Raw genomic sequence first — 279,024 nt, forward strand, 5'->3', positions numbered from 1 at the left:
TGTGGTGCAAATGTACGTGCCCACATTAGGCTCATATCCCCCTCATTCGATAACAATGCACGTAAATGTTTAGAATGCCCCTATTTCACCCAAGACCCTCCCATTTCTGCGCCCCCTTATTAAATGTGCACCTAAATTTATGTGTGTAAATGTCAATTAAATCTAATTTATGCCAATAATTGCTTGTTAAAAAGCCAATTAGTGCTAATTAGCTTATTTAATTAAATTGTGCATGCAAATTGGGCACATGCCCAAATTTGTACATGCAATTTTTGACGACTTTTATAGAATTAGGGGGTTTATGTGCATAATTTTATAAAGTCCTTTTCTGTCTATAAAACAGGCTTTACCCCCTGAATTCTATATATGTTACCTAAAGTTGGGCATCCAAAACTGAGCACTAATTAATTAGCTAATGAGGCATTATCAATTATTGACATTAATTGGCACTAATTTGGATTTACACACACATCTATCTGTGCACTATTATATAACATTGTATGCCCAAATTGTCTTGCATGCAACTCAAAAGGGGCATGGCCAAGGGAGGGATATGGGCGGCTTAGGGACATTTCCCAAATTTGGTTACAGTGTTACAGAATAGCATCATTTATGCGTTCAGCTGCCATTGGTTGTACACCAGCATTTACACCAGGTTTCAACAGGTGTAAGTCCTCGTGCCCAAAGTTGGACCTGAGAATCCACACCAAACGCTATTTGATAAAGGGCGCTCAGCCTGGAGTGCTCATTATAGAATAGCGCTTAGTGCAGATTCTTCTCGGCGCCTGAATTGGGCGCCATTTATTGAATCTGGCCTCACAAGTGGAAAAAACTTTATAAAATTATATCCATGTTTCATATGTGAACTGACTGACAGCGATTCTTACAGTGGATAAATTTCATCCCATTAAAAAAAAAGTAAAAAAGAGGTCAACAGTATCCTCAGAAGTTAAAAGGTGAGGTTGGTATTTCTCCTGGAGGTCACCATGGGGAGAATTCTAGACATAGGGCTCAAAAATGTGCATCGAAAAAATTGGTGCTAAGCGTTATTGTATAAAGGACGTGTGTCCCATTATAGAACAGAACCAAACAAGAAGTGGGAACAGGATCAGGCTCTTCAAAACATAGTAACATAGTAAGTGACGGCAGATAAAGACCTGTACGGTCCATCCGGTCTGCCCAACAAGAAAAACTCATTTTACATGGTATGTGTTACTTTATATGTATACCCGAGTTTGATTTGTCCTTGCCATTCTCAGGGCACAGACCGTAGAAGTCTGCCCAGCACTCTTCTTGTACTAAAAGTTCTGAAGCTAACGTCGAAGCCCCATAAAACAGACCAAGGACTCTCAAGTTGTAGTTAAAAAACTTTTATTTGATGACGACTCATCATCAAATAAAAGATTTTAACTACAACTCGAGAATCCTTGGTCTGTATTGAAGAGCCTGATCCTGTTCCCACTACTTGTTTGGTTGTGTTTTTCACGTGGGACTTTGGTGTTCTTTCCACTTCTGTAGTTTTTTTCCATTATAGAATAGGGCACAACACCGATTCTCGTACCTAACTTTGGGCACCAGGCTTACGCCTGCTGAAACCTGGTGTAAATGCTAGCGCCCAAGTTAGGGGCACTTACCCAGTATTCTTTAACAATGTGGCCCTTTTACTAAGCTGCAGTAAAAAGTGGCCTGCGCAAGTGTGGGCGTGTGTAATTGGTGTGCGCTGGGCCATTTTTTACCATGGCGGATAAAAAGGCCTTTTTTTAATGGGGGCAGTAAATGGCCGTGTGCTAAAATTAAAAGTAGCGTGTGGCTATTTACTGCCTGAGCCCTTACTTCCATCTGTTTACTTGGCGATAAGGGCTCACACGCTACTTGCATGGTAATCAGGCAGCGCACGGCAATGTGGCCGCGCTGCCAATTACTGCCAGGTACACCCATCATGGTAGAATATAGCACATTATTTTCTACCACGGGAAACAGCGCGCACCAAATTCAGAATTACCGCCAGGTGCCCACACTACCCCAGTAGTAGTCATCCCTATTTGGCGTATGCTACCCGCGCATTAGCCCTACCGCTGCTTAGTAAAAGGGCCCTTAAGTGCGTAACTTTTTGGAACGCCCTGACATGCCCATGACCCTCCCATGGCCACACCCCCTTTTGGAATACGTGCTATAAGAATTAGGCGCCCTGCCTTACAGGCTAGCACGCAACCAGATGCATGCACAAATATTAATGAGTGCCAATTAACATCAATAATTGGTTGTTGGCACACAATTATTGATGGTCAAAAGCTCATTAACCAATTAATTTGCTTGCAAATCTTGGCAGCGCACCCAAAAGGCTCCGTGGTCAGTGAAAGCATTGATAAAATACTGCTGGAACTGCACATGTCCTGACCTGGTCATCTGAATTCCAATCTCAATATTCTAGTGACCAGATCTATACTGCTTTCTCCTGGAAGAAGGAATGGAAAGATTTATGGGCATGATTCCATTATATAATCAGGACTAAATACAGCTCCGTCAGGACGACTCTGAAAACATGGTTTACATGCAGGGAAAATAATGATGTTCTACATAAAATAAGCTGGCTTTACCAGAGTCTTTAGCATATAAATTCCCCCAGGCCCACAGCACCCTTCTTCAACCCAGCCTCTGTATAACTGACTTGAACCACTGGCAACAGTTCTTTCTAGATATAGAAGATAAAACCTGAAGAATAAAGGTGGACCTGGGGGAAGCCACTGCTTCCCTCGAGATTGATAGCTTGGAATGCTGCTCTTGATTGGGCTTCTGCCAGGTGCTTGTGACCTGGATTGGCCACTGTTGAAAGCAGGATACTGGGCTAGATGAACCACTGGTCTGACCCAGTATGGCTATTCTTATGTTCTTATTCTATATAAAATGGCCTTCAAGTGACTTAAAATGAGGCAATAAGATGCTGTACTGGAAATCTACGGTTGCAGAAAAATACATTCATCCCTGTTGAGCTAGCAGTAGTCTACAAGATTTGTTAGTTTATAGAAGAAGCTTGATAGTTCGCATGGACAAAATACTGTAGTAAAAACACAATTGCTGTTCGATACATCTAGAGAATCTGCAGTTCAAATCCCACAGTGATGTGATATATTTCCAGTCATGTATATACAGTATTGGCCATGCATTTACAGTAGGACAAATTAAGATAACAGTATTAGTAATATCCATATGATCTGGTATCCAATGATTTAGGTAATGATTTAGAAAGCTCTCTCATTTTTTTAATCATGCTTATTTTGAAATGACATTTTAAATCATTTGAAATCTGTATTAGTTTGATTGCATTTCCTTTTTCAGCTTTGCCAGATGACTAAGACATGTGTCTCTCCATTCTCTTCTAGTATTTAAGTGGTCAGAATCAGCAGGAATATTTTCACACAATGCCTAGAATAAAAAAGGAACTATTTTGTATGCCATTGAACATATATCCAAGACAATTTATTACATCACAATGACACTTTAGGCATGCTTTCATTAAAGTTGCAATCTCATAATAAAAATCACATCATTCAAATGAAAGAAACACATTAGAGGAACTTTATTTATAGTTCAGTTTTGATTCACCTTTGGTCACCAATAAGTTTGGAAAACCTTTTATGACCCTAGTTACTAAGCTGTGTTAATGGAATAATGCACATTATTTGGAATATATAACACATGTTGACAATAGCGTGCATTATTAACTTATAACTGGGATATTTTTTTTGTTACATTTGTACCCCACGCTTTCCCACTCATGGCAGGCTCAATGCAGCTTACATGGGGCAATGGAGGGTTAAGTGACTTGCCCAGAGTCACAAGGAGCTGCCTGTGCCTGAGGTGGGAATCAAACTCAGTTCCTCAGTTCCCTAGGACCAAAGTCCACCACCCTAACCACTAGGCTACTCCTCCACAATGTCAACATGGAAATGCATGCAAAGCAGCATGTTGTTTGGTAAAATAAATACTATTACTTGTGTTACACCTCACAAGCTACATTATTTATGGAAAGATAACAAAACCTCAAGAGTTGGTGTAATGTTTCCTTCCCAGGAACATGGGACCTCTAACATTCAGCCTGATATTCCCAGAATACAAATTAAAGGGGCCAGTGTATTCAAAATGTACTCTCTTCCCCAACCCTGATCCCCTTTTAACATCTCCAACATCCAATCCTCTTTCAAGAATCCCCCAATCTCCTTTTAATACCCCCTAGCCCCCAATCCCCTTTCAAGGAACCATTCATCCCAAATCCCCTTTCCAAAATAACCCACCGATTCCCTGGTGGGTAGTAGTGTGTGTATGTGTGTGTGTTTGGGGGGGGGGGGGTAGTGTTCTCTGGGCACTACTGCCCTGGTAGCTCCTAAATTTAATATGGTAGCTTTAGCACTCTACTGGTACTCTTAAAAGTAGTACCCTTAGGGGGCAAAGTCTATCTGGGGATGAATCTTCTCTCACTCCCCCCACCAAGAGAATCTCAGTAAGATGATAAGAGTAGGGAATGTCTTGAAAAAGAATCAAGGTGAGGACTTTCAGAAAAGGGGGTGAGGGAGTAGGGGCTTTATTGAAAGAGGTAAAAAAAAACCCTGCAGTTTCCCACCATTCCACTACCAAGTGAAAAGCTGCTGGACAGAACTCCCACTTTCCTGGGACCAACCGATGCCTACTGATGAAGTCTGCCTGAACATAGAGTAGGGAATATCTTGAAAAAGAATCAAGGTGGGGACTTTCAGAAAAGGGGGTGAGGGAGTAGGGGCTTTATTGAAAGAGGTCAAAAACTGCAGTTTCCCACCATTCCACTACCAAGTGAAAAGCTGCTGGACAGAACTCCCACTCTCCTGGGACCAACCGATGCCTACTGATGAAGTCTGCCTGAACATTGTCCATTCTGGCCAAGTGTACTGCTGAAATTGCCAAGAGATGAGCCTCTGCACAAGCACAAAGTTCATTGGTCTCCAAGGACACTAATGCACTCCTTGTTCCCCCTTGTCTGTTCACATATGCTACTACTGTAGTACTGTAGGACATTACTCTCACTATTTTCCTTTCCAACGGAGGTAGAAAATACTGTAAGTCAATCGAGTTGCTCTTGCCTCCAAACAATTGATAGGTCACAAAGCTTCTTAGCCTGACCATCTCCCCTGAATTGCTCTTGAGATTTGTTGAAAGGGGAAGACAAGTTTCAGATTTCTCAGATTGTGGGTCCACTTCAAGAGCAAGGTGTGCTGAAGTGATCTCATATGAGCTTGTGACCACGGCACATCTCCACTGTTGCCGCCATGGAATCAAGAAACTTAAAATAATTGCAAACTCTTTCGACTTGTGCTGCACAAAGTTCTCAACTTCTCTAGAATCTTGCCTACCCTCTGTTGAGTTAGAAATACAGCTCTGACGAGTGTTGAACCAGACACCAAGGTAGTCAAGAACTTGCAAGAGAACTAAACAACTCTTGGCAAAATTCACAACCTAACTGAGGCACTGAATGAAAGATACCACTCTGGCCATGGCCTGCTAAGAATCCTGCTCAGAGTGCATCCAGACCAGCCAATCATCTAAGCAAAAGATGAATCTAAATCCCCTCCTAGTGCAAGAATGCCGTGGCCACCACCATCACTTTGAATAACATTCTGGGAGCTGCTGCCAAAATGAAAGGGAGGGCTTCAAACTAATGCTCCCCAGCACACAAAATCTCAAAAATCACCTGTGATTGTCCCTGATGGGTATGTAAAAATATGCTTTGGACAAGTTGAGGGAGCTCAGTAATTCTCCCAGTCTAACAAAAAATATTACCAAATACAAGGTTTCCAAACAAAAATGGGAAATCCAAAGAGAATTGTTGACTCCGTTCAAATCCAGGTTGAGCCCCCTCCCCCCTTTTTTATTTTGGAGGGGGGGGGCACAAAATAGATGGAGAACTGGTCCTGGAGGACCAAAACCAACACTAAGCAACCATCACTGAGGCTACCAATCTGGAGCAAATGTGGATCAATTCATTTGACCACATCAGCCAAAAATGCTGTCCAGTATTCCAGAAGGACAACCTCTGGGGAGACTGGGAGATGCTGAAGTCAGTGAACCATGGGGCCTGACCCACATGGTATCCATAGATGGCTATCCAAACCTCTTGGGGTCATGGAACTGAAGGCTTGGTTAAGAAGCAGCTCCACCTTCTTGTCTTGAGAGTCCTTAAGAGCAGAACCTCCTTCCACCAAAATCATTGTTCTTTTAGTCACTGTTGTCACCAAGGCATCCACTTTAGGGACTCAAAAACGACAGTCAACGTCTGTCTGGGGAGGTGATATAATTTCATTGTCAACTTGGAGCCCCTCAGGAGTAAATCCAGGACTTCCCACTCTGCACAAACCATCTGTGCAAAAGATCTATGGAGTAGAAAAGCTTTAGTCACCTTTCCCAACCCCTCCAAAATAGGATCACTATCAGAGGTCTACTCCTGCAAAGACATGGAGATGTTGTATGATCAATAAGAGACTGCAACTCCTTTTGATGAAACAAATGGACTAGTAAGGAGTCATCCCCTTCTACTGAGGAGAGTTCCCCTGATTCCAGCAAAGAGTGTCCCAAAGAAAATCTCCATCCAGACCCCCTTATACCCAATGTTCTTCCACCACTGATGAAGGGGGAACTAGTGTCAAGTGGTCCCCAGAACCCCAACCAGGGGATCTGGGTCTTTTCTCGTGACTTGAAAGACCTTCCAAGGGATCTTGGGCCCTACAAGAATCCTGAGGCCCCTTAGAAAAAGAGTGCTCCACAAAAGCAGTGGCCTGGATACCAACAAGGGCCTGCCTGAGGTACTCTGAAAGTACTTGTTAGAAATGAGATCCCCATAAAGCATATTGGGATCCCAGTGACCCCCAAGGGGACCCTTACCTTGGTCTGAGGTCTCACTGGGTGGTGGTGGGGGAAGGGACCACTGATTCCAATGTAATCAAGACATGTGCTTCCACTGAACTGCATAGAGAACTGCAGCCACTGTTCCCACCAAAATATTAGAGAATGGAGGCCTTCTGAAACTGCTGTACTCAAAAATTCCCTCAAAGCCTTGTCATTGCATGCAGTGCAGAAAGAGGTGGTGGTGGTGGTATTTAACTGCTGGCTTCCACAGGCACTGTATCACCTACCTGCCAGCATGCCACTGAAGCCAGAGTAGCAGCAAAACAAGTTCTAGTCCAGGAGGTCTCCATCTCTGACACAAAAGACCAGGGATTTTCCCAGGTCGTGTCCAGGCAGGTTAACCGTTGCTTCTAATTATTTCTTTGGCCGGTCTGCCATAGACTTCTCTCTCCTCCCCCTCTTTAAGTAACTTTATTATTTTAGAAGGGAATAAAGTTAAGGTAGGCAATTCAAACCAATTCAAAACCTTTTTTTTTTTTAATCAGCTCTGTAAAGGGTAGGAAAAGGGAGAATACTTCCTCTGACAAAGGCCTCGTGAAACCAAAGCCAGCTAGCCATATTGAGCAAAGGTATGTGGACCAAAACTCAGGGATGTGAAGGGGCAATAAACCCCTCCGGACTCTACTGGAAAAGGATCATAATCCTACTCTTAGGAGACCATATCAGACAACCTCAACTACTGGTCACAGGCCACAGTATGCAGCCAGGGGAACTGGACCAGTCACTAGAAAAGTCCTACTGCACCGGTTCAACCTGCCTGGAGGCACAGAAATCCTGACAGATTCCTGGCTACACCACCTGTTATACTAATGATGTCACTGGAATCTTCTCTGCTTCCATCTGCTGGTGAGGAGACATAACCCACTAGTTTGGACTAATCTAGCAGGATTATAATGATTAGAATGATGTTTCTACTTTGCTTGTTATTCCTGTTTTTTCAATCCTTATCCCTCTCCTTTGTATATATTTTCACACTGTAAAAGGATGTTCCTTAAAATTTATTTGGAAAAGAAGGATGGTGTGAATCGCCAATAAAAAAATTCATGTCTTCTTAGGACGGTGAAGGTCTGGGCCTTCCTAACATTCATACCTACTACTGGTGTGCACGCATGAGAACAAATCCCTGAGTTTAATCCAGTGGTCATGCTTCATGGATTGTAATAGAAGAGGCAATTTGTACATCCTATATCTTTAACTACATTGAAAGGTTTAAGACTAACAATCTAAGGTGAGCATCTATTCATTCCCAATGTGTTAAACATTTGGGAGAAAGTTTGTAAGTTAATGATGTCTTCCCTCTATATTCGCTATCAGCTCAGAAAGTTTCTCAGTTAATGGGGAAAACTTGGTGGCAGACTTCTGAAGTAATGTTCTATTCACTCAGGTTCTTAACAGCTATTCTCCATGGGAATGTTCATGGAAATAAGAGACCTACCCGAAGCACTGGGTAAGCCTATTACCTTCTTCCAATACCTTCAAATTAGACAGTCTGCAACCAGCCCTGAACAGGTCATGCAGTTTACTTGTTCACAGTGGGCATATGAAAAGACACTTTTTGGTAAGGGTAGACCTCAGGGCTGGCATAACCACTAGGTGGCTGCCTAGGAAGCAACTTCTGGAAGGCACACCCAGCAGCTGAAGTCAAAGCAAAACCAATGATCTTGACAGTCACACAGACTCAAAGAACCAACAGCAGGCATTTTTACAAATTTCTATAAGATCATTTTAGTAGGAGTGGTATTTGGGTAATTGTTTACTGTTTTTCACTTAGAAATGCAAGGAATTTTAAATGTTATAAAGGATTTTCTTTCATTTTTTAGTAACAACATTTTATCTAAGCTACATAGCTTTGTGGATATGCTGTCTGATGATTTGTGCATCCAGTTAAAATGAAAATGTCCACTTTTTCCAGCTTGGTCATGAATGACAGAATGTAGTAATTCACTGAAAAAAGATCCATGTAGAAAGAAACCATAATTATTGAATAACCATGAAAACTCACCAATGATGATGTAAATAAACTTCTGGAATTTCCTGGGGAACCTGGTCCATAATAAAACTAATTTTAATGATCCATAACCCTATTTCCAGTTTTAATCTTGAAATGAAACCAGTTTAACTGTTATGCTATGCAAATAGACATTTGTACAATCAAAAGTGCAGAAGAGGTTATTGTGACACCTGTTTGCTTAACATTAATAGTTCTAAACTTGAGCACACACCTGATCAATTTTCTGCTCCACTTCTCCTGAAAATTCTGGCACCGGACCAAAGGCTTGTACAACTCGTTTTATACCGTCACCGTATCTTTCACAATAAGACTTAAAGCCTGAAATATATTAAAACACAATATTCAAATGTATTTTATGTGAAATGTTGACCCAGTATTAGTTAACTGCTGTACTTGCCTTTAACACAGATTCTGATTAAAATGTGGAATGCACAGTGTCAATGAATAATGAAAGCTAACCCTCAGGTATTCAAAACCATTTAACTAGCCAGGCGCCATTCCTGGCCAGTTAAATGGTACTTAGCCAGCAATCCAGCAATATTCAGCAGGAGATAACTGACTATCTCGTGCTGACTATCCCTGGTTAGAGCCTAGCAGATAGCCGGTTATATCGAGCAATATAACCGGCTATCCGCCAATTTTCAGCACATCGCTGGCTAAGTATGGCAGCCACATTTAGGCACCCAAATAGCACGTATATCTTTGGCCGGTTTAAACATAACCGGCCAGTGCTGAATAACAGCCTGGCTGGTTATGTTTAAACTGGGTATTCACTACTAGTAATCATTTTTATAGTGCTACTAGACATATACAGTGATGTATGCAGGTACTTTCTTTGTCCCTAGATGACTCATGATCTAAGTTTTTGTACCTGGGGCAATGGAGGCAGGGGCATAGCCAGACCTCGAGATGGGAGGGGGCCAGAGCTCAAAGTGAGGGGGGGGGGGGCACATTTTGGGGCACCTCCCACCCGCCACCTACCGCCGCTGCTGCACATACCTTTGCTGGCGGGGGTCCCCAACCCCCGCCAGCTGAAGCACCGCCATCACCGCCGCCGTACATGCCTTGGCTGGCAGGGGTCCCCAATCCCTGCCAGCTGAAGCGTATTTTCCAGCACTAGTCTCCAGCACCACCGCATTTCCTGTCCTGCTCTCTATTCCCCTCACGTCATGTCTGTCATGCTCGTTTTAATGAAACTGAGCATGCGCACATGCTCAGTTTCACTAAAACAAGCGTGCTGGATGTGAGGGGAAGAGACAGCAGGCAGGAAATGCGGTGGCGCTGGAGACCAGAGCTGGAAAAAATGCTTCAGCTGGAGGGGGTTGGGGACTCCTGCCAGCCAAACCAGGGGTGCAGAACCAGTTTGAGGGGGCCCAGGCCCCTGTGCCCCCCATGTCTAGGTCACTCAATGGAGAGTTCACTTGCCCAATGTCACAAAGAGCTGCAGTAGGAATTGAACCCATGTTGCTAGCATCAAAGACAGTGCTGCACTGGCCATTAGGCAACTCCTCCTCACTGGAAATGGCCCAGAACTGAATATCCAGGCTCAGTGCAGACCGTGGGAGGCAGCCTGGCTAACTCTCACAGTCTGAACATCGGGCCCTAAGTGAATATAAAGCATATTGTACACTCTAAAATGGTAATTCTATAAAGATTACATTAACATTTATGTACTAAATATGCACATAAACAATTAGAAAAATGGCATATGTGCCATATGTATAAGCCATAATTCTGCTTAATTCAGTAAATATGCATATATCTTACATAGTACATATTTTACAGGTAGCCATACAAATGAGTGGAACTTGGCTGGCACTCACAGTTACGTGCATAATATTGCAACTTATGTGCATATCTCCAGCATAAGGACTTACACCAGCTCTATGGCTGGTATAAGCACGTATTTTCACAGTTACAGTTTGTTGAATTTACTATATCGCTATAGACTTTTTGTTTAAAAAGATCATAGTGGTGCACAGATTTAAAATAAAACACATTAAAACATACTAGAAAAGAGCTACAATAATCAGATAGGAAATAATCAATCATACAAAACCACTCATACACTTAATAACCAGAAAACATTCACTGCAGTTACCCAGAGCCCAACCCTAGTCAAACTTCACAAAGATCAGCTCCAAAAACAAGAACAAAATAAACGCACTTTAAGTAATTGTTTAAAATGCTTCAAAAACTTCTCGGCTCATACTGTCAAAGGAAGTATGGTGCTAAATAATGGTGCTAAATAAAAATAAACCGAGTTTCTAGTAGCTGCAAGTGGTTCTAGACACTGGAGGAATTGTCAATATGAACAGCCTCTGTGCACGTCCTGTATGTAGCCCCGTGCAGGACGTGCACGCAGGACGTCAGGAGTCAGAAACAGATCATCAGCAAAGGCGCCGGAGTCGACCGGTGCTGAAGAAGACTTCGGCTGGCGGGGATTGGGGACCCCCGCCAGCAAAGGTACCTGGCGGTGGTGGCGATGGGGGAGGGTCAGCAGCGGCGGGGGAGGGTTGGTGGCGGATGAGTGGGGTCAGCGGCAGGAGGGGAGTCCAAAGTAGAGGGAGCCAGGGCTTAATCTGTGGGGGCCCATGCCCCCGTGGCTCCACCTAGCTACGCCCCTGCAGTCAATCCTATATATATCATTTTCTAGGAGGTTTTCTCTCAGTCCATCAGTCATGTTGAAAAACTCAGATTTCTTGTATGATTTGTTATTTTCTGTTGGTTTCTATTTCCTCCTTTACCTTGCCTTACACTAACTGTGAAATGTTTTGGATACAAAGGAGTCAATATTCAGCCAGTGGCACTCAATATTTTGCTGAATGCTGCTGGCATTATTCTCAATCCAATACCAGGCCATACACAGGCTTTGGCATTGAATTTCCAGGTTTGCAGAGCTGGCTAAAACAAAGTCAGAGAGAAAGAGAAAGAGCAGCACTGTATACGCCAAGATGAAGCTGAGTTCAACACACCACACATAAAAAAAAGATAGAAATGTCAGATGACCCCCCCCCCCCTTCCCCCTGAATCCAACCTCGGGAAAGACTGAGAATACAGCTGGGGTGGTGCAACCACCAGAGGAATGCATAAAGCACTGCCCTGGGCTTCTGGATGTTGCCCACAAGCAACACAACTGCCAACATGGCAGGAGGATGCCAGGGGCTGGTTGGTCAAAGGGCTCTACTTGCCAACCGGCACTGGCAGACCAACTCATTGAGCTAGTCCTGGGCTGCCAAGGATGCCTGTGCAGCATGTGCTCCAAAGCTGCCCATTTTGCCCTTTGGCCACTGCTTCTATGCACAGTAAAAGCAGCGCTGACTTTGTGCATTAGGCGCACAATAACATTCTACTTAGAGTGGCTAAAACCAGTCTAAATGAAAAGTAGCAAGCCCGAAGGCTGATGATCAGAAGACCCATGCTGTTCCAAACAGCGCTCTAAAAATAGCGCTGGAACAACGCGAGGCTATAATGCCCCTATGATTAAAGCTAACAGCATGCAAATTTATGTATGCTATTAGCTCTTATCATAGGGATACTTCTGCGGGAGGATTTGCACCCAAGGCACAATCCTTCCACAGAAGTTGTTTGACAGGTCTGGGCTGTCAAAAGCCCAGACCTGTCAAACAGCAGAAGAGGTTTAACAGGTCTGGGATTTTCACCTGGACCTATCAAACCTAAGCCCGCCCCCCCCCCCCCCCCCCCAAACACTAAAGAACCCTGGTGGTGCATCCCCTCCCCCAACATTGAAAAATATGGCCTGGTGGTGCACCGGGCAAGGCAGGGCATCACCATTTTTCTCAATGCTGGGGGGGGGGGGGGGGGGGTAGCGGTCCCACTGGACCACCAGGGTTCTTTAGTGTTTTGGAGGTAGGGGGACCTCCAGGCCTTGTGTTGGGGGGGGGGGCTTAGGTTTGATAGGTCCAAGAGAAACTCCTGCACCTGTCAAACCTCTTCAGTGGGTCTCCCCCATTCCTCCCTTGCTGACAAACCCTAACGCCAGCTCTGAGCTGGCGTAGGGTTTGCAGTGGGAGCAGCATCCTTGTTTGGTTCGCTGCCTGCTGATCATTAGGGAGAAATGCGTTAAACCCTCGTTTGCATGCATTTGCATGCAATTTGCAATCAGAGTCGGTGAGCATGTTGTTTCACGCCCTTGCCGGCTCTGATCCTGGGTTGCAGGCAAACATGGGTGCTAGTCCCGCGCTAATGGCCTCTAGTGCCTGCGTTTGCTTCTTATCATTGGGGCACCGGTTTGCTTTAAACATCTCCCCCTAGTAAGTTGTAAAGAGCCAAATCTTAAAATGTTTGAGCTTTAGAGCATATCAAGGCTGGAATGAACTAACAGTCCTATCAGGTTTAATCCATAAGATGTGCTCATAGTACTTGCCTTGTTCAAATAAATGAGAGAGTTTTCCTTCCTGCCTCTTCTGTAATGCACTATTCAACACCTGAATTTCTGTCTCACATTCCCTTAGTAGCTCCAGAATGGGATTGTTTGTTTCTGTGTTCTATGTTTTCTGCATTCACGATTCTGTCCAGAATCCCTATTCCTACTGATCTGCAAGCTCTTACATAAAGTAAATTAAGGGTTTACATTCTGAATATTCCTGCTACTAAACTATATTGTTGAAAGATCTCTCTTTACATGACCATAAACATATACAATTTGCAGACATTTGCTATAAGAAGGATGAAAACTCTTTCAAATCAGGCGCACCCTGATGTTTGGAGGTAGTATCAATAAGCATCTTACTGCTAGTTTTGACATTAATATGGATAATTGGATCTTCATGTGGTTTACTGTGGCAGATGCTTTCATAAACACTTCTTGTACCAAAGGACAATCCTTTCTCAAAGCAAATTTAATGGAGTTTGTCTCTTTATTTTCTTTGTAGAAAACCGGACCTACTTACTAATATGCATGAAGATTTTACCATGGATTAACAAGCCAAAATTAACACACAATAACTGCAACATTTTGCCATTCAGTTAAAGTACAGAAATGTCCTTTACTACTGCATGTTAATTGAACTACAGATAACGTGATGCAGTTAATTACACTTATTCAGGCGCCATGTTATCTGCTGTGCTAACAGTTAACATACAGTAACTTTTACAGAATGTTAACTCTGAGGCTCAGTCTCTGCCTCTTTTCTGCATTAGCTGTTAACATGGTAATTACTGCCAGTTAACTGCTATGCTGCTGCATTAACTGTTAGCACCAGTGAACTGCATATTAACAGCTAATGCAGCTTAGTAAATAGGTCCCAATGTAAGTGATGATATGATTTATTTTGTCATTTTTGAAGTAATTTCAACTATTTCCTCATGTGGCTTGTTTCCTTTTCCCAAATGAGATATTACTAGATGATAACAAACAAATTAAACCTGATACAATGAGACGTACTTATCTGCAGGGTTGTCAGATTGATCCTCCTGTCAAGATTTTACTGAACTGTTAATTTTTGCAGTGAGAATTTTGACAGGCCTATCATCAATGCCTAGACTGGAATTTAATCATACATTTTCTCCCTCTTGTCCACAACCTCCATCTCAGATGGCATGTCTGGGCAATGAGTGTGGCTATAATGGCCAGGAAAGTGGGAATAAAGATTCCTCTGCTGCTTGGACTGGCTTAGGTTGCTACAGAAGGAGAAGCTGTCTTCCTTCTGTACCTGTACATATAACTTTGATCCTATCTGGTTTCTTTGGACAGGAGACTCAAGTCTGAGTCTCCTGTACTGCAGCTTGAGCCACGCAACCAGCCTTTGCACAGGGAGTGGTTAAGAACGGTTCTTGCAGCTGTCCGGTGGTGCCGCATCCAAGTTTGCCTGAATGACATTTCAGCCTTCTTGCTGTGAATTTCTTCAGAGTGTTATGAATCTTTGTCTTCAAAAAAATTCTATCATTTTAAATTTTATTATACCACAAATATTCAATTATGCAAACAATTTTCTCTCTATTCACCAATAAAACATTTAACTTGTCTAATCCTAGTATCTATTACAGCATAGGCCTTCTATTGGCCTCACTTTTATATTGCAATCTAATTCAAGTTAAAAACCACAATACTTATTCTGCTTCTTAAAGTCCTCAGTCAGTTATATTTAAACAATGTTGTTCGTGGGAATGATCCCCTGCTACTTATCTGAAATTGTTGTTATGTCTTAAAACGACACTGTAAGAAAGATTTTATCATGTGCAGGCGCAGATGTTCAGGGCCCTGCACTGGTGTTAGCCAGAGAACGAGGTAAGAGCAATGCTGGTCAACGGGAGAGGGGGGAGGGGGAAGAGACAGATGTGCTGGTCATGGGGGGAGGAGAAGGAGTAGTGAAATGCCACTCACCCGGCAGTGAGAAGAAGGGAGGAAGTCCAAAGAAACTCGAATATAAACCAAGATCTCAATTTTGGGCTTTTTTGGGGAGCACAAAAAATGTCAGTTTATATTCAAGTATATACAGTATCTCATGCTTAACTGTGGAAATCCTGAAACCTAGACTGGTTGGATGTATTATGAGGACTGGGTTGAGAACCACTGCTCAATGAGATTGGAGATGGAATTATTTAAAAATATTAAGGTCAAGAATAAATACAAATGTAACAAAGGTTCAATTTTACATAAAAGAAAAAAAAATTAATTCTTACCCTCTGCGTTGAGATGTGCAGTTTCAAAAGGACCCATAAAAGCATAACGCATTCCGAGCCCCTCTGACATCACCAAATCCAGGTCAGTAGGCGATATCACGCCTGCCTAAAGGGCAAATAAATATTGCACAAGTTAATAAAATAAATATTTCCTTAATAAGTAAGTTTATTCAGTATGGATATTTCCTGTAAGAACAAAATGAGACCCTAAACCTTTTTTTTTAATAAATATTTCAGGCTCATCCTATATAATAATTCTCACCTCCAACGTTCTGACTTGCTGCCTGGGACCATGGCTCATTCCGAGTTGGTCTGCTAGGCTCTGTAGATCAGGCTGACATCACCGTAGCCATTATGATGTCAACTTCAGAATCCGGGGGGAAAAAACATGCCTCACAGCTGATCCATGTCCAGAGGAGGGTCGCTGGACATGGGTGGCTGGAGGGGGGGGCAGGGGAGAGAGGAGGGTCGCTGGATATGGGTGGCTGCAGTGGATGCAGGGGGAGAGGAGGGTCGCTGGACATGGGTGACTGCAGGGGGAGAGGAGGGTCGCTGGACATGGGTGGCTGCAGGGGGGGCAGGGGGTCGCTGGACATGGGTGGCTACGGGGGGGGCAGGGGAGAGAGGAGGTTCGCTGGACATGGGTGGCTGCAGTGGACGCAGGGGGAGAGGAGGGTCGCTGGACATGGGTGGCTGCAGGGGAGCTGAGGAAAACCTTGCTAGCGCCCGTTTCATTTGTGTCAGAAACGGGCCTTTTTTACTAGTAGCATAATAATTTTGCTTCTTCATTTTACCAAAATCCCCCTAATATACCACTTAAGAGATCGATTTATCTCACCATGTGTGACCTGGGTCATGAAATGCATTTTTGCTTCTGAAATAATCTACTGACTGATGGTGTGACGTATTGCTTTGCCGCAGGAACTGGTGTACGAGTAAGGTATAGAGGCAGATTAAAGATAGGATGTGGAGGAGAAAATGGGATGGCTAGGATTCAGTACTATACTACATGGGATTAGCCATTGAGGGTAAGGCAAAAGATACAAGGCCTTTTCCTCTTTATGGTACACCAGTTCAATTTCAATGCTTTGACGCCTGGTGCATTATTGGCTCTTTGTATATTAGATTAGGTACATTTGGCTATTTATCTTGATATAGGGGGAGGGGTTTGGAATAGTTGGGGAGGGCTAACTTAGGACTGAGAATGTATAGTTCGTGGAAAATAAGACCTTGTGGTTCTGTATTTGCTTGTTATCGATTTTCAATAAAATAGATATAACAATAAAAGTGTATCTGCAGACTAGAAAAAAAAACGCTAGGATGTGGAGAGGGGAATTCAAATGCCCAAGTTAGGACATGTGGAATTCTCATACTATTTTACAAGAGGCTCTGCCGAATATAAAGCCTCTTCTAAAACAGGACCATGGCTGCATGTCCAAACTCCACATCCAAAGGGAGAAGCAATTTTAGATTGCTGCATGTGCAAGAAATCCTCCCCCCATTTCATATACAGGAGGTGGGAATGGCTTTCTAAAATTGCTGCTCCCTCACCAATTGGCTCCAATCAGCGATGGGCCCCCTCCTGTGGCACCTCTCCCTACCCCACCAGGCTCTCTCGCCGACAGCCCTCCCCCCCCCCCTTGACAGCCCCCTTCCACCTGCAGCACTACCTGACAGCACATTCGGTCTGGCGTCTTATGTAGTCAATTTAAAATGGCGCCATTTTGAATTGACTACACAAGATGCCAGACCGAATGTTGTAGTATGCCGAAGTTTGTTCCCAGAGGGGATCTGCTCCTAAAGAAGGAAATGAAACGGACACTCTGTCAAGCAATACCCTATTCTTACCTACTTGAGACAAATCTGAGATAAGTGCCATTTAGCTTTTTTTGGCGTTTTTTCCTACTCATTCTGTCAGCTGTTATAGTTATCTTTTGCTATTACTTAGGACGGGACATTTAATAAGGATTGTGAACTGTTTTTGAATTATATATATATTTTTCACAGACACTATTATCACTTGATTCAGTGGAAGCTTCTGTAAGGAGAGCATACTGAACAGCCTATTATTGTGGCAAATTCATGTTTAGCTCTTGGGCTTGGTGAGCTCTTACTGATGAGCTTCCATTATCACATTATATTTTTTATATTTTCCTTTGCACTAGTTCACTCATATTTCTTTGGGTGGGTTTGTTGGTTGTCATTAATGATTCAGAGTCCGAGGTTTCTAAAAAAAAAAATTTGTTAAGATGGACTTGGGAAAATCCACTGCTTATTTCTAGGATAAGCAGCATAAAACCTATTTTAGTGTTCTGGGATCTTGCCATGTACTTTTGACCTGGATTGGCCACTGTTGGAAACAGGATACCGTGCTTGATAGACCTTCAGTCTGTCCCAGTATGGTAATGCTTATGTCATTAACATAAGAACATAAGAATAGCCATACTGAGTCAGACTAATGCCCATCTAGACCAGTGTCCTGTTTCCAACACTGACCAATCCAAGTCACAAGTACCTGGCAGAAACCCAAATAGTAGCAACATTCCATGCTACCAATCCCAGGGTAAGTAGTGGCTTCCCCCTTGCCTGTCTCAATTGCAGACTATGGAATTTTTCTCCAGAAACTTGTCAAAACCTTTTTAAAACCCAGATATGCTAACCGCTGATACTACATCCTCCAGCAATGAGTTCCAGAGCTTAACTACTCATTGAGTGAAAAAATATTTCCTCCTATTTGTTTTAAAAGTATTTCCATGTAACTTCCTTGAGTGTACCTTAGTCTTTGTACTTTCTGAAAGAGTAAAAAAATCAATTCACTTCTACTCATTCTATGCAATACTTACATAGAATTAACATGGGTGCACTTACCTATAGGTGCTCCCACAATAACCAGTTAGCTCATGCTAAATGTAACACGCTCGCTGGCCAACACTTGCATGTCTACTTTCCACCCATGCCACACCCCCTCCCAAAAATATTTTTTAAAAATCAGTGATTACAAACAGGCAAAATACTGCATATACTTTAATGTGTTTATGCGGTAGTCTGTTTGTTGGAATGTAATTGTATTTTACATGCATTGCCTGTCACCTATTATTTCTCTGTGATTACTCTGTGACCTCTGATGTGAATTACTTAGAGAGGTCACACAGCTATGCAACTTCCTGTGGGGGTTAGACTCAGAAGACACAGCAGATACAGCAGATGCAGCACATGGAGCACATGGAGCTCATGATCTCTCCTAACCTGAGAGGATCTATGGTGGTGTGAGCATCCATTACCATCTAAGCACATGGAAGGAGCTGATAATACAAATGTATAGTAATATGTATATATAAGCCTGTCTGATTATAATCTAACTACAAACTGTGAGTAAACAGATGTTTTGTTACTTCAACTTTAAAGTGACTCAGCAGTGAATTATTCAGGGGTGAATGAGAGAGAGATGAAGAAAGAAATTAACATTTCTAAAGCTGAAGCTGTGTGTACTAAAATCTGCTAATTATTTACTACAAATAATCCAACAAAAGGGTTATGGGCCCAGGGGCCAGGAATTGAAAAAGAAGAGAAATATTACCAGGCAGAAAAAAAGGCCACATTTTTCTCTTAAGTTTTAAAGGAAAGATTCAGTCTGTCTCTCTCTCCCCCCACACAGCAGACAGAAGGCTAAGAAAATGGCTGAGGGAAGAAATTCACCATTTTTCTATTCTCTCAAGGTGCCTAAATTAACTGAGTTTAATTATCGGCAGTGGGAACTAAGATTCATATGTCTCCTTCGAGCAAAAAGATTAAATATATGCTTAGACCAAGACAGAACAGCTGAAAATATGGCTGAATGGGACAATGCAAACTATTATGTGAAGTGCATGCTTTTGGAAGCTCTCTCAGAGAAACAAGCCATATTAGTGGAGGGAAAAGATACACCAAAGGACATTTTATATAAACTGAGAACTATGTATGCAACTACATATGCAAAGCAGCAACCAATTTGGCTGGCAGAGTTGAATGAAACCAAATTAAGGGATAAAAGTAAATGTAATGATCACATTATGCATCTTATGTCTTCATTTCAAAAGTTAGAACTTTCTGGAATTCCCATGTGTGATGCATTGAAAAGAGCATTTCTTTTTACCTCACTATCAAAGAAGTTTGATGTTTTTAGGTCTGTAAATGAGGCCATTGAAGGGCAATCTTTTGAACAGACAACATCAAAACTAAGGCAGGAATGCATAATAAATGATTCTGAGGAGATGTGTTCTCAAAGCAAGTCAGAGAGAAATGAAACAAATTTCTTGGCAAAGAACAGAGGAAGGCGGAGCTATGGGAAAACTCCACCCAAGGGCAAGCTGATTTGCTACTCATGTGGAAAGGAGGGACATGTATCTAAATGGTGTAAGGAAACACAAAACACTCCCTCTAGCTCACCTAAGCCAATGGAACTAAAGAATTTTCAAACCAGGAAATGTATGAAGGACAAAGATAAACACAAGGGCTTTCTAATGGCAGAAAAATCTTTGACTATGGTAAATAATAATTCAAATGAAAGTACTTGGATTTTGGATTCAGGGAGTACATGCCATTTAACCAATTGTAAGGATTTCTTTCAGGAAATGTGTCCAGAGGAAGGTATTCTTAAAACTGCAAACGCAGGGACTGCTAAGATCCAAGCAAAAGGTATTGGATTCTTAAAATGCAAAGTGTCTAATGAAGTTAAAGAAATTCCTGTAAGTGATGTCTTGTATATTCCCCAAGCAGTTTGCAATATGCTTAGTGTATCTACATTAGATAAGAAGGGATTTGTGATTCATTTTGAAAACAGTAAGTGCACAATCTCTAAAAATGATGAAGTGTATGCTGAAGCTTTTATGCATAATGATGTTTATAAGCTGAACATTTCAGGTGAAGCCTCACATATGGCGCAAGTAAGGAAGAATGATGGAAAATGTAGTCTGGAAATCTGGCACCGCCGCCTGGGACATCGTGATTCTAAGGTGATCCAGGATCTTCACAGTGGGCAACTAGCCACCGGCATTCAGATAAGTGCAGATGCTGGTAAAATGGAGAAATGCATAGACTGTGTTACTCAAAAAGGTGTGAGACCCTCATTTCCTGCATACACAGGAAATAGGAGTAATAAAGTGCTGGACTTAATACACAGTGACTTATGTGGACCGTTTAATATCCCATCATTGGGAAATAACAGATTTGTGCTAATATTCTTGGATGATTTCTCTAGATACTGTGTGGCCTATTTGCTGAAAGAGAAAAGTCAAGTCACAGACATGCTGAAGAAATACGTAGCCATGGTGAGCAATAAATTTGAAAGAAAACCAAAGGTTCTTCAGACCGACAATGGTGGTGAGTTCACTTCACAAAGCATGCGCACATTTCTAGAACAAGAAGGCATTCAGCATATCACAACAGTAGCTTATACACCAGAGCAAAATTCTGTTGCAGAGAGAAAATTTAGGTCAATTGTGGAAATGACCAGATGTATGCTGTCAGATAGCAATCTCCCTAAAAGATTATGGGGGGAAGCCATTCTCACAGCAGTGTACCTACAAACAGAATGCCAACTAAAGGCGCTGAGCGCACACCACATGAGACATGGCATGGTAGGAAGCCAAACCTGTCACACATAAGAACATTTGGAAGTACAGCATATGCTCATGTACCAAAGCAAAGAAGGCATAAGCTGGATTCCACAACAGAAAGGGGCATTTTAGTTGGCTATGCTCCAGGATACAAAGGATATAGAATTTTGAATCTGAAAACTGGCATTGTTGGCATAAGACATGTTACATATTTTGATGAAAACAAGAGGGTTGATAAAGGCTGGATTATCCCAGATGAGCCTTATCATCCAGAATATGAAACTAGAACAATAATAGACATGCCAGTGTATATAAATGCCATACCAAGGCAGATGTCTGAAAGCAACTCATCTGTATCTAACGAGGAACAGGCAGAGGAAGCAGACACAGAAAGGATCATTGAAGAAGACAGTACAGTTGGAGAAGGGGAATCAATTGGAGAAGGACTCTCAGATTTAGAGGATGCGGAAAGGTCAGACCAACCTGTTGTCAGACGCTCATCCAGGGAAAACAAAGGTGTTCCACCCCCAAGACTGTCTTACCTAACAAAGTCAGCAGAAGCTCAAGAGCCCTTAACATGGGATGAGATTGAGAAAATGCCAGCAGAAGAAGCTGCTGAATGGCATAAAGCTGCACAAGAAGAAATTGATGCATTGGATAAAAATAATACTTGGATTCTTACAAAATTACCTCCTGGCAAGAAAGCTATAGGATGCAAATGGGTATTCAAGTTAAAAAGGAATGCACAAGGAAAAGTGGAAAGGTATAAAGCCAGATTAGTGGCAAAGGGATATCTTCAAAAATATGGAGAAGATTTTGATGAAGTGTTTGCACCTGTAGTGAAACACACGACAATCAGAACACTTCTGAGCATTGCAGTCTCAAAAGGCATGCAAGTCAACCACATTGATGTGAAAACAGCATTTCTTCACGGAGATATAACTGAAGACTTGTACATGGAACAGCCAACAGGTTTCATAAATACAAAACAAAGACAGCTAGTGTGTAAATTAAACAAAGGTCTTTATGGATTAAAGCAAAGTGCAAAATGTTGGAATGAAAAATTGCATGAAATATTGACCAATTTAGGTTTTAAGCAAGGTGAAGCAGATAAATGCTTGTACACTAGGTGCAGAAATGGACAATATGCATACATTTTAGCTTTTGTTGATGATCTGCTCATTGCAAGCGAAAGTGAGCAAGAGTACAAGGACATTGTAAAATGTTTAAACCTCAATGTTGAGATAAAAGAACTTGGTAATGTGTCATACTATCTTGGTATAGAAATTGAGAAACAAAATGATGGTTCTTATCTTCTAAGCCAGAAGCAGAAAATAAATGAGCTTATTGAAAGTTTAGGTATGCAAGATGCCCAAGTTGTAAGCACTCCCATGATCACTGATTTTCTGAAGGATGAAACAGTAAGAGAACCTTTACCAGATAACATCCAATATAGATCAGCCATAGGTAAGCTTTTATATCTAACTACCACATACAGGGCTGATATAGCAAATGCAGTAGGAATTTTGAGCAGAAGGGTCAGCTCACCTACCAAATCAGATTGGACTGCAGTTAAAAGGATGGTAAGGTATTTAAAGGGTACCATTGATTGTAAATTAAAGATTTCAGCCAATAGTAATCCAAAACTAATATGTTACTGTGATTCAGATTGGGCAGGGGATCATTCTGATTATAAATCCACAAGTGGATATGTGTTTATGTATGGAAATGTACACATTTCATGGGCCAGTCATAAACAAAGTATTGTGAGTCTGTCTTCTACAGAAGCTGAATATGTGGCCGTATCGGAAGCGTGCAGAGAACTGATGTGGATTGAAAAACTTTTGCTGGACTTCGGAATAGCTGAAAAGAGACCAATCCAGATAATGGAAGATAATCAGAGCTGCATCCGACTGTCACAGAATGACAAGGTTCAGTCACGCACCAAGCACATCGCAACGAAATACCACAACGTGCGAGAGTTGGCAAAAGAAGGGGTCATCAGTCTACACTATTGTCACACCAGTGAGATGACAGCTGACATCATGACCAAACCATTACCCAGAGAACATTTTGTGAATCTGCGTATAAAGCTTGGACTTTGTATGAATAAATAATTGCATGACAGTTATGCATGAGAAGGGGTTTGTTGGAATGTAATTGTATTTTACATGCATTGCCTGTCACCTATTATTTCTCTGTGATTACTCTGTGACCTCTGATGTGAATTACTTAGAGAGGTCACACAGCTATGCAACTTCCTGTGGGGGTTAGACTCAGAAGACACAGCAGATACAGCAGATGCAGCACATGGAGCACATGGAGCTCATGATCTCTCCTAACCTGAGAGGATCTATGGTGGTGTGAGCATCCATTACCATCTAAGCACATGGAAGGAGCTGATAATACAAATGTATAGTAATATGTATATATAAGCCTGTCTGATTATAATCTAACTACAAACTGTGAGTAAACAGATGTTTTGTTACTTCAACTTTAAAGTGACTCAGCAGTGAATTATTCAGGGGTGAATGAGAGAGAGATGAAGAAAGAAATTAACATTTCTAAAGCTGAAGCTGTGTGTACTAAAATCTGCTAATTATTTACTACAAATAATCCAACACTGTTCTCCCATGCTAACCACTAAGGCCTTAATGTGTGGTTGGTGGTTAGTGCAGTGGACTCTGATTCTGGGGAACTGAATTCAATTCCCACTGCAGCTCCTTGTGACTCTGGGCAAGTCACTTAACCCTCCATTGCCCCTGGTACAAAATAAGTACCTGAATATATGTAAACTGCTTTGAATGTAGTTGCAAAAACCTCAGAAAGGCGGTATATCAAGTCCCGTTTCCCTTTCCCTATTTGAGATTCTAGATGGAATGTTGCTACTACTGAGATTCTGTTGCTACTATTTGAGATTCTACATGTAATGTTAATGTTGCTATTCCACTAGCAACATTCCATGTAGAAGCCTGCCCTTGCAGATCAGCAATGCAGCCGCGCAGGCTTCTGTTTCTGTGAGTCTGACGTCCTGTACGTACGTGCAGGACATCAGACTCACAGAAACAGAAGCCTGTGCGGCCGCATTGCTGATCTGCAAAGGCAGGCTTCTACATGGAATGTTGCTAGTGGAGGAGTAGCCTAGTGGCTAGTGCAGTGGACCTTGATCCTGGGGAACTGAGTTCAATTCCCACTGCAGCTCCTTGTGACTCTGGGCAAGTCACTTAACCCTCCATTGCCCCTGGTACAAAATAAGTACCTGAATATATGTAAGCCGCTTTGAATGCAGTTGCAAAAACCTCAGAAAGGCAGTATATCAAGTCCCATTTCCCTTTCCCTCTAATGACCTGTTCCTGGTCAGATCCAAAGGTCTCTATTCTATCCTCATCCTTCTCAATCTATCTGCTGCTTTTGACACTGTTGATCACCACCTACTCCTTGATACGCTGTCCTCACTTGGATTTCAGGGCTCTATTCTTTCCTGGTTTTCTTCTTATCTTTCCCATCGTACTTTGAGTAGTGGATCCTCCTCCACTTCTATCCCACTATCAGTTGGTGTACCTCAGGAATCTGTCCTGGGACCTCATCTTTTCTCCATCTTCCCTTGGTACTCTGAGCTCATCCCATGGTTTTCAGTATCACCTTTACACTGGTGACTCCCAGATTTATCTCTCCACACCAGAAATTTCAGCAGGAACCCAGGCCAAAGTATCAGCCTGCCTGTCTGACATTGCTGCCTGGATGTCTCAACGCCATCTGAAACTAAATATGACCAAGACTGAGCTTCTTATCTTTCCCCCTAAACCAACCTCTCCTCTTTCCCAATTCTCTATCTCTGTGGATAACACTCTCATCCTCTCTGTCTCATCAGCTTGTAATCTTGGGGTCATCTTCAACTCCCCTCTTTCCTTCTCTGCACATATTCAACAGACTGCTAAAATTGGTTGTTTTTTTCTCTATAATATCACCAAAATTCATCTGTTCTGAGCACACTACCAGAAGCTTCACACTCTTATCACCTCTCACTTAGACTATTGCAACTTGCTTCTCACAGGTCTCCTACTAAGCCATCTCTCTCCCCTTCAATCTGTTCAAACTTTTGCTGCACAACTTATATTCTGCTAATGTCTCTACGCTCATATTAGCCATCTCCTCAAGTCGCTTCATTGTCTCCCTATCCATTTCCGCATACAGTTCAAACTCCTCTTATTGACTTACAAGTGCGTTCGCTCTGCAGTTCCTCAGTACCTCTCCACTCTTATCTCTCCCTACACACCTCCCTGGGAACTCCATTTACTGGGTAAATCTCTGTTATCTGTACCCTTCTCCTCCACTGCTAACTCCAGACTCCGTTCCTTTTATTTTGCTGCACCACATGCCTGGAATAGACTTCCTGAGCTGGTACGTCAAGCTCCATCTCTGGCTGTCTTCAAATCTAGGCTAAAAGCCCACCTTTTTGATGCTACTTTTAACTCCTAATCCTTACTCACTTATTCAGTACCCATGTTTTTTCATTCTCACTTTAGTAATTCCCTTATCCCTTATTTGTCCTGTTTATCTGTCCTAATTAGATTGTAAGCTCTGTCGAGCAGGGACTGTCTTTTCATGTCCAGTGTACAGCGCTGTGTAAGTCTAGTAGGGCTATAGAAATGATAAGTAGTAGTAGAGTGAATTCCTTCAAAAAGACGGTAAATAAATCCTAATAAATAAATAAGCACTTATATGTCTTTATAAAATAGTACTTAAGTAGGTACCTAATTGGCCTACTTATAAAACTACCTTCCATGATGGGACAAGTATAATACATTGTGTGTTACTCTGTGGCGCTTATTTTTGAAACATATGGATGTCTCAAAATGCCCAAAATGGACATCCATGTGCTTGAAACATCCAAATTCTGATTTTGTGAAGGCAGAAAAGGGATGCCCAACACTGTGGTATGTACAAATAACAAGGGGGCATGTTGTGGGTGGGACTAGGGATGGCCCAAAGTCAGGATGTCCAACAACAATTACCAAATGGGAAGAAACATCCAAGCCTAAAAAGAAGGATGTCCTAAGTTAGACCTGTTTCAGTCACGTCCAGTGTACAAACAAGTGCTCTGATTGAGCAACTGACCACTGGAGGAATTAAGGCATGACACCCCCTTAATCCCCTAGTGGTCGCTATCCCCATTCCTCTCCCCTACAAGTGAAACTTAAAGGGGATACCAGGCTCTATGCCAGCTTTAGGTATTATGGGTATTCTAAACAAAGCAAGAAGCGAATCTAAGGAGTAGCTTAGTGGTTAGGACTGTGAACCAAGGGACCCAGGTTCAAATCCCATTTTACCTCTTAATTTTTTTTTTAACTGGAAGCCCTCCAGGAACAGAAAAATACTAATTGTACTTGAATATATAAGCCACTTGCAAGCCTGAAGGCTATTGAAGTGGTGTACATTCAAGTACAGTAGGTATTTTTCTGTTCCTAAAGGGCTCAGAATTACAAAATAAAACAGTTAAGTAGGACTTGAACCTGAGTCACTTGGTTCACAGGCCACTACACTAACCACTAGGTTACCCCTCTATTGTGTGTGGAGGTCAGTGTGGCCATTTGCTAAGAATCCTGCCATACTGATGTCCATATCCCTTGTTTCTGGCTGTTGATAATTTGGATGTTCCAGTTTATAAAATGGCTATTTGTGTTGGACATCTCCAGCACATGGATGTCCATCTCACATATTTTCAAACCGGAAATCTTGACGCATTTCCAGTTTGAAAATACCTGTGAGATGGACTTTCGTTTTGGATGTTATAACCTGGATGTCCCTATTCTGACTTGGATGTCCTTTCAAAAATGCCCCTCTATATGATAATTATTAGAGACAGTTCTTTAAGATAAAATAATGATGTTGGCCTAGAAAAGAAAGATGCAATAGTATTTTTTATCACATGAACCGTGGTCTTTATCTATTGTTGGTCAGTTCATCTTTTTATCCTGCCACACAGCAGCTTTATTTAAATTCCCTTCATAACGTAACAGCCACAGGCAGAAAAACACAATTAGCCAATCCAAATTGCCCAGTTATTCTTTTCCAGATCACTACAGATACATTCCAGCTGCCAGCCATCAAAATCTGAGCCCTTCTAGAATATTATTCCTTTCTCAAGATAGCTGGTTGTTGTCTTCCTCTTTGACTCTATGTCAACCTGGGAAATGAGCGTACAAGTTTGCAAATCCAGTCCCACCAAAATTATGTAACAATCTAAACAACATCTGACCTTTTAGTTCACTCACGAACAAATGTAAACATAAACATAGAAACACAGAAAAATGTAGACAGATAAAGACCATATGGCCTATCCAGTCTGCCCATCCATGCCATCTACTCTCCTTATTACTCCCACAGAGATCCTATGTACTTGCCCAAGCTCTCTTGAATTCAGATACTGGACCCTCTCCGACTCCTGGTTTAATCTAAAACTTGTTTCTGGAAATGCAGCTAGGCTTATTTCATCTAATAAATTTTTTTTTCCAAATGAAAAATAAAATAGTTTGCATCTACCTAATACTATTTTTTATTAGCTGAAACCGACAAAAACTTTACAGTTGAATTTGTATCTTTACTGTCAAAACTCCTTCCTCCATATATCCAACAGTCTCTCTTTCTCTCCCTCATCCATCTCTCTCTCTCTTTCTCTTTGTCCCACCTCATTCACAGTTGTACCACTAATTCCCTGGCCTGCAGACTACTGCTATGCTGGCATGCCACTAGTCTTCAGGTCAGCTGCTCTTTGCAGCTGTCTGCAAGAACATTCTCACCCCTACACAGGGTGTGCCTCAAGTTTGTACATCACTGATCCAGACACTTGTGTACTGCAGAATTGTCTGACAGCACCTGTAGAAGCCTGTGTGTATGTGCTCTGTAAAACCAGCTGGCACAGCATGAAAGCAGGAACAGGAGAACTTGCCAAGACTTAAACACCATGTACTTCAGTCTGACCTAAATCTTGATCTAATTTACAATATCAGCTTTGAATTACCTTACATTAAAAAACTCATTTGTATCCTTTTCTCTTGGTTCATCTTTGAGCTGTAGTGGTAGAAAGCTGTCAAGCTGCAAGAAGCTTTTAAGATGGAAAAGGAGAAGAGGCTGTAAGCCACCAACAAAGCAAGCTTTGGGTGAAAATTTCAAAGAGGCATTGTATGGCTAAGATATCTGGTTATCTTTAGCCAGCTAATTTTAATTTAGTTTAGTCTATCTGATATACCACTTTTTGTTGAAGACACTAAAGTGGCTTATAAAGTCTAAATAAAGGCTGGATTTCCAAAAAGAGACTACCAAAATACCATGCACAAACACATCAACACATGTCATTTATTACAGTTCCCATTTACTAAAAACATATGTTAAAGTTTGGTTAAATTTAGTTTATTATCAGACTTGATTGTTCACCTTCAATCCACGATCTCAAAGTGAATTACTTAATAAAAGTATCAAAATCAATACACAGTTAAAACTTTATCTTAAAATCTCATACAATTTTTAAAAATGTCAAGGAGGAAAGGAGAAACAGGGGTGATATGTTACAGACGTTCAAATATTTGAAAGGTATTAATCCGCAAACGAACCTTTTCCGGAGAGGGGAAGGCGGTAGGACATGAAATGAGATTGAAGGGGGGCAGACTCAAGAAAATTTTCAGGAAGTATTTCTTCACGGAGAGAGTAGTGGATGCTTGGAATGCCCTCCCGCGGGAAGTGGTGGAAATGAAAATGGTAACGGAATTAAAACATGCGTGGGATAAACATAAAGGAATCCTGTTCCGAAGGAATGAATCCTCAGGAGCTTAGCCAAGATTGGGTGGCAGAGCCGGTGGTGGGAGGCGGGGCTGGTGGTTGGGAGGCGGGGATAGTGCTGGGCAGACTTATACGGTCTGTGCCGGGGCTGGTGGTTGGGAGGCGGGGCTGGTGGTTGGGAGGCGGGGATAGTGCTGGGCAGACTTATACAGTCTGTGCCCTGAAGAGGCCAGGTACAAATCAAGGTAGGGTATACACAAAAAGTAGCACATATGAGTTTATCTTGTTGGGCAGACTGGATGGACCGTGCAGGTCTTTTTCTGCCGTCATCTACTATGTTACTATGTAAGACATATGGTAGCATTAATAAGACTGAGAAAACAGCCATGAGCAGCAGCAAAATGTTTAGCTCTAGTAGCCTGTGAAGGGGCATGAACAAGCAGCTTATGGCATGCATATTTCTTTCCTACCACAAATACCCCTTCATGGACACTTTATTTGGATACATGCAGTGACAACATGCTGGAACTGCATATACTACTGAACAGATCCCAACTCAACTAGAACCAAACATTTATCTGTTCTGTAAATAAGTTGTCATGTCCTTATTTTATGCAGCAATGATGAATTTATGCTCTTTTTTCCGGAAAAATCTTGCCAGTTCATGGAGGAATGGAGACGAGCAGATGTGATTTCTCTCCACAGAAGTTGAGGTAAGCATGAGGTTGGGAATTACAGGCTGGTTAGTCTGACCTTTGTGGTCAGTAAATCAATGGAAATACTGCTAAAATAGAGGATAGGGCAGCTCCAGTGGATTACAGGATTTGAGGCAGCATGGCTTTACTAGATGTAGGTCTTGTCAGACAAATACAATCAATTTCTTGGACTGGGTGACCAGAAATTTGGCTCACAGAAGAATGTTAGACATAAGGAGCTAGATTCTATATAAGGCGCCTGAAAAATCCATGCAGAATAAATTTCTGCCTAAGCGTAATCTATAAGTGGCGCCTAAATTTAGGCGCAGTATATAGAATACACTTAGTTGATTTCACAGTGTCTACATGCATCCATTTACATCAAGGAAAATTTGGCGTAAATACCAGCGCATAGATTTAGGTGCAGAGAATAGTGCATGTAAATTTTGGAATGCCCATGAAACGCCCACTTCCCCACCCATAACCATGCCCCTTTTTGGCTCCGCACATTAGAATTTAGGCGGTCTGCATTACAGAATATGCTTAGAGAGTTATGCAAGTAAATTCTAATTATTGCCAATTAGTGCTCATTGTTGCTTAAGTGCTGTTAAAAACACTTACAAAATATGCTTGGATTTTGGTGTGGAACACTAGGTGCGATATATAGAATCCAGCGGACAGTGGCATTTTAGAGAGGACATTTAAATCAGAAATCAGACACCCAGGTTAGGAACTCTGAACAGAATCTGCTGACATAGACCCTGTTCTAAAATACATGGTGTATGTACACTTTCACGTACAATGAAGGACAACAATGTAGTCAAGCTGTTCATAGAAGGAAATAATCTTTATTCTATAGACTCGACACGGCACCATTTTCAGAAATGCTTCACAGTCTTTTTCAAGTCTCCTGCACTATCAGCTCATGTTATTTTGATTACATATCATCTAGTGATAATTATTAAGACTCCTGAAGCAGGCAATTGGCTGAAACGCGGTGCCTTGTTGAGTTCATAGAATAAAGATTATTTCCTTCTTTGAACAGCATGACTACATCAATGTCCTTCATTATGCATGGAACTGTCCTGTTGCATACACAACTCCTTTTGACTTGGCTTCACGACTGTAGTGTTTCCGTTTTCTCACTTTGGTGGGTGTTTATCCTGGGACTAAAATACACAGTGAAATGGACATGTAGAAGGCAAAGGAACTAGGATCCACGATCCTTCCTGATTTAGATGAGTTAACTTAATTTTTACCCAGATAAAAGGCCTCTATACATTTGAAAATGTAATCCATAGTTCTTATTTAATGTTTGCACTGAGATTTTGTAATGTAAAATGTTAATGACTGTTTGTAGAGGTTAGTAATTGGTATGGCTGGATGGATTGATTGACAGGAAATATGATCCTTATCTGCCATCATTTTATGCTTCTAATACCTTGGAAGGTGTGGATAAGGATAACATGAGAAGGTATTTAGTGAAGCTTGAGTAATGGTCTAGACTTTGGCAGCAAAGAGGTAATGCTAAAAGTGCAGGGTCATGTATCTGGATTGCAAAAACCCATGAGAGTGGTACAGTATTTGGGGGAGAATTATTTATTTATTTATTTATTTATTTATTTGTAGCATTTGTATCCCACATTTTCCCACCATTTTGCAGGCTTAATGTGGCTTACATTTGTCGTAATGGCGGTTGCCATTTCCGGGTAACAGAATCACAAATGGTATTGCGTTAAGGTGCATACATACATGATAACATACATGGAACAAAATATATATGGAACAGATCATGGTATATATATACCACATGTATACATGCATGGTAAAGAAGAGTACATTATGGTATTGCATGAAGGTTCCTGAGTAATAAATTGGATTGTAATATACATTAGGTCATCGACTATAGAGAGACCCTATTCGACATAGGTTTAAAGTGGTAGTGCTTGATCATTAATAGCAGAGTGTTTAATCAGTCATGCGATAAAAGTTCAGTTGTTTTTTTTTAGTTACATTTGTACCCTGCGCTTTCCCACTCATGGCAGGCTCAATGCGGCAGGCAATGGAGAGTTAAGTGACTTGCCCAGAGTCACAAGGAGCTGCCTGTGCCAGGAATCGAACTCAGTCCCTCAGGACCAAAGTCCACCACCCTAACCACTAGGCCACTCCTCCATGTTTAATGTTATTATTTAGTATTTAAGATGAGTGTTTATGGTATGCCTTCTTGAAAAGATGTGTTTTCAGTAGCCTTCGGAAGATGGTTAGGTCTTGCGTTGTTTTTATGGCTTTCGGTAGTGCATTCCATAGCTGCGTGCAGATGTATGAGAAACTGGTCGCATATGTGGATTTATATTTTAGCCCTTTACAGTTAGGATAGTGGAGATTGAGGAATGTGCGTGATGATCTTTTTGCGTTCCTAGTAGGCAGATCTATAAGGTCTGACATGTAGGTCGGGGGTTCCCCGTAGACGATTTTGTGGACCAGGGTGCAGACTTTGAACGCAATTCGTTCTTTTAGTGGGAGCCAGTGTAGTTTTTCTCTTAGGGGTTTGGCGCTTTCGTATTTCGCTTTCCCAAATATGAGTCTAGCTGCTGTGTTCTGAGCGGTTTGAAGCTTCTTAATGATTTGTTCTTTACATCCGGCATAAATGGCATTGCAGTAGTCTAGATGACTAAGCACCATTGATTGTACTAGGCTGCGCAATACTTCCCTTGGGAAGAAAGGTTTGATTCTTTTAATTTTCCACATTGAGTAGAACATTTTCTTTGCTGTATTTTTTGCATGGTCTTCAAGTGTGAGACTTCGGTCAATTGTGACTCCCAGAATTTTCAGGCTGTCTGAGACCGGAAGTGTGTAGTCTGGGGTGTTTATGGTATTGGGTTTGTTTGTGTTGTATTGTGAGGACAGGATGAGACATTGTGTTTTTTCTGCGTTTAGCTTTAGTTGGAATGCGTCCACCCATGAGTTCATTATTTGGAGGCTGTATGTGATTTCATTTGTTATTTCGGTTATGTCTTGGTTAAACGGGATATATATCGTGACATCATCTGCATAGATGTACGGGTTGACTCCTTGGTTGGATAGCGATTTGGCTAATGGTGTCATCATTAAGTTAAAAACGGTTGGTGAGAGCGGTGATCCTTGTGGTACTCCACATTCAGGTTTCCATGGTGTTGACGTTTTTGAGTTTGAAATCACTTGATAAGATCTTGCTGTTAAGAACCCTTTAAACCATCTTAGTACGTTTCCTCCAATCCCGAAGTAGTCTAGGATGTTCGGGAGTATTTGGTGGCTGACCATATCAAACGCGCTGGACATATCAAATTGTTGGAGTAGCCAGTGCTGTGCTGGTAAATTTTTAACAACAGGCTCTCTCCCCGGTCCACCTCTGCGCCCCCCCCCGTCCACCTCTGCGCCCCCCCCCCCCCCCCGTCCACCTCTGCGCCACCCCAAAATTGCAGAGCTGGCTATAGCCGGGGAGGGGGGCGGCAATGCATTACTCTCTCCAGGAAAAAAAATTTAAATGATCCCAGGTTCCAATCTAATTCATGTTTAATGTGGGATAAAATGCCATAAATAAGTAAATAAAACTTTTAATGTTGAGCACCCGATTCTCAAAGTGAACATATTCCAAACACTATAATGAAAATAAAATGATTTTTTTTTCTACCTTTGTTGTCTGGTGACTGTTTTTCTGATCATGCTGGCCCAGTATCCGATTCTGCTGCTATCTGTCCTCTTAACTCCGTTTCCAGGGCTTCCTTTCCATTTATTTCTTTCCTTTCTTCTTCATTTCTGGTCCTCAACTTCTGCCTATTTTCTTCATCCATATGCAGTTTTTCTCCTCTCTTCCTTTTCCCTCATCTCATCTCCTTCCTCACTCTTCCCTCCCCTCCATCCATGTCCAGCACTTCTTCTCTCTCCCCTCCTCTCCCCTGCACTCCATCCACCCATGTCCAGCGACCCTCCTCTCCCCTGCCCTCCATCCACCCATGTCCAGCGACCCTCCTCTCCCCTGCCCTCCATCCACCCATGTCCAGTGACCCTTCTCTCCCCCTGCCCTGCATGCACCCAGCGACACTCCTCTGCCCTCCATGCACCCATACCCAGTGACCCTCCTCTCCCCTGCCCTCCATCCACCCATGTCCAGTGACCCTCCTCTCCCCTGCCCTCCATCCACCCATGTCCAGTGACCCTCCTCTCCCCTGCCCTGCATGCACCTATATACCCAGCGACCCTTCTCTCCCCTGCCCTGCATGCACCCATACCCAGTGACCCTCCTTTCCCCTGCCCTCCATCCACCCAATCCAGCAGTGACCCTCCTCTCCCCTGCCCTCCATCCACCCATACCCAGCGACGACCCTTCTCTCCCCTCCATGATCCACCAATGCCCAGTTCTCTCCCCTGCCACCCCCTCCCGAGTTCTTAATATAATTCTCCTCCCTTCCTTCTGTCACCGATCTGACTCCTTTAATTCTTCGGGGCAGGCAGTCTTGCCTGCCCGCTGCAAGCACTGACTCTACTACTACTACTACTTAGCATTTCTATAGCGCTGCCAGGGTTACGCAGCGCTGTACAAGTTTAGACAAGGGGAAGGACAGTCCCTGCTCAAGAGAGCAGTCCCCCGCTGGCGCTGCCGGTTCACGCTTCAAAATGGCCGCCGAGACTTACAAGGGCGAAGTCTCGCGAGGCAGCCTCTGGAAGTCTCGGCGGCCATTTTTAAAGCGCGAACCTGCAGCGCCAGCGGGGGAGAGTCAGCACTTGCAGTGGGCAGGCAAGACTGCCTGCCCCGAAGAATTCGTCAGGTCGGTGATGTGAGGGAAGAGGGAGGGAGGAGAGCCGGCTCGCAGGTTTCAACAACCGGCTCGCAAGAGCCGAGCAAAGTTAACAAGCGGCTCTTGCGAGCCGGTGCGAGCCGGCTCCAGCACTCCACTGGGAGTAGCACAATGCTTCCAGTTGCAATTAGTTGTTTAAATTTCGTTATGAGTGTGGTTAGCACTGTTTCAGTACTATGGTTGGATCGGAATCCTGATTGTGATTCATGTAGTACTGTGAATTTGTTTAGGTAATTGGTGAGTTGTTTGGTTACCATACTTTCCATTAGTTTTACTATCAGGGGGATGGATGCTACTGGTCGATAGTTGGTTGTGTCATTTAATTTTTTCTTTAAGTCTTTGGGTATGGGTGTAAGTAATATATTTCCTTTGTCCTTGGGGAAAAGTCCGTGTTGTAGCATGTAGTTCAGGTGTGACGTAAGGTCTGTTATGAAGCATTTGGGGACGAATCTTATTAGGCTACTGGGGCAAAAATCCAGTTTGGAGTGGGTTTTGGAGAATTTGTTGAGTGCTTGAATGATGGTTTCTTCAGTTAGCAGATCGAAGTCATTCCAGGTTCGGTCTGCTGGGTATTCACCGGGAGTAGGGTCCAGGCAATCCATACATTTTTCGTGATCAGTGGTATTGAGTGGTAATGTGGATCGAAGTTTTATAATTTTCTCACTGAAGTATTTGATAAGTTGGTCTGCCAATGGGGTGTCTGTGCTGGCTGTGGTTTATTCATGAGTAATTCTGTGCACAAAAGAATGGGAACTGGAGGTGATCATATATGATCATTTTAAGGTGGTCAAACAGGTAGAAAAGGCAATATCATAGACAGAAGTATTCTTGTGTGTGTAGGGAAAAGAATGACCAGCTTGAACAAGGAAATGATAGCTCCTCTGTATAAAACTCTGGTGAGACCTCATTTGAAGTACTGTGTACAATTCTGCAAATTATACCTTCAAAAGGATATTAACTGGATAGAGTCAATCAGAGGGGAGTTACTAAAATAGTCAGTAGTCTTCCTTATAAAGCATATGGGAACAGACATAAATATATAAATATACATACTTTGGAGGAAATATGAGAGAGGGGAGATATGATGATGACATTTTTTATTTTTCATGTGAATAAAAAAAATTTTTTTGTATCCTTATTCACTCTCCTCACTTTTTGTCTTTTATCTCACGGTTTCATGAGGGTTTTTACCTCCTTTTTTGTTTCAGTTTTGACATTTAATTACCCCCATGGTAAAAATGCACAAGAAGTTGGCCACTTTTAATGGAAAAGAAGCTCAGGAATGAGGGGTCAGGAACAAGGGGGCATAGGATAAGGCTGAAAGTGAAAAGACTCAGAGGCAGATGCAGCAACCAAACGTAAAAAAATCTAAATCGTTAAAGTCCCTAACGATTTTAAAATAACGAAAAATGCACCAAAAAAAAAAGTCACACATGCTGAGATCGGTATTGAAACGTACAATGTACCAAAGAATCACAATACACATCGTTAATCGGCCCCCAAATCATGCGCAGAGCAGCCAAGCGTTATGTTAGCTGCTCTGCGCATGCCACAAACAGTCAAAACACAGTCCAATCACAAGCACATGGCTCCCAAATCAAATCAAAACAAAAATAAAAAAAAAGGATCGGGAGGGGGCAAGGGCGCTCATCAGGAGCGTCCTGTACGGACGGCCTTGCCCCCCACCCGCTGCTCGCCACTTTCCGCCGCTCCCCCCACCCTGAAAAAGCAAAATGCGAGCTGCCCCGGTCCCCCTCCCTTCCTCACTACTCTGTCACCTCAGCTCCGCCTCCCGACATCCTCCGTCCTGTGCCCCGCCCCCTTTTGGGGTCGTCGCCGCCATTCCCCTCTTCCATCGGGCCCCCCTCCCTCTTACCGGGCCCGTGCAGCGTCTCTCTCCTCTGTCCGAAGGCGCTGCACGGGCAAGAACAAAGCTGATGGCTGCCTTCGCCCAGCTTCGATGGCGCGTCTTTCTCCTGCTGGGCCCGCCCCTGTCTGACGTCAGTAACCTACGTAGTTACTGACGTCAGACAGGGGCGGGCCCAGCAGGAGAAAGACGCGCCATCGAAGCTGGGCGAAGGCAGGCATCAGCTTTCTTCTTGCCCGTGCAGCGCCTTCGGACAGAGGAGAGAGGCGCTGCACGGGCCCGGTAAGAGGGAGGGGGGCCCGATGGAAGAGGGGAATGGCGGCGACGACCCCATAAGGGGGCGGGGCACAGGACGGAGGATGTCGGGAGGCGGAGCTGAGGTGACAGAGTAGTGAGGAAGGGAGGGGGGCAGGGGCTGCTCGAATTTTGCTTTTTCGGGGTGGGGGGAGCGGCGGAAAGTGGCGAGCAGCGGGGGGGGGGGGCAAGGCCGTCCGTACAGGACGCTCCTGATGAGCGCCCTTGCCCCCTCCCGATCCTTTTTTATTTTTATTTATTTTTGTTTTTCTGACGTCCTTTGGACCAATCACAGCGCTTTTAGCTCTGCTAATGCGCTGGGATTGGCTCAAAGTTTGTTTATTTTTTCTCTTAATGATTTTTCCTGCCACAGAGCTGACCTAACGAGTGGTCCAGACCTCTCGTTAGTTTTCCTGCCTTTTTCCTGCGTAAAGGCAATCGGAAAAGGTTAGTGCATGTCGTTTCAATGGGGTTTTCACACTAATTGCTCATCTCCATTCCGTTTTCGTTAGCTGCTGGCTTCCTCGGTAAAAGCCCTTTGATGCATGCAACGGATCAAATTTTCCTCGTTGGAGAGTCATTAAAGGCTCATTTAGCTTTAGTGCATCTGCCTCTCAGAAACAATCTAAGAAAATAATTCTCTACAGAAGGGGAGAATGGTTGTGTGGAACAGCCTCCCAGTAGAGGCAGTGGATATGAACACAGTCTATCTGAATTCAACAAAATATGGGACAAGCATAAAAGATCTCTGAGGAAGAAGAAAGGATTGTAGATCTTTGTAGTTGGTGTTGATGGGCAGACTGGATAGATCATATGCTATTTATCTGATATTATATAAGTACATAAGTAATGCCACACTGGGAAAAGACCAAGGGTTCATCGAGACCAGCATCCTGTCCACGACAACGGCCAATCCAGGTCAAGGGCACCTGGCAAGCTTCCCAAACGTACAAACATTCTATACATGTTATTCCTGGAATTGTGGGTTTTTCCCAAGTCCATTTAGTAGTGGTTTATGGACTTGTCCTTTAGGAAACCGTCTAACCCCTTTTAAAACTCTGCTAAGCTAACCGCCTTCACCACGTTCTCCGGCAACGAATTCCAGAGTTTAATTATGCATTGGGTGAAGAAAAACTTTCTCCGATTTGTTTTAAATTTACTACACTGTAGTTTCATCGCATGCCCCCTAGTCCTAGTATTTTTGGAAAGCGTGAACAGACGCTTCACATCCACCTGTTCACTCATTATTTTATATACCCCTATCATGTCTCCTCTCAGCCTTCTCTTCTCCAAGCTGAAAAGCCCTAGCCTCCTTACTCTTTCTTCATAGGGAAGTCGTCCCATCCCCGCTGTCCTTCACTGCACCTTTTCCAATTCTACTATATCTTTCTTGAGATGTGGCGACCAGAATTGAACACAATACTCAAAGTGCGGTTGCACCATGGAGCGATACAACGGCATTATAACATCCACACACCTGTTTTCCATACCTTTCCTAATAATACCCAACATTCTATTCGCTTTCCTAGCCGCAGAAGCACACTGAGCAGAAGGTTTCAGTGTATTATCGACGATGACACCCAGATCCCTTTCTTGGTCCGTAACTCCTAACGTGGAACCTTGCATGACGTAGCTATAATTCGGGTTCTTTTTTCCCACATGCATCACTTTGCACTTGCTCACGTTAAACGTCATCTGCTATTTAGCTGCCCAGTCTCCCAGTCTCGTAAGGTCCTTCTGTAATTTTTCACAATCCTGTCGCGAGTTAACGACTTTGAATAACTTTGTGTCATCGGCAAATTTAATTACCTCGCTAGTTACTCCCATCTCTAAATCATTTATAAATATATTAAAAAGCAGCGGTCCTAGCACAGACCCCTGAGGAACCCCACTAACTACCCTTCTCCATTGTGAATACTGCCCATTTAACCCCACTCTCTGTTTCCTATCCTTCAACCAGTTTTTAATCAACAATAGGACATTTCCTCCTATCCCATGACCCTCCAATTTCCTCTGTAGCCTTTCATGAGGTACCCTGTCAAACGCCTTTTGAAAATCCAGATACACAATATCAACCGGTTCCCCTCTGTCTACATGTTTGTTTGCTCCTTCAAAGAATTGAAGTAAATTGGTCAGGCAAGATTTCCCCACACAAAAGCTGTGCTGACTTGGTCTCAGTAATCCATGTCCTTGGATGTGCTCTGTAATTTTGTTTTTGATAATAGCCTCTACCATTTTCCCCGGCACCGACGTCAGACTCACTGGCCTATAATTTCCAGGATCTCCCCTGGAACCTTTTTTAAAAATGGGCGTTACATTGGCCACCCTCCAATCGTCCAGCACCATGCTCAATTTTAAGGATAAATTGCATAAAACTAACAGTAGCTCCGCAAGCTCATTTTTCAGTTCTATCAGTACTCTAGGATGAATACCATCTGGTCCAGAAGATTTGCTACTCTTCAGTTTGCTGAACTGCCCCATTACGTCCTCCAGGTTTACTGTGAGGTCAGTAAGTTTCTCCGACTCGTCCGCTTGAAATACTATTTCCAACACCGGTATCCCACCCAAACCTTCCTTGGTGAAGACCGAAGCAAAGAATTCATTCAATCTCTCCGCTACGTCTTTATCTTCCTTGATCACCCCTTTTACCCCTCGGTCATCCAGTGGCCCAACCGATTCTTTTGCTGGCTTCCTGCTTTTAATATACCGAAAAAAAAGTTTTGCTATGTTTTTTTGCCTCTAGTGCTATCTTTTTTTCGTAATCCCTCTTGGCCTTCTTTATCTGCACCTTGCATTTGCTTTGACACTCCTTATGCTGCTTCTTGTTATTTTCAGATGGTTCCTTCTTCCATTTTCTGAAGGTGTTTCTTTTAGCCCTAATAGCTTCCTTCACCTCACTTTTCAACCATGTCGGCTGTCTTTTGGACTTCCGTCTTTCTTTTCTAATTCGCAGAATATGTTTGGCCTGGGTACTTTTGAACAGCATCCACGCCTGTTGTGCAGTTTTTACCCTCTCAGTTGCCCCCCTAAGTTTTTTTTTAACCATTCTTCTCATTTTATCATAGACTCCTTTTTTGAAGTTAAACGCTAACGTATTTGACTTCCTGTGTATAGTTACTTCAAGGTTGATATCAAAACTGATCATATTATGATCACTGTTTTCAAGCGGCCCCAGTACCATAATGTCCCTCACCAGATCATGCGCTCCACCAAGGACCAAGTCTAGAATTTTTCCTTCTCTCGTCGGCTCCTGCACCAGCTGCTCCATAAAGTTGTCCTTGATTTCATCAAGGAATTGTACCTCTCTAGCGTGTCCCGATGTTACATTTACCCATATATTTGGATAATTGAAGTCACCCATTATTATCACATTGCCCATTTTGTTTGCGTCTCTGATTTCTTTTATCATTTCTGCGTCTACCTGCTCATCCTGGCGAGGTGGACGGTAGTACACTCCTATCACCATCCTTTTCCCTTTTATACATGGAATTTCAACCCACAATGATTCAAAGGTGTTATTTGTGTCCTGCTGAATTTGTAATCTATCTGAGTCAAGGCTCTTGTTAATATACAATGCTACCCCTCCACCAGTCCGGTCTACCCTATCACTACGATATACTTTGTACCCCGGTATGACAGTGTCCCACTGGTTATCCTCCTTCCACCAGGTCTCTGTAATGCCTATTATATCCAATTTTTCATTTAATGCAATATATTCCAACTGTCCCATCTTATTTCTTAGACTCCTAGCATTTGCATATAGACATTTCAGAGTATGTTTGTTGTTCCTATTTGCATGATGCTTAGTACTTGACACTATTGATTTGCCATCTTTTGCCTGATCTTTAGTTGTATTTAAGGGCACCTGGCCTACCACGGTCTGTTGTGCAACCTCACTATCTAGAAACCCTATCTTCCCTGTTTATGAGGTATCCTTGCAAAATACCTTATCCCAAACCATGTGCTTTTGAGCGACTTTCCCCAGTTTCTAGTTTAAAAGCTGCTCTATCTCCTTTTTAAATGCCGATGCCAGCAGCCTGGTCCCACCCTGGTTAAGGTGGAGCCTATCCTTTTGGAATAGGCTCCCCCTTCCCCAGAATGTTGCCCAGTTCCTAACAAATCTATAACCCTCCTCCCTGCACCATCGTCTCATCCACGCATTGAGACTCTGGAGCTCTGCCTGTCTCTTTGGCCCTGCGCGTTGAACAGAAAATGCTACCCTAGATGATCTGGATTTGAGCTTTCTACCTAAGAACCTAAATTTGGCTTCCAGAACCTCTCTCCCACATTTTCCTATGTCATTGGTACCCACATGTACCAAGACAGCCGGCTCCTCCCCAGCACTATCTAAAATCCTATCTAGGTGATGCGTGAGGTCTGCCACCTTCGCAGCAGGCAGGCAAGTCACCAGGCAATCCTCACGTCCACCAGCCACCCAGCTATCTATATGCCTAATGATCGAATCACCAACTACAACGGCTGTCCTAACCTTTCCCTCCCGGGCAGCACTTGGAGATATATCCTCGGTGCGAGAGGATAGTACATCCCCTGGTGGGCAGGTTCTGGCTACAGGAGTACTTCCTACTTCACCAGGGTGATGCTCTCCTTCTAGGAGACCTCCCTCCTCCAAGGTAGCATAAGGGCTACCAGACTGGAGGTGGGACTTCTCTACAACATCCCTGTAGGTCTCCTCTATGTACCTCTCTGTCACCCTCAGCTCCACCAAGTCTGCTACTCTAGCCTCGAGAGAACAGACACGTATGTTTCTATGCTTCAATATTATTTTCTTGAAAGACTGTATAAACTGTGTGCAGATCCATACAAACACTTCTCATATTTCCAGCGCTGACATTTTTTTTAATGAGTCAAAGTAAAGGTTTACTTCCTAAGTGAACCTAATTGAAAATCCAGTGCTTACTTCTGGGATAAGCAGCATAAAATGTATTGAACTTTTTGGGGATCTTGCCAGGTATTTGTGATCTGTATTGGCTACTGTTGGAAACAGGATGCTGGACTTGATTGGACCTTTGGTCTGTCCCAGTGTGGCAATACTTATGTACTTATGAAATCAAAAGCAAGAAAAGATTTGCTTCAGATTTTTGTGAGCCAGAAAAAAGGAGAAAAGATCTATTCCAAGTTGTTTAGGTCTGCACTGGTAGCAGCTTGGACTATCCCAATCAGTCATCAAGGTTGGAGGGGATGTTAGAGTAATTCAAAGCCACGGAGGTTTATTTGACAGGAGATAGCATCACATGACAAGGCTGAAGCCATAGCCGCCATCTTGATACACTCAAACCAAAGCAAACTATTGGTCAACGCTAAGCCACATATAGTCAGTCCTTATTTCTAATAAGTGTTTGCTATTGTTTTGGGTGACTCAGTATGGTAGTAAACTCCTCCTACTAGCTTCAGGTCAAGCACACTCCCGCCATCTCTTGTCAAACCTCCTTGTTCAAACCAGCTCATCCATCCTTAGTGATGAAACACTGCCACCCACTTCTCTGAAAACTAATTAGCACCATGCATGCAACTCCGGCAGCTTCTGTTTGCCTGAGGCCTAGGTTCACAGTTTATTCTCAACTACACTTTTCATTTGGCAACACACTGAGATGTCTGTTAATACAAGGAAAACAAGATGAAATCCTTAACCATAACAGGAGTGCACATACACCCCTATTATATTTTATGTCTCATCAGCCAAATTAGCACACCCTAGTAATAACATCTGACTACTCTGTAAGCTTCATTTGATTGCTACTTTTGCCTGTCTCTTAAGGGGCTAATTTAATACAGAACACCTGTATGAAACGTTTGAATAGATGCCTATTTTATAAAGACCACAGTCCATTTCAAAACAGTGCACACAGGGTACCTAGAATCTCAATGTATAAATACAGACTGACTGAAAGTCAGCCTGCGAGATGCAGCCAGCCAAGTTAATATTCAGCACCGGCCAATTAAATTTATAGGGGCCAAAGATAGGACTGCTGTTTAGGCAGTCTGCTTTGGCTGCTAAACTTAGCCAGTGAAGCGCTGAATATTGGAGAGAAGGAGAAGTCATGCAGCCCACGGGGGTTGCCCTGGAGCTGCTGTTTTTGAACTAAACTGGGGGGAGGTAGGGTTCAATGAGAGGGGGAGATGCTGGAACGAGGGTAGAGGTGAAAGGGAAGAAATAAAGTGCTTGGAAACAGAAGAGAGGGAGAGAGATGGTGGACAGTAGCATGGAGGGAGGCAAGAGAAAGGGTGTGGAGGGAAGGGGGGACAGACATACTGGATGGGAGGGAAATTGGGAAGAGAGAGATGGTGGACCTGGGAACAGAAAGGAAAAAATGGTGGACTTGGGAGTGGTGTGGAGGGAGGGAGAAAGAGATATTAGATGGGAGGGCCATTGTGAAGAGAAAGGGAGAGATGATGGACTTGGTGTGGTGTGGAACAAAGGAGAAATGCTGAATGGGAGGGCATTCTAGAAGAAAGAAAAAGAAGCAAAAACTGGGATGGGATGGAGGGAAGACAGCAGGAGATATGTTGAGTCTGGGGGTGGAAGGAAGGATAGATGCTGAACAATGGGAATGAGGGAGAAAAGAGATGCTACATCAAGGAGGGAGGGAAGGAGAACAGAAAAGAGAGGGAGTAATGTTGGACCATGTGGTGGGAAAAGAGAGAAGGAGCCATGGACCCATGTGGGGGGAGGGGGAAGAAATGGGAAAGATGCTAGGGGGTGGAGGGGAAGGGACAGGGAGATATCAGGCAATGAGATTGGGGTAGGCTACAAGAGTGGAGAGAAGGAGAGTCTAGAAATAGTGGAACCATGTGGGAGAAGTCAAAGGGAGGTGGTAAGATGAGTGAGAGGTGAATAGGCAATATAAAGGTAGAAATGTGGTAATGGGGAGTAGAAGGAAGGAAATAGAAGGCTGGGAAAAAGGAGTGAGATGGGAAATGAAAGAGATAGCGACTGAGAGGAGATAGAAAATTGTTAAGTAGCTGAAAATTAAAAGAGGAAGGGTGAGCTAGAGAGTGAAATTTGAGTGGACAGAGGCAGAAAAGGAAAAAAAAAGGAAGAAATAGCTGAGAGAGAAAAATCAATATGTTAGAGACAGGTATAGTGAGGGAATGGAACAAGAGAGGAGAAAATAAAAATGGACAGCAGACACTGGAAAGAGAATTAACAGAAGACAGACAAGAAAGTAGAAAAAGAGAAACTGGGACCAAGATGATGGAAAAACAAAATGTCCAGAAAACAAAGGTAGCAAAAGTGTTTTATTTTGAATTTATTAACCGGAATATGTTAACTTTGGGATATGTGCAGCACAGATGGTTTTTGTATTGTATTCTGTGGCATAGCCAGATGACTGATTTTGGGGAGAGGGAGGGGGCTTGAGCCCAAAATGGGTGGGCACCAAATTTTCTCTCCACCAGAAGCGCTGGCTGGTGGCTTGTGGAAGGTGCTGTGAAAAGATGTAAAGTCCGGCCCCTTAGAAGCATTGAGCGAAACAGGGGCTCGCTGTTGGGTGCGGACATTCGCTACCATTCCAGCACAGCCACAGCTAAGTATTTGTTCTATTTTTTTACACTGCACAGCATGTATAAAAATTTTTAAAAATGTGAAAAAAATATATTACTGCTAGTGCTAGTGAGAGAGGATTTGGACTGATGAGGATTCTCGCCAGCGTGAGTTGAATAATTGGCCACGCAGAGCAGAGCAATCAGCGGTCCTGTTACAAGTTGGATCAGCTGTTGTAGAGTTTCTGAAGTCTTTTTCCTCCACTAATTAAAAGGTTATCTAAATAACAGAGATAGTTTGCTTGTTCTATTCAGTGATTTGTATGCTCTCCACCAGAATGCAAAATATAAATACTTGAGCTGGTGTGGATCCCCCCAAGCCCCACCAACTGAAACCACCTCCTCCAGTTTGGCAGCCATAAATCTCCAAGCTCTGCAGTTGGTAGCAGTATCCCCAAATTGCCACTGCCCCCCCTCCACCCCACCATCACACATATTCAGATTTAAAGAATGTGTGAAAGACGAGCAGGTGGGGGGGGGGGGGGGCAGCAGCTCTGAAATGCTGCTGCTTGCTACAGAGCTTGGAGAGTTCTTGTTGCTGGACCTGAAGAGGGGAAGAAGGTGGTCATCAGCTGGTGAGGCTTGGGGAGGCTCACTAGCCACAGCAAGGGAGATGTTAATTCGGGGGGATCTAAGTCCTCTTCCCCCTCCCTTCTTGGTTATGCCACTGAGCCACTGATTGTGTTCAGTAGAAAATGAAGTGCATTTCTATTTTTATTTCTCCAGTGTTGCAGTACTTGCTGAGTTGAACTTCTTGGGATTCCCAGTTCCGTTTTGGTGTTCACATTTCTAATCTGTGATCCCTTGTTCCATATTTGGTGAAGGTCTGTCTGTGTTTTGTGTGTGAAGAAATCATTTAAGGTTGTTTTATGTGTGGTTGTAATGATGGGTAGAGAAATAGAAAGAGGGGCAGGGAAGAGAGGGGATTGGGAGCCCTCTCCTTAATTTCTGCCCTGAGCCCCAGCAGTCTAACAGCAGCCCTGGATAATAGCTGTGTGTATACCTATTGTGAAATGTTGGAAAAAAGTTAATACTCTTGAAACCTTCTTTTTGAAAGTATTTTGGACAACATCTGGTTGATATCTAAGTTAACAGCAAAACTGCATGAATGTTTGAGACAATTTGACGAAGTATGGCAATCCTACCAGAACTTAAGAGAACAATGGTACAAAACTTAAGAAATGGTGTTAGTGATGGGGGGGGGGGGGGGGGGGGGGGGGGGGGGGGGGGAGGGGGAGGGTATTACATAGGTCTTTCTCTCACTGTTGTAATATAAATTAAAATGAGGATGTGGGAGAATTCAGTCTGTGCTACCCCAACTGGATTTGGTTAAAGCTATAACTTTAGGAAGTGAAAACAGTGAATTGATTTTATAATTGTTTTATAATTTTTCAAATTGATAAATAACAAAAAAAATGTGTACAACTCCCTCATCATTATTTCTTTCCCCTGCCACTGCTGCACTTCATGAAAGGTGGTTGCAAGTGTCTGCTGTGATACAGAACCTGCTGTAACCCAGAGGGCAGTTCTGGAGAGGCAGCCCCAGCTTGTCCCACTCATGGAAGTCAAGGAAGACCAGGCATTGAGGGCAGATATCAGCGGGGTCAAATTCATGAGTGGGGTGAAGTGGACTGAAGAGAGGAGGAGAAAGCTGAGATTCAGAAGTGGCGAATGAGGACATTGCTGGTGGTAGTAGTCATGATGAATGAGGGTATTGCTTGTGGCTAGGCCAATTAAAGATCTGGCACACCCAGAATATGCAGAGACAAGGAAGTAGCATGATCAACAGGACACTTCCAAAAACCCACGGAGACGAGAAATAAAAATAATGTTCTTTAATAGGAGATAAGACTTGAAACGGCACCATGTTTTGGCGAACAACGCCTGCTTCAGGAGTCTGTACTTGGTAAATGTCAGTTGATGTAAGTGAAGAAAGAGTGAACCAAATAGAGCCTTTAAAAAGGCTTGTAATTGGTAAGTATACAAGATTTGTAGATGGAAAGTACAAATAAAACTGGAGGAGAATCAATTACAAAACGTGCCAAGTAGGAATATCGCTATGTCAGCAATGCCCAGAATATGTACACATAGGTTACAGAATACCTGCATTTATGGGTGCATTTGGCACAGTCAGGCATTCACATTTGCATCAGCCTTTGAGCTGGCATAAGTGGGGGCGATCATAAATGCTGCCCCCCCCCCCCCGGATTCTATATAGTGCGCTTAGCATTCCACGCCCAAATCCAAGCGTATTATACAACAACGCACGTAACTTAATTGGCTAACAGCACAAATCCCTGTGTATTCTGTAATGCACAGCGCCTAAATTTTATTGCGGGCAGGCAAAAAAGGGTGTGGTTATAGGTGGGGAAATGGGCATTTCGTGGGCATTCCAAAATTTACGTACAGTGTTATAGAACATGGCCCTCTGTGTCTAAATCTATGCACCAGGATTTACACCATGTTTTTGTTGGTTTAAACAGATGCACATAGATTTAGGCGGTAGGGTGTCAACTAAGGGTATTCTATATACCGCGCCTAAATCTAGGCACTGCTTATAGAATACGCTTAGCGGAAATGTTTTCCGCACCAAATATAGTATCCTCCCCTTAGCACACACTTTCCCAGTGCCTAAATGTGGGCACAGAATCTACACCTGTTTCCAATATCCCTTTTCTTCAAAATTCTGTTAAATTCAATAGATTTCAATCAGAGGTTAAGATTGTAACGTGGAGGGGCATAATCGAACGTCACCAGCGAAATAGGTCGCCGGCGATCTATTTTGGCAGCAGCGCAACAGCTGGCCGGAAACGTATTTTTTCGATAATACGGTTTAGCCCTGCCAAATGCCAGAGTTCGCCGGGTTTGAGATCACAGGTTTTGTTTTTCAGCGATAATGGAAAAAACTGCCAGCCATCTCACACCTGGCGAAATCCAAGGCATTTGGTCATGGGAGGAACCAGCATTTGTAGTGCACTGGTCCCCCTGACATGCCAGGACACCTAGGGGGCACTTCTAAAAATGTTTAAAAAATACACAAATAGCTCCCAGGTGCATAGCTCCCTTCCCTTGGGTGCTGAGCCCCCCCCAAATCCCCCCAAACCCACTCCACACAACTCTACACCATTACCATAGCCCTTATGGGTGAAGGGGGGCACCTACATGTGGGTACAGTGGGTTTTGGGGGGGGGGGGTTGGAGAGCTCAACACTTAGCACCACAAGTGTAACAGGTAGGGGGGTGGGGATGGACCTGGGTCTGCCTGCCTGAAGTGCACTGCACCCATTAAAACCTGCTCTAGGGACTTGCATACTGCTGTCAGGGAGCTGGGTATGACATTTGAGGCTGGCATACAGGCTGGTAAAAAAAGTTTTTTATTTGTATTGTTTTAGTGTGGGAGGGGGTTGGTGACCACTGGGGGACTACGGGGAGGTCATCCCCCATTCCCTGCGGTGGTCATCTGGTCAGTTGGGGCACCTTTTTGAGGCTTGGTCATGAAAATAAAAGGACCAAGTAAACCCAACAAAATACTACTACTACTACTACTACTTCGCCGCTTTTTTTTTTCATTATCCACGAAAGCCGGCCATCTGGTAGCCACGCCCATGCGCGCCCATGTCCCGCCTTCGCTACGCCACCGACACGCCCCCTTGAACTTTCGCAGGTGCAGCAACGGGAAAGCGGCAATGGTGTCAAAAAAGCCGCTTTCGATTATACCGATTTCACCGCTTTTGAGAGATCGCCAGCCATCTCCCGATTTATGTCGGAAGATCTCCGGCGATCACTTTCGAAAATAAGCCTGATAGTAACATAGTAAATGATGGCAGATAAAGACCTGTACGGTCCATCCAGTCTGCCCAACAAGATAAACTCATTTACATGGTGTGTGATACTTTATATACATAAGCACACAACTGTGGAACGCATTACCAAAAGCCTTGAAAACTACGAACGACCACCTAAACTTCCAGAAAACACTTAAAACTAAACTGTTTAAAAAGGCATACCTTACCGATCCAACATAAATGCCTGATCTCTGCAACACAACAAAACTAAAGAACATAATGGACATAACACAACTCTTCCGTTGTACGATTCCCTAGTGTGGCTGTGCTACATGAACTTTATCTTACCACAACATCACTTTGTATTTGTTTACACTGGAGTCTGTAACGCCTCTCCGGGACTATGTAAGCCAAATTGAGCCTACAAATAGGTGGGAAATTGTGGGATATAAATATAACAAATAAAATAAATAAATAAAATATGTATACCCGAGTTTGATTTGTCCTTGCCTTTCTCAAGGCACAGACCGTAGAAGTCTACCCAGCACTGTTCTTGTACTAAGTTCTGGAGCTAATGGTGAAGCCCCTTAAAATTTACACTCCAGCCCATCCCTATCTATTCAGTCACAATCAGGGCTTAGACTGTAGAAGTCTTCCCAGCTCCCATTTTGTTTCCCAATTACCGGCGTCGCCACCCAATCTCCGCTAAGATTCCGCAGAACCATTCCTTCTAAACCGGATTCCTTTGTGTTTATCCCACACGTCTGAATTCCATTACCGTTTTCATCTCCACCACCTCCCGCGGGAGGGCATTCCACATATCCACCACCCTCTCTGTGAAAAAATACTTCCTGACATTAATCCTGAGTCTGCCCCCCTTCAACCTCAATTCATGTCCTCTAGTTCTACCGCCTTCCCGTCTTGTCTTTCTCTTTTGCCCTGAAATCCTCCTATGAGTGAAAAACTGTTTCCAGCATGCATATGAAATAAACTTTCTAAAGTTCCTGAAAGGATTATTCCAGGAATAATATCAAGGTTCATTTACAGGCAAAGTAAAATAATTAGTCAGCATTTACCCCCATATGGGACAAAGAGCATTTCTAGTTGATAAAGGCAAATAGGATGCCAGAACTGTCTGCAGTTCAACATTTTAAAAATTAACTAGCGGTGGTACAATATTTAACAATCTAGTATTGCCATTCTAGATAAACAGAGGTGGTTAAAAGCCAGAAAAATAAGTGAAAAGGTTGTGCATGCTAAAATCTATTCAGCCCTAAATGCAATCAAAAACCCTGGGCCTGCTTCCGCCTGCTCTCATCCATGGATAGATAGCTAAATTACGGAGGTGACTGGGGTACAAAATGAATCAGTGTAACATTATAACAAAACTAATTTTATACTTTTGGGACTAAGCTCAGATTTTCATGCTGTGTGCTACTTCGAATGAAATCTGACTTCCAACCTGTCTCAGGTGCCTCTTTTATGATCGAGCCAAAAAAAACTGCCCTGGTGTTGACTTTTGCTGCTTTCTGCCTGCTAGAATCCTGCCTGATTTACCTGGTTGAGAGGGATTTTGCTGCTGTCTGCTTTGCAGAGACACTGCTGCTGTTTGCTTTGAAGTTATTACTTACTATTAGGGGAAAGTGCCTTGAGAAATCCTAAGACTGTAGCCCCTGACACAGCCTCTGTTTCTTCAATATAGTGGTCTGCTCTGTTCTATTTGTGGACTGTTCATGTGCATATCGATGCCTCTGTATTGTTGTACAAAGCAAAAATGTTCAGGGCTACAAGTTAGACACTTTGGTCTAGACCTGTCACCTGTTTCATTCATGACTAAGTCACAAAAAAGTGCCCTAAATGATGAGATGATCAATGGAGGGATTAAGGCATGACCCTCCCTTACTCCCCCAGTGGTCACTGACCCCTCCCACACCCACCCCCAAAGATGTGAAAGAAACAGTACATACCAGCCTCTGTGACAGCTTCAAATGTTATGGCCAGTCCTATTACAGCAGTAAGCGGGCCCCAGGAATAGCCTAGTGGTCAGAGCAATGCACTATAGAAAAGGGGACCCAGACCCATATCCCACTCTAACCATTTGTTATGATTCTGCCAGTCTGGCAGGGGAAGGGGGTGGACCATTCCTGATTGGCTGCCAGGGTTTGTACTGACGTCAGTGGGTAGTACTTTAGCCTGCATGTTTCTGCTTTCCCTGCTTTGGTGTTACATTTCTTTGTGACTAAAAACCTGGGCAGTTCTCTGCCAGAACGCTGTGCTGTGCTCTGGCTTTGATCTGTGTTTTCCTGTTCAGTGTTTCTTTCCCTTCCCTTGGTTTGCGATAGCTGGTTACAGCTGGTTACAGCGTGTGTTTGAGGGTGTAATCAGTTCACTTGTCTCCAGCTGGGCTTTCCCTGCTGCTTGCAGTTCTCTGTGGGAAGCCAGCTGCTTGTTTGCTCAGTGGGGGGCTGTGCTCCTGTTCTCTCTAGTTGTTTGTTTACTGAAGGATTTCTCTCCCTGGTGTCCCTGCTTGCTGGCTCAGTAAGTTCAACCCCCGGTGTACTGTGGCTCTGCCTCTGTCTTCTGGATGTTCTGTCAGAGGTTTCCTTTCTCTTTTGCTGTGTCTTTCCCCTGGTATTTGGTTGGGGCCTAGTACCCTTTTGTTTACTGCTCCTGTCTTTGGCTTGGGGGGTTGGTATGTTCATTCTCCCCTCTGCCCTGGGGTGGGGGTCCCGGGCTGCGGGGTCCCCGGGTCAGGGGGGGGTCATTTGGGCTGTTGTCTCCACATCCGCCTGTGGGTTCAGGGGGCTTCCTGTTTTAGTTCCCCGGTCCTGCGCTGGTCCCCTTGGAAGGTGTGGCCCCACTCTGGTTCTTTTGTTTTCCCTTGCCCTGTGGCTGGGGTACAGTGCGTGCCTGGTACCTTGGGGTCCGGGGGAACTCCTGTGTTCCTTTTTCCCCTCCCTGGGTGTGTCTGGGTTCCGGTTCGGCCGTGAGGCCCGTACAAATGGCTCTGAGTGTCTGGGTTCCGGTTCGGCCACGAAGCCCGCTTGTTTCCTATTTCCCTTTCTTCCTGAGGTGCTGGGGGGAGGGGTAGGCTAGGGGTTGGATAGTTGGGGGGCGTGCAGTGGTGGGTCGGTCTCCCCCCGGCCTTGGTCTGTGATCTATGGGTCTTGGCCGGGGCTCAAGGGCTCACGACCAACCCAACGGATTACACTATTACACTTGTGGTGGAACGTGTGAGCCCTCCAAAACTCACCAAACACCTACTATTGTAGTGGTGAACAGTTGGGGACAGTAGGTCTTTGGTAGATTTTGGAGGTCTCCCCATACAATATAAGGGGATAATGGTGAGATATGTACCTGTGACCTTTTAAGTAAAGTTCACTGCAGTGCCCCCTAGGGTGCTCCACTGCTCTGCTGGGATGTCTTTGTGGCCAGTCTCAGTGGCGTAGCCAAGGGTGGGCTGGGGTGGGCCCAGGCCCATCCACTTTAGATTCAGGCCCACCAAGTAGCAGCACACCTATAATGTGGCTGGCAGGGACCCCAAGCCCCACCAGCCAAAAACTCCCAACAACTGTTTGCTGCCAGTGAAAATCTGCTATTTAAAAGGTATACGGGGGAGAGGGGATGTTTGAAAGGCCATATGGCATGCAGGCGAGAGAGGGAGAAACCAAATCACTTGTAGGACAAGGTGGAGTTCTGTCCACCCACCTTGGGTCCAGGCCCACCCAAACTTGGGTGTCTGGCTACGCCCCTGGCCAGTCTGCTAAGAATGCTGGTTCCCCCATACATCCCAATGGTTTGTTTTTGTGCATCTTTCCCTTAGATTTTTTTCTTTAATGTTCCTAAAAGATAGATGCACTGAGCACAAAAATGTCTAGTAAATGTCTGTTAATATGATTATGTATGTACATTTGTAACTTGTTCTGAGCATTATCAGTACAGCGGGTTAAATACATGAATAAATAAATAAAAATACAAAAAGGTGGATGTTTTCATGGTTTGAAAATGGCCATGTTTGCTACTGGAATTTTAGACATTTCCCCCAAAACGTCCAAAATTAGATTTAAACGTCATATTGAAAATGCCCCTCCACATCTTGATTTCCGATCTCCCCCAGTATTTGTTTAGGTAACTTCTCCCCTGAGATGTTCATTATGCTCCTCTAATCAACTCTTTCTTGTTATTCCCTCGCACTTACAGATACGATCACATTGTGCTACATCTACCTGCTTTTCTGTTATTGCTCCTACCTATTTATTTATTTATTGCATTTGTATCCCACCTTATCCCACCTCTTTGCAGGCTCAAATTGGAACTTGATTCCTTTTGATATTTGTATTGAGCAATCATTCAAAAATGTTAAGTCTGTCATAAAAAGGTCAGAGCATCGCTGAAGCTGGCCAGATAGAACATTCCACAAGGAGATTCCAGCTGACACAAAAGCAGAAGCTCTTGCATCAGCATATCACAACTGCATTACTGCATCAACAGAAATATGCATAGTAGATTCTGATCTTAGCGTAGGTCTGGGATAGTCAATGCATTTTTTCTAGTGAAAAAGGTGCCGGTACTCAAATGTTAGGCCACCCTTCAGGAGTGGGGTGATCACTGGGGACCCACCCCACAATAGCCAGCCCCCCTACAACCAGTCACAAGGCAAAATTGGTGTGTAGAGCCTGAGCTCTTTCATTAAAACTTGGGGACCATGGGTCAATTTTAGCAGACAATGGAAAAGGTGCCAGTACTCAGTACCCCCAAGCTGATGGAGGAGTGGCCTAGTGGTTAGGGTGTTGGACTTTGGTCCTGAGGAACTGAGTTCAATTCCCACTTCAGGCACAGGCAGCTCCTTGTGACTCTGGGCAAGTCACTTAACCCTCCATTGCCCCATGTAAGCCGCATTGAGCCTGCCATGAGTGGGAAAGTGCAGGGTACAAATGTAACCAAAAAAAAAAAAAGTACCCCCTCAAAAAAAAAGCCCTGGGGATAGTACACCTGCAGTGCTTGCTTCAGATAAAACAGAGCAGAAGCAAACAACACCTGATGAACAATTGTCAGCACCTTAAAATGAATCCTTTGTGTCACTGGAAGCCAGTGTAGTTGCTTAAGAGCGGGTTTCACATGTGAAAATCTAGATAAACCCACAATTGTTCTCACATCAGCATTTTGGACTATCTGCAATGTTGAAACCTTTTCTGTTCAGAAACCTTTTGGCTAATAGGTTGGATATTGAGGTTTTATGTTTGCTGTGAAGTTAGGAGTTATCTTCATTGTACTTTATTGTTTTTTTATACTGTATATAAACCACATTAAACTCTTGAGGAATGTATGGGATATAAGCGTCAAAGTAAAGTAAAGTAAAGTAGTAAGGTTATCAGCATTTGATAGAACTAAAACGTCTTTGAGATTTCTAAAAACTTACCTCAACTGAAAGTAATGAACATACAGGAAAATTCAATAAACAGAAATTCCTATTCCTATATTGGTTCTCCATGGCCTCTAAATGCCTATGGAGAATCAAACTATCTTTTACTCCAGAGTACTGGCAACATGAAGTGCCCCAAGTTTAGAGTCCAGAGAGGCTAAACCAGATTCCAACTTAGTGACTCTAGCTTCAGTATCCTCAAACTCAGAAACAACTTGTTGAGAAAAATCACACAATTTGCTAACTACCCACCAGACATCTGCCAGAGTCACTTACTTAATGGGAGAAGAGGCCTCATTAATTACCCCCAGTTTCAAAGACACCGGATAAGGTATTAATGCCATCATACTCTCAGGCAAGTCAGAAGGCTAGGGGTGTTGAAGAGCTCCCTGGCAGTGAGACTAGAGAACCAAATTGGAAGATTCGCAGCCCACCCTGGAGTCAAATAAGACAAAGGTGGCGGCAGGGGTATCTGCCTATCCTTTGATCTAAGGGAGGCACCAGACTCTGGATTTAAAAGGAGAGATTCCAAAATATTTGCTGAGTTCACTATAACATGTTTATCTAATAGTCCAGTCACACTCACTGGTATTTTTAACTTTTGCCTATCACTTACTCATTTTTTTATTTACATTTGTACCCCGTGCTTTCCCACTTATGGCAGGCTCAATGCAGCTTACATGGGGCAATGGAGGGTTAAGTGACTTGCCCAGAGTCACAAGGAGCTGCCTGTGCCTGAAGTGAGAATCAAACTCAGTTCCTCAGCACCAAAGTCCACCACCCTAACCACTAGGCCACTCCATCACATAGTAAATACCTGGATTCCAATGATGTTCGTTTTCAGCCTTCTTGGGCTTCAAAGGGGTGTGACAAGCCTCTTTGGGCATGTGCCTGCGGCTTCATGCCAAAGGAAGGACTCACTCTTACGCAGCACAGTTGGTCCCCACTGTGACCCACTGATGTTCTGGGCAGTGTCAAGTGAATCTCTCCTCCAAAGAGTCACTCCTTCAAGTGTCCAGGTATCCATTTTTCCCACCAACACACATAAAGGGCATACTCATAGGCAGCAGAGTCAGCCCCACTGATGATGTGGGAGGCTCCGCCCTGTGACCTGCTGATGTAAAGTTCTCCTCCAAAGAATCACTCCTCTGAGTGTCCAGGTATCCATTTCTCCCTTCTTCCCTACATTTTATTTTATTTTTTATTTTATTTGTTGCATTTGTATCCCACCTTATCCCACCTCTTTGCAGGCTCAAAGTGGCTTACAATCATGAGTAGTGGAAGAATGTTAGTAGATAAATATTTGGTATTGCAGGATCTTGGTCAGCATGATGTTAATAAAACAAACAAAATAAACAAAGTCATAGTATACAAGCAGATATTATGAAACAGTTCTGAATACAGATGTGCACGTTGTGCATATTCACCTTTGTTGATCTTTGTGGTACGCTTTATTAAAGAGATGTGTCTTCAGTAATATGCGGAAGTTCGTTCTTTCGTATATCGATTTCAAGCTGTGCGGCAGTCAGGGGCGTAGCCACGGGGGGGGGGGGGGCCCGGGTGGGCCTGGGCCCACCCAATTTCAGGTCAGGCCCGCCCAGCAGCAAAGTTCCTGATGGCGATTCCAGTCGCAGGCTCCGCTCGCTGTCGCAGCGATTCCCACACGCTGCCTGCCAGTGCCGGCTGCCGATCAATCTCCTTGCGCTACTAAGCGCTAACCCGGAAGTCTCTCCTCTGCAGGAGAGACTTCCGGGTTAGCGCTTAGTAGCGCAAGGAGATTGTTGAGCGGCAGCCGGCAGGCAGCGTGTGGGAATCATTGCGACTGCAAGCAGAGTCTGCGAGTAGAATCGCCGTCAGGAACACTGCTGCTGGGCGTGCCTGCAAGGAGGGTGAGATGCTGCAGCTGCATGGGGAGGAGGGATGATGGGGGAAAGATGTCGCATGGGGGAGGGAAGACGGGGGACACAGCAGCTGCACAGGGGGAAGGGAAGATGTAAAGAAAGATGCTGCACAGGGGGGAGGGAAGATGGAAAGATGAGGCTTGGTTGGTGGGTGAGGGAGATGCACGGGGGAAAAGGGAGAGATGCAGCAAAGGGGTGGATGGGTGAGGAAGGGAGAAGTCTTGGCTGTGTATGAGGTGGAGGGGAGGGACACAAGCTGCATACAGAGGGGATAGGTGGGGAGGGGGAGAAATGGTAGGCATAGGGGTGGAGAGGAGGGAGAAATGGTGGGTATAGTGGTGGAGGGAGGGCGGAGCAGAGAAACAATTTTGCCCACCCACTTTGGGCTCAGGCCCACCCAAAACTGGCTGTCTGGCTACGCCACTGGCGGCAGTGCGTTCCATAACTGTGTGATCAGGTAAGTAAAGCTTGACACATGCATTATTTTGTATTTCATTCCTTTACAGCGGGGGAAGTGCAGATCAAGGAGTGTGCGGGATGATCTTTTGGCATTCCTAGGTGGTAGGTCTATCAGCTTTCTTGTTGTGCTCCTGCCTAGGTCTCCTCTTTCATTTTCTACAAAAGCTCTCAATTGTTTGACGATGTTATCACTCACATACTTCTTTACTTTGATCATTATAATTTTGCAGCTTTTCCTGTGGCAATATTTCTCTTTCCTCCAGTTTTGGCAAACTCTAGATTTAATTATAGGAGTTGCAGCATAAAGTAGCAACACATTATTTCTTTATCTGTAGGAGTCCACTTAATTATAGCCAATCCTCTTAACTTTTTAATTAACTTCTGGGGTTTATTTCCTGTTGTAATGGGTTCATGAAAACTTTACCATGGCCTTTATCAGCAGTGGGGGGTGGGGGTTGGGGGTGGGATATCTTCATCTGCATTGTCTGCATAGTGGGCACCTTTTTATCTCAGGTGAAATGCAACCAGTATGTATTCTTCCTTTCCAATCATACTTCACTCGTAGTATCAACATGCTGACATCTGATAGGATTTTATTCATGATTATAGTGGCCATAATTAGGGACATCAAGCTCTGGTCCCAAGAAGTGTAAACATGTTTTGTGGGAGTCTTTGATCAACAACTTCCATCCACAGAAGCATCGTTTAAAGCTTCAAGACATGTCAAGAAAGCAGTTTGCTAGATCATACTCAATTCTGAGTGCAAAGGAAATGTAAATCCCTTTTTTAAATGTAATTGAGGAAATCAAGGCAATTCAGAGGAAAGAAAAAGAGAAACAGAATGAGGCTAGACAATCTCTTCAGTGGCAAGAAAAAAATTTCCTAGCAAGAGCAAAAAAACATGTCTGTACAAAAGCTCAGATGAAAATAGACCGAGGGAACTAAAGAGGTCTTTTACTAAGCAGTGGAAGTGTTTTTAGCTCGCGGTAAAAATCAGCAGGAATATAATGGGCATCTCGCTGTTTAGCACCAGCTGATTTCTACAACGAGCTAAAAATGATACCACGGCTTAGTAAAAGACCGCCTAAGGCAATTCCATGCATGTTCAGAAAAACCTAGATTTTTCTGAGGAATGAGAGAGCTAGCCCTGTTGACTCTGTCAGATGACATCACCCTGCCTATGTAAGTTGATTCATCCTACTTGTTGACAAATAATTGTCACAATAAAAAGACAGTTTGCTATTTTTCCCTGGCAATTTGTATGTTTATGTTTATTTGATGACTTGCTTTTTTTAGCGAGTAAGTCAAAGCGATTTACAATAAAAGTCAAAAAGCAAATTAAAATCAGAAAGGAACACCATAAAATTTAACAACAGAAAACAGTCATACTAAAAATTAAACATACACAATATCTATCCAACTGTACTTGGGTCCCATGCTCCCACTAGTTCACTGAGAGAACACCCTGGAAAAAAGAAGAGTCTTTAAATCAGCCTTAAATTATTTTAAAGAAGATTCAGATCTGAGGGCAAGGGGAAGGTTATTCATAGGAAAACAAGAATAGCCATACTGGGTCAGACCAACGGTCATCTATCCCAGTATCCTGCTTTTGTATTCCAAGTGCTTGCATATGGAAAATGGAGGGTGCATGATGAGTTGTTTATGCATTGGTTGTGTTTTGAAATGGACATGCTGAGTTTGGGTTCTCAACAGACATGCTCTGTATAAAATAGTGGACTGGAGACAGTGTTTTTTAACCATTACCCTATGGTGATACAAAGGTATCCCACTGGATTGTTGGAATGGTGGTTGCACTGCTATATTTTTAATAACCTTTTGCTTAAGTAATTTTGAAGAACGTTAATTATTGCTTGTCACTGTTGACTTATCATATAAGCACGGATTTTAGAAGAGAAAATATACCTGTACTTTCCTTTTCTAAAATTGCCATTTTTATGTGTATACTGGCCACATACACTTACGTTTTTAAATTGACTCCATAGTATTTTGATTAATTTTCTGTAACCATCTGAAATTCAACACAATGCCCTTTAATTTTAGGACAACTTTAGATATATTATTCCATCATCTAGAGGCTTAGATTGTAAGGGCAGCCCAATTATTAATGTCCCCAATGACCATTCCTCATTTACTAAGAGGCCCTTTTACTAAACCATGTTAAGCACTAACGCGCATTTAATACAGCAAGAAATGATTATTAGAAAATGAGTTTAAACATTTTGAAACAATTTACCTGTCGGTGTGTGTTAATTACATAGTAACATAGTAGATGACGGCAGAAAAAGACCTGCACGGTCCATCCAGTCTGCCCAACAAGATAAACTCATATGTGCTACTTTTTGTGTATACCTTACCTTGATTTGTATCTGTCTTTTTCAGGGCACAGACCGTAGAAGTCTGCCCAGCACTAGCCCCGCCTCCCAATCACCAGCCCCGCCTCCCACCACCGGTTCTGCCACCCAATCTCAGCTAATGGGCATGGATGCATTACCCAGCTAGTGCATTTGCATTAGCGTGAACCAACTGGATAACGCAGACTTAACGTAGGAACACTTAGCGCCTCCTATACAGGGGGCACTAAGCGCTGTGCATTAATATTTTTACAGGTCTTGCACACTAATGGAAAAATTAGCGTGTGCCTGCAAAAAGAAAAAAAAAACCTATTTTTGAGCCATGTTAAAAATGGGCTTAGTGCACGGGAAAGTCCCACGTTAAAACGTGCTAAGCCCATTTCTTAACACTTTGTAGTAAAAGGGCTCCTAATTGTCAAAATATTCATAAGCATACACATAATTTACTGTACATTGAAACCTGCATAATCAGATTTCCAGTCCAGAAGGACTGAAAGCATAACCCAATTGCCATCTTCACTGATATGTTTCATGAAATATTTACCATTTCTGAAAATAAACTGAAAAAAAAAAAGATTGCATACATATTGTAAGATACCTGTACTAGCCGCCATGCCTCACTAATTATTGCATACTGCAGCCGATTTAGAGCAAAGCCATCAATCTCTCTCATCAGCTTGACAGGGGACTGTCCAATTTCTTTCATCAGAGCATATGTTTTCTCAACTGTGGCAGGGTCTGTCTTTGGATGAGGAACCAGTTCAACCAGTGGCACATAGTAAGGTGGGTTCACCTAGGGAATAAAAAAGAAATGCAAATAATTAAGGTAATGCTTCAGCAACTTCTTCAGTCTCTTACTATATTCACATCAATAAAGACATTGTACAATTTAAGAACATAAGTACATAAGCATTGCTATGCTGGGACAGACCAAGGGTCCATCGAGCCCAGCACCCTGTCACTGACAGCAGCCAAAAGAACAAGCAATTTGACCCGCCCATCCTAGAAATACTGTATTATTCCCTCGTCCATTCAATAACATTCTATGACTTTTTCCTCCAGGAAGCCATCCAACCCTTTTTTGAAGTCCGCTAAGTTAACCGCCTTAACCACCTTTTCCGGCAGCGAATTCCAGAGTTCAACTACTCGTTGAGTGAAGAAAAATTTCCTCCGATTCGTTTTAAATTTACCACACTGCAGCTTCATCGCATGCCCCCTTGTCCTAGTATTTTTGGAAAGTAAACAGATGCTCCACATCGACCTGTTCCATTCCACTCATTATTTTATAAACCTCTCTCATATCTCCCCTCAGCCGCCTTTCTCCAGGATAGGGAAGTCGTCCCAATTTCTTTTGACGAGAGTACAGATAGTGATGCTCCTTGAGAGGACTTTAAAGTTCTCAAAGGTGTGTAAAGGGCTAACTTATTCTTTAAGTACTCTGGTCCATTTTGTCTGAGAACCTTGAAAATCAAACACAGAGTTTTAAATTTAAACCTGTAAGATACTGGTAGCAGTGCAGTTTTTGCAGGAAGGGTATAAAGTGGTAATGTTGCTTGCAGCCTTCTACCAGTCGTGCTGCATCATTCCGAATTAGTTAGAGCTGATGCAAACTCTTTTTGGTTTGATCAGTGCACATGGTATTACAGAAGTCTAGTCATGATGTTATCATGGCATGGATCATTGTGGTCAGACTCTTCTCAATATATGAAGAGAGATTTCGTAGCTTCTGCAGGTGATAGAGACAGTGGTTAAAGGTTGTTTGAATTTGTGGGATCAGAGTAAGTGATGAGTCTAGCAGTATCCCAAGATTCCTGACCTGTGATTTTAGGGGGAGTTCATACTTTCCAAAAGGTATTTTGAAGTTAGGTATTTGTCCACTTGTGTTAGGTACCCAAAGAATCTCCGTTTTGCTTGGGTTCAGGCACAGTTTGTTGATGTTTGCCCATTCCTGAGCTGCAATTAGACAGGCAGTCAGTTTACTCAAGGCTGGAGGTAGATCTGGTTCAATGGGTATAAGTAGTTGCACACCATCAGCACAACATACACCATCGACCGTAGCAGTTCAACAAGAGGCTTGAGGTAGATATTAAATAAAATGAGAGACAATATGGATCCCTGTGGCAACCCACAGTTCAGTGCCCAAGATAATGATGTGCTGTTGTTGAACAGAACTGACTGATGTCTGTCTGACAAATAGGATTTGAACCATGAAAATACGGTGCCACTGATGCCTGTTTTTTGCCAGCCTTGTAAGAGTGATATTCTGTGCAGATCATCAAGAAGAATTATTATAAAACAATTGCAGATGTATGACATTTTTGAAACAGATATGAAAGGATTCACTGTTTTCTTTTGGTTGTCCTTGAAACAGCTTTTTGTGAAACATGCGGTGTGTCGGACTGTTGCCCCTGAGCCGACAAAGCTAAGTTAAGTACATAAGTACATAAGTATTGCCAAACATGCCAAGCATTCTGTTTCCAACAGTGGCCAATCCAGGACACAAATACCTGGCAAGATCCCGAAAAATTCAATATATTTTATGCTGTTTATCCCAGAAATAAGCAGTGGATTTTCCCCAAGTCAATTTAATAATGGTCTATGGACTTTTCCTTTAGGAAGCTGTCCAGACCTTTTAAAAACCCTGCTAAGCTAACCGCCTTTACCACATTCTCTGGCAACGAATTCCAGAGTTTAATTACACGTTGAGTGAAGAAACATTTTCTCTGATTCGTATTAAATTTACTACTTTGTAGCTTCATCACATGCCCCCTAGTCCTAGTATTTTTGGAAAGAGTAAACAAACGATTCACGTCTACCCGTTCCACTCCACTCATTATTTTATAGACCTCTATCATATTTCCCCTCAGCCGTCTTTTCTCCAAGCTGAAGAGCCCTAGCCACTTCAGCCTTTCCTCATAGGGAAGTCATCCCATTCCCTTTATTATTTTCGTCGCCCTTCTCTGTACCTTTTCTAATTCCACTATATCTTTTTTGAGATGCGGTGACCAGAATTGAACACAATATTCAGGGTTTGGTCACACCATAGACCGATACAAGGGCATTATAACATCCTCACTTTTGTTTTCCATTCCTTTCTTAATAATACCTAACATTCTATTTGTTTTCTTAGCCGCCGCCACACACTGAGCAGAGGGTTTCAACGTATCATCAACAACGACGCCGAGATCCCTTTCTTGGTCAGAGACTCCTAACGTGGAATCTTGCATTATGTAGCTATAGTTCGGGTTCCTCTTTCCCACATGTATCACTTTGCACTTGCTCACATTAAACGTCATCTGCCATTTAGACTCCTAGTCTCCCAGTCTCATAATGTCCTCTTGTAATTTTTCACAATCCTCTTGCAATTTAACAACTTTGAATAAATGTGTCATCAGCAAATTTAATTACCTCACTAGTTACTCCCATCTCTAGATCATTTATAAATATGTTAAAAAGCAGCGGTCCCAGCACAGACCCGTGGGGAACCCCATTATCTACCCTTCTCCATTGAGAATACTGACCATTTAACCCCACTCTCTGTTTTCTATCCTTTAACCAGTTCTTAATCCACAATAGGACACTACCTCATATCCCATGACTCTCCGATTTTTTCTGGAGTCTTTCATGAAGTACTTTGTCAAACGCCTTTTGAAAATCCAAATACACAATATCAATCGGCTCACCTTTATCCACATGTTTGTCCTCCTCTTCAAAGAAATGTAATAGATTGGTGAGGCAAGATTTCTCTTCCCTAAACCATGTTGGCTTTGTCTCACTAATCCATGCTTTTGAATATTCTTTGTAATTTTGTTCTTTATAATAATCCCTACCTTTTTGCCCAGCACTGACGTCAGACTCACCGGTCTATAATTTCACGGATCCCCTCTGGAACCTTTTTTTAAATATCGGCGTTAATTATTATTATGTGAAGAAGATCTCTAATATTTCATGGGGATAAAATGGGCCATCCTGGATAATCGGTCCACCACTACCCAAATAACTGTGTGCCCTTGGGATTCAGGGAGTTCAGTAACAAAATCCATTAATATTTCCTGCCATGGGAGTTGCGGAACTGGTAAAGGCTGCAGGAGTCTTCACGGCTTGCCAGGAGGGAACTTATTCCGGGCGCAAGTGGGACAAGTAGAAACAAAATGTAAGATATCTTGAGCCATGCAAGGCCACCAATAATACTGAGATATTAAATGAAAAGTCTTACGGAAACCAGGGTGACCGCAAAAGTGAAGGTGTGTCCCCACTTGAGGACTTTCTTCATGGATTGAGGTGGCACAGAAGTTTTCATAGATTTGGGCGAGACCAAGGTTGTGAAGGCAATGCAGGCAGGATTGAGCATGGGGTAACACTCTTCGGGTTCTTCAGAAGGGTTGAAGGCCCTGGATAGGGCATCAGCTTGCGTATTTTTCTCAGCTGGTCGGAACACCAGGCAGAAGTTAAAATGGGCAAAGAATAATGACCAGCGTGCCTGCCTTGGGTTCAACCTTTTGGCTTCCTGAAGGTATAGGAGATTCTTGTGATCTGTGATTACCGTGATGGGGTGCAAAGCACCTTCCAGGAGGTAGTGCCATTCTTGAAAAGCCAATTTAAGGGCCAACAGTTCCCGGTCTCCGACGGTATCATTTTGTTCGGCTGGAGAAAATGTTTTAGAGAAGAAAAAACAGGGGTGACGTTTGCCAGACTCTGAGGCTTGAGAAAGAAGAGCCCCTGCCCCAAGGGAAGAGGCATCAACCTCCATAACGAACGGTCTTTTAACATCAGGACTTCAGAGTACTGGGGCAGACAGAAAAGCTCGTTTAAGGGCAGTGAAGGCGTCTAGGGCTTCCAGTGTCCAGTTCTTTACATCTGCCCCCTTCCTCGTCAATGCGATGAGAGGGGCAGTGATGATGGAATATCAATTGATGAACTGCCGGTAGTAGTTAGCAAAGCCCAAAAATCGTTGCAAGGCCCGGTGACCCTGGGGCACGGGCCAATCTCGGATGGCTCGGAGTTTAGCAGGGTCCATTTGGAGGCCATTCGAGGAGACGATATATCCCAAAAATGGGATAGACTGTTGATGAAACGAGCATTTCTCCAGCTTGGCGAATAGGCGGTGGCTCCGGAGGTACGGCAGGACCATACACACATGATGGACATGGTCCTTAACAGAAGTAGAGAAAACCAGGATGTCATCCAAGTAAACTATGACCGAGGAGTACAGAAGATCTTGAAAAATAAAACCGATGAATTCCTGAAACACCGCAGGTGCGTTGCAAAGGCCAAACGGCATAACTAAATACTCAAAATGTCTCTCATGGGTATTAAAAGCGGTCTTCCATTCATCCCCATGGCGAATTCGGACTAGGTTGTATGCCCCTTGGAGATCAAACTTGGTGAAGATAGATGCTCCTTGCAGATGGTCGAAAAGATCTGGATTGAGGGGAAGCGGATACAGATTCTTGATGGTTATTTCGTTCAGACCTAGGTAGTCGTAACCAGGGTAGGCCCAAAATAACGGGATGAATGGCCCAGGGAAGCACCAGAAATTGAATTTCCTCCTTATGCAAAATTCCCACTTGCATCTGCAAGGGCTGGACAATGTGAGTGATGGAGTACGGAAGAGTTAAACCTTGAATGGAGGTCACTTGTAGTGTAGGTTTGCAAAGAATTGAAGGAGTTCCTAGTTGGTTCAGGAGACCAGCGTCAATAAAATTTCCTCCTGCTTCTGAATCTATCAAAGCCACAGTGTTAATACTGAGTTCCTTCCAGCGCAGTGAAATTGGGATGGAGACAAGATTATCCGGAAGAGGTGAAAAACGACCCAGGGCCACCCCCTTCAGTGACCCTGGATCATGGCATTTCCCGGTTTATTCAGACAATATCTTAGGAAGTGGCCGGCCTGCCCACAGTAGAGGCAAAGTTGATTATCCCAACGGTGAGCCCTCTCCTTCTCAGAGAGGCAATGCCATCCGATAACCATTGGCTCTTCAGGGACCAGAAGCAGAGCTTGCCGTACCTTTGGGAGAAGGGCACGGCATCTGGGGAGATGGTCTCTGAGAGCGGCACTGAGAAGAGCATTCCAGTGACCTTTCTTGAAACTGTATGTCGATATGGACGCAGAGGGGATCAGAGCATCCAAAGCATTTGGAAGTTCCCAGCCGGCCAGTTCATCTCTGATCCGGTCGTTGAGTCCTTGCCAAAAAATGGCCGTAAGGGCTTCTTGGTTCCATCTTACCTCTGAAGCTAGGGTTCGAAAGCGAACGGCATAAGCACCAACAGAACAATTGCCTTGTTGAACTCGTAGAAGTTCTGCAGCTGCAGAGGAGGGCCATCCTAGCACATCGAAAACTAACCGGAAGCGGCAAATAAATTTTTCAAGATCAGTGAGTAAAGGGTCCCGTTGCTCCCAGAGAGGAGAGGCCCAAGCCAAGGCAGATTCGGAGAGTACAGAGATGATATAGGTTATCTTGAGTCTATCCGTAGAAAAGGCTGCTGGTTGCATTTCAAACAGCATAACACATTAGTTGAGGAACCCTTGGCAAACAGAAGGGGTGCCGTCGAACCGGGGAGGCTCAAGAAGCCGCAACCCAGGAGTAGGTAACACGGATCCAGATGACGCAACAGGAGGCTGTTGTTGGGATTGAAGGGTTGACATCTTGGAACACACCTCACCTCCTGTAGGACTCCGGACATACGGTTTAGCTGGGCCTGTTGCTGCTGAAGAACCTGGGCCAACTCAGACAGGTCAGGTTTGTCTGGTAAACTCATGGCTTCGGCTTACTGTCAGATTTGCGAGTTCTTGTACCAAGTAGAGTGCTGCTGAGCCCGGTACTTGGACCAGGTTCTACTTGGCGGCTGGACAACCCCGGGTTTCACCTGAGCTGACTGCCATTCCCTAGAGGTTGAGCCCCTAGGTGCGGGCTGCCTGCAGGACTTACGGGGCAGAGCTGGAAGCGGGGTGATGAATGTATCGGCCACGCAGGCAGCAGGTCAAGAGAGTAATCCAGGTACAAGTGGCAGTCAGGCAGGCGGCAGGCAAGAAAGTAATCCAGGTACAGGCAAGTCAGTAGGCAGGCAGCAGGCAAGAGAGTAATCCAGGTACAGGCGAAAGTCAGTAAGCAGGCGGCAGGCAGAAGGGTAATCCAGGTACAGGCAAAGTCAGCAACGAGGGACCAGTAGATAAGAAGCAGACTACAGAGTTAGAAACACCTACCAAAGTAGAAGCCAAAGCCCGGAGTCTAGGGAGAGCTCAGCTGATAATGTGCTGGCATCTGACATCAGCAGGGAGAAGGGGCACAGCCATAGGACAAGAGCAGGGGAAGGAGGAACCGGAAGACCAATAGGAGAGAAGCAAGGGAAGCCAGGCAGAGGAAGAGCAGACCCAGGTGGGTGGAAGCAAAGCAATCAAGGAGCCTGGAAGCCAGGCAGAGAGAGAGAACAGAAACAGGTGAATGGAAGCAAAGCAATTAAGAAGCCTGCAACCACCACTCTCTGAACAAACCCAGAGAGGACTACACACACATAGCTCAGGCAGTGCCAGTCAAGTGTGCGTGTCGACGGGACCCTGCGCAGCCCAAGGATGCCGCTTGCGTTGAGGTAGGGGACATGGCACTAAGAAAGGTGTGAGCTAAATCCAAATCCAAAATCCATTACAAGACATATTGTGAATCAATACAAAACCCTACAAAACTCACTCAAGAACTATAAAACATTCTACATTACCATGATACACTAACTTCCAGAAGTTATACAACAAGGGCCTACCTAAAAAAAGGCAGTACACTACATATTGCAGTGGGCAGTAGAACATCAATACACTATTAGGAAAACTAAATAAACCGGATTAATACATATTGATCCTACAAGGACAATCAATACCTTTATCAAACAAACAGAACACATATACACCCCTCACCACCTATAGAATAAGAAACCACAAACTAAGAATAGAAATATGTATACAAAAATTAAACTGACTCCCCAAGAAATCAGACTGCATATACAGTAGTGCAACACCAGAGAAAGAGAAATAGTGATGCATGTCATCTTGTACTGTGCAAAATAAAGAAACAGATATAACTTTAAGAAACTGATACATTCCAAATTAACAAACAAATATAAAACAAAGCATTAAAAACATGGTTCCTGACCTGAGGAAGGAGGTTTTGGCCTCTGAAAGTGCTAGCTAAAGAATGTATCTAGTCCAATGAAAAGATATCACCTTATTTTCTGTTTTTCATTTTATTTTAATTTATTAACTTTTAAAGTGGACTAACATTGCTACCACACTTCACCACAAATTAAAAATAAAAATTTTTTCTACCTTTGTTATCTGGTCATTTATTTTTTTTTCCAGTCATGTAGGTCTCAGTCTCTGGTTACTGCTTTCCTGTCTTCTCTTATCTCTCTTTCCAGGGTCTCCTGTTTATTTTTCTTCTCTCTCTGCCTGTCTTCATTTTATATCCACTATATCCATCTCTAACACTGATCTTTTCCTTTCAGCTTTCTTCTATTTTTCTGTCTCTTTGTCCATTCAAATTTCATTCACTTTGACTATGAAGTCTTCAATCTCCTTTTATTCACTGTATCTACCTAAAGCTTTCTATATCTTTCACTCTACCCAGGTCCTCTCATTCCTTTCCTCTTATTCCTCAGTGTCTTCTCCCCCATCCAGTATTACCCTCTCTCTCTTTCTCTTCTCCCCATCCAGCATTACCCCATCTCCCTCTCTGTCTCACTTCCCCCCATCCACCGCATCTCTTTCTCTGTCTCATTTCATCCTGTCCAGTATTAGCCCCATCTCTCTTCTCTGTGTCCCTCTCTCCTATCTAGAATTACCCCATCTCTCTCTCTCTTCTCCCCATCCAGCATTACCCCATCTTTCCGTCTCTTCCCCCCATCCAGCATTACCCCAACTCTCTCTTTCTGTGTGCGTGTGTGTGTATCTCTTCTCCTCCATCCTGCATTATCTCCTCTCCTTTTCTGTCTCACTTCTCCCCAATCAGCATTATTCCCTCTCTGTCTCACTTTACCCCAGCCAGCATTAGTCCATCTCTCTCTCTGTCCCTTCTCCTCCATTTATTACCCCTTCTCTCTCTCTCTTTCTTCTCCCCTATCCAGCATTACCCTCCCTCTGTCTCACTTCTCCTCTTTCAGCATTATTCTCTCTCTCTCTGTCTCATTTCACCCCATCTAGCATTACCTCCATCTCTCACTCTAACTCTTTCTCTGTCCCCTATTAAGCATTACCCCATCTCTCTCTTGTTCTCTTATCACTCTCTCGTGTGTTTTTCTTTATCCAGCATTGTTCTGTCTCTCCCTCTATTCCCCCTCATCCCATCCATCCATCACCTCTCCTTTCTCTCTTCCCCTCTTCTTCCAGCTCACCCTGTTACTGTTTTCTGGGTCGGGACATATCATTTCTACAAGAAAAGATGTGCTCGATCATTTTACTGCACATGCCGCCACAAGATCAGCTGCTCCCGCCCCTCTGATGTAACCTTCAGAGGGGTGGGAGCAGTTGAATTAGTAGCGTCATATGCAGGAAAATAGTCTCACGCATCTCTGCTTGTAAAAATGATACCGCCCAATATGAGTTGGAGTAAGGGGCAAAGAGAGAGAAAGGAGAGGTGCTGGGGGATTGGAGGAAGCGCTGATTTGAGTTGGGGTGGCAAGGCAATTTTTGGGGGTGGAACTTGCCACCCCGTAGCAACACCTATACTGAAGCAAGATTGACATGGGACTAGCCAATTACTTTCAATTAACCAGTTGCAGAGTTGAATGCAGACTGTCCATTCTACAAGTTTTGCCAAGAAAGGAATGTTAAAGACTGGTTGGTATTTTCAAGCTTGTCCTGGTCAAGGAAGCTCTTCTTCAGTAGGGGGCGCACCACAGCTCTTCACTGTGTTGCTGGCAGCTGCCTTTCCATAAGAGAGGAATTAACAATTTTAATGGCACTTTCAATGGGGCCTATGCTCACTCACTGTACCTTTTTCAGAGCAGGTGTACATTTGTGTGTGAGTATTTACAGTGGGGGAAATAAGTATTTGATCCCTTGCTGATTTTGTAAGTTTGCCCACTGACAAAGACATGAGCAGCCCATAATTGAAGGGTAGGTTATTGGTAACAGTGAGAGATAGCACATCACAAATTAAATCCGGAAAATCACATTGTGTAAAGTATATGAATTTATTTGCATTCTGCAGAGGGAAATAAGTATTTAATCCCTCTGGCAAACAAGACCTAATACTTGGTGGCAAAACCCTTGTTGGCAAGCACAGCGGTCAGACGTCTTCTGTAGTTGATGATGAGGTTTGCACACATGTCAGGAGGAATTTTGGTCCACTCCTCTTTGCAGATCATCTCTAAATCATTAAGAGTTCTGGGCTGTCGCTTGGCAACTCGCAGCTTCAGCTCCCTCCATAAGTTTTCAATGGGATTAAGGTCTGGTGACTGGCTAGGCCACTCCATGACCCTAATGTGCTTCTTCCTGAGCCACTCCTTTGTTGCCTTGGCTGTATGTTTTGGGTCATTGTCGTGCTGGAAGACCCAGCCACGACCCATTTTTAAGGCCCTGGCGGAGGGAAGGAGGTTGTCACTCAGAATTGTACGGTACATGGCCCCATCCATTCTCCCATTGATGCGGTGAAGTAGTCCTGTGCCCTTAGCAGAGAAACACCCCCAAAACATAACATTTCCACCTCCATGCTTGACAGTGAGGACGGTGTTCTTTGGGTCATAGGCAGCATTTCTCTTCCTCCAAACACGGCGAGTTGAGTTCATGCCAAAGAGCTCAATTTTTGTCTCATCTGACCACAGCACCTTCTCCCAATCACTCTCGGCATCATCCAGGTGTTCACTGGCAAACTTCAGACGGGCCGTCACATGTGCCTTCCGGAGCAGGGGGACCTTGCGGGCACTGCAGGATTGCAATCTGTTATGTCGTAATGTGTTACCAATGGTTTTCGTGGTGACAGTGGTCCCAGCTGCCTTGAGATCATTGACAAGTTCCCCCCTTGTAGTTGTAGGCTGATTTCTAACCTTCCTCATGATCAAGGATACCCCACGAGGTGAGATTTTGCGTGGAGCCCCAGATCTTTGTCGATTGACAGTCATTTTGTACTTCTTCCATTTTTTTACTATGGCACCAACAGTTGTCTCCTTCTCGCCCAGCGTCTTACTGATGGTTTTGTAGCCCATTCCAGCCTTGTGCAGGTGTATGATCTTGTCCCTGACATCCTTAGACAGCTCCTTGCTCTTGGCCATTTTGTAGAGGTTAGAGTCTGACTGATTCACTGAGTCTGTGGACAGGTGTCTTTCATACAGGTGACCATTGCCAACAGCTGTCTGTCATGCAGGTAACGAGTTGATTTGGAGCATCTACCTGGTCTGTAGGGGCCAGATCTCTTACTGGTTGGTGGGGGATCAAATACTTATTTCCCTCTGCAGAATGCAAATAAATTCATATACTTTCCACAATGTGATTTTCCGGATTTAATTTGTGATGTGCTATCTCTCACTGTTATCAATAACCTACCCTTCAATTATGGGCTGCTCATGTCTTTGTCAGTGGGCAAACTTACAAAATCAGCAAGGGATCAAATACTTATTTCCCCCACTGTACATACTAATGAGGCTGGTTCTGAGAACCTGTTTTAAAAAGACACATAGGCGATTATGCTTCCCTTATAAAACAGACTTAAATATAGGCGCCTTTTTGGACTTCTCCTATAGGCATTCTGTCATAAAATTAACCCTCTATGAAGGCAATAATTAATAGTTTATAAAAGCTAATGCACATAGAAGTTAAGAAACCAGAGGAACTCAAAGACCAGAAGAACAAAGACTGCAGAAACACATTTCGAAACTGTAAGAAGTAGTAAGCTATTTAATTTTCCACGCTTGATTTCCATAATCCCCTTACATTTATACAATGCAGGAGGAAAGATTACATATGAAAGCATGCACAGGCTAGGTGCACTGAAAGAGGGAGAGAACAAGCTGTGGTCAATAATATGGTGAATGTTTAATTATGCATACAAAACACATCTTCTCTACCTTCAGATTCCTGAATCAGCTAGAATATTAATCTCTTGAAATATTTCTGTCAACCTGTTGAAGCAAAGTAACTTGCTCCATATCATTCAGAACTTTCCATAAGGAAGCTTAAACTTGCTTTGATATACCTGGCAAATTAAGGTGTTTATGCAAGGCTGTATTACAAAAGGCATTGGTATCTTACATGAATAACCACAATACCCTTAAAGCAGTTTTCTTTCAGCTTCTATCAGTCACTTATATTAGCACTATTAAGATCAAACATAAAATTTATCAAATAAATTGTTCCCAAATCATTGGAGTGCTTACAGGATGGGCCACAATGCATTGTTTAACATGCTTAAGTCCAGTGAACAACTTGGTAGGTGAAAGGCAGGATGTGGAGCTGCCAATTACAGCTCTTTCACTGGCCAGAAGATCCAACTGAGCAAATAATTTCTTTTTTAATTCCAGGTTCTCCGGAGTGCATTCCTGAAAAAGATAGTAAGCACAAATAATTAATTAAAAAAAAATCAGGCAATCATTCATTATAAACATCTTCCCTTTTTTATGTTGCCATGAAACTAACCCATAAAATACATCAACATCACTAAAAAAAAAGCCAGATTAATCTAGTTGTATGCAGGGGCATAGCTAGCCCTCTGAGTTGGGGGGGGGGGGGTGTCCAGAGGTGGACTGAGAGAGAAATATATTCCCCCCCTCTCCGGTGCATTAAAAAAAAAAACCTTTGCTGGCAGGGATATTGAAACCCCATCAGCCAAAGAATTTCATTGCCGACCTGCTTTCCTCCTCCTTATGCTACTGCAGTAACACGAAAGTCAATGGGATGTCTCCAAGACTCTTTGTGCATGCTCAGATTATGCAAGAACTAAGCATGCTCGGGGGGGTCCTAGAGTTGACAGCTGGAAGCACCCCGCCAACTTCTGGGTTATTGCAGCAGCATGAGGAGGAGGGGAGTGATTTGGCAGGCAATTTCTTTGGCTGGTGGGGATTTGGCATCCCCATCAGCCCTTTAATGGGTGCAGTGCAGGTTTGAGGGGAGCCTGAGCTCAAAGTGGGTGGGGTCCCCAAAGTGGGTGGGTCCCATCCCCCCTCCCCCCACAGTTCGATGGACTTTTTATGTTTAAGAAAATTTTAATGATGGACTCAATCTAAAGACATTGGTGTAATATTCAGTCTGTTTGTAAATGCTGACCACTGTGCCTTTTTTATATTTGGATATTCAGAGCTAGGCTGTACACAGATACAGACACTGAATATTCTGGTATAGAGCAACCACTGGCACCTATTTGGATACTGGCGATATTCAGACCAATCCACAGATAACTACCTGGATAAAGTTAGAACAGCCCTTTCAAAGGTCCTAACTTTATCCATATAGTTTCTCAGTTAGTAAACTGAATATTGCCACTAACCAGGTAACTCCCTGTTCTGCATTAGCTCTGTCCTGGACGCCTGATGTGGTCTGTCTAGATTTTCAGTGGCATTATCCAAATAATGCTGCTGAAAATCCAGATATGGATCCAGTGAGCAGGCCTTATTGGGTATGAGCTTTTCCTACCTGGATAGGTCCTACTGAATGTCAAACCCATCATTTTTCCAGACAGGTATATTGGTTGAATATAGTCATATTATGATAATATGTAAACTTTATATATTCCTAACAGGAAATACATAGAAAATTAATGCACGATATCTTAGTATGGAGGTCATTCTAGAAGACATATTTTCAAAGGGGTCCTTTTCCCAAGCTGCAGGAAAAAGGGCCCTGTAGTAGGGGCGGAGTCTGTTTTTCCCACGCTCCAGGGCTCTTTTTACCACAGTGGGTAAAAAGCCCCAAAACCAAAATGGCTTTGCAGTAAGGCATGCACTCGACCCAGAAGTACCGCTGGTGGCCAAGTTGGGCCAGTGGTAGTCCTGGAAAAGCGAGTGGTAAGCCTGCGTTGGGTTTATCGCCGCTCAGTAAAAGAGCCCCTTAGACTTACAAAGTTCCATAGTAACCTACAGAACTTTGTAAGTCTAAGTGCTTTGAAAATGACCCGCTTAGGCACAATTTGCACTTGCAAAATCCGATTTACACCTGCAAATGGCCACAGATGTATAAGCAGCAAGTTTAGAAAAGCCACTACTTACACAAACACAGTTTTAAAGGCTGCGTGTTCTGAGCATGGTTTGGGAGGACCTGAAAAGTATATGTGTATTTACTATTTTGAAATGACAATAGTTGTATATCTCTAAAAAGGTTCCCAGGTAGTATTTATACTGGATCCCAAACATGCATAAGTGTTATGCTCTTATTATTATTATTACTATATTTATATAACATGCAAAGATCTAAAGGGTTAACAAAAAATAAAAGAATTAGATTTAAAATAAAATATAATACAATTAACAGTTAGTAAACAACTCATTAGGGACAGCGGTTTGGAAGAGTGATTGAGGAGAGAACTGTGCTTTCCTCTGGCATTTGAAACCAGCTTCTCCTTGGGTGTGCAGTTTTGTAAAATCTGCCCCTTATTAGCACTTATGTGCAGATTGCACAAACTGCCACTTACTGCTGAAAGTGTTGACATTTACACGAGCCCAAATGGCTGTTCCCACTGCAGGTGTCACTGTGTTTTTCCCATGACCATAGAGCTATTTTACCAAAGGCACTGTGTCCAGCATATTGTGAACATCCTGCAAATGTCTACACACTGCAAACTGTGAATGTTCTGACCTGGATGACCCTTTTCCTACTAGACAACCTATGCTTTATACTGAAAATATTTCTGACCTGTGCAATACATTTCAATAAGTACAGCAAGGCTCTGCTGTACATGCTAGAAGTAGCACGCTATGTGATCAGGTCTTGTGGACATGGTAAAGTGGTCCTAAGAAATGTGAACCCACTTAAGCAAATAAAGGAGCATCATATACAAATAAAGGGTTCAGAAGCTTAAGTTCAACAGTGTGCTCACTATCCACGCTATTTAGTGATAAGCAGTGGCATGGCCAGGCTCCAAATTTTGGAGTGAAGAGAAAATTATGCATTTTTTTCTCCACACACCCCCCACCTCAAATTTAAATGTATATGCCTTAGCTCAGTGGTTCCCAAATCTGGCCCTGGAGGCACCCCAACCAGTCAGGTTTTCAGGACATCCACAATGAATATTTATGAGGGAGATTTGCATGCACTGCCTCCACTGTATGCAAATCTATCTCATGAATATTCATTGTAGATAGCCTGAAAACCTGAGTGGCTGGGGTGTTTCCAGAGCCAGGTTTATGGGAACCACTGCCTTAGCTGGTGGGGATCTCCAGCTGAAGACAACCTCCGAATGCCCCCCAAACACCTCTCAGCATTCCTGAATAGCTAATGCCAGCACCCTGCACATGCTCAGTTCTTATGTGTGGGATGCTTGTGTCAGCGGCTCAAGAACACTGCCGCCAACTACCAAGTTCGCTGAAAGGAGTCATGGGAACCTTCGGAAAATGTCTTCAGATGGAAGGCTTGTGGATTCCTGCCAGCTACAGCAATGGTGCAATGATACTGGGTTGATCTGAGCCAAATTGGGTGGGCCTAAATCCACCCAGGCCCACCTTTGGTTATGCCCACGGTGAGAAATTGATAAATGGATATTATGTAATACTAGGATAAAAGGCCCGTTTCTGAAACCAATGAAACGGGTGCTAGCAAGGTATAGCCTTTCTGTAATGAATGTTTTGAAAGGGATTGTTAGGCTAAATGTGTTCTCACCCTCCCTCCCTCCCTCCCTCCGAGTTGCAGGGCTGTTCCCTCCCTCCCTCCGAGTTGCAGGGCCGTGTCCCCCCTCCCTGCCTCCCTCCGTCCGAGTTCCAGGGTTGTCCCCTCTCTCCCAGTTCCAAGGTCTCCCCTCCCTCCAAGTTCCAGGGTCCCCCTTCCATCCAAGTTCCAGGGTCCCCCCTCCCTCCCTCCCTCCAGTGTTCCCCCTCCCTCCCTCCAAGTTCCAGGGTCCCCCCCTCCCTCCAAGTTCCAGTGCCCCCATCCCTCCCTCCAAGTTCCAGAGCAGGGTCCCCCCTTCCCTCCCTCCAAGTTCCATGGTCCCCCCTCTTCCTCTCTCCCTCCCTCCCTCCCTCGCAGTTCCAGGGTCCCCCCTCCCTCCGATTTCCAGGGTCCTCCCCGCCTCCCTCCGACTTCCAGCAGCTGCTGATACTCCTTACTTTTTTCATAGCCGTCGTTCTCAGAGGTCCGTGAAGCGTGTGATGTTACGTATTGTTGCGTAGCGACGGGTGAGCGATGCGATTCGGTGAGTGTCAGTGCTCCGCCCTCGACGTCATCACGTTGTGACACTAGGGCGGGGCAGACACTCATGGGCAAAAAGCAATCTACACAACTACATCTTCTGGTTTCAGGCTTCTGGCTCCGGCTTCATTAGAACGTTGGAGGTGTGTTTTATATAGAGAGATCTGCTAGGACTTGGTGTTTATTTGCTAACATGTGCAAGCTCCCGCCATAGGGGCTTGCTTGTGAAAGCAGAGGGATGACGTGAGAGACCTACTATATTAAAGCTAGGAAGGTCAAAACAGAATACAGAGTTACAGGATACCAACAAAAACCAACATGACTGCAAGTTTGAAACCCCACTGGGCTTATTTTCGAAAGAGAAGGACACCCATCTTTCGACATAAATTGGAAGATGGACGTCCTTCTCTCAGAAACGTCCAAATCGGTATAATCGAAAGCCGATTTTGGACGTCTCCAACTGCACTCCGTCACAGGGACGGCCAAAGTTCAAGGGGGCATGTCGGAGGCGTAGCAAAGGCTGGACTTGGGCAAGCCTAACACTTGGACATCCTTGACCCATAATGGAAAAAAACAAGGACGTCCCTGACCAAATGGCCTGCATTTGGTTGTTTCTGACATGGACGTCTTTGGTTTCGAAAATAGCTGAAAATCAGAAACGTCTATGTCTAGGGACGTCCATCTCTAAGGACGACCAAATTTAAGGATTTGGATGTCCTTGACAGTATTTTCAAAACGAAAGATGGATGTCCATCTTGTTTCAAAAATATGGGTTTCCCCGCCCCTGGATCAGGATGTTTTGTAAGGACGTCCAAATCGAAACGTGGACGTCCCTTTCAAAAATGCCCCTCCACATCTTCTGTACCAGTAAGGATCTACAAGGGAGAGATTCAGGGAGAAATTTGACAGCTGTGACTCAGAAGGCCATTGACATTTATTTCCCTCCTCTATGGCTCCACCATACTGTCTGCTACTGCTTCTGAGCTCACAGATATGAGCATTGCACTCAAAAGCAGTTCCAAAAAGCTTCTGAGGTTCAAAGTGCTCTTTCAGGCTTCTGAATGCCTGAAGTGGTCTTTCATTGCAATAATAATGTCAAATAACAGCAAAAACCTTTGTCCGCTAGGAACCTACTGCTTGGAAATACATCTGCTGTGTGACAAGGCACTGAACAGAATGGGGAGCCTTTTGACTTGTCATTTCCCCCACTACATGGAAAGGCCAGGCCGACTGGACATCCAACAAAAGGATGGCAAGGGGACATTTAAACCCAAAAACAAAAAAATGAAAAAGAGGAAAGTGACCTTACCAAAAAGGCTCAGTTGTTACTCGTTAATTCTTTCTATCATCACTTTATTTATTTATTTATTTATTTATTTATTTATTTATTTATTTATTTATTTATTGTGGCTGAGACTTATTATCCCAAGTGTTGATGAGGGCATGGAATAAATACAGAGAATACTATGTAAGCATGAACTAATGCAGTTAACATGTGTTATTAGTGTACCTGTGGTAACATACATGCATTGATGCATGTTAGTGCGTAGTAAAATAATAGCCCTTTTTGTAAATCTAGCCCTTTACTTGCAATACTGCTGTCACGTTTTCCAAAGCAGGAACTAGATTTGTGAGCCCTTGGGCCACTGCCAAGGAGCGGCAGTGGTAGGCAAAACCACTCCACATGAGGAACCAGACAGACCTCAGATAGGAACGGCAAGACTTCACCTGCACTAGCCACCCTTCCCCAGGAGTTGAGCCCCTGGCTGCAGGTGGCCGACAGGACTTACAGGACAGGGTAGGAACTGGAAGCTGCAAGCAGCCACTAAAACAGGGAACAAACACTGACAAACACGAGACAGAACTGAAAGCTGCCAGGCAGCCACTGAACAAGAAACACAGACAAACAGAAACTAAACACAAAAAGACAAACAGGGAACAAGTCTAGGAAACAAACAATAACCCTAAGCTAAACTACACACAGACTAACTAGCATTGCTACTACTACTACTAACTGACATTTCTAAAGCGCTACTAGGGTTACGCAGCGCTGTACAATTTAAACATAGAAGGCCAGTCCCTGCTCAAAGAGCTTACAATCTAAAAGACAAGAGAACAATCTAAAGAGAAGTGTACAATCTAGAGGACGAGTGAACAGTTAATCTGATAGGGTGGATAGATTGGGGCATCAGACAAGGAACTAGCATAAAAACCAAGCTAGGCAGAAGTGCAACAAGCACCAACAAACCAGGGCCTTAGGCGATGCAAAGGCAAAGCAGAGAGTTTCCAAATGGCTAATAAGCCCAGCAGCAGCTGAAATTCACTGCAGCAATCACCAGGCAGCTACGGGTGCTGTGCAGGCTCAAACAAGACAAGCAAGTCTGGCAGGCCAGAAGATCCGGACTGGACTGGGCTGAAGCCTGGAATGGGCAACAGCACATAAACAATCCAATGCAGCCACCAGAACTGGCCATCAGGGGGCGAGATGACTGAGAGCCTGAAACCTGGGCACGACCGTGACAACTGCCTACAGAAAAACTAAATGCATTATATTTAGCAGCTCTGTGGTGGCAATTCCTTAGTTTGCCAGTTAGATCACTTTGTAAACTGTTTTTTGCCTATATCAGGTAGGTAACCTTTGCATCAGCAACTATGAGCCACTTCAGGTTTGCCTTGTTTTTTTCTAGTAACATTTTGCTTCAGGTTGTTGGGGTTTTTATTTTTTGCTTTTATCTTTTTCTTTTCCCTTTACTCCAGCCTCTCATACATCACCAGTGTCCCCTCCAGGCCCACAGCCAATACCAGTTACCTTTCTCTTCTCACTACATTTGCACCAGTGCAACTCCCAACAGTTAAAAGAGGAAAGCCAGAAACAAACAGCAGCTGACAGGCCCTCTGACCCCCCATGTTCACCCGATCCTTAAAAAATCTTAGTCAGATCCAACACTGCCCTCCAGTTATTGTCTGGTTTCCAACCTACTTATCTCCAAACTTGAAGAATGTGTGGTCTTTCAATAACTGCTTCAGTTTGTTGATGATATCAACATCGTACATCCCCAACAACCAGGTTTTGTCAGAAACTATACTGACTGGATTTCTAAGTAACTTTTATCGCACATTGGATAGCGGTAAAGTTGCCCTACTCGTTTCACTGGATCTATCTACCGTGTTTAACCTGGTTGGTAACTCTTTGCTACTCTCTTGCTTGAGAGAGTTATATTTGTCTGGTCAGGTACTTCAATGGTTTTCCTCATTTCTCAAAGAAAGAACATTAGTAGTTCAACTTCTGCTTCAACCTCCTAATCTACCCTCTAAAATGTGAGGTTCAGTCTAGGCCCCCCTTCTTTTTAACATATTCATTCACCCGCTGACAACTCTCTTCCAAGACCTAGGGCTCATGGCATTTTATTACACTGAAAATATTCTCCTGATTCATTATATTGACTCTCTTGTACCCAATCTTTCTCAGTTACAATCTGGACTTGATGTAATCTTTTATTGACTCTGTAAAAATTGCCTGGTCTTAAATCTGTTGCCTTATGGGTTACAGGAAGACTTGATGATCCTATCTTACTCTTTTCCACTATTTAATGGTTGCATTCACAAATGGCTTTACTCTACACTGCTCTGCTGTCTCACTTACATTACTATAATGTCAATTACTCAGGTCTTCAACATACATTATTTTGAAGAACTTCCAGAATACAGCAATCAAACTCTTCTCACATGCTAGCAAGTTTGATCGTATTACTCCATTATTTATTCAACATCACTTGGTTCCTGTCCATTACTACATTATATACAAGATTATTACCCTAGTTCACAAAACTCCACCTACAGGTGTTTTACCCTTATCTTTTTTCATGTATCACTCTCTATGCCCCAACTAGAGTTCTACAATCCATTAATGATCACTGATGCCACATCCCATAAGTCCATCATGAAAGACTTGATTCTACCAGAAACAGAGCCTCCAACTGTACCACCCCCTCACTTTGGAATGCTCTCCCCTCTGACTTTCATCTTGAACTTTTATATCAGAAATTCAAGGTGGCTTTAAAAAACTCTCTCTTTTGGGAGGCCTTCGATGATGGGACCAGGAGCAGCCTGTCCTTTTATCCTGGATGCACCTAACCTGAACGAATTATAACTTGAGTGCCTCCTTCTTTCTTGGTGGTGACTGTACTATATCTTTTACTCTTTTCTCTCCTATCATTATTGATGGCGATCCTTTCAGTTTTCCTTTTTTATTTGTTTGTAAACTACTTTGTTCTATACTGGAAATGTAGTAGGTATATTATGCATAATAAACCATATCCTTAGAGCACTGGTTCCATTCAGCTTTTTGACTGCTATCATTGGAATCTCCATCAACACCCCTCCCCAATTTGTGCAAGTCAGAGTAAACTCTTTCCAGTAGCTGGGAGAGAATAAGCAAAGCATTCAGCAAAGGCAGAGCAGAGTTCACATCCTCATCAGCTATTCTGATGGAGGGTGAAGGGAACAGGGAAGCACAGAACAAATAGCAAAACTGGAGGCATAGTCTAGTGGTTAGAGCAGTGGGTTGACAACCATAGCAGCCAGGTTCAAATCTCTCTGCTGCTGCTTGTGATCTTGAGCAGGTCACTTAACCTTCTATTGCCTCAGGTACAAAAGTAGATTGTAAACTCTTTGAGGATGGAGGTAATATGTATAGTGTACTTGAATATAACTTGCCTTGAACCACTACTGAAAAAGTACGAGCTAAATCTAAATTGAGCCTGAGGCAGTGGCTAATGGGGTTGCTTGCCCACAATTACAAGGTGTATCAAGTGTCAGAAACAGGATTTAAATTTCCTGGTTATAAGCCCTCTTGGGCAAGGACCTATCAATTATATCTGTACACCTTGAACTCAGACTTAGAAAAAATGAGTAATTAAATATCAAAAATTCCACATTAGCTTTCTTGAGACAAGTGGCAGAAGCAGAACAGAGCTCTTGCCACCATCGGCTGTTTCCAGGGACTAAGAGGGAGAAGCCTGCAGGCCAGATAGGATAGAAGCATACGACAGAAGTTCCCACCCCAGATCTAATTAGAAGAATGTCAGTAACAGGAGTAAACTACATAAGTGAGGCACATTCTAAGTGATACAGTACCCTTTGCCAACTGATATAAAATATTAAGCCATTGTGGATATAAGGGATATTCTGTAAACCGTTTAGAAGGAAGCAAGGTATAAACAAATAAAATAAATAAATAAAAATTCTAAATAGGAGACCTTTTCTTTTGTTATTGCACGTTCCAGTTATTACGACTCAGCTGTATACAATCAGAATGTCAAATGCTAAGCAAGATACCTCATTTGAAATCACTAGTTCAGATTAACATCATTTTGAGTGATTATTCCTAGATATTTTCCACATTCATTTCTAAATGCTAGGCAGTGGTGCCCTAATTAGGGCAACCCAGTTAAAATCATGAACAAGCTGATCTACGGTTTTAAGGCACACACATAATTTGCTCTGTTAAATATTGTACTGTATTAACAAGAACATTAAAACAATCTTATTGTGCTGAATGAAATCCTTTAGAAATTTTCTGAGAAAAGAAATAACAAGGAAATCAGTTCTGGAAAATAAGTTGTCAGTTAATAATTGCAAACCCATTGTATTTAAGTCATCTTATCAGTCAGCTGCAATGAACTAATAGCTACAATGGAAAAGTCTAGATCTTTTATAGACTTGGTAAAGTTTAAACAGCTTATTTTAGTTAAGCTGCTGACTAGTAAAGGACTTTATTTACTGTGTAAAGTCATTAAAGAGCATCAGTGAATGACCTTATTGTGAGAGTAAAGCGGCTTCTCCCCCCAAATGCCTTGTCCTTTCCTTCACATTGTAAGATAATCAGAGGTAAGAAGGCCAACTTGTAGGAAACTCAAACCTGCAACGATTATGTATACTTGCTGAATGGAACATTTGCAGTCTCTTTAATAGTAGTACAATTGTACTCTCTTGGCCCAGTCCTATAAAATGTTTGTCCTTCTCAAGCATAGCTTCATTTTCTGAGTCAGGGATACTGGCTCTCTCTGGGACGAGGAGAAGAGAGAAGTCTTAGAACAAGCTGTAAATGAAGACATTGTCACTTTCAAGTGGACTTTGGTTTTTAGACAAAACAGCAACTATTCTGGATGCCCTGAGAAAAAAATATCATACAATAGGTAACTGAAACACTGTAATCAGTCTATCAAGAGCTGAGATGTTCTTTGAAGGTGAGAGGGCAATGCGGAAGCAGACAAAGTGGTTCACTTTTCAAGCCATACTGTGTACTGCAGTGTTCATTATTTTGGTGAAAATCACACTTTTCAGCTGGCCTGCTAGATGATGCTCTAACAATCAATCCAATGTTATCTGACTTTTAACGATTTATATATAAAGTACGGACTCTATTAGAAAACCTCCATGAAGCTTTAATTTAAATAAAATACTCTTTCATAATTTTATCTTACTTGTAATTATACCAAATCATTGTGTGGCTGGAAAAGCCATCAGATAGGATAAACTATACATCCCATCCTGTCAACTGCTTTTTGATAGATGTCGAGTGGCCAATGCATAAATACGAGTGAAAAGAAAAAGATAGCAGAGGACCAATCAAAACCAACACCTGGTCAGATAAAAATAGAAAAATGTATTGAAAAAATAAACAGATTTGACGCAGATCTGTGTTTCAGCGCACAGGCGCCTGCCTCAGGAGTCAACGATATCTTTCAAACCACGGAGCTGTTTACAGGAAATAGTGATTGTGAGCTGGTTGGATTTTTATTCTGAACATCCCACAAAGCTCAGTGGTTTGAAGGATATCGTTGACTCCTGAGGTAGGAACCTGTGCGTCAAAATGCATTCTGAGTTGAGTCTGCTTTATTTTTTCAATACATTTCTTTATCTGATCAGGTGTTGGCTTTGACTAGTCCTCCCCTATCTTTTTCTTTTCACTTGGACATTTTGCACTAGGGGAATATCATCTTCATTGTTTGGTTGAATGCATAATTACCCCATTCCTACATTTTGCGAACTCATTCAGGAGATGTCATCAACATGGGCTACTGTTAAGACATGAAGAGATCAGTGATATATACACAGCTCAAATATTCAAAATTATATTCATACTTTCTGAGGAAAGTGCAGAGATAGCAGGTGTAGCCTCTATATGTAATGTTATTGGAGGTTATAAGGGTCTATTAAAAAAACGGTTATGCAGAACATATCGGGTAATGACTGCACAAGTGTGTTTATTTATTTTTATGCCTGGCCAGTGCACAGACTTTGCATCAGCAGTGTCTGTGGTTCCTTCCTGCAGACTGCCCAACACTTCCTTCCTTCTTCTTGGAGCATCTGCATGCTTCACTTATTGCCAGTTGTTTGGATAGTGTGGCCTCTGTATCTATGGAGTACCATGTGGTACACACAGCTGACAATTAGTGTTTTGTGTGGCTGCATGACGGGGAGAAGACATACGGTTTTTTTGAGGGGAGGGGGATGAAACAGGTAATGTCCCCCAATTGTAACAGGACCAAGCTCCATATCTCCTGTCAACCCTTATGACTGGAAAGGTCATTTGCCTGGCCACTCCTGCTTATATTTTTAACAAGGAAAAGGCTCTTTCTGTAATAATCCTGCTATCTCTTCCTACCATCCTGCACGGTTTAAATATCAGTTGTATAAACCATGCAGGTCTCCATAGATACAGAGAACCAGGTGGTTCAAACAGATGACATTTTAACCTCACAGACCAGAAGAGAGATGAAAGAAGTAGCAATCCTGTTACAGACAAAGAGTATCTATTTTTTCATAAGCTTTTGACAAAGTTCCTCATGAGAGACTCCTGAGAAAATTAGAGTCGTGGGGTATGAGACAATGTTATGTTGTGGATTAGGAACTGGTTACTGGACAGAAAACAGAGGGTAGGGTTAAATGGACATTTTGCTATTTAAATAATCTGGAAACTGGAACAACAAGTGAGGTGATTAAATTTGCAGATGACACAAAACTATTCAAAGTTGTTAAAAACTCATGCGGACTGTGAAAAATTGCAGGAAGCTCTTAGGAAATTGGAATAATGGGCGTCCCAATGGCAGATGATATTTAACATGGACAAATGCAAAGTGATGCATATTGGGAAGAATAATCTTAGTTACCTTATGCTAAGGTCCACCTTAAGAGTCAGCACCCAAGAAAAAGATCTTCTGCTCAGTTTGCAGTGGTGGCCAAAAAAGCAAACAGAATGCTAGGAAATATTAGGAAAGGGATGCAAAATAACGCCAAGATTATTATAATACCTCTATATCACTCCATGGTGCAACCTCACATTGAGTATTGCGTCCAGTTCTGGCCGCCGTATCTCAAAAAAGATATAGCGGAATTAGACAAGGTTGAAAGAAGAGTGCCCAAAACGATAAATGGGATGGAACTCCTCTCATATGAATAAAGGCTAAAGAGGTTAGGGCTCTTCAGCTTGAAAAAGAGACGGCTGGGGGAGATATGATTGAGGTCCTGAGTGGTGTAGAACAGGTAAAAATAAATCAATTTTTTACTCTTTCAAAAAAATACAAAGACCAGGGGACACTCAATGAAATTAAATGAAAATACTTTTAAAACAAATTGGAGAAAATATTTTTTTATTCAACAAATAGTTAAGCTCTGAAACTCGTTGCCAGAGAATGTGGTACCAGTGGTTAGCATATCTGGGTTTTGTTTATCTTGGGTTCAGATCGATTGGTACATCGGGTGGTAAGTGTTTAAAAAAATTTTGGACAAGTTCCTGGAGGAAAATGCTATTGAGATAGACATGGGGAAGCCACTACTTGCCCTGGGCTTGATAGCATGGAATGTTGCTACTATTTGGGTTTCGACCTGGATTGGCCACTGTTGGATACTTGTCTAGATAAACCACTGGTCTTACCCAGTATGGCTATTCTTAGGTTCATTACCTTTCCCACCACTGAGGTAAGGCCTACGTACCTGTTCTTTGTTACTGCTTTTGTGAACAGGGACCACATCAGCCTTTCTCCAGTTCTGTGGAACCTTACCTGTCTTCAAGGATCTATTAAACACATTCTTTAGAGGACCCACCTAAACCTCTCTGAACTTCCTCACTACTCTGCGATGTATCTCATCTGACCTCATGGCTTTGTTAACTTTCAGTTTTGCATGTTGTTTATAAATATTTTCTTCCATGAATGGTGTATATTTTTCTCACTCATCTGTGGACCTTGTCCAGGTTTGTCTTCTATGAACATCACACAAAAGTATTTGTGAAGCATTTCTGATTTTTCCTTGTTATTTTCCACACATCGATCCTCAGTACATTTGATATAATTCCACCTCTGCCTTCCTCCTCTCCCTGATATATCTGAAAAAGTTTCGTCACCTTGTTTTACATCTTTAGCCATTTTTTTCTTCTGACCATGCCTTTTGTGATTCAGATATCCACATAACTTTATCTGTGTAGTTTCAGGGGATGAGTTATCGGCTGCAGAAAAGTTGCCGCTGATCACTCATCCCCTGATATGTTAAGGATCGCCTTACTGACCCATACTTGAGCTTGAACAACTTGCAACAACCTTATGTTATTAAAAAAAAGGGTTAATGTTGCTCTTTGTGAATGAAGTATAGTTGCTGTACCCACAAAAATTGGATTTTGAGCATCTGAAGTCACACCTATGCATGAGCATTATTTATGAAACATGCTAAATGCCCATGGCTGGAAAATATATTTATGGAGGAACACACCTTCGTTCATCTTTTAATTGTGGAATTTAAATGAATTTATCCACAAACTGCTTTAGCCTTTTAGCAACTCCCTTAACATTTCATTTAACTGGAAGAGAAGAATACCAAACCTAACTGAAATATAAAACAATTTCTTGTTTCATGTTTCAGTTACAGGCCTGCTTGCTGGAGTGACTTAAATTTTTGTCCTTCTCTTTGGTGCCAACCAACAACATGCTGTCTGCCCTTTCCTTCACCACATGGGAATTCTTCACAAAGAAGCTAGCTTGCCTCTAAGTTCAGCCTGCCTCTTGCAACCTAGCTGACTTCCAGCCCCTGCATATGGTTCTCTAATTCTCACAACTTTTCTTCCTCCCTGGGTGTGGTTCTCCGCAGGTAGCTTGGCTTTTCACTCTAGCTAAACTCCCTAATTGGGTTCAGCTGACCAATTACCGGCCCAAGCTGTATGATAACTACAACTCCCCATAAGGCTTTTTTTTCAAGAATTCAAATAATTATTTTATTGGAGAAACACTGGGTGCAGGGAGGGTGCTTGTAGTTTGTCTACCCTTCTGGTAGAGATAATGGCTATTAAGAATGATTGGGGCAATATTCAAACTCCGGTATTTCATTTATTTTTTTGATGTGGTGAGTTATACTCTGATATTTAGTGCAATATCTGTGTTTTGCAATGATAGCTGCAAATATGTAGTTATGCAGATATGAATCTGGATAACTTAAGGACTGCTTTTTATCCTGTTCTAAGTTATCCAGATACTGGTGCTGAATATCACCAGTTTCATGATAAATCTTGGCCCTGACCAGGCACTGCCTTCAGATCATCATGTGCTATCGAAAGTGCCAGAGTGGTCTGTAGTGATTTTCAGTGCTGTCTGGATAATGCCACTGAAGATTCGTGGATGGCCCAAGTCAGTACTATTCATTCAAATAGCAAGGGGTTGCTACCCAGTTAAGCAGTTTTGAGTATCAGGCCCATAACCTTTAACATAAGATGTTTTAGGAATGAGGATTCCATCGTTAGAACAGTGGTCTCATAACTGATTTTGGATTATGTTTCAATTCTATGATGGTTTACAAAATAGGTAGCCAAAAGGATCTTTTTCAAAGTGTCGGTAAGCCCAACGCGGGCTTACCGAATGCTAAATTGGGACTACTGCTGGCCCAACGTGGCTGCCGGCGGTAGTTCCACCCCAAGCGTGCACCATTTCCAGGGGTAAAAGGAAACCCCCGGAAATGGCTTGCGTGGTGGTAACCCAGCGGTAATCAGGCATCACCGCGCACTGCCCGGTAACCGCCGGGAGCCCTTATCGCCACCTCAATGGGTGGCGGTAAGGGTTCCCTGCCGCATGGCCACACATTAAGAGTTCGTTTACCGCATGGCCATGTTTGTCTGGGGGCTTTTTACCCTCTGTGGGAAAAATGGCCTCCACCACAAGCACAGGGCCCTTTTTCCTGCAGCTTGGTAAAAGGACCCCTTAGTTTCTAAGAAGCTCTTTAAAAACCTGGAGAGTAATGGATATCCTGGAGAATGGAGATTTATTTCTTTTCGTAGTAAGCCAAGGTATACTCTGAAAAGAAATGTTTTTAGATCTTATTGAAAGTAGTAAAAAAAAAGTAGTGAATCAGAGTAGCTGGTGGATATTGATGCCATTTCTTACACAATAGAGAAATATTTTCCAGTTGAAACTATATAATTTTCATGTCGATGGCTTTCTAGCTACAATGAGATTCTTTTTTATATCTGAATAGGCAGATTAAGGGATGCTATCAGACTGTGCTCAATATCCATAACATCAGAGATAGGCCTTAGAGAATTGAATGAAGGAGAGCTCCCATAGTCTGTGCCATCAATTATAGAAAACCCCCAAGTGTTAGGGACTTTTGTACTAGCAGATGTAGAAGATGATGAAATTGTATGTATTTGGGCAAGTATGATTGAACCAGGGGCGTAGCCAGAAAACAGATTTTGGGTGGGCCTAGGCAAGACCTAGGTGAGCACCAAGTGTTCTCCCCCACCCCCACCGCCCAAAAAAAAATCTCAGCTGACAGGAAAATGCTTCTTTCCAACTTGGCAGTCTACAGCAGGTATGCGCTGAAAACTGAACATGCGCAGGTGCCGGTATCGTGGAGAGTAGCGTTTTCGTTACCATCAGGGGGAAGCCTTCAGCTGGCAGAGCTTGGGATCCCCACCAGCTACCACTAAATATGTGCTACTGTTGGGTGGGCCTGAGCAATCTGGTACAATCATTGGTACTTAGTCATCTGGATTACTGCAACTCACTTTACGCTGGCTGTAAAGAACAAATACTTAAAAAACTCCAGACAGCTCAGAATACAGCAGCCAGACTAATATTTGGCACTCCAAAATACGAAAGCGCGAAACCCTTGCGGGGAAAAACTACACTGGCTCCCACTAAAGGAACGTATCACGTTCAAACTCTGCACCCTGGTCCACAAGATCATCCACGGTGACGCCCCAGCCTACATGTCAGACCTGATAGACCTACCACCCTGGAACGCAAAAAGATCCTCTCGCACATTCCTTAATTTACATCCTCCCAAATGCAAGGGTCTGAAATACAAATCAATGCATGCATCTACCTTTTCCTATACGAGCACGCAACTTTGGAATGCGCTGCCACGTAACCTGAAAACGGTCTTTGAATTGACCAATTTCCGCAAACTATTGAAAACCTATCTTTTCGACAAGATATACCACAAAGATCAGCATGTGAACTGTATAATTCAACATGTGTAACTGTATAGTCTTAAAACTTCTAGACTGTCTTATAATGTGTTATAATGTCTTTCTGCTCTAACGCCCTCATCTATCTAACTACCATGTAACACAAAACCCTCTGTAAACCAAATGTATACTCAATGCTACTTCCAGTATCCATGACGAAATGTAAGCCACATTGAGCCTGCAAAGAGGTGGGATAATGTGGGATACAAATGCCATAAAATAAAAATAAATAAGTAGGTGGGCCCTGGCCCACCCATGCCCACCTGTGGCTACGCCATTGGATTGAACTCTTGTGTACCTTCAACTTTAATGTTGTTCTTGCAATCAGGGGAATAGGAAGATACACATAGATAAAATCCATTACCATTTTAAACTGCCACATCATGGGATATTCTTTTGCTTTACCAGTGTTCTGAAACAAAACACAGAAAGCTGTTGAGGCTGAAGGTGAAAGTTTGCACTTGAGGTTCCACAACCTTGGTTTGATTAGTTCAGAATTATTAAGGCACTTCTTGTGAGGTTGCAGTACTAAACTGAGTTTGCACACTTATTGGTTCTGATCTCCTGGTAGTTAGATTGGCCTCATGAAACTTTCATAGAGATTGCTAGATTTGAAATCTTTAAATCTCTTAAAAAACGTCCAAATCCTGATTTTAGAAAGTCAGAATTTGAACTTTGACACTGCAGTTTGTCCGAATAGCAAGGGGGTACGCTGTGGGTATGTTGGGGGTAGGAGGAGGGAGGGCCCAAAAGTAAGACATTCAACAGGAATTTTTGAATGGAAAGAAACGTCCATGTGTAAAGAGGACGTTTTTATGTGGACCTGTTCCCAGTCATATCCAAGTTACAAAAAGTTGCTCTAACTGAGCATCTGACCACAGGAGGGATTAAAGCATGACCCTTCCTTTATCCACAATGGTTGCTGTCTCCCTCCCTCTCTCCTGAAAGTGAAGCTGAAAAGGAAAACCAGTCTCTACGTCAGCTGCAGGTATTATAGCCATTCTGAACAAAGCAGCAAGTAGGTCAGAGAAGTAGCCTAGTGGTTACTGCAATGGGCTGCAAACCAAGGGACCCAGGTTCCAGTCTTACTGCAACTCTTTTTTTTTTTATAATTCTGAACTTTACTGTACCTAAATATATAAGACACCTGCAAGACTGAAGGCTATTGAAGTGGCAGGACGTCAGACTCAGAAACAGAACGAAGTCTTGCGCCGGAAGAAGAGGACCTCGGCTGGCGGGGGTTGGGGTCCCCCGCTAGCAAAGGTAGGCGACGGCGGGTTGGCGGCGGGAGGGGGGGTCGAGAGGGTCGTCGGCAGGGGGGTCCAGGGCCAAATCCATGGGGGCCCAGGCCCCCGTGGCCCCACGTAGCTACACCACTGCACGCCACACAAAGCACCCTTTTAAAAAATTGCTTATCCACCATTATTATAATACAAGACAAGGAAACAATAGAAATATGTCTACAAAAAATATTTCAAAGAAAATGAAAACATAATATAGTCCACATCTAGAGAGCTGAAAGAAGATGACATTAGAGACAGAAATACATGAATAACAATCAACCAAAGAAAGACAGGCAATTTGGAGGGGCATAATCGAACGGCGCCGGCCAAATAGCTGGCCGGCCATCTCTGGGACCAGCGACGTAAGTGGGCGGAGCCAACCGTATTTTTGAAAAAGATGGCTGGCCACCTTTTTTTTCGCTAATACGGTTGGGCCTGGCCAAATGTCAGAGTTCGCCGGGTTTGAGATGGCCAGCATCGGTTTTCAGCCATAATGGAAAATAATGCCGGCGATCTCAAACTTGGCCAAATCCAAGGCATTTGGTCGTGGGAGGAGCCAGCATTTGTAGTGCACTGGTCCCCCTGACATGCCAGGACACCAACCGGGCACCCTAGGGGGCACTTCTAAAAATTAAAAAAAAATAGCTCCCAGGTGCATAGCTCCCTTATCTTGGGTGCTGAGCCCCCAAATCCCCCCAAAACCCACTCCCCACAACTCTACACCATTACCATAGCCCTTATGGGTGAAGGGGGCACTTACATGTGGGTACAGTGGGTTTGGGGGGGGGGGTTTGGAGGGCTCCCATTTACCACCACAAGTGTAGCAGGTAGGGGGGGTGGGCCTGGGCCCACCTGTCTGAAGTGCACTGCACCCACTAAAAACTGCTCCACGGACTTGCATACTGCTATCAGGGAGCTGGGTATGACATTTGAGGCTGGCATAGAGGCTGGCAAAAAAGTTTTTTTTTGTGGGAGGGGGTTGGTGACCACTGGGGGAGTAAGGGCAGGTCATCTCTGAGTCCCTCCGGTGGTCATTTGGTGAGTTGGGGCTCCTTTTTGAAGTTTGGTCGTGAAAAAAAAGGGACCAAGTAAAGCTGGCGAAATGCTCTACAAGCAGTGGCGTTCCTAGGGGGGCTGACACCTGGGGCGGATCGCCGATGCGCTCCGCCCCCCGGGTGCAGCGCCCCCCCCCGGAACAGTGCGATGCCCCCCCTGGCGAAAGAACCCCCGATCCCCGATGAAAGAACCCCCCCCCGGGTGCACGCCGCTGGGGGGGGGGGGGTGCCACGCAACTGCCAGCTCTTCGTTTTCATGCTCTCTCTGCCCCGGAACAGGAAGTAACCTGTTCCGGGGCAAAGGGAGCATGAAAACGAAGAGACGACAGGCGCGTGGCACCCCCCCAGTGGCGTGCACCCAGGGCGGACCGCCCCCACCGCCCCCCCCCCCCCCCCCCTTGGTACGTCACTGTCTACAAGCCTGGCTTTTTTTCATTATTGGGTGAAGCCGTTCATCTCGTGAGCACGCCCCCGTCCCTCCCCCATCCCACCTTCAGTACCCTACCGACACGCCCCCTTGATATTTCGCCGGCTCCGCGATGGAAATCAGTTGAACCCGGCCAAAATCGGCTTTCGATTATACCAATTTGGCCGGGTTCAGGAGATTGCCGGCCATCTCCCGATTTATGTCGGAAGATGGCCGGCAATCACTTTCAAAAATGAGCTGGATAGTCATCTCTCAACCTTCTCCATCAAACTCAATCATATAATAATTCAGGAAATTTGCCCAGAAAGCACTGGTTTATGTAAAAGAAAATATTCTAAATGAGAAGGTTCTACAAAATGATATTTATTGTTCCCATAGTTAATCAGGCATTTACAGGTGAATTTTAGGAAAAAAGCTGCACCTGCAGCCAATGCCTTAGCCAAGCATCCTTTATAGAATAGTGTTTAGTACTGATTCCCACTTCCAATTTTGGATGTGAGGACTTATACCTGCTAAAACCTTGTGCGCAAGTTGGGCACACAACCCGGGAATTCAATAACATTCTGCCTACATTTTTGGAAGGCCTTTGACCCACCCATGCCCCTCCCATGGCCACAGTCCTTTTAGGTTGCACAAAACACACTTTGGGCGGGCAGTGTTATAGAATAGTGCATAGGCAGATGCACGCACTAAGTCCAAATTAGTCCCAATTAACAACAATAACTGATTGTTAATGGTTTCGATAACTAATTAGATTACATGCAGATCTCAGGATCGCACACAAATTTGGGCATGTAAATTTTGGCGACCTTTACAGAATCCAGAGGTTAATGCCTTAAATTAATGAGTAAGAAAAATTGTCCATTTAGGGCCAGATTCTATATATGGCGACTAGAAAGTCTGCGCCGAAGTGTATTCTATACAGGGCACCTATATTTGGACGCAGTATATAGAGCACGCTTAATTGATATCCTAGCACCTAATACTACACTCCTCCATTTACACCTACGAAAATGTGGCTTAAATCCTGGCATGTAGATTTAGGCGCATTGGGCCATATTCTATAACTGCATGTGTAAATTTTGGAACACCCACAAAATGCCCATTTCCCCGCCCATAGCCAAACCTCTTTCTGCCTCTGAGCATTAGAATTTAGACATAGTGCGTTATAAAATACGCTTAGGGGCCCTTTTACTAAGCTGTGGTAGGCTCTACACGCATGCAGTGCGCGCCCAAATGAGACTACCACCAGGCCAGCGCACCCACCTGGCAGTAAATTCAGATTTGGCGCGCGTCCATAAAGCGTGGATGAATTATTTATTTCCTCCTACATGTTACAGTTCTGGTGGTAATCGGCACTTGGCACATGCCAACTGGTCACCGTAAGTGTAGCATGTGAGCCTGTACCGCTAGATCAATGGGTAGCGTTAAGGGCTCAGGCCGGTTTTGTGCAAACACGGGTTTCATTTTTACCACAGGCCCTTTTCCCGTCCCATTAAAAAAAAGCAATTTTTTGTAGATGCGGTAAAAACTGGCCCAGCACACACCCAATACACGCGCCTACACTACCGCAGGCCACTTTTTACCACTGCTTAGTAAAAGGGCCCCTTAGTAAATTATGCACGTAAATTCTAATTACTGCCAATTAATGTTCATTATTGCTTGTTAAGTGCTGTTTACAATGCTGATTGCTTGTTAAGCCAATTAAGTTACATGTATTGTTACAGAATAAGCTTGGATTTCAGCACGGAACACTAGATGCGATATATAGAATCCAGGGGTTAATGGTGATACTCAACCAGTAAACGGACAAGCTATATATTTAGACTGCAGGCCTAAATAAACATATAATTCATTTGTTTGTTATGTAAGCCACATTGAACCTGAGTCACTCTCGGGCTAATGTGGGGTAAAAATTCCAAATAAATAAATAAATATAGCACCAGTGTTGTAGTCACACTATAGGCATATTCAGTGTCGCTACCCATAGCAGCATTTAATATATAGATTAAGGAGTCCTTTTACTGAGGCGCGCTGAAAAATGGCCTACGCTGGTGTAGGAACGTGTTTTGGAAGTGCGCAGGTCCATTTTCCAGCACGCCTGTAAAAAAGGCCTCTTTTTTTGGCTGAAAATGGACATGCGGCAAAATAAAAATTGGTGCATGTCTATTTTGGGCCTGAGATCTTACCACCACCCATTGATTTAGCGGTAAGGTCTTACACATTAACTGGGTGGTAATCGTCAGCACACGTACATTGCCGTCCGGTGAGTGCTGCGTGGTAGGACATAAACAATATTTTTGGATGTCCATAAAAAATGGAATTACCGGCCAGGCTACGCGGTAGCCGGCGGTAATTCCAAACTGACGCGCACTGGACACACGTAGGCCCCTACAAGCCTTAGCAAAAGGGCCCCTAAGCTAAGCACCCACCTTTAATCTGTGGACCATGCCAGCTGAAAATCCGGTCCTGTATATCTATATATATAAAACTCACCCTCAATGTTCTATTTGCACTGACGTCACTGAAGCCAGGTTTATAAGTTCGAAGCTCTGAAGCCACAAAAACTCACAGTCTGTGGGCCCCGCCCTCGCGTCAAACGTTATGACTTTGAGGGCGGAGCACATTCTCAGCTCCAACGTTGTACTGCACTGTAGCTCTGCTCTGCCCTCGCGTCAAAACGCGATGACGTCGAGGGCGGAGCACACGTTACTCTATCAGTTCCTACTGCAGGGGCATTCACATGACGCTGAAATCTTCTGTTTCGGCAGGTCAGTGGGGTGGGGGGGCCTTCAGAGAAGGGGAAGCGCCGGCAGCGACAACATCGGTGGGGGTGGAAGGGGGTGCACTGGCAACACACACATCGGGGGGAACGGAACGGTCACGGACGCTGAGGGGCGTGCCAAAAGGGCCAGGGTCACAGCACATTCGCACGGAGGCTGCAGGGGGGCCGACGACACACGGAGACACAAAGGGACGGAGGGGAGCCTTGCTAGCGCCATTTTCATTGCGATTTGAAACGGACCTTCGTTACTAGTTTATCATAATAAAGTATCTCTTAGTTTCACAATCATCTCTGGATTTTAAACAGGAACCAACTATCACCACCACCATTATTTTTGTTCTGATATCTATAAGTATTTCTGAATGGTGGCCCCTGGTACGAATACAGTTCCAGGTTCACTTTCTGTTCCTTGTCTGTTGCCACACCTACGGTATGCTGGAGGAGCATTTTGCAACGAGCCAGCCAAGCTAAAGAAAAGGTGAGAGAAATAAGTATGAAATTAAATAGGAAAACACAGTTTTCTCTGACCACCAACCAGAAGAGCGAGAGGAGGCTAGAGAACAAGCTGAATTAAAAAGTGGAAACTAATTGGAGAAAACCTTAGTGAGACGTGAAGACAGTGAAGAATTGAGGAGTAAAGCATTCAGGATGTACTGGATGTTTCTGGCTACAATAGTTGCTGACAGAGTAAACTAGATGACGCATATTCAAAAGGTGATGCAAACATCACATTCTCATACACAGATTTGTACAAGTCCCCTAGGCAAATTCATTGAAGAAAGACATCTAGTTTTTACTTGTAGGACTTTGAAACTACACCGAATTATGGGGGCTTATTTAATAAAGATTTCTTCCATAGGTACAGAATAACGTACATAATCAGTACATTAATACTGGAAGTAGAACAATACCCTTATTTTATCAGCTGGCATTAAAAACCAGGTATTACTGTATTCATTTAATATTTATTTATTTCAAAGATTTAAATCCCACTTTAAAATCAAAGCGGGTTTACAGTACAAAACATGACCAATATCAAAATGTACTCAACAAACACTAACAATTACATAAAATCATAATTCTGATTCATCATTAATGGGAAAAACTGGCAAAGAAACAGACCCATTTTATGCATCAGTAAATGCTTTTACAAAATAAAAGTTTCCAACAATTTCTTAAATTGTTGAAAATCAGCACAGAGTCTTACATAACCTGGAAGATGGTTCCACAAATTCCCCCTAACTATTGAAAAAGTACGATTCCATGTTTCTGCTAAACGAAATACAGACATCTTTAACTGTTTCATCAGTAAAGAAACTAAATCCCATTGTGGTTCATACATATTTCACACTAATCAGAATGCAGAATACACTTGTAACTGCTTGCAATTAAAGCATAATTAAATTATTATTTCTGGGCCTGATTCTCAAAGGATTTATGCTCCTAACTTTACTACTACTACTATTTATCATTTCTATAGCGCTACAAGGCATACGCAGCGCTGTATACCAGACACAAAAAGACAGTCCCTGCTCAAACAGCTTACAATCTAGATAGGGTCCTTTTTATTAAGCTATGGTATAACATTGACTTAGCACACCTTTATGCAAGTTTTTCTTGCATGCTAAAGCCATTTTTACCACAGCAGTAAAATGGCTGATTTCCATTTTTTCAATTAATGGCCATGTGCTTATATTGCCACTAGCACGTGGCCGTTAAAAAAAAGTGTGTGAGCATTTACCGAAACCTATTTTGTAGGTGGTAAGGGCTCACGCACTAATCTTGCACTAGTCAGTTAGCGGCCCTTTTACAAAGCAGCGGTAAGCCCACTGTGGGCTCACCGCACAGCAATATGGAACTACTGCCAACCCAACGCGGGCGCCGGTGCTAATTCCACCCCCAGCACGCGGCATTCCTGGCGCTAGCAGAAATATTTGAAAAATATTTCTGCAGGGGGTTACCTAGCAGTGATCAGGCAGCGCTGAATGCTGGCCGTTTACCATTAGGTTAGCGCGAGAGCCCCTACCGCCACCCCCCCCCCCCCCCACACACATGGCCACCCAATAGAAATCTTACCGCATGGCCATTTCTTTTTTCAGCCTTTTTACTCACTGTGGTAAAAAAGGCCTCAGCACGTCTCAAAAAAGGCTTAGTAAAAGAGCCCCTTAATGTGCAGTAATGTAGCTGCGCTAACTGATTAGCACAGAAATGCCCCCTCTCTGCCCTGACATGCCCCCTCTGCGATAAATAAAAAATATTTTTTTGCATGCAGTTTGCAAATGCAGATCACAAAATTACCCCAGGACGCCTGAGCGCATCCCACGATAAGCATGTGCTAGCGCTTACTGCAGCTTTGTAAAAGGACTCCTTTGAGAATTATGCTCCTAAATTGACCTCTGAGAATTTACTAGGGTTCAGTGCCTAAATTTATACTCAAAATTTCAGTAAAATCCTAAATGTAGAAGAATAAAAAATAGGTGGCAACAGGGGTGGATTTATGGTTGGGAAAAATACTTTAGAGCCTGGCACTGGTTTTCAATGCTAGGTTCATAAATTAGGTTCATAAATCTAGACAAATGAACGGCAGGCCTAAATTTACAAGCATAACTTTTAAAGTTCCTAAAGTAAGATGAATTTTCAGTTGAAAACATAAGCTCCTAATTTTCACTGAAAATAGGGCACACATTTAGGCACCAAACTTCGGGGCCTAAATTTAGGAGCTCTGCTTATTTTAAATATTGGGCCCATAGGTTGGCTGGGTGTGGAGGGATTTGGGAGGGGGGTTGGATAAAGGATCTAACAAAGTAAGTTGAAAGTAGAAGGTTCAAACTGGTTGCTGTTTGTATATGATGGGACTTAATGATTGGCTGTATTTATTACACTATATACTATTGATAAAAGTGTATACCGTTTTTCATAAAACTGATGAAACATAAGTATGTTGGGAAGGGGGGGAGGGGAATTGTATTGGGGAACAAAAATGAACAATTTGTACAAGATTATGGTTGTATTATTTTATTGATGTTTAATAAAAATTGTTTAAACAAAAATATTGGGCCCATAGACTTCAACATGTGTTTCTCACTGTTATGGAATATGTGGTTCTCAGAGCTGGCTTTAGGAATCTGTGACCTCTGCAGTCGCACAAGGCACCACCGCTTCAGGAAAGCAGTCATGGTTTCAAAAGCAAGTTGTTATGACTTTGAAGGGGTGCCACTGCTTACAGTACTGTGGGGTTCTTACACAGGGCTCCACTAGTATTGAAGCTGGTCCTGATGGATGGATCCAACCACCCCAGGGGCGTATCTGCGTGGGGCCTCAGGGGCCTGGGCCCCCGCAGATTTCGCCCTGGACCCCCCTACCGCTGCCAACCCTCCCCCTCCGTTGCTCGCCTACCTTCGCTGGCGGGGGACCCCAACCCCCGCCAGCCGAGGTCCGCGTCCTCCTGCCGCTGCCGGCTGCCTCTGGTGCTTTCATTTGTCCATTGAAGCTGGCGCCGATGAAAGTTTCTTTTGAGTCTGACGTCGCTGCACGTTGTACGTGCAGGACGTCAGACTCAGAAACATTTTCTGAGTCTGACGTCCTGCACGTACAACGTGCAGCGACGTCAGAGTCAAAAGAAACTTTAGTTGGCGGCGGCGCCAGCTTCAATGGACAAATGAAAGCACCAAAGGCAGCCGGCAGCGGCAGCGGCAGGAGGACGCGGACCTCGGCTGACGGGGGTTGGGGTCCCCCGCCAGCGAAGGTAAGCGAGCAACGGAGGGGGAGGGTTGGCAATGGTAGCGGCTGGGGGGAGGGGGATCGGCAATGGCGGCGGCGGCGGCGGCGGCGGCGGGGGGGGGGGGCTATAATGTGCCCCCTCACTCTGGCCCTGGCCCCCCCTACCGCCGCAGTTCAGATACGCCCCTGAACCACCCTCTATCATTCTAGCAGATTTTGTGGTTTGAGCCACAGTTTTCAACATCCCGGTAAACTTAGGGGCCCTTTTACTAAAGTGTGTTAGGCAGATAACAAGTGAATTGGTGCGCAGTAACTGCTACCACACAAATGCAGTATGTTGCTTTTGCATTATTTTTACAATTAGTGGGCACTAATTTGTGTGTTAAGGGAATTTTGTTAGGGGGTGTAATTAGGTGGGGCATGGGTGGAGAATGGGCATAGAAAGTGCATCGTAGTTAGCGTGTAGCAACTACTCCATGCTGACAATTTTGCAGATGGTGTAGATCCACTTAGGGCTAGATTCTATATATGGCGCCTGAAAAATTCATGCAGAATAAATTTCCGCCTAAGCATATTCTATAAGCTGCACCTAGATTTAGGCACAGTATATAGAATACGCTTAGTTGCTATTCCCAGCGCCTAGAATTACGCACATCCATTTACACCAAAGAGAATACAGCATAAATACTGGTGTGTAGATTTGGGCATAAAGGGGCATATTTTATAACAGCCACTACTACTACTAGTATTACTACTTATCATTTCTGTAGAGCTACTAGACGTACGCAGTGCTGTGCACTTGAACATGAAGAGACAGTCCCTGCTCGACAGAGCTCACAATCTAATTAGGACTGACAAACAGGACAAAATAAGATATAAGGGAACTACTAAAATGGGGATGATAAAATATGGGTACTGAACAAGTGAATAAGGGTTAGGAGTTAAAAGCAGCATCAAAAAGGTGGGCTTTTAGCTTAGATGTGAAGACGGCCAGAGATGGAGCTTGATGTACCGGCTCAGAAAGCCTATTCCAGGCATATGGTGCAGCAAGATAAAAGGAACGGAGTCTGGAGTTAGCGGTGGAGGAGAAGGGTGCAGATAAGAGAGATTTACCCAGTGAACGGAGTTCCCGGGGAGGAGTGTAGGGAGAGATGAGAATGGAGAGGTACTGAGGAGCTGCAGAGTGAATGCACTTGTAAGTAAAATCCGCCCCTTTCTTTCTGAGCACTCTATGAAAACCCTCATCCACACCCTTGTCACCTCTCATTTGGACTACTGCAATCTGCTTCTTGCTGGCCTCCCACTTAGTCACCTCTCCCCTCTCCAGTCTGTTCAAAACTCTGCTACTCGTCTCGTCTTCCGCCAGGGTCGCTTTACTCATACTACCCCTCTCCTCAAGTCGCTTCACTGGCTCCCTATCCGTTTTCGCATCCTATTCAAACTTCTTCTACTAACCTATAAATGTACTCACTCTGCTGCTCCCCAGTATCTCTCCACACTCGTCCTTCCCTACACCCCTTCCCATGCACTCCGTTCCCTGGATAAATCCTTCTTATCTGTTCCCTTCTCCGCTACTGCCAACTCCAAACTTCACTCCTTCTGTTTTGCTGCACCCTAGGCCTGGAATAGACTTCCTGAGCCCCTACGTCTTGCCCCATTCTTGACCATCTTTAAATCTAGATTGAAAGCCCACCTCTTTAACATTGCTTTTGACTCGTAACCACTTGTATCCACTCGCCTCCACCTACCCTCCTCTCCTCTTTCCTCTACACATTAATTGATTTGTTTGCTTTATTTTTTGTCTACTAGATTGTAAGTTCTTTGAGCAGGGACTGTCTTTCTTCTATGTTTGTGCAGCGCTGCGTACGCTTTGTAGCGCTATAGAAATGCTAAATAGTAGTAGTAGTAGTAGTAGTAAGTCAATAAGAGGAGTTTGAGCTGTAAGCGGAAACGGATAGGGAGCCACTGAAGTGACTTGAGGAGAGGGCTAATATGAGCATAGCGACACTGGCGGAATATAAGTTGTGCAGCAGAATTTTGAAAAGATTGAAGAGGAGAGAGATGGCTGAGACCTGTGAGAAGCAAATTGCAATAGTCTAAGCAAGAGGTGATAAGAGTGTGGATAAGGGTTCTGGTAGTGTGCTCAGAAAGGAAAGGGCAAATTGTGGTGATATTATAGAGAAAGAAATGACAGGTTTTAGCAGTCTGCTGAATATGTGCAGAGAAGGAGAGAGAGGAGTCGAAGATGACCCCAAGGTTACGAGCTGATGAGACAGGGAGGATGAGAGTGTTATCCACAGAAATAGAGAATGTGGGAAGAGAACAGGTTGGTTTAGGGGGAAAGATAAGAAGCTCAGTCTGGGTCATGTTTAGTTTCAGATGGCGGTGAGACAACCAGGCAGCAATATCAGACAGGAAGGCTGATACTTTGGCCTGGATTCCTGCAGAGATTTCTGGTGTGGAGAGGTAGATCTGGGAGTCATCAGCGTAAAGGTGATACTGAAAACCATGGGATGAGATTAGAGTATCAAGGGAAGAAGTATAGATGAAGAAAAGAAGAGGTCCCAAGGACAGATTCGAGGTACACCAACTGATAGTGGGATAGATGTGAAGGAGGATCCACCAGAATATACACCAAAAGTACGATGAGAGAGATAAGAAGAAAACTAGGAAAGAACAGAGACCTGAAATCCAAGTGAGGACAACGTATCAAGGAGTAGGCGGTGATCAACAGTGTCAAAAGCAGCAGACAGATCGAGAAGAATCAGGATAGAATAGAGACCTTTGGATGTGGCCAGGAACAGATCATTGGAGACTTTAGCAAGCGCATGTAAATTTTGGAACGCCTAAGAAACACCCATTTCCCTGCCCATAACCATGCCCCTTTTTGTCTCCGCACATTAGAATTTAGGCACTGTGTGTTACAGAATACGTTTAGCGAGTTATGCGCATAAATTCTAATTATTGCCAATTAATGCTCATTACTGCTTAAGTGCTGTTAACAACACTGATTAGCTTGTTAAGCCAATTAAGTTACGTGCATTGTTATAGAATAGGCTTGGACTTCGGCGTGGAATGCTAGGCGTGATATATAGAATCTGGCAGTTAGTGCCTCCTAAATAGGAGGTATCACATGCTAATGGACATTTTAACATACGATCTACAAAAGAAATCCTGGACATGCTCCCTAATGGTTGCTGTGTTAAATCTGCACAACCACGTTAACTTCTTGTGTTAAGGTACAGTAACTGCAAAATTTAACACATTTTAGTAAAAGGACCTCTTAATGTAATTTATTTTAATTTAATATTGATCTTGCTGTATATTGTCTTGATTAATTTCTTTAAAAATGCGGTAAATAAATCCTACTAAATAAATACTTGTATCCCACTTGACCTACAGAGTTCTAGGCAGATTACAACATAATTCAAATTACAATCCATAAATGCTAAAAAAAAAACCTCCAATACAGTATTTTAAAAGAAATTTACAATTAAAATATCAATGGGAAGCACAGATTAATTAGTTTTAAATGTTTTTCAAAAGCCAAAGTTTACGCCTGCCAACATAGTCCATTTAAAGTGAATGGGCTGTGTTGGCATTAGCGCGTGGCACGTGGCTTAGTAAACAGGGGAGGTATGTTTGTACTGAGGCAACAAAGAGTTAAGTGATGTGCCCAAGATCACAAGGAGCAGCAGTGGTAGCTAAACCTGATTTCTCTGGTTCTCAGCTTGCTGCTCTATTAGGATACTCCTTCACCCAGGGCTCTTTACTTGACATATACTACTGTCTACAGGGTGTTGCAAAATTCTTACCAACCAGCTAAGGTCAACAGATTTTGAAGCAGTTGTAGTTGCTGTGCAAGACAATCAGTTAAAGAAGCTGAGACAAAATGAAATAACGTGAGGGAATCAGAAGTTTTGTTATGATGATTATTTCTGGGCTTTATTGCAAAAGAGTATGGTACTCTCCACAAGCTTTGGCAGGATTGATTCATTTCCACTTGAATCAATGCCCAGAGATCATGAGTCCCCATTTGCAGTAACCTGTTCCTTGCACGGTTTTTCCATGTAACACTCAGGTATCATCTGGTAATAAGAAAGATAAGTATTCACTAATTATTTTCCCAATTATGGGTAACACAAAGAGAAAAGCTTTCTGAGAGCTAAATGAATCCTGGCTTGGAAAATATCTAAAATCTCAGAAAAGTGAGATGGCTTGGGGTCCAGGAGCGATATTCCCTTCAGTATTTTCCCATTGTTTTCTCTTTTCTTTCTCTTCCCATCCTCTTCTACCCAATGGGCATTGCGGGCAAATGCAAGGAATAGATATAAACTCTTAGGGCCCTGTTTACAAAGGTGTGCTAGCATTTTTAGTGTGCGCTAAAAATTAGCACACGCTAACCGTGTAGGTGCCCATAATATTTCTATGGGCGTCTATGCGGTCAGTGTGCACTAAAAATGCTAACTCTTCTTTGTAAACAGGGGCCTTACCCTATGACCAGGTAAAAGTACATGAATACTTTTACCCATGTTTAGCAGAGGTGTTCGCCTGGACGGGGATTGAAATGACGCATGTATTTTTGGTATAAACCAGTGAGCAGGGAAGTTATTTGGCTAAAAAAAACCTGATAACTTCATCTAGGTGAACTTACCCACATAACCCCCCCTGTTTACTAAGCTGCATAAGCGACTGCCGTGCGGCAGTGCTGACTATTAGCATTAATGAACAGCAGCTGCTAGCGCTGCTTAGTAAATGGGGGTGGGGGGGTAAGTTTGTCAATTAATATATTTTTACCCAGATAACTTTAGGCTTGCTATGTGTACAGACCAACTTGTCTGTACAAATTTAGCAAAATAGCATTTAATTTGGCACTATCTAGCTAAACGCTAACCCCGCTGTTTACTAATCTGCATGGCAAAGCCGACATAGCCATTCAAAGTGAATGAGCTGTGCCAGCATTAGCGTACGGCAGCCGCTAGCATAGCTTTGCAAACATGGGAGTAAACATGATAGCCCACCCTTGCCTCCTTTTTAGCCAGGGTAACTTCATCAGCATGAAAATTGTATGTAGTTACCTGGACAGGGGGGGAGGGGGGGAAGACATTTTCAAAAGGCTAGAGTTTTGCAGGTAAAAACCTGCTTGAGACAAACATTGAATTCTGTTAATTATGAAACTTTGATATGAAAGTTGGTTGGAATTCATAGCGATATGATAATTGTTTAATTTTAAGCAAGCAAAAATTAAAGAAACAGGAAGACTAAGAAGTGAGACAGAGAAGTAGAGAGTTGCACGGGGACAGAAATCTTACCCATCCCCACCCGTCCCTGCTGGAATCTTACCCATCCCCACCCATCCCCGCTGGAATCTTACCCATCCCCACCCGTCCCCACTGGAATCTTACCCATCCCCACCCATCCCCGCAAAAATTTAACCCATCCCAACCCGTCTCTGCAAGAATTTAACCCATCCCCGTAAAAATGTAATGGTACATAAAAGAAAATTCCAGCCAGCTCCCTCAGTCTGTCTCTGGATTTGAGCCACAGCACTGTAGGCAAGGAAGGAACGGAAGCTGGAACTTGGAACACTCTGGTGTGCACATGTAAGATTTGTCTCTGATTCACTGGCATTGTGTGCTGAGAGGTCGCCACATGCACGCGCCAGTAAGTCAGGTGAATCTGATTCTCGTGCCTGTGTCAGAGCTGAGGTCTGTGCACCAGCCTGAGAGCAAAGAGAATTAATAGTAACATAGTAAGTGACAGCAAATAATACTACTACTACTACTGCTACTACTAACATTTCTAAAGCACTACTAGGGTTACGCAGCGCTGTACAATTTAAACATAGAAGGACAGTCCCTGCTCAAAGAGCTTACAATCTAAAAGACAAGAGAACAATCTAAAGACAAGTGTACAATCTAGAGGACGAGTGAACAGTTAATCTGATAGGGTGGATAGATTGGGGCATTCTATATTTCTCAAATAGACCTGAACGGTCCATCCACTCTGCCCAATAGTCACACTCATTATCAATTCATCATTAAATCAACGAGTGTGATATTATATACTTGATTATGGTCTTTCTTTCGTGTTTCTGGAACAAAGACCACAGAAGTCTATCTGGCCCTATCCTTATGTTACAACTACTGGAATTGCCGTTGAAGCCCACTCCAGTCTATCGTCTTCTCATTTGTGGGACACAGACCGTAAAAGTCTGTCCAGCACTGTCCTCATGTTCCAGCCACTGAAGTTTCTGTCTAAGCCCTTTCCAGCCCATCCTAAACCAGATTGCCATGTATGAGACACAGACCATACAAGTCTGCCAGGTATCAGCCCTAGTTCATCACAGTCAGAGTCGCCATCTAAGCGTCACTTGACACATCCACACAAATGCAGCCATTTAAGGTTAGGTTTTATATAACTTCCATTTTCTAATTAGAGATCCTCTGTGTTCATCCCATGCCTTTTTGAATTCTGTCATCATTTGTGACTCTACCACCTCCTTAATGGAAGACTTTCCACATTTGTGCTGTTAAAGCAAGAAAGAAGAGGAAGAGGAGGAGACAGCACTCAAAGAACTTGGTATTCGGTAGATGAGAGGCTGGTGTAGGTGCAGCTTATACTTCCACGGGAATTCCACTGACCTGCCTCCGTCCCCACGGGAACCCCGCAGAACTGCTTCCATCCCTGTGGGAACCCCGCAGGAACTGCCTCCGTCCCTGCAGGAATCCCACGGGTTCCGCGGGATTCCCGTGAACCCCATTCCCGTGCAGCTCTCTACAGAGAAGTAAGATTAAGGGCTCATAATCAAAAGGTCCAAAAATGTCATAAGTGGAAGATGAATGTGTTTCTGATTTGAAAATGTGTAAACCATATAATCACACGTAAAAGAAAAAAATGTTTATGTCCGGTATTTGCTGCAAAAAAAAGGGTTACAGAATGGGCATTTCAGGGGGGGGGGGGGCATGGGCGTGAGATGGGCAATGTTACAAGATGTACGTATGTAACTGATAGCAAAATGATTTCCTGGTACTGGAAAGAAAAATGTTATGATATAGACCTGCTTTAAAAGCGACTATCTCAAGTCCCAACTTGTCTTTGGACCCATTTGTGATTTTGCTTAGTTGGAGAGTGGAGAGGTGGATTTAGTCGTGTTCTGAAGGAGAGTGGAGAGTTGCTGAGTGCTTTGTTACCTTTGTTTGTTTGCCCCAGTCGGAATCTTTTGACCCTCACATTTCCGACCTTGCTTCCTCTGTGTCATCTCACCTTCTCAAGTCCTTGCTAACCCCCCAGTCACACCCATCCCTTGCTCTGTATCTTGTCCCCTTCCCTCACCAAACCCTCACTGTCCACAAACCCCCACACTTCCCATTCAAACTCCCTACCTGCTTGTCTTCTGTCTCTCATTGATGCTCTGTTTGTCCACTCCTAGTTTGTCACTATGTTGCTGCTGTGAGGGCTGTATGCTGGTGCTGGGAGACACTGTACTTTGTGTTGCTGCTGTTTGTGTGAGGACTGTGTGCTGTGTGCTGGACCTCACTGGGTGCAGTAGGTGGAGGTGTGCATAGTGGTGTTACTGCGCTTAATGGGTTGCACCTATGGTGTTGAGACACCTGCATGACAGTCATGGATGCGCTGAATGCTATTGTGGCTAACACTTTGCTGGATGTGGATGAGTGGAGGAGAGGCCCAGGAGGAGATACCCCTATCTCAGAGTATTTATTTATTTGTTGCATTTGTATCCCACATTTTCCCACCTATTTGCAGACTCAATGTGGCTTACAATATTACATCATGGCAGGCACCAATCAAGAGTAGATAAACAACTGGTTACATACAAAGAAACAAGTGTAACATAATGGATATAATCAATTCAGTAAACCAGAAAACAGTCAAACTATCAAGTAAGTAGTGGTGTATTGGAGTTCCTATTGTTGATTATTATGGTAAGCCTTGTTAAAGAGAAACGTTTTTAGTGTTTTTCGAAAGTTGATTGAGTAGTGGATAGTTTTCAGATCAAGTGGTAATGCATTCCACAGCTGAGTGCCAATGTAGGAAAAGCAAGACGCATGTACTAGTTTGTATTTTAGACCTTTACAGCTAGGGAAATGAAGTCCCAGGAATGTGTGTGCTGATCTTTTAGCGTTCCTCGGTGGCAAATCAATAAGGTCTGACATGTAGGCTGGAGCATTTCCATGAATGATTTTATGAACCAAAGTGCAAACTTCGAACATAGTATGTTCCTTAACTGGAAGCCAATGAAGCTTCTCTCTAAGGGGTTTTGCACTTTCATATTTTATCTTTCCAAATATGAGTCTAGCTGCGGTGTTCTGGGCTGTCTGAAGTTTCTTGATGATATGCTCTTTACAACTGGCATACAACGCATTGCAATAGTCTAGATGACTCAGCACCATAGATTGTACCAAGTTGCGAAAAATGCCTCTAGGGAAGAAAGGTTTTAGTCTTCCGAGTTTCCACATAGACTGAAACATCTTCCTAGTTGTATTCTTCACATGGTTTTCAAGTGTGAGATTACGATCAATGGTAACTCTGAGAATCTTCAAGGTGTCCGAGACAGGAAGGGAAAAGTTTGGTGTGGTTATGAAAGTGAATTTGCTTGTATTATGTTGTGAAGTAAGTATAAGGCATTGCGTTTTTTCAGCGTTAAGTTTTAATTGAAAAGCATTAGCCCACGAATGCATAATTTGGAAGCTTTAGTTGATGTCGTCCATAATTTCCATTAGGTTGTATTTGAACGGGATGTAGATCGTCACATCATCTGCACATATATATATGAATTGAGGCCTTGATTGGATAATATCTTGGCCAGAGGTGTCATCATTAGGTTGAAGAGGGTAGGGGAGAGTGGAGATCCTTGGGGAACTCCGCATTCCGGTGTCCATACAGCTGACGTATTCGAGTTGGATTTCACTTGGTATGATCTTATAGTTAAAAAACCTCTAAACCAATTGAGAACGTTACCTCGAACTCCAAAGTATTCCAGAATGTTTAATAATATTTTATGGCTTACCATATCAAATGCACTGGACATGTCAAATTGTAGAAGGAGTATGTTGTTGCCAGTTGCAATTGCTCATTTGAATTTAGTAAGAAGAGTAGTTAATACTGTTTCAGTGCTATTGTTAGATCTAAATCCTGATTGAGAGTTATGAAGAATAGAAAATTTATCCAAGTAGTTAGTGAGTTGTTTGGTCACCAAACCTTCCATTAATTTGGTCATTAGGGGAATGGACGCTACTGGCCGATAATTGGTTAAGTCATTTGTTTTTTTCTTTGAATCCTTGGGTATTGGGGTGAGTAAGATATTTCCTTTATCCTTTTGGAATAGTCACTTTTGTAGCATTTAATTCAAATGTGTCGTGATGTCAGATATAAATTGTTGAGGAGCTGATTTTATAAGGTAGTTAGGGCAGATATCTAGATTGCAGTGGGACTTGGCGAACTCTTTAAGGGCTAGAGAGATAGAATTGTCCAAGAGTATATCAAAGTTAGTCCAGGTTCTGTCTGCTGGGTGTTCACCAGGGAGTGGATCAAGACAGTCAAGAAATTTTACGTAGTCTGTGGAATTAATAGGTAACATGAGCTGTAGCTTTATAATTTTCTCTTTGAAGTAATTAGCAAGATTATCTGCTGAAGGGATGTCTGTGCTATTAGAGGTAATCGGCGTGGTATCTAGTAGTTTGCTCACAAGTTGGAAGAGTTTATGTGTATCATTATAGTCTGGCCCAATTTTAGTTTTGTAGTATGCTCTTTTGGGTCGTCTGATGATATATTTGTATTTTCTTTGTAGATGTTTCCAAGCGTTGAATGTGGAGTCATCTTTCTTTTTATTCCATGCTCGTTCACATCTTCTAACTTGGGTTTTTAGTTTTTTCAGTTCTTCATTAAACCATGGTATTTAGTTTTTTCTGCAGGAGGTTCTAGTTTGTACTGGTGCTATGTTGTCTAAAATGCTTCTGCACCTGTTGTCCCATTCTTGAAGAAAGTGAATTGAATCCGTTTGAGCTGACCAATCATCATCATAAAATTGCTGCCAAAATATAACCGGGTTAATTTGACCTCTTGTGGTATAGGATAGGCGTTCTTTAATATGGTGTAAGTCATTTTTTCACCATTGGAGGAGAAGATTTAATTTATAATGATCAGACCATGGTACAGCTGTCCATTTAGTAGATGTTAATAAATTATTTAGGTCTGATGAGAATTTATATGTGATGGTATCAAGTGAGTGTCCTTTAATATGAGTAGGTTCCATATTTGGCCAGTGAAGATCCCATAATAGGAAGAGATCCATGCATTCACGTACATTGATAGAGTTAGGGTCTTCAAGGTGAAGATTAATATCCCCTACTATGATAAGGTTGGTAGGCCCAGGACCCACTTCCTGGACCTCACTGACCAGGAATACCTTCCTAGGTACTGCTTTGATTGGGTTGCCATATAGCACCTCTGTCAGCAGCTACAACCCTTCCTCCAGGCCAGGACACATAGGAACAATCCAGTGTCAAGTCACCTTAAGGCTACTGCCTTCCTCGCCTTTCTTGCCACCGGCACTTTTCAGTCAGTGCTGGCAGTCAATGCAGGCCTCACCCAGCCCGCCATCTCCAGCTGTCTTGCCCAGTTCCTCTATGCCTTCCTTATCCACACCTCATACTATATTACCTTCCCTACTCCCACACAGGCCCTCCAGAACCATATGGCTAAGTTCTATGCAGGTTGTGGGGTTTGCCAAGGGGGGAGATTGTGGATGTTTATCTCTAAACATCTACATTTGCAGTGTGCCTTCTTACTAAACATTTTTAGTGTGTTTTTGAATATCAGAAAACGTTTTTTTACTTCTTCCATTATGGACTTGATTTTTAAATATGTTTTCCACTAAACATTTTTTAATACTGAAGATGCCTCTCCACGCATGTTATGAGAAAAGAAACTGGCACAGTGATGCAATAGATAGAACGCACACTTTCCTTGAAACACCAGAATAAAGTAGTGTTGTTGCCATTTTAGATCACTGGAATGGATGAGAATAAAAAATAATATAAGGTGAGGCCTTTTTATTGGATTAACAATACAGTTTTTGAATAAGCAGATCAGAGTAGGAGATGACATTGCCATAAAATACAAGTGAATCATAAAATACATTATACATTAATTTTTTGATTTGTTAATTTTTATTTCAGTGCATTTCAACACCAGGAAATATGAACAGACAATCAGGTTCTTCATGTCTCTGTCATAACTTCTTAAGAAAAATGGTAAAGAATGGACTGCATGATGCATCTATTAACATAAGGAAGCTGGGGCAGGTGATATTTAGGAAGTTGCCCTGGGACAGGAGAGTTAAATTTCCCTGTATTAATGGAGTGAACTGAAACACCACTATTTAATGACCACATTTAAAAGAATATTATAGAAAGGATATAATTTAGAGTAACATCACTGAATATTAAATAAATGGACTATTAGAGACAGAAAGATTCTAGGTAGTTTTCATCCTTATTTTAAAAGACACATTTCAGAAGAGAGGTGACAGACTTTTCAAGACCAAACTACCCCCAGTTATAGAGAAACAGAGAACTTGACAAGAAAAGAAAACCATACAGTCTATCCATCAAACAACAATAGGAAGAATGAATGAACAGGACTACAATATCCAGATGTGTCATCTATTTTAGGAAACTAAAGGAATATTCCTTTCTACATCTGTTAGTGCCAAAATCCACACAGAAGCTTTAGCATGCCTACTCTTGGAAAAGACATCACTGTGATTCAATATATGTGGGTCCTGATGACCAGTCAGTGCATGGTAACTCTCAGTATCACAAAGAGCTGATGTCTTCTAGTTGATGTTTTCTTTTTTTCTATCAGTACTTCTGATAAAGGGCCAATAACACTGGTGCTGCAACATGTCTGGACTCTATAGGCCACTCTGTGTACTCAAACACATCTCAGCCCCTTGGAGACTCCACTTAGAATCTGACTTCTTACACTTAGTACTTCTCCTCCTGCCACTCATCCCTCAATTGTGCTGCATCTCTACTGGTAAAGACCCTGCTGTGGGAAGATACCTACTTGACGCAGGCTTTACATATAGTTTGGATTCTTGAATTTTCTACCTGGTAGCCAATGAAGTCAAAGATGGGACATCAGACTTCAAGCAAGCTGAAATTTCTTTTAGTCTCACCTTTTGAATTTTTTTCTTCTTTGGTGACACATGTGACACAATCTAGACATCATGAGCTGGTTCAAGGCAATGAATGCAGTCAGAGTGGTGGTTCAAATCATGATAGACATCTTTCTGTTATAGGAGGGCCACCTCTTGAAACCCTGATCTGTTTTTGAGAAATGTGATGAGGAGCCAGAAGGCAGACCATGATAAGTGTGTTACAGGTCTGAATATATTACAGGGAATGACTTTAACAGAGAGTCAGAATCCAATAGCCAATTCCTCCTTAAGAACAGGGGGCCACAAGGTAGGATTATTTGTCCCATGAGTTCATTGGGCGAGGCTAAGGAGGTTGAAGAAAACAGGAGACGGGGTGTTCCTATCTAGTCCATTATAAGGGCTGAAGCCAGCAGACGGAGATTGTAGGCAGTAGGCAGAGCTTGCCACTGTTTTAGTTCACCCAAAACAATAGCAAGCACTATTGAAAACAACAGCAAGATTATTAGAAATAACGGACTGCTTATGCGTGGTCCATCGGTAAAAAGTCTAAACCTGATCCAGTTGGATAGGCAGTGCCTTAAAAGTTGGAAGACAAAAGATTTTTTTCTTTTTTCACTTGACAGCTTTTTAATTTATTTGAAAGCTTCACATATGTAGATATATATATATCGTGAAATAAAAATTGAATATCACTAAAACATCTTTAAAATTATTGTAGATGGTAGAAACAGTAGTTATAAACTCTGTATTTTGTGCTCATTTTTCTACACTGTTCTATACAAATACAGATGGCCAAATTTCAGTGAGGACATCCTGTTTCCTGATTGGTTCATCTTAAATGTTGTTGTAATCTGATTTGGGAAGCCTTGTGTTATAAAGATGGAATAGACAGACTGCAATTACATGGAACTAAAAATAAACTCTCCTTTCATTGGGGCACATGGAATCACATTTTCACCTCATCTGTTATGTAGAAGTTTACGTTTAAGATACACAAATGGTTTATTCTGTTTTTAGGCATGTTTCAGGGACAAGTTTTTATAACAAGTTATTTTATAAGTCAAAATAAAAATAAACATTTTGTTTCATGCAGATCTTTTTTCTTTAAACGGGCTATAAGCCCCTAATGCAATCCATTGGTTTTCTTATATTTTGTTCTTGTGATAACTTAGACTGTACCAAAACTGAAAACTCTTATCTCTTCTACCTGGTCAATAATAAATGTTGCTCATTGTGAACACTATCCACCCTAAAAGGCTGTTTTCTGGCTATACATGAGGAATTGTGATATTGAATAAATAAGTGTATGTTTGTGCCCCTAGTCATGCATCCAAAGGTTATATAATCCTTTCGAGATAGCCAGTCAATCGTTTAACTTATTAGTGGAACATAACCACAGAGGCATGGTATGGTCGCATTTTCAATATGGTAATACTAGGGCCCAGCTAAGGAACAGGTTGTTTGAGTTACTTTGAGTTAGTCTTCACTGGACCAAGCTTGCTTTCATTGTACCATCACCATCTAGCTGGACAGGCAGTCTTAAAAAGTGGAAGGTAAAGGATTTTTTTTTTAACATTTTGTCTCACATTATCCCAAACAAAACTCAGTTTCAATGTGGCTTACATTTGAAAATATAATGAGACAGAATAATAAAATTCAGTTATGTCATGGGAGCAAGTACATGGATATGTCTGAAACAGTTAACAAAGATGAGATTATCATATACACCCAGCTGGGGATTTAAAAGTCTGTCCTTTCATGATACCGCATGTTCAGAAATCATAGCCATAAGTATAGACAGTTATTCAAATATTATCCCATGCATACACCAGAACAGGCATTCATACACATACTGCAAAAGTAAAAAAAATGTCTGCAGAGTACATCCAAAATTTAATTTTTATTTTCTCATTTCCATCTTCCAAAATTCCACACAGCAGATGTACAGATCAGCAGGACCCAAAGCAGTCCAAAACAAGCAAAAACAATCAACAGCAACAACACAGTTTATACTTAATTGTTCAACCACCCTTAGGATTCACCTTTGGGATTAAAAAGCAAAATCATGTGCTTCTAAAGACTGGATAAACGAATTAAAACAAAGTTTACAGCAAATGCCCTTAATATGTAATACTTGGTATCAATAATGAAACAGTGATGGAATATTCACATAGCAAGCAGCCTGAGTGTAATGGAATAGAATTTTAAAAGATTGTTTTTCAACCCTGTCTGGATCGACCAGTGCACTTGGGGTCTGTATTGTTGATCAGAAGTAATTCTGTTTCATTTATTGTTTAAGTGCTATCTTAAAGGATTGCTTTTCTACCCTGCTTTTTATCCGATAATACCCTCTGAAATCTTGTTTTTCTGACCGAAAGTAACTTTCCTTGTGAATACAAAAATAAGTTGGAATGTGGAAGATAAGGCATGTCTCTAACCAATTCAGTTTGTGCAGGAGGGAAACAGGATATGCTTGGCGTTCAAGAAATGAGCCACCTGGCCAGTGGTTTGTTTGCTTGGGCCGGAAGCATGTGACTGCATCCTCATGTACATTTTGTAACTTTCCCTTGGAGGCATTCCTGTAACTTTCCATAGTTTTGGACATGAGATCAGCATCTAATAAAAAGGGAGGGCTTGTCACAGCACAGGGGGTTCATCTGTGAGCAACGTACGGGCTGCGCAGAAATCTGTTGTTCCTGGTCCAAAAAGCTCCTAACTCTTTCGCTGTGTGTGTCGGGCCCTCCTCAGCGGATGATGACAAGAGCTTGGATGACGGAGATCAGTGATGATTGTATGTATGTAATTATTGTTTCTTTCCTGGTCAAATAACTCTTTGCATTGCTTGGATGTAGGGGCCAGTGATGTAATAATTGTCTTAATCATTGTGTTTGCTTCTTTTCCTGGTCTGAGAGATGTAGAGATCAGTGATGTAACCATTGTTTTCATATAGCTAATTGCTGTATATGTGTTAACCAGTATATATATATATGTATATTAGCCAATTGTAGAATCTAGCTTCCTCTAATAAAGGTTTCATTTACTCATTTCAAATCCAAAAGAATCCACGGTAATTATTGGGTAGTCTGTGTTAGTGAGACAGGCTGTAAATCCATAGCAGATCACTGAGCCAATAGATTTATTTTCCATTGAACATAATTAACTTTGTATGAACTTGGCTGCTAATAGTGTGCTGAAATGGACAATGTTGGCACATTAAGACTGCCTCTGGACAGAACTTCTGCATGAAGGAAGCCCCTACCTCATTATTCAATACATATCTGTGAAATAGTAGTAATAAAAATAAAAAACAAGTGCATTCCACAAAACAAAAAGGAGCAAGTTCCCACATGCCATTTTTTCCTTTTGATGTAGGCACAGGAAACAAAAGATGTTACATGCTCCACATTTCAACCTAATTTTTTCAATTGTACTTATAAATAATAAGTCTGATTGTTAAGTACCTGATTCTCATAACATGATGTCTGTTTTGGTGGCCCTTTACTAGGTGAAAACATCTCTGCTCGAATACAGGGAGTCCCTATAGCCAACCTCTCTAAATGACACAATGATTTAAACTGTAGATCAAATTAGTACTCTAACCGATGAAACCAATACTCCCTCTGTGTACATCCGTATGCTGCACATGTCAGCATGTTTGAAAATATAAACGAGATTAAATAAAAGTGCTACCAACAATAAAGAATGACAACAAGGATGCAGCAACTCATAGGTTTGCTTGCTTTGTTTTGAGTGTACTAGATGAAGACTGCGCGCGGGGATTGAGAAACAGCGACTAACCAAATTGGCTTAAACTTTTTGACGTCATCCCATCTCCTGCTTTCTTCAACCTCCTTGGGCGAGGCTATGGACAGTAAAGTGGTGGATGGAGCTGGAATAGATCCAGGTGAACTCATTATGAGTAACAGTTCCAAGTTAACAAGAGCTCCAGTATTTCCCTGGGAAAGGGTTCAGTGCCTGCAACCAAAGAGGAAGAGATTCTTCCAAGCCTAACCAGGAGGAGCCAAAGTAGAAAAGTAGACCAACTGAAGAGCCAGAGAAACTCACCATTTGTGATCAGTGGGAATGTACAAGTCTATGGAATGTATTTTTCTCTGCATATTGTGTAAAAAAAAATAAGGAAATTTATGAATGCTGGTAGGTGGGTGGTAGCACTTTTTGAGCCTGTTGAGCTACCATGGATAGAGGCAAAGAAAGTCTTACAACCTGTAATCTACAGGAAAAAAAAACACTGTAACAGAGAGGAAAAGACTGTGTTAATTTTAAAGCAATAAAGAGTAAAGACCCGAACTGGATTGTCTTTGCTAGAAATGTTTGCATCACTGGAACAAATTGTTTTGTACTAAGAATATGAAAGCCTGACTGGAAAGAGAGCTGTGACTGTGATTATGAAAGTTGGGCAGGACCAGAGAGTCAGAGTGAGATAACTGCTGGTACTATGCATAGTTTTGCATTTCTAATATTGCTGTGAGTATTGGACATGCTATCTCTAGTGCATGTGGAGAACCACTCGGAATTTAAGGTAACCTCCAGAATTCATCAGAAGGAGGAACCCTGTGACAGAGGCCAAATCAAAGTCAATTCTTTTTGTTTTGACACTTGTGGTTTATGAAAAAAATAATTAAAAAAGAAAACCTGAAAAAAAATACAGGAAGAAACAATGCAAGGCCATATCAGCATGTCCGACTGAAGAGAAGACAAAAAAAAAAAAGAGGCTCACATAGTGGCAGATGCTCAAAGAAAACCCTTTGTTTTTCTGGGGTCTCAGAGAGCTGTACCACCTTGGCGCTGTTGGATGATGTCACTCTACTTGTGTGGCTGATTCATCCTATTCACAATGGAGAAAAAGTTGCCATCTTATATTTTTTTTGTTGATTGAACATTATTTCTACATACTGAGTATCTGAGACACTAACAGGCTTATTTTCAAAAGAGAAGGACGCCCATCTTTCAACACAAATCTCAAGATGGGCGTCCTTCTCACAGGGTCGCCCAAATCAGTATAATGGAAAGCCGATTCTGGGCATCCCCAACTGCTTTCCGTCGTGGAGACAACCAAAGTTCCCGGGGGCGTGCCAAAGGCGTACCGAAGGCGGGACTTGGGCATGCCTAACACATGGGCGTCCTTGACCCATAATGGAAAATAAAAGGGCGTCCCTGACGAACACTTGGACGACTTTACCTGGTCCTTTTTTTTTCTTACAACCAAGCCACAAAAAGGTGCTTGGACTGACCAGATGACCACCGGAGGGAATCGGGGATGACCTCCCCTTACTCCCCCAGTGGTCACTAACCCCCTATCACCCTAAAAAAAAAAAGTAAAAATATTTTTTTGCCAGCCTCAGATGTCATACCCAGCTCCATGACAGCAGTATGCAGGCCCCTGGAGCAGTTTTAGTGGGTGCAATTAACTTCCTGCAGGCGGGCCCAGGCCCATCCCCCCCTACCTATTACACTTGTGGTGGTAAATGTGAGCCCTTCAAAACCCATCAGAAACCCACTGTACCCACATCTAGGTGCCCCCCTTCACTCGTAAGGGATATGTTAGTGGTGTACATTTGTGGGTAGTGAGTTTTGAGGGGGTTTTGGGGGGCTCAGCATACAAGGTAAGGGAGCTATGTACCAGGGAGCTTTTTCTGAAGTCCACTGCAGTGCCCCCCTAGGGTGCCCGGTTGGTTTCCTGGCACGTCAGGGGGACCAGTGCACTACGAATGCTGACTCCTCCCACGACCAAAGGGCTTGCATTTGGTTGTTTCTGAGATGGGCGTCCTTAGTTTCCATTATCGCCGAAAAACGACCAAGTCTAAGGACAACAATCTCTAGGGACAACCTAAATGTGGAGATTTGGGCGTCCCTGACCGTATTATTGAAACGAAAGATGGACACCCATCTTGTTTCGATAATATGGGTTTCCTGCGAGGACGTCCTCAGGAAAACTTGGGCGCCCCTTTCGATTATGCCCCTCCACGGGGCCCTTTTGCAAAAGTGTGGTAAATTTTCCACTAACTGCAGCACATTTAAAGCAAAAATTAGTGTGCAAGACTTTGAAATAAATGCAAGGGGCATGTCCAGCATCTGCCCTGCATTTACTGCACTGCGCACAATTACTGCATACAGACTGCATTATATACAGCGCCAGATGGTAAACAGCACCCACACTATGAAACACTACATGTAATATGGTGCAGGTCCAGAAAAAATAGCATTATTGGCAAGGAGGCACCCCCTCCCATACAACTGTCCCCCCACCGTACAAAGCTCCTTTGATGCCCCCCCAGTACAAAACCCCACCAATCCCCTCCACAGTGCAAAGCCCCTCCGATACCCCCCCCCCCATAGAGCAAAGGTGCACTGATCCCCCCTGTCCAAAATCTGGCCCCCTTGAGGTTAATCCCTGTCCACCCGATCCTGAGATTTCTCCACTCCTGGGACCTACCCAGAGGTCTCACTGGTGTTCTTGTGGTGCCCAGGCAGCAGCTAAGGCTCTCTACGGCCACCCAGGACTGCACCAGGATTCAAAATGGCCATCAAGACCCCTAGTAGTCATTTTATAGTACTGCAGTAGTACAGCAAGGTGACTGCTAGGAGTTTCAGCAACTTTTGGATCCCATTCAGTCCTAGATGGCAGCAGAAGGTCTTAGCTGCTGCTGGGGTACCACAAGAACACCAAGACCCCTGGGTAGATGCCAGGGGAAGGATCAGAGATGGAAGCAGAGCTTCTTCTGGGGGACAGACTTTGGACAGGGGAGGTCACAGGGGCTAGGGGGGAATCAGGAGGAGGAGTGATACTGCCACAACCCATTTACAGATGCCGCGTGCTACCAGATTGCTGGTAACACTGATATGGTTATTGCTTCCTCTTGAGGTGGTGGTAAGTGCAACAGTGTTATCAATAGTTATGAAGCTACCATATGGTAATTACCCATGTGCTAGCTACCACAGCTGGCCACTCCTTCACCCACCCATGTCATGCTTTACTTCTGCTCATTCGCATATTAGACAGCTAACAAAGCATTTTACTGTATGCAGTTTTTAACGTCTATTCTGTCTATTCTGCAGTAAAAGCTGTATTAGCTGCTTAACACAGTTTATTAAAAGGGTCCCTAAGGAGGGGCAATTATTAAGGTGCGGTAAAAATCTGACTTTTACTGCAACTTAATTTCCTGGGAAGTGACTAATCTACAGTAGCTCAGTACAACAGTTTAGCCACTCTTGCGGTGCAAGAATAACACTGCTTGCAATCAACTTCCAAGCAGCATTATTTTTCCATCCTAGGAGCAAAGTTGTGGCCTGATGCTCCCCAGCTGCTTCTTAAAGAAGTGAGCGGGAGCATTACCCCCCCTCCCCCCCCATGGCTCCTCATTTGGCCAGAACTTTCTGGATGCTCCGACATGCCCCCGTGAACTTTGGTCATCCCCGTGACGGAAAGCAGTTGAGGACGCCCAAAATCAGCTTTTGATTATGCCGATTTGGGCGACCCTGTGAGAAGGACGCCCATCTTGTGGTTTGTGTCGAAAGATGGGCATCCTTCTCTTTCGAAAACAAGCCTGATAGTCATGACTGAAACAGATCTAACCAGAAATGTCTTAATTTTGGTCCTAGACATTTTCATTTTGTTCCATTATTGCAGAAAAACATCTATCTTTTGGTGCCGCCCATGTCCCACCCAAAACACGCCTCCAGCACACCGCCTTGAAATTTTGGTGAACTATGGAGCAAAACATCTAAAATCAGGGTGTCAAAAATCACAACTTGGACATTTTTGAGAAAAATATACTTCTGTCACTTTATGAATTTTGTGGATGCTTTTTTTGTTTTGAAAATGAGCCCCTATATGTGTTTTTACTGCTTATTGAACACATGGTTGTTTTCCAAGTATTTTACTTGATTTTATATTGAAGAGGAATATGTAATTTTTATTTATAGTTGAGATTTGAGACTTTGTATTTGTGGATGAATGTATTTGATGATATTATGAGATGCAATGTTAGAGGTTTATATCTGTGATCCGTGTAGAATATAAATGTCTCAAAATAAAATAAAATTAAAACAAGGTTACTTACCTGTCGCAGATGTTCTCTGAGGATAGCAGGACTTGAATCCTCACAATTCTCCCATCTCCCCAAGGAGTTGTATTCCATCAACTAGTAACAGACTGAGGAGATTCTGCTTGATAGCAGAAGGCAGGAATAGGCATGCATATATGGTAAGACCGCCCAAATGCTTCTAGAAAAAGTTGCTAGAATACTGTTTCCTGCACTGATGTCATGCATGACTGAGAATTCAGTTCTGCTTGTCCTCACAGAACCATAACTAGGACATGGTTATAAAACGAGCAATAATCTATTCATGAAGGTTAAAATAGGAAAAAGTGAGAAGTGGCATTATATGTTAAAGAAACAGAATTGAAGGACTTACGAGGTAAGAAGGAGGCACTGTGGGTTAATCTGGAAAGAGGGAATGGAACATCTATTTAGACTGGTATGATATACAGATCTCCTTTACAGGCATAAGTGGACAGAGATTTAATTGAAGACATTCACAATATTGCTATGAAAAGGATGTACTACTGATAGCTTATTTTAATATGCCAGATTTTGATTGGGACATCCCTGATACAGTGTCATCTAGAAGTAGGGAGATCCTGGATTCTCTACAAAGAGAACTGTTCAAGTAACTAGTAATGGAACCCATGTAGGAGGAGGCCCACTGGACTTGGTACTTATACATGGCAAGCACGTTTCTGACATTACAGTGAGTGATCATTTGGCTTCCAGTGATCACTGTACAGTGTGGCTGAATAGTAAGATACATGAAGAGAAGGTTTATTCAAAGGAGAAAGTTTTAGACTAAAAAAAAAAAACTAACTTTGTCAAGATGTGGGAATATCTCAAGGAGTTATTAGCTGCACTGGAACATCTGGGTGAAGTAGAAAAGCAGTGAGCAAAACTGAAAGGAAATATTTTAAAGACAACAAACTTTTTGTTAGATAATTTTCCGCACCCTAGTACAGTCATTGGTATTAAGCCACTTGGACTACTGTAACGCTCTATACACAGGCTGCAAAGAACAGACCATCAAAAAACTCCAAACAGCCCAGAACACCGCAGCCAGACTCATTTTTGGAACACCTAAATACGAAAGTGCGAAACCCCTCAGAGAAAAACTACATTGGCTCCCGCTCAAGGAACGAATTGAGTTCAAGATCTGCACAACTGTACACAAAATCATTCACGCAGATGCCCCACTCTATATGCTAAACTTAGTGGACTTACCGCCCAGGAATGCCAAAAGATCGGCCCGCAAATTCCTCAACCTGAACTTTCCCAGCTGTAAAGGAATGAAGTACAAACAGGCATATGCTACCACCTTTGAGTAAAAAAGTACACAGTTTTGGAACGCACTACCCAAAGCCCTAAAAACCATGACCAATCTAACCAGCTTTCGCAAAGCTTTGAAAACGCATCTCTTCAACAGAGCCTACAAAAGTCACCCTCAATGAAACAAATCATTCCTTAAACCACCCAAGTACACCAAAACACCTCTCTCACAACCTTACCTAACACCTTCTACTTAAATTCCTCTTTCACCTCAGCTTATGATCGATCAACTGTTTTCTTAGATCATGTAATGACGTTCTCATTTCCATACTCTGTAAGCCACACTGAGCCTGCAAAAAGGTGGGATAATGTGGGGTACAAATACAATAAATAAATAAATAAATAAAAGTAAGAGGAAAATGAGGTAGCTATGATTCTGAAAGAAGCAGCTAAAAATGTTTAAAAAAAGAAAAAAAAGAAGGGAGAGTCAAGGGATACCTGAAGGGTAGTAGGTTAGAAAGGAATATCTGACAGGGAAGATGGGGAAAGGGTATGCCTGTTGGGGGAGAAGGGTGGAAAGGTGCACCTGATGGAGAAGGAGGCAGAAAGGGTGGGGGGGAGACCCTGATAAGGGTAGAAAGGTGCACCTGATGGAGAAGGAGGCAGAAAGGGTGGGAGGGGGGAGACCCTGATAAGGGTGGAAAGCATGTACCTGATGGGAAGGAGAAGGAAGCGCCTGGGGGACAGTAACAGATTAGGATCTTAGGGTGGACAGCTAGAAGTGGGAGGGGGAAGCCATATGGGAGGTAAAGGAGGAGATGGGATTGGGGAAGGGACAAACAGAGAGGGGTGGCTACAAAGAACAGAAGATGCTTGAAGCATTTGGTTCCAGAATATTTCTTGTTTGTTTAGAATTTATAAAAATTAATACACTGTGGTAATGTGTTGAGATATGTGCATATGTATCTAAGAATGTTCAATTACTGATCTATTTAATATATTGTGAAAAAATTATAGCAACTACTTTTGCATAATTTTCACAATTAAGCTTTTTGGCACATATTTTAATTCATAATTCCCCAGGGTGAAACAGGAGTGGCACTGAGGCCCCCCCCCCCCCCCTCCTGCTAGTCTGTGGAAAAGTTGGCATCCCTAATGGTATATGGTATTGGTTATTTCATAGTCTTCTTAGACATTTTCTTGCCTCAAAATCTTTTAGGATACACTATTACCCCCAAAATGAAGTCACAAGTCTTCAAATCTTCTCAGGTGCCTGCAGTTCTGATGTTAGGTCATCAAATGATTCAAAATGATCACCTCAGTTGCTGATGATTTAGATTGGGCGTAATGTATAACAGCATCAATTTGATATTATGCTTTACTTCACCAATGGTCTGAACCATTGGTTGGATACTGGTTTCTTTTTATTATGTAACTTTAAAATAACTCTATTTGGTTGTTTGATTTGAAGGCAGCACCCAGGTCTGCTTATACTATGATTGTGACATTTGTTTTTAGGTTTATCTGAGAGCACACCTATTTATTGCTTTTCTTCTAAACAAAAACAGTGTCTGTGTGTATCATAGGTTATAGCTCTGATTTCTAAAACAGCACAGAATGTTATTCTATCTTACTTACGTATGCATTCAACTAGTGCCCTTATGTAGGGCGCCTTATAAAACATTATTGTCTAAAAGGTTACCAGAGAGCAATGCAGAGAAAAAGAAAAGATAGGAATATTTTATTGGATTAATTGAATGCAAGGCTGAAAACAGTGAAAATCTCAATCTTGAATATCATAGGGAAGCTGATTCCAAAGATGAGGAATAAAGACAGAAAAGGCATAATAGTGGCTATACCTCCCCCAACATTCTGCTGTGGCAATCAGGATTTGATTTAAATGCCGGCCACTGCATTTTTCTTCAATATCCGGATATTCAGTGCCAGTATCCTTGATACTGTCTGGTGCTAAATATCTGAGTATAGCCTGATTGCTGGTAATTATTTGGGTATCAGCAATATTCAGACCACTACCCAGGCAAGTAAACAGATAAAGTCAGGACAGCTTTTCTACTGTCTTAACATAGGCAACTGAGACCCTCGGGTCTAGAGCATTCGATACATTGTATAATATTAATAACTCGAGACACATGGTAAATTTTTCAACATGGCACAACTCGGCCGCAGCTTTATTTTAAATCCAAACACTTTATAAACATAAACCCTCAGGTATACCCAAGCCAATCAGCTCGCGGCATAGTAGCCAACCCAGTCTGCCGTCACAGCAAGACTGACCAATCGTACACAGAGCTCCATGCCGTGCAGCAAGGGATCTCAACCATAAGCGCAGCTATCCCAGCTGTCTAGCTTACACCATCAGGCTTGGGTACCCCGCCAAAGCTGCGACAAATATATACAGTACAAATTCATTTTCACTCGGGGAGTGGTTGGGCAGGTGCTGGCTGGTGCCGGACGCTGAAGAGGCCGTCCGAGCTCAGCCTAGGGGTTTTAAACCCCCTTTTGTCCCAGCCCCTCTCAGCAGGGAGCACCTGCGAGGCGGGGTCCTGACCTCGCCCCCTCGCTTGCTCCCCTCTGCTTCAGGGCAGGCAGGCCCTTCGGTGCACGGCGCCATGTTAATGTCGGCTCCATGCACCGGAGGGCACTGCGCCTCGCTTTAATTTTATTCAGGTAGCTACCCAGTTAGCAAACTATCGCTGCTAACCAGGTAACCTGAAATTCTACCCAGGCTCCATCCCTCGATCACACCAGTACTAGCCAGACGTGTCAGGGTGGTCAGAAAGGATTTTCAGTGGCATTATCCCAATAATACCACTGAAAATCTGTCCATGGCCTCGGTCAGCAGGACATCAGTGTAGGAGCCAGTCCTACCTGGATAAACCCCACTGAATATCCACCTGGAAGTTACTATTCAAAAAAAAAACGGCAAAGGTTTATAGCAGGGGTGGGCAAACCTTTTTACCCTAGGGCCACATTAGTGGCTCTTGCCTGAACCAGGGACCAGTGGGACCCCTGGGGAAAAAAGATATACTGAAGAGCATAAGGGAGTAAGCCTCCCAGTTAGTATGTGTCCCCACCCCAGAGTCCAAGAACATTAAGAAAGACGAGGGAGGGTGACATACCTTCTCCTATTTCCCTTCCATAGTCTAAGGAAGTTAAGGATTCTAGGGTGTAGGGGGATTATCCATCCATCATCACACCACTGGAGACTGCTTGGGAGTGGTGGTAAGTGCAGATGGAGACTGGCTGAGGGGTTGGGTAGGGGATGACTGTTCAGCTTCTTTTCAGCTCCTTCATAAACAAAAGAAGCCATACACCCAGCCAGGCTCCATCAACCTTTACCCTCCAGTCAGCTATCCTTCTCCACTTCTTAGTCCCCTAGGCTAGTAGAAAACACCCCAGGCTAAAACAAAGTTGTGGTGGTCTTTTTAATGGACAACCAGCCCAGAATTTATTTTTTTGACTGAGGCCACAGCAAAATTAAAAAAAAAATCAGCTATTGGGTTGAATAGCTAATTGAGGGAGACAGAGAAGATCTTGTGCAGGGTTAGCAAGAAAGAAGCTGCTAGCAGTACTGAATACAGTGGCGTACCAAGGGGGGGGCGGTGGGGGCGGTCCGCCCCGGGTGCACACCGCTGGGGGATGCCGCGGCGTGCCTGCTCCTCTGAGTTCACTAAACTTCGTTCGTTCGCTGCAGCTCCCTCTGCCCTGGAACAGGTTACTTCCTGTTCCAGGGCAGAGGGAGCTGCAGCGAACAAACAAAGTTTAGCGAACTCGGAGGAGCAGGCGCACGCCGCGGCACCCCGCCCCAGCGGCGTGCACCCGGGGGGGTGTCATTTTGCCGGAGGGGGGGAGGTGTCATCTAGCGGGGGGGGGGGGGGCGCATCGGCGCTCCGCCCCGGGTGCCATCAAGTCCAGGAATGCCACTGACTGAATAGCATATGTTACTATTATTCAGCTGAATACAAATACGAATAATGGGCAGTGAGCTCTAACATAACAAATAATAAAAGAAGCAATATGAAATCAGAGATCACGTGTTTATTTCAGTAGGATTTACACAGTAGAGACCTGGATTAATCGTATTCAAATCTAAATCACTATTTGGCCAAATATGAATAATATATTCGGGGCCGAATCAAATCGAACTGAGTATTTGGTACAGCCCTAGCTGGCAGTGCAAGTCCCATGGATGTCCTGAAACAACAGCCAGTGCATGACCGGTTGAAAGATAGGAAACAGAGAGTAGGATTAAAAGGTCAATATTCGCAATGGAGAAGGGTAGTTAGCGGGCTCCCTCAGGGATCGGTGCTGGGACCTCTGCTTTTTAACATATTCATAAATGACCTAGACATGGGGGTAACTAGTGAGGTAATCAAATTTGCCGATGACACAAAGTTATTCAAAGTAGTCAAACCGCGGGAAGATTGTGAAAAACTACCTTACGAGATTGGGAGACTGGGCATCTAAATGGCAGATGACGTTTAATGTGAACAAGTGCAAAGTGATGCATGTGGGAAAGAGGAACCCAAACTATAACTATCTCATGCAAGGTTCAGCGTTGGGAGTCATGGACCGAGAAAGGGATCTAGGTGTCGTCGTTGATGATACGTTGAAAACTTCTGCTTAATGTGCTGCTGCGGCTAGGAAAGCAAATAGAATGTTGGGTATCGTTAGGAAAGGGATTGAAAACAAAAATAAGGATATTATTCTGCCATTGTATCGCTCCATGGTGCGACCGCACCTCGAGTATTGTGTTTAATTCTGGTCGCCGCAACTCAAAAAAGACATAGTGGAATTTGAAAAGGTGCAGGGAAGTGCGACAAAGATGATAAAGGGGATGGGATGACTTCCCTATCAGGATAGGCTGAAGAGGCTGGGGCTCTTCAGCTTGGAGAAAAGGCGGCTGAGGGGAGATATGATAGAAGTCTATAAGATAATGAGTGGAATGGAACGGGTCGATGTGGAGCGTCCATTTACGCTTTCCAAAAATACTAGGACAAGGGGGCATGCGATGAGGCTGCAGTGTGGTAAATTTAAAACGAATCGGAGGAAATTTTTCTTCACTGAACGCGTAGTTAAACTCTGGAATTCGCTGCCGGAAAAGGTGGTTAAGGCGTTAACTTAGCGGACTTCAAAAAAGGGTTGGACAGCTTCCTGGAGGAAAAAGCCATAGAATGTTATTGAATGGACGAGGGAATAATACAGTATTTCTAGGATAGGCGAGACAAATTGCTTGTTCTTTTGGCCGCTGCAAGTGACAGAGTGCTGGGCTTGGTGGACCCTTGGTCTGTCCCAGCATGGCGATGCTTATGTACTTATGCTTATGTACCGACAACTTCTGCATGATATGCTGCAAGGCAGTAAGACCTAAAGAAGCAACAGTTTTGTACACTAAGGATTCCATAAACCCAAATTCAGCAGCTCCTGCTGTACTAGTCATCTGAAGAATGGGATGCAAGAGCCAGAGTGAGAAAGAACAGCATCATAAATGTAAAATAATGAGAATTCCAGAGAGAAGGTGGATCAATAGCAGTAAAAAGCCTTGGGGCAACAAGTCAGATGAAAACTGTCTATAGGCCAGAAGTGGACGAAAAGCCTTAGTTTTCCCACCCCTGGTTTATAGCGAATAGGTCTAGCTCAGTGGTCCAGTATCAGTGTCGTATGGTGCCATGCACGAGACCTGTGCTCAGTTTCCAGACCTCAACTCCGCTCATCTGACTGGGGATGCTAAAGATGCAAAACTCATAGGGGCCGATATTCAGACCGCAAAAATTAGCCGGACTGACTCCCATGTTGGCGCTGAGCCTGGGATATTCAATGCTGGGCTGCTTCTGGTGACCAGCATTGAATATCCGATTTATTTTTGGTCAGTTTAAACTTAACCAAGCAAGTCAATATTCAGCACTGGCCAGTTAAGTTGAAACCGGACAAAGATAGGCCTGCTATTTCAGCGGCCCAATTTGGTTGCCAAAGTTAGCCGGCAATATCCTGAATATTAATGGATCGCCGGCTATATCGTGCTATTTAACCAGCTTAGGGGATAATCGGCTAAGTGCTGACCACAAATATCCAGCGGGAGATAACCAGCTATCTCCCACTGAATATTCACAGATAGCCAGTTAACTGCTATTTAACCGGCCAGGACCCATTCCTGGCCAGTTAAATGGCACTGAATATCGGGCAGACTGTCTCCAAGGATTAACGGACCTCAGTCCTCACTCAACAACAACACTTCTTGATTAGGTTAAGAGCCTACTTGCACCAGATTTGAAGTATGTCATAATCTACACCTTCAGCTGTAAGACTGCCACTGTGATTGGTTGAAAAAATGAAAAAGAGAGGACTGGGAAAACTTTGAAATGGGCAATAAAATACCCTGGGGAAATAATTAAAGTAAAAATAAAAAATATGAGACGTCAGGAAAGAATGTTCTGTACTTAAGCCAATAACAATTGAACCATTCTCAGGCTCCACCTCATTCTGTCTTCCATTTAGGATCTACTTTTTTCCAGTTCTTGCCACTGTGATCCTGTCAAGCTTCAATCCTACTTTGTTTTCTTTTGCAAAGTATTTTAGGGCTGGTATTGGTACATACTGTATTTTAAGAACTAGTCACATATACATCACAAGTTTCTTAAGGGTTTGATATTCAAAAGCACTTATACAGTTAGCATCAGGTGTTAGCCACATATGATGTAGAGAAAAAAAAAGTGAGGAGAACGAATGAGGATACCAAAAATTTATTTATATTCATATAAAATGACCCGTACCGGCCGTTTTTCGGCCCAATGGCCTGCCTCAGGGGTCTTTAGCAATCTGGAATAGTGTGATGTGAAGCGTGCACAGTGAAAATATGGTGTAGCGGAACTCTCTTGGGTCTCCTCTCTTCAGAAAAAATTTTGTGATAGCCAGGAACAAGCTTGATATACTCCTCTCCGAAAAAGCGTGTGCAATTGCCAATTGGCAATTTCTGAAGAAAGGAGACCCAAGAGAGTTCCGCTACACCACATTTTCACTGTGCACGCTTCACATCACACTATTCCAGATTGCTAAAGACCCCTGAAGCAGGCCATTGGGCCGAAACACGGCCATGTCGGGTCATTTTATATGAATAAATACATTTTTGGTATCTTCATTCGTTCTCCTCACTTTTTTTTTCTCTACATCTCACGTTTCCGTGAGGGTTTTTATCTCCTTGTTTTTGTTGTGGGTTAGCTACATATGTCCATTTTTAAAAATATTTAGATCTGCTGAAGAGATAATATTTCACCAGAGAGTGTGATACCCAGCTAAAAGTTATCCACATAAGAAAAGGAGGGACATGCTAAAACATTATGCAGAAAGCAGTGCCAGTCAGCTGCTATCTACACAGTGGCGTAGCTAGGGTAGTTGACACCCGGGGCCGGTCATTTTTTAACACCCCCCCCCCCCCCCCCCCGAAATCCAGTACTAGGCATACCGAGAATACAAAACACTCAGGACCTGTAGAGCAATTCTACCATACCATAAGCAGTAATTTGTACGAGTCACACAAGGAAAAGGAAAGCATCTTAAACACTACAGTGAGCACTAGAACATCAATTCACCTTTTGTAAAACGAAAACAGACAGATTAGTACAGATCGTCGATCCTGCACAGTCAATGCCAACTGAAAGCCATGTCTTTTTCACAAATACAGATACACCCTAATCCACTATAGAATAAGTAATCATAAACTTTCTATTTAGACAAAAATTAAACTGAACCCCCGATGCCAGACTCTGCATACAATGCAACACCACAGAAACAGAAAATGTCCTCTAGTACTGTGCAAAATATAAAGACAGCAGATATAAATTTGAAAAAACAAATACCAATCACCACTTTACAAATTAACAAATAGAAATAAAACAAATAATATCATTTTATTGGACTAATACATTTAGCTTTCAGAGGCCAAAACCTCCTTCCTCAGGTCAATTCAGTATAGTACTGTTACAGTGTCCTATCCCTGACCTGAGGAAGGGGGTTTTGTTCTCCGAAAGTAAAATGTATTAAAATTAGTCCAATAAAAAGATTACCTTATTTACATGTTCTATTATAAACATTTATTAACACACCTACAATACTACTTTTTATCCTAAAGCAAAAAAATAAAAATATATATTTACAGTTCGTTGTCTCTGGTTTCTGCTTTCCTCATCTTTTCACTGTCTTCCTTCTATCCAGCATCTGTCTTCGCTCTCTCTCTGCCATCCAGTGTCTGCCCTCTCTCTCTGCCCCTTCCATCCACTGTCTGCCCTCTCTCCCTTCCATCCACTTCTGCCCCTTCCATGCACCATCTGCCCCAGTCTGCCATCTCTCTCTCCCCCTTCCATCAACATCTGCCCTCTATCTCTGCCCCTTCCATCCACCATTTGCCCCAGTCTGCCCTCTTTCTCTCTCCCCTTCCACCCACCATCTGCCCTTTCTCTCTGCCCCTTCAATCCGTCTGCCCTCCCTCTACCATCCATCCAGGGTCTGCCCTCCCTCACGCTCCCCCCTTCTATCCCCTCTCTCTCTGCCCCCTCTTTTCAGCCCCTAGTTCCAGCCCCCTTATTCCACCTGCCCCTAGTTCCAGCCCCAGCCCAAATCTCCCACCTGCCCCCCTTTTCAGCCCCACTATCCCACCAGTCCCCAGCCCTTTTCTCCCATCAGTCCCGAGCTTCAGCCCCCAGCCACTTCTCCCTGTCCTCTTTTCAGCCCCTAGTTTCAAACCCAGCCCTTTTCTCTCACCAGTCCCGAGCTTCAGCCCCAGCCAGTTCTCCCTGTCCCCTTTAAAGCCCCTAGTCCCCACAGTTTCAGCCCCCTTCATCCACCACATGCCTTGCATCCCCCCTTTTCAGCCCCAGACCCATTCTCCCACCTGCCCCAGGCATGGACCCATTTTCCCTCCTGCCCCCTTGTCAGACCCCAGTTCCAGCTTCAGACCCCTTCTCCCATCTGAGCACTCCCCTCCCCCCTCTGAGCACCCCCACCCTCCCCAATCCCCTTCTCCCCTCTCTGAGCACCCATCTGAGCTCCCCCACCCTCCCTAATCCCCTTTAAGCACCCCTCTGAGCTCCCCCACCCCTCCCCAATCCCCTTCTCCCCTCCTTGATGCTCTCCCACCCTCCCTAATCCCCTTTAAGCACCCCTCTGAGCTCCCCCCCCCCTCCCCAATCCCCTTCTCCCCTCCTTAATGCTCTCCCACCCTCCCTAATCCCCTTTAAGCACCCCTCTGAGCTCCCCCACCCCTCCCCAATCCCCTTCTCCCCTCCTTGATGCTCTCCCACCCTCCCTAATCCCCTTTAAGCACCCCTCTGAGCTCCCCCACCCCTCCCCAATCCCCTTCTCCCCTCCTTAATGCTCTCCCACCCTCCCTAATCCCCTTTAAGCACCCCTCTGAGCTCCCCCACCCCTCCCCAATCCCCTTCTCCCCTCTCTGAGCTCCCCACCCTCCCTAATCCCCTTTAAGCACCCCTCTGAGCTCCCCCACCCCTCCCCAATCCCCTTCTCCCCTCTCTGAGCTCCCCCACCCTCCCTAATCCCTTTTAAGCACCCCTCTGAGCTCCCCCACCCCTCCCCAATCCCCTTCTCCCCTCTCAGTCCCCCCCCCGACCCGACCCGACAGCTTAGATCTGTTCTCCTGCTGCTCCTACCCTGTCCTGCCTTTAAAAAAATTTTTTTTGAAGTGTCGGAGAGTGGCAGGCAGCGGGCCTCGCATCTGCCCTGCTAGTAAAGAAGATCTCGTCGACGTCGTCGTCCTTCCCACACTGAGTCCCGCCCACCCTCGCGGTAATAGGAAGTTGCCTCAGAGGGGGGCGGGACTCAATGTGGGAAGGGCAACGACGTCAGCGAGATCTTCTTTATTAGCAGAGCAGACGCGAGGCGCGCGCTGCCTGCCACTCTCCGGTGCTTCGAAAAAAAATTTTTTAAGGCGGAGCAGCGGGAGCGGAGCACCCCCCCGCCCTTACCGCTCTGCCCTTGCTACGCCACTGCCTCCCCTCCATCCATTCATGTCCAGCAAATGTCATCTCTCCCCTGCCCTCTTCCCCATCCATATCCAGCAATTCTCCTCTCTCCTCTGCCCTCCCCTCCATGTCTAGCAATTTCTCCTCTCTCCCCTACCTCCCATCCATGCCCAGCGATTCTCCTCTGCCCTCCCCTCCATGTCGAGCGATTTCTCCTCTCTCCCCTGCCCTCCGCTCTATGTCCAGCGATGCTCCTCTGCCCTCCCCTCCATATCCAGTGATGCCCCAAACCCCACCTGCCCCCCGAGTTCCAATTCCAACCCCCCCTGCCTGCCCTCTTCTCCCTCAACAGCCCTCCTTGCCTTCTTGCAGCCCAGCCAGCACTTAAAACTCATTTTACCTGACTGAAGTCGTGACTGCAAAAGAAGCAGAGTACAGCAGGCTCGCCTTCAGCCTTCCCCTTCTCTCTCAGCGTCCCGCCCTCATTTCCTGTTTCTGCAGAGGAGCGGTCTTAAACCATGCATATAAGCGAATCTTGCACTTATCAGTGGTGTGCTAAACCGAAGTTTGTCCCCATAGAAATTGATGGCGCCAAAAACAGGACCGAAGAATGGCATACAGTTAAAAAGAGCATGTGCTTATCCGACGTGTACTTAAATGGAGTGCAAGGTCCCAGAACAGTAAAAAAGATTTTATGTTGCTTATTCTAGAAATAAGCAGTAGATTTTCCCAAGTCCTTTTTAATAATGGCTTATGGACTTTTCTTTTAGGAAATTAGCCAAACCTTTTTTAAACCCTGATAAGCTAATTGCTTTTACCACATTCTCTGGCAAAGAATTCCAGAGTTCAATTACATGTTGACTGAATAAATATTTTCTCTAGTTTGTTTTAAATGTACTACTTAGCAGCTTCATTGTGTGTCCCCTAGTCCTAGTATTTTTGCAAAGAGCAAACAGGAATAAATAATCTTAGATTGTGAGAACATTAGGGACAGAAAAGTACCTGCAAAAAATAGTTTATGTAAACCACTTTGACTGTATCTACAGAAAGGCAGTATATCAAGTATGAAATAAACATAAACAAGCGATTCACGTCTACCCGTTCCACTCCACTCACTATTTTATAGACCTTTTTCATATTGCCCCTCAGACGTCTCTTCTCCAAGCTGAAGAGCCCTAGACGCTTTAGCCTTTCCTCATAGGGACGTCGTCCCATCTTCTTTATCATTTTCATCGCCCTTCTCTGTAACTTTTCTAATTCTGCTATATCTTTTTTGAAATGCGGTGACCAGAATTGCACACAGTATTCAAGGTGCAGTCGCACCATGGAGGATACAAAGGCATTATTCTTATTTTTGTTTTCATTTCCTTTCCTAATAATTTCTATTTGCTTTCTTAGCCACCACTATACACTAAGCAGATGGGTTCAACGTATCATTAATGATGACACCTAGATCCTTTTCCTGGGCAGTGACTCCTAATCAGTGCTTTTTTTGTGCCGGTACGCAACGGTACGGCGTACCGGCACCTTTTTTTGCCCGCCTCGCCCCCCCCCCCCCCCCCGCGACACTCCGGGCGAGTCCTGCACTTAGTTGTTTTTTTTAAGACTCAGAACGCGCGAACGATGCAGCCGGCAGCGATTGAAAGAGGCTGTCTGGGCTGGCGTCTGCGTCGGAGTTTCCCTCACCCTCTGCGAGTCCCGCGAAACAGGAAGTTGTAACAACGAAGGCGGGACTCGCAGAGGGTGAGGGAAGCTCCGACGCAGACGCCAGCCCAGACAGCCTCTTTCAATCGCTGCCAGCTGCATCGTTCGCACGTTCTGAGTCTTAAAAAAAAAACTAAGTGCAGGACTCGCCCGGAGTGTCGCGGGGGGGGGGGGGGGGGGGAAGGATTGGGGAAAGAAAGAGGGAAACCAACAGAGGGAAGGATTGGGGAGAGAGAGAAAGAGGGAAACCAACAGAGGGAAGGATTGGGGAGAGAAGGAAAGAGGGAAACCAACAGAGGGAAGGATTGGGGAGAGAGGGAAAGAGGGAAACCAACAGAGGGAAGGATTGGGGAAAGAGGGAAACCAACAGAGGGAAGGATTGGGGAGAGAGAGAGAGAAGGAAACCAACAGAGGGAAGGATTGGGGAGAGAGAGAAAGAGGGAAACCAACAGAGGGAAGGATTGGGGAGAGAGGGAAAGAGGGAAACCAACAGAGGGAAGGATTGGGGAGAGAGGGAAAGAGGGAAACCAACAGAGGGAAGGATTGGGGAGAGAGGGAAAGAGGGAAACCAACAGAGGGAAGGATTGGGGAGAGAGGGAAAGAGGGAAACCAACAGAGGGAAGGATTGGGGAAAGAGGGAAACCAACAGAGGGAAGGATTGGGGAGAGAGGGAAAGAGGAAAACCAACAGAGGGAAGGATTGGGGAGAGAGGGAAAGAGGGAAACCAACAGAGGGAAGGATTGGGGAAGAGGGAAACCAACAGAGGGAAGGATTGGGGAAAGAGGGAAACCAACAGAGGGAAGGATTGGGGAGAGAGGGAAAGAGGGAAACCAACAGAGGGAAGGATTGGGGAGAGAGGGAAAGAGGGAAACCAACAGAGGGAAGGATTGGGGAGAGAGAGAAAGAGGGAAACCAACAGAGGGAAGGATTGGGGAGAGAGGGAAACCAACAGAGGGAAGGATTTGGGGAGAGAGGGAAACCAACAGAGGGAAGGATTGGGGAGAGAGAGGGAAAAACAGATGGAAGGATTGGGGAGAGAGGGGAAAAACAGATGGAAGGATTGGGGAGAGGGGAAAACAGATGGAAGGATGGGGAGAGAGGGGAAAAACAGATGGAAGGATGGGGAGAGAGAGGGAAAACACAGATGGAAGGATTGGGGAGAGAGGGAAAAACAGATGGAAGGATGGGGAAAGAGAGGGAAAACAGATGGAAGGATGGGGAGAGAGAGGGGGAAAAACAGATGGAAGGATGGGGAGAGAGAGGGGGGAAAACAGATGGAAGGATGGGGAGAGAGAGAGGGAAAATGGAAGGATGGGGAGAGAAAGAGGGAAGACGCTGGATGGAAGAATGCAGAAAGAAATAGGGGAGACACTGGAAGGATGGGGAGAGAAAGCAGAGCTGCTGGATGGAAAAGGGGAATAGAGAAAGACTGGAGAATAAGAGGAAGGGGCATGGGGAGAACAAGGGTGAGGAAAAGATGAAAAGCCACAGGTAGATGAAGGAAATTAAAGAATGGATAGTAAGAATGAATTAAATCTGGACAGAGAGAGAGCCTGAAAAATATTGAAGAAAGCAAAGAAAAAGGAGACAAAAATGACAAATGGCACAGAAGAGTTAAGCGAAAACAAAGGAAAGCAGAATCACAGACTGGGACCAATATGGAAAGAAAAACAGTCACCAGACAACAAAGGTAGAAAAAAATCATTTTATTTTCATTTTAGTGTTTGTAATATGTCCAATTTGAGAATTTACATTGGCTGTCTTATTTTGCACTGGGTATACTGGAGCTGTAAGAGCTTACAGAGATTATTTATCATGAAAAAAAATCACATTATTTTTTTCTCCTATAGTACTATAATATTTTCAATGATGTCTGTTTATATGTGCCATGGCTGGTATAGGGGGTGTGGTTAATGTGGGTGTGGCTATCATAGGGGTGGAGCCATATGTGGTGACCCCGCCCATAATGAGTACCGGCACCTTTTTTCTCCAAAAAAAGCACTGCTCCTAATGTGCCAGGCGTCAGTGCTGGGCAAAATAGTGGAAACTATTATAAAGAATAAAATTACAAAACACATAGATAAACATGGCTTAATGGGACAGAGTCAGTATGGATTCAGCCAAGGGAAGTCTTGCCTCACCAATTTGCTTAATTTCTTGGAAGGCGTGAATAAACATGTGGATAAAAGTGAGCCGGTTGATGTAGTGTATCTAGATTTTCAGAAAGCTTTTGACAAAGATCCTCATGAGAGACTCCTGAGAAAATTAGAGTCATGGGTTAGGAGGCAATATTTTGTTGTGGATCAGGAATTGCTTATTGGTTAGAAAACAGAGGGTAGGGTTAAATGGCAACTTTTCTCAATGAAGGAGGGTGAATAGTGGAGTGCCACAGGGATCTGTACTGGGACTGGTGCTATTTAACATATTTATAAATGACCTGGAAATTGGAATAACAACTGAGGTGATTAAATTTGCAGATGACACAAAACTATTCAAAGTTGTCAAAACATGCGGACTGTGTAAAACTGCAGGAAGACTTCAGGAAATTGGAGGACTGGGCATCCAAATGGCACATGAAATTTAATGTAGACAAATGCAACGTGATGCACTTTGGGAAGAATAATCCGAATCATAGTTATCTGATGCTAGGGTCCACCCTTGGGAGTCAGCACCCAAGAAAAAGATCTAGATATCAGTATGTGGCGGCGGCCAATAAAGCAAACAAGATGCTAGAAATTTTTAGCAAGGGGATGGTAAATTAGACCAAAAATATTATAATGCCTCTGTATCATGCCATTGTGCGACCTCAACATGAGTATTGCATCCAATTCTGGTTGCCGTATCTCAAAAAAGATATAGCAGAATTAGAAAACATTCAAAGAAAAGCAACCAAAATAATAAAGGGGCTAGAACTTCTCTCAAATGAGGAAAGGCTAAAGAGTTTAGGGCTCCTCTGCTTGGAAAAGAGACAGCTGGGGGAGATATGATCAAGGTCTACAAAATCCTGAGTGGTGTAGAATGAGCAGAAGTGAATTGTTTTTTTACTCTTTCAAAAAATACAAAGACTTGGGGACACTCAATGAAGTTACATGGAAATACTTTTAAAACAAACAGGAGGAAATATTTTTTCACTCAATAGTTAAGCTCTGGAACTCTTTACCAAAGGATGTGGTAACAACAGTTAGCATATCTGGGTTTCAAAAAGGTTTGGACAAGTTCCTGGAGGAAAAGTCCACAGTCTGATATTGAGATAGACATGGGATAGCCACTGCTTGTCCTGGGATTGGTATCATGGAATGTTGCTACTATTTGGGTTTCTGCCAGGTACTTGTGACCTGGATGAGCCACTGTTGGAAACAGGACACTGGGCTAGATGAATCATTGGTCTGACTCAATATGGCTATTCTTATTTCTTATGTAGTTTGGATTACTCTTTTCCACATGCATCACTTTTTATTTTGCCTTCAGTTGAAAATTTGGCTCTTCAGAGAATATATTTAGTCAGTTTTGGAGGTACAGATGAGGAGAAACATAATTGGGCTTTTCTGAAATTTTAATCAGGCCACTAATATTGATGAGGAAATAATAATTGAGCTGAAATATTGGTTGCTTTTACATTTTCATTGTATTTGGCTGTAGGTATATTTTTGTTTTATGTTGTGATTTTAACTCAAGGTTTAAATTTGTTTTATATTATTTTATTTTGTTTATATTTTATATTTATATTTTGCATTTTTGCTGTTTGTTTACTTGTACTCCACTTTGTACATTTCTTGATTGTGCAAGCTGATTATAAATGATAGAATTAAATTAATTAAGAAAAATTGCTATATTATGCTTTGCAAAACAAAATAAATAGAAGTACTAAGGTAAAGCACTTGCTCACATTAATGTCATCTGCCACTTTGATGCCCAGTCTCTCAGTCTTGTAAGGTCCTCTTGCAATTTAACTTTGTGTCATCAGCAAATTTAATTACCTCACTAGTTACTCCCTCGTAAGGATAGTCTCTGAAATGCGTTTTGAAAATCCGGATACACAATATTGACCGGCTCACCTTTATCCACATGTTTATTCATCCCTTCAAAGAAATACAGATTGGTGAGGCAAGATTTCCCTTGACTAAATCCATTGAAGGATCCAACTGCAAAAAATAGGAAACAGCATACGGAATGGCAAGTCAAATGCAAAGCGCTGATAAGGAAGGCAGAGAGACTTTGAAAAGAAGATTGCATTGGAGGCAAAAACATATAGTAAAAAAGAATCCAGTAAAATAATCAGTTGGATTGAGGGGTAAAGGAGCACTCAGGGAAGACAAGGCCATAGCAAAGTGATGAAATTAATTCTTTGCTTCGGTTTTCACTGAGGAAGATGTGGAAGAGATACCAGTGCCAGAAATGGTATTCAATGCTGATGAGTCAGAGAAACTGAAACAAATCTCTGTAAACCTCTAAGATGTAATGGACCAATTTGACAAATTGAAGAGTAGCAAATTGCCTGGACTGGACAGTATACATCCCAGAGTACTGATGGAATTGAAAAATGAACTTGCAGAGCTATTGTTTGTAATACGTAATTTATCTTTAAAATCAAGCATGGTACCAGAAGATTGGTGGGTGGCCAGTGTAATGCCAATTTTTTTAAAGGGTTCCAGAGGTGATCCAAGAAACTATAGACCAGTGAACCCAACGTCAGTGCCGGGCAAAACGGTAGTGAATATTATAAAGAACATAATTATAGAGCGTATACATAAGCATGGATTACTGCTTAAGTAGATTTTTATAACCATATTAAACAGATTTTTAGGCAGGCAGTTATTCTGTTAAAACACTGTTCCGTTTTGGGTCTGCTAAAGTGTGTATATGGTGCTTCTGTGATAAACATTTTAAAAAATGTGATCACATCCTTGGAATCTTGACTCATTTGTCCATTCCTACTTTTTTTGTCTTTTTATATTTACTTATAGGACATGAATCAAAGGATTTTATTTTTGTTGAAAATTGCCTGAATGTGTGTATCTTATATATTGATTTGCTTTTATCTTTAAAAGGAAAGGGGAAAGGAATATCCAAAGAGTGATTTTAACAGTCTATTATTATAGCACAAATCAGACGATCCATTCATGAAAAAGAGTAATGTAGGTTGACTGCCTAAGTCATTTGGAGGAGCATTTTCAAAAGAAACATCAAAGCTGCGATTTGGACGTCTTTGCAAAACGTCCAAATCCAGGGGCGGGGAAAACTGTATTTTCGAAAAAAAATGGACGTCCATCTTTCATTTCGAAAATACCGTCAGAGACATCCAAATCCTTAAATTTGGACAGTGTTTTCCCCCACATATTTTATTTCCTTATGGTTTCATTTTTTTTCTGGCCATACATCCTGTTTGTAGGCATGTTTCGCCCAAGCAATAGTGCCTATTGTAGATGGCCCATTCATGTGTCTGTCTATTTGCCTGTTCGCAACTGCAAAAAACATATGCATTCCAATAAGTTAGGTTCCCACCAACAGAAGACATAAAGCAAGAAAGATTAACTCCTGCAGTGATAATTTCTTCAGTGTGCCAATGGAGACCCCCATCCCCCACCAGTGGTGGCACACAAAAATATGACAGTGAAAAAGAGAAGCATGGGCCAATAGATACTATAAGCCTTGATGGCAGAGGAAAGAAGATGGCCATGGGAGCAATGAAAAAGAGAGGCAATTGCCTTTGGGAGCCCAATCTCACTGGCAGAAAAGAAAAGGTAGCCGGGGGGGGGGGGGGGGCAGTGAAGAGGAAACATACTTCTACACAAATACCCATATACCCCTATGCTATGCGCATAACCTCCACCCCCACAGAAACATACATACATACACACAATGCTGTTCTACATTTCCCCCTATACAATCCCCCATCACACACACGCTCTCCCTAACACAAATCCCCCATACAATTGGTATGGGTTGGTTGAAGCTTAATATTGGAAAACCAGAGATTTTATTGGGAGGAGGGGGATTTCCTTGCCCACAAATTCAGGACTTGTGAATATTTTGAGCCATCAAATATCATTTGTCTAGGAACTTTGTAATTTGGGTGTAGCACTGGATTCATTGTTGACATTTTTCTATGGTCAAAAACACTTGGTACAAATTGTAGGTAGCTTAGGTCTTTTTTGAGAGCCCAGAATTTTGATACATTGTCCAAATGGATGAAGTAAGTCGTCTGGACTACCGTAACATGATTTATCTTGAGCTCCTAAGGATGTTATAGGGTAGGCTCCAACGTGTCCAAAACGTAGCAGCTGAGATGATTACATATAGAAAGTACAAAGACACTCTATTATTATATTGTCTGCATTGGCTTCCACTGGAAGCTCCTGTTGTTTAAAATTTTGTGTTTATCCTTTAATGCTATTTATGCCACTGACCCAGTGTACCTATCACAATAGTTAGGTACTCTTCAATAAGTATATTATGTTCCACTTCTTATTGTGTCCTGTCAGAGAATGCAAGATTGTGGGTTTTCTAGAGTCAAGAGAATGCAGATAATTATTTTTTATTTTGCCTTCAGTAGAAAACTTGGCTGTTTAGAGAATATTTTAAGTCAGTTTTGGAGGTTCAGATTAGGAGAAATATAATTGGGCTTTTCAGAAATTTTAATCAGGCCAGTAACATTGATGAGGAAATAATAATAATTGAGCTGAAATATTGGTTGCTTTTACATTTTCATTGTATTTGGCTGTAGGTATATTTTTGTTTTATGTTGTGATTTTAACTCAGGGTTTAAATTTGTTTTATATTATTTTATTTTGTTTATAATTTATATTTATGTTTTGTATTTTTGCTGGGTTTTTTTTTAAAACTTGTACTCCACTTTGTACATCTTTTAATTGTACAAGTTGATTATAAATGATGGAATTAAATTAATTAAGAAAATTTGCTATATTATGCTTTGCAAAACAAAATACATAGAACTATTAAGGTAAAGTAAGGTTCTTATTATATAAACCCTGAAGAACTTGATATACCATAAAATGTTTGCTTAGTGCAGGTCTGTTAACTATAATATCATGATGGAACAAATATGATTTCCATCCAAAAAATATAAAACCATGCATGTACCTATTTAGCACTGTGTGTATGTTCTGTTCTGCACTGCTAGCATACAATAGCTGTTTATCAAACAGCATCACTCATACCAAAGAACCTTCATGCATGATGTTTGGCTTTTCCTGATCATATTCCCTTACAATCTCCTATTACATACTTGGCTTTGTAGTGACATCCTGTAGCCAAGAACCAGGAAGACATACCTTCAGGGATGCAGAACATTTCAGTAGCTCTGATTGTTTTTTTCAAAGACATTTCTTATTTGTTGGTAGAATGTGATTCTATAATATAATTAGACTCATAGTGGCATGCAAATGCTGCAAAAGAGATAATGCATTGCTGTTTGATAATAACTGCAGTTTGTTTGGATAATGATGCTGTTCACAAAGGCCACCAAACAGCTGTATATAGTGATGCCAAGGAAAGCTATGACAAACTATCCAACATACCAACAGTCTGTTTCCTAAGTCTGGAAGTATCTCTCTATATAAAAGGCAACACCAACACCTCCAGCCGGAAGTGTGAAGGGGGAGAGATATCCGGTTTCCCCATGAGTGTCTGCCCCGCCCTCTCTGTAACACAAACAGTCAGTGAAGGAAAACACAGCAAAGCAGTGAAGGACTCAGAGGGGGGAGGGGAGAGAGGGCAGGGACACACACACTCCCACATGCACACAGAAGAAAACCTTGCTAGCCCCCGTTTCATTTGCTTCAGAAACGGGGCTTTTTTAATAGTCTTCTAATAATGAGCCCTCCAGTACCTTCTTTTTCTAGCACGGGCAATCAAAAGAGCATAAAGCTGTCAGTTCTCACCCCTGAGGCCTAATCATATGCCATCAGGATGCAGTTAACACCTCCACATTCTAGTAGGAACAGAGAACTTGAACATAATTTATTTGTAGAAACTTTCCCAAAATGTATTTTTATATATGTATTGTACTTGTGTGTTGATAAAGAAATTCCTATGTTTTGCCAGTATGATCTTTTCTGCTCAGTGTGCTATCAGTAAATACCGGAAGCACAGTAACTATTTGACGAATAGATGAGAATTTATACAATTTGGGTATTTCAAGGGGTCTTTTACTAAAGCTTAGCTCGAGTTACCTGCAGCAGGGCCCATTTTATTCCTTTGGGCCCTGCTGCAGATAACTCAAACTAAGATTTTGTAAAAGACCCCCTCAGTGCTCTTGTATAAATGTACTGTTTTACATCCATATAATAATGAACAGTAGTTGTTTTCTTTTTCTTTTCTTTGTTTTCTTTATTCTTGTAGTGCTTACCAAACCAGTAAAGCAATACTGAAACCTTATGTGGTAGAATTTTAATTTCTTTTTTTTAAATCATTTAGGGAGGAAGTTATCAACATGGGTTACCATTAAGGTATATTATTTTACTGAATAAGGTGGAAAAAGTGAGGTAAAAGATCAAATGAAGAAAATCCAAATCAATAGTAACCAGTCTTTAATAAATAGTGAAAGGGGCAGTTATTAGTAACTTTTGTGGTGGGGGGGGGGAGAGGGTTATCAACGTGGGCTACCATTATGATGTGCTATTTTACTGCTAAACCCAGTTATTAGTAACTAGCCTCCTGTTTACTAAGCGGTGTTAGAGGCTGCCATACGCTAATGCCGATACAGCCCATTCACTTTGAATGGGCTGTGTCAGCATTGCCACGCAGTTTAGTAAACAGGGAGTTAGGTTTCATTGCATAAAATGGGACCTGTGCTAAAACAACCCAAGTTAGTGGTAAAATAACATGTCTTAACAGTAGCCCACATTGATAACTACATCCCTTTATCTCTATCTGCCCGATATTCAGTGGGATTTAACAGGCCAGGAACGGCTTCTGGCCAGTTGAATTGCCTTAAACCGGCTATTAGCGCTTAGGAGGAGATTCTATATATGGCGCTAAAAATTCGGTGCTGAAATCAGTGCCAACTAAGCATATCCTACAATCAGTGCCTAGATTTAGGCACCGCTATAGAATACGCTTAGGGGTATGTTTACTAAGGTGTGTTAGCGTTTCTAACTCACCTTTAAATTTAAGGTGCATTAAACGCTAACGTGCCTATACACTTCTTTGGGCGCATTAGCGTTTAATGCATGTAAACCATTTACGTGCATTAAAAACGCTAATGCGCCCATAGCACACCTTAATAAACATAGGCGTTAGTTCATATTTCAGCGCCTAAATCTATGTGCATCCATTTACACCAATAAAAACGGTGTAAATCCCTGCACATACATTTAGGTGCAATAGGCCATATTCTATAACTAAGCATGCAAATTTTGGAATGCCCATGAAACACCCATTTCCCAGCCCATAACCACACCTCTTTTTGCCTGCGTGCGTTAGAAGTTCGATGCACTTTATTACAGAATATGCTTAGCAAGTTGTGCACCTAAATTCTAATCAGTGCCAATTAGTGCTCATTATTGCTTGTTAAGTGCTGTTATCAGTGCTCCTTAGCTCATTAAGCTTGTTAAAACTATGCGCATTGTTATAGAATCCGTGCCAATTTCGGCGCCAATCTTTAGGCATGCTATATAGAATTCGAGGGTTAGTGGTTAGCCCAGTCACCAGCTGAGTAACGCAACATAGCCAGTTAGCACCAATACTCATTGGCTGACTGGTTAAGTTTAGCAGCCAGATAGACCCACATAAATAGAAGGTCTATCTTTGGTTGTTATAACTTAGCCAATAAATATCGGCTTAACCAGCTATGAGCCTAGTGGCCAAAAAAAGGAATTACAATGTCGGTCACTGAATATGGCCCAACACTGAATTTCTGGATTCACCACTGACCACAGGAAACAGCCCACCTAACTTCCACAGTCTGAATAGCTGCCCCATATGTTTATTTTGTACTTGCTATACCGACTTAACTGACTCGCAGGGCAAGGCGGTATGCTTACAAAAAAAAGAAAAGAAAAAGGGAAAAAAAAGGAACTACATTATTAAGATGGGAAAGATATACCATTCTTTCAATACAGTCATACCAGGATAGGGGAAGGGGGAGGGGGATAAAGAGAGATGAGAGCACAAAGGAAAGGGAATGGGGAAGGCAAGAAACAACACCTGCAGATAGACCAATCAACTTCAAAAGGTGTCATAGGCTTTATGAAACGGCCAGGTTTTCACAGCTATTAAAGGACAAATCACTATGTATGGGGAAGGGAAGGTTATTCCAGGTAAAGAGAGCAGTAAAAAAGAAAGCACTCTGCCTGGTGCTTTCCAGATGTGCTCTCCTAGGGCCCGGGAGAACCAGGTGTTGATTGATCGATATAATGGAAGATTTGTGCTGGGGAATATGGTATAGTGAGGGCAGCTAGGTATGTGTGTGTGTGGGGGGGGGGGGCGGTTCACCATCATATTTTCAGCAATGAGGGACAGGGAAGCTCTGCAGGACTCCAGAGAACCTGCCTGTCCCTAGCAACTGAAAACAAAATACTGAAGCACCACCACCCATTGGCAGCAATGTAGTTGGAGGATTCCCACTCAGCTTTGAGGGAACAGTGCTCAAGGCCTTCTGCTAACTATGCTATCTCCACTTTAGTGTCACTGTTTGCTGCGCTGGTGCTGGCCCCACCCCTAGAATTGTGCTACCCTAGGCAGATGCCTTGCCTGCATAGTGGTAGGACTGGCCCTTCTCTAATATGTGTCTATACAGTGCAGCATATAAATAGGCAATGCTTTAGAAATTCTAAGTAGTAGTAGATAACTGTTTGCCTGCCTTAAGTCACTCTGGTTATAGAAGCACCGAACTAGGGACATTTTGTAAAATAATTGGGCCTTTGCTCTCCCTCTCTCTCTTTCCTCCCCCTCCCCCTGAGTCCTGTCTCTGACTATATGTAAATGGTGCTGCCCGTTGCTCTCTCAGGGGTCCTTTTACTAAGCTGCAGTAAAAGGCGGCCTGCGCCAGCATAAGCGCATATTTTTGACACAAGCTGAGGCCCTGGTTTACCGCAGTGGGTAAAAGGCTGTCTCTTTTTTTTTTTTTAAAGAAGTGGCCATGTGGTAAGTGAACTACTTACCACATGGCCATTTTAGGGGGGAGTACTTGCCGCCACCCACTGAGGTGGAGGTAAGGGCTCCAGTGCTAACCCGGTAGTAACCGGAAACAGCGCATGCTGGGGGTAGGAACCACCACCGGGCTCCTGCGGTAGTTCCATATTGGCGCACGGCAAGTCCATTGCTGTGCGACAACCCTTTGGTAAAAGGGCCACTCAGAGAACTCTCTTGATCTTTGAATGCTTTTCTATTTTTTTACACCTTTAGCAAAGTAATTTTATGAAGCCACAACCTTTCTGCCACCTTCTCTCTCTTACTATCTCTTTCCTGCTGAGCTGCTGACATCATCAGAAATGGGATTTGGGAGCAATGAGTCAGGGATTGACTTGTTTGTTTGTCAAAACGTTTTAACTATTAAGTGGTTACAGTGGAAGCTTGAGCCTGGTTTCTTTTTTTGTCCACCTTTTTAGTATTTAAGTGTTTATTTCATTCAGTGTTACTACATATGTATTAGTTAAGATTTATTGATTTTCATGTCAAAAGGTTTTAACATGATTTGTGAAGAGACTTGGCTCCGTCGTGTCTGGTCCCATAGACCACAAATGAAGACCGGCTCATTCTGGCTCTGGACTCATTTGGTTTGTTTAAAAGTATACAATCTACCCACCAAGTCTGGAGCTAACGTTTGGGGGGGGGGGGGGGGGGCTGTAAAATTGTTGAATTTCAAGTTCAGTGAGTTAAAAAATGTGTATGAATCATAATCCTGTTTTATTTCTTTGTTTTGTTTTAGAAGTATTTTGTCTTTAATAAAGATTTTTTTAAAAACACAAAGGTACACAAACTAAAAAAGACCTAATTTGTCACATTTAAATGAATTAATATCCTAAGAAACACAGGCTTCAGTAGGAACTCCTAACTTGAGAGGCCTTGTCCTGTGGCAGCAAATAGAAGGCTGCTTCAGAATCCTTCACTCTTGCTATGGAGGTCTGGTCAGAAGGTATCATTTCAGAGTATTTCCTTCTGCAGTTATTCCAGCCAAGAGGTTTAGATTCATTTCTTCTATTTAACACTTGCAGGTGGAGCCACTGGAACTGTTCCACTAGGTGTTTATTAAAAATTATGTACACAATTCTCATTATGGTTAAACTGCTGAAACTTTTCGGATGGCAATATAAAAATTAAATTGCTTATTGGCTTTATATATACAACAAACATGGGGAGACTGTGGTTGTTAGAAGAAGAAACAGGTCATAATATTTACCTATTTTATCAGGATACATTATGGCACTGTATATAAAATAACTCAACTGAGAATACATCAAACGAACCTTGAACAATATAATAAAAGGGGGAAGTGAACCAAACCTTGACTTTTGATAACAATTCTTTATCCCCTTTTAATGCAGCTCTAAAAATTCTAATTAACATAAGTAAAGATTAAAAGGGTAGATTAAAATATAATTATACCCAGTGGACAAGCTGAGTCTTGTTAAACTTTCAATGTTTTCAATTGCGTTCTTAGAATATCTTCCAATCACAATTTCAATTTTCAACTTTAGTAGACATTAACCCTCGTGTATATTAAGCTACGCTTGCAGCTGCCGTGTGCGAATGCCGACACAGCCTATTCACTTTGAATGGGCTGTGTTGGTATCGCTGCGCAGCAGCCGCTAGCACGGCTTAGTAAACAGGGGAGTACATATTAGCTATAATTCATGTGGTTCTTTGTATTTATTCTGTGCTGCAATAGATTAGCATATTTTAGCACATGCATTTTAAAGACAGAAAACTACAACAAACAAATATGTCTGAGCCTATTAATTACCTCAAAACAGTGTAGTTTAACGAGCCTCTTAACATCAGAATGAAAAGCAATGAAGCTTATTGTATAGCACCCAGCAATATTATATATGCAGGGATTACTCAAGCCAATTTAAAACGATTGTAAAGAATACAAAATACCAGGGCCGTGCCTAGGGTCTCTGGTGCCCCCCTGCAGACTATCAGTTGGCGCCCCCCCCCCCCCCCCCCCCCCTCAGTCTAGCAGAGCAGGAACAGAAGGGAGCAGGCAAGTAAGCCGGACCTCAGGAAAAAATAGCACTGTATGTATCCCTCATTGATAAGTCTCTGACTCTAAAGTTTAGCAATTTCATTAAAGCAAAATGTATTTTCATAACACTTCAAAGATTTACAACTCAATTATTTTTCTAATCTCCTTTGCACCAAAGGATATAATTCAGATCAAACATTTATCTCTGATCAACTATCTCAGATCAAATATTTATTTCAGATCAAATATTAAGGTTTCCTTGCTTACAGTCACTTAAATCTACCTAGCCTTTATATAGCTTATAGGATTTAAACACTCTTAAACTGAAATTCACCCTTTTCTATTCTTCATAAACTTCAAGTAATCCTGAAATATTCAGATCCTTTTCTCACTAGAGAAACCTCAAACTTCAATCTCCACCAACCTCTTTTCACTCATATTTTCACATTTACCAAATAATCAGGCACTCTTTTATAATTTCAGTCAACACACACAGGAACTCACAGCTGCATGTCTCTCTTGGCCAAACCGACGGTCAGTTGCTGTCTCACTCTGTTCCCTTCCCGGCAGATTTCTAACAGAAGCTGATCATCCAATCAGAGAGCTCTATTTGAATGCAGATTAACATATAGACACTGTAATGGGAATTTTTAGTCAAAAACACTAGATAAACCCTTCGTTTTTGGATCAAACTTCACACTTTTGATCAGAGCCATGACCTAACATTAAGGCTGTAAACATTTCCATCATTTTTTATCCATAAATATGCAAATGAGAACCTCCCAAAAATGGACTAATTTGCATATGATTTAAACAAATCTGAGCATATGACAACCAAGTACAGACTCCCAGCACCTGAATTCTGCAATTAGATTTAATGCAAATACTTTTAAAACTTATTTTTAGCACTTTTAAAACTTCAGGTTCTCTTTAATTTGAATGCTGTTCAAGCTCTGAAGCTCACCCTGAGTGAGGAGTTATCTCCAAACCAAAGACATATATAGCAATCTGGTTGCATTCTCTCAAATAACTTGAAGAGCCTGCCTGCCTCAATGAATACTGCTGCGTTGCTTTTCCTTTCACTTCCGGTTTGCCATGAAAAGGAGAGCAGGGGAGATAGGAGAATCACAACTTCAGGTAAAGATTTTGCAAGTGAGTGGAAGGCAGGGATGGCAGGGTAGCGGCGCCCCTCGAAGGCAGGCGCCCCCCTGCCGTGCTCTGCATTGGCTGCTGGTTGAAGCAAGAATTAAGTTTAAAATTCTCGTTTTGACACACAAGGCTTTCCATACATTAAACCCTGATTACCTATCAAATCTGACAATTCCTTACACTGCCATGCAAACTCTTAGATCTCTAACAGATAATAGGTTAGTTATTCCCTCTCGCTAAGGCTAGATGGGAATCTACAGGGAGATCGGCTTTCTTCTACCTGTCCCCTTCTCTTTGGAACGGCCTTCCAAAGACTAGAGAATTCTTACATCCATTTTCGGAAACTCTTGAAAACCTTTTTCTTTATAAATTATGTAGAACAGAATTTAGATTAAGAGATAAGGTCAAATAAAAGGGTAGCCTCACTGTATATTAACCCTAGAACGCATGACGTTAAAAATATACATATTAACGTCATGGGGGCCTTTTAGGCCCCCATGCACATAATGTAGAAAAACACACTTAAATAACTTTCACAAGTTTATTTCAAAATTGCTCAATAAAATATGAATAGTGGACAACATTTTAATTATAATTTTTCACAGAAAACACCAAAAAATCTTTTTTTTCCCAAATTTCACGCAAAGACATGAAAACACACAAAAATGCATAGAAATCTATAGCAAACTAGCTGCAGCTACATTTTTATTCTAACTTTCTTTTCTATTATATTAGTCTTCCAAACAATGCTGACATGTTATTTTTTCAGAAGAGTGTTCTTTGCAAACAGTTTCCTTACAAGTGGAACAATATCGCTCAGTTTTCCTCTCTATGTTTCTTGGACACATGAAACAACGCTTTCGTTTTCTTTCTCCTGGCTCTGGAGTAATCTGAAACTGTACGCCACACCGTTTCATTGCTTCTTTAGTTTTCTTTGGCAAGCATTTCAAGTCGCTTCGCTCTATCATGTGAGGTATTACAAGTTCATGACAAAGGTCCTTCAAGAATAAGCGTCTCCTGTCCTTCCTCTGTGCATGAAATTCAGGATGAGTTTCTGTATAAATAATGAATGAATTTAGGGCTGCTACATCAAGCATATTTGAAAATAGTACTACAGGCCATCATTTTGTTTGCCTCTTACACGAATATTCTCCCACCATCTCATCCATTTTATCTACACCTCCTTTTGTTGCATTGTAATGCAGGATGATTTCTGGTTTCAATTTTTGGTTATTGCTGTCAACACTGCAATCGTGATGCATGGTACTGAGTAAAATTACAGATTTCTCCTTCTTTGCCTTGTAAGATACCAAAGTCGCTTTGTTATTGAATCCAAAGACACTCTCATAAAGTGCTCGCTGACGATTGTGTTTGAGTGCTGCTGGAATTTCTCGTCTGTTTTGCTTTATAGTACCAACAAGTGTAATAGCTTTTGCAAGCAGAAAATTGCCTAGTTCAACATTGGTGAAATAATTGTCCATGGTGATGTTTCTACCTGAATTGAATATTGGAACAGCAAGAGTTTTGACTATTTCAGACCCCAGATCCTTCTGTACTGGTGCACCAACCTCTTTGCCACAGTAGATTACGCCATTTATGCCATAATAATTTGCAGAATCACACATCCAGAAGATTTTTATACCGTACTTGGCTGGCTTGCTGGGCATGTATTGTATGAATTTGCAGCGTCCTCTGAACGGTACAAGTTGCTCATCTACAGTAACATTAGTACTAGGATTGTAAAGTTTTGTGCAATTTTTGATAAATATGTTCCAGATATAACTGATAGGGGCTAATTTGTCTGTTTCAAACCTCGCTGCACGAGTTCGCTTATCATCAAAGCGAATGATCCTTCTAATTTCCTCATATCTGCCCACTGACATTGTCGCCTTATAGTGTGGATCAAAAAGTGGGTCCAGAAATAATTCTCGTATTGGGACATCATACGATTTTTGACTCCCTGCCAGCAGGAAAAGTCCAATATATGCATAAAGTTCCTCTTTTGAGATATTTTTCCAGGACTTATTTTTTGCTGAAGCAATACGTCTTCCTTCTAGGTTTGAACATAATAGGACCTCTTCTGCAATATTGTCAGAAAAATAAGTACAGAATACATCTTTAGGGGTAAAGTAACTGGGACTTCCCACAGCTCCTTGAGCCTGTCTCACAATATTGTGTATTGGAGTACGTCCGACTAATGTAGGATTACTGTCCCAAAAAACATTCGTTTTGGATGTTCTACTTATCACTTCTTGAGGATCCACTAGATTCACTTCTTCATCATCAGAAGAATCACTGGATGAGGATGTTTGATTAGCTGGTGGCAGATATTCTTCATCAGACAAAGATAGTTCACTTTCATCATCGCTTTGAAACATAATCGCTTCAATCTCTTGGTCAGTCAGACACTTGGAGGAAGACTGTGCCATTGCTGACTAGATGTTAGAAAATGAAACAGATTTCCTCTCAACAGCTTATCTTATCACAGGTCCTTCAGCAATTAGCTCACAGTGTATACTGTCCTCAGTGTTCAGAGGACCTGAGGTGATGTCATGGCCTTATCACTCCCTCCAAAAATCACATGACATCCTCACATGTTATTATCCACACCCTGGCCCCTCCACCAGCATTACTGAGTACAAATAAAGTAACTTGAGACACAAACACTTCTGAGAACATGATAAAAACAGCGGGGGCCTAAAAGGCCCCCAATTCGTACAGATGTCGTTTTCACCAAACAAGCATTGTTACACCATAATGCCTATGAAAAAAAATTATATGAACAACTGGATATTATCAACAATGACATACTTGAGTAATACCTTGAGTTTCAAAATTCTAACTAAAGTAATTTTGCAGATAATAGCAAAAATGTAAGCATGGGGGCCTAAAAGGCCCCCAATATGCGTTCTAGGGTTAAATATAATCCATCTTGGTTTGTACTATGTAGTTAATTCTGATTTGCTTTCCTGTCATGAATGGAGTTCCTTGTCTGTCTATTTGTATATACAAATTGTATTTTTTTATATATGCAAACCGTTCTGGTTTGCAGTTGCAATAAGATACGGTATATAAATTGATATAAATAAATAAAGTAAATACAGAAAATTTGTAAGCTAGTAATAATATTTCCATAACAATTAATAGAAAATCCTAGTCCTGTATAGATTTCATTTCTACTACATAAAGAGCAGTTTTACAGTGACCTGCTGTACTGTTTCCCTTCCAAAACTACAGAAATGTTTTGAAGATCTAATTAGAAGAAATAAGCAGGTTTGCTTTCTCAACCAAACAGAGAATATGAACTCTCATTTTAGAATAGAGATCGGTAGTACTTTATGGCAATTGGAGGTTGACTGAAACCAAAACTGACACTGAAACTGTCTGAAAGGTTTTAGCTGAAACCAAAACTGCAGCCGAAACTCATCACCTGGTTTCGGCTTGAGCCAAAACTGAAACCGAAAACTCAAGTTGTGCTGTTTAAATGTGAACCAGTGAGGGCCACTGGAAACTTTCAAAGCTCAAAGTCTACATTCCTCTACCAAGCCCACAATATCCAAGCCAGAATATAATAACTTAAATAATGACAGACCGTATTTTACCTCCAAGCAAAATAGCCTCCTCACACATGGACCATAGCTAATGATAAACTAAAAACCATGGTGCTTTTACAGTGGCTGACTCTGCACAATACTCAGAGTAACAGCCATTATAGAAATTGTGCGGTGCTTGTCTTTTGGAGCCATTTACTGAATCCACTCCATAGCGTCAAGAAGGCGCTTACTTTTATATGCCCTGGGTGTAGGTATTTTTAGGGATGGAGTTTGAATGACTTCAATCTAGGCATGCTTTCTGCTATTAACAGTCAAGGTCAGAGAAGGGTAGGAGGTGCACTAGACACCAGGAAAAAGTGGGGATTTTTTTACAGTTGGGGTTGAGAGTACACTAGATACTGGGGGTCGGGGGTCAGGAGCGGTGGTGTGTTGGGGCATGGGCTGGAGGGGGCCCAGTGCAGTCTGTAATGACCTGTTCCTTGCCAAATCCAGAGGCCACTACTCCATCCTCATCCTCCTCGATCTATCCGCCGCTTTTGACACTGTCAATCATGATTTACTTCTTACCACACTGTCCTCATTTGGGTTCCAGGGCTCTGTCCTCTCCTGGTTCTCCTCCTATCTCTCCCACCGCACCTTCAGAGTACACTCTCATGGATCTTCCTCCACCCCCATCCCGCTCTCTGTTGGAGTTCCCCAGGGATCTGTCCTTGGACCCCTTCTTTTTTCAATCTATACCTCTTCCCTGGGCTCACTGATCTCATCTCATGGTTTCCAGTATCATCTTTATGCTGATGACACCCAGCTGCATCTCTCCACACCAGACATCACCGCGGAGACCCAGGCCAAGGTATTGGCCTGCTTATCCGACATTGCTGCATGGATGTCCAACCACCACCTGAAACTGAACATGGCCAAGACCGAGCTTATCGTCTTTCCACCAAAACCCTCTTCTCCTCTTCCTCCGCTCTTGATCTCAGTAGATAACACCCTCATCCTTCCCGTCTCATCCGCCCACAACCTCGGAGTCATCTTCGACTCCTCCCTCTCCTTCTCTGCCCATATCCAGCAGACAGCCAAGACCTGTCGCTTCTTCCTCTTCAACATCAGCAAAATTCGCCCTTTCCTCTCTGAGCACACCACCCGAACTCTCATCCACGCTCTCATTACCTCTCGCCTTGACTACTGCAACCTACTCCTCACTGGCCTCCCATTTAACCATCTATCCCCCCTTCAATCTGTTCAGAACTCTGCTGCACGTCTTATATTCCGCCCGAACCGATATACTCATATCACCCCTCTTCTCAGGTCACTTCACTGGCTTCCGATCAGATACCACTTACAGTTCAAGCTTCTCCTTCTCACCTACAAATGCACTCAGTCTGCAGCCCCTCATTACCTCTCTACCCTCATCTCCCCTTACGTTCCCACCTGAAACCTCCGCTCACAGGACAAATCCCTCTTCTCAGTACCCTTCTCCACCACCGCCAACTCCAGGCCCCGCCCATTCTGCCTCGCTTCACCCTATGCTTGGAATAAACTTCCTGAGCCCTTACGCCAAGCCCCCTCCCTACCCATCTTCAAATCCTTGCTTAAAGCCCACCTCTTCAATGTTGCTTTCGGCACCTAAACTTTATACCTTTCAGGAAATCTAGACTGCCCCAATTTGACTGCCCCCACTTGACTGACTATACATTTGTCCTTTAGATTGTAAGCTCTTTGAGCAGGAACTGTCCTTCTATGTTAAATTGTACAGCGCTGCGTAACCCTAGTAGTGCTTTAGAAATGTTAAATAGTAGTAGTAGTAGTGCAGGATGCCACAACTTTTTTATGTCACCTTTCCTGTCAGTGCCTGAGCCAATCATTGCTGAGGCACTGACAGGAAAGCTATCAGGGCGGGTTATGCTGGCAAAAACTTTCCTGCAGTAATCACGTGTTCCAAGACCCTATTTTTGGTGGATTGGAATGGAATGCCTAATAGTTTCATTAGCATTCATTTCATTGCATTTTGCAGCCATGTCTTACACATGATTTAATTTTCATGCTCAACTCTTCAGCGTACAGAAAGGCAACAAAAACGATATAGGGCCTGCACCATAAGACATATGAGAAGAGACTGGAAGACCTGACTATGTATAGCCTAGAGGAAAGAAGGAACGGGGAGATATGATTCAGATAATGTAGAAACAAATCTCTTCCAGAGAAGGGGAAATGGTAAAACTAGAGGACATGAGCTGAGGTTACGGGGTAGTAGACTTAGGAGTAATGTCAGGAAATTCTTTTTCATGGAGAGGGTGGCCGATGCCTGGAATGCCCTCCTGAGGGAGGTGGTGGACACAAAAACAGCGACAGAATTCAAAAAGGCTTAGGATGAACACAGAGGAACCCTATATAGAAAATAGATGGTAGAAGACAAAAATAAATTTTTAAAAAATCCTTCAATGGGTGCAGGGGGTGGCTGTGTGAGTGACACTTGGACGGCTACTCCAGCTGTGAAGAACTAAGGCTGGTGCCAGGCAGACTTTGTAGGTCTGTGTCTGTGTATGGCAATCCAGTTTAGGACAGGCTGGAAAGGGCTTCAATGGCAACTTCAGTAGCTGGAATCGAGGACAGTGCTGGGCAGATTTTTAGAGTCTGGGTCCCGCAAATGACAAGCCAGATTTGGATAGGCTGGAGTGAGCTTTGAAGGGAACTCCAGCAGGTGGAACACAAGGACAGAGCTGGGCAAACGTCTACAGTCTATGTCCCAGAAATGCCAAAGAAAGACTTGTGATAAAGTGTATAATATCTCTTTCATTGTTGATTTAATCATGAATTGATAATGAGTGTGACTGCTGGGCAGACTGGATGGACTGTTCAGGTCTTTATCTGCTGTTATTTACTATGTTATTATGATAACCCTGCATGAGGCTTGCAGTAGCTTTTCTGCATTGGCCTCACAACCTTTTATTCCACACTTTATTTCAAATAGCTTTTATAAAACTATTTCTGTCTTAAACCTTCTTATTTTGTATAATCTTCTCATTTGATTATATATTTACTAGCCGTTAAGCCCGTAAAAACGGGCGAGATTTCCAGCTACCCTCCTCACCACCGCTCCCTCCCCCCTTCGTGCCCCCTGCACTGACCTGACAGTGCCTCTCAACTCCGTGTGAAAGCGCTACAGGCAGCAGCAAATCGCTCTGCTGCTGCTTGCAGCGCTTCCACACAGAGGTGAGAGGCGCTGTCAGGTCAGTGCAGGGGGCTTGGCACGGAGGGGGGCGGGAGCGGCGGCGGGGATGGTGGGAGGGTGGAGGTTGTTTCGCGTGATGTTCCTTTCCAGGCAGCAGCGGCGGTGTCCGACAATTCGACTCAGTTTCCCTCTCTGTTCCGCCCTCTGATGTCATGACGCGAGGGCGGGACAGAGAGGGAAGTCTGTACTGCGCATTTGCAAGTGAGTACGGTCACTTGCCATTTATATGTTTGATATGTTTCATTATTTACTCATGTTTAATTGTTATCCATATTTATACATATATAGTTTTATTAAGAGTATCCTTTTAATTGTTAATGTTTTATTTACACTCCTTCAGGGGCGTAGCCAGACACCCAAGTTTGGGTGGGCCTGGACCCAAGATGGGTGGGCAGAACTCCACCTTGTCCTACAAGTGATTTTGGTTTCTCCCTCTCTCGCAAACAGTTGTTGGGAGTTTTTGGCTGGTGGGGCTTGGGGTCCCTGCCAGCCACATTATAGGTGTGCTGCTACTTGGTGGGCCTGAACCTAAAGTGGGAGGGCCTGAGCCCACTCCAGCCCACCCTTGGCTACGCCACTGCACTCCTGAAGGAGGCTAAATTGCCGAAACACAGGCTTGTGTTGAGTCTTCATCAATCAAAGTTTGTTTATACTCAGTAGACTCTGCGTGTGTTCCTGGTTAGCCTGGTCTACTTCTCGCTCCCTATCTACCATTTGGCTATTTCCATGGGATTTCAGTGTTCCTCTGCTCCGGCAGATTTTCACTGTCTCAAACCTGTACCATTGCTGTAAAATAGCACATGGAGCCTCTATCTCATAGGTACAATTAATATTGAATAGGCTCTAATACAGAGGAGACAATTCTATTAAGGGTGCAAGCAAGCATACAAATGGCAACATTATAGTCATTTATACACGTAAGTGGCCACTTACATTCGAAAATGACCTCTTTATAGAACACCAACTAGTGGAAGTATGTACAATGATTAGATGGCACGTATTTTGCTTGAGGGCATGTGCATGGGCAGAGCGTGGGTAGAAAGCACAGATACACATAGAAATGATTAAATACTGGCCATTCTGAAAGTGCAGTGGTCAAGGAACAGTGGAGTTTCCCCTGATGCAGCAGTTGGCGAAACAGGGATTCCCTGTCAGGACTGGATTACAATTCTCTGGATAGATTGATGCGATATGTTGGTTGCTCGCAAGAAGATTTCTTGACACCAAATGGCATAAGTGGAGTTAAGTACCATTGATTACATCATATGATTCATGTCACACAGAGATTATATTGAACCGTCCCTTTTTTGTATAAGCAAGTACTTTGTCAATATTATGCATTTATTGAAGTATTTTTCTGAAGTTTAACTGGTTTTCAGTGGAGATTTTTTCTGATCAACGATGGTGGTATGATTGCCCTGATTTTATACTTGGAGCACGGTAAAGCATACTGAGATCTTTTTTCTCGACTGTTTGTAAGTTTATGTTCAAAAATTTGGATAAAGCATTTATTGGCTGGTCATGCATACCATTATAAGAAACTAGTTTGGTTTTTGACCTTCAATTATTGAATACTATAATTTACACACATTCTAGCACACATCTAAGGGGAAGACACTTACGCCTGCTATAGGGCCGGTGTAAATGATCGTGCCTTACACTTGTGCTAGTATTCCATAAAGAAAAGTAGAAGGAAATAGACTTGAAATAAATGCTAAAACCAGGCACCCCGTTAAAGAATCACTCTTGGAGTATACGTACCAGTCAGAGCTAAAATTAGTTGTAACCAACTTACTGATTTGTCAGGGGGAAACACTCTTACAACACTATAGAAAATAGACAGCAAAATGAGCAGAGGTAGATAGCAAGAAAAAGCCTTTTCTATTTTTCATTACTATTCGAGAGCCCCTAAAAAAAAGCACAGGAAAGACATTAGGTCTGATTTGTTTAGATTATTACCAAATGGCATAGAATGGGAAAAAATCTTGGAAACCAAGTCCAATATTTTTCTGCTAATGTTGCTACCCAGGTCACACATCACATAAGACACTGGGATACTCCATAAAAAAATATTATTCCTCTAACGTTACTAAAACCTGAAAGGGAGTTAAAACCAGAATGAGTTTGTTTCTCTTTCATCGTCCAACATTTTTCACACCACTGCTTTTAGAAACAGCGCAAAATGTTCTTCAGAAACAGGTTCTTTAGATTTTTGCTTTCAGAGACTTCTTTAGCTTGTTTTTCATTTCAAAAAATTTATACTATCTTAATATCTAAAAAGATTAGGTTACCAAGAATCATGGACATGCCAAAAAAAAGCAATTAAGGCAATGTCTGTAATTTTAGAAATAGTCTCAAGACCGATTCATTTTGATAGATGTTTGTTTGAACTGTAACCTTTGATATGTTTGTTATCAGGGTGTTAAATAACTTTTCTGGTTCCAAATCTGAATCTCACATCAGTCACTGTGCTAAACCATTCTCTTTCTTTTTGCTTTCCTTAATTCTTCTTCAATTACATTTTGAGCTCTATAGGGAAGGTATATCTTAACCAATATCAACTATGCAATTAAACAAAAGATCCTTCATAAGCAATACCCTCATTTTAAAATTGGATCAATTGCTTCATGACACTCTGTATGATCACTTTGCAGTGTTTTTTTTTATGTACAGTATATTCCTTGGACCAATGATTATAATTGTTTCATGACTGAAATTAAGGGATCTTGGCTATGTATAGGTACTTATTTGTACCTGGGGCAATGGAGGGTTAAGTGACTTGCCCAAAAGCACAAGGATCTGCAGTGAGACTTGAACCCAGTTCCCCAAGAACAAAATCCATGGCACTAACCACTAGGCTACTCCTCCACTCCAACTAGCAGCATATCTTATCCACTGGTAACTGCTCTAACATTGCCTTCCAGAAAAATACTGGGAACATGACCCCGACAGAATTGTGGAGAATAAAGAAATTGTGATTACCCGGGACATCACTATTCTTCCAGGTAGAAGCTTGTTGCAAGAAAACCAGTGCAAAATCGAGGAATTAACATGCACGTTAAACAGAATACGAGTATTTGCAGGCCCTGAAAATGAAAAGGGGTGATGACCATGTGAGAAATCTTAGGACCTTGTTTACTAAGGCGAGTTAGTGTTTTTAGCACGCCTACATTTAGTGAGCACTAAACATGTAGGCGCTTATAGGGATATTGTAAGCACATACATGGTTAAAGCGTGTTAAAAACATTAACGCGCCTATAATGCTGCTTAGTAAACAGGGCCCTTAATTTGCCAGGTTTTCTCAGATGAGAATTTTTTTCTTTATATGGTTCCCGAGTGCTCCAAGACTGAAATACTGTGAGCTTTATGGAGTAGGAAGTGAATCACACCGAATCAAATTTAACTGTGCACAGGCCCAGATTTACTCATAGATAACACATGTAATACAGAGGCAACTTGTAATTTGTTTTACTGGATTTTTTGTAAACTGTCGTGACTCGGGCAAGGGAGGTGGTATAAAATATAATGAGAAAGGGATTTTGGATTTAGCTCACACCTTTTCTGGTAGTAGCTTAAGGAAAACAACATAGGAAGTTGGTGACTCAGCTGTTTAGGGAAGCCAAAGAGTTAGGGTGGGGTGGGATGGGCTGCGGCAGGAGAAGATAAAATCCTTGGGGTGAGGGGCAACACCTATGTCAGCAGTATAGAAACAGTAAAGATACTCTTGAACACAGCAGGGAAGCAGAAAAAGTTCCTTTCACTTTGTGTTTCTGGTGCCAAAAAAATCAAAACAATGCATTGAAATAATACAACATATAAAACAGAACAAAATTTGCTGTATTCTTGAAATATATGCTGGTAGGGCTACCGAGAGATATAGCCAGGCCCGGTGGCAGAACCGGACCGCCTCAAGCTGCCTCCCCCCACTTGTGCCACCTCTCCCGCCTGCCCCTTAACCTTCTGTGTTTGCCTCCAAGGGGGGGGGGGGGGGCAGGGCCCGGTGCCAGGAAGCCACTTCCTGCATGCCTGCACCCACGGTCTATCCTCTCCTGCTCCTGTACATGCCAGAAGTCAGGACCCAGATAACTGCATTAACGCAATATCGCGCTAATGCAATCATCGGGGTCCTGGGCAGCAGACAGGAGCAGGGGAGGACAGACCCGGAAGCAGGCAGCAAGAAGAAGCTTGCCGGCGCCAGGCCCGGTCCCCCCTCCCTTGGAGGCCGGGCCCAGGAAATTTTGCCCCCCTTCTCAGCAGCCCTGTTTGCAGGTCCTTTACTTGGCTCCCAGTCAGCCCTATTCCCCCACTCCATTATCTTCCTGTAGATCATATAAACAGCGATGTAATAGAAATCCTGTGGTTACAGGCAACAATAAAATTTGCCCATCAGTTTTCTGGTAGGTTCCAAATAGCCTCCAGGCTTCATATCTGCTGGCCTTTAATTTATTGTTGAATTACCAAACACGTTTGTAATATTTATTATCTGTATTAGATGTACCTAATTCAGTGGCATAGCTAGGACTGAATGGCCCCTAAGTGGAAAAATTTAGATAGGCACCTTTAACACCAGCTCTCCCAAAGTAGTGGGGACCAGAGGAGGGGAACCTTCAGAGCTCCAGCAACCAAACATCAGAAAACATCCATTCCAGATCTATATAGAAAACCTGTCACAGTTAAGCAGCACTAAGTGCTACTGTGGTAATAACAGAGGGCTATCCCTGTCCCTTAGGAGTGTGGCTCCCAAACCTGATCCTGGAGGTACCCCAGACAGTCAGATTTTTGGGATATCCACAATGAATATTCATGAGAGAGATTTTAATGCAGTGGAGGCAGTGCATGCAAATATCTCTCATGAATATTCATTGTGGGTATCCCAAAAATCTGATTGGCTGGGGTACCTCCAGGATCAGGTTTGGGAATCACTGCCTTAGGCTCTTTATGTACTCATAGTAAGGTCTATACCTACAAGATTCTGTAGTACTGAGAGGCTGCCACTAGACGTTGCTGCAGACATTTTGATGAGGCAGCCAGTAGGGGCAGGAGTGTGGGGTTCGCCAGAGATGTTAGGTAGGCTCGGGGATGGGGATTGGGTGAAGGGGAATTGCTTGGTGGGGAGGAGGGCAATCAGAAGGGCTTCGTTCCTGCCCCCAATGATCCCCATGGACCACAAGGGAGAAAAGGTAGGCCCGGAGGGGGGGGGGGGCCTACCTAGATGGAGGGGGGGGAGAGGTTTGGGGGCAGGAGAGCATTCCGGATGGGGTGACTTGTTCATGGAGGCTGGCTGGGGGAGGGAAAGAGGGGGCTTTGTTGGAGGGTCAGGATGGGGATCGGGGTGCAGGTAAATATTCAGTGCTGGCACTCACATGACTAAGCTTAGCTATGCAGATGCCGGCACTGAATATTGCCAAAACCTGCATAACCCTAGGTTCCTTCCTAACTCACAGGAAGTAAAAACAAAAAACCAGGCAATGCTGTGTCCATTTTCTGATGCAGTCAAAGCAATAGCAACTGCAATTCTTGTATAAGTCTTTTTGACACAGAGGGGGCAATTCTATAAGTGGGCACCTACTACTACTACTTACTACTACTACTACTACTTAACATTTCTAGAGCGCTACTAGGGTTACGCAGCGCTGTACAGTTTAACAAAGAAGGACAGTCCCTGCTCGAAGGAGCTTACAATCTAAAGGACGAAATGTCAATTTGGGCACTCAAGATTTCCTGAATAGAGGTGTAGTGGTTAAGTGCCGAAGGTGACATTGAAGAGGTGGGCTTTGAGCAAGGATTTGAAGATGGGCAGGGAGGGGGCTTGGCGTATGGGCTCAGGGAGTTTATTCCAAGCATAGGGAGAGGCGAGGCAGAAAGAACGGAGCCTGGAATTGGCGGTGGTGGAGAAGGGTACAGAGAGGAGGGATTTGTCCTGTGAGCGGAGAGTTGCCCTAAAGCTGCATGGTAGAAGCCTATTCTATAATGGAACCTGCACACACAGGCTCCTAACAGAATACTAAAGCACATTAACAAGTAGATGCATGCAGTTGCATCAGGCATAAAGCTAGTACTAAGTGCAGGCACCTAAATATTGCAGGGATGCAAGTAAACTTACAGTATTCTGTAAGTTATGCATATAAGTGGGAGCCCCACTCAATCCTATACCCCTTTGCAAATAGTTACTACCTTAAATAGTCTTGGATGGATAGTGTATACAACAGAATTTAAGAGTTTTATTGCCAGTTGCAAAAGTTCCAGTAAAGTTGGTTTGCATTTAAATAAAACTCTTGGCATCTAGAGTGATTCTTGGCAGAGAGTGAGTCCGCAGGATCTTGAACTGAGATAACGATATTGGTAACAAATCTCCTAACTTCCCAACATCCCGGACCATTAACCCACTCCCAAGCTCGACTGCAGGTCAGCTAGAACTGTGAGTGTGGTGTGCGGATCCCCTGACACATCTGGTAGTGGTAAAGAGAAACTGAGCTTTGTGGCCCGGGTGGGACCTGAGCAAGCAGGGACCACGAGACCCGGGTTACAGATACATATGCATGGCCTTTAAAGACCAAAGCACCCTAAGAAGGAAATGTGCTGTGTTACTAGCATCAGACTAGTTAGTTACAATGCTTTGAGTCTGGTTTTAGTGTTTCATTTTTAATAAACGATTGCTCTTGCATTGGTACCGATTGGTCGTTACCTATTTTTGCTTTGCCTTTCTGTTTGGATTGCTTAGGAATCCTTCTGATTTTTTTATATGTCGTTACAATGCTTAAAACATAGCTCTCAAAAATTTCTTTTTTTAAATTGATTTTCAAAGTACAATGTCAAACAAGACAACAAATGTACAAGAATAGAATCTCACAACTTTACATCAAAGCCAAAAAATTAAGACAGTCACAAGCCCATATAAAGAGAGATAGCTTCGCCATATAAAAATGAAATTCAATAAAGAAAAAACAAAGTTAGGCTAACCCAGGCATTCTCAACCCAGTCTTCGGGACACACCTAGCCAGTCAAGTTTTCAGGATACCTACAATGAATATGCATGAGATAAATTTGAATACAATAGAGATAGTGCATCACATTTATCTCATGCATATTCATTGTGGGTATCCTGAAAACTTGACTGGCTAGGTGTGTCCCAAGGACTGGAATGAGAACCCCTGGGTTAACCTAATTCAAATACTACATCCTATCTTCAGTATACTCAACATAGCCCAAAGAAAAAGTCTATTTCTCATGTACTTTAAGAAATTGTTCCAATTGCAAGGAATCCCAGAATATAAATTCTTTACCCTGAAAAGTAAGAATACATTTACACAGAAACTTAAAGAAAAAAAGCACCCAGGGCAAGAATTCAGGACTTAAAATTTTTTAAAAATCTCTGGATAGATCAGGAAATATAGACTTTTTGCATCGCAATAGGAAATATCTTTTTTCTGAAAATATCTCTTCAAGATCAAATTTTTATCCAAATCAGAGGCCAAGGAGATCAGCATTAATCTCCTTGGCCTCTTAAGACCTAGTATTAATAATATTTTGACTATCTTCCAGAAAAGCTGTCCGATACACTTCCGAGGAAACCAAATCTCTCAATAATTTCTAAGGCTAATTCTAAGATGTGTCAATACACCATCCATAGGCAAAGGTTTCTATTAACAGAATTCAATGTTCGCACTACATTTAAGTCTGTTCCTAGTATGATCACAAAAAAGGATCCAAAATCAACAGCAAATTTCCTTCTTCTTTACAACTGGCAGGTAAATTGGAAGAGCCTGAACAAGGTTCTTATCCATTAATGCAAATTTTGTAAGCCTTTCTTGAGCATAAAACAGTGCTTCCTTTACACACAGAAACAGGTCCTTATAAAATTGCCCAGGGCTAGCAAGTTATGGAATTCTATACCTCTACAAGTTCACATGATCTCGAGTTGTTTACAGTTCCGCAAGGGATTGAAAACTTATCTCTTTGATAAATATTTGAATGACTAATTTTTTGTAAGCTTTCCTAACTTTCCAGTTTATGTTTTATACTTATGTAACCCGATTAGACTCTTTACTGATTTTAGCGGGATACAAAATCCTGAATAGAATAGAAATGTTTTGGGGGTCAATATTCAAAATGCTGGCCATTCCAACTGCTAATATTCAGCGACACTTAATCAGATAGTGCAGCTGAATAATAACACTAATCTCTGCAGCACTATCTAATTAGACCGTATATAATGCTGGGCCTTCACTAGGTCTAGTTAGCTATCCAGGAATGGCACTGAATATTGGACATACCCAGATAACTTCCGGGTGCTGCCAAACACTTGCATATTCAGTGTTGGAATTCTGTAGAGCAGAATTGGTGTGTGTGTGTGGGGTGGGGGGCTCATGAGAGATCTTTATTGAGAGCACTTCTAGATTTCGGACTTGACATAGTTTCATCACATGGGATGAATGCTGAAATCAAATAGATGTATTTGATTCAAGGGTTTAAAGACCTGTGGAGACCTTCATAAAACAGGCACAGACATATGTGCCTTCATAGCCTAAAAACCCCGTTATAAAATTACAATCCTTTAAGATCATGTCTCTGAATGAGGAATACAACTTTAACCGGGGGAGGGGAGTGAATTGACCATTGGTGGGGAGGGAGGGGGAATGGAATAAATGGACTGGGCATGGACCGATGCAAACGGTGCATCCTGTCTCAGCCTGTCCTCTTAAAGATGCAAGGATCTGCAGATCAGCAACACAGGAATGGATGGCAGCTCATCAGCTCTTGTGCCTTTAAGAGGGCAGACTTGGAGGGGTCATGCACTGCTGAAATTTGTTTACATCGACTGAGACAGAGGCTTGCAGCCAGATCCTGGAGTTGCACACCCTGTAGCATCAAGGTTTGGTGAGGAAAAGAAGGGAAAGAGAAAGACTATGATGTCCCCAAAAGATCATCTAATCTGACAGTTTTCCTTAGCCTCCACTTATTGTATTCTTCCAACCTGGTTTGAGTGAGTAGGTTTTTTCAGCTGTTGCAGCGAGCTGGCTGACTTCAAACAGCCTCTTATTTTATGGAAAAAATTATCTTTACTGCAATAATAAATTTAACATTAAGCTTAAGGTAATAAACTCCCTGCCCAACAAGAATTCCATCAGCTCCCCCTCCCCTCCCCCTACCTAGTCAAGATTGTCCAACTCTAAGAGAAATTAGAAGAGTAGTAGATTATGCAGTCGCAGGGTCCATGAATTCAAAAAAGGCTCCCAAGTATGAAGAAATGTATTAATTACTCTCTCCCTCCACCTGAACCACAAAAGGTTTTTCTATTCTCAACAAATCATGCATGAGATTTCTCCATAATGGAACTGTACGGGGTTCTTGGTATGTCCACTGAGTTCATATTCATTTGTTGCTATCAAACAAGCCTTGCAAAGAAAGATTCCTAAACATTCCCCCTGCTCTACGGTCTTATCCATTTGTTGTTCTGGATATATTTTCACTAATAAGCATTTGCATGGGCCCACAGTTCCTCCCAAAATCTGTGGATTTGGTCACATTCCTAAACATTCCCCCTGCTCTCAACCATTTGTTGTTCCTCATTGCCCTACTCTTTTGCTAACAATCTTCTTTGCTGAAAACACCCAACAATAATTCTATTCTACCCTCAGCTCCTTCCCCACACCTTCACTTGTTTCTGAAGAATGGGAGAGGAGGTGAAAGTGGGATTGTCATATGCTACAGAACGTATTCTCACAGAGAGTTTTTCAGATCTCATAAATGACACTTCTAAGAATTAATATCCAGACATCATTTGAGTTTTGTTTATCTGTAATTATTCTAGACTAGTTGAAGCCTGCAAAACACTGGCAGCAAAACTAATATCATTAGTGAATCACTTTCAGTAAACACAGAAGGAGAGACAGAAAAAGGGAAAAGACTGTCAAAACTGTACAGGAATGAGAGATGTGCAGAGAACTAGGCCTAGATTTCCCACTAAGCAATCTAAATGGCTGGATCAGGGCACCAGGCTGAAAGGGGAACTTTCTGAGCCGGAATGTCCCATTGGATCTGTCTATTTAAAGTTACAGGGAGTTGTAAGCCAGCAGAATTTGGCTGTGGAATTGAATCTGCCACTTTCAGGGGGTGGATGCAATGGCATATCACTACTCAGGAAATTGTGAATGGGATGACCCATCTTCAGAGAGGAACTGATAAACCTTCTTTTCTGCCCCATCCTCTGATTGCCACCTAGGGGAGCTTAACAAGTAAATCTGACCCTGCAGAGCACTGTTTCCAGTCTGCTGGGTTTTCAGGATTGCTACAGTGGATTCTAACTTATGCAAATCCATCTAATGAAGTGGTTCTCAACCTTTCTTCTGTTGTGACACACCTGACAGACAATGTTCTTGTATGTGACACACCAAACAATAAAATCCACAGCTGAACAAAGTACGCCTAACTATTTCATTATTTAATTATAAGTTTAATTATAAGCAGGTCTTCCCAGCTTGCAGGCAGTGATGGTTGTGCAGGAAACAAAGGCTTGTTGTCTACACCAAATTTCTGTGACATATCTCCCATCTCTTGGGGTCACAGTGGTTGAGAACCACTGATCTAATGCATAGTCATTTTGTGTTACCTGAAATCTCGTCTGGTGGTAGTGCTTCCAGCAGAGGGTAGGGAAACACTGCTGCACAGGTTTCTCCAAAGTGGATGATTTAGCATACAGTTTTATACATGCCACAAATCAATGTAAATAGTCTGAATACAGCGCCTGAGACAGATATACAAGAATCTCACACCTGGTTTTTCATAAGCAAACCAAAAAAAACAAAACAAAAAAAACCCCCATACAGTTAGAATGGAAAATGAACACAACACCAGGTTTCTCCTCCACATCTGGGAAGCAGGATAATCCATGGCCTATTCCCTGAAGTAAGATGTGCTACTAGTGACCTCTGCTGCCAAGAAATGATACATATCTTGAAATGCTATATATCAAGAACTGCTACATATACATATGGCTATACAGATGGTATCATCAAGAGCATTTTGGCTTCCTGGACCATGGGATGCTTTTCTAAGGGTTGCTGAACAAAGATGGTGTCCATCTATCAAAGAAGGTTTTTCAGCAGCAGACTGGCTAACCTACTGAAGAGGGCTTTACACTAGAATCACTGGGGCAGGGTGATCAAAGCCCCCAGGTAAGTAAAGCATTAAGGGGACCTTTTACAAAGGCGTGCTGAAAAATGGCCTGCGGTAGCGTAGACGACTGGTTTGGGCAGAATCATTTTTCAGCGCACCTGAAAAAATGCCTTTTTACAATTTTTGCCAAAAATGGACGTGAAGCAAAATGAAAATTGCCGTGCATCCATTTTGGGTCTGAGACCTTACCACCAGCCATTGACCTAGCGGTAAGGTCTCACACGGTAACCGAGCGGTAATGGCCTACGCACGTAAAATGCTGATTACCGCCCGAGCGCCAGAAAATAAACATATTTTCTGGTGCGCGTAGCAGACGCACGTCAAAAATGAAATTACCACAAGGGCCACGCAGTAGCCATGCGGTAAGTAAAAATTAACGTACATTGGATGCACATAGGTGCCTACGTAGCTTAGTAAAAGGGCCCCTAAATACCTCTACACAAATGGGATAAAGGGGCAATGTCTAGAAAGTAGTATATAGTAATGCCCGAAGAATGGGAAATAAGGTTTTAGATCTTGAGGCTGTGATGGAAGACACTGATTTAGATTTAGTGGTGATCACAGCTCACAGAGAACCATATTTACCTACAGCACAAGAGGTCAAATAGACCCGAAAACATTCTGGCAAAAAATATACAATAACAAATGGACAACACAAACAAACTCCATACACTACCTCTCTAACTGGGACAAAAGATGCAGAAGCATAGTAGACGAAACAGCACCACTACAAACAAGAACATCACAAAGACATATCTTGATACCATGGTTCAATGACAACTGAAAAAACTAAAAACATAATCCAGGAAACTCGAAAGAGCATGGAACAAAATAAAAGACGAACACACGCTCAACGCTTGGAAACAACTACAAAGAAAATACAAATATGCAATAAGACAGGCCAAAAGGTCATACTATAGAACCAAAATAGGACCAGACCACAAAGACACGAAGAAACTATACCAACTCGTAAACAAATTACTAAACACCACCTCGGTCACCATGACCAACACAGACATCCCATCCGCAGACAAACTTGCCAAATATTTCAATGAAAAAATTGTAAATCTACATAACACACTTCCTCTTGACAATACTGATATCAAAAATTTCATCAACGGTCTGGACCCAACCCCAGGAGAATACCCAGCGGACCGAACCTAGTCAAACTTCGCCCTCCTCACCACCGAAACAGTCACCCAGGTGATTCATAAGTTCTCCGTCACTCACTGCAAATTGGATGCGTGCCCCAGCTACCTAATAAAATCCGCCCCTGACCGCTCATAGCAGACCTCACATCCCACCTAAACTACTTACTCCAACAAGGTCTCTTCCCTAAGGAAAATGGCAACATCCTACTCACTCCAATTAATTTTATTTATTTATTTTATTGCATTTGTATCCCACATTTTCCCACCTTTTTGCGGACTCAGTGTGGCTTACAATACATTATGAATAATGAGAATACAATTTGTTACAATTCAGGTTATGGATTACTTAGTGAGGAGATTAAAACAAGACAAAATCAAAATCTCTAAACGAGACAAAATCAAAATCGAGAGGAATGAATCAGTTGAGCAGAACATAGGGACATTGGAAGGAGATAGCGGGAAATTTGGGACGTTATGTGCGGCATATGGTATACATTTTCCTGTGAGTAGAGGTATGAGTGTGGTGAGATTAAGGGGTTGAGGGTTTATAAGTGGATGTATTGATGTGTTGCTGGACAGTGGGTGTGCGCTTTATGTGTTTTGGTTCTTTCCGTAGATTTTTTCAAATTCCTAAAGACACCAAGAAAAAGATAAGTGAACTCACCAACTACCGCCCAGTAGCATCTATCCCGCTAGCAGTCAAACTGATGGAAAGCATGGTAACCAAGCAACTTGGTGATTATATAAATAAATTCTCAATCCTACATGAATCACAATCAGGATTTCGCCCCCTCCATAGCACTGAGACAGTACTCATCACACTCCTGGCCAAATTCCAACAGGAAACAGCAACAGGTAAAAGTATACTCCTCCTTCAATTCAACATGTCCAGTGCATTCGACATGGTAAACCATAACATACTACTAAGACTCCTAGACTACTTCGGTATTGGTGGAAACATACTTAGTTGGATCAAGGGTTTCCTTACCACTAGAACAAACCAAGTGAAATCAAACTCAAACATTTCATCACCGTGGAAAGCCGACTGTGGACTGCGGAGTACCTCAAGGATCACCACTATCACCGACCCTCTTCAACCTAATGATGACACCACTAGCCAAGTCCTTATCCAACCATGGCCTTAACCCATTCATCTATGCAGATGATGTCACAATATATATACCATACAAAAATGACCTGACAGAAATCACCAACGAAATCAAACTCAGCCTAAACATCATGGACTCATGGGCTAACGCATTCCAACTAAAACTCAATACAGATAAAACACACTGCCTCATCCTCTCATCCCAATACAACACAAACAAACCCACAAATATAAACACCCCAGACTACATCCTCCCTATCGCAGACAGTCTGAAAATCCTCAGCATTACTATTGACCATAACCTTACACTTGAGAGCCAAGTTAAATCTACAACTAAGAAAATGTTCAACTCAATGTGGAAACTCAAACGTGTGAAACCTTTCTTCCCGAGGGAAACATTTCACAGCCTGATACAATCAATGGTACTAAGCCATGCAGATTACTGCAATGGAATCTATGTGGGATGCAAAGAACAACTCATAAAGAAACTTCAGACCACTCAAAACACAGCAGCCAGGCTTATATTTGGAAAAGCATGATTCGAAAGCGCCAAACCCCTGACAGAAAAACTACACTGGCTACCAATCAAAGAATGTATCGCTTTCAAAATCTGCACCTTGGTCCATAAAATCATCTACAGTGAAGCCCCAAGATACATGACAGACCTCATAGACCTACCAATAAGAAATACAATCAGCTCAACACAACATACCTAAACCTCCACTACCCAAGCTGTAAAGGACTCAAATACAAATAAGCCTATGCATCCAGCTTCTCCTACATAAGCACACAACTGTGGAATGCACTACCAAACGCCGTGAAAGCAACGTACGACCACCTGAACTTCCAGAAATCACTAAAAACCAACCTGTTCAAAAAGGCATACCCGACCAACCCAACCTAAGTGCCTAAACCTCACAACACAACGAAACCAAAGCTCGTAATAGACTCTACACAATTCTTCCTCTCTACGATTCCCCAATGTGTCTATAACACATGAACCTTATTCGACCACAACAACTCTCTGTATTTGTTTCACTACCGGAAATGGCGATCGCCTATACGGTATTATGTAAGCCACATTGAGCCTGCAAATAGGTGGGAAAACGTGGGATACAAATGTAATAAATAAATAAATAAATAAATAAAATAACTGGGAAATAGTTATACTAGACTATAATCTGTTCAGGAAAGATGAGGTAGGAAAAAAGAAAGGGGGTGTGGCATTATATGTTAAAGATAATATTAAAGCCACACAATTGCAGGACCTACAGGATAAGGAAGATGTAATGTGGGTCAATCTGGAAAGACAAAATGGCAAATGTATTTACACTGCTGTGATATACGGGCTTCCTTCACAGACAGATTTAATTGAAGACATTCAAAATATAGCTATGAAAGGGGAAGTACTACTAATAGGTGATTTTAATATGCCAGATGTTGATTGGGACATCCTTATTCTCTATTCCAGCAGTTGGTAATGGAGCCAACGTAGGATGAGGTCATACTGAACTTAGTTCTTAATAATGAGGAGAGTGTTTCTGATGTTATAGTAGGTGATCATGTGGTATCCAGTGATCACCAGATGGTGTAGTTTAATATTAAGATAGATGTGGAGAGGGTTAATTCAAAAGTGAAGGTTCAAGACTTCAAAAAAAAACTAACTTTATTCAGATGGGGGATTACCTCTAGAAATTGCTGTCTGGATAGGAACATCTGGAAGAAGTTGGAAAGCAGTGGGCAAAACTGAAAGGAGCTATTGTTAGGGAAACAAATCTCTCTGTAAGGAATGTAAATAAAAGTAAGAGGAAAAGGAGGCCATTTTGGTTATCAAAAGTAGTAGCTGAAAAGGTAAGGAAAAAGAAGTTAGCTTTTATAAATGACAAGAGATCGCAGAAAGAGGAAGACAGGCGACAAGAAAAGCTGTTTATTTTATATTTGCTCACACCTTTTTCAGTAGTAGCTCAAGGTGAGTTACATTTAGGTACACTGGGTATTTCTCTGTCCTTTGGAGAGCTCACAATCTAATTTTGTACCTGAGGCAATGGAGGGTTAAGTGACTTGCCCAAGATCACAAGGAGCAGTTATAGGATGTGAACTGGGCACCTTGGGATGTCAAGACTGGTGCTCTAACCACTAGGCTACTCCTCCACTCCAAAAGATATGTTAGTGATAGGAGGAAGTGCAAAAGTGGCATTGTGAGACACAAAGGTGAAGGGGAGGAATATGCAGAAGCTATATGAATAAGGCGAAATTGCTTATCAAACATTTCTGTTCTGTATTCACAGCTGAAGGGCCGGGAGCAGGACCGCAGAAGACAAATACAAATAGGAATGGAAGCTTGGTGGTCCCTGTACGATTTTCAGAGGACTGTCTTCATGAGGAGCTGGCTAAACTAAAGGAGAACAAAGTGATGGGGCCGGATGGTATACATCCAAGGGTACTGAAGGAACTTTGGAAAGTTCTAGCGGTTCTGCAGGCTGACCTTTGCAATGCTTCTCTAGAGTTGGGAATGGTCGAGAGAACTGGAGAAGAGCAGATGTGGTCCCTCTCCACAAAAGCAGAAGTAAAGAAGAGGTTGGGTAAGTAAATTAGTGGAAACGCTTTTAAAACTATTTTAAAAGATTCCCTCCAGGAATCTCCAGGCTATTGACCCTCCCACCCTATCCTCCAATATGTCTAATCTCCTCCCCTCCATCATGTCCTCCGAGTCTGTCGACAAGGCTGTCTCCGCTTACAATGCCACTCTCTCCTCTGCTCTGGACACCCTTGCACCATCCACCTCCAGTCCCACAAAGCGTACTAATCCCCAGCCCTGGCTGACCCCTTGCATCCGTTACGTTCGCTCCTGCGCCCAATCTGCTGAACGCCTCTGGAGAAAATCTCGCACCCATTCAGACTTCCTTCACTACAAATTCATGCTATCCTCCTTCCACTCCTCCCTATTCCTTGCCAAACAGGACTATTACACCCAATTGACCAATTCTCTCAGCTCCAACCCCCGTCGTCTCTTCTCCACCCTTAACTCCCTCCTCAAAGTGCCCTCCGCTCCCACCCACCCCCCTCGCTCTCTCCTCAATCACTGGCTGATTACTTCCGCGACAAGGTGCAAAAGATCAACCTTGAGTTCACTACCAAGCCATCTCTTCTTCACCCTTCAACCCTCTACCTCAACCAACCAACCCAGGCCTTTCTCTCCTCCTTTCCTGTCATCACCGAGGAGGAAACCGCTCGCCTTCTTTCCTACTCAAAATGCACCACCTGCTCTTCTGATCCCATCCCCACCAACTTACTTAACATCATCTCTCATACTGTCACCCCCTCCATCTGTCATATCCTCAACCTCTCTCTCTCCACTGCAACTGTCCCTGATACCTTCAAGCACGCCATAGTCACACCTCTCCTCAAAAAAACATCACTTGACCCTACCTGTCCCTCCAACTACCGCCCCATCTCCCTCCTACCCTTCCTCTCCAAAATACTTGAGCGTGCCATTCACAGCCGCTGCCTTGATTTTCTCTCCTCTCATGCCATCCTCGATCCACTTCAATCCGGCTTTCGCCCTCTTCACTCGACAGAAACAGCACTCTCTAAAGTCTGTAATGACCTGTTCCTTGCCAAATCCAGAGGCCACTACTCCATCCTCATCCTCCTTGATCTATCCGCCACTTTTGACACTGTCAATCATGACTTACTTCTTGCCACACTGTCCTCATTTGGGTTCCAGGGCTCTGTCCTCTCTTGGTTCTCCTCCTATCTCTCCCACCGCACCTTCAGAGTTCACTCTCATGGATCTTCCTCCACCCCTATCCCCCTATCTGTTGGTGTTCCCCAGGGATCTGTCCTTGGACCCCTTCTCTTCTCAATCTACACCTCTTCCCTGGGCTCCCTCATCTCATCTCATGGTTTCCAGTATCATCTCTATGCTGATGACACCCAGCTATATCTCTCCACACCAGAATCACCGCAGAGACCCAGGCAAAGGTATCAGCCTGCTTATCCGACATTGCTGCCTGGATGTCCAACCACCACCTGAAACTGAACATGTCCAAGACCGAGCTCATCATCTTTCCACCAAAACCCATGTCTCCTCTTCCTCCACTTTCTATCTCAGTTGATAACACTCTCATCCTCCCCGTCTCATCTGCCCGCAACCTTGGAGTCATCTTTGACTCCTCCCTCTCCTTCTCTGCACATATCCAGCAGATAGCCAAGACCTGCCGCTTCTTCCTCTTTAACATCAGCAAAATTCGCCCTTTCCTCTCTGAACACACCACCCGAACTCTCGTCCACGCTCTCATTATCTCTCGCCTTGATTACTGCAACTTACTCCTCACCGGCCTCCCACTTAGTCATCTATCCCCCCTTCAATCTGTTCAAAACTCTGCTGCACGTCTCATATTCCGCCAGAACCGATATACTCATATCACCCCTCTCCTCAGGTCACTTCACTGGCTTCCAATCAGATACCGCATTCAATTCAAGCTTCTCTTTCTTACCTACAAATGCACTCAGTCTGCTGCCCCTCACTACCTTTCTACCCTCATCTCCCCTTACGTTCCCGCCCGTAACCTCCATTCACAGGACAAATCCCTCCTCTCTGTACCCTTCTCCACCACCGCCAACTCCAGGCTCCGCTCATTCTGCCTTGCCTCACCCTATGCTTGGAACAACCTTCCTGAGCCCTTACGCCAAGCCCCTTCCCTGCCCGTCTTCAAGTCTTTCTTAAAGCCCACCTCTTCAATGCTGCATTCAGCACCTAACTCTTACCGTTCAGTAAATCCAGACTGCCCCAATTTGACCGCCCCTATCGGGCTGACCGTTCACTTGTCTCTTAGATTGTAAGCTCTTTGAGCAGGGACCGTCCCTCTATGTTAAATTGTACAGCTTCGTAACCCTAGTAGCGCTTTAGAAATGTTAAGTAGTAGTAGTAAAACAGATGTACATTGCCTCCTATCCCATGACTTTTTAATTTTCTCAGGAGTCTCTCAAAAGGAACTTTGTCAAAAACTTTCTGAAAATCTAGATACACTACATCAACCGGCTCTCCATTATCCACATGTTTATTCACACCTTCAAAGAAATGAAGCAAATTGGTGAAGCAAGGAATTCATTCTATCTCTCCGCTATGACCTTGTCCTCCCTGAGTGCCCCTTTTGCTCCTTCATGATCTAACGGTCCCACAGATTCCCTCAAAGACTCTGCTTCTGATCTACCTGAAAAAGGTGTTAGTATGAGTTTTTGCCTCCGTGGAAAGTTTCTCTTCATATTCTCTTTTAGCCTTTTTTATTAATTATTTGCATCTAGCTTGACACAGATTACATTACTTCTTATTTTCTTCATTCAAATCTTTTTCCATTCTTTGAAGGATGCTCCTTTGGCTGTAATAGCTTTTTTCACTTCACCTTTCAACCATGCTGGCTGTCATTTGCTCTTCTTTCCACCTATGTTAACATGTGGAATACATCTGGACTGGTCTTCCATGATGGTATTTTTCAAACAACATACATGCCTGCTTTAAAGTCCTAACTTTTGCAGCTGACACTTTCAGCTTCTTTTTAATCATTTTCCTCATTTTGTTGTAGTCATCCTTTTGAAAATTAAATGCTGCTATAGATTTCTTTAATGACTTCACTCCAGATATCAGCTCAAACTTGATCATGTTATGATCACTGTTCCAACACCATTATCTTTTGTACCATGCCCTGCATTCCACTAAGAACTAAAATAGCTCTCCCTCTTGTCTGTTCTTGGACAAGTTACACCAAGAAGAAGTCATTTATTACATCTAAGAATTTTACTTCCCTAGCACTCCCTGATCCAACATTTATCCAGTCAATACTGGAGTAATTGAAACCACTCATAATTATAATGTTGCCCAATTTGCCAGCTTTCCTAATTTCTGTAAACATTTCTTCATCTGTCTGTTCATTCTGTCCCAGAAGACGGTAGTACAGCCCTACCAGTATGCTCTTTCCCTTCACAAATGGAATTTCTATCCACAAGGATTCTGCTATCTGCTTCATGTAGAATATTTATTTTGTTTGACTCAATTCCCTCTTTAACATATAGTTTATTAAAAATTTGCTAAACCGTTCTCACTGACAGGCAGAACTAAGCGGTGTACAGGCTACAAAATTAAGAAAAAGAAAAGAACTCATTAATAGGAAAGAAACACAAACATTAAAAATAGAGAAGGAAAGAAAAACTAAGGACAACATAAAAAGAGCATTTGCATGCCAGCCCAGTTAGTCAGGACTTGTTGGAATAACCAGGTTTATAAGTCCAAATCTGGACCACTTGAAATATAAAAGAAACCTGTAAAGGCTGTTTGTGTTTAACTCCTGATAAAGTAGGAAAATAAAGAAGACGAGAACTTTCAGCTGTAGAAACAGATGAAGATGCAGGAAAAGTGAATAAGTTTGTTAAGTAGTCTGGGTATAAACCACTAAAAATGTGATGTGAGTAATTGTAGATGTTCTGATTAAAAATTTTACAAAAAATATTAAAAATTTTACATGATGTATAAAAATTTTACAAAACTTTTACATGATGTATGATTTTAATGATAATTATAAATATTTGTTTTATAGATGATATCAAGTAGGTCTATACATGTTTTTTAAAAACTTTTAAAGGATTGTTTTATATGTGTTGAATCTTTTTTAAATAATTGGTTTTTATTAGTTGAATCATGCTTATGATACTGTTAAATGGTTATATATGTTTTTATATTTGTGTTTTGTTTTTATAGTTTGTACCCCTGACGCAACCTGAGGGCGAAACGTGGCCACGTCGGGTATTATTCCAAATAAATGCATTTTATTCCACTGCTTTGTTGTTTTTTTATCTACTGTTTTGTAAGCAGTTGTGTGCCTTTTTGTTTTTTTTGGTTTAACAATATAAACTATTGCAGTAATCTAAATATGACAAAATAACAGACTGGACCAGAATGGAAAAATGTTTTTGAACAAAGAACGATTTGTTCTAAATTGGAGGCATATTTTCAAAGCACTTAGCCTTCCAAAGTTCCATAGGTTTTTGGTGCAGTAAAAAAAAAAAGTTCACTGCATTGACCTGAGATGTTAGAGATAAAGTGGTATCCAAAAGTACACTGAGAACTTTAGAATCTTTCTCCACTTTCAAAAACGTACTGTCAACCAATGGCAATTCTGTTGTTATAGAAGGATCAGTATGGCTTAACCCTAATATCTTAGGGAGAGTCTTTTACTAAGGTGCGCTAGAGTTTTTAGCTCGTGCTAAAAAATCAGCTGGTGCTAAATGCTGAGATGCCTGTTATATTCTGATGGGCGTGTCAGCATTTAGCGCCAGCTGATTTTTAGAGAGAGCTAAAAACACTAGCGTACCTTAGTAAAAGACACCCCCCCCCCTTAGTTTTTTCTGTATTTAATTTAAAGCTATGGGCAAGACTCTGGTTTTCAATTCTATTTATACATTGAACAATACTGGGAAGCGCAGAAGATAAATCTACTAGCAAAAACATGTCATCTGCATAAGAAAAAACTCAACGCAGCTTTATAAGTAACCCCTAAGACTTACTGGGACATTTACACATGTAAACTCACTAATTACACATGTAAATGCCATGTAAGCCTTCTAACATGACCTCAAAACCTGTATTTCACAGTTGTTTGGATTTCGGTCATATGGATTTCTTTTAATTAACATCACTATTTAAGATTTTTCATACACTGTGACTTTTTGTAATTTTAGAATTTCCTTACCAAGATGTGTTCTTATAGAAAATATAACAGCATGCTAGTTGGGCTTTTGTATGTTAAACATACACAGCATGTCTGAACATCACTATTTGAAGCAAGAATACCATAAAACATGTATTTTCGATATTTCCTTTGTCAGTGGACACAAAATCATTAAAAAAAAAACCTTTAAGTCTTGATTTGTGTTTCATGCCTGAGATACTGATGCCTGAAGCTCTTCTTATGCATATTAATTAATTGTATTATTTATTTATTTATTTATTAAGATTTATTAACTAACTTTAGGAAGAAATTCACCCAAGGCAGTGTACAGCACAAACCCACTCAGGGCACTGCTGTGCTAATCTCTATCACAATCGCATATGATCAGCAACTGATACATACAAGGGTAACTTTAAAAGGCAAAACTATCTTTTTATAAAATGGTTCTGACAATATGTGAGCAAGAGAGGCATTTGAGGGCCAGGGTCAGGCAGCAATTTCATTTACACACATACCTTTAGATTTCAAACGTGTGCACATATATCCTCATGGCAAAATTTTCTGCACCAGATTGCAGGTAGTTTTACTGGGATAATTTTGAAAATTCAAAGCAAGCTGGAAGAAAACACCACCACAAAACCAGATGGAACCACTCGTGCACATTTATTTCTTAGTACCGGCGCTTACAGGCTTGCATGACCTTTCTTCCACTTCCAAAAAAAAATCTAAACTGGCTGATTTTTAAAGAAAGAATCATGAGAAATCCTCTCTTCAAACACCCTAACACCTTCTTCGAGCTGGCGTTAGGTTTTCAGCAGAAAGGGCAGCTTTGTTTTGTGCGCTGTTCTCTGAGCATTGGGAGAGAGCAGGAAATGACCTCATTAACATCTGTTTGACTACATTTGCCTGCTATTTGTGCTAATCTTTGTCGCACACATTGTTTCCTGCACTAGAACCCTCTAGGCATTCTGTGTTCACTAACGCCAGCACTAGTCCGGTGCTAATCACCTTTAGCACCGGCATTACGTTTTGAGCATCAGCCCATAAAAGAAGGATACCAGAGGCAATCTTGATTGTTTGTGTGACCGTGCATAGCCAGCTGCTTACATATAGAACAAGCAAAAAAATGAAAAGTGCAATAGGAACTACCTGCATATATGTTTAATATTAAAGTTGGTAGAGTCTGGATTATCAATTCAAATGCAAAATAAAAAAGATAACAACTGAGTGAGAGAGACATTTTGTAATTGCAATCTTCATTATTAAGGGTTTGTTTTGTTTTTTCAACAATTACTGTGGAAGAGCTATGTAATTTTCCAACATGTAATCTAGGCAAAACACAACCCCTTCAGTGTATATAGAAAGCCTCACCTGTAGGTGAATAATAGTTTTTAGTCTTGCACACACCAGCCACAGTGGCACTATGTTATTACAAACAGCCAAAACACTTGGTAAGGGCACATGATCCCTAAAGAACTATCCCCACTGAAAGCAAAGTTATAAGGCACAGCAAGTATACAGTAGGAGGGTGACCTCCCTCGTTCTCAGTCTTCTTCTCAGGTGTCAACTACCAATAGGGGAAAAAATATGTATTTCTGGAGTTGTTATATAATAAATTGCACTCTTAGTATCAATGCAATAGCATTATTAGCTTACTCTATATAAAGACTATTGATAAATAAATGCAAAAATAACATAGGTATATGACCCCTTAACTCCTGCTCCCACATCCTCAGCCAGGGGAACCCATGGACAATAACCAGTCATGAGTGGAAATAAAGGCTGCAGCTTTATGTAGGAAAAACAACAAAATGTCATACTTACTAGGCTATGGACTAGAGTCAGTATTTGGGTGCTGAAAAAATTAGCGCTGAGTGCTATTTTGCAAATGGCACTCCGAGTTGGGCGCCATTTACAGAATAGCACTTAAGTGCCAGGATCCGCACCCAATTTTGTGCACAAAGATTTGCGACAACTGAAACCTGAATCCTTGCACCTAAATTAGTCGTGGATCTCCTGTATTCTAAAATACAGTGCACATCTTTAGTGAACACCCCTGATCCGCCCCTGCCCCTTCCATGACAACACCCTCTTTTCAGTTGCACGCTGAAAAATTTGAGCACACATCTTTATAGAACAGAACCTACCAAGATGCGAATGTAAATTCTAAAAGAATTCACTCAAAGCGGTGTTCAGTAAGAATAAATCAAACATGAGCAATATTATTATTATTATTATTTATTGCATTTGTATCCCACATTTTCCCACCTATTTGCAGGATATCAGATACAATTGGTAGTGTACAGAGCTTAAGTACGTGAAGAGAGAAGGAAGGTGTTGGGGGGATAGTGTAGAAGGTGGATTGTCATAGCTGGGTGGGTTATTGGGGTAGTTTGTAGGGCTATGGGTTCTCTTTGTAGGCCGTGTTGAAAAGATGTGTCCAGTGGCGTAGCAAGGGGGGGGGCGGGAGGGGCGGTCTGCCCCAGGTGTCAGCTCAGGGGGGGTGCTCCCTGCCAGCTCCCCCCCTCAGCGAATCGACACACCCCCCCCGACCAGCTCCCGCACCCTACCTTTAAAAAGAATATCGAGAGGCGAGGCGCAGCGCCTCGCGCCTGCCCCGCACTTAAAAGAAATGTGGACCGTCGGGCCTTCCCTCGCTCTATCTGTCCCACCCTCCGCTGACGCAACTTCCTATTTCCGCAAGGGCAGGACAGACAGAGCGAGAGAAGGCCCGATGGTCCACATTTCATTTACGTGCAGGGCAGGCGCGAGGCGCTGCGCCTCGTCTCCCGATATTCTTTTTAAAGGTAGGGTGCGGGAGCTGGTCGGGGGGGAGGGGGTGTCATCATGCTGCACCCGGGGGGGGGGGTGCAACGGCGAACCACCCCGCCCCGGGTGGCAGCCCCCCCTGCTACGCCACTGGATGTGTCTTCAAGGATTTGCGAAAGTTAGTTGTTTCGTCAGTTTTCAGGGCTGTAGGTAGTTCATTCCACAGCTGCGTGCTCATGTAAGAGAAGGTTGTGGAGTGTATCAGCTTGTATTTTAGTCCTTTACAGCTGGGGAAATGCAGATTGAGAAATTTGCGAGATGATCTTATGGCGTTTCTGGGAGGTAAGTCCATGAGGTTTAGCATGTAGATTGGGGCGTCTGCGTGAATGATTTTGTGTACCATCATGCAGATCTTGAACGCAATGAGTTCCTTGAGTGGGAGCCAGTGAAGTTTCTCTCTTAGGGGTTTTGCGCTTTCATATTTAGTTTTTCCAAATATGAGTCTGGCGGCGGTATTCTGGGCTGTTTGGAGTTTTTTGATATTCTGTTCTTTGCAGCCGGCGTATAATGCATTGCAGTGGTCCAGATGACTTATTACCATTGATTGTACCACGGTATGGAAGATGTGTCTCGGGAAAAAAGGTTTTACTCTTTTGAGTTTCCACATGGAGTAAAACATCTTTTTCGTTGTATTCTTCACATGGGCATCGAGTGTGAGGTTTCGGTCAATGGTAACTCCAAGAATTTTCAGATTTTGTGACACGGGAAGAGTGCAGTATGGTGTAGTTATCGTGGAGTATTTGTTTGTGTTGTGACAATTACAGCAGTAAAAATATTCATATAATTGCAATATGAGCTCAGCCATGTCACTGTGATTTTTTTGGGCCTCTACCATGTTCCAAGCTACAGTACCCAACTCTTCTCTTTATCACTTGCACTTAGTACAGAATACAGTTATCAAGCTAACTAACAATGCCCTCTAATAAAATCGTGTTTCCCCACTAGTGAAACATCATGATTGGTTATCTTTTTTTTTTACAGGCTTAAATTTAAAATATTGGTTCTGACATACCATGTTCTTCAAATCAGACGTTCCTCTTTATTTGTCAAATTATCTATTGCTGTATTGTCCTTTGCATGTTCAATGGTCTCAGAACCAAAACTTACCAGCTACATCTTTGGTTAGATTTGACAGTACACAGTCTTCCTGGGATTCTATATATGGCGCCTTAATTTCTATGCGGAAATCAATGCGTATTCTATAACAATGCGCATAACTTAACTGGTTAACTAGCTCATCAGCAGTTAATTGGATGTTAACAAGCAATTATCCAACTAATTAGCATTAAGATTTACAAGCACAACTCGCTAAGTGTATTCTGAAATGTGGTGCGCTTAAATTCTAAGTTGAACAGTTGAAAAAGGGATGTCAGGCGCACACTGGGGGAGGGAACTACCACCGGGCTGCTGCAGTGGTAGTTCCGGAATAGTGAGTGGTAAGCCCACGTTGGGCTTACTGCCTCTTAGTAAAATACCCCCTAAGTTAGCTATAGCAAAGACCTTTTCGTTTCTGCATGTTTGCATGTGGTCTTTATAGAGCTCTGTTTTGCTTGCAACTAAATAGAGAGTGCCATGATGGTCAGAGCACATATTCAATAACATTCTCCAATAAGCGCTGCTGAATGCCTGTTCCTGACTCGCTCAGTGCTCTTTACCTGGGCAGAAGAAGCCTCTCCTGTCTGATTAAACAGTGCTGAATATTAACCCCTAAATAATTTCTATCACTATTTTTATGATATGGCAGCTCCCCCTGCGCATGAGCACCAAGCTGTGAATGACTTATGGGGGTAGGTCTTAAGCAAGATGGGTTATCAGCCCAGCCCCCGGCCACCCAAAGGCAATAAACGGTTAAGTGGCTTGCCCAAAGCCACAAGGAGCTGCTGTGGGATTTGAGCATTTGCCCTCTGCTTCCCAGCCTGTTGCTCTAACCACCCCCATTATTTGTATCGTATTTGATCATTTTTTGTGTGTGTCTTTGTTTGCGTTACTAATTGTATTCTGTTTTGAGCTCTGTAAACTGATTTGCTGTATTCTTCAAAAGGCAGTATATCGAGTTTTAATAAACAGACGACTTACACTGTGTAGCTTTATGAGGAATCCTGGCTGCTGAGTCAAGCCACTTGGCCAACACTGAATCTCTGCAACTTACTTAGCTTCTCCTGTGAGAGGATTCCTATCCACAGCAGGAAAGTGAACTTACCTCTGGAAAGGTGGCTGCAAGAAAATGCTTACTATCAACTAGCACTTAGCTCAGGTGGCCTGCCCATTGTGACACAATAGAACTTTCTAGTGACACAATTAATAACATATCTAGGTTAAACCAAACATTATAAACCAGTTGTAACCGAAAAGCAAGACAGACCTATCTTTGGAGTGGATGGATGGGTGGGAGGCCGTGTTTAAAGTTTAGTCAGCTTTGAAAAAGCCGTCATGGAGAATCATAATGGTTTCACGTGGCTCCATTCAGTACTGTAACTAACCTAGGAGGGATTTTTCTCACAGAGATTAACCTTTAGCAGGATTAAGATGGATATGTACTGGGATATGGAAAAGAAGACATGGGGAGAATTATCAATTAACTCCATGGACAGGGCACAGGCCATAGCATAAAATCTCCACACGCAGTCACTGCAGTCAAGAAGGTGGCCTTAGCAACTCCGCACTACATGGATGGAAGCAAAGCATGGCAAGCAGTTCTCCCTTTAAAAAAGATTTTGTGCTACCTTCCACCAGCTTTCTCCAATGAAAGTACTTCAGCCCTGCCCCAACAACTACATGAGCACTTCATCTTCCACTGTTGGACCATAGTCTCACAATAATACTTTTCAAGATGGTGGCACAGGAGTAAGAGCGAGTGGGCATTGTTTCTGCTCCCCAATTTAAAAGTACATGAGGAGGGGGTGGGGGTCTGGAAAGGGGGGAGTCCACTAGATCACCAGGGTCATTTGTGGGAGTCAAAGGGTTCCACCACCATTGTAGGGTTGGGAAGGGGGGAGGGTCAAGCAGTGCTGCCACCATTGTGGAGTGGGAGGTTGGGGAATTAAGTGGTGTTGCCATCATTGTGGGGTTGGGGTGGGAGTGTCAGGGGTGCCGCCACCATCTGAGGGGATGGGAGTGGGGGATGCCACTTGGGCCATTTAAGGTGATCTAAGGTGAAGCACTGCACTTCACCTCAGATCACCATCTGTTCCCACACTGCATCTTGATGTCAGCCTTAAGCTGGTCTAAAGATTCAGTGCTAGAAAAAAACACAATAAAAGGTGTGCTAGATTTTAGCACAGTTTTTACATCAGGGAGCAATTTTTAATTCCATGATTTGCATGCATTTTGCATGCTCAACATGCTACCCTTTACCAAAGTGCGGTTTTACACTAATTTCCCCACACTCATCTGCATCGAACAGTAGGATTATTATAAGAAAATCAAGTGTAAACTGCCCCACTAATACGCAGTCTAGCTTACTCTATCACCTTCCCAGTGAGTACCCTCAATATAGTTCTCTAGCCACCCAATCAAAGAAATCAATCAGATTCATTTGACACAATCTGGTTATGATAACACCATGTTGCCTTGGATCTTGCAACCCACTGGATTCTGGTTAGTTCATTTATCCTTTCCTTCAGCAGCATCTCCATTACTTTTCCTACCATCAAGGTGTGGCTTACTGTTCTGTAGTTTCCTACCTCTTCTTTGTTACTACTTTTATGAAGAAGGACCACAACCACCCTGAACATTCAAAATAGCATTTAAAATAGCACAAGGATGTTTGATAAATGGTATAGAAAGCCAGGTACTAAGATACTGGAGAAACTGTGGGATAATATTTCAATGAACTGAAGGCTGATCCATTTTGACCAAATCATGTGAGCAGCAACATAAAATCCTAAGCATTTGTCAGGATGATCTATGTTGAACGAATTGTGGGGAAGGCTCGATTGTTGGGGAATGTGATGAAAGCATTACAGAACCAGAGGTGTAGGCTTTAGAATCCATCAGGCTTATTTTTGAAAGAGAAGGGCGCCCATCTTTCGACACAAATCGGGAGATGGGCATCCTTCTCCCAGGGTCGCCCAAATCGGAACAATCGAAAGCCGATTTTGGGCGTCCTAAACTGCTTTCCATTGTGGGGACGACCAAAGTTCACAGGGGCGTGTCAGAAGCATAGCGAAGGCGAGACTGGGGCGTGCTTAACACATGGGCATCCTTGGCCGATAATGGGAAAAAGAAGGGCGTCCCTGACGAACACATGGCCGACTTTACTTGGTCCATTTTTTTTTCTACGACCAAGACACAAATATGTGCTCTAAATGACCAGATGACCACCGGAGGGAATCGGGGATCACCTCCCCTTACTCCTCCAGTGGTCACTAACCCCCTCCCACCCTAAAAAAAAATTTAAATATTTTTTCCAGCCTCTATGCCAGCCTGAAACATCATACCCAGCTCTATGACAGCAGTATGCAGGTCCCTGGAGCAGTTTTAGTGTGTACTGCAGTGCACTTCAGGCAGGCGGAACCAGGCCCATCCCCCCCTTACCAGTTATACTTGTGGTGGTAAATGTGAGCCCTCCAAAACCCACCACAAACCCACTGTACCCACATCTAGATGCCCCCCTTCATCCCTAAGGGCTATGGTAGTGGTGTACAGTTGTGGGGAGTGGGCTTTGGGGGGCTCAGAACACAAGATAAGGGAGCTATGCACCTGGGAGCTTTGAAGTCCACTGCAGTGCCCCCTAGGGTGCCCGGTTGGTGTCCTGGCATGTCAGGGGGACCAGTGCACTATGAATGCTGGCTCCTCCCATGACCAAATGGCTTGGATTTGGTCGTTTCTGAGATGGGCGTCCAAGGTTTCCATTATCGCCGAAAATCGGGGACAACCATCTCTAGGTACGACCATTTCTAAGGTCGACCTAAATGTTGAGATTTGGGCGTCCCCAACCATATTATCGAAGCGAAAGATGGCCGCCCATCTTGTTTCGATAATACGGGTTTCCCCGCCCCTTTGTGGGGACGTCCTGTGAGGACGTCCTCAGGAAAACTTGGGCGCCCCGTTCGATTATGCCCCTCCATATTTCACTCACATATAAAGGATTTGCTGAATATGACTTCGGTTTACGCTCCATTTCAAATATTTATATTCAAAGATGCCACTGCCTTAAAATCCCACCCAAACAATGCCAGAACATATCTCTTTCAAAAATGCGTATGCCACTGCCATACATGTGTAAGTTCAGTCCAAAGCATAATCCACTTATTCAGTCGGGAGGAGGTAAAAAGTATATATCACACTATAGAAAATACCTTACTCTACAGTATATAGTATTAAGTTTCATAAATGGCATTATAATATTATTGGATCCATCAGAATAGCATATTTCAACCCTCAGGCAATTACAGTATTTCTCTTCTATAAATTTTCCACTATGCCAGTTTAATGTGAATGTGTTTAGTACTGACATGGTATCATGGTATTGCTATTACTGTAGCTTCATTTGCCTATTCACTGTTTTAATTGTGTGTTACCCTGACATTTGATTAATACAAGTTGTGAATGTCCAGTTACACCTGCTGTAAGCTACCTTGGATGAATCTCTTCATAAAAGAAGTAAATAAATCTTAACAAAATAATTTATTCCATGGAAGAGTCCAGTAAATATGTAACTGCAAAAACATTCACCTTTGTTCACAGTTTCAGTACTGCAGATGGAACTTATCTCAATGCATCCTCGAATGACCCATATTTTCTCCTATTCTGTGATGATGGAGAAAACCTGTCACAAAATATCTGTAGGTAGATAACCTTACCTGAATGTATGTGGCACCCTCTACTGCCGATTTCAGGTCAGTACAACCACTGATGAGAGAGATTTGTAGCTGGACACTCAGGGATCCCCTTAGCATACCTGACTTCTCCAGTTCCTCCATCTGTTTACTAATCAAAACAATAGAAAACAGATATAACATTATACTTTTAATCTACACTAATTCCTGAAACATAAGAAGCACTAACATATATAATTCTATTGTGATATAATATAGACCAGGCTTGTCCAAGTTTAGTTCTCGAGGGCTGCACACAGACCATATTATCAGGATATCCCTAATGAAAATGCATGAAAGATCTGCTGCATACAATGGATACAGTGGGCATGCAAATCTTTCTCATGCATATTCGTTAGGGATATCCTGAAGAACTGGCCGGTTTGCGGCTATCAATGACTACACTTGCACAAGCCTGATATAGACCTTCTAGGGCTGTACACTAGAAATGTTTCCATTTTGTTTTGTTTTTCATACCATTTCTATTTTATTTTAGAACTGTTCTGTTTTGTGTGTGTTCTCTTTGCTATTAGTGCATCCTATTCTTAAACAGCACAGAGAAATTAAACAGTGTAGTCTATTTAAGAATAGTCACCATTAAGTAAGATTAGTGAATGACAATATAATGAAAAAAAATTGAGATTTTTTTCAGTTGTGCCTTTTAGAGAATGCCATGAAATCACAATGAAAATGTTTCCTATGTAATTTCAAATGACTGAAAATCCCTAGTGGCATGATGAGTTCCCACTAACTTTTATGATGAAGACAAAACTCAAAACTGAAAGCTCATCTCTTTAAGCAAGCCTACCCAAATGCCCCAACCTAATCTCGCCAACTTCCACCCCCAATTCTGTTCTGACTTAAACACCAACCTCCCATCCTTCTCTTTCCATCTCTCCTTAATTTTATCCCTCCTTACCCTTTCTCCCAAATTACACTATCCTATCCTGTCTACCCTCTTTTATCCTAGTCATATATTATCTAACTCAACTTATCATACACTACTAAGCCCAACTTTACATTGTTTTACTCAGTGCTTTTTTTGTAGAAAAAAAGGTGCCGGTACTCATTATGGGCGGGGTCACCAAATATATCTCCACCCCTATGATAGCCACACCCACATTAGCCACACCCCTTATACCAGCTATGGCGCATATAAACATACATTATTGAAAATATTATACTAGTAATCCAGCCATCCATACCCATCCCGTGATTCCCTTCGCTCCCCTGTCCCCCACTCCAGCCATTCATACCCACCCCGCAATTCCCTTGGCTCCCCTGTCACCCCCTCCAGCCATCCATACCCACCCCGCAATTCCCTTTGCTCCTCTGCCCCCCTCCAGCCATCCATACCCACCCCGCAATTCCCTTGGCTCCCCTGTCCCCCCCTCCAGCCATCCATACCCACCCCGCAATTCCCTTCGCTCCTCTGCCCCCCTCCAGCCATCCATACCCACCCCGCAATTCCCTTCGCTCCTCTGCCCCTCCTCCAGCCATCCATACTCATCCCGCAATTCGCTCCTCTGCCCCCCCTCCAGCCCTCCATACCCATCCCGTGATTCCCTTGGCTCCCCTGTCCCCCCTCCAGCCATCTATACCTACCCAGCGATTCCCTTGGCTCCCCTGTCCCCCCTTCCAGCCATCTATACCCACCCAGCGATTCCCTTGGCTCCCCTGTCCCCCCCTCCAGCCATCTATACCCACCCAGCGATTCCCTTGGCTCCCCTGTCCCACCTCCAGCCATCCATACCCACCCCGCAATTCCCTTGGCTCCCCTGTCCCCCCCTCCAGCCATCCATACCCACCCCGCAATTCCCTTCGCTCCTCTGCCCCCCCTCCAGCCATCCATACTCATCCCGCAATTCCCTTCACTCCTCTGCCCCCCCTCCAGCCATCCCGTGATTCCCTTCGCTCCTCTGCCCCCCCCCCAGCCATCCATCCCCACCCCGCGATTCCCTTCGCTCCTCTGCCCCCCCCCTCCAGCCATCCCGTGATTCCCTTCGCTCCCCTGCCCCCCCCCCCAGCCATCCATCCCCACCCCGCGATTCCCTTCGCTCCCCTGCCCGGCATCTATACCCACTCCGCGATTCTCCTTGATCCCCTGCCTCCGTCGCAGCTGCCGTAGTGAAAGGCCGTCAGCCTTCCCTTCATTTCCTGTCAGTGTCCCGCCTTCTTCTGACATCATTGCACGAGGGCGGGACACGACAGGAAACGAAGGGAAGGCTGACAGCCTTTCACTACGGCAGCTGCAACGGAGGCAGGGGATCAAGGAGAATCGCGGAGTGGGTATAGATGCCGGGCAGGGGAGCGAAGGGAATCGCGGGGTGGGGATGGATGGCTGGGGGAGCAAGGGAGCGAAGGGAATCACGGGATGGCTGGAGGGGGGTAGGGGAGCAAACGGAATCGCGGGATGGGCATGGATGGCTGGAGGGGGAAGGCAGGGGAGCGGATGGGGGGCAAAAAAAAGGTGCCGGTACGCCGTACCGTTGCGTACCGGCACAAAAAAAGCACTGGTTTTACTACTGTTTTATTAAAATTCTATTAACTTTGTATTTCAAATTACTATGTAAGCCGCATTGAGCCTGCATTGTGTGGGAACGTGCGGGGTACAAATGTAATAATAATCATAATAATAACTCTAAAAATCAAAAACTGGTATCATAAAAATATAGGTATTTAAACACCATAACAATAATACTATTCCAATTTTTCATACCCTTTTAAAGAACTCATTCAGAGCTTCAACATGATTTTTATCAATTTCGATGAATGTCAATTGCCTCACACTTTTCCGACACTATTTTTTTTTTGTTACATTTGTACCCCATGCTTTCCCACTCATGGCAGGCTCAATGTGGCTTACATGGGGCAATGGAGGGTTAAGTGACTTGCCCAGAGTCACAAGGAGCTGCCTGTGCCAGGAATTGAACTCAGTTCCCCAGGACCAAAGTCCACCACCCTAACCACTAGGCCACTCCTCCACTCTTTGCCTCACACTTTTAACGTCACCAGTTATAAATAAAGAAGAAAATGACCTCAAGGTATTCAGTTTTCACAGTCTTTGAAAAAGAACTTATCTTTACCTATAAAATGGTTTCAAAAATTAAGGGAAATGTCAATCTAGGAGCTTGTGCGCAGAAACTTGTAGAATACTTGCACTTATGAATGTGCCAGCAAGGCAATTACATGCTATTTTGTAATGGCATACATAACTTACTTAGGGGCCCTTTTATTAAGCAGTGGCAGTGGCAGTGGCCTAGTAGTTAGAGCACTGGTCTTGCAATCCAGAGGTGGCTAGTTCAAATCCCACTGCTGCTGCAAGTCACTTAACCCTCCATTGCCTCAGGTACAAACTTCGATTGTGAGCCCTCCTGGGACAAAGAAATATCCAGAGTGCCTGAATGTAACTCACCTTGAGCTACTACATGGAATGTTGCTAAGTGGAGGAGTGGCCTAGTGGTTAGCACACCAGTCTTGCAATCCAGAGGTGGCTGGTTCAAATCCCACTGCTGCTCCTTGTGATCTTGGGCAAGTCACTTAACCCTCCATTGTCTCAGGTACAAACTTAGATTGTGAGCCCTCCTGGGACAGAGAAATATCCAGAGTACTTGAATGTAACTCACCTTGAGCTACTACCAAAAAAGGTGTGAGCAAAATCTAAATAAATAAATGCAGGCAGCACTCACCAAAGTGGCACTACCACCAGGGTAGCACAGGTACCCAGCGGTAATTCTGAAGTTGGCATGTGCTGGTTCCTGAAATGGAAAATAATTGTCTATTTTCTACCACAGGAGGGCGTTCCCGGTGGTAATCGGCAGCACGGCCATACTGCTGTACACTGTATGATTACTGCGAGAGCAGCGCTTGAGCCCTTACCGCAAGGTTCATGGGTGGCGGTAAAGGCCCCAGGCAGTACATAGCCATGTGCTACTTTTAATTTTAGCGCACAGCCATTTACTGCCCCACTGAAAAATGCCTTTTTTCCCAACCTCGGTAAAAAATAGCCTTGCGTGCTCCAAAACCACACTAAGTGGCAGCCCAACGCAGGCTTACCACTTGCTAAACAGGAAGTACTGCCGGGTTACCACAGCAGCAGCTGCTGTGATGATCTGTTTCTGCCACCTTACGTACTGCACGGGGCTACATACAGGACGCACACAGTGCAGGACATCAGGAGTTCGAAACAGATCATCACACAGCGAAGGCACCAGAGTCGACCAGCGCTGAAGAAGACTCTTCGGCTGGCAGGGGTTGGGGACCCCCACCAGCAAACAAGGTACCTGGCGGTGGTGACGGGGGAGGGTTTTTGCGGTAGCGGCGGCAGATGGGGGGGGGGAGGTTGGTGGCGGCAGGGAGGGGTCCAAAGTGGCGGGGGCGGGGGGAGGTGGCTAAACAGTGCCCCCCACCTCGTGCTCTGGCCCCCCTCCCGCTGAGGTCTGGCTATGCCCTGCTCAGCGCGTGTGAAAAACATGTGCTGACACTAGCACAGGCCTCCTTTTGCCACAGCTTGGTAAAAGGAGCCATGATTAGTGCAGGATTAGCACGTGAGCCCTTATCGCCTACAAAATAGGTGGCAGTAGGGGCTCACGTATTAATTTTTGTTAATGGCCATGCACTAATGGCAACATTAGCACACATATTATGTTTTCCTTCAAGACTGAGAAAGAGGACACATACCACACTGTAAACAGCTTTAATCAAGTGAGCCTCAACAGCCCAGGGCAAGTCTCACACCTTTGCCTATTCATTGTCTATCTGGTGTCATCCAGGATATTCTATTTTATTCTGCTCATGCTGGTTTTTTATGAAGAAGGTTCCTTATATCCTTGTTTTGACATATAATTTGATACCGATCTTATTTAAGAAAGATACAGACTAGCCCCTGACGCAGCCCTATTGTTGGGCGAAACACGGCCTGTGTCGGGCATTTGTTTCATACACGGTATCCTCAATAAAGTCCTTTTGACTGATCTGCTGGTTTGTTTTCCACGTTGGATTTTGCAGATCGTTTGCCTTGTTGCTTTCTGGGACATACATAAGTATTGCCATACTGGGAAAGACCAAAGGTCCATCAAGCCCAGCATCCTGTTTCCAATAGTGCTCAATCCAGGTCACAAATACCTGGCAAGATCCCAAAAAAGTACAAAACATTTTATACTGCTTATCCCAGAAATAGTGGATTTTCCCGAAGTCCATCTAAAAACAGTCTATGGACTTTTCCTTTAGGAAGCCGTCCAAACCTTTTTTAAACTCTGCTAAGCTAACCGCCTTTATCACATTCTCTGGCAACGAATTCCAGAGTTTAATTACACGTTGAGTGAAGAAACATTTTCTCTGATTCATTTTAAATTTACTACATTGTAGCTTCATCGCATGCCCCCTAGACCTAGTATTTTTGGAAAGCGTAAACAGACGCTTAACATCTACCCGTTCAACTCCACTCATTATTTTATAGACCTCTATCATATCTTCCCTCAGCCATCTTTTCTCCAAGCTGAAGAGCCCTAGCTTCATAAGTACATAAGTACATAAGTACATAAGTAGTGCCATACTGGGAAAGACCAAAGGTCCATCTAGCCCAGCATCCTGTCACCGACAGTGGCCAATCCAGGTCAAGGGCACCTGGCACGCTCCCCAAACGTAAAAACATTCCAGACAAGTTATACCTAAAAATGCGGAATTTTTCCAAGTCCATTTAATAGCGGTCTATGGACTTGTCCTTTAGGAATCTATCTAACCCCTTTTTAAACTCCGTCAAGCTAACCGCCCGTACCACGTTCTCCGGCAACGAATTCCAGAGTCTAATTACACGTTGGGTGAAGAAATATTTTCTCCGATTCGTTTTAAATTTACCACACTGTAGCTTCAACTCATGCCCTCTAGTCCTAGTATTTTTGGATAGCGTGAACAGTCGCTTCACATCCACCCGATCCATTCCACTCATTATTTTATACACTTCTATTATATCTCCCCTCAGCCGTCTCTTCTCCAAGCTGAAAAGCCCTAGCCTTCTCAGCCTCTCTTCATAGGAAAGTCGTCCCATCCCCACTATCATTTTCGTCGCCCTTCGCTGTACCTTTTCCAATTCTACTATATCTTTTTTGAGATACGGAGACCAGTACTGGACACAATACTCCAGGTGCGGTCGCACCATGGAGCGATACAACGGCATTATAACATCCGCACACCTGGACTCCATACCCTTCCTAATAACACCCAACATTCTATTCGCTTTCCTAGCCGCAGCAGCACACTGAGCAGAAGGTTTCAGCGTATCATCGACGACGACACCCAGATCCCTTTCTTGATCCGTAACTCCTAACGCGGAACCTTGCAAGACGTAGCTATAATTCGGGTTCCTCTTACCCACATGCATCACTTTGCACTTGTCAACATTGAACTTCATCTGCCACTTGCACGCCCATTCTCCCAGTCTCGCAAGGTCCTCCTGTAATCGTTCACATTCCTCCTGCGACTTGACGACCCTGAATAATTTTGTGTCATCGGCGAATTTAATTACCTCACTAGTTATTCTTTAGCCTTTCCTCATAGGGAAGTCATTCCATCCCCTTTATCATTTTCGTCGCCCTTCTCTGCACCTTTTCTAATTCCACTATATCTTTTTTGAGATGCGGCAATCAGAATTGAACACAATATTCGAGGTGCGGTCGCACCATGGAGCGATACAAAGGCATTATAACATCCTCATTTTTGTTTTCCATTCCTTTCCTAATAACACCTAACATTCTATTTGCTTTCTTAGCTGCAGTAGTACACTGAGCAGAAGGTTTCAATGTATCATCAACGACGACACCTAGATCCCATTCTTGGTCCATGACTCCTAACGTGGAACCTTGCATGACGTAGCTATAATTCGGGTTCCTCTTTCCCACATGCATCACTTTGCACTTGCTCACATTAAACATCATCTGCCATTTAGACGCCCAGTCTCCCAGTCTCGTAAGGTCCTCTTGTAATTTTTCACAATCCTGTCACGAGTTAACGACTTTGAATAACTTTGTGTCAACAGCAAATTTAATTAACTCACTGGTTACTCCCATCTCTAGGTCATTTATAAATATGTTAAAAAGCAGCGGTCCCAGCACAGATCCCTGGGGAACCTCACAAATTACCCTTCTCCATTGAAAATACTGACCATTTAACCCTACTCTCTGTTTTCTATCTTTTAATCCGTTTTTAATCCACAATAGAACACTACCTTATATCCCATGACTCTCCAATTTCCTCTGGAGTCTTTCATGAGGTACTTTGTCAAACGCCTTCTGAAAATCCAGATACACTATATCAACCGGCTCACCTTTATCCACATGTTTGTTCACCCCTTTCAGAGAAATGTCGTAGATTGGTGAGGCAAGATTTCCCTTCACCAAATCCATGTTGACTTTGTCTCATTAATCCATGCTTTTGAATATGCTCTGTAATTTTGTTCTTAATAATAGTCTCTACCATTTTGCCCGGCACCGACGTCAGACTCACCGGTCTATAATTTTCTGGATCTCTTCTGGAACCTTTTTAAAAAATCGGCGTTACATTGGCCACCCTCCAATCTTCCGGTACCACACTCGATTTTAAGGATAAATTACATATTACTAACAATAGCTCCGCAAGCTCATTTTTCAGTTCTATCAGTACTCTGAGATGAATACCATCCGGTCCAGGAGATTTGCTAGTCTTCAGTTTGTAGAACTACCCCATTACATCCTCCAGGTTTACAGAGAATTCATTAAGTTTCTCCGACTCGTCAGCTTCGAATATCATTTGTGGCACCGGTATCCCACCCAAATCTTCCTCGGTGAAGAACAAAGCAAAGAATTAATTTCATCTCTCCGCTATGGCTTTGTCTTCCCTGATCGCCCCTTTTACTCCTTGGTCATCCAGAAGTCCAACCGATTCTTTTGTCGGCTTCCTGCTTTTAATATACCTAAAAAAAGTTTTACTATCAGGCTTATTTTCGAAAGAGAAGGGCGCTCATCTTCAACACAAATCGGGAGATGGGCATCCTTCTCTCAGGGTCACCCAAATCAGCATAATCGAAAACCGATTTTGGGCATCCTCAACTGCTTTCCATCGTGGGGATGACCAAAGTTCACAGGGGTGTGTCGGCACCGTAGTGAAGGCGGGACTGGGGCATGATTAAGAGATGGGCGTCCTCGGCCAATAATGGAAAAAAGAAGGGCGTCCCTGATGACTTGGCCGACTTTACTTGGTCCATTTTTTCTTGCGACCCAGCCTCGAAAAGTGCCCGAACTGACCAGATGACCACCAGAGGGAATCAGGGATGACCTCCCCCAGTGGTCACCAACCCCCTCCCACCCAAAAAAAACTTTAAAAAATGTTTTGCCAGCCTCAAATGTCATACCCAGCTCCATGACAGCAGTATGCAGGTCCCTGGAGAAATTTAGTGGGTGCATTGCACTTCAGCCAGGCGGACCCAGGCCCTTCCCCCCCTACCTGTTACACTTGTGGTGGTAAATGTGAGCCCTCCAAAACCCACCCGAAACCCACTGTACCCACATGTAGGTGCCCCCCTTCACCCCTTAGGGCTATGGTAGTGGTGTACAGTTGTGGGGAGTGGGTTTTGGGGGCTCAGCACCCAAGGTAAGGGAGCTATGCACCTGGGAGCAATTTATGAAGTCCACTGCAGTGCCCCCTAGGGTGCCCGGTTGGTGTCCTGGCATGTCAGGGGGACCAGTGCACTATGAATTCTGGCTCCTCCCATGACCAAAGGGCTTGGACTTGGTCGTTTTTGAGATGGGCGTCCTCGGTTTCCATTATGGCCGAAAACCGGAGACGACCATCTCTAAGGTCGACCATCTCAACATTTAGGTCAACCATCTCTAAGGTCGACCTAAATGTTGAGATTTGGGTGTCCCCGACTGTATTATCAAAACGAAAGATGGACGCCCATCGTGTTTCGATAATACGGGTTTTCCCGCCCCTTCACGGGGCTGTCCTGCGAGGACGCCCTCATGAAAACTTGGGTGCCCCGTTCGATTATGCCCCTCCACGTGTTTTTGCTTCCAACGCAATCTTTTTTTTTAAAGTCCCTCTTAGCCTTCCTTATCAGCGCTTTGCATTTGACTTGACATTCCTTATGCTGTTTCTTATTATTTTCAGTCGGTTCCTTACATAAGTACATAAGTAATGCCTCACTGGGAAAAGACCAAGGGTCCATCGTGTGCAGCATCCTGTCCATGACAGCGGCCAATCCAGGCCAAGGGCACCTGGCAAGCTTACCAAATGTACAAACATTCTATACATGTTATTCCTGGAATTGTGGATTTTTCCCAAGTCCATTTAGTAGCGGCTTATGGACTTGTCCTTTAGGAAATTGTCTAACCCCTTTTTAAACTCTGCCAAGCTAACCGCCTTCTTCCAGGATTTTCTTTTAGCTCTTAATAGCTTCCTTCACCTCACTTTTTAACCACGCTGGCTGTCGTTTGGTCTTTAACCTCCTTTTTTAATATGCAGAATACATTTGGCCTGGGATTCCAGGATGGTGTTTTTGAACAACATCCACGCCTGATGTAAATTTTTGACCCTCGCAGTCGCTCCTCTAAGTTTTTTTTTCATCGTTCTTCTCATTTTATCATAGTCTCCTTTTTTAAAGTTAAACGCTAACGTATTTGATTTCCTATGTATACATACTTCAAAGCTAATATCAAATCTGATCATATTATGATCACTGTTATCAAGCAGCCCCAGCACCATTACCTCCCACACCAGATCATGCGCTCCACTAAGGACTAGGTCTAGAATTTTTCCTTCTCTCATCGGCTCCTGTGTCATGTCCCCTACCTCAACGCAAGCGGCATCCTCGGGCTGCGCGGGGTCCTGTCGACACACACACTTGACTGGCACAGCCCTGAGCCACGTGTGTGTAGTTCTTCTCTGGCTGCAGGCTCCTTGATTGCTTTGCTTCCATGCACCTGGGTCTGCTCTCTCTCTGCCTGGCTTCCAGGCTCCTTGATTGCTTTGCTTCCACGCACCTGTCTGCTCTCTCTCTCTCTCTGCCTAGCTTCCCTTGCTTCTCTCCTATTGGTCTTCCAGTTCCTCCTTCCCCTGCTCTTGTCTTATGGCTGTGCTCCTTCTCCCTGCTGGTCCCCACTGATGTCAGACGCCAGCACTTTATCAGCTGAGCTCTTCCTGGACTCTGTGCTTTGGCTTCTACTTTGGTAGGTGTTACTTGCTCAGTAGTTTGCTTCTCTACTTTGTCCCTCGTTGCTGACTTTGCCTGTACCTGGATTACTCTCTTCACCTGCTGCCTGCCTACTGACTTTGCCTGTACCTGGATTACTCTCTTCACCTGTTGCCTATCTACTGACTTTGCTTGTACCTGGATTACTCTGACTTGCTGCCTGCCTATTGACTTTACCTGTGCCTGGATTACTCTCTTGTCTGTTGTTTGCCTATTGACATTGCCTGTACCTGAATTACTCCCCTGCCAGCTGCCTGCCTATTGACATTGCCTGTTCCTGGATTACTCCCCTGCTTGCTGCCTGCCTATTGACTTTGCCTATACCTGGATCACTCTCTTGCCTGCTACCTGCCTGGCCGATACATTTATCACCCTGCTTCCAGCTCCGTCTCATAAATCCTGCAGGCCGCCTGCACCTAGGGGCTCAACCTCTGGGGAATGGCGGTCAGCGCAGGTGAAATCCGGGGTTGTCCATCCGCCAAGCAGAATCTTGTCCGAGTACCGGGCTCAGCAGCGCTCTACTTGGTAGAAGAACTCACAAGTCTGACATCCTGTACCAGCTGCTCCATAAAGCTGTCCTTGATTTCATCAAGGAGTTTTACTTCCCTAGCGTGCCCCGATGTTACATTTACCCAGTCAATATCAGGGTAATTGAAATCACCCGTTATTATTGTATTGCCCAGTTTGTTTGTGTCCCTAATTTCCTTTACCATTTCTGCATCCATCTGTTCATCCTGGCCAGGCGGACAGTAGTACACTCCTATCACTATCCTTTTCCCCTTTACACATGGAATTTCAATCCATAGTGATTCCAAGAAGTGTTTTGTTTCCTGCAGAATTTTCAATCTATTTGATTCAAGGCTCTCGTTAATATAAAATGCTACCCCTCCACCAATTTGATCCACCCTATCACTACGATATAATTTGTACCCCGGTATGATAGTGTCCCACTGGTTATCCTCCTTCCACCAGGTCTCAGAGATGCCTATTATATCTAATTTTTTATTTAGTGCAATATATTCTAACTCTCCCATCTTATTTTTTAGGCTCTTGGCATTCACATATAGACATTTCAAACTGTTTGTTGTTCCTATGCTTAGTACTTGACAGTATTTATTTGCAATCTTTTGTCTGATTTTTATTTTTATTTAAGGACACCTGATCTACTACGATTTCTTTTGCAACCTCACTATCAGGATACTCTGTCTTCCCTGTTTTGGTGATATCTTTGATGTGCTTTTGAGCGACTGTCGGCCTTCGCCCCATTTCTAGTTTAAAAGCTGCTCTATCTCCTTTTTAAATGCTGATGCCAGCAGCCTGGTCCCACCCTGGTTAAGGTGGAGCCTATCCTTTCGGAATAGGCTCCCCCTTCCCCAGAATGTTGCCCATTCCTAACAAATCTAAAACCCTCCTCCCTGCACCATCGTCTCATCCACGCATTGAGACTCCGGAGCTCTGCCTGTCTCTTGGGCCCTGCGCGTGGAATGGGTAGCATTTCAGAAAATGCTACCCTAGAGGATCTGGATTTGAGCTTTCTACCTAAGAGCCTAAATTTGGCTTCCAGAACCTCTCCCACATTTTCCTATGTCATTGGTACCCACATGTACCAAGACAGCCAGCTCCTCCCCAGCACTATCTAAAATCCTATCTAGGTGACTCGTGAGGTCCGCCACCTTCGCACCCGGCAGGCAAGTCACCAGGCAATCCTCACGTCCACCAGCCACCCAGGTATCTATATGCCTAATGATTGAATCACCAACTACAACAGCTGTCCTAACCTTTCCCTCTCGGGCAGCACTTGGAGACATATCCTCGGTGTGAGAGGATAGTACATTCCCTGGTGGGCAGGTCCTGGTTACAGGAGACTAAACTAGATCCTTCAGTGTCTGCTAGATTCTATCTGTTAATGCTGTGGTACAAAGTTTTTAAAACTATTTAGTAGGTTCATCTATTTAGAAGGCGGTAAGGGCTCATGCACTACTTGTGCTGTAATCAGGCAGCGCACGGCAATGTGGCTGTGCTGCTGATTACCATCAGAAATGCTTCCCGTGGTAGAAAAAAATGAATTAGCAACTAAGCACAAGCAGATTTCTCACCTTCCAGCCAAGCTTAGGTAAACTGAATGACCAGGAGCACAGGTAAACCACAAAACACCATCTGACCAAGCAAAGAAGGAGAAACAGATAGACGCCCAAAAAACAAGTAACAGAAACTTACCTCAAAGCCTCATTTTTTTTTAAGAGACAAAGTGAAGGGGAGAAGAACTCGGTACCACCAAGCGTTACCCTGGCTCCGGCCAATCTGCAGCACATGTTGCCTCTCCATACTCTGAATACAGAAAGAGGGAAGGAAAGGAAGGGGGTAGCGGTCTGGTACCACTGAGTGTCATCCCAGCTCCAGGAAAGCTCAGAATAACGAGAAGGGAGCTTCTTCCCTCCAGCTGGACTCTGTGCTCAACTGACACCACAGCAGTCCACTGGTCAGAAGCTGGTTGATAAGAACCATATGGGAGCTGCGCATACCATCTACCATTCGCTGGAGACATAAAAATACTGAGCATTCTTTCCAAACTAATAGAATGTAGGGGTACCATTTAATCCAATACACCCCTTCCTTCTCTCCCACAAGTCAAAACACACACATACAGACAACATAGCTACACATTGTGATACAGTCACATCCAGGATAGTTGGGTTAAGGCAGTTTCAGTCTGAAATACAAGTCCCAGAAGGCATTGCAGGCAAGGAGCCAGGGAATGAGACGAAGAACCTGGACTGAACTCCTAGCTGCAATAGGGGAAGACATGGGTGTAAGCTGGCAGGACATGTAGATTGGCTGGCACTAGGGGGAAAGAGAGATAGGAAACCCTGCATGCAGGAGCTCATCATTAGTCTAATGCTGAACGCAGCTGGTATGGGTGTGGGGGAAGCTAATGGAAGGAGAATGATTGGTTGTGGTAGCAGAAGCCAGGGATTGATTAGGCAGGGGGGAAGGAGTCCCAGAAAAAGGAGAGAAGAGGGTAGAGTGAAGCAAATGCAGGGTGAAATCCCTTGGGTTTGAGAGAGTCCCAAAAGTATTTGCAGGCTGAAAACCCTTGGGTAAGAGAGGTCCCTAAAGTATTGAACCCATCACGGAGGTAAAGAGAGTAGGAGGTAGAAACTTCTGTTTTGTGGTTTAACTGTGATGATGAACTGAATGAACTGCCTATTTGGAATTGAACTACTGTTTACTGTGCACTGGATAAAGAGCCCAGACTGGAGCTGACTGTGAGCCTGTATTAAATCCTGGTAGGTGCTGATAGCCTACTGCTTAAAGGGGACTATTTGCCACACACTTTCAAGTGGCTTATATGTGCTTAAGATGGAAGGTGAATGCTGCTGTTGGAACTGTGTATCAGGTCTACTAGAAACCTGCATGGAATAAAGTCCTTAAGATTGAAATTGCTGGTGGACATTTATTTCTTGACTGTACCGGGAGCCTGTGGCTGGAGGAGATTGTTCTATCCTTGGCTGCACCTTGAGGTCCCGGGTTACAACATGCATGCACGCACGCCCACAAAGGTTGAAGAATTGCATGAGCCATATTCTCTATGCTTTCCCCACTTGTCATACTGGAATAATTCCTAGCTTGAGTTGACAAAAGTAATTTTCCATGGGTAATGTTTACTGAAGCAATAATGTTAGGATCACTGAAGATGCATCCAAAATAAACTTGGAGCAAAGTGGAGAAAAACACAGGTTGCATCAGTGAAAGTTAATATTTCATTAGAAGATCATGGTTTGATAGTATAAGCCATGAACATAGGAAAATGGCCTGTCTATTCCTTTTTTTTTAATTGTGTGCTTTATGTGATGTACAAACTCCACACAAAAAAAGCAATTGCCAGAAGATTATTAGCATATGTTAAAATCAACACCTACAAATAAATTTTCATAGTACTGATAGGTATCCCCTAACACAATAAAGAAACCTTGAAAAAACATCCAGAACATCCCTGTATCTGAAACAAAACCCTTATGCACATCTATTTATTGTACTGGCATATCTCCAGTATTGATAAAACATCAAAGTGTACCATCATATAACCACACACTCCCAAAAAGCAATGTACCAGAACGCACTTTTAAAATACTAACAGATAACATGCCCACAAACCAAACACTGAACTCCTCAAAATATAACCTACATTTTCCAGTCTAAAATATCCACTGAGAATTATAGGAGCCTGATAATAATCAAAGATTTCCCTTCTCTCCACACTGAGTGGACATATTCTGCCTGACCAAACATTTATTTGTTTAAAAAAACGAGGGGGCAATTTGGGCATTCTGGAGGTGTTACTTTGGTTTAGCTGGATAACCAATTGAAAACAGTGCTGTCCAATTAAGGTTAACTGGATAAGTTGCTGATGCAGAAAGCTGCACAGCTTCTGCTGCAAAATTAGCAAGAAAAATATACTGTGATATGCAGTAAGCGATAATGCAGCAGTAAACATCACAAGCTTTGTTGTTGGTGGGTTGGTGAGTACACAGAGGGGCCTACTAAGAATAATAAAGAGGGAGTGATCATTTTGTTTAAAAGAAAATATTGCAGGTCCCTTGTTATAGGTTGTGTTTCCTTGAATCGCCAACCCTTGCTTTTGGTGAATATATATGCACCCAATCAATATGACAAACGATTCTACAACATCCTTAGGGTTTCCAGGCTGTACCGCTGGTAATGGGAGGGTTAACAGAAACCTGGAGGCTGTTACATCTGGGGGATAGAGATTATACCCACCTATCTAGAGCACACTCCAGTCCTGTATTGATTACATTTTACTCTCTTCCTTTGTCCTGCAAGTTGTTGGCAGCAGGTTTCCATGCTTTGATCCGTATTTCTTTGAAGGAGGGGGTTGGTGATGAGCAGAGAGCTCGAAGGTGGAGGTTTCCCAGGGAACTCTATTATAATAAATTTCATGACTACCTCTTTGGCAAACGGAAGGAATATGAAAACAATAATGAGATCCATAAGGATCAACCGATGCTTTTGTGGAAGGCAGCTAAAGCTGAAATGAGAGGCAATATCATCTCCTATTATTTATACAAGAGAAAGGCCCGTGATAGGAAGATACTTAAATTGGAGGCTCAGGTACAATGACATCAACAACAGTAAGGTCTCTGTCCTCCTGGGACTAATAAGGCACAGTTACTGGCTTCCCAAGCAACTTTAAATGAAAGTCTCGCGAGGCTGCTTCAACTCTCGGCGGCCATTTTGAAACGCCGAAAGCCGGACTCACACAGGATGCAGCAGGGCAGCTAGCAGCAGCACTCCGGGCAGGAAAGAGGGGGCTCTTTCTTTCCTGCCCCGAGCGAAGAGGTACCTCTAGACCACCAGGGATAGTAGCGTAAGGGGAGGGGAGGTGATAGGGGGGAGGGAAGGTGATGGGGGGAAGAGAAGGGCGACCGGGGGGCGGGGGCGATAGCGTGAAAGGGGCGGGGCGATGGTGTGAAAGGGGCGGAGTGAGGGCATGAAAGGGGTGTGGCAAGGGCATGAAATGGGGCGGGGCAAGTGTCCTCTTTTTATGAGGACAAAAAATGGTAACCCTAGATAAGGACCAATCAGGGAATTTGTGGAATCTTTAAATATTTTTTTTTAATCTTTATGTAACCCTGGTCTCACCAAAAGTTCTGGGCACCAGCTAGCTGTTCTGGTCAGCACCCAAACTAGGGTCACTACAAATGTTTTAGTTTCTTTCTGAGCTGGGTGCAGGCCGGGGCTGGACTTACTCCGGTAGGCCCTAGGGTGTTAAGCCACACTCTTGATTTTTTTTAGTAGTCTGGGAGCAAATAAACGCTCACTCAAAGAAATTCTCCAGTCCAGGTTTTATGAAACAAATGCAAACTTTACAGTATTACATTGGTTCAAGGGGTTCTTGACTGTCAGATCCTATTAGAAGAAAATGGGTGGATTCCTCTCTTTGGAATGGACCCCTAAATGTGGAGTTGATGATTTCCTTAGGAGTGAAACTGGAGGCTCTTGGTTTCAAGACATTCATTTATGCCGATGATATTACAATTTGTATCCCTTTCTCAGGGGATTCTTTCAGCATAATACCAAGAGTTAGCCAGGCATTGTAATGTTTGGAGAACTGGGCTCTGCCACTGAAATTAAAGTTGAACCCTGAAAAAAACTAAATTTTTGTTGATTAGTCACCTGCACCTGCCACATTCTGAAGAAGAGGTTTTAGTTAATGGTCTAAGATATAAACAGGAATATCAATTAAGGATTTGGGGGATATACTTGGAAAAACACCTTAACTTCGAATATCATGGAACTTTGTTAGTCTCTAAGATATTCAGGCTTCTTTGGAAGCTGCAATGAATAAGGTCTTGTTTTGAATTGAATGTTTTCAAATTAATAGTGCAGACACTAGTCTTAACAGACTATTGTAATGTTATTTATGCCAGATGTAATGCATCTATTCATCAGAGAATTCAGCTACTTCAGAACACAGCTGCAAGACTTATATTTAGATCCTCAAGGTATGAAAGTGCTAAACTATTGTTATGTAAATTGGCTACCTGTGGCAGCCTGCTCAGTTTTCAAGCTGTATTGCCTAATATTTTTAATCTTGTACGAGCAAGCATCTATATACATGCCACTCTTGATTAGTGTGCATAAGAAGAATTATGGCATTGATTCAAGGCATTTTCTGTCCATTCAGTACCTCTCAGAGCAACGCCAACGCGGAGGACCGTGATGTACTATGTACAGGAGTACACAGGAAAAGAGTAGTGTAACCAGCAAAGTTCTTCCATAAAGATAACAGGAGGACGGTAGATTGAAAAATAAAACTTTAATACTTCAAGAGACCCAACACAGCACTATGTTTTGGCAAAAATGCCTGCCTTAGGGGTCTGTGCGAAAAAAATCACAAAAGGATGTGGCCAATGGTGGTCAATCGGAAAGCTGTCTTGAAAAAGATGCAGTTCCAATGGAAACAAGAACGTCTATTTGAGACTTGCAAGCACAGCAAAACTTTTCACCACATGGTATGATTTACAAGAAAGAATTTTCTCAGACATTTTCATACCCAGCAACAACCTAGTGGAATAAATTATCCAGGAACTTATGTGTCGAAAATAATTATTTTGACTTTTGCAAAAGGCTGAAAACTTGGCTATTTCATAAATGTTTAAGTGTTAATAACAAGCAATGTATATAACTGGTTAATGTTTGATTGTGCATAACTGAAGCATAGACCCTACTGTAATTGTTAGTCGCTATTATTTAATATTTTGGTATGAGTGCCATATAAAAACTATATGTAATGTAATATAATACTGCAACAGGCAGATATCCAAACTTCATACTTTTGAGTTACAAACAGTCCTCTCCATATCAAAGCAGTTCAATATGTATCCAAACCGGTTAATAAGCTGAAAGAGGTTTAAGTGCCAGACCAAGGCTCTTATTAATAGACTATTTATAAATCCTAGGGTATTTACATATTTACAGCTCCACCAGTCCAATACCCACCCTTTTGGGCAGAATAATCCAAGGCTATGCTTGCAGCGCTGTTTGCAGCAAACTGTCCCACTGGGCTTTTCCAGCTGCCGGACCCACATAGGATCAGACCTTTCTGTCTGTCCTCTCTCCAAAGGTGCAGTTCTTCAAGCTCCTGTCTTTGGTACTAAACAGGTTCTTTCCTGTTCTGTTCCCGGGCAGAGTTAACTCTACTAACCACCTGTAGCACTCCTCATACTCCACAATTAGTGCTCTAGCTGGTAAAAACCTCCTCTTTATTCAGCCTTAGGTTATTGGGCCTATCCAGGACACCCCCTCTCCTCATGAATCCTGGTGTTCTACACAACACCAACTTTTATAACCTAAAAATTCCACCCCCTACTGTCATTCAATAACCAGAAACATTTTCCTCAGCAACTTTCTCATAAACACTTCCCTTAGGGCTGGGCTTCTCACTCTCCCTTTAGCTCACTTCCTCCACCTAGTGACTCTGAAGGAGGAGTTGGGGAAATGCGAAATGGGACTTGATATACTGCCTCTCTGAGGTTTTGGCAACTACATTCAAAGTGGTTTACATATATTCAGGTACTTATTTTGTTCCAGGGGCAATGGAGGGTTAAGTGACTTTCCAGAGTCACAAGAAGCTGCAGTGGGAATTGAACTCAGTTCCCCAGGATCAAAGTCTACTGCACTAACCACTAGGCTACTCCTCCACATCATCTTAGTAATCCCCAATAACATGGGGGATTACATTTATGCTTACCCTGAGGAGAATGGACTGAACAGTGAAACATACGTGTCTGGCTTATTGTTGCCATGTTTGGAAGTTTCTCAGAGGAAATTTCTTAATGCCTATATCACAGAGGAGGAGGTAGGTTGGATCATTGCCCAGGGTCACTCTTGCTTTCCACGCTGACATGATCCAAAATTTTATTTATTTATTTAGTAAAACGTGATAGACTGCCGTAGCCTGACCCTTATGGTAAAGAGGGCCTGCTCAGTGCATCTCAGGACACTGCTATTTTGCAGATGATAGCGCCTGGAGGCAGGAGCAAATGGGCATCGCTCCTGTCTCCTTCCAGGTACAGGGTCAGGTGGCCATGGGTTGAGATGAGCCACTAGACTACCAGGGAGATTTTTTAATAAGGGAATGGGGGTAGAAGGAAGAAGACCACTAGACTACTAGGAATTTGTGTGGGTGGGAGGGAGGAGACCTGGGGGCCATTAGACCACCCAGGAATCTTTTTTATTTTACTATCATGACGGAGAGGGTCTGGGTTGGGCCAGCTCAGAAGAAGGAGCCGGGGTAGGTGCCATTAAACACCAGGGATATTTTTCGGGGGTGGCAGGATGAGGTAACCCGTGGGGGGTAAATGTGCCATTGCATTTGTTTTTTGTTTTTTAAATGTCAACTTTCCTGTTAGTGCCTGAGCCAATCGCCAATAAGGCACTGAAAGGAAAGTTGACATTTAGCACTAAGCTGCAGATTAATGCTCCAGTTTTAATGCAGCTGTAATTTGCATGCTCATTATTTTGAGCATGCTGCGGCTTTTTTTTTTTACGCTAATTTCACAATAGAGTACTGCGAACCTTTGAGTATTGGCCTCTCAGTTAATGCACAGAGAAAATGTCAATACCATATGTTAAGTGCGCTGTGGATAGTGCAATGCGGTTGGCTACACTTATTTAGCTGCTGTTAACTGTGCCACATTATCTGCTTTGTTAACATCATGTATTAACAGCAGGACACAGCCCCTGCCTTTCTCTGCCCCCTTCCACATTAACTGTTAACAGAAGCAGTTAGTGTGCTTTAACTGTTAATGTGGCAGTTGCACTAATTTGTTAACACATAATGTTGTAATAGCTAAGCTTTTTCCCCACAGACACAGAGGGGCTCATTTTCAAAACAGAAATTTATGTGTGGAAATGATAAAATTGCCCAGACTTTAAGCAGATAAAGTATTCGCACAATGCCATGTCACACATTTTCCAGTGGCTATTTAAAGGGACACAGGTGCCTGTTGCCTTTACAAAACAGATGCAACGTAAGTGCTTTCCCTGCCTAGGCACCCAAACTGCCCACTTATCTGGAAAGTCCACAGCATTCTGCACCAGTTTTCAAAGTGAAAATACTTACACTCACATCTGAGCCTCTTTTTTAAGTAGCTACTTTTCTGAGTAAAATGATGCACAAAATTCAAAAGTAGGCTTGTATTTCCAAACTTTGACCCAGTAACATCCTCAGCAATGCTTTCCCCTGTTGCGCAAAAAGTTATGTGGAGTGGAGGAGTAACCTAATAGTTAATGCGGCGGACTGAGATCCTGGGGAACTGGGTGCAATTCCCACTGCAGCTCCTTGAGACCTTGGACAAGTCACTTAACCCTCCACTGCCCCAGGCACAAAAAAACACCCTTATGTTATAAGCCTATTAGGGACAGAGAAAGTACCTGTATTTAATGTGTACAGCACTGCACACATCTAGTAGCACTACAGAAATGATTAGTAGTAGTATGTGTTGCATTGCATATGTATTTTACCTGCACATAGGGTGGGCAATTTTCTAAAGTCCATTTCCACATGTAAAGCACTGTTTCAGCCATGGAAATGGCTTTGAAAAGTGCTCTCCTAACACATCAATATTGTGGCTCCCAATGCCATGAAGATTGCAGGAAATTAGAAAGATAATATCTTTTGCTGGTTATTTCAAGTCATTTAGGGGCCCTTTTACAAAGGCGCGCTGAAAATTGGCATGCGGTAGTGCGGACACTTGTTTTGAGCGCACGCAGAATCATTTTTCAGCGCACCTGTAAAAAAGGCCTTTTTTACATTTTTGCCGAAAATGGACGTGCGGCAAAATGAAAGTTGCCATGTGTCCATTTTGTGTCTGAGTTCTTACCACCAGCCATTGACCTAGCGGTAAAGACTTAAGCGGTAACCGGGCAGTAATGACCTACACGCATCAAATGCCACTTGGAACGCGCCCAATACACGTGTCAGAAAATTTAAAAAAAAAATTCAGATGCGCGTATCGGACACATGCCAAAAATGAAATTATCACAAGAGCCACGTGGTAGCCGGATGGTAACTACGTTTTGGCGCGTGTTGACGCTTATATGGCTTAGTAAAAGGACCCCTTGGTGCAATACACTATAATCAGAATTTTGGGCTGACTACAGATTCATTGTATTTAGTCTGAATACTTCCCCTGATCACACTGGACTTTCAGTAGTGCACTTAAGAGGCAGAATTGTACTGCTATGTTAACTTATCTGAATCAGAACATTTCAGAGGACATACCCAATATTTTCCAAAGCTGTTGTTATTTGTTGTTCCATGATATCATAAAGTTTCACTTTGTAGCCACCACTAGCGAAAACCATTGCCCAGCTGCGACCAATAAGACCACTACAGCAAGAGAAAATAGAAAAGTCTTTCATATTATCAACACACATTTTTATATTTTGCATTAAACAAATAATTGAGTACTTTAAGGAATAAATAAAAACAAAGAAAGGTAACATGCCCATATATGTTTATTTCATCATATATAAAAAGACCAAAGCTTTTATTTTCATAAAAGTTACAGGAAATTCAAAATATGACCAGCAAAGAAGATAGAGTGATATCAAACTACTGAAAAAAAAAGCCTTCACATTAAAATGGCCAAACCTTATCCATGAAAATAAATGTGGATTCACTTCTGTATTCCAATTGCCAGTTCAGAGAGGTCAGTTCCTGTTTGGAAAGGAAATCCATGCAGTAGGACAGCGACTGAGTGATCAATGGTTCAGTCCCTGGCTACCAGACTGGACTTAATAACCTCCTTTACTTTGGGAGACTGATGCATAAAGATCAGGGGGGAGGAAAGCTGTATGGAAGGAAACATGATTACTGCTGTCTTAGTCCAAATCATGGTAATAGAATGGATGATGGCAGAAGAAAAACTTGCCCACCCATTCTGCCAGTTATTTTATTTTTTTGTTTACAGCCAAATTTACTGTATCACTATTCATTACATATCCAGTTTACAGTATTATAAACCAATCAAGGGGCACAAAGCAAGAGAGAATTTGACTGTACATCATGTAGTTTGCCTAATCCGATAAATTAAATTAGAAAAAAACTTTCCAAAGTCTGACAGAATAGAAATGTTTTTAAGGGAAGCCTTACGTTTTGGCACAGAGAACTCGAGTCAGAGGTTTTGGGGAGTGAATTCCATAAAGGGACATGATTATAGAAGGCAGAGCCTCTAGTGGAGGCCCATTGTACCTGAGATGGAGGAGGATTCACCAGTAATTTGTAATTGGTAAGCCAATCTGCATGGCCTTAAATACGATAGCAAGAATTTTAAAATTGTAGTGGTATTCTAAGAATAGCACAGTGACATGGTCACTGAAGCAAATCTGGCAGAGAAGATGAATGATGTGTTTTACACTAATTGTAGCCATCTCAGGACTGATTGTTGTATGCCACTGAACTGCAGGTCACCATAATTGAGTCAGCTGGTGGTAGCTGAATGCAACAGTAAATGAATAGTACCTTTCATAAATAAGGCATGAACCTCATTGGGAGGCAGGCCTATGTTCCATGGAATTTAGCTGGACAACTAGGTAGTTGCTTGGCTACATTTCCTGGGAGAAAACTGTCCCTTTCACAGTGGGTAAGAATGCAAATGTATTTACAATGTACATACTTTTAGGGGAATGAAAATAGCAGTGCTCTCAGGAGTGTGGTTAGATTTGTGAAGGAAACAATGCATAGAGAACAATGTAAATTGTTTTTGCCACAATTCCATGGCCTGCTGCAATAGCAAGGTACTTTGAACCCACACACCTTCAGGAAATTTCAAAAGAAAAGTACGTGCATGCTATAAACTTTGAAAATCAGATACTGAAAATTGTACCCAAAATGTTTTATAGTGAAATGATCATCTGGTTTGATCTTTAAATTTAACTAATACTTAACAGTTTTGGCGCCACTCACTTTAGGACAATTTATGTATTAAAGACTAATAATTTAATTGGTTCATATCTTCTTTAAAATGTGAGAAAGGTGAATCTTGCAGTAAAATGACACCGTCTGCATCTCAACCAGTAATACAGATGGTTATAAAATCAAGACCACAAGCATGGTGTACTTTTAAACTTCACTCTAAAACTAGAGTACAAAACCTCCTGCTAATCCTTCTTGTTATTTATTTGTTGCATTTGTATCCCACATTTTCCCACCTCTTTGCAGGCTCAATGTGGCTTACAATACATCATGAATAGTGGAAATATATGAGGAAATATACATTTAGTAATAACAGAAGGATCTTGTTCTATTTTAACATCAGCACTGATCTTCTTTGCACATATAATTAATGAACAAAATTAAGAGACCATCCATTTTTAACATAAAAATAACGTGATTGCCCTAGTAAGTAAAAAGAAATACATAAAGCAGATTACCTGCCAATTATAAGAATGTGTCCCTCCTTAATGCTACTCATTCTCTGCAGTAGTGAGCACAAAGCCACAGTACTACGGCCAAGAAAAGAAAACAGGCTGCAAGCAGAAGAAAGCTGCTGACCATGTAGCTATCAGCAAGACTGTAGTTTCCTGATTGTGCAGTGAAATCGCATGTAAACTTCCACTTGATTGGTAGTTCACACCAAGTCACTGAGCAGTACTTCCTGATTGGCCACAATTATCACGCCCATCCTGACTTGTTGGTAGAAGCTCGTTTTTACTTGTGCATGACACTTATATCCTACTTTGCTCTTTCCTTGCAACAGATAAGGTGTAGCAAAATGAACAAAAAAAAAAGCAGATTTAGGGACTGTTAAAACACAGTGATTTTTAGATTACATTATTATGTATGCCATTGTTTCCCAGATGTACTCCAAAAGCAGACTTTCTTCTCCATTGGCTCTTTGCCTGTGATAGCTATTCGCTTAAAGAAACATTCCGTAGTTAATGTAGAAATTCTAATTCCAAAAATATTGCAGTGGTTTACAGTTTTTCCTATTAGAACTCAAGTAGTCATTTGCAAGCTACAGTTAAGACTGGCTGCTGTGTTCTACAAGAAAATGTACACTGCATCCCCACTGCAAAACAGGAAGATTGCTGTTTTTCTTTCTTTCAGAAGCGAAGTCCCTAACTTCAGACTCACAATAAAAGATATCAGTAAAAGGCTAAAAATAGCCCAATGCATACACAAAAATGTTGATTTATAGTTGTTTATCCTTTGCCTGCGTCCTTGACTGTGACATACCAGAAAAATGACTATAGGTTCTTTGACAACTTTTCTTTCAATAGGCCAGTGATTTTCAACCTTTTTCACCTTGTGGCACACTTACAAGGCACAAACATTGGCAAGGCACACTATCAGTTTATATATATATATATATATATATATATATATATATATATACAGTGGGGGAAATAAGTATTTGATCCCTTGCTGATTTTGTAAGTGTGCCCACTGACAAAGACATGAGCAGCCCATAATTGAAGGGTAGGTTATTGGTAACAGTGAGAGATAGCACATCACAAATTAAATCCGGAAAATCACATTGTGGAAAGTATATGAATTTATTTGCATTCTGCAGAGGGAAATAAGTATTTGATCCCCCACCAACCAGTAAGAGATCTGGCCCCTACAGACCAGGTAGATGCTCCAAATCAACTCGTTACCTGCATGACAGACAGCTGTCGGCAATGGTCACCTGTATGAAAGACACCTGTCCACAGACTCAGTGAATCAGTCAGACTCTAACCTCTACAAAATGGCCAAGAGCAAGGAGCTGTCTAAGGATGTCAGGGACAAGATCATACACCTGCACAAGGCTGGAATGGGCTACAAAACCATCAGTAAGACGCTGGGCGAGAAGGAGACAACTGTTGGTGCCATAGTAAGAAAATGGAAGAAGTACAAAATGACTGTCAATCGACAAAGATCTGGGGCTCCACGCAAAATCTCACCTCGTGGGGTATCCTTGATCATGAGGAAGGTTAGAAATCAGCCTACAACTACAAGGGGGGAACTTGTCAATGATCTCAAGGCAGCTGGGACCACTGTCACCACGAAAACCATTGGTAACACATTACGACATAACGGATTGCAATCCTGCAGTGCCCGCAAGGTCCCCCTGCTCTGGAAGGCACATGTGACGGCCCGTCTGAAGTTTGCCAGTGAACACCTGGATGATGCCGAGAGTGATTGGGAGAAGGTGCTGTGGTCAGATGAGACAAAAATTGAGCTCTTTGGCATGAACTCAACTCGCCGTGTTTGGAGGAAGAGAAATGCTGCCTATGACCCAAAGAACACCGTCCCCACTGTCAAGCATGGAGGTGGAAATGTTATGTTTTGGGGGTGTTTCTCTGCTAAGGGCACAGGACTACTTCACCGCATCATTGGGAGAATGGATGGGGCCATGTACCGTACAATTCTGAGTGACAACCTCCTTCCCTCCGCCAGGGCCTTAAAAATGGGTCGTGGCTGGGTCTTCCAGCACGACAATGACCCAAAACATACAGCCAAGGCAACAAAGGAGTGGCTCAGGAAGAAGCTCATTAGGGTCATGGAGTGGCCTAGCCAGTCACCAGACCTTAATCCCATTGAAAACTTATGGAGGGAGCTGAAGCTGCGAGTTGCCAAGCGACAGCCCAGAACTCTTAATGATTTAGAGATGATCTGCAAAGAGGAGTGGACCAAAATTCCTCCTGACATGTGTGCAAACCTCATCATCAACTACAGAAGACGTCTGACCGCTATGCTTGCCAACAAGGGTTTTGCCACCAAGTATTAGGTCTTGTTTGCCAGAGGGATTAAATACTTATTTCCCTCTGCAGAATGCAAATAAATTCATATACTTTCCACAATGTGATTTTCCGGATTTAATTTGTGATGTGCTATCTCTCACTGTTACCAATAACCTACCCTTCAATTATGGGCTGCTCATGTCTTTGTCAGTGGGCACACTTACAAAATCAGCAAGGGATCAAATACTTATTTCCCCCACTGTATATATATATATATATATATATATATATATATATATATAATCATTTAACAAAGCTAAGAGAAGCTGGAAAAGCTGTCCTTATGGAACTCTCTCTTGTTAAAATTACTTTCTTCCATTGCAAAGAGGCAAATGGAAGAAAGGATAGCCCATACGGTAACAATGGGAAACAAGACATTTTTCAGATATATAAATCTCTAATCACAAATCATAGCAAGCATATCCAATCTTACTATTCTCTTTCAACAGAGGAAAACACTTCAGATACTCGGCTTATCGTTTGTAAATTTTTCAACAGGACTGCCGTGCAAACATCCTCATCAGTCATAAAAACCTCTGTTCCGTAAATTTTGTATTTTTTTTTATTTTTGAATTATTTTCCCTTTAATTTTCTTTTTGTTTGCTTTCTATCATTACTTTATGTCGTAATATTACTATTACTATATATCTCACAAATTAGGAAACTTAAAAATCAAGGACACATCTCAATTTCAATCTGCTGCACGTTGGTTTGCTCAACAGAGTGCCTCCGTTTCACAGCTTGCTTCTTCAGGAGACAAACCGCTAGCTGTTCACGTTTTCTGTCCTGGTAATGTTCCTTCAGGTCTGTCTCAACTTCTTAGCATAGAGCTAGAGACCTTACGAGATTGCAGATAATCCAAAACATGGCAGCATTAAGACTAATATTCAAACTGAAAAGACATGACAGCGTCTCTCCTGTCCTGGCCAAACTACACTGGTTACCAGTAGCAGAAAGCAGGGGCGTAGCCAGACAACAGATTTTGGGTGGGCATAGGGAAGAACTGGGTGGGCACCAATTGTTCTCCCCTCCCCCAACCACCACCCAAACAATATCTCAGCTGGTGGGAAAACGCTTCTTTCCACCTTGGCAGTCTGCAGCAGGCATGCGCTGAAAACTGAACGTACGCAGGTGCTGGTATCATGGAGAGTAGCACTTTCGTTACCGTCAGGAGGAAGTCTTCAGCTGGCCGAGCTTGGGATCCCACCAGCTACCACTAAACGTGTGCTACTGTTGGGTGGGCCTGAGCCCTAAGTGGGTGTGCCCAGGCCCACCCAGGCCCACCTGTGGCTACGCCACTGGCAGAAAGAATTAGGTTCAAGGCAGAAAGCTTCATCTTTCAAATTTTGCTCGGCATCACATCCTGCCTGCTTGCCACTATTTCTTCATTAAGCCTTGCCCGATCTGTTAGACTAAGAAATCCGCTGTTCCTCTCCTCCCAGCCCTACAAGAGCACAAAATACTAAAGATATTTCAAATCTCTATTCCCTGTGGTGGACACTTCCTTATGGAACTCTCTCCCCATTGCCATCAGAACAGACAACACATACCTTAGCTTCAGGAGAAAACTAAAAACTTTTTTCTTTCCAAAAACCATAATGTAACCCTGACATAGCTGGTCCACACAGACAAGATCTCTGTACCTATGGCAGCAACTATGCCACTTCCTCTGATTTCCACTGTAGTTTCGGTAAGCACTGTAATGCTTTACTGAACCCTAACAAGGGGATATTAGCGGCATATAAGCCCTAATTTGATTTTATTTGATCAAAAGTTGAATTTTTTTCACATGTTCTCACAAAGTTCCTCTGTCAGAGGATCTTTAACTACATCTGCACTGACTTGGGAACCTAAATGTGCCAGACTTGTTGGGAAGTCCTTGTTAAAATTACTTTCCTAGTTTTTAGCCTACGTTTACAGTTCCTGGGAAAAGATTGTTTTCTCAGTTTCATCCTGAGACTGGAGGGTAATAATCTCTTGTGGGTTTAGCAGAGGGTTGTGGGCTGCAAGCTCTGACAATTGTTGCCAGAGAATGTTATAAAGCAGTTAGCTTAGCAGGGTTTAAAAAAGGTTTGGATAATTTCTTAAAAGAAAAGTCCGTAAGCCATTATTAAGATGGACTTGGACAAATTCACTGCTTAATCCTAGGATAAGCAGTATAAAATCTGTTTTACTATTCTAGGATCTTGCCAGGTACTTGTGACCTGGATTGGCCACTGTTGGAAACAGGATACTAGACTTGATGGACCTTTGGTCTGTCCCAGTATGGCAACGCTTATGTTCTTATATTCTAATCCACAGCGGACCTCATTGGTTCAAATTCACACAACCAAACTTTAGTTTTCGATTTCAGCTGAAACCAGGTGATCAGTTTCAGCTGCAGTTTCAGTTGGCCTTTATATGAATTTCTGTTCCTTACTGGCACACTCCTGGGACATACACACTTTCCTGCTGGATTTTAGATTCCCCTTTGGACTGGTGCTGGATATACAGACTCCCTAAGACCCCTTCTTGTGTTTGTTTTTCAAAATGCTTGAATCTCTCCTCTTTACTCTTGTGTCCTTTGGGATAAAACCAAAACTATTATAAGTCTTAAACTTGTGTAACACCCCTGTACTGGGCGCTCCTGGATTCGGGGTCTGACCCAATTGGAGCCTCCCGAAGGCAGTCTCCGTCAGTCCCTTACTCACTTGGTGCTCAGTGCCTCCACCTGGGGAAAGGAAGTGTTAGCAGGTTGAATTACCCTCTTCTCTCCCCCCCCCCCCCCCCCCCAGAAAATCAAAGAAATGCAAATCCAAAGGGAAATTGCTGTCAACAAGGCTGGCCATTGAATCCCACAAGTTGGGCTGGGGGGGGGGGGGGGGGGTTACAGATTCAGGATGGTGATCTGCAGGTTCAGGAGACACTTACACTCTCTCAGGTCCAAAAATCATGCTGGAGTCAGCAGCTTATGAAAAAAAAAAAACTCAAACTGTTTATTCTTCAAGTCTGCAAACACAGAAACATCAAACCATATCAACTCTCCAACACTGAATGCAAGTCTTAAAACCACAATCCTTCTGGAATTCCCCAGGGGAATTCCTGTATTCTCTTCCTTTGGATATACGTACAGATGCTTTCCAGCAGGACTATGTACACTTTTTAAAGACTCCCGTCCATGCTTATCCCAGAGAACAGTGTCCCAAAGGCTGTGCTCCTCTCAGTTTCACAGGTCCAGACCCCCTGTGGCCTGACCTCCTTCTATCAGTGACCCCCCACTTTGGATCTACCCTGGTGTTGGGATGGGCATTCCCTGTCTCCAGTCCCTGGCTCACAGGCTGTGTCTCTCCTCTGGCCACCCATAGATCCACTCCCCTTCAGTTGCACTTTTCCCAGTTGGGATTCCCCTTTCTCTCCTCCAGATCAGTGACAAGGGACCATCAGGCAACCACAGACCCCTCTAAAGAGCAAACACTCTTCTTCATCTCAGGGGCGTAGCCAGACTTCGGCGGGAGGGGGGCCAGGGCCCGAGGTGAGGGAGCACATTTTAGCCCCCACTGCGGACCCCCCCCCGCCGCATTTGAGCCCCCCCCCAGTGCCCCTCCCATTTTGACCCCCCTTCCCCCCCGCCAACCCTCCCCCGAGTCCCCTGCCGCCGCAGTCAGGTATCTGTTCTAGTGGGATCCCCAACCCTCGCCAGCCGAAGTCCTCTCTTCAGCCGGTCTCCAGGCCGGCGCATTGCTGCAGCTAATGTGGAAGCCTAGGATTCTGTTTCTTCTGTGTGAGTCGTCCTGATGGAAGATGTATGGTATTTATTTATAAACCTTATACTCTTTAAAAACAAAAACAAACTGTTCTAAGCAGAGTACACCATAACATCCAGTCTAATCTAACACTATTACAGAGCGATCATGCATCAGTGAGAGGAAAATTAGTTAAAAATTAAAACTAGTTACCCTGTGGTACTATGCCCAGGACATACAGATTTCTTGGCTGCAGAAATAAATAAAAGTTAAAAGATATAGGAAATAAGTAGTAAGTGAGTCTGCCCTTCTTACATGCCACTGCGTTTATTTATTAGACATGCCACATCAAGGCAAATACCTTGCTTTCATTTGAGTTCCCAAAAACTTTAGAGACAATACTTTTACCCACATATAGGCAAGGAAATCATGGGCTCGATATTCAGACTGCGGGGGTTAGCCGGGCTGACTCCCGTGGTTGGTGCTGAGCCCGAATATTCAATGCCGGGCCAGTTCAACTGACCGGCAGGTTTCAACTTAACCGGCCAGGCCAATATTCAGCGGTGGCTGGTTAAGTTGAAACTAGCCAAAGATAGGCCTGCTATTTCGGCAGCCAAATTTAGCTACCACACTTAACCAGCAAAACACTGAATATCGGTGGATAGCTGGTTATATTGCATGATATAACCGATTATCTGCTAAGCGCTAACCAGCAATATCCAGCGGGAGATAACCCAATATCTCCCACTGCATATTGCCAGATAGCTGGTTAAATCACTTTAAATATCAAGCAGAAGGAATTGTATAAAAGCCTACTCACTGACTCAGTGACCCACACACACTCCAAAGCATTAACTCCTTCTGTGAAGTATGCCTTTGTGCCTTGCTTAATGTCATCCATTTTTTCAACTTATTTTTCTTCAAATTACTGAAAGGAATTAAAAAAAAACACCAGTGGCTTAGCAAGACAGACAATTTTGGGAGGGCATGAAATTTTCTCTCCCCCGCACCAGGCCACTAGCATCTCTTCCTTTGTCTTCCACTCCTCACCACGCTGGTCATCTGGCATCTTTCCCTTCCCCCCCCCCCCCCCCCCGCGGATGATCCAACATCTTTCCCTCCCCTCCCTTGCCCCCCCCCCATTGATGATCCAGCATCTTTATCTCCCCTCCTTTGCCTTACTAACGATCCAGCATCTTTTCCTCCCCTCCCTTAATAGCTTAATAGTTTACATCACTTGATTTTCCACTCTTCAAATAGACCAGAGTGGTTTAAAATATAAAATAAGTACAGAAAAGAGCACCAATCAATAAAAGGAAATTCTCATTCACACCATTCACACCTAAATCTTTCCAGACAGACTAATAATCATCTATCAGGTCATCTGCAATTCCCCCAGGTCAGCCCCCAATACCAAATGCTTACATAAAAACATAGGATTTCAGTTTTAATTTAAATCTACTCAAAAAAGTCTCCATCCTTCACGAAACCGGTAATTGGTTCCATAAATATGGAGCAAACCAAAAATAAGCACTGCTTTGTGTAATAGTGAGGTGTGCCTGCTGTGTACTAGGAAGAGCCAAGGCAGAGTCAACAGAGCGTAATATTCGCCCAGGGCGATAAAACTGAATTATTTATTTATTTATTACATTTGTATCCCACATTTTCCCACCTATTTGCAGGCTCAATGTGGCTTACATAGTACCATAAAGGCATTTGCCAAGTCCGGTAGGGGACAAGTACAAAAGATGTTATGGTGGAATAGGGAAGATAAGATTCAGACACGAGGGGTTAAAGGTAAGGAGGGTTTGATAATGTCCAATATGATCTTTGGTAGTGAAGTGTTGCAGAGTTGAGGCATTTAAGTTGGGTCAGTCGGGTATGCCTTTCCGAATAGATGAGTCTTTAATTAGAGGAACCAGATAAACAAGTGCCTCCCTATAAAGCACTTTATAAGTCAATAACAAAGTTTTAAGTAACTCCAAAGGGAGCCATTGATATTGTATAAACAAAAGTGTAACATGGTCTCTCAACCCTATTTCTTCCAACAGCCGAATACTGGCATTTTGCAATATACGCAACCTTCTTAATAGATAGCGGGCAATGCCCAAATAGACTATATTACCATAGTCTATCTCTGCAATAACTAAAGCATGCAGAAATAAATGTAACATTGCTTGATCAAAATACAGGCGCACCTGTGGCAGCCTCCTTAAAACATGAAACCCTGAACATATACCCTCGATACCTGCTGTTCAAATCGCAATTGTGTATCCAAAACCTTGCCCCCTGCCCTACTGATAATTCAGCATCTCAGTCTCTCAATCCTCTCCCCTTCCCATGTATCTTTTAAAATTTCTCTCCCAGAGGTCGCTGGCAGCAAGCAGCAATTCACATAAGCTGCTTTTGTGCCAGCCTCAGATCCTTCCCTATGATCCAGCTTCCTGTTTCCCATTGTGCCAGCCTCAGATCCTTCCTAATGATGAAACTTCCTGTTTCCCATAGGTGGGACCACATCAGAGAGACGGTTCTAGGGCCAGTGTGAACAACTTGTGTGAACTGCTGCTCTCTGCCGCCACCCTCCTGTTTTAAAAAAGGTGCATGAAGGGGGTGGATTTAAGAGACTAAGATCGGCACATGCCCAAAACCCGCGTCTACACTACCGCAAGCCATTTTTCAGCGTGCCTTTGTAAAAGGACCCCTACTCCAATTATTATTAATTACAGAATTTAACAAGCAATAATGAGCACTAATTGGCACTAATTAGAATTTACACGCAGAACTCACTAAGCGCATTCTGTAATGAAGTGCCCCGAACTTCAAACACTCACAAGCAAAAAGGGACATGCTTATGGGTGGAGAAATGGGCGTTCAGAAATTTACGGCCACAGTTATAGAAGTCCAGTGAATCTATGCACCAGGATTTACGCCACATTTTAGTTGGTGTAAATGGATGCACGTAGTTTTAGATGCCGATTATAGAATATGCTTAGTTGGCACTGATTTCAGCGCCAATTTTTTTTAAGGTGCCATATATAGAATCTCCTCCTATATGGCTAAAGGGGGACTAGAAACATCATAATAGAATAGAAAAATAATAAAGTGATACTTTTTTAAATTGGACTAACTTTATCCATATAAGTGGTAACTTTGTCACCACGCATGCATATAAGGTTAGACCTTTTATTTAGCAGGCCTAAGTTATATTCAGAGCAGCTTAATATGCTCTACCTATACTGGCCCCCAGTTTGCTTTTAACTCGCCTCCAAGTCTATGCATGCGTCTTTTGCATAAAATTATTTATAGAACCGGTGCCAATTAAAAAAGAAGCCGTCAGAGTCTTTCCTTCAATAATCAGACATCAGAGGTCATCCCCTGATCTACTAGTGAGTGGGTGTGGTGAGCTCCACATGCAGCGATCTGGCTGTACGAGAAGGTCGCCACACTCATGTGCCTATACATCAGGTGAACTCAGATGGTGCTGCTAGCCCAAGCACGTGTAAGTGTGAGAGTTGTTGTGTTACCGCTGAATTATTGAAGGGAAGAGGAGGCAGTACTTGGAAGTTTTGGAGGACCAAGGGTACACTGATCGTTGAGAGGCTCGTACACTCCCACGTAAACTCCATGCCCGTTAATCAGCTCTCTATGCTTACAATTTGTCTTTAAGGTCACTGGCAATAGGCCCCGCATCTTTCCTTCTCTGGAGTAACTTTGTCAAAGATTCTCCTGCATTCTATTCTCCTCTGACGCAACTTCTTAAGGCAGGATGCCTCTGAGGGAGAGAGTTTGTGTCAGAGGGGACAGGGCACTGGAGAAGAAAAGCTGCAGGATTGGTGGCATGCTACCTCAGGTTTGAGTTTAATGGTAGGATGCGGGGGTGGGGGGTGTTGAGGGAGAGGTGCTGGATTGCGGATAGGGAGGGGGCATGTTGGACCGAGGAGAGCAAAACAAATGGAAGATGGCAGATCACGGGAAAGGAAGACCTGTCCCCAGCTCTCTGAATACGTGTGAAGAGGGGTGCATGGCGTGTGTGAGTGTGAGGGCAGCCAAATGCGTGTGATATGGTATCTCTGAGTTCATAGGATCAGGAAATAAAGATGGTAGTTTTATAAGGGGGTGTCAAAAAATGTGAGTAAGGCTAAACAACCACAAAACAGTCTTCATCAATCCTGCTCCTTATTTATTTATTTATTTATTTATTTATTTATTTATTTATTAGGATTTATTTACCACCTTTTTGAAGGAATTCACTCAAGGTGGTGTACAGTAAGAATAGATCAAACATAAGCAATACACAATTACAGCAGTAAAAAAAATACAGCAGCCCTGTCCTTAAGGAAGCACCAGTAGGGGGGAGGGTTTTGCACTGATATTTTAGTGCCATGTGGATGCCTGGGGGGGGGGGGTCATAAGAGCCCAGACCCTCGCTGGCTATTCCTGGGACTCTATTCAGCTCTTACAATGGTGGAGGGGAGGGGGTATTTGGGGACTCTGGGGTTTGGGGAAGGAGGGAGATAAGGAAATGGGGGATAGTTGATGTTCTTATAGTACTTTTGTTAACTTGGGAAATATCATCGTGTTATTGTCAGTGATTACTTCTTTTACATTGTTCACCATCATCATTGTACCCTAAAACTGATAGGTGTGGTGGGGAGGAAAGGAAGTTGGATTGTATGTCTATAAAAATGAATGACTCACTGTTTTTTTGGAGGGAGGGGGTTGCACAAGATGTAACTTTCTATTTTCAGTCAATAAAATTGTTGAAACATAACTTGTCGATTTGTCTCAGTACATCTTCTGGGTTCACCGAGATTTCTTTCAGTTCCTTCGTATCTTCACTGTTGAAAACTATTTCCGGTACAGGTGGATGGTTATGGTTTATTAGTTATAACATACTGCCTTTCGAACAAATGTTGAGTATCTTACATCAACTTCTGTAAAGGCTGATGCAAGGAATTAATTTAATCTCTCCGCTTTGGCCTTGTCCTCCCTGAGTGCCCCTTTTGCTTCTTCATGATCTAACAGTCCCAAGGATTTCCTCACAGGCTTTCTGCTTCTGATGTACCTGAAAAAGGTGTTACTATGAGTTTTTGTCCATCTCTGCAGTAAGTTTCTCTTCATATTTTCTCTTAGCCTTCTTAATCAATGCTTTGCATCTAGCTTGGCAGTGCTTATGTTACTTCTTATTGTCTTCATTCAGATTCTTTTCCATTCTTTGAAGAATGTTCTTTTGGCTTTAACAGCCTCTAACTTTTAACCATGCTGGCTTTCATTTGCTCTTCTTTCCACCTTTGTTAATACGTGGCATACATCTTTTCTGGGCTTTCATGCTGCTACGATAGATTTCCTTAGTGACTTCACTTCAGACATCAGCTCAGATTTGATCATGTTATGATCACTGTTCCCAGCAGATCCAACAGTTACCTCTCATACCACGCCCTACCAGGGGCGTAGCCAGACTTCGCCGGGAGCGGGGGCCACAGCCCTATGTGGGGGTCACTGTTTAGCCCCCCTCCCGCCGCCCCCCCAGCCGACGCCACTTTGACCCCCCGACAATATCCTTGAACCCCCCTCCCGCCACCAACCCTCCCCTGCCATCGCCGCCCGCCCCGCTGCTTCAAATACCTTGTTGTTTGCTGGCCCCGCCAGCCGAGAATCTAGTTCTTTGGCGCCGGAGTAGCGCCTTCATTCAATGCAGTTCCTGGCGTGATCAGCTGTTTCTGATGCCATATGTGATGTAAGGCATCAGAAACAGCTGATCATGCCAGGAACTATATTGAATGAAGGCGCTACTCCGGCGCCGAAGAACTAGATTCTCGGCTGGTGGGGCCAGCAAACAACAAGGTATTTGAAGCGGCGGGGCGGGCGGCGACGGCGGCGGGGGAGGGTTGGTGGCAGGAGGGGGGGTTCAAGGGGATTGTCAGGGGGGGCCAGGGCCAAATGTACGGGGGCCCAGGCCCCCTCATGCCCCACATAGCTACGCCACTGTGCCCTACATTCCACTAAGGACTAGATATAAAGTAGTTTCCCCTCTTTTCGGTTCTTAGAAGAGTTGCTCCAAGAAGCATTCATTTTTTACATCTAGGAATTTTGCCTCCCTAGCACTCCCTGATGTAACATTTATCCAGTCAATATTGGGGCAATTGAAATCAAAGTAAATGGAGAAAAAAAGACCTTGGTGAAAAATGAGTCCAGCTCCACAGGCAACAGCCTTCACGCAAAAACAGCCCACAATAATCATTGGTCATTAAAAAACTCCACTAAAAATACTGTATCAAAATTTTCATCTCTAATAAATAACAAATGCTTCATCTCTTGTCCCCAAACAGTACAAATACCCAGTGTACCTGTATATGTAACTCATCTTGAGCTACCGAAAAGGTGTGAGAACGCCCAAATAAATAAATAAATAAATGTATAAAACAAATTACTGCAAACCAGTCAATGCAATTTTAAGGACAAAGTGCTCAAAACTGCAATCAAGTCAATTAAATTTACAAAAATACTCTTATCTTCAAATGCGTCCACATCCTATGGCGTTCCCAACAAGGGTTTCCTGTTTCGCCAGAAATGCTGCTTCAGAGGACGATTATAACTTGCTTTTTTTTTTCAACTTTACTGGAGTTCACAAGGTGACTTTCCACCCATCAGCTGTTCAAGATGGCTGCGGGAAACAAAGAACACCAACATTTAAAATTTTACGTGCTGACTTACAACCCACATAAATGACATTACAATAGCAGGCGTTTAAATCTAAGATTCAAAATAAGAACATAAACACAAAGGCTGACGCTTATAAGAATTCTTTCCACAAATAGGAAGTGATGTCACGTGCCAAGGTGGAGGGCTGAAAGACGAGCTCCGTTGGGGCGATTAACAAAAACGGCGATAAAATCCTCCTCGACTAGTAAAAAGTGGCCGGACAGTAAGGGAGGAAGTCCCTTCAGGTAATGCCGCCGAAAAAAACGTTGGAGCAATTTCGATACACGCCGGAACGGCGGGAAAAAATTGGAGACGGGAGGCAAGGTCCAGAGCTGCGGGGACCAAAGATGGCGGCCGCGCGATCAGCGCCGGAACTGAAGAACAAGGGCGAAGAAGGCCGAGAGGTTGCAAGCATGCTGCCCGCAGATGTTGCTGAATTATTTCTTGAGTTGAAATCGGAATTTGCGGGGGTCCGACGGGACGTGCAAAGTGCGCTCAAAGAGATTCGTGACGAAGTACGAGAATTAGGAACCCGCATAGGTGAAGTAGAAGAGGGGCTGGTGACAGTGCAATCCGAAATGGACACTATGCAACGAAAGGCCTCAGAGGATCAGGGAATGCTGTATCAACTCAGAGATCAAGTGGAAGATCTTGAAAATAGATCAAGACGGAATAACCTCAGATTTAAAGGTATACCGGAATTGGATCTCTTTACAAACTGTGCCAGTGTCATTAAGGAACTTTGCCAGTATATTTTGTCTTTGGAGCAGGAAGTCCCGCCCCCGGAGATTCACCTGCAACGGGCGCACAGGGCGCTAGGTCCCCGCAGAGACAATCAACCGCGGGATGTGGTGGCATGTTTTTTGGACTTCCCGATAAAGGAGAAAATTTTGAGACTGGCGCGGATGCGCAAAGAGTTAATATGGAAGAGCTATAAAATCGAGATTTTCCAGGACTTGGCACGCACTACACTCTTAAAACGGGGCACTTTTAAAGAGGTAACCAGCTTCATGCGTGCCAAGGGAATTAAATACCGCTGGCTGTTTCCTTTCGCAGTATGGATTACAGTTGAGGGGAAATCCCGAAAAGTGAACACGCCGGAGGAAGCATGGTCGGCACTGCGGGCGCTGGGCTGTAAAGATATGCCGGATCATTCGCGAGAGCCGCAGAACCAGGCAGCTCCCAGACCGGACTCGGCGTGGCAAGTTGTGGTCGGGAGAACACAGGCTAAAGATAAGCATGCTCATTAGAGCGGACTACCTTGAAAGAGGACTTGGGAGTTTACTCTCCATCTGGAGTAAGAATTATGAAGGGGGGTAGAGGGTTTGTTGAGGGTGGAAGGTTATTTGGAGTTTAAAAACCAAAACTAAGTTTAATAATTTAAACAAAAATGTTAATAATAATAAGTATATATTATAATAATAAAAAAATAATAATAATAAAAAAAAAAAAAAAAAAAGAGAAAGAGGCAGGGTTGGAGAGGGGTACAAATGGTGGGAGTTGTGAAGGTATAGTAAAAGGAGGGTGGAGAAGGGGAATGGGGGGGATTTAAATAATGGATATGTTTTGGCCGACGCCTCAGGGACGAGATGTCAAATTTCCTAACATGGCTGATCAGGATAACCTAGGATCAGCAAGGGGTAGGGAGGGTGGGGAGGGGGGGAAGGATAGGGGGAAGAGGGGAGGGAAAGGCCAGAAGGGGCTGGGAAAAGGGGGGGAGTTGTTGACAATAGGCTCATGGAACGTTAATGGGCTTAATCACCCTGGGAAACGGAGTCTGGTATTTAAAGAAGTGCAAAGGATGCAATGGGATGTGTCCCTAATCCAGGAGACACATTTACGTCCAAGAGATGGGCACCTTTTGAAACACAAATCCTTTAGAGAGGTCAGGGTTCATCAGGGTCGGGAACCCAGGAGAGCCGGGGGAGTCGCTATACTGGTAAGACACACGTGCGGGCTGCATATACAGGAGGAATTCCGGGATCAGAGTGGGAGATGTTTGGGAATTAGAGGATTATTACAAGGAAGGGAGATTACTATCCTTAACATTTATGCACCTAATACGGGTCAGAAGCAGTTCTTTGATGCATTAAAGGGAGAAGTGCAAGGGTTTCTTAGAGGACAAGTGTTCATTGGGGGAGACTTTAATGTAGCCCCTGATGGAGAATTAGATCACTCCAAGGGGCATAGAGGGATGGGGGGCCCGGGGCGTAAGGCTCTAGTATCTTTCTTGAGAGACTGTGAAACAGTGGATACCTGGCGTCTATTGCATGGGACGCAGAGGAACTATACCCACTTTTCTCATGTGGCCCAGTCATATGCTCGCCTAGACAGCATATGGATACACCGGAATTGCTGGCACTGGCTGGTAGAAGCAGAGATAGGGACATGTCAGATATCTGACCATGCTCCAGTATGGATTAGGTTACAAGGGCTCCAGGGGGAACAGAAGAAAGGGTTTTGGAAACTTAATGAAACTCTTCTGGGGGACGAGGTGGTAAGGGAAGAAGTTAGAAACACCATAGTGGAATTTTATCAGCTAAATGACACAGGAGACATATCAGAAGGTTCTTTATGGGATACAATGAAAGCAGTAGTGAGAGGGGTCTTTATAAAATGGGGAGCCCGCCGGAAAAGGGAAAGAGAGAGACAATCATTAGAGTTGCACGGTAGGCTGGTGTGCTTGGAGAAACAACATAAGAGGAACCCTTCTAGACAGTTGGGAGAAGCGCTTAGAGAGGTGAGGAAGGCGCTGGGAGAGTTACAAATGCAAAAGATTGAATTTATGCAAACTAAATGGAAGCAGAGGGTGTTTGAATTCTCAAATAAGTCCAGTGCATTTTTAGCGGGGAAACTGAGAGCGAGGAAGGTTAAGACCTTGATCCAGAAATTGAGGGATGGGAATGGGGGGTGGTATTATACGGATGCGGATATAGCTAGGGGATTTCAGGATTACTATGAGCAACTCTATAGGGCTAGGGAGGAGACAGATAACGATAATATGTCGGCCTTCTTGGACCGTATTGTATTACCACATTTGTCAACAGATGAGGAAAGACAACTAGGAGAGCCGGTTAGGTGGGGAGAGATACAGCGGGTTGTTAAGTCTCTACCGAATGGGAAGGCCCCGGGGCTGGATGGATATTCCTCTCGTTTTTACAAATGTTATGTAGAAGAACTGGGACCTCATCTACTTAAACTGGGGAATGGGGTATTGGAGGGGGAGAATTTGGCAAATTCTATGATGGAGGCGGGGATCTCGCTACTGCTAAAACCAGGGAAGGACCCCACGGCCAGTGGGTCTTACCGCCCTATTTCATTGTTAAATGTGGATGTAAAGATCCTGGCCAAAGTGATGGCTAACCGGTTGGGGAGGGTCCTTCCTGGGTTGATAGGGGAGGAACAGTCAGGGTTTGTCCCGGGACGGCAGGTGGGGGACAATGTGCGACGTACCCTGCATTTGCAGTGGGCAGCGCAACAGGGACTCCCGGGGGCCCTGATGTTAGCAATAGATGCTGAAAAGGCATTTGATAGGGTAGACTGGGAGTTCCTGAGAGAAGTGATGAGACGAATGGGAATTGGGGAGGGTTTTTACAGTTGGTTTTCAGCGCTGTACAGAGCGCCAAAAGCCCGACTACGGGTTAATGGGCATTATACATCTCTCTTTGATATTGGGAGGGGAACTAGACAGGGGTGTCCCCTCTCCCCACTCTTGTTTGCTATATATATTGAGCCACTGGCTGTGCTTATTAGGGAACACCCGGATTATCAGGGTTTTATGGTGGGGACGAGGGAACACCGTCTGGCCCTATATGCGGATGATTTATTACTATATGTGACAGACCCGGAGAAGACATTAGAGGTAGTAAGGGAAGTGATGGGGGAATATGAACAATTCGCAGGGCTCCGTGTCAACATGGAGAAAAGTGAAATCCTGGGTATCACAGTGTCTCCAGACATGGAACACCAATTGAAGCGGCAATTCGCATTTAAGTGGGCTAAACAGAGTATAAGATATCTGGGGGTGGTTATACCTAAGGACCCTAAAAAACTTTATGATTTGAATTATGGGAAAATTGTGGAGTGCATCCGACAGGATCTGTCACGATGGAAAGGAATGTGGGTATCCTGGTGGGGACGGATGGCAGTCATTCAAATGAATATTCTCCCCAGATTGTTATTTTTGTTCCAGTGTTTGCCTGTTGCGATGGCAAGGGGGACGTTGCAAAAGCTACAACGTCTGATACTACAGTTTGTTTGGGAGGGTAAGCATCCTAGGTTGGCAAGGAGAGTACTATGGGGGGAGGTGGAAAGAGGAGGAAGGTCACTACCATGCCTGGAATGGTACTTTTATGCAGCGCAGGTGAAAATGGTGCTCGAATGGGAGAGGAGACAGACCAAGTTGGTATGTCAGTTAGAACAGGAGTATTTCCCTTTGAGGAGCCTGAGATCCCTTTTATGGACCTCTGAGGGATTGGAAGCTCGGCTAACAGGGGTGGATAACCCGTTTTGTAGACATCTCTTACAAGTGTGGGAACAGTTTCGGAGGAAGTGGGGACAGGGAGAGAGGGTGTCTTCTAGGGCGGAGATCTGCTGGGAACCAAAATTTGGGGCAGGAAAGGAGAATCGGGTATTTCTGAGATGGGAACGTCTGGGTATCATAAAATTTCGGGACTTATTACAGGGACAACAGATGAAAACCTTTGAGGATCTTAAGGCTCAATATGGGCTGCCAGAAAGTGATCAACTCTCGTATATACAGGTCAAGCACTTTATGGGGTCCATGGGGTGGAGGGGGAACAAAGTACAGGAGCAAGAGAGTTTGGAGAACCTGTGGGGTATGTTACAGAGGGTTCCAAGGACTATCTCAGTAATCTATAAGTTTATAAGGGGGAGTGATCCAACCCCATTCCGCTTCAAGGGAGCATGGGAGTCGGATTTGAAATGTAATTTCACGGACCAGGAGTGGGAACGGATATGTGGGGAGGTCCGGCGGGCTTCCACTTGTGCACTAGTACAGGAAAATGCATACAAGGTACTGTCTAGGTGGTACTATACCCCTGAGCGGCTTAGGAAAATGTATCCAACTGCTTCTGATAGGTGCTGGAGATGTGAACAGGAGAGAGGTTCCTTTCTACATATATGGTGGGCCTGTGCCCGGATACTGCCATTTTGGATAGAAGTTATTAAAACAATGGTTAAAGTGACAGGGAGGTCGATGGTGTGCAGCCCGCAGGTGTGTTTATTGGGAATACATAATGAAAGTGATTCCTGGGAGCACAGTAAGCTGTTACGCTGGGGTATGGCGGCAGCTAAGTGCCTTATTGCCCGAAAGTGGAAAGATAAGAATCCTCCCTCCATGGGCGAGTGGAGGGAGAAAGTGGAGCAATTTGTACTCATGGAAAGACTCACGGCATATCGTAGAGATGGGGAACTGAGAAGGAAGAGGGGGTGGTCACGGTTAAAAGGATGGTTGGCACACATATAGTTGAGGGGAACGGGGAGGGGGGGAATATATAAAGATCAACAGTATGGGGTTTAAGAGGTATAAGGGATGGAGGGAGGGGGGGTTAGGGGGGGAATAAGGGTTGAAAAATTTACAGATGAAGGAAACAATTGGCTAATTGTCTATATTTGTATTTAAGGAAGTTGAAATACTATGTTGTTATACTGATTTTATATCAATAAAAAGATTAAAATTGAAAAAAAAAAAAAGAATTCTTTCCATTCGATAGCACATTTAATCCTTTAGGTACCACTGACTGTAACTTACAAATCCACCTTTGTGCTGATGAAGCAAACGTCTGATAACTTTTTGACGTTCAATTAATTAATTAATTTTATTTATTACATTTGTACCCTGCGCTTTCCCACACAATGCAGGCTCAATGCGGCTTACATAGTAATTTGAAATACAAAGTTAAGAATAGAATTTTCAATAAAACAGTAGTAAAACAACGTAAAGTCGGGCTTAGTAGTGTATGATAAGTTGAGCTAGATAATATATGACTAGGATAAAAGAGGGTAGACAGGATAGGATAGTGTAATTTGGGAGAAAGGGTAAGGAGGGATAAAATTAAGGAGAGATGGAAAGAGAAGGATGGGAGGTTGGTGTTTAAGTCAGAACAGAATTGGGGGTGGAAGTTGGCGAGATTAGGTTGGGGCATTAGGGTAGGCTTGCTTAAAGGGATGAGCTTTCAGCATTTTTCTAAAGGGCAAGAAGTAATTTATTAATGAAGATTAATTGCTCTAATACCAGACACCACAAAACATCAAAATCATATTTCTTCTCAATGCAATGAGCAACTAGAGGCTCCAGTACCTTCTGATTACAAATGCAATATCTGTGCTCGAAAAGCCATGTCTTTAATTGGAAGTTTGACCGAAAGGTTGCAGGGACTTATCGATATATCATGTTACAGGATAAGGAGAAGAGCTACTTCCCTGTCTGGAAAGTGCTAAGCTTGTTAAGATTGATATTGGTTTTGGGGGAAAGTTGTGCAAAAGTCTCCTTTTACCCTTGATGCAGCCTATCAAGGCGAAACGTGGTCCTTTCGGGTGCTCTGTTTTGAATAAAATAGCACTTTTTTCTACATTCACTGGTCTGTTCTGTGCTGTTTTCTTCTCCCATGCTTGATGACAGAGAATATAGCATTACTTACCTATAACCGGGGGGAGGGGGGTTCTTAAACAAGGGAATGCAGCTACACTTTATACCTCCCCCCTCAATAATGAAGCCAACAACTATTATTACAGATTGAGGAACAGTGAGTAGGGTGCATATTATGGTGGGAACTCCCAGGCAGGCCTAAAAAAAAAACCCTTTTAAAATTATTTCTTTAAGCTGTGGGAGAGTATTGCACATGACATCTGACAAAGATGTTACCACATGGTGTGACTGGTTTCTCCTACTGACTATGGGGATCCTCCATTACAGATAAGTCAGTTTCTCCGCCCCTGGATGGGGACGTTTTACGAGGATGTCCTCATCAAAACTTGGACTCCCTTTCGAAAATGCCCCTTCACGTTTACTGATGGGTTCACCTTCACTGTTGTTGTAATCTGCCTTGCGAAGCTTGGTGTTATAAAGTTTGGAAGTAAAATTAAACTTTCCTTTCATTGGGGCACATGGAATTCTATCTTCACCCACTCTCTTTTGAGAATGTTTCAGGGACAAGTGGTTTTCATAAGTCAAAATAATAAAACTAAATATTTTATTTCATGCAGATCTCTCAGTTGTTTTAAACATAACTAAATGGACTATAAGCCCCTAATTCAGTCCATTTGTTTTCTTATATGTTGTCCTTCTGATGACTTATACTGTGCTAAAACTGGAAATACAGTGAAACAGAATAACATAATTCAGTAACATCCAAAATGTATTAATTAACATTATAATTGTGTTTGCATTTGGGTAATAAATGAGAAAATGCAGTTGAAAAATGACTTGAAGAAATAAAAATATACCAGACATGGAAAATGTTGGCAGATTTTGACTGACTCTGGACTTCTGCATGAAGATAGCTCTGTCTGTCTTTTAAATAGTAGTAATAAACAATATTAAGTGTATTTTTATATTGTGCCACTGTATTCCAGAAAACAAAAGGAGCAAGCTCCCACAAACCATCTTTCTCTTTTGATTTAGTCACAGGAAAAAGAAAGATTTTAAATGCTCCCAGGTTTCAACCTAATTCATATTTAATGGGGGATATACATGTCGTAAATAAATAAATAGAAACTCTGAATGTTGAGGACCTGATTCTCATAACATGATGTCTGTTTTAGCAGCCCTTTACCAGGAGAAAAAAATGTCTGAACGAATATAACACATGCTAGGGTGTCCCTATAACCAGCCCCTCCAAATGACACACTGATTACGATTTATAACAATTTACTACTCTACTTATGAAACGTTATTCCATTATTACACTACTTCTTTATGAAAAATTATTCCATTATTACACTACTTCATCTGTGTACATTTGTATGCTGCACAAGCTGGCATGTTTGAAAATATAAGTGAGATTAAATAAAAATGCTATTCAGAATAAAGAACGACAACGTGGACGCAGCTGCTCGTAGATTTGTTTGCTTTGTTTTGAGTGTACGCGGAACGATGGCTGCGCGGGGAAGTGGAAACAGAGATAAACCTAAATAGCTTCAACGTTTTGACATCATGCCGTCTCCTGCTCTCAAACAAACCTCCTACCAGGATGGCTCACGTCGCAGTCTTTAACGTTCTTGCTTTCATTTTTCTGGCGTGGCGTCCTCCTCTGATGCAACTTCCTCTTTCCATCTGCGAAAGAGACTAGGTTGTGTCAGAAGGGACAGGGCACTAGACAAGAAAAACTGATGGTGAGCGATCTCGGGTATGAATTTGACGGTAAGATAGGGGGTAGGGTGGAGAGAGATGGTAGAACATGGGAGGGGGAGACCTGACTCCCCGCCTTCCGAATGCATGGGGGGGGGGGGGGGGGGGGTTCGGCAAGTGTGTAACTTGGTATCTCTGAATGTATATGGATTTTAGTTATACCAGAGATGGAAGCCAATGATGACAATGAAGTAATACAGCTTTCTACCGAGGCCTTAGCAGCACTACAAGAGTTCTACCAAGAACAGCAAGTGAAAGCATCACAGGTCCTTAATGATCACTCCTTTGGATCTGTAGAAGAGGACTGGGTAAGAAATACATATTCCAGGGTGTGAAGTTAAAGTGTTCACCTATTCCAAATTAATAAGGCTCCTCGGAAATAGATTTTGTTAGCCCAGGTTGAGCTCATTTATTTATAGGATGGAAGAATTATTACTGTGCTTTCTGCATATTTGCCAGATTAACACATACCAGAGGTAGCACAACCCACTAAAAGCTAAACAAGCTACTGTAGTAGTAGCTATCCCTGTCCCCCAAGCTTTCTAGTTGATGATGATGCTGTGTTAGGTGAAACAGCAGAAGGCCTTTTTGTTTGGGGGTGTCCAAGCTCTGCCCCCAGCCCTTCCCTGCCATCCCATAGTTTCCCCCTCTCCCCAGCTAGATTAAAACTGTATTGGGCCCTGGGCAAACATTCATTTGTGGAACCTGTTACCATGCAGATCCATTTTTAAATTTCCTCCCCAGTTGCATTCATTTTCCATGTCCCCCAGTGCAGACTACTATAGCCATGGGTGTGTCAGTGCTAATTGTTTGTTAATGAGCATCTGGAACAGGCAAGCTATGTTTTGAGTGGAGGCAGCTCTGGAGCACTCCAGCGCTAATGTTTAAGCTGCAAGTTAATTCCAGGAAGGAGACATTTTGGTCAGTTCTGGTTTTAAACTTAGAACATAACTAGCCATAGTGTGTCAGACCAATGGTTCATGTAGCCCAGTATCCTGTTTCCAACAGTAGCTAAGCCAGGTCACATGTGTCTGGCAAAACCCCAAATAGGGGCAGCATTCATGCTACCAATCCCAGGGCAAGCAGTTGCTTCCCCATGTCTGTATTTATAGCAGACTATAGTCTTTTTCTCCAGGAACTTGTCCAAACCTTTTTTAAACCCAGATTTTCTAACTGTTGTGCCTACATCTTGCGGCAAAGAGTTGCAGAGCTTAACTATCTGTGGAGTGAAAACAATATTTCCTCCTATTTGTTTTAAAAGTATTTCCATGTAACTGGAGTGTCCCCTAGTCTTTGTGCTTTTGGAACAAATAAAAAATCGATTCACTTCTACTTGTTCTACTTCACTCAGGATTTTGTAGACCTCAATCATGTCTCCTCTCAGCCATCTCTTTCCCAAAACAGTGTGGTACTTGTAGTCCCTGATTTTACCCATTTAAATCAATGCTGTAGGTCCCATAATTCATCATGATGAGGTTAGAAATCCAGGGCTGGCCTTAACTCTCCCTCTTGGAACTGGTATCCTCCCTGGAAGGAGATTTTAGTTCAGTTCTGGATTTCTGACAACCTTATCATTGTGCATTATGGGACATGTAGTCCCTGATATCGATGGGTAAAATCAGGGACTACAAGTACCACACTGAATTAGCATGCAAGTTCAAAAACAGAACTGGCCAAAAAGCCTCCCTCCTGAAGCTGGGCAAGTTGGCCACACTGGAGCAATGGGCTGAGAACCAGGGAAGTTGGGCAGATCATTCTCGCCCTCCATTGCTTCCATTGTCAAGGGTAGACTGCTCCAAAAATGCGATTTACAGGCAGTGTGTCCGAGATATACATGTACAAAAATTCCATAAATGGAAGAAGTAAAAGAAAATATTTAGCTTTCTTTGATCCTTGTGAAAGGATATAGACAAAGTGGAGGCAGTATTAGGCCAGTTTCAAAGGCTAGTTGGTAGCAAGGTAAATCCCCTAGTCTGAATATTTCCTAAATCAAGATTTGTCTAAATCTTGGCATTTGGGCACACGCAGATCTTTAGAACACCCCCATGCCCCCTCCCCCTTTGAGTGGCACACAGGGTTATAGAATAGCACGTACGAAGATGCATGTGCCAGATGTACTTACTGCCAATTAACTGCATTATTGCTTGTTGACATCAGTTAATGCCTTGTTAGCTAATCAATTTTTATTGCATCTACGATCTGTGCACAGATTTCCACGCCCAAGAATCCAGGGGTAAATGCCGCCCTAGTGCTTATTGGCCCTAACCTAGTATTTTGTTGTTTGTAAAGCTGATGTCTTCTGTAACCAGTAAATGCACTTTTACCCTTTTCATTTCCTCAGCAATTAAGTCAGTTTTGGTATAGTGATGAGACGGCACTATGTCTGGCTAAGGAAGCTGTTGCAGCAGCTGGAAAAGGTGGCAGGTGATTGAGTTCAAATTTTTTTTGTAGCATTTTTTTTATACATTTCCCTTTTTAAACCTTAAGGGATATGTTTACTAAGGTGCGCTATAGGCAAGTTAGTGTTTTTATTGTGCGTTAATGGTTGAAATGAGTTAAACGCTAATGCGCCCATAGAAATGTATTGGCTTGTTAGCGTTTAACGCATTTTAACTTTAAGGACATGATAAAAACGCTAACATGCCTTAGCAAACATTCCCCTAAAAGTGTTTTAAAAGCATAAAAATAATAAGAAAAGTAAAATCATGCATATTGGAGGGAGACTGGTGTCTGAATTCCTATGGCTTTTTGTATAGGTTTTCTTGATGCATTTTGAGTTTGAAAAGTCCTACAAAATAACCCCCCCCCCCCCCTATTTACTAAGCCACGTGGCAATGAGCTAGGTCGGCATTACCACACTGCCAGCCGCTAGTGCGGCTTAGTAAACTGGGGGGGGGGGGGGGTAAGTGTCATAATCTGTATTTATGCTGTTATGTTTACATTTGCTTTAAAAATAGATGGGGGTAAGCAATATAAAGCTGCAGTTTTCACAAACTAGAGACTTACTAAGTGAAATAATTATCCAGTTTCTCATGTGTATAAAAAGTAGTTGTTTGCAGTAGATTGGGTGTGAGAAAGCACCCTTGTGCTTGGATCCTGATAGAGATCTGTTCCGAGGCTGGCATCGGTAAAACCACACAAAGTGGAACTAGTGTGAAGGGTACAATTATGGTATAGTACAAGTTCATAAATGTTTTTGTATGGCATTTTTGTATATGAGCAGAAAACAGCATTTCTTTGTGTGTCCTTCAGCCAGCATTAAAAACACTTCAGCTTTGAGAACAGAAATGAGACTTGCTGTCCAGAAGGACCCTTATCAATTGCATAAATGTAAAAGGAAGAAAAAAACATAACCCCAATATGGCATAAACATACAATGATACCACATTTAGTTCTTGTACTGATGGTCTGTCACAACTAACTTGTGACTTTTGCTCCATTTTAAGCTAATTTGACGCTCCAGAGACTCCATATAATGGCCTCACATTAAGCTCCTGCAAATGTAGCTTTGCCGATCTATAAAGTACAGGTGGTGTATCCTTCATGACCCTTAATATTTTTAGAGAGTGGCAGTACCAAATTCTGCCACTCTCTAAAAATCAGAGGCTTTTGTATATTAATAACATCTTCATCTGAGATTTGCAATACCAAATGCTAAAATCAGAAGCTTTATATATTAATAACATCATAACCTAGTAGATTTAATTTTTCTGATATTGCATCATAATAAAAACATTTTGTCGCAGTCTTAGTGAAGGATATATCATTTTGAATTGTTATGTTATGAGGGACTTATCTCTCACCAACTCTCTACTATAAGATTCAAGGCGAGTTACATTCAATTTAAAATTAAAAAAAACAACAACTAACAAACGTCAGGAATTGCACAATTTCAAGAAAGTAACATAAACATTAAAACCCTCAGGCCTAACAAACAAATATGTTTTTAAGGCTTTGCAATTAAAGATAACTCCCAGCAAGCGTAATTCAAAAGGAAGATTATTCCAATAGTGAACAGCTAAGAAAAAAATGATTGAGAAAAAGCAGCTTTAAACTACACATTTTTTTGTTGAAGGAAAAGCTAACGGTAAGTAATTACATCTTCTAGAGATTGTCCTAGATTTTAACACAGTCACCAACTGAGATCCACGTTCAGGGCAAAAATGACCTGAGTCCTTGTAGGCAACCAATGCAGTGTTTCCAACAAAGGACTCGTATGATCCAACTTAGTTTTCTGAAAGATAAGCCTAGCGGCTGAATTCTGAATCATTTGAATTCTAGAAAGTTGCTTGGAGGACAAATATAATGAGTTTCCATAATCTAAAAATGGTAAAATAGTCAGTTGCTTATAACAGTGATGCAAAAGTCATCTCAAACCACTGACTCCTATCCTTGACCCACCTACCTAATGGCTCCATGAAAATCAATACTGCATCATGCAGGCAATCAGGCTAGTAAATGGTGCAGCTTGAGTTTGTGTGTACTCTTGTCTCTAGAGCAGTGATTTCCAAACTGTGTATTGCTAAAGCCTTTTTGTTGTTGCAAGCACATTCACATTTCAAAAATAGATATGTAGAATCAGCACCATTTGACCAGTGAATGTAGAGCACAGGGCCAGTTGTTCTTTATCCCCCTAGTGTGTCTACTGCTTTAAAGAACCAGAAGGTAAACACCACATTACGACATAGTAGACCAGGATGGAGTTGCTGCTGGGGGAGTGAGTTCACGAGGGGGGGGGGGGAGAGTGGGAGCTGTTCATTGGGGCAGGGCCAGTTTCATTTTCAGCTTCCGGTTTTGACTGAAAACAAGCAGCCAATTTCTGGTTTCAGTTGGGCTCCAAAATAATTGTTATGCTGTTAAAGTTATGTTTTATGTTAAACTGTACCTTCTGTACACTGCTTTGGGTGAATCTCTTCATAAAGGCGGTTAATACAGCCCGAAAAATAAAGAAAGAAAGGAGGGTTGAAGAAGTGAAGACTCAGGATGACAAGCAGAGAGAAAATTAAGAAGATGAAAAGAGTCAAAGATTTTGTGGGGAACAGAGTTGCTTTGGGGAAGAAGTGGGCAATGATAGAAAACAGTAAATTTAAGGACAAAAATAAGTTTCAATAGAAAGATGAAATAGAGGGAAAAGAGAAATGCCTTAAAGGTTAGAAATAGATCTTTTAGGGTGGAAATTATCAACATACTGTTGAGATGTGTTGTTTTACTCAACCCCAATTATTAGTACATAGTTCTCATTGAATAAAATGGAACCTATGCTAAAATAGTGCAAATTAGAGGCCAAAAAAACATCTTAACAGTAGCCCATGTTGATAACTATGCCCTTAAATTATTTCTCTATTTTTTTTTCAAATTTGCCACAGATGTTGAGTCATTGCTACATATAATTGTCATGGCTGTACTGCTGTGCAAAATGTTTGGTACAAAAATGTTTTCTGGACAGCAGCTGAAAAGGCTTTGAAGTCTGGAGTAGAAAAATTATAACTATTATTATTATTATTTATTGCATTTGTACCCCACATTTTCCCACCTAAAATTTTTAGATGGCCTGTGGTCAGCACATTCTGTTCATTTCTGTAATAATTTTAAGCAAGTAACAAGCATCTTAGTCTACAGGCTGTATGTGGGCTTCAGCTGATCAAGGTTTTTTTTTTTACTGAGGTGTGTTAGCATTGCACTAAACACTGAGATACCAATAGAAATATAATGGGCGTTTCAGCGTTTAGCGCCAGGTGATTTTTATTACAAGCTATCTTACCTTAGTAAAAGATTCCCCCCCCCCCCCCCCACCCAAATTCCTTATTGTAATTATGTGGTGTGGCGAATGCATATGAGTTTTATGCTTTAATTTTTAGGTGTATGTGGCTAGCTTAGTGCTCTTTGTTTTTCTTCAGGATCGCATGCATCAGTGCTCCCAGTGTTTATCAGAAGCTGAAAGAACTAAATACAAAAGATTTGTCTGTGTTCATCCTGGAGTACGATAGACGGTTTTCTATGTATGGAGATGAGTTTGTCTTCTATGATTACAACAACCCTTTAAAGTTGCCTGACACACTTGAACCTCACAGCTTTGATGTGATTCTTGCTGATCCACCCTATCTTTCTGAAGAGTGTCTCAGGAAAACATCTGAGACAATCAAATACCTGAAAAAAGGAAAAATAATTCTGTGTACAGGTAAACTTATAGAGCTTTCCTTAATGTTCACAATACTGACAATACACTAGTGTTATGTGCCAGGGGAAGGGAATTTTTGCAAGCTGGTTTATAATATTGATGATAGTTATGTTCCGATGTTCTAAAAGGTTTTTCTCATTTTATGTCTGTTAAAATGCTTGGCACATCAAACTTTTTCTTTTATTACATTTAAGACTAGAATGGTGCTGTAGCTTCACCTGATGGAATGATCCCTTTTCTGTCAGTTCCACTATAGTCCTGGTACTAGCAGATGCTACTGCCAAATATTTGGATACACTGAAGTTACATGTCCCTGGTCACTAAACATCCAGCAAAAGGTTGCTCACTGTTTTTTTTAGAAATTACTTATCTGTATTTTGTGCACTGAAAGATTTAGGGGCTCTTTTTACTAAAGGGTGCTACGCTCTTGATGCTCAGCATGTGAGAATAGGCTACCGCATAAATGCGTTAGTGTTATGCAGTATTTTGCCAGTTTTCAGGCACTATACTATTGGTGGTATTTTAGTAAAAATATTTTGGGGAGGGGATAGGGCATGCTTGTATTAATCAGCTTAGTGCATACTAACTGGTTAACACAGGAAGGAGGGAAGGGAAATGGGATGATATACCACATTTCTGAGGTTTTTGCAACTACATTCAAAGCAGTTTACATATACTTATTTTGTACCAGGGGCAATGGAGGGTTAAGTGACTTGCCCAGAGTCACAAGGAGCTGCAGTGGGAATTGAACTCAGTTCCCCAGGATCAAAGTCCACTGCACTAACCACTCCTTCACTAGCAACATTCCATGTAGAAGCCTGCCCTTGCAGATCAGCAATGCAGCCGCTTTGGGGTTGGCTCCCAAACCTGGTCCTGGAGGCACCCCAGCAAGCCAGGCAGGTTTTCAGGATATCCACAATGAATATTCATCTACTCTCATATCGCACTAATTATTGATACTCAACAACCTTATTATATCCTCTATATCATTTATTACACATCCACAAATTCCATACATTCACAGACCATCTCACATATTTCTCAAAGCTGTGCTTTACCCCAATAGCATACTCTACACCATTACATAGAATTCTCACAATTATATAACTAACATCAGTCCATGACGCGGTAATCACTCTGCATAAGCTTAATGCCTTAATTGTCCACAGTCCCTTGGTGATCACCTGACCAAGGCTTCACACGCCAATAAATGGTTTATACATCAAAGTTATTATCTCAAGCAAGAAAACTGTCCGATGAAATCCTCTCCACAAGCCCCATTACAGGGTCAACTCTCCAGAGGTAAGCAATCAGCCCGCTGTGATTTCTATCCTCCGGCGGGTGTTACTTAATTCCACCTTTGCATCCATACGGAAACAGCATGTGATCAAGCGTCACTCTTTCATTCACCATTCATCTCGAACTGGTCCCGGTCTCAACACAGGCCGTGTTTCAATTTTCTCTTCATCAGGAGACCTTTCTCAGCTACATTATAGCTTCTAGGCACACCCGGGGTCTCTCTGTCTCCGGTTACACCTACTACACAAATCACATCATGAGAGAAGTTTGCATGCAGTGGGGGCAGTGCATGCAAATTTCTCATGTATATTCATTATGGATATTGTGAAAACCTGACTGGCTGGGGTGCCTCCAGGACCAGGTTTGGGAACAACTGCCCTAATCCCTGTGTGGCTTTTGGTGGCAACAGTAAGATATATAAAGTAAGACAACGTTTATAACATGACATGTTCCATGTAGCATTTCATAGTAGCACTGAACACACAGAAAAGCAATGAGTGACTGATGTCTTGAAAAATTGCTGCTTGGTGGTAGTTTTATTCTTTTCAATCATTTAAGCAATGCTGTGTTTAAAATGCACACTAGTATCTACCTGTATAAACAAGTGCCTTCTTTCTTTTAGGTGCAGTTATGGAGGATCGAGTAGCAAAGTTTCTTGGTCTAAAGATGTGCAAGTTTATTCCAAAACATGCAAGAAATTTATCAAATGAATTCCGTTGCTATGTGAATTACAAGTGTGGACTGGATACCGAGTGTTCATAACATTCCATTAAAAAACCCTTTAGCCTATAATGAGATGAGATGTTTTTTTAATGTATCTTTATTAAGGGTTTTGTTATCAAGTAAAAAAACATTTTTACAGTGTTGTTTCCTGGAGCTAAATGTAAAATTTTAGTTATTTCCCAATATCTGTTTTTGTATTCCAATATAACATTACACTAATGCTATAATATAGACTTAACTTACTAATGGGAGAAAAATCATAGCCTAGAATGAAAGAATGTTACATTTCTATATGACTTTCCTTCAATCCAACGTAGTTTACAAAACATAATACCAAATACATTATAATGTATTAAAAATACAATAATACATTAATAGTTTAGGGATTAAACTGCTCCCTGCCATGTTATCTCTCAAGCAGGACAGAAACTATTCAATAAAAATTAATTTAGAAAAAAAAGTGCTACCCATGAGTGCTATGGCATCAGTAGTCCATTTTGTCAGTTTTTTGTTTTCATGTGAGAAGAGCTCAATGGAAGCTAAAATTTCAATTGAAATCAATCCACTCAGCCACTTTCACAAAGATTCGCAATTCCAGCTCCATAAATTCATTCCACTGCTGGAGGTGTCCATCCAACATCCTCAGCACAAATGGATCCTCATTACAAATGTTTCCAATACATGTGATTCTAGTTGAGAAATTTAGAAACTATTTCTTAACAGCCGTGGAGTGTGCTGTTAGTATTTTCCTGTCATCTGAAGAATGAAGACACAGGTTCATTATCTCTTTCTCAAGAGCTAGCTAAGAACTGAGACTGGACAATTTGAACAGGAGCCTTCCATCAAGCCACATGCATGCTTAGAAGCCAGAATCAATTAGGCATATTCAGTTGCATCCAACAACTATATGTATATTTATGGCCTGCTTGTCACAAAGTAAGGCAATGTTAAGATACATACAGAATCAATCTCTGAATATCACAATAGCAAATTCAATATTGTGAAAGTGAGTAACACCACATATGGACCCTTTGCTAGGGGTGCAAACAAAAAGATACCACTCTTACTCCAAGAAGACCATCAACAAAAAGGATAGCTCAGGATGCCTTGCCGACGGACTGAATTTGGAGATCTTATGTCTGAATATCCTTCGGTTCCATCCATTTCTAATACCTTGTTTAGTGAAACGAGGCTTTTTTTTTTTTTTAAGAACACTGAGAGCTTTTGTTTCCCTAGTATGACTTAATTCTCCTGCAATCCTGGAGCTGGTAGACCTGTGGAAGCCTAATTCCTGTCCCCTTTAAGCTAGCCTATACCTGGTGTTCTGACCCTTGCAAAACTGTATCTGAGGCTTGGACATCATGTTTTCCAGTATTCTCCAGTAGTTGCAGGTTGTAACATTTTTGCTCAGCAACCAACTCACCTAGATAATGAAACATACATCAGTCCTTGTTTTAGCTGTTAGTTTTCAGAATTAAATCTCGTTTGTTTGTTTCTCCAAATGTTTGTTAATAAAACGTTCAGGTAGTTAGCTCGGTTTCTTTGTCTGGTCAGTGATCGCACCTGTGCTGGTAAATTTCTAGGTAATGTATGAGCTCTGGGTTTTGGAGGAGTTCAGTGTTTTCTAGAAACCACTAGGGAATAGATTGTAGGATGGAGTATTTGACAAGAAGCAACCAGAAATCCAGTTGATGGATGGGTGTTTGGTTACCAGTGAAAGGTTGCATGTGCAGGTACAGGCAGGGCATTAGCATTGTTTCCAAGTTAGATGCAAAGTAGAGGATTAGTACACAAATGTTGAGCATTGAGTAGTGACTTCCCTTAACCTGCCAGCTCCAGTACAGCAGCTACGAATGTCAGCTAGAAAGCTTTCCATGAGAGAGTTTCTAAGCTTTTACATGTAAAACGTTCTTATTGTGTAGTTTTCCTACAATCCTAATATCAGAGAGGGCTTAAAATGCCTTTAGTTAGACTATATCTAAGTGCTGTATGAGCCTGCCATGGCATGATAGATAATTCCTCTGTTGCCCTTTCTATGATGGGCTCTAAGTTCTTAAAAGGACTTCTTCAAACAAAAGAGACTATCTGGAAGCCAGCAATTCTATAGGATTCAAATATAAAACAGCTAATGTTTGAGTTCCTTGCGCCCATGGAATCTTCACTAAAACACTTCTTATGAAAGGTTAATTTTTTGGATAGCTATACGAATCAGTGCAGTGTGCGTATTGGTATTATGTACATGCTGTACCCTATTTTTTTCCCAATAGGATAATCTTTGACTTTGATACACTTATTCTGGGCTATAGTCTGTTCAGGAAAGACAAAATAGAAAGGGAGCAGAAGTGGCATTATATGTTAAAGATAATATTAAAGCCACACAACTGCAGGACTTATTGGGTAAGCACTGTGGGTCAGTCTGGAAAGAGGTAATAGAAATTGTATTTACATTTATGTGATATACATGCTTTCTTCACAGGCAGAAGAAATGGACAGATTTAATTGAGGATATCCCAAATAGAGCAGTGAATAGTAACTACTAATAGATGATTTTAATATGCCAGATGTTGATTGGGGTATCCCTATTGTGGAGTCTTTTAGAAACAGGAGATCCTGGATTATCTACAGGGAGAACTGTTTCAGCAGTTGGTAATGGAAGGCCATAATTCACTCTCATGGATCTTCCTCCACCCCCATCCCCTTATCTGTTGGTGTTCCCCAGGGATCTGTCCTTGGACCCCTTCTCAATCTACACCTCTTCCCTGGGCTCCCTGATCTCATCTCATGGTTTCCAGTATCATCTCTATGCTGATGACACCCAACTGTATCTCTCCACACCAGACATCACCGCGGAGACCCAGGCAAAGGTATCGGCCTGCTTATCCGAAATTGCTGCCTGGATGTCCAACCGCCACCTGAAACTGAACATGTCCAAGACCGAGCTTATCGTCTTTCCACCAAAACCCACTTCTCCTCTTCCTTCACTTTCTATCTCAGTTGATAACACCCTCATTCTCCCCGTCTCATCTGCCCGCAACCTCGGAGTCATCTTTGACTCCTCTCTCTCCTTCTCTGCGCATATCCAGCAGATAGCCAAGACCTGTCGCTTCTTCCTCTTTAACATCAGCAAAATTCTCCCTTTCCTCTCTGAACACACCACCCGAACTCTCGTCCACGCTCTCATTACCTCTCGCCTGGACTACTGCAACTTACTCCTCACCGGCCTCCCACTTAGCCATCTATCCCCCCTTCAATCTGTTCAGAACTCTGCTGCATGTCTCATATTCCGCCAGAACCGATATAGTCATATCACCCCTCTCCTCAGGTCACTTCACTGGCTTCCGATCAGATACCGCATTCAATTCAAGCTTCTCCTTACCTACAAATGCACTCAGTCTGCTGCCCCTCACTATCTTTCTACCCTCATCTCCCCTTACGTTCCCACCCGTAACCTCCGTTCACAGGATAAATCCCTCCTCTCAGTACCCTTCACCACCACCGCCAACTCCAGGCTCCGCTCATTCTGCCTCGCCTCACCCTATGCTTGGAACAACCTTCCTGAGCCCTTATGCCAAGCCCCCCTCCCTGCCCGTCTTCAAGTCTTTCTTAAAGCCCACCTCTTCAATGCTGCGTTCGGCACCTAACCCTTACCGTTCAGTGAATCCAGACTGCCCCAATTTGACTGCCTCTATAGGACCAACCGTTCACTTGTCTATTAGATTGTAAGCTCTTTGAGCAGGGACTGGCTCTCTTTGTTAAATTGTACAGCGCTGCGTAACCCTAGTAGCGCTCTAGAAATGTTAAGTAGTAGTAGTATAATGGACTAGTGCTTATGAATGGCGAGTGTTCTGATGTTACAGTGAGTGATCATCTGGCATTTAGTGTGGTATCGGACAGTGTGGTTTAATAAGATAGGTGTGGAAAGGATTCATTCAAAAGGTGGATTACTTCAAAGAGTTGTCTGGATGGGAACATCTGGAAGAAGTTGGAAAGCAGTGGACAGAACTGAAAAGGAGCTATTGTTAGGACAACACAAACCTTTTTGTAAGGAATGTAAATAAAAATAAGAGGAAAAGGAGGCTGCTTTGGTTTGCAAAAGTAGTAGCTGAAAAGGTAAGGAAACATTTTTCCTGTTAGAACTAGAGGCATTGATGCCTCCTTTGACTAAACCCATCTCAGGAATGCCTCCACAAACAAGGCAGATACAGTATGGAGGGTTTTGCACCCTAATGGATCTGCAGAGACCTCTAGTGGCTACCAGAACAGTGTAGGCGAACCTTTTTCTTATCTTAGCCATTCTGGACCATGGACTAGCTCTTCTGCCTAGATATAGTGGTAGGAGGTGTCACACACTGGATGTAAACTGGATAATACAAATTTTGTTGTTACATTTGTACCCTGCGCTTTCCCACTCATGGCAGGCTCAATGCGGCTTACATGGGGCAATGGAGGGTTAAGTGACTTGCCCAGAGTCACAAGGAGCTGCCTGTGCCTGAAGTGGGAATCGAACTCAGTTTCCCCAGGACCAAAGTCCACCACCCTAACCACCTAACCACTAGGCCACTTAATTTCCTTATCTTTGGCTCTTGCTTCCCCAGTCATTGTACCACACAGTAAGGGGAAGAGGTTCTCTGGCTAACATAGTCAGTGCACCTGGAGAGCAGTAAAATAGTCTATAAAGCTGTTGCACTGGTCACAGGTGAAAGCTGGAATGGGGAACCTATTACCACCACCATATCATTGCAAGGAAAAAAAGAGTGAAATACTGAAAGAACAACCCCGAAGGAGCAAGTCCCAGGAGATCTATAAGGATAAAAAAAAACCTAGTAGCTGCGTGGCAATTGGAGAAACAACACCTACTAATGTACTAAAATGTTTAGAGAGCCCTTCTTAACCAAAAGGGTTTACAAAGAAGCTTTTTCCTTGTGGGAGAGGGGCTTCAGAGAGAGTAAGCTGTAAAAGGACTTTATCAGGAACCTCTCACTTGCAGAGGGTCCTCGAGGAAACCTACTACAGACTGGTCATCAATATTCAGCTGGTGGCAGTTAGCAATTATTTTAAAATGCTGACTCCCGTGGGCCAAATTAAGCCAGCATATTCCAAGACTGGGCCATGTCCAGGCACTAGCATTGAATTTCTGGGAGTGATCGAATTTCTGGGGGGCAGACTCAGGAGTGGAAAGGGTGGTAGATACATGGAATGCCTTCCCATGGGAGGTGGTGGAGATGAAAACGGTAATGGAATTTAAACATACATGGGATAAACACAAAGGAATCCTGTTTTGAAGGAATGGATGCACGGAATCTTAGCAGAGATTGAGGGCTAGATGCACTAAACCTTAACGACCCTCTAACAACCCTTTAACGAAGGAAATTCCTAACCGTTGCATGCATTAAAGGCCTTTTTCCTACGAAGCAAGCAGCTAACGAAAATGGAATGGAAACGAGAAACTACCATTGAAATGTGGACAGTTTGAAATGCACTAACCATACCGACGATTGCAACGAATCATTTACCGTCAGGTGTATTCCTGCTATTTGTCTCCAGGTATTACCATGGCACTCTGATTATGTTATGCTGATCTTTTTTGTTTGTTTGTTTTTTGTTGTTTATTTTTGGGGGGTTCCTGTTTGCTTTTGTGTTCCTTTGTATTATCTGTATGACAGAAACTTTAATTATCTGTATGACAAAAACTTTAATAAACACATTAAAAAAAAAAAATTTACGTGCACTCAGACCTGTCGTTAAGGCCTGAGCTGTCATCTCCCCGCTGCCCCCTGCACCATAAAAATCCAAGCCGGCATGTTTAAAAAGAAAAGTGAGATACAAACACGTGGCTCTCTGCTTCCCCCTGCATCACTACAAAACTAAACATACTGCTTCTCCCTGCAGCTTAAAAATCCTGTCTCTCTCTTCTTCTCCCACAGCTTTGAAAATTAACACTCTCTGCTATCCCCTGAAGCCAATTTTCCTAGTACTGTAAACAAGCTGCAAAGAGGTCTTTTGTTACAAAAGGGGGTTTACGAGGGTCGTTCTTTTTAGAGTTATCTTCAACTGCACTCTTCTGCTAGATCAGAGAGCTAAAAGGCTTGCAGGTCGCGAACCCCCCCTCGCACGCCCCAGTCTGACGTAAGCAACCTATGTAGGTTTAATACGTTTGTGGCATGCTCAGAGCAGCCAGCATAACGCTTGGCTGCTCTGCGCATGCTTAAGGGGCAAATTAACAACGGGGATTACGAATGTATGATACATTGTACTTTTCAATACCACACCGAACATTTCTGAGCTGTTTTTTTTGTGCATTCTTCGTTGTTTCAAATTCGTTAAGCACTTTTACGATTTAGATTTTTTAACGTTTGGTTGATGCATCTAGCCCTAAGTGGCAACGCTGGTAATTGGGAAGCTAAACCAGTGCTGGGCAGACTTCTACGGTCTACGCCCTGATCGTAACTGAATAGATATGGGTGAGCTGGAGTGTAAATTTTAAGGGGTTTCAGCGTTGGCTTCAGAACTTTTAGTACAAGAACAGTGCTGAGCAGACTTCTACGGTCTGTGCCCTGAGAATTGCAAGGACAAATCAAACTCGGGTATACATATAAAGTATCACATACCATGTATAATGAGTTTATCTTGTTGGGCAGACTGGATGGACTGTTCAGGTCTTTATCTGCTCTCATTTACTATGTTACTATGACTGGACATGTTTTGGCTGCCTGAGCTTATCCAGATCCCAACCACTATTTAGCCAGAACCCACATACTTGCAGAATAGCGGCCAGGACCTGTATAAAGGGATTTTTCTTTCTCCTCTCCTACTCCACCCCCCCCCCCCCCCCCCCGCCACAAAGCTAAACCCTTCTCAATATGACCTAACCCATTCCTGTCCCTCCCCCAACATAATGCAACCCCTCCCATCTACAGCTTAACCCTCTAGTGGTAGTACTGTGAGACTACCAGTAGAGGTTGTGGCGACCATCACTCCTGCTTCTTTTTAGGTTTGGATTGGGGGGGAGCTTAAGGAAGGGTTGGGAGGATGTCACTACACTCCAAGGATGTTAATAAAAGTGTGATCAGGAGAAGGGGTCCATTAGACTACCATGGCATTTGTGTTGGTGTTAGGGGGGAATGGATCAGAGGGGGTGAGGGCCCACTGGACCACCTGAGAGGTATTTTATTTTTTACTGTTGGGGGATGGTAGGGGATGTGTGGTTTGGGGTGCCTGCAGTGTGTGCGTTTTGTTCATTGTCAACCTTCCTTTCACTACCTGCGTCAAGCACCACTTAGGCATTGACAGGAAAGGTAATATTTATCAATGAGCTGTAGATTTTAATGCAACAGTAATTTGCATGCTCCTTGATTATAGTATGCCATGTTTATTGTTTTGTGTTTTTTTGGCAGTAATTTTGTGGTAGAGTGCTGGCTCTACTGCAAAGCTTTCTGCATGGGTCCCTGAGAGTACCGATCACATGCAAATATTGCTGATTGAATCTAAAAATACATCCTACTGATGCCAGAAACCTCCCCCTATGATGAAGAAAACAGACATGAGCCACTGTTTCATTCCAAAAAGGCCATTTGATCTGGTTTAGAAAAAATTAATCTAGATGTATTGAAAGATAAGAATACTTGGCGGTCATATGTTAAAACAATCATGCATTAAGAATACCACGTCAAATTTGGTTTAAAAAAATGAGAAGTTAGGGACCGTTTTACTAAGCTTCCATAAAAATGGGCTTACCGTGTCCTCACATTGCACTTTCCACATGCTAAGCTCATTTTTACTGTAGCAGTAAAATAGGGATTTTGCTTTTATTTTTGCAAGTCCCATGCTAATTTTTCAAATAAGGTGTGGGACTCACAAAAAAATAACAACGCAGGAACACTTACCGCCTCCTCTGCTGCATGCTCCTCTGTTAAGTTTACATTATCCAGTTAGCATGTGGTAATGTGAGTATGCGAGCTAGATGATGGTTCTCCACCCATGACACCCCCATTGTAGTAGGCCTTTTTTCCTGTGTTAACACAGTTTAGTAAAATACAATACAATACATGTTTTTTTCCCTTTTTTAAAAAAGTAAGCTAGCAGCCAAGGAGAAGCAAGGTTCCACACACAAAACAAAAATGTCAAAAAGGAAGAACCTTGTGGTAAACAAAGAATATATTTAAAACTCATATAACACAAATTGAACCATATAGAAACAAATACAGAGGTGAATAAAACCTGTACAGCTATGGTTTATATTCCCCCCTCATCATGGCCCACTCTGTACATTAGACCAAGCATGTCAAACATGCAGCCCACAGGGACATTCTGTACAGCCCATGTTGTAGTACGTAATGGGCATTCTAAATTTAACATCTGGTTAATTACATAGGGGTCCTTTTACTAAGGTGTGCTGAAAATGGGCTGCGCTAGTGTGGGTGCTTGTTTTGGGCACGCGCAGATCCATTTTTCAGTGCGCCTGTAAAAAAGGCCTTTTTTAAAATTTTTGATGAAAATGGACGTGTGGCAAAATAAAAATTGGCGCATATCCATTGTAGGTCTGAGACCTTACTGCCAGCCATTGACTTAGTGGTAAGGTCTCACACAACTGTGCAGTAATCACGCTTATAGCATGACGATTACCACCTGGTTTCTGCCACGCACCAGAAAATAAAAATTATTATTCAATAAGTGACTGTCGGCCTTCCCTCTGTTTCTAGTATAGAGCAACTTTCAAACTAGAAACGGGGGTGGGGGGGGGAGGCCGACAGGCGCTCAAAAGCGCATAGTTTGGGATAATGTATTTTTCAAAGATATCACCAAAACAGGAAAGATAGGGTATCCTGATAGTGAAGTTGCAAAAGAGACCATAGTAGATCAGGTGTCCTTAAATAAAAATAAAAAACAGACAAAAGATTGCAAATCAATACTGTCAAGTACTGAGCATGATAAGAACAACAAACATAGTTTGAAATGTCTATGAATGCCAGGAGCCTAAGAAATAAGATGGGACAGTTAGAATATATTGCACTAAATGAAAAATTAGATATAATTAGGCATCTCTGAGACCAGTGGGACACTGTCATACCGGGGTACAAATTATATCGTAGTGATAGGGTGGATCGAATTGGTGGAGGGGTAGCATTGTTTATTAACAAGGGCCTTGAATCAAATAGATTGAAAATTCTGCAGGAAACAAAACACTTCTTGGAATCACTATGGATTGAAATTCCATGTGTAAAGGGGAAAAGGATAGTGATAGGAGTGGACTACCATCCGCTTGGCCAGGATGAACAGGCGGATGCAGAAATATTAAAGGAAATTAGAGACGCAAACAAACTGGGCAACACAATAATAATGGGTGATTTTAATTACCCCAATATTGACTGGGTAAATGTAACATCGGGGCACGCTAGGGAGGTAAAATTCCTTGATGAAATCAAGGACTGCTTTTTATAGAGCAGCTGGTACAGGAGCTGACGAGAGATGGAAAAATTCTAGACCTAGTCCTTAGTGGAGCACATGATCTGGTGCGGGAGGTAATGGTGCTGGGGCCGCTTGATAACAGTGATCATAATATGATCGGATTTGATATTAGCTTTGAAGTATACATAGGAAATCAAATACGTTAGCGTTTAACTTTTAAAAAGGAGACTATGATAAAATGAGAAGAACGGTGAAAAAAAAACTTAGAGGAGCGGCTGCGAGGGTCAAAAATTTACATCAGGCATGAATGCTGTTCAAAAACACCATCCTGGAAGCCCGAGCCATATATATTCCACATATTAAAAAAGGAGGATGAAAGACCAAACGACAACCGGCATGGTTGAAAAGTGAGGTGAAGGAAGCTATTACAGCTAAAAGAAAATCCTTCAGAAAATGGAAGAAGGAACCGACTAAAAATAATAAGAATAGAAACAGCATAAGGAATGTCAAGTCAAATGCAAAGCGCTGATAAGGAAGGCTAAGAAGGACTTCGAAAAAAAGATTGTGTTGGAGGCCAAAACACATAGTAACATTTTTTTAGGTATATTAAAAGCAGGAAGCCATCAAATGAATTGGTTGGCCCGCTAGATGACCGAGGAGTAAAAGGGGCGATCAGGGAAGACAAAGCCGTAGCAGAGGGATTAAATGAATTCTTTGCTTCGGTCTTCACCGAGGATGATTTGGGTGGGATACCGGTGCCACAAATAGTATTCAAAGCTGACGAGTCGGAGAAACTTAATGAATTCTCTGTAAACCTGGAGGATGTAATGGGGCAGTTCTACAAAGTGAAGAGTAGCAAATCTGGACCGGATGGTATTCATCCCAGAATACTGATAGAACTGAAAAATGAACTTGCGGAGTTATTGTTAGTAATATGTAATTTATCCTTAAAATCGAGTGTGGTACAAGAAGATTGGAGGGTGGCCAATGTAACGCTGATTTTTTTAAAAAGCTTCCAGAGGAGATCCAGGAAACTATAGACCGGTGAGTCTGACGTCGGTGCCGGGCAAAATGGTAGAGACTATTATTAAGAACAAAATTACAGAGCATATTCAAAAGCAAAAGGATTAATGAGACAAAGTCAACATGGATTTAGTGAAGGGAAATCTTGCCTCACCAATCTACTACATTTCTTTGAAGGGGTGAACAAACATGTGGATAAAGGTGAGCCGGTTGATATTGTGTATCTGGATTTTCAGAAGGCGTTTGACAAAGTACCTCATGAAAGACTCCAGAGGAAATTGGAGAGTCATGGGATTGGAGGTAGTGTTCTATTGTGGATTAAAAACTGGTTAAAAGATAGAAAACAGAGAGTAGGGTTAAATGGTCAGTATTCTCAATGGAGAAGGGTAGTTAGTGGGGTTCCCCAGGGGTCTGTGCTGGGACCGCTACTTTTTAACATATTTATAAATGACCTAGAGATGGGAGGATTGTGAAAAATTACAAGAGGACCTTACGAGACTGGGAGACTGGCGTCTAAAAAAAAGATGACGTTTAATGTGAGCAAGTGCAAAGTGATGCATGTGGGAAAAAGGAACCCGAATTATAGCTACATCATGCAAGGTTCCACGTTAGGAGTCACAAAGAAAGTGATCCAGGTGTCGTCGTTGATGATACATTGAAACCTTCTGCTCAGTGTGCTGCTGCAGCTAAGAAAGCAAATAGAATGTTAGGTATTCTTAGGAAAGGAACGGAAAACAAAAATGAGGATGTTATAATGCCTTTGTATCGCACTATGGTGCTACCGTACCTCGAATATTGTGTTCAATTCTGGTCGCCGTATCTCAAAAAAGATATAGTGGAATTAGAATAGGTGCAGAGAAAGGCAACGGAAATGATAAAGGGGATGGTACGACTTCCCTATGAGGAAAGGCTAAAGTGGCTAGGGCTCTTCAGCTTGGACAAAAGATGGCTGAGGGGAGATATGATAGAGGTCTATAAAATAATGAGTGGAGTTGAACTGGTGGATGTGAAGCATCTGTTTATGCTTTCTAAAAATACTAGGACTAGGGGGCATGCGATGAAGCTACAATGTAGTAAATTTAAAACGAATCAGAGAAATGTTTCTTCACTCAACGTATAATTAAACTCTGGAATTTGTTGCCAGAGAATGTGGTAAAGGCGGTTAGCTTAGCAGAGTTTAAAAAAGGTTTGGACGGCTTCCTAAAGAAAAAGTCCATAGACTTGGGGAAAATCCACTGTTTCTGGGATAAAAGCAGTATTTATTTATTCATTTACTTGTTACATTTGTATCCCCGCAATATATATCTTTGTTGCATTCACAAATTTGAGCGGGGTGTTCTCCTTTTTTTTTTTTTTGCTTTTGTTACATTTGTATCCCACATTTTCCCACCTATTTGCAGGTTCAATGTGGCTTACATAGTACCGGAAAGGCGTTTACAGATTCCAGTGTGAACAAATACAATGTGATGTTGTGCTAAGATGAAGTTCATATGGCAGAGCCACAATAGGAATCATAGAGCGGAAGAGTAGTGTTGTGTTCATTACGTGCTTTAGTTTTCTTGTGTAGCCGAGGTCAGGCATTTAAGTTGGATCGGGAGGGTATGCCTTTTTAAACAGGGTGGTTTTTAGTATTTCCCGGAAGCTTAGGTGGTCATATGTCGTTTTCAAGGCTTTTGGTAGTGCATTCCACAGTTGTGTGCTTATATAGGAAAAGCTGGATGAATAGGTAGATTTGTTTTTAAGTCCTTTACAGCTTGGGTAGTGTAGATTTAGATATGTTCATGTTAAATCGGATGCGCTCCTGGTTGGTAAGTCGATTAAGTCTGTCATGTATCCAGGCGCTTCGCCGTAGATAATTTTGTAAACCAGGGTGCAGATTTTGAAGGCAATGCGTTCTTTGATTGGGAGCCAGTGTAATTTTTCACGGAGGGGTTTTGCACTTTCAAATCGCGTTTTTCCAAATATAAGCCTAGCTGCCGTGTTTTGAATGGTCTGAAATTTCTTTAAGGTTTGTTCTTTGCATCCTGCATAGATTCCATTGCAGTAATCTAGGTGGCTTATTACAGAATATTTTGTACTTTTTTGGGATCTTGCCAGGTATTTGTGACCTGGATTGGCCTGGAAACAGGATGCTGGGCTTGATGGACCTCTGGTCTTTCCCAGTATGGCAATACTTATGTACTTATATACTTAATCGTGTATTATATAAAGATCTAGTATAACATTATAATCTGCATCCTAAAATGCACAAAATACTGACATCTTCTTTCTTATTTTAAAAGTGTGAATTCTTGAAACTGAAAGGTCCTGCCTAGCAGCATATGGCAACTCCCTTTTTAAAATTTGTTTCAGTTTATTCTTGAGTCTTTCTGCCTCAGTTAAATTCCAAGCAGGCGTTGAGCAGCAACAAATTAAACACATCCAACATGAAATTCATTCCAAGAGTGACTTTCAGGAAGCCAAAATATTTTCCACTGCTTCATAATTTCCTGATCCATGTAGACTAGCCTGAAGCCAAGAAAAGTACTAACGGAAATACCTACAAAGTTTCCCCCTTCATGTTTATTCAGATGCAGGTTTATCGCTTTTCTTGACCAGAAACTTTATATTTCCTTTACCTATACTGGAATTGACGCTGTCCGGTTCACTGTCCCGTTCTTGTTCTGGCACACACGTGCACCCGACAGGGATAGTTATATAGTCTTCTATGTAAACGTAGCGACCTCCAGTACAAGAGGAGGTGCGGCGAAGAACAACTGTCGGCATGTAGACAGGGATACTACGAAAGTAAAAATTCTCTTCTCCAAATATCCCAGTCAAACATCCTTTGCACAGACAATAAGCTTCAGGAATGTATTTGGGATACCTTGAGGGATCATATGAAATTCTGCAAGAAAATAAACATCTTTTTAGACTAAGTCATCTGGGGATTATTATTACATACACTGTTCCTAGTATCCTACAATGCAATAAATGTATTTGCCACATTAACGTTTCACAAAAAAAGAAGTAAATTATTTATTTTAGTTCTTAAATACATACCAGTCAGTACTAGCAAACTGCATGCAAAGTATCAAGTGAAAATGAGAGGGGCTAGAGACAGACAAACTTAGCATAAGGCATTAGGAATCAAGAAAGAAGGATGCCATATCTTTTTTAACAGCCCTGGATGACATGAATAATAACGTGAACATTATCACTATACCTTTATGTTTTTTTTATCACCAACACACACGATATTGCCCTCACTACTATACTACTACTGCACTGCTTGTCATGAATCAAGTACAGGCTCATATGGAGGTCAAATGATATAAAGCAATGAGAAGGACATGCACTGCTAGCTCCAGCTTAGCAGGGGGAAGAAAACAGCTTTTATTCTGGAAGAGAATGAATAAAATTAGATTTAAACAGCATAGTGAAAGATATAAATGTGATCCAAGCCAGGAGGAAGAAAAGACTCTCCGCATATAAAGCAAGGGGCCTGAAAAATGTAGGACTCAGAAGGACTCTATTAGCAGGGCTGGTCTTAGCAACTGCGGGGCCCTGTGCAGACCAATTCGCTGCCCACCCCCCACCAGCCCCGCCCTTTGTTGACAAGATATCTTTTAAACATTTTATTTTATTTCAAATAAAGACAAATCAAGCAAAACTTGTATACAAAAACTAATTCTATAATGCTATACTAGGAAACCTTTGGGTTTAAAAAGCAAAACCATGTGCACGTAAGGACTAGATAAATGAATTAAAACAAATCCCCTTAATATGTAATACTTGGTAGCAATAATGAAACAGTGATTGAATATTCAGATAGCAAACAGCCTGAACCAACAGATTTATTTTCCACTGAACATAATTAACTTTGTATGAACTTAGCTGCTAATAGTGTGCTGAACTGGACAATGTTGGCACATTTAGCCATACCCTTTTACCAGCCATGGCGGATATAAACAGTAGTCATTGAAAATATTATACCAGTACAGGAGAAGAAAAATAACTTGAGAGAGAAGGGAAGGCTTAAAGGCTGTTTTTTCGCTGCCACTGCCGCTGCTGTGACTTTTTATTATTATTTATTCATTTATTCAAAAAAAGAATTTACAAGAAACCTCTTGATTGGAAAGTCTCTGCAATCATAATAGAATTTAAAGGAAAAAAAATTAATACAATGAAATTAAAACAATTCACTTTTAAAGAATAGAGACTCAAGTCCATAATGTAAGGAATCCAAAAATGTAGGAAATCAACTGGAGAAAAACGAAGGAATTATTAAAAACAAACAGATATCACACATTCATTAAGTGGAGTTGCATTACTCTTTTCGCTTTCCCTTATTTACCGAGGCTATGAGTGCAGACAGATGAGCTGGTTCCATAAATACATATTTTTTCCCCTCAAGTCTTATTATACACTTGCAGGGGTATCTTAAAAAAAAAGGTACCCCCCAAGTGCAAAACTTCCGGCCTGAGGAGTAAGAATTGTTTCCTCCGCCGTCTAGTCTCCTTAGAGACATCAGGAAATAGCGCTGCTGTGACTTTTTAAACGCAGGGTGGCTGGAAGGAAAGCAGCTGAGGATCAAATGCCAGGGAGCGAGAGTAAGCGCCATAGGGCCCCTGGAGGTGCAAGGCCCTGAGCGACCACTCCTGTCGCCCCTGCCGACCCTATTAGAGACCATCTTCACGCCCCTTTCCCTCAAAGACAACCCCCACACACACACACCCACCACCACCCTGTATCTACTATGGGATTCTTTTATGTCTGGGATCTCAGGGCAGAAGTGATCCCCAGTTCTCCTGCTTTCTCCAGTACCAGGTTTAAAATGGCTGCTTTAACCCCTAGTGGTATGCTTATGTTTATTGAATATTTGATAACCTGCCTCAAAAAGATTGAGTCTCAGTGGTTTACTGCTAGGAGTCAATATTATAGCAATTGCTTCTTAGTTGGCAGATTGACCCCTAGGGGTAGTACCATTTTGAACCTGGCAGGACCATCTAGGGATCACTCCTGAAACCCTAGATTTCAGAAACCCCCTCCCACACAGTAGGTACTGGGATATTATTTAGGGGAGGCTGAGGACAGGGAGAGCAAACTGATACAAAGGGCACTGGGTGAGGTATCTTATTATCTATGGGGCCAGGGTACATGTATTGGCAGATGGCACTGATGCACCCATGCTATCTGCAGATATATATACCATGCAGTACATGTCTGCCCTGTGCTGTAAATACAGGGAAGGTGCTTGCTATTAGAGAATGACACGGGGATAGGGACAGAGCCAAACTTTGTTCCCGGGTCACTTTCTACTTTGAAGCCTGTTAATGAACTGGACTGTTATTTATATTTGATTGATGCAGATGAAAATATTTTTATTTTTTTGGAAAAAAACAAGCAAACATGCTGGCCACAGCTAGAAAATTTTGCATGGGGGATCCTGTACATCCTGCCACCAGCACATCTTCTAAGAAGACATCTTCTACTGCAGGAAGGACTGTGGAAGGCAGGAGAGCTAGACTGAATCCTGAAATTGTTGATGACTTCTTATTCATCCACAGATTAAAAAATCATAACAGTGCTTCATAGGACATATTTCCCCTCTCTAGGGCATACAGAACGGTTATATTTTGTACCCCTGGACATTTTAACAAGGTGGATTAGAATTCCTTAGGGTAGTAGAAGTCAGCTGTTGTTGGGGTTGGAAAGGTAGAGTGTGGTGGTGGTGGGAGGGTTTATTATAGTTGCTCATTGTTATTATTGTTTTCTATTTGTAATTTATACAAAACAGTTGCACAGCATATTGTTCCTTTTTATACTTTAATAAAAAGATTTAAATGGGGTGCGGACGGGGCGGAGACAGAGACAGGGCCTGCGGGGATGGGACGGGGATGGAGACGGGGCCTTTGGGAACAAGGTGGGGATGGAGACAGAACCCACGGGGACGAGGCAGGGACGGTGACAAATGTTATCCCCATGTCATTCTCTACTTGCTATGCTCCTGGCATCTATTGCACATTTTTTACAATCTGGGGATTTGCAATCTTCAATAAACAATTAAGCTATAAGGACTGTAATATGTGACTGATGAATGATATAGCGAGTTCCCTCATAGCCTCTGTACAGTGAGAAATTTTGGAGCGATTTATCTTATAGTCCCATTAATATACACTAGAGAGAAAGAGGACTGTTATGTGGTATTTTGTTTATTGAAAACAATATTAGGAGCATCAGATTTTCTAAGGTATTTTTCAGTCATTGAATAACAAAGCTATAAAGTTTGATTGTCTTTCATTTAGGGACAATAAAGCAGTGTACATAGGAAAGTGAATAAAATAATACATGTATTTTAGGGAGAGAAACACATCATATAGCACCAGGAGACATAAGACAAATTCAATGGAAACTCAACATAAGACAGATCAGAGAATGTGGTCAAGACTAGCAGTAGAACTGAGCTTAAAAATGGTTTGGAGAGGTTTCTGAACTAGGACAGGATCCATCCATACATGATTATTAGCCAAACAGATTTGAGTGACTGCACTGCATACTTGTGGGGGTGAGAGAGAGGAACTGGACTTTCCTACTAGGATCTATTTGGTTCCAGTAGCGTACCAAGGGCATGGTGGTGGGGGCGGCCTGCCCTGGGTGCAGACAGCAAGGGGGAGCACAAAGCAGTTGCATGGCTGTCAGCTCCACTGGTCCCCTGACCCCTCTGATGTTACTTCATGTCCCGGGGCAGCGGACCGGAAGAGCCAACAACCATGCGACTGCTCTGTGCACCTCCTTGCTAGGAGGAAGGGTCATGGGGTAATGTGCTACAGGGGAGTGGGGGTGTGACTGGCCTTGGGGGGGGGGGATGGGGGTGTAACATGCATCGGGGAGGGGCGCAGCAGTGACCCACCATGGGTGGCAAGCAAGCTAGGTACACCACTGTTTGGTTCTTCCATGTGACCCAGACTGAACCTGGGCTGAATGGATCTCTTATATTCCTAAGGCACCTCTGATGGTCTTATGTTCAAATTTTAGGACACATTCCCAAATGAACTACTTACAATGTACAACTCAACAGTGGCTGTTATAATTGAGTATGAAATGAACAGTATACAATTGAAACAAACTTTGTATCTGTATCTCAAAGTTGAAAAATAAGCCAGGTTTGGGTTTTTTTTTTTGACATGTACACCATGGCAACCTTTTCTTAAAAAGAAACTTGGCATGAATAGATGGAAACTGGCTTTATGTCCAGCACTTATGCAGCCATGATTACTTAGCAAGCTGGAACATGCTGGTACGCATAATTGGAAACATACAGGCAGAAATATGAATGGACATTTTTAAAAATCCTATTGTCAATTAGAAGAAAACAAAGACCATGCTTTTCCAATATTCACAAAGCAAGGATATAGATGTGACCTAAAAGTGGAGTTTGTGACTTATTTACACCACAAGATAGAGGGATATCAACTGCCAAATTTCAGCCTCAGGTATGGACTAATTACATCTTTAAAAATGAGAAACTTTTATCAATAAAAAAGTAATTAACCCCAGAAATCGCATACCCCATTTTAGGTACCTGCAGTTTTAGGCCATAGAACTGAAAAACATAAAAGTTGTGAATAAAAGTATATAACTTTCAAAACGTTGCCTAAATTTACCCAAACTTTTCTAGCCTTTATCTATGTTGTAACCCCACTTTTGGTACCTTTTCGCTCAGTGGGTCCCATGTGTAGTTAGAGTTCAACATTTTTATTGATGGTATAACATGTGTAAGAGAACATCAATCACATGGTACATTTCGTAATTAACTGAACCAAACAACTTGGGTAATAACATATTGACATGACCACCATCATACATTTTTCCATTTTCTCTCGGGTCCCATGTGTAGTTAATACGTATTTATATCAAGCAGAAAATCGGTCTCAACAGCTTGATACTATCCATATAAGAAAGGGGAGGAGGAAGGACAGGCTTAAGATGTATCCACTTACCACCTAATTCTATAGCTTTAGGATCCGAGTCAATAAAGGAAGCTCAAACATTGGTGCCTAAAATATGGGGGCTCAGCTAGTATTCAATAATGGCACGTTTGCGCACCTTAGAGTACTAGCATAATACTCAGTCGCACACCCAACTGACCACGTATGCCATGTCTATGGCTGGTGTAAATGGTCAGGCCTAAAGGCCACAGTTGTGACTGAAAATGCGAGTATTCTATAAAGCATGAGCAAGAATAGCAAGAGTGTACAAGATCCACTCATGGGAAAGCCCCCTTCATATTTACATGCAAAAACACTTAGAGGCCCTTTTACTAAGCTGCGGTAAAAAGTGGCCTGCGGTAGTGTGGACATGTGACACTGGGGCGCGCTGGGCCATTTTTTTTACAGTGGCTGGTAAAAAAGGTTTTTTTAATGAGGCAGTAAATGGCCGTGTGGTAAAATGAAAAGTAGCGTGTGGCTATTTACTGCCTGAGCCCTTACCGCCACCCTTTGACCTAGCGGTAAGGGCTCACGCGGTAATCATGCAGCACAAGCCAATGTAGCCATGCAGCTGATAATTGCCAGGAACGCTGCCCCACGGTAGAAAATACAAAAATACTTTCTACCATGGGAAACAGCATGGTAAGGCAGTTAGCTTAGCGGAGTTTTAAAAAGGTTTTTGGACGGCTTCCTAAAGGAAAAGTCCATAGACCGTTATTAAATGGACTTGGGGAAAATCCACTATTTCTGGGATAAGCAGTATAGAATGTTTTGTACTTTTTTGGGAACTTGCCGGGTATTTGTGACCTGGATTGGCCACTGTTGGAAACAGGATGCTGGGCTCGATGGACATTTGGTCTTTCCCAGTATGGCAATACTTATGCGCCAACCGCAGAATTACTGCTGGGCACCCAAGCTACCCCAGTGGTACTGCCTATTTGGCACATTAGCCCTACCATTGCTTAGTAAAAGGGCCCCTTAGGCACCAAGTCATAGGATAGTGCCTGTGCACTTATGTTCGTTCCTGCTGTTTTACCCCCATTTTGGCACTCAACTACTGTTATCTTCTGTTTTTCTGCCTACAGTTAGGCACCTAACTTATGGCGCACTTTATAGAATTACCCCCTTAGGGGTGAATTCTATATATGGCGCAAAAAAGTGCTATTCTATAAGCCACAGTTTAAAGAATAGCGCTTAACCTTAGGTGCAGCCATTTACATCAACTGAAATGTGATGCAAATGTATGTACCTAAATTAGGCACATTTCCCCCTTATTCTATAAATATGCGCCTAAATTTTAGGAAAGACCCCATTCCAACCATGACCCTCCCATTTCCATGCCCCCTTTTTGGAACTCACGTGTACAATGTAGGCGCAGATCCTGCACGTGCATATCGCAATTAAATCTAATTAGCGCCAATAATTGCTTGTTAAAAAGCCAATTATTGGTGCTAATTAGCTAATTACTCAATTAAACTGGACATGCGCCCAAATTTGTGCAGGCAATTTTATCGACTTTTATAGAATTAAGGGGTTAGCGCCTAAATGTAAGCACCATTTGCACGTTAGAATTATAGAATACTAGAACTTACTCAGCAGTATTCTATAATATCAGCATCAGTCGCACCGCGAATAAATACAAGGGAGCGTGAGCAGGGGGCGGTGTACAGTGGTGACCCTACTATTAAGCCACCTGAGACAAGGGCCTCAGGTGACACTCTTTTTAAGCAGCATCGACCCCCCCCCACCCCACCCCGCCCGCCTGCCTGCCACGTTCTGGCATCACCCCTGCCCTTCCTTCCCTGAATTTACCTTCTTTTCTTGCTTTCCAAAAGTCAGGGTGGTAGCGGTTCCCATATGCTGCCCTGCCACTGACCCCTTTCTCTCTTACAGACCGCCTCTCTGATATACTTCCTGTTTCCTCAGAGGCGGGGCAGGCCACAGTGGAGAGAAGGGGCTGGGGCTGACAGCACGGCAGTGTGTGGGAACTGCTACAAAGCCAGAAAAGAAGGTAATTTTGGGGAAGAAAGGAAGAGGGGAGATGTCAGACTGTGGTGGGGGGGGAGGTTGCAGAGCGGAGCTGGTGTGGTAGACCATCCTCTTTCCTCAGGTGGCAGACTGTCTTGGTGCACCCCTTGCGGTGTATGAGTGGGACATGGGATTGTCAAACATTTGCATGCATAGGTTATAGAATACTTGCATTTATGTGCTAAAGTGCTACATGTAAGCGCACATTTATACCTGTTATGGACTTGGTGGAAGTGGGTGCATCTAAACATTAGTGCATAAATGCTGACTTAGGCTCCCCAGATTCCATTATACAATTCACGCTCAGTGTGCTGCATTTTGTCGCTCTTTATAGAATTGACCCCTCAATGACAATATTCAGCTGCTGAATGGATAATTTATATGTTCAGTTTAGGCCTGCCGAATGGCAGGTCTTAAATCAGACGAGCAGTGCAGGCACAGTGAGCACACTATCAGATATCCCTTGATACCACTTGTATCTCTCATTCTGGAATGGCGATTGCCATGACAGAACAATGTAAGCCACACTGAACCTGCAAATAGGTGGGAAAATGTAGGATACAAATGCAACAAATAAATAAATATCTACAGTGCTGCTTATAGCTTAAGATGGTCATCATGTGCACCACTCTCTCTGCATCAAACACCAATTCTCAATACAATTTGGTCATCTGAACATTTCAGATGTAAGTAGGGAGACCAGTGGTGGAAGACCTACTGAATATAAAGCCTAAACTGATGTAAATGAAGAAACACAATCAATATCAGCATCTAATAAACACCAATATATTATTCATTTTTAGTTATGATTTTTTATAAAATGGAGAGACTATAACACAGGAAGAAAGAGCACATAAACATCAAACAAGTTAAAGTTCAGCGAGAATATCTGAACATGTAATATGAGATGGCAAAGACATTTTTCAGCAGTGAAGTTTATCTCATATGGCTTCAGTAATCCAATCCAGGTGTCAGTGAATTTCTGCTTATTTCAAAATCTGGAAGAAACAACGAGCAACACTAATAAATAGGTTGTAGACGTGGCATTCACTCTGGACAGTGTACAACAAGTGTCTGGTTCCAAAGTGCAGCATCTGTGTTTAAAATGTGGATATAAAATAGGGGTTCTGGGTTTTGGTTTAAAGTTTAAAAAAAAACTCCACTAAAACCTCCACCAATGAGAACAAAAATTTAGCCTTGCTGTAAACTGGAAAACACTGCTAAAATGGCAACCCAGAAACCTCCTTAAAACTCCTCTTTCCTACCAACTATTTCTCAGCTCTAATATTCTCTACCAGATCCGCTTTTGGGGTCCCGTTAAAAGACTAGAGCAACAAAAATAATTATTATGAAGGAAATTCAGACTAACCAACCAGGCTCAAGATCAAGAAAAAAAGCAAGGAAGAATGGCAGCCAATTGGTGAAAAACACGTGGTGACCAATGAAAATGTGCTTGGAGTGGTCAATCAGGAACTGATTTGCATGTGAATGCTAAGTATTGGTCAACAATGTTGGCTGACTCTGGGACATCATCACTGCAGAACTGCCAAAGAGGTAGAATGTTTAAGCGGGAGATTTTGACCACTTGTTCCAACCCAGCTCATGCCATGCCCCCCCCCCCTTCCACATTCATTGCACATCCACTACAACACTCTTCTATGCCAATCCTACCACCATGAACACCTTCAAATCTTGGGGCTGACCCTTCCTGTCTGTTAATCTTGCAGTAGGAAGCACTGGCCATAAGATCTGAAGTTGCTTATGGTCATGTGTAGGCAGAGAAGAAACTGACTGGTTGACTCCCACATCTCAAGATCAGAGGGAGTTTCCTGCTCTTGCATAAGTGATGGTTTCCCAATGAATGAGGCTACCACTCAATGAGGGAAACCTGGCAGATCTGTGTGTGCGCGCAGTTCCACCTCCTGAAGCAGCGTCTGATGACGTGAAAAAAGTGGCTCTTGTTGAGGGATTTTTGTTTGTTGGCAGTTGTGACCTGGAGAAAGATTCTGTGTTGGCTTTGAGGAGAAGATTTTACACTGAGTTGTTTATGGAGGAACATTCTTCAGCTGGGAAGTTAAGTGATCGTATTGGATTTAATATTCTGGAACTGTGACTGTGGCTATCTTTCATTACCAATTTACTTTGGAACTGTGTGAGATTTTTGTATTTTTTGTGACCACTTTTGAATTTTTTTGGGTATTGGGACTGTTCAGTGATAATTTGCATCTATATTTACCAGTTTGGGGGGTGAACAGTTGATTTTTTCCCTTTGGAGTTTTTTTCCACTATTCTCTTTTTTACCTGGTTTATAAAGGAAGGCCATACCTGAACAGTTCCAACCCCAGAACAAATAGATGAACAAATGTTTACAGAAATTAGGAAAGCTGGCAAATTGGGCAACATTATAATAATAGGTGATTTCAATTACCAAGAAAATCCCAAGGGTAGAGAAGAAATAACTCAAGATACTACACAAAATCAACTCTTTTCCACTATGAACTCAGGATTGGTCAACCTAAAACCAAAAACCAAGTGGAGAAAAAAAGACCTCAGAGAGTACAGAGCTACAAACACACAGCTGCAATAAGTCAGAAGCCCACATTAATTGGTCATTTAAAAATTCCACTTTTTTAAGTAAGACAAATACCCCAATATTGACTAGATAAATGCTACATCAGGGAGCAGCACTAGGGAGGCAAAAATTCTTAGATGTAATAAATTATTGCTTCTTGGAGCAACAGGTCCAAGCACCAACAAGAGGGGGAGCTATTTTAGATCTAGTCCTTAATGGAATGCAGGGCATGGTACGAGAGGTAATGGCCTTGAATCTTTTGGGAAACAGTGATCATAACACGATTAAATTTGAACTGATATCTGGAATGAAATCATTAAAGAAATCTACTGTAGCAGCATTTAATTTTCGAAATGGCGATTATGACAAAATGTGGGAAATGGTTTAAAAGAAGCTGAAAGGTCAGCCACAAAGGTTAGGACTTTAAATCAGGCATGGCCATTATTTAAAAATACCACTGTGGAAGCCCAGATGTAGTCAAAGTATTAACAAAGATGGAAAAAAGAGCAAATGACAGCCAGCATGGTTAAAAAGTGAAGTGAAAGAGGCTATTAGAGCCAAAAGAGCATCCTTCAAAGAATGGAAAAAGGATCTGAATGAAGAAGATAAGAAGCAATATAATCAGTGTCAAGCTAGATGCAAAGCATTGATAAAGAAGGCTAAAAGAGAATATCAAGAAAAACTTGAGGTGGAGACAAAAACATGTAATAACATTTTGTAAGGTACCTCAGAAGCAGAAAGTTTGTGAGGGAATCCATGGGACTGTTAGATCATGAAGAAGCCAAAGAGACACTCAAGGAAGACAAGGCCATAGCAGAGAGATCGAATAAATTATTTGCTTCGATCTTTATGGAAGAAGACGTAAGAGATCTACCTGTACCGGAAATGGTTTTCAAGGGTGATGATGCGGAGGAACTGAAAGAAATTTCAGTGAACCTGGAAGACATACTGAGCCACATTCACAAGTTAAAGACTGATAAATCATCTAGACTGGACGGCATACACCCCAGGGTACTGAAAGAATTCAAAAATGAAATTGCTGATCACCCATAGCACCTGAAGATTGGAGGGCTCCAGGGGTAATCTAAGAAATTACAGACCGGTAAGCCTGACTTCAGTGCCAGGGAAAATAGAGGAAACTATTATAAAGAAGAAAATTATGGAGCACATAGACAAACATGGTTTAATGGGACAGAGTCAGCAGCATGGGTTCAGCCAAGGGAAGTCTTGTCTCAGCAATCTGCTTAATTTCTTTGAAGACATAAACAAACATGTGGCTGAAGGTGAGCCGGATGATGTAGTGTATCTAGATTTTCAGAAAGCTTTTGACAAAGTTCCTCATGAGAGACTCCTGAGAAAATTAAAAAGTCATAGGATAGGAGGCAATGTCCTTCTGTGGATTAGGAATTGATTATTGGACAGAATCCAGACTGCCCCAATTTGACTGCCCCTATCAGACCGACTGTTCACTTGTCTATTAGATTGTAAGCTCTTTGAGCAGGGACTGTCTCTCTTTGTTAAATTGTACAGCGCTGCGTAACCCTAGTAGCGCTCTAGAAATGTTAAGTAGTAGTAGTAGTAGTAAAACAGAGGGTAGGGTTAAATGACCATTTTTCTCAATGGAGGAGGGTGAGTAGTGGAGTGCCATAAGGATCTGTCCTGGGACCGGTCCTATTTAACATATTTATAAATGATCTGGAAAATGGAACGACGAGTGAGGTGATTAAATTTGCAGATGACACAAAACTATTCAAAGTTGTCAAAACACATGTGGATTGTATAAAATGGTGTAGAACAGGTAGAAGTAAATCAATTTTTCACTTTTTCAAAAAGTACAAAGACCTGGGACACTCAATGAAATTACATGGAAATACTTTTAAAACAATTAGGAGGAAATATTTTTTTCACTCAAATAATTGTTAAGCTCTGGAACTTGCTGCCAGAGGATGTGGTAACAGCCATTAGCATATCTGGGTTTAAAAAAAGGTTTGGACAAGTTCCTGGAGGAAAAATCCATAGTCTGTTATTGAGATGGACATGGGGGAAGCCACTGCTTGCTCCGGGATTGGTAGAATGGAATGTTGCTACTAACTGGGTTTCTGCTAGGTACTTGTGACCTAGATTGACCACTCTTGGAAGCAGGATACTGGGCTAGATGAACCATTGCTCTGACCCAGTATGGCTATTCTTATGTTCTTATGTGATTGGATACTTAACATTTGTTCCCCTCTTTTTAGATATTCTGTATCTGATCTGTAACACCTACATGCTTGGGACAGGCTGGTAGAAGTGCAAGTTATGAAGGTGAGGGAGGGGGAGTGTACAATGCTGTATTGCTGAAAATTAATTTCACCACAATTTCTGTAATGCAAAACCACTAATTTTTTGCATCCAAACAAAACACATAGGAGCCCTTTTACTAAGGTGCGCTATACCCTAATGAAGGCCATGGAATATGGCTTACCGCAGCATGCGCTAAAGCGTCCTGTAGTAATTTTGCACTTAGTACAAGGTATGTGTGTGCCAAATATTTTTCAGATTTTTTTTTTGGAAGGGGTGTGGTATGGGCGGAGAGTGGATGTTCTTGTGCCACATGGTTAATGCTGGAGCCCTTATCACCTCCTAAATAGGCACAGACACAGCTTGCATGTGGGGCTGTGGACTGAGGCGGCAGGGCAGATGCAGACAGAGAGAGGCAGGGTCGGGAATCAACATCATTTCCATCACCATTGGGTTTTACACCACATTTATGGATGTTCCATTCAACGTGGTTTACACTCCAAAATAAAACAGTTAAGTTTAAAAGAAGAATAAAACAGCCAGAAATTATAATTCTAATTATGCATAAAGAAACTTATATTTAAGAAAAAAAAGTCTTAAGACCCTTTCTAAGTGCTAATAAAGTTGGCATATCCCTTAATTCTTGAGGTAGTTTGTTCCAATAAAGGACATAGGAGCTCATAGGGAAAGCATAGCAGGGGCGAGGGGTGAGAGATGGACTTCAGAGGAATAGTAGCATGGTTGAGACTAAGGAGGTTTAATGACAGGAGATGGCATGATGTCAAAAAGCTGAAGCTCATTCCCCCAGCAGCTGCCATCTTGGTATGTCCAAAACAAACTATCAGCTGCTGCATCTACGTTGTTGTTATGCATTGTTTTATCTCAGTTGTATTTAGAAACATGCCGGGATGAACATAGGGATGAACACAGAGGAGCTACATATGGGAAGTTTCCAAATAAATAAAAAAGCAGTCAGAGAGCACATGGAGTGGTGAAAGGCTTCCAGGAGGAAGGGGGTTCTGTGTGCAAGACAATGAGCAGAGTCACGGAGAGAGAAAGAAACTTGCCGGTCAATATTCAGCCTGCACCAGAAGCGATTTAACTTTCCTGCCTAGTTAAATCACTTTACATTGGGTGATTGGGATAGACAGAGGCACCCAGGCCATGAGTTGCTGGTGTCGTTGTCTTTTTGAGATTAAAAAACAAAATAAAAGCATATAGCACAGCACTGAAATCCACAATACAGAATTGCAAAACATCCAAATTGGCATTGTCAAAACCAATTTTTAGACGTTTTTCTATGAAAGTCATCAGAAGTGCATTCAAATCATAAGGGTGCATGTCAGGGGTGTGTTAAGGGAGAAATCTGGGCATTCCTAACACTTGGACGTTTTTTAGCCATAATGAAACAAAACAAAACCGTCCAGGGCTAAAACTCAGACGTTTTCAGCTAGACCTGTTTTTATAACAAATAAGGCACAAAAAGGTGCCCTAAATAACCGGAGGAGCACTGGAGGGAATCAGGGATGGCCTCTCCTTACTCCCTCAGTGGTCACTAACCCCCTCCCACCCCCAATAATGTGATTTCAAACATTATTTGCCATTCTTTATGCCAGCCTCAGATGTTATACTCAGGTCCATTAGAACAGCATGCAGGTCCCTGGAGTAGTCTAGTGGTGGGTGCAGTACACTGCAGACAGGTGGACCCAGGGCCATACCTTCTCCTACCTGTTACACTTGTGGAGGAAACTGTGAGCTCTACAAAATTCACCAGAAACCCATTGTACCCACATAGAGGTGCCCCCTTCACCCATAAGGGCTATGGTAGTGGTGTACAGATGGGGGTAGTCGGTTTTGGGGGGGCTCAGCACACAAGGTAAGGGAGCTATGTACCTGGGAGCATTTTATGAAGTCCACTGCAGTGCCCCCTAGGGTGCCCTATTGCTGGCTCCTCCTACTTCCCAATGGCTTGATTTTGTGTGTTTTGCACTTGGACTTTTTTTTTTTTCCCGAAAATAGACCAAAAAACAAAATGTCCAAATCACAAAAACTTGTTCAAAACACTATTTTTGTTTGGGGGGGGTGGGGAAGACATTTTTATTTTTTTTGAAAAAGACCTTCTTTCCTATTCAGATTTTGGAGGTATTTTGCAAAATGTCCAAAGTTGGACTTAGATATCATATCGAAAATGCCCCTCTATATGTGCTTAAACTAAAATGCATACAACCTATCCAGTGCCATAGTGAGGGTGGCTGACACCCAGGGCGGGTTGCCGCTGCGCACCCCCCCCCCCTGGGTGCAGCACGGCGCATCCCTCCTCGGCGCGTGCACCCCCCCCCCCCGGAGCGCTTACCACTACCATAGAAAATGGGGCAGGCAGGCGGGAGGGCCGTTCCGCCCGGAGTGCACGTCGCTGGGAGCTGCGTCGGCTCCGCTGGTTCCCTGCTCTCTCTCTGCCCCGGAACAGGAAGTAACCTGTTCCGGGGCAGAAAGAGCAGGGAACCAGCGGAGCCAACACCCCCCCCCCCAGCGGCATGCACCCGGGGCGGACCGCCCCACCTTCCTACACTACTGAACCTATCTGATCTGAGTGGAGATATTCTGGTGGAGGGGTTTGGACTTTATAAAAACTGTATGTGTGCAGGCATGGATTGAGTGCCAATTTTTGAAGAAACCAAACATGCAGACCAAAGAGAAGCTCTTCCCTGCTTTCTTCAGGGCCATGGCCTATGTGCTGCTTCATAGGGGCGCCACTGTGGCACTATTGCCTTCCTCTGCTCTACTTCTGGTTTTCTAGTCTTTGGGATCTCTGACAAACCTCTCTATGGGCGTTAAACTCTTAAAGCCAGCCTTACATGTAAACTAATCTAAGAAACTTGCATACATACCTGCAAGAGCGAGTTTGTGATGCCCTTTGAGGTCACACCAGAAACTGAGTCTATTTTCATTTGCTTGCTGATTTGCAAAGGCAAACATTCTAGCTCTGCTTTAAACCTGTTTTTAGTGATGTTTCTGTGGATACATAGTGTGTATTACAGAGCCAGAGGTTTTATTTCATCCTGCATAGACCCAGAGTTCACTCCCATATAGAAGAAACAGTTGAATGATGTTATTCAATAATTGTAATAGTAGTTTTACTGGTTGATTCAAACTGGTCAGGAGTTTCTTTCCAGCACAGATGGCCTTTGTGATTTTTGTTTCTCACAGTGTAAAGAGCATGCTTTGGGAGTGGCTGCAATGTGTGGAAGTAGAACGTTTGGCTTTACCCAAGCATATCTGGATTGTCCCCCTTTACCACAGTTTAAAACCCTGCTAGAACCGTGACCCAAGAACATCTCTGATTAGGATTAACGTAACAGGGTGTTCACACTTAAGCATACAGTAGGTGCTTATACCCCAGACAATTTTAGAAGAGGCCATGAAATGATGTTTTGCAAGCAGAAATTGCCTTTTAAAATTACTTTCGAAGTTGCTGTTTTCTTTCCTGATGCAAAGATGGAAAACTGGGGTCCAATGCACTTCAGTTCTGTACCTATCCCTGAGCCGTTTGGAAACCCGCCATTCCCTATCATCTTCCAAAAACATTAGGAAAGTATCAAAGTAACATAGAACAGAGCAGGAAATAAACATCTTTCAAACAGACATACTCAGTGGTATGTCACAGGTTCATACTTACTCCCTCCTCCCCCCCTAAAAAAGTATATTCTTTTACCACAACCTGGATTCCACACCCCAAGTACTTATCATAAGAGCATTTGTCATAGCAGGTCATGCTCTACTTCAACAATGGATTACTGAAGCCATTTATATTTTCCAGACAAGATATACAGTCAGCAGGAAAGCAGGTGCAAATCTTTAAAAAAAAAAAAAAAAAACCCCACTGGAGCTCATTTTAGAAGGGCTTGCACAGCGTTCACATGTGTAGGTCAATATACATAATCAGTTATTTTAGAAAAGCTGCTGTTTCACATATGTAGATCTGCAGCATGCAATGTTTCCAAAAGGCTATGCTTTTATTTTTTTTTACATTTGTACCCTGCGCTTTCCCACTCATAGCAGGTTCAATGCAGCTTACATATTATATACAGGTACTTATTTGTACCTGGCATAGGAGCCGACGCTGTGGATGCTTGAGCACCCCCAATATTGAGAAAAGTCCTTGTATGTGTCCAGGGAGGGGTTGTTTCCACTGGGTTTAGCACCCCCAATAATTTTGAAAAGTTGGCTCCTATGGTACCTGGGGCAGTGGAGGGTTAAGTGACTTGCCCAGAGTCACAAGGAGCTGCCTGTGCCTGTAGTGGGAATCCAACCCAGTTCCCCAGGACAACTAGGTCACTCCTCCACTCCACTCTATGCTGTGAGTGGGCCCAAATGTATTCATGTGGTTCTGATTTTACAACAGCCATACACACGTACTTCAAAAACACAGGGCATCGGCAATTATACTTGCTCTGAGGCTGATGTGCCAGCTAATTGTTTCTACCTCTTCGGTGTTTAAAACTACTCTACATTTCCCCAAAAGGGATTTATTTCATTCAGCCCTTTAATTGGCTCTTTCTGGACATCCAGTTTTGGAAAATCCAGTATTTACATGTGTAAGTGCCAACGTTTAGATATTTAAAATCCTATATGATGTCGTTCTTTTCTTTGTGTTTATTAGTAAAATGGCTGTGTTCCCACTGGATATACCAGGCGGCCTTATACGTATTGTATAAAAGGCTCTGGTTCAGTGAGCCTTAAAAAAAAATATTCTAGGAACTGGGCACATCCTGACTTGATATGCAAAACTGGGCTTAAAACAAGAATCACTGCAGCCGATGTTCCCTCCAAGGGCTGAGCTGACAAGAGCAAACATTTTCTGTTACATTATCTTGTGAGCGCTTCTTACAGATACACACACATACATAAACACTTGTAGGGAGGTTGGAAAGAATTCTCTGAGCCATGGTCTACATGCTTTCTTTACTTGTTCACCCATGGGCGTAGTTTGGGGGGAGCAAGGGGGCAGTGCCCCCTCAAACAAGCTGAGCTGTCACACCATCCTCCAATCCCCCGAGCCGCCGACAGTCTCTGTGAGAAAGCAGCACGCATGCTGCTTTAGACCTGCCCCCAGAAGCCTTTCTTTCTTCCTCAACTTCCTGTTCCCGCATTGACGGGAAGCTGTAGGAGAGAGACGGGCTTCTGGGGCAGATCTAAAGCAATGTGCTGCTTTCGCTGAGGCTGCCGGTGGCTTGGAGGATTGGAAGACTGGGAGGTGGGGCAATACAGGGTGCCAGCGGTGGCAGCACGGGCAGGGGGGGCTTGAAGAAGATCGAAAGAGACAGGGGCCGGCCTGGGTGGGAAGGTTAAAAAATGAGACTGGTGGGGGGGGGGGGGAGTAACAGAGAGAATACTAGGACTAGAGGGCATGAGTTGAAGCTACAGTGTGGTAAATTTAAAACGAATCGGAGAAAATTTTTCTTCACCCAACGTGTAATTAGACTCTGGAATTCGTTGCCGGAGAACGTGGTACGGGCGGTTAGCTTGACGGAGTTTAAAAAGGGGTTAGATAGATTCCTAAAGGACAAGTCCATAGACCGCTATTAAATGGACTTGGAAAATTCCGCATTTTTAGGTATAACTTGTCTGGAATGTTTTTACGTTTGGGGAGCGTGCCAGGTGCCCTTGACCTGGATTGGCCACTGTCGGTGACAGGATGCTGGGCTAGATGGACCTTTGGTCTTTCCCAGTATGGCACTACTTATGTACTTATGTACTTATGTACTAAGGGGCAGAAGATGAATGGGACTAGGGGGTATGGGGGGAGGGAGAAGGGGCAGAAGATGGATGCGACTAGGGGTTGGGGGGGAAGTGGAACAGAGCAGAAGATGAGTGGGACTTGGTGACTGAATGGAAAAGGAAGACGACAAGAGGAGAGAGAAGAAATGGAAAAGCCAACCTGGAAAATAATTTGGAAGACTGACACGTGGAAAGTGGAAGAGAGTGGGACCAGCCCAATCAGAAAAAAATAAAGTGCTCAGACAACAAAGGTAGATTTAATATTTCTTAAAGATTGAGATGTGCCTGCTTTGTGAAATGTACATTTATTATTTTTTTTAGTTTTGTATTTTGCAGAGTACAGGAGAAAAAACCATTTCTGTTTCTCTCATACCAGTATTGCCCTGCTGTTTTGTCTGAATGTTTTTTTGTGGTATGTATATATACTGGCTGTATTAGATGTACCTAATGGTTGGAGCTCAGGGAAGCCAGGGTTCAAATTTCACTGATGCTGCTCCTTGAGATCCTGGACAAGTCACTTAACCCCCCATTGCCTTACACACAAAACTTAAATTAAGTATCTATTGTACCTGAATATAACGTGCTTTGAGCTATTACCAAGAAAGGTGTGGTCTAAATCAAAATCCAGTACCAGGCATAGTATGAAGTAATACAAAGCACTATAAATGTCATTCAGGTTTGCAGTAGCTATATCCAGGAAAAATACAAGGTGCTAGAAACAGGTTCTTTGGTGTTACACTTGTTCTTCCAACATCACATAACCAAAGTCATTAAGATCTGCTTCTACAATCTTAAATTGATATAGTCAGTGCAACACCTTTTTTTCTACCTCTGTGCTCCATGCTCTAGTTATCTCACATCTAGATTACTGTCATTTCTTTACACATTGCACCTTGTCTAGAACTCCACTGTACGCTTAGTTACCAAATTGTGCAAATTTGATCATATTACTCCTTTACTTTGATCTGAATAACGCTGGCTCCCTGTTTCTCATCCCATTACCTATAAGATACTCTTACTAACTTACTTATGTCTATTAATACTGTACATATCATCCAGATCTCTTCGCAGCATAACTGTTTTACAGTACCTACCCATCAACAAATCTGTTTTGAGACCATCTGATTCAAAATATTTAGTGTCAATGGACCCTTTCTTTGGAATGCCCTCCTTTTTACATCTTCATTTGGAATCTTCCCTTACTAAATTCAAAAAAAGCTTGAAAACCTTTCCCTGTTTAGATGTGGTCTGTGATAGCCTTTCATTTTTGTAGCCTTCTGCTAGGTTGGAACAGAGTAGGAGTGGAGGAGGTTAATGCAGTTGATTTTGATCCTGGGGAACTGGGTTTGATCCCCACTGCAGTTCCTTGTGACTCTGGGCAAGTCACTTAACCCTCCATTATCCCAGGTACAAAATAAGTACCAGTATGTAATATATAAACCGCTTTGATTGTAATCACAGAAAGGCGGTATATCAAGTCCCATCCCCTTTTCCTAGTGAATGAATCTTCTTCCCTTACAAATATCTTCTTCCCCCTCCCTTCCTACTGCCATTTTCTGTCCTCCTTCTCCCATGTGCTAACAGTGTAGCTCTTTTCAACACTATAATATAATTTTTATATGTGAACCACCTAGACGGATTCTCCCGAGTGTGGCATACCAAATATTTGGATTTCTGCCAGGTACTTATGACCTGGATTGGCCACTGTTTGGAAACAGGATACTGGGCTAGATGAACCATTGCTCTGACCCAGTATGGCTATTCTTATGTTCTTAAAATCTGAAACTTAAATTATGCTTTGGCAAAGTCTGGAAGGAAGCTCAGAATTAGAATTATAAGGAATAACTATTTCTTTCCAGCAGATTGCTTAACAAATTGTGACAGTGTGTAGTGTACTTAATTATTATTATTTCTGTTTGGGTAGATGCTATGAGGGCCCTTTTACTAAGGTGCGTAAGCGCCTACATGTGTCCAATGCGTGTCAAATTGGAACTACCGCCCGGCTACCGTGTGCCTCGAGCAGTAATTCCATTTTTGACCCGCATCCAAAGCATTTCTTTTCTACCGTGTGGCGCTTACCCGGCGGTAATTGGCAGTTTACACGTGCTGACGCTTACCGCCCGGTTAGTGCGCGAGACCTTACCGCTAAGTCAATAGGTGGCGGTAAGGTCTCAGACAAAAAATGGATACGTGCTGATTTTAATTTTGCCATACATCCGTTTTCGTTCACAAAAAAGGCCTTTTTTCCAGGCGCACTGAAAAATGGACCTGCGCACATCCAAAACATGCACCTACACCAGCGCCGGCCACATTTTGGCGCGCCTTAGTAAAAGGGTCCCTAAGTGAGCTGGAAATGGGTAGAGGGAGCAGGGTGTACCATTCACCTGTAAGCCCAGGGAGCCACGCTGAGGAGGTTGGTAGGAAGCCGCTGCCTCTTGTCTGCGGCCGCTCTGCCCCCTGCCGGACAACTAACGTTCTGCTTGTCTAGAGGCTCCAGCTGCAGCGTGTGATGAAAAGCGCTGAGCATTCCTGCCGCCAGTCGCCCGTACAGCTGCTCCAGCATCTCTTCGGGCCGATCGCTGCAGCTCCTGGGTCGCCCAGGGGCGCGCTTGCTGCCCTTGGAAACCTGAGCATCGCGCGAAAGCACGAGGAGAGCCAGGAGAGTCCAAATCTGCGGAGGTACAAGAACAGCAGGTTAAAGGGCGGGCGCACCACAGGTCAAGACAAGAGGTCATGTGGGGAGCTTAGCTCAGGCCACAATGCAAAATTCTGTCTCCACAGTCAGGTAGATTTCGTTCTTGCTGTATACAGAGAGCACCTGATGCCCCAGCAAATTCCAGCCTGTTAGTGCCTTCATGACGCTGATTCTGCTGTTGTTGTTCTCTGCATTTTCATTAACATTAAAGGACACTATAGGGATCCCAACTTTTACCCTAGTTTACAAGCTCACGGCAAGATAGGTTGCTGAAAAAAAAAGTCTGCATACTTTATTTATAAGACAGATATGCTGATCTGCTGGTGGAAAGAAAAACAGAAAGATTACGGTAACAATGGGCGGACGGAATTTGAAGACGAGAAGTTCAGCTTCATGCTCTATAACAGCCCTTCCTTGACATTTCTTGTTACAAATACTAATTAGAATCCGCGAAACCTTACCCTGTGATGTCTCATTACGTCCAGTTTTTCAGGATCAGTGTTAGCTTTGACAAATCCAAGTCTAAGAGCTAAATGTCATGAGGCAGCTGGAAAAAAATGTCCACTTGTACTTGGTCCGTCTAGTTGTAATTGTCAGGGGAAATAAGCAAGAATCTCGTGCTCATATTTTCTATACAGTCGTCCTGTTGACTAAAGGTCCCTCGTATATTTTAAAAATTATATTTCTCCTTACCTTGCTTTCATACATTTCTGGATAATATTTTAGGCAAAGATAAGGCTTTTTTTTCACCCGCAGCCAGATGAAGTAGCTGGTTGTTCAAACTTCGTCCCAGTGATTCTGCAGAGATAGGATGTTGGAAAAAGGCCTCGACTTTCACAGAATCTCCCCTGGTCCTAGTTACTGAGAACAAACACCCAGACTCGGAGGACTCGTTCTAAATCCTGATTAATTCCAAATTCGAATGTCAAAATACAGCGTGGCTCAGACCATGTGTGCGCATCTCCTACGGAAAGGGTTTACTGCTGGCTGCAAGGAAATTGCAAGCGGGGATTGTGAGGATAGATTTTCCCATGGGATTGTGTATGTGTGTGTGGCTTTTAAATAATCCTGTTTGTTGACATTGCGTTGCTTTGCGGCGAGGCAGCTGCCAGTTCTCCAGTGCTGTTGCCCACATGCCACACGCTTTTCTTGACCATGGGAATAATTTGTCCGAATTCCACATTCTGTACATTATCCTACTGCAACGTTCAGCTCCTTGAAAGTGGCCCCACTGTTCAACCAAACGGAAAGAAGCAAGTGCAAATAGCAGAAGTCAAACACCAGCTGTACACTCAGCTGTGAAAATGTACTGCGCGCTAGACGTATTTTACTTCTCTCCTTATTATGTCTAGATAAAAGTTGTCCCCGTCCCAGCAGAAAATAGTTTTTAATGAAAGCCTCATTAATTTGTATGGCTTGATTCACATAAGTATTTACCTTGCTTTCTTTTGGGAAATTGAAGAGTCTGTGGAAATCGTACCCTTAGATGTCAAATTTTTTTTGCCTCTCTATGCTGTTTGCTTGTTTTGGATTGTCAGAATTACACTAGAATCCAGCATGCAGTAACCTTTAGAATGCAATTAATTTATCTTTTTTTTTTTTTTTACATGGTAGATGGCTGCACAAAAAGATCAAATCACAATTCCAGTCAACCCTGTCCACACTGCTCAGGATATATCAGGCCAGGTGCCAGTCCCCAGCATGGACACTAACTTTCAGGACAGATGCTACAGTTTCTGGCCATAAATCAGTTTCTGGCCTCCTCCCTCTTTCTTTCTCTCCTGACCCCCTCCCCCTCAGCATTTCCTGTTTCAGGCCCCTCCCATTCAGCATCACCCTTTTCTTTTCCCTCTCTCTGTCCAGTATTGCCCCTTCTCTTCTTTCCTGTCCATCCATCACCCACACTCATTCTCCCCACCTTTAATATTTCCCTTACTCTCTTCACTCCCCACCACTCACCTATTCAGCATTTCCCCTCAAACCTCCTTACCTTCCTCTTTTCCTGTTGTAGTTATTGTTGTTGCTGCTGCGGTTGTCTGCTACTGCTGTGCAGGCCAACTCGCTGGCTGGCAGCAGCAACTAAAACACCAATATAGTCAGGACCTTTGAAGGCTGCAAGCACCTGGGCTGGAAGACTTTCCTGCCTCTATGGGTGTTTTGATTGCTGCTGCAAGCCCGAACCCCATGGACCTGGAGTGGGGCTACAGCAAAAGCATCTCTAGACAGAAATATTACACTGGGTCCTGGAGCTCCAATATACCTACTGTTGGGAAATTAGGGCAAGCTGGACTGTTACAGATTCCTACTTGGACACTATATGCTGGCACCGGGTTCTTGACTTTTTTGTTCCTGCACTCCTTTATCTGATTAATAAAAACTTCCACTCCCTTTCAAACCATATGTCCATTAGTGACTACTGACGCCTACATGTGTCACTAAAGACCTCTTTCATCACTGTGCTAGTGGCTCCCGGTGCAGTAATGCTGACAAAGCCCATTCACTTTGAATGGGCTCCGTTGGCATTTAAGAGGCCCTAACTTTTAGCTGCTAACTGCTGTCCTGAGAACTGCCTTTGCTTTCTAGAAAGTTTCAATAACTTGCTTCAGACTTCAAGACCATTCTCCCCCTCAGGTTACGAACCCCTGTGCTAGCAGAATCTTTTACCTTGTGGTTACACTGGCAGAACACGAACACACACACACACACGAACACACGAACACACACACACGAACACACACACACACACACACACTCTCTCTCTCTCTCTCTCCCCCCCCCCCTCAAGAAAGCCTGACTCTATAAGCAGTGGAATTCTTGTAAAACAGAAACGCATGCAAAAATACCAAAGTAGAAAAGATGTACATTTCCCTAAGCAGATACAGTCCAGTCCTTTGAAAGTATTAAATAACATGTTTATTTTCTATCTTTGTTTTCTGGGCATTTTATTTTTCTAAGTGGGGTGGTCCCAGTCTCTCTTTCCACTTTCCATGTATCAGTCTTCTCCTAAATTCTTTTCCATGTTGGCCTTTCCATTTCTTCTCTCGCCTCCTTTACATCTGTGTGGCATTTATCTTTCTCTTTATCCTTTTTTCCCCCCATTTTCTGTCCTCTGTATTAACATGCTCCATTTGATTTTTTTCTCACGTTCTCCTTCTCTCTCATCCTCTAGTCATCTCCTTTTCATCCCTTTTCTGCCTACTGGCTTTTTCTATCTTCCTCTCATTCTCTCTCCATCACTCCCATTGCCCCATCTTTTTCTGTCAGTCTTCTATGTCATCCTTTCTTCCACCCATTCCCTAGTTCCATCCTCTGTACTCACCCTCTCATATCCAGCTCCATCCCTGATTCTCTTTCCTTCCCTTGCCTCCAGGCCATTCTTTTGTCTGTTACCCTCTACCTCATTTCATAGTGCCTCTCTTTCACCATTTTTTAACACCATTTCAACCTTCATTCAATCCTTTCAGAGACCCATCCCCCTTCCTCTCACACCCCTCCACAGTAATCTACATTCTCTCTTTCTCCATTCTTCTAGAGGGCATACATACTATGTCTCAACCTTAGTTTCCCTATACTTTATCCCCTTTCTCTTACCCTCACTCATTCTCCCAACCCATCAATACACTCCCACTCATACCTACTGATTGCTAGATCCTCACTATCCCGTTGAAATTCCCTGCTCTGCTCCCCAACAGTCTCCCACTCAATCACCAAGTCCCAGTCATTATCATCTGCTCTGTCCCCCCTCCCCCAGGTCCTAGTCACCTTCTGTCTATTCTCCTGCCCCGTCCTATCCATCTTCTACTCTGCCCCTTCTCCCTACCCCCTTGTTCTATCCATCTTCTATTCTGTTCCCCTTCCCCACCCACCCACCCTCGTGCCTTCTGCTTTTTCCAGTGTCTCCTGTCTATTTGACATTTTTTCTCTCTCCATGTCCACCATTCTCTTTGTGTCCATATCTGTCCTGTCTATATCCTCCTTCTGTTTTCAGCATCTGCCCTCTGTGTGCCCATCCCTCCCCTCTATGTCCAACTCCTTCTTTTCTCCTGCACCCCCTCTGGCCAACATCTCTCTTAGACTCCTCCCCATGATCCAGCATCTCTCTCCCCCTCTCTTTCTCACTCTCCTCATCTGATCTCTCTCTTCCCCCTACCCCCGAGTCCAACACCTCACTTCCTCACCAGCAGTCAAGCATTTATCTCTTTTCCCTCTAGTGGTTCTCTATAGTTGCCCTGGGTCATTGGCAGCATAGGCAATACAAGCAAACTTCTGGCTGACTCCAAAGGCCTTTCTTCAGCCATTCCTGCCTCCTCCCTATTTCCATGAGAGTGGGATGCAGTTAAAGGAATGCCTTCAGGGCGGGACAGAGGAATCCTGCTTGCATTGCTGATGTTGCCAATAACCCAGGGGAGGTTTGGAGGACTGCTGAAGGGGGGAGGGAAGGGAGAGAGATACTGGACTGCATGAGGTGGGGGGGGGGGGGGGGGGGAGAGAAGACAGATGGAGAGGTAAGATGCAATGCTGGAAGGGAAGAGAGAGAATAGCAAGGCTTGCAGTGGCTTTTCACACCCTCCTGCCATGCTTACTACAATTACCAGGCTGCACCAGCTCTGCAACTTTTCACAATGCTTGGGGGTGCTAAACACAGCATAAATTACATGTTCCTGGACATAATGGAGCTTGTTCAATACTGAGGGTGCTAGGCCTCCGACTATGAGCATTTGCTAGCTTGATTTATTTTTCCAGGAATGTCTTCTTTCTCTTCCTGCTTAATACTCCACCACGTGTATATATCTGACAGCACTGCAGAAGATTTAAACAGTATTAGCGTCTTTAAAGGTCCTGTGACATGTTAACACCTTGAATCACTCCTGTTGAAGATTAATAAAGTATATAAACATTCGGTTCAAGGTAACCTAGAATTGAAACTTATGATTCTATAATTTTAGCAATGAACAAGCTTATGGTCTTGAACTTTTAAAAGCCATGGCCCCTGCCACCAGAATACTTGTCTTCGTGGCTGAGTATTCCTTCTGTCTTCCTATAGGTCTCCCTTGGTAGTCTCTGGGCAGCACTATTATGGCCACAAGTATGGCCGAGATCTACCATAGGCAATGCCACAACTGGCATACATGGCTTGGAGTGCCCACATCTCTCGGCCACAAATTCCTGCATGCATTACTCTAGGGTGCCTGCTGGCTTCATTAATTCCAACTTGGTATTGCAAATATGGAAACTGTAGCTCCACAGCTGCCTCTGCCCACATCTTTAGCAAAATTCCATGAGATGGGCAAAACTATAGAAAGATGCCCTTTTGTGATTAAATTTAAACTTGAGCGATTTAAAACAGTTGCCTTTAATGACACTTTTTCATTCATAGGTTTCAAAAAACCTCCTTTATGAAATATTTTCTTATTTTCACTCTACGCTGCACCTTTTAGGATGTATTTTAATATGTTGTGAACCACACTAAACATCATAAACATTCGTGACTGTTTGGCATTGTGGGATTCCATTGTTGTTTACTTTTATTGCTTGGCACATTTGTTTTGTATTTGAATTTTTCAATAAAAAGATTTATTAATAAAAAATGTTTATTCCCCCCCCCCAATGAGCACTTAATGCATATTTGAGTCTGGAATTCATTGCTAGAGAATATGGTACAAACAGTGTGGTTGGATTAAAAAAGGTTTGAACATTTTTGTAAACAGGTTTGATGAACCTGTGGTTTGACCCAGTAAGGCAATTCTTATGCTCTTTCAATGTGAAAGAACAATAAAAAGTTTATAACAATAAAAAAAACCCAAGATACCTTGATTTCACAAGTCTTCATGCTCCTTGATAGAAGCAGCCCCCTTTTTTGTAGCAATAACAGCGATAAGTCATTTAGAATAAGTGTTTTCCAACTTTGAACAGCAGGCTGGTGCAGTTCTTGCCCATTCTTCTTCATAGAATAGCTCAGGAGGCTTTCATACTAGCCGGGGATCATCTGTGGACTGCAGACAGTGGTGTGCTGGAGCAGGCTCTCAAGAGCCGGTTGTTAAGTTTTTAAGAATTTTGGGAGCCGGTTGTTAAAGTAGGGCCCTCCATGGCTACTTTAACAACTGGCTCCCAAAATGTGGGCTTGGGCCCCCAGCTGAATTCTCTTTTACTTTGCTGGTCGGGATGCTGAGCCCTGCCAGCCAAGTAAATAGACTACTGCTGCTCTCCGCTCCTTGTTTCCAGCTCTGGGCAGCAGGCTGGGACTTCTCGAGCATGTGAGAGAAGTTCCAGCTTGCTGCTCAGATCAAGACGTTGGGAGTGGTGGCAGTCCATTTATTGGCTGCCAGCAAAGGTATGCCTAGCATGCCTGCACGAAGGGAGGGAGGAGAGAGAGAGAGGCAAGTGTTGCTCCCCCCCCCCCCCCCCCCCCCCCCCCCCCAGCCACCCCTGGCCCTTCCAACTGCAGAGCTGGCTAAGTCCAGAGAAAGAGCCTGTTGTTAAAAATTTACCAGCACACCCCTGACTGCAGACCAAGTTTTTTTCAAAGATTTTTTGTTGGATTCAATTCTGGTGGAAGATTGCACCAGAGGGATGTAATTCAGTTTAAACAAATCCTTCACCTGGTGAGATGTTTACTGCTAAGTATCTAAACCCTTGTGTAGTAACCTGAAATGGAAGATCCCTCAACCCCTCCACCAGATTAGTATTAAACAAGAGGACCTCAGTTTCATTTTAGTGATCTTGTACCCCAAGCGTTTTGTGAATTGATCCAACTCTTCCAGCAGATGACCCAGGGAGTCCCTAGTATCTTTAACAAACAAATAGTATCATCTGCATATAACAACATTTTGTGTCCTTCCTTCCCAGCAAAAAATTGGGTGGATGGAGGTATTCTGGCTGATGCTTTTTGCTAAGGGTTCTAGAGCTAAAGCAGAAAGGAGCATTGCCACACCATCCTATGTAAAAGGAAAGCTTTGGATAACACCCCGTTCACCATAATTTGACTGCTAGTGGCAGCATCCCCATCTGTCATATCCTCAACCTCTCTCTCTCCACTGCAACTGTCCCTGACACCTTCAATCATGCTGTAGTCACACCACTCCTCAAAAAACCATCACTTGACCCTACCTGTCCCTCCAACTACCGCCCCATTTCCCTCCTACACTTCCTCTCCAAGATACTTGAACGCGCCGTTCACAGCCGTTGCCTTGATTTTCTCTCCTCTCATGCCATCCTGGATCCGCTTCAATCTGGCTTTCGTCCCCTACACTCGACAGAAACGGCACAATCTAAAGTCTGTAATGATCTGTTCCTTGCCAAATCCAAAGGTCACTACTCCATCCTCATCCTCCTTGACCTATCCGCCGCTTTTGACACTGTCAATCACAACTTCTCGCCACGCTGTCCTCATTTGGGTTCTAGGGCTCTGTCCTCTCCTTGTTCTCCTCTTATCTCTCGCACCGTACCTTCAGAGTACATCTCATTGTTCTTCCTCCACCCCCATCCCACTCTCTGTTGGAGTTCCTCAGGGATCTGTCCTTGGACCCCTTCTTTTCTCAATCTACACCTCTTCCCTGGGCTCCTTAATCTCATCTCATGGTTTCCAATATCATCTTTATGCTGATGACACCCAGCTTTCTCTCTCCACACCAGACATCACTGCAGAAACCCAAAGTATCGGCCTGCTTATCTGACATTGCTGCCTGGATGTCCAACCGCCACTTGAAACTGAACATGGCCAAGACTGAGCTTATTGTCTTCCCTCCCAAACCCACTTCTCCTCTCCCTCCACTCTCTATCTCAGTTGATAACACCCTCATCATCCCCGTCTCATCTGCCCGCAACCTCGGAGTAATCTTCGACTCCTCCCTCTCCTTCTCTGCGCATATCCAGCAGATAGCCAAGACCTGTCGCTTCTTCCTCTATAACATTAGCAAAATTCGCCCTTTGCTCTCTGAGCACACCACCCAAACTCTCATCCACTCTCTCATTACCTCTCTCGCCTTGTCTACTGCAACCTACTCCTCACTGGCCTCCCACTTTGCCATCTATCCCCCCTTCAGTCCGTTCGGAACTCTGCTGCACATCTTATCTTCCGCCTGGACCGATATACTCATATCACCTCTCTCCTCAAGTCACTTCACTGGCTTCCGATCAGGTACCGCATACAGTTTAAGCTTCTCCTATTAACCTACAAATGCACTCGATCTGCAGCCCCTCCCTACCTCTCTACCCTCATCTCCCCTTACGTTCCCACTCTTAGACTCCACTCTCAAGACAAATCCCTCCTTTCAGTACCCTTCACCACCGCCAACTCCAGGCTCCGCCCTTTCTGCCTCGCCTCACCCCATGCCTGGAATAATCTCCCTGAGCCCATACGCCAGGCCCCCTCACTGCCCATCTTCAAAGCCTTGCTCAAAGCCCACCTCTTCAATGTCGCCTTCGGCTCCTAACCACCATACTTCTATTCAGGAAATCTAGACTGCCCCAACTTGACATTTCGCCCATTAGATTGTAAGCTCCTTGGAGCAGGGACCGTCCTTGTTTGTTAAACTGTACAGCGCTGCGTAACCCTAGTAGCGCTCTAGAAATGTTAAGTAGTATAGAGCAACCGCACCCACCTCTCAAAGTTCCCACCCAACCTAGTGTTTTCTAAAATCTAGAACAAAAAGGCCTACTCCACCCTATCAAGCACTTTTTCAGCATTGATGGCCACACACTTGGCCTTAGGGACTTTCAGTGAACTAAATTTTGAGGTTTATGGCCTTCCTAATGTTGTCTCCCCTTAACAAATCCAGTTTGATTATAGTCATGCCAGGAGTTTTGCAAAAATCTTCATGTCAGGGTTAAGGAGTGTTATGGGCCTGTAACTGACACATTTAGTGGGGTCTTTTCCTTGCTTTGGAAGGCTACTTTGTGAGCCTTATACATACTATCTGGTAGGCATTCATCCAATAATACTCCATTATACAGCCTGGCCAGGAATGGGGCCTCCTGATCTTCCAAGTCCCTTATAGAGCTCTGCTGGGAACCCATCTTCTCCTGCAGCCTTCGCTCCCTTCAGCTCTTGGATAGCCCCCACTACTTCTGAAGCCAGAATCTCTCTGTTGAACCAATGCTGCTCTTCTTCTGATATAAATGGGAGCCCCACTTTGTAAGTATTGGTCTATAGCACTTATAGAGGATGATCCCTCTAAACTATAAAGTATAAAATATTTTAAACTATGCTGCTATATGTTTATTAAATACTATCAATGTTCCCTGAGATTTATGCACTTGCCTGAACCATTTAGAGGATCTTTCTATTTGTAAATGGCAAACGTTTGCCAGCGCTGTTGCCCTGCTCTATAAAGATCCTCTTGGAATGGGCAAGAAGAAATCCCATACAGTGCATCTCCAAGAGATCTAAAGTTCGCTTTTTATCTCAGAGTTGGAGGATCTTCTCTCTTTTCTTCCTAACCCATCTCTGTATAAGCAGCCACCTTAAATAAGCTTTCCTCACCTCCCAGATAGTGTGTAAAGATGTTTCCACAGTGCCATTACAGGTGAGAAAGGTGTGCCATCCCTGTTGCAAACACTGTTGAGTCTCTGGCTGCGACAGCAGTGTTGTATTAGCTTTCCAACACTAATGGTCTTGTCTTCTTATCCCCCCCCCCCTCCAATCAAACAGCTGGTCACCATGGTATGGCTGGAAATAATGATAGGATGAATTTTAACCTCTTGCCATCCTCCTAGCTGGGTATTCTTCCCTAGGAGGAGGTCAAGCCTAGAATATGATTTATTGGGGGTGGAGAAGAAGGTGGTGGGAGGCGGGGCTGGTGGTTGGGAGGCAGGGATAGTGCTGGGCAGACTTATACAGTCTGTGCCCTGAAAAGGACAGGTACAAATCAAGGTAAGGTATACACAAAAAGTAGCACATATGAGTTTATCTTGTTGGGCAGACTGGATGGACCGTGCAGGTCTTTTTCTGCTGTCATCTACTATGTTACTATGTATAATCTCCACTATTATTATTCTGTTCCCTCCAAAGATCTAAAAAAAAGGGAACCTCCCTAAGAATGTATACAAGTCTTAGGAAAGGGAGTAGTGGATGACCAATTAAAAATTCCAATGAACTACAGAGGTGAAAAACCAGATATAAGCTGGTATTTATTATTAGACCAAAAAACAATAATGATACACATTTTGTAAAACCAATAAAATACAAAAAACAGATTGCTATTCTGTTTGTGTTATATCTGTGTTTAGAATAAAGCTTTGGATAAAGATTTCCAGTGTGATCTGCTGTTTTCTACCTCCATATTAGATCTTATGGATCGTCTGCCCTGTTGCTTTTTTGACATGGAGGTACTACATGGCTGGACACAAGGCATGTGTAAACTAATGTGAAAGAAGTGGATAATCTGTGACGCAAGAAGTACTGCACGGGTGAACACAAAGTGTGTGTGAAACTGGTGCAAAGAACAAGCACATATGAGCTAAAGTGAATAATGTATAGCGCAGAGGTGCTGCATAGGTGGACACGAGGCACTTGTGATAATCAAAGATAGTGCAATATGGAGAAATGTACAGAGTATGTCCCAAAATCAAGGACTGACTATACACCTGTTCTACACCTGGACTAGCTTGCTACACACACTGTAACTAAGACCAGTTCCTTATATCTTGATTAACTATACAAAGAACTTGATTTAAGTGTAGCAACCCATTTATTTATGCCAACTGACTCTGTCCCACCCATCCTGTCCTCATCTATTGGCTTCTCAGCTATATGGTAAGCTATATTGTAGAAAAGCATTAGTATTATAGCAGTGTTACTTGAATGTTATAATTGTGTGCTTATTAGATATTCTATCTCTATTATGCTTGCATCATATTATATCTCTGTTATTTGAATTTCAGTACTGTTAAATGTGTATATTTTTGATCCTGTTTCATGGCAGTCTTATTATTAGGTTTCAATTTGCTGTTTTCAAGTTTTTCTCTTTCATTGTATTTATGTTTATACTTGTACATTTTACTATTGTTATGCTGTTAAAATTGTAAGTTTGATGTTAAACTGTACCTATTGTACACTGCCTTGGGTGAATCTCTTCATAAAGGCAGTTAATAAATCCCAATAAATAAATAAGCAATATCATACACACTAGCCTGATTAAAAGTTAATATTAATGCCACAGACATATAATGCACTTAAACTGACAAGAAATGACACAGGGTATCAGATTAAAAAAGCAAAACAAAAAAGCCTATAGCACTAATCTATAAAAGAAACCAAAAGCTTGTTCCAGTAAAACATAAAATTCATAACAATGACATTCTAGGTGCAAAAGTCATGACTGCAGAAGCATCTGTCAGAAACAACAGATTGGAACTGGGCTCAAATCTTTTGTTAGCAGTTATGCTGCGCCGGTCTCATGAATAACATCACTATCTAAAAGCTTGCTGACTTGCAAACAGTGCAATAAGAGACAAAAGAACTGAATCATGCATAAAAAGAGGCAGAGACGCGCCAAAAATATATGATAAACTTCAGTGGTTACCAATTAGCAAGTGTTACCCGCCAAAGATCTACCAGGCCCCATTGTTGCATTAAGGCTTACAAATGCTTACTATCCAAATTTTTGTCCCCTCATTTGTTGGTGGTGGAGTCCAAGGGGCTCAAGAAACAATTAAAATCTCCACCAATTATGAGAGCTTCAGAATCTAAGAGGGCCATGTCTTTAAAGAGAGTCTCAAACTCCCTCTTAGGTCCCACCAGAGCATACAAGTTAAGGATTTTGAGCTCTAAATCATCTATTCTGTCTTTAATTAATACCATTTGTCTTTCTCCATCTCATTTCATGTCATGTCATATAATATAAATGGTATGTATGTTTAATTAAAATTGCCCTGCCCTATGCTTCAGTTCACCAGATGAATATAAGATCTCCCCCCATCCTTTTGCTTCTGCTTTTCTGACTCTTCTGGGGTTAATTTAGTCTCTTGCAATAATGCAATATGTATCTTTTCATCCCTGAAATGTTTTAGGACATGCTTCCTTTTAATTGGGTTGTTAAGGTCACTGACATTCCAAGTGGCCACTTTCAGTTGGTTAGTGCTCATGGTGTGTTCCCGGAGTGTATGGAAAGCTCAGGTGTGCTTTTCCTATAATTAACCCCTTCTCGATCTCTGCTTGTGGATCATTTGTAAGGAAGTCTCTCGTCCGAAAGTAGACAGGGCTTCGCCTGCGAGGTATATCTATCAAAATAAGATGTACATATAAAATAAAATAAATAAAAAATGGTTACCAATTCTGAACATACTTCTTCCTCCTTGATCCTATACCCATCCCTCATAAGCTGCCCTTCCCCTCTCCCAACTCCAGTCCTGAGACCAAAACCTTCCTCCCCCTCCCACTGCTTCCCTC

General features: G+C 42.9%; 3 protein-coding genes across 5 annotated transcripts; 1 reads left to right on the forward strand and 2 right to left on the reverse strand.

The window, feature by feature from the left end:
- Positions 1-1,863: 1,863 nt before the first annotated feature.
- Positions 1,864-203,701, reverse strand: CRYL1 (crystallin lambda 1). Its single transcript, XM_030200287.1, has 8 exons — positions 203,536-203,701; positions 201,383-201,490; positions 180,339-180,465; positions 70,503-70,664; positions 58,744-58,938; positions 15,587-15,692; positions 9,153-9,259; positions 1,864-3,423 (listed from the first exon to the last, which is right to left on the reverse strand). The coding sequence occupies exons 1-8, from the start codon at positions 203,574-203,576 to the stop codon at positions 3,310-3,312; spliced, it is 960 nt and encodes a 319-aa protein (XP_030056147.1). The 5' UTR covers positions 203,577-203,701; the 3' UTR covers positions 1,864-3,309.
- Positions 203,702-224,511: 20,810 nt separating this feature from the next.
- Positions 224,512-233,641, forward strand: EEF1AKMT1 (EEF1A lysine methyltransferase 1). 3 transcript variants are annotated; one of them, XM_030200288.1, is made up of 5 exons: positions 224,512-224,697; positions 224,842-224,993; positions 227,027-227,109; positions 230,583-230,863; positions 232,785-233,641. In XM_030200288.1, the coding sequence occupies exons 1-5, from the start codon at positions 224,667-224,669 to the stop codon at positions 232,922-232,924; spliced, it is 687 nt and encodes a 228-aa protein (XP_030056148.1). In that variant the 5' UTR covers positions 224,512-224,666; the 3' UTR covers positions 232,925-233,641. The 3 variants fall into 3 exon arrangements, with proteins under 3 accessions (XP_030056148.1, XP_030056151.1, XP_030056149.1); XM_030200291.1 differs by having other exon boundaries at positions 224,512-224,683; XM_030200289.1 differs by having other exon boundaries at positions 224,512-224,669.
- An 11,845-nt stretch (positions 233,642-245,486) lies between these two features.
- IL17D (interleukin 17D) lies at positions 245,487-267,406 on the reverse strand. Its single transcript, XM_030200292.1, has 3 exons — positions 267,330-267,406; positions 266,326-266,612; positions 245,487-246,200 (listed from the first exon to the last, which is right to left on the reverse strand). The coding sequence occupies exons 1-3, from the start codon at positions 267,342-267,344 to the stop codon at positions 245,876-245,878; spliced, it is 627 nt and encodes a 208-aa protein (XP_030056152.1). The 5' UTR covers positions 267,345-267,406; the 3' UTR covers positions 245,487-245,875.
- Between the last annotated feature and the right edge of the window lie 11,618 nt (positions 267,407-279,024).

The sequence above is a fragment of the Microcaecilia unicolor genome, chromosome 4, assembly GCF_901765095.1.
Source record: "Microcaecilia unicolor chromosome 4, aMicUni1.1, whole genome shotgun sequence".
Taxonomy (NCBI): Eukaryota; Metazoa; Chordata; class Amphibia; order Gymnophiona; family Siphonopidae; genus Microcaecilia; species Microcaecilia unicolor.

Excerpts from the sequence above, each read along its gene's own strand:
- CRYL1 (XM_030200287.1), bottom strand. The coding sequence starts at position 203,576 with ATGAGTAGCATTAAGGAGGGACACATTCTTATAATTGGCAG. Across the intron at positions 180,466-201,382 it reads ACAGCTTTGGAAAATATTGG|TAAACAGATGGAGGAACTGG; the intron begins GTATGTCCTCTG and ends TGTTTTGATTAG. Across the intron at positions 3,424-9,152 it reads TGGAGCAGAAAATTGATCAG|GCATTGTGTGAAAATATTCC; the intron begins GTGTGTGCTCAA and ends TTTTTATTCTAG.
- EEF1AKMT1 (XM_030200288.1), top strand. The coding sequence starts at position 224,667 with ATGGTGAGCGATCTCGGGTATGAATTTGACG. Across the intron at positions 224,698-224,841 it reads TCTCGGGTATGAATTTGACG|TTATACCAGAGATGGAAGCC; the intron begins GTAAGATAGGGG and ends TATGGATTTTAG. Across the intron at positions 224,994-227,026 it reads GATCTGTAGAAGAGGACTGG|CAATTAAGTCAGTTTTGGTA; the intron begins GTAAGAAATACA and ends TCATTTCCTCAG.
- IL17D (XM_030200292.1), bottom strand. Across the intron at positions 246,201-266,325 it reads GTGGCTCCCTGGGCTTACAG|AATTTCATATGATCCCTCAA; the intron begins GTGAATGGTACA and ends ATTTTCTTGCAG.